At 35.0% G+C, this 254,100-nt stretch overlaps 8 protein-coding genes and 2 long non-coding RNA genes across 12 annotated transcripts; 4 read left to right on the forward strand and 6 right to left on the reverse strand.

Annotated features, from left to right (window-relative positions):
- Positions 1-13,331: 13,331 nt before the first annotated feature.
- Positions 13,332-178,869, reverse strand: LOC117204728. Its single transcript, XM_033442418.1, has 38 exons — positions 178,685-178,869; positions 178,298-178,370; positions 177,760-178,142; positions 177,553-177,678; positions 177,331-177,446; positions 116,870-117,012; positions 112,813-113,132; positions 88,222-88,356; positions 85,815-85,973; positions 83,755-83,928; positions 82,023-82,242; positions 81,007-81,308; positions 79,330-79,554; positions 78,671-78,844; positions 77,044-77,205; positions 76,708-76,950; positions 75,524-75,754; positions 56,729-56,834; positions 53,989-55,753; positions 41,752-42,889; positions 38,764-38,868; positions 37,227-37,352; positions 27,287-27,424; positions 24,029-24,126; positions 22,779-22,980; positions 22,607-22,697; positions 22,206-22,402; positions 21,205-21,299; positions 20,767-20,833; positions 20,248-20,298; positions 20,064-20,165; positions 19,817-19,888; positions 19,261-19,381; positions 19,036-19,190; positions 18,608-18,763; positions 18,337-18,471; positions 17,700-17,873; positions 13,332-17,307 (listed from the first exon to the last, which is right to left on the reverse strand). Exons 2-37 carry the CDS (start codon positions 178,311-178,313, stop codon positions 17,703-17,705), a joined length of 8,220 nt encoding a protein of 2,739 aa, XP_033298309.1. The 5' UTR covers positions 178,314-178,370; positions 178,685-178,869; the 3' UTR covers positions 13,332-17,307; positions 17,700-17,702.
- On the reverse strand, positions 61,860-69,985 carry LOC117204730. The gene is made up of 2 exons (XR_004487125.1): positions 69,108-69,985; positions 61,860-62,185 (listed from the first exon to the last, which is right to left on the reverse strand). It is a non-coding gene; the product is annotated as an uncharacterized LOC117204730 (long non-coding RNA).
- On the reverse strand, positions 159,177-173,540 carry LOC117204729. Its single transcript, XR_004487124.1, has 2 exons — positions 172,900-173,540; positions 159,177-160,880 (listed from the first exon to the last, which is right to left on the reverse strand). It is a non-coding gene; the product is annotated as an uncharacterized LOC117204729 (long non-coding RNA).
- Positions 178,870-180,032: 1,163 nt separating the features above from the next.
- LOC117204640 lies at positions 180,033-195,129 on the forward strand. Of its 3 annotated transcripts, none has more exons than XM_033442204.1 (19): positions 180,033-180,584; positions 183,123-183,244; positions 183,809-183,894; positions 184,464-184,725; positions 185,049-185,178; positions 185,268-185,419; positions 185,635-185,910; positions 186,350-186,661; positions 187,030-187,125; positions 187,350-188,205; positions 188,823-189,391; positions 189,979-190,157; positions 190,512-190,660; positions 191,118-191,264; positions 191,340-191,429; positions 192,408-192,777; positions 193,396-193,565; positions 193,651-193,794; positions 194,401-195,129. In XM_033442204.1, exons 2-19 carry the CDS (start codon positions 183,172-183,174, stop codon positions 194,603-194,605), a joined length of 4,266 nt encoding a protein of 1,421 aa, XP_033298095.1. In that variant the 5' UTR covers positions 180,033-180,584; positions 183,123-183,171; the 3' UTR covers positions 194,606-195,129. The 3 variants fall into 3 exon arrangements, with proteins under 3 accessions (XP_033298095.1, XP_033298096.1, XP_033298097.1); XM_033442205.1 differs by having other exon boundaries at positions 180,034-180,584; positions 190,512-190,651; XM_033442206.1 differs by having other exon boundaries at positions 180,035-180,584; positions 186,362-186,661.
- LOC117204641 lies at positions 194,744-197,716 on the reverse strand. Its single transcript, XM_033442207.1, has 4 exons — positions 197,571-197,716; positions 197,060-197,445; positions 196,518-196,744; positions 194,744-196,162 (listed from the first exon to the last, which is right to left on the reverse strand). Exons 2-4 carry the CDS (start codon positions 197,326-197,328, stop codon positions 195,762-195,764), a joined length of 897 nt encoding a protein of 298 aa, XP_033298098.1. The 5' UTR covers positions 197,329-197,445; positions 197,571-197,716; the 3' UTR covers positions 194,744-195,761.
- Positions 197,717-197,781: 65 nt separating this feature from the next.
- On the forward strand, positions 197,782-199,159 carry LOC117204642 (TM2 domain-containing protein CG10795). The gene is made up of 3 exons (XM_033442209.1): positions 197,782-198,127; positions 198,355-198,436; positions 198,611-199,159. The coding sequence occupies exons 1-3, from the start codon at positions 197,926-197,928 to the stop codon at positions 198,885-198,887; spliced, it is 561 nt and encodes a 186-aa protein (XP_033298100.1). The 5' UTR covers positions 197,782-197,925; the 3' UTR covers positions 198,888-199,159.
- A 126-nt stretch (positions 199,160-199,285) lies between these two features.
- LOC117204755 (mucin-17-like) lies at positions 199,286-205,966 on the forward strand. The gene is made up of 5 exons (XM_033442480.1): positions 199,286-199,631; positions 200,068-203,650; positions 203,786-204,073; positions 204,209-205,884; positions 205,946-205,966. The coding sequence occupies exons 1-5, from the start codon at positions 199,554-199,556 to the stop codon at positions 205,964-205,966; spliced, it is 5,646 nt and encodes a 1,881-aa protein (XP_033298371.1). The 5' UTR covers positions 199,286-199,553.
- LOC117204699 lies at positions 203,094-206,567 on the forward strand. The gene is made up of 3 exons (XM_033442335.1): positions 203,094-203,526; positions 205,489-206,035; positions 206,102-206,567. The coding sequence occupies exons 2-3, from the start codon at positions 205,975-205,977 to the stop codon at positions 206,521-206,523; spliced, it is 483 nt and encodes a 160-aa protein (XP_033298226.1). The 5' UTR covers positions 203,094-203,526; positions 205,489-205,974; the 3' UTR covers positions 206,524-206,567.
- A 101-nt stretch (positions 206,568-206,668) lies between these two features.
- LOC117204663 (mitochondrial potassium channel ATP-binding subunit) lies at positions 206,669-209,857 on the reverse strand. Its single transcript, XM_033442276.1, has 10 exons — positions 209,553-209,857; positions 209,137-209,461; positions 208,887-209,054; positions 208,380-208,793; positions 208,006-208,317; positions 207,704-207,927; positions 207,445-207,619; positions 207,194-207,372; positions 206,966-207,113; positions 206,669-206,889 (listed from the first exon to the last, which is right to left on the reverse strand). Exons 1-10 carry the CDS (start codon positions 209,606-209,608, stop codon positions 206,809-206,811), a joined length of 2,082 nt encoding a protein of 693 aa, XP_033298167.1. The 5' UTR covers positions 209,609-209,857; the 3' UTR covers positions 206,669-206,808.
- Positions 209,858-246,240: 36,383 nt separating this feature from the next.
- On the reverse strand, positions 246,241-250,245 carry LOC117204661 (forkhead box protein D3-like). The gene has a single exon (XM_033442271.1). It carries the CDS (start codon positions 248,910-248,912, stop codon positions 247,839-247,841), a length of 1,074 nt encoding a protein of 357 aa, XP_033298162.1. The 5' UTR covers positions 248,913-250,245; the 3' UTR covers positions 246,241-247,838.
- Between the last annotated feature and the right edge of the window lie 3,855 nt (positions 250,246-254,100).

Genomic DNA, 254,100 nt, shown 5'->3' on the forward strand with positions numbered 1-254,100 from the left:
GGACCAACCAATTGTAAAATCCAAATCAACCGAGTTCCTCGAATCATCGATCTCGTACTTCCTCCACTCCCATCCCTAAACCCAAAATTTTCACCTTAACGTTTCCCATTAGATTAATTGGTCGAAACTTTCCCTGAAAATAGAGTTTCACTTCCCTGCACGATTAATCCTCCATACACGAAACCTTATCCTGAATTCGATGAAACGTTCGACGCAAAGGATACTTACTCCGTTGGAAGCTTACTCGAGGTCCACTTCCGGCGAACTGGTCAGACTTTCCTCTTGTCAACACACAAGGGCCTCGGTTTCAGCAAGAAAAAATCGCGACAATTTTTCACCGTGTTTAATATCCAAAGGAGAAAGAGCGGGAAACCGAAGAAAATGAAAGAGAACTTGAAAGAAACTGAAGAAAACTTAAAACATTGGTCGATCAGGGCTTCGATATTTCTTCGAACTCGTCAAGTTGAGCGTGAAATTTTCGTGGAAACGCGACTCGTGTTGAAGGATCGACGAAGGCCCATCGGGATTCGTCGAGAGGGTCCGTCAGACTGGCGCGAACTGACTTACGACGGGCCAGCCTCTGCTGAACGTTCGACGTTCCCCTCTTCGGGACGAGAAAGAGGAAGAAAGTAGGCTTCGGCTGACCCTTCTTATTCCGTGAATCGACTTCACTATTACTTGCCACGAAAACGGAGACCTCGTGCCGCTTCGAATCGCCGGCACGGGCTTTCCAGCTGTCATGGAAAGTTGGATGATTGTTGTGTTTTGAGGCTGGAGGGACCGTTTCGTCGATTTGTCGCGTGGCATCGGCGTGACGAGGGTCAGGTACGCTTCTTGCGTCGATAAGACGCCGCCGAGGGCTTCCGTTCTTGTGCAGTGGCCTGTCAGCGGTTGTCTGTTGGCGCATTCATTGCTGACGTGCTTATCATTATGGCCATGGACTCACAATTTGTTTTCATTCTTCCCTTTTTTTACTCCACTAAGTCCTCGGACAAACACTCAGCGATAAAGATCATACACGTACATTATGAAATTCCTATTTCTTTAAACGTTCTTTTCTCGGTATACCATGTGATCGTGTGGCTCAAATATTGTTAAATTCTCACAGTTAAGTACAAACAATAACGTGTAAATTGTTTAAATCTCGTAAGGAATTAATAAAAAAAAAATTCCTTTCGTCGGTAGAGGATGACTAGAGTTATCTAACATCGAATATGCAGGGCGAGCACCAGGTGATTCTTTATGAAAAATAGGAAAAAGATATGGAATAAAATTTGTTTATTTGAGGCTTAGTTTATGAGAAAATCGAGTTTGAAAATTTAAAGTCAGAAGTATACTCGAACATGGCTAATTGCGGACTAGACAGCACTAAATAATCGACATTTTTCTCTTCTACTCGGCTTCGTATTATTCACAGAAATATAATTTATGCAAATAATACTCGATATAATATAATGTGAATATAATGCATTTTCATGTATACATCATAGTCGAAAAAGATTACTATCTTTATATTTCTTTGATTCTAATTATTACTATCTTATAGTTACATTTTAATTTCACTTAAATTCCATGTTTAATTTCATCCCAGCCTCCATATGATAATACATTACAATCGAAATAGAATAATTCGCGTAATTTTAAAGTTGATATAGGTTTTACTGGTAAAGAAAGTTACCTCAGCTCTTGGCGTTAAATAACGTCTCCAGCGTGTCATGAGTTTCCTATGCCAAAGTGTACAATCACGTGTCAGAGACGTCTTCCGACACCCAAGGGTGAAGGTGGTGATCTTGTTCTAACACTTTGTATTGTATTGAATTTTATTGTATTGTATTGTATTGTATTGCTCTCTGTATTGAATTTTACCGCGCTCGAGATAAGACTAGGGCTGTAACACATATATACGTAGTTCCACTTTTTGTTTACTTTGTTACACAATTCAATATTTTCACGATGTCAAACCAGTGCCTTATTTCGTCAAAATACATTTCGTCTCTTGTGCATTTCATATAATAGAAAAGTAATTATTAGACGATTAGGTTTATTCTAAATATTATTATATATTTCTTACTCTGTTTACTATAAATAATTTATTGTTAATAATCGTGTTTTTACAGCACTTTCTATTGTAATATATCTCTTGAATCATTATTTTGTGAAAGTTAAGAGAAAAAAATATCAGCCTTGGATTTCCTACAAATTCATCATTTTTAGTCAATTAATCAGTTAATTGCCTCTCTTGAATTCTATAAACATTAAACATTCTCATTCAATTAATCGTAAATGTTGAATTCCGTAGCAAATAGTGAATTGATCATCAATGATGAAATCTATAAAAATGAATCATTTCTTCATACGAATTGATCTTAAATTATCCTAACGCTGACACGGAACTACTTACTTTATTCAGCAGTTCTACATTTATGAAATATTGGCTTGGCAACTAAGTGATTGCAGATTTTGTCATTAGGTGGTAATGACAAAATCCGTCAAATGATAAAGCTCGAACAACGGAGGGATTAATTATTACGAAACGCCCTTAATCCAGTCTCTAATTATAATTACATACACACAATAATAACGATTATAGTAACTTACCTCACACATTCTCTATACTTTTTCATTTTATGCATATCCTTTACGTTGCTGCGCATTTCAATTTGTCATAAATTTGTGATAATCATTCGCAGTCTAGTAATTATTAGTAACAGTGTAATACTCGACCACATAACACCGATTCATATTTATTCGTTTTCTACTTCACTTCTACCATTACATATTCATTAATTTCTACAATTAAAGGAACTGCGCATAAAATTGTATGGTACTTCGTTTCGCGAGAATTAAAAGTGACCGACCGCGGCTAAATCGCGTTTCTTAATTCATCTCGTTCGTTTCTAATTCCACGTGCGGAGAAATTACAAACGAACGTTGTACAATGCTCCCGGTTGAAACTACTCAAAGCGACGAAATTTTAAATATATTCGCGTTAACTAATTTTTCATTCCGCGACAAAAGAAGTTTCTCGTTAAAAGGCGACCCAGTTAACGAGTTAACGTTGCCATAAAAAGACGCGCGGTGAAAATTCCCGACCTAATGAATTAAATGCATCATTTAAATCATCTTGCATTCTTTAATTGATACACGCCCATGGAAAATAATTCTTCGCTGGCATTTCTTGTTCCCAGCGACGTGTTCCGTTCGACAGTCGCGAAAGAAACGAATTTCCGATCGAACTGGTTCGCGTTTTTGCCATCTTTCCATCGCAACCTCTCTTCCTGTTTTACTGGATGCCGAGAGGCAGCGAACGGGCTGACATAATTAGCAGTTGGACAGGAAAGAGCGGTCGACTATTACGGCTCCTATTACGAAAATACCATCGTGCATTGAGTCTGACCATGCGTAACGGTTGTGAATGATCACGGAGGAAATTAATAAATGGAAATTAACTTTAGTTGGATTAGTTAGTAGATAAGTATGACGTAATCTTTTTCCAATAATTTTGTTGGAAGCGGAAGAGGGCATTAATCTTTCGAATCTGTTGGATTGAATACTTTGGACATGGTGAATCTGTTTTAATTAAGTGTCCTTTGAAGTGTTTGCAACGTGAATACGATACGATTTTTCTATATTACTTCTTTAGGCCTGCAATTGGAAATTTACGTTCTTAAAATGGAATAGTTTGAGCATTGGCATTGTGGTTGAATTAAATTGCTTGTAATCATTGCAAATGTGAATATACGTTTAGTCCTGAAAGCTGTGAATTCATTGTAGTTGTTTTCGATCACGTACGATATTTTATATGAAACGATAACGAACGATCACCGAGGATATTGGCAAATGCAAATTGTTTTCGATCTTCCTCAAAGACGTAGGGATAATTTAATCCTTTTTTACAGTCTTCGAATGAAAGCTTAACGAAGACAAGTTAATTTCTTAGAAAGGTAAACGTAGTCTAATTTTCTTTATGGGAGAAAAAGCCTCATTGTTAGAGTGCTGTCTTTGATATTTGTACGTGAATTACCGGTGATCCACGTTAGATAAAAAGCAACCAAAGTGTTAAACAAAAATTACTTAATTAATTTGCCAGCAATGGACTCTTCGAGTACACATAATTAACGTAATTTTTCTCTCTGGCGTATCTCTCCCATGTTCCCTTTTTTTTGTCTCTTCTTTTTCTTCGTTGCTCAATCCGCCTTTTTGCGCACGGATAACAATCGACCTACTTATTAAAAAGAGTCATTAAGGAACCTTATACGTTTTAATTATAGCTTTTTAATTATACCTTGATTATGTATATTATCCGCATTGTCCGATTCACGCGGCACCGATAAATTTGTTATAGATTTGTTATAGATTGATACGATTCATATCGACATATACAGATAAGGATGAAATTTTCTTCGTTAGGAAAATCTGTTATTCCGCAGTTAATTACGATGAAATTGTTGTGGCCAACGATGTACTCGTTCGCTGGAAAAACGAAAGTTGCACGCTGGATAAACATGTGATACGGTGAGGTGGTAATCATGTAGCTTCGCCTCTGAAATATCTTTTTGTTGGAGTATGAAGGTCGGAATTCTGACTTCTCATAAATAAATTTCCTAGCGTTTCACGTTATATGCTGGAATACGTCGTATAATATAGCGAACAGAGGAAATGTTAAGAACAATAATTAGAACTTCTTTGAAATATTTTTTGTATCGCGGCTTCGTAGAGAAATAATTAAAAATCATATATTAGGTTGTCCGTAAAGTTTATTTCGTTCCATAAGGTGATAATAGATGAACAACAATTTCTATTTTATATTATTTTATTGAATTAGGTGTGATTCATTTCGTTCTATTTCTATTATTATATTCGTGCATAATTCAATAAACTAATATAAAACAAAAAACATTGTGCGTCTATTATTTCCTTATAAAACGAAAGAAACATTTCGGACAACCTAATGTATACGATAAAACACAGTGAATATTTGATTAAATTATTATTATGCAATTTGCGAGAGTAGTACAGATTTCGTCCAATTATAATATCTCAACTTGTCACAATATTAGAATAACCTTCAATTCGTGCTACGAGAGCTCAGGTTAATTTATATAAGTTATCAGACTTTAGGTTAAGTTACCTAATTTAGTAGGTAACCTGCAAGAGTTGAATTAAATTAGCTAATTTAGTAAGTGGTCTGCAAGAGTTCAAATTCACCTTCCTCATTTTGAAATACTTCGTTTTCATTTGTACGCTTGATCGCAATATGTTCATCGCAATGTGAATAAATTTGGAATAAAAATTTGTAAATGTCAGTAACTGCGTAAAAAAATGATGCGAATGAAAGGTACGGTACATGTACTATTCGCATATAAAACATGCGGTATATTATTTTATCAAAAATGTACAGCAGAACAAATTTTTGTTAAACTTCTCTTCGACGTTAGCAGAAACTTGTTTATTGTATTTTGAAAATTATCTGTAAAATATTTAATTTCTGCTATAAGCTCGATAAAATGTTCAATTGGAACAAAAGCTAATCGTATTCGGCTGTCCAAGTTACGCGTTCGATATCCACGTCGAAATTAAATCTGTGCCAAGTATACTTTCCATCTGGAGGAGTAAAACTTAGCACACATAATCGCCGAATACTTTCTTGATCGAGCATTGTACACGTCAATAAAAATCGTCCCACATACTTGCATTCAGTGAGATTCACTATCCGTTGCACGCTATTCCATTTCGTTCGGTGATATTCTGCGTGCTACCTCGAATATCAAACGATTCGATGAAAATTAATTATGCGCGTTCTAGATATTTAACCGTCTGCTTCGATAATTGGTAAAATATCTGCTTTGATATTTGACATTTTTAGTGTCTAATGGAGTCAAATTTCAGCCACTTATGCAATTCGATTTATTCGGAAAGAAAAAGTATGTGTATGATAAAACGTACAGATTATATGTATATCACTGATCTTCTGTGAATAATTAAAAATTAGAGTATTTTAAATTATTTCCATATAAAAGAAACCAGAAAAAATATAGTTTCTTCTTTTAGATTATTTGGGAAGAAATTAGGAAAAGTATATGAAAATTTGTTTGTTGAAAGTAGAAAATAAAAATGTATTCTGTTAGTTGCAATTTCATTGTAACTAACAACATTGATTGATCAGTTTGTTAAACCTACTACAAAATATACGACACTTACGAAACATATCGTGTGATGAACCGTGTTAATAACAAGGCAATAACACTTTTTTGAAACATTCCTTTTATCGATACATTTTAAAGATCCCAATTGTCTTATATTTTCTCTCAAATCAAGTTTCTGTAACACCCGGTATGTAGAAACAGTTATTCAATGAATCAGAGCACCGCGTTACGGATTTTCTTCTCAATTGACTACACAGATTAAGTAAAAAGTTCTTTGTCCCTATTTGCTTACCGATTACTTGTTCTTAAAAATTAAGTGAAAGTTGCTCTATTTTTCTAAAAAATAGAATTATATTTTACTAAAAATGTGGTTCACGTAAAAAATTTTCCAACAAACAGAAGTTTCTCGAAGGAATATAGAAAATAGTGAAAAGTTCAACGATCTGTAATTCGTAAGCGAACAACGAACAGTTCAGTTCGCGTCACAGTCCACGAGCGAATTTTGGTAATGCATCGCGTTATTAGACAATAAATAAATAACCTACTTCGTTGCAAGAACATCTATTTTCCGCTCGCCTAATATTTTTACCAGGTTTTACTAAATTTGATACGTTTGAAGCCGTCAAGTATTGCGAGCAATTTTTATCGCACACTCGCTCGCCCGATTTTCTTCAAACTTTCCACTTAGACTCACCTTAAATGACAATAATTTGAATTAGCTGAAATTAACACTTACTTTTGTTCGTTACGAGCCTTTTTTCGCGTGTGACTGTGTTTTGTGCGTGTACGCATCTGCGTAATCATTTTCAAGCTAGTGACAAGGTGACGTATTAGGTCGTTCGAAAAGTTTCTTTCGTTTTATAAGGAAATAGTGGATGCACAACATTTTCCATTTTATATTATTTTATCGAATTACGTACGATCTATTTTGTTCTATCAAGATAGAAGATCACAACAGATTAGGTTTCATGTTTGTATAAAGATGCGTTATCGTAAAAGACGTGTATGTAAAAGAAAAACACTTTTCCGACAACCTAATACTTTGTTTGATCAAATTTCACGTTTTATCTTAAAAAACTAACATTTTCATAGTACAAATGCGATATTAAATTCGGAATCTTATTAAAATAGCAAAGCGACGATCAAAGAGCATCGCGTATCAGATAAGACCCAGATCAATTGATGTAATACAAAAAAAGCAGAGATTACTTTCAACTTTTCAGTGCGTTCACGTATAAAACCTTGTTTAAAAATTCTTTGAATTTAAACATCTATTTTTCTACTTTCTAGTGAATTTTCGAATAAAACAATCTCTGCTTGTCGTATCTGTGACTCTTGCGAGGCGTGGCTTTCCTCGATAAAACCGACAGCGCACTATTGTTAAAATCACATCGATCGACAAATCCAACTTGATCGTCTTCTTTCGATCGCTTCGTGTCTATTCTACTAACCCGTCCCCTCATTTACACGTAGAATTTAGCTCGTTGCAACTTGCAATCCAAGACGTCGTCAATAGACAGCAACTACCTAAAATCTACAAGGTGAACATCGTAAACTATGCAGGTTGGAGCATGTTCTGAACGTTACGTATAAACGATAGAATGCTTCTATACACGGTGAGCACGATCAACTTAGAAATGTCGATTGACAATAGATAGAATGCCAGCGATCTTATTCAGGCGAGTCACACACAACACTCGCACGTGACAAGCAGAGATTATCTTCAACGTTTTAACGTATTTATTAGTAAAAAACCTTACTCTTAAATTCCTCGCGTTTATACTTTTATTCCAACTGAATGTATTGCATCGAAATTTGGCCGATTGGAATAAGCGAAACTTTCAAAAAACACCCGGTATACGGTAACAGCCAGAGCACAGAGTATACCGCGAATTGGTTTCGTGAATCGATCGTGTGCATCGAGAACTGTGGCCGCGAACTTACAAGATTCGCGGTAAGTTTTGCTGCGTGTAGAGCGAGAAGGACGAACGCAACGCTGAAGAAAGAGGAAGTGGAGGATGTCGTAGACGAGCGACCGGCATATGGGAAATGGGAAAAAGGGGGGCACGAGTTATGACATAATTGCTTAAGAAAGTTTGGAATGCGAATGTACGGCCGCGTAGCGAAGAAGTAGTTCACCACGCGTTTCGCTAAAGTCGTCCACGCTTCTAAACAGTTGAATGACTACTCCGTTTATATGCTGCCGATGAATATCTCATTTATTCTATCCCACACTTTGTTCTTCTATCTGTCGTTCTTTCCTCATTTTAAGAAACGAGTCTGGCTTATAATCGACGAGTTGTAACGGCGAACGATGTACTTTAAATGTCGGAAGTGAAGATTTCTAATAGAAACAAAAAACGCATTTCTGCTCGTTTTGACACTTTCATCATTTATCACTCGACCATGCACTTTCGACGTTTAACGCTTTTAGAGATTCGAAGCGAGAGCAGGTGTTTGATATCGTATGCGATTTCTTGGTTATTTGTATACTATATTTGAATCCCTTTTAACAGCAACTTAGTTGCTACTTAGGCACAGATTTTGCAAATTTTCTTGTTGGAAAGAATGGAAATGATTGTGTCGCGAGATCGTTCGCATTCCTGACAGACAGTAAAGTGGTAAAAATGATATACAGGGCACACGTATATTGCTCTTTTTATATTTGTTAATATTTATATTTATAATTTGTTTATAATTTCTTATATTTATATTTGTCATTTCTTACAACAAATTTTTATGCAGAATTAGATCGTCGTCTTTGTTAGTGAAAATATGTTGGAAATTGTATCCATTGGCAAGAAAAAATAGAACATGATCGATGGTATATTACTTGTTGTTGGTTCAATGAACTATTGTCGTAGTCTGTATAAAAACCAAAGGCCACGGCCTTATTTATATTGTCATATAATCAGAATTAGTTATTGTTTTCATAAATAATTAAATTTGAAAATAGATTTGAAGAATGTACTATAACTATCAGGAGTTCCCGGTTACGGTATAAAAATTCTATGTTGTTGATATAACAGGTTTTTGAAAGCAAATACCTATTATATAAGTATATTGGCAAGATTTTTGCGATAATTAATTAGCGTATAATTTAAATTAAACTGGAATTTCAACTGTGGCCGGAAGCTTTCGCTGGCAATTGCAAACGACTGACTATCAGTTGTTTTATAATTTTAATGGTTTTCTGATGCAAGAATATTATACAGGAGGAAACGCATTATTGTATATTGTACAATATATTCTGTTTAGTTTCAGAGTATCACCGTTAGTTTCAGGTTAGAGACAAGAACAAGCCTTAAAGCTGAACCTTACATCGCGTTTCACTTCCTCAAGTGCAAAACGCTTCTCTTTATTTACACAAACACATTTTACTATCGTTAATACTATCGTCGAGTATTTGATAAAATGCTATTGTCGATAAACTACAGATGTAAAATAGGATAATTTCTTTAACGAGGTAATTTTCGTAAAATTTCTCGAGTTTCAAGTCCAAGTAATAAATTACATACAACGTGTTTTTACACTCAACTTAGCAAAAATAGTTGATAGAATCGTGATACTATCTTGAACAAGCTATCTTAAAGAAAATAAGCTATAGAGAAAAGTAGACTGACTTATTAGTCACATAATTTAACATTATCATACAGACGTTTATACGCTCGACTCTGAAATTTTCGTAAGGAATGCAACGTTTATTAAATGCAAAATTCAGCTGGTCTAACCCGCGTATTGCAATACAAATATTTGACTGGACCCTAAAGTTTCGCCAAGAGTCCTTCAACCTTTAATTAGAATTCAGACTTTCTGCAGCCTGAAAGCAACCGGGTTGAAAAATATTCTACTAACGAAACAAAAAATATTTGCTCGAGGATTATGACAAAGGCACGAAGAATTTTTGGAATCTCCGAAAGTCAGCTACGAACAACAAATCCTTTCCAATTTAAAAGTTTTCGCATGGAAGCTTAATCAACTTGTAGGTACAAGGGATGAATTTCAAAATTTGTATCGTCGAGAACGAAGTTCGTTGCAAGAACCTTTCTACCTAATTCATCTTTGCATACGAAATTAGTTTCTTGATCATGTACGTCACACGGGGTAATTTATATGTGCATGTAAAGTATTCTTTAAGTTTGCCATTCTTTGAAAGATCTTGTACAAACTGTACATCGTTTATCACGATCGTTTATAATACCCTGTTTGCTCTGGAGCTTTGAGATTGTCCGCGAAACACCTGAAAGATTGTCCGTCGATCGATAATTGACCTTGTTGAAGTAATTATTGGATTGTCGATCGTAACATTTAACAAGAAGTTTGCAACTCATAAGAAAGCAACTCATTCAAAGAATTATAATGCAACACACTTTAAAGCCAGTTAATTGAGGTCGAAGCCCAAAGGATTCGCTGCTCGTTTCTCCTGCGGATAATCGGTTTATCTAGTCGCACTTAATCTCTCCGCTCTTGAAGTAAGAGAATAATCCAAAAGAAACGTAGCTTTCACGTCGATCTCGCATCGAACATCGCCGAATTTACGCGCCTATCGCACGAACATGTTTCTTCAACGATCGAGTCGTCGATTATTCCCTGCCATAATCACCTGGTGAGGCAGTGCAAAACATCGGTTGCGTGATTCTGATCGATTGTCCCAATTTTCGCAACAAATCCCCTTTCTTCCGCGTGAGAAGTCGAAGGAAGAGGGAAACCGTTCGATCGATCATTTCTAAGGAAACACGAGGTGATGATTTTGCAAAAACCGAAACTACGATCCATCAGATTTCGTTCTTTGCAACGATCGGTGATTTCCAGGCTCAACAAGAATTTTCAACCGACCCTTTCGTTACTTTGTCCTCGATACTTCTTCTTCTGTTTCAGGAATAGAGACGATAATAGAATAATACTAATTATATTACGTCACATACATCGATACTTACGTTTAATAAACTAAAGTTTGAGAAGGAATTTTATATATCTTTCCTTGGGTGCAGCAATACATGGAAATATGTTACTATAACATTTAACTTTTACAAAATGTTACGCTATATCCGCGCACTTTATTTAACGACGTTATCCAAGCTGTTCACGCTGCTGAGAATCTTTTGGTCCAGGAAATTTTTATCTCGTTTTAATCAATTAAGAACATGCGTTAAGGCGACTAACGACCAACATGCTATTCAACGCGTTAATGGGTTAAATTTCCTACGTAAATGCAACATATGTAAAACACGCGAATAATGTAAATACATGAACATCCGCAGCCAGTTCGCAACACTTTCGAATCTCGACCGTCAATCATGAATCAGCCTGTCATCGATCTTTCCAAACGAAACCTCTCGCCAGTGATACGTGCCACTGAGACTGAAAAAATGTCTTGATTCAGTGAAATCAACGTTCGTACACGCACGTAGACGGATCTGACATTTTTTACGGCGCGATAATCGTCGATCGCCGGCCACGAATTGGCTCCTCGGCTTTCCTCCTTTCCCTGTTCCCAGTTGCCAGTCGCTTCGAGTCAAGTTCAACCTCGCGAGGATTCGACGTCGCGAAAAATGCCGCGTGAAACGGCCAACCGATCCGTGTCGTCCCGTTTCGACACGGAAACGCGCACTTTCGACATCTCGAATCGATGTCTCGTTGGAATCGCGATCGCGTTGCCTGCGCACGGAAACGAAACGGCAAAGATGAAGAGGAGCGATCGCGGATTGGCGGAAGGGGAAATGGAGTTTCGTAAAGGTGGCTCAGTTCTAAAATAGAGGAAACGCGTGTTGCGATAGATGTTATCGTGTGGTTGGGATTATGCCAAGGGGAAGTGCGTATTTTCGTGATTATGCGAGTTTTTATTGTGAGATTCGGTGGACGTTGTGTAATATTTGCCGATGAATATTCCGTTTTCTTTCCACGCAGGACATTGCGTTGGAGCGATGTAAAGATATTGGCAACTTTTAAATCGTTTGTTCGATCGATGGCTTTGCAATCATCTTATGGATTCGTTAAGAATTATCTCCGCCGTGTTCGTCGCGTACAAACTTGAAAATCGAAAAAAGGATCGAGATTGTGTAGACGTGCGTATAATGAGATCGAAAGTAAAATTATTTTGTAATCGATACAGTACGAATTGTATAAAATTCAAAAAAGCATTATAAATTTTCTATTCCATGGTCGGGAGATAAGAAAATAATTATATCGCTTCACTGTCGCAAATAATTCACTGTAGAAAATAGAACATTTTACAATTACAGGATAAAATGCAATTATGTAACGTCGTAATAAACGGAATATTTTGTATTTATTTTTTTTTTTTTTTTTTTTAGATAAGATATCTTCGAAATTAGAAGAACGTAATGGAAAGTATACAAAAGAAAGTGCTCGTTATACTTCGTACTGAAACTTCTAGATACTTATAGTATATATCTCGATAATTCGATGTTTAATCAACAAATTGCTTGATATTTGTGAAGTTTGTCAGTGAGTACAAGATGCTTAGTAAGCATGGAAATCGTAATGCGTTTGTTTTTTTATGGTTAATTAATCGTGCACTTTGTGAAGCCCCGTGCCGGTAACCCACTTTTGAGGCCAATAAACGATTTCTTTGGTCCACTTAGAAGGCAAGCGCGCACACTTGTGAAAGAAGAGCACCGATGAAATGGGCCTTCGATAGTAAAACGGGCAGTGACGTTCGTACGAGTCCGGATTTCGTTTGACGCGATTTAATTAGGTTAAGTATAACTAGAGCTACTACAGTTACTAATTCGTAATTTTTCATAGAAATATTGTAGATTTACAACGATGCATTTCTGCAAATTTAATCGATCTTTTGTCAAATAGTAATAAACGCTCGTTCGTTTTTTACGTTTTCTTTTTCTTTTTTTTTATTCTGGTTTCTTCGATTTTGATACAACTTTTATCTATCTTATATCTACTTTAGTCATCGCTAGGTTTAGTGTTAAAACATTGTGATTTGACTTGCAATCGGATTAAAATATTAATTATTGCAATTCCGATGAATTACAAAAATAAAGATTGAGATATTTAGTTGAAAATAAGAAATTTAAATGATTTCTTTGGTAAATCTTTTTATACGGTATGTCGTATCATTGTCCGTTTACTTACCTTGTTCTGGTGGATCTGCGGAGATTAAGGAGATTTGAACGCGCGCACAAGCGCGACATCAACGAACAACGCTTATACTGCAACTTTTGCAATCAATGCATTTTAATAGATCTCGATCTGCTTGTTCGCGTTCTATAATAATCGGATTTCTTACGTCCTTTCTTTTTTTTTTTTTGTTTTATTTTTGTTTGTTTTGTTATGTTTCCTCCTCGTGACCATCGATAAGAGTGCCGCGCTACAATGATCGGTGTATGCGATAACAGGAATTAGAATAATCTCGTCGTAATAATATTAGTAATCATAATAACCGTGACAATAATTCATAATGACGGTAATAATGGCGAGAATAATCATAATAATTAATAATTCGAGTCGTTGACTGTAAAATTGGCTCGATTGTATTGCTCCCCGAATTTCGAAGGCGTTTCGGGATACTAATTAGTATCCCGAATCTATTTAATCTGCAAATATATTATAATTAGCATTAAGCTTCTCTAATCTCTCTCATTCTCGTGCTCTTTTACTTTCTTCCTTTCTTTCTCTCACACACACTCTCTTTTTCTCTTTCGTTCGATCGTCGACAACAGATACGTTCACGCTTTTTTCATAACGGTTACGCCATCTCTTTTTGTTCTTGTCTTCTGTTATTTCTCTTTTCTATTTTTTTTTTTTTTTTTTTTTTACAATCGATGCCTCGCCATCGTGGCATGACGTCGTTTTGCAACGTGCCAACAGAACGAACGATCACGAATGCTTGGTGCAACGGTTATCCTTGCGAATTACCTTTGATTTCGATCCGTGTCGATAAGAAAAGCGATTGCGATTATGAGCCTAGGCGCGTATACCGACACTGATTGGCCAGAAGTCTAGAATCGTCGATTGTTACGCGAAATTCGAGAGTCTTCAATTTAGTCGCGAACTACGAATCGACAGAAACTCGATAGAAATGTAGAGTAGTTGATAGTTTCTATTTCGTCAATTAAAAAATTTCTAACTTGAAATTCCCAGGATGTCAGACTTTAGAATCTTAGAACGTTGGGATCTTCTTATTTTTCAAATCACTCAAATTTTGTAATCATCGCTCCTCTTTTAAACTTTCCACTCGTGAAATCCTGAAATGAAATTTTCAATCTTCTCGACTTGTGGATTCGGAAGTTCTCAGATTTCTATATCTTCAAGCTTCGAGGTTCTCGATTTTAGCGCACATAATATCGCTTTTGGTAACTCTATAATATGCAGATTATTATGAGAATGTATCAGTCACGAAGAACGATTACCATAACACCGCCAAACAAAGCGAAGAAAATAATCTTGGGAAACCGGATGGGATGTTCAATAAATTACAATCCATTTACGTAAAACTTCTTAACCGACAGTGTCGGAATATACGCATTCACGTACACATGTATGCATATATAAATAGGTATTCGTCATTTACGAGCAACAATTCGCGCAGCGTACGATCCAACGTTCCCACGAGTTTTTACTATTTCATTGACTACCTTACTAGAACGTGGCCTCGATATCTCAATTCGATGTAGTGTATCGAAATCAAAAGCAACGAACACAGCTAGCTTTTACAGTGCATACGCTGACAGTTATATATCTACAGGGTGGTCCGTTTCAAATGGATTCCGCGCACCTCAAAAGATGAAGTCGAGCGCACGGTACAATTGAACATCGAGATAATTTATTAAACTATTGGAAGAAAATTTGGACGAGTATTTAATTACGCTTTTATTAGAAATTATAGTGAAGTTTTTCAAAGTTTTAGAATCTTAGAATAGTAAGAAAAACGTAGTATGTAAAAGATTTGAAATATAAATTTCTTAAATAAAGGAAGAACTGGATTGAATATTTACTTTCTTAGGTATTTTTGTACTTCGTTAAATTAAATCTCGTCGAATTTATCTTCATTATCGGTTGAACTTATTAAAAAACCTATTAAATTAAAGATTTAGTTTCTCTATTTTACTGAATATTCCATCGCTTGGACCCTCTTGCGCAACAATTTAACGATAGATCGCTTGCTATAGATCATATTCTACCCTTCTATAGTTTCATAATTTGACGTCATTTAGGATAATCAAATAATTTGTAATTTACAAAATTTCGCTAACAATGCTAATCCAATTCCCTAAGAGCGTGTCCAATTATGTTCAATTTCTCTTGTCGTTCGTTCATCGTTCAAAAACGAATCACCCTATCTATACATACACTTTGGCGCAACTAACACTAAAAGTTCGCGTGCTGTACGAGGCAAGTAAAATTCTACGCCACTCGAATCAAACCAGAAGCTGAAATATCGAATTCGATACGAAATCGAATCGTGTCAAGTTCGATATTCGTGACCTGAAATGAAACTCGAGCGGAAATATTCACGCGAAACCGGCAATCGCGAGCAAGTGTCTCGTCATACTTCTTCCTGAACCATCTTTCTCCGTACTCCGACGTAATACTTCGCTGAAATTTTCCAGCTTTCCTTTGCTTGCGCCTTCGAAGATCTACGCTAACGACTAGGATAATAGGATAAATTGAACTATACGCGATCAACAAGCCAGTTTCTCAACAAGTCCATCGCCGTCTCTTTTAAATTCCTTCGCCTTTTTCTTGGAAAAAATTGCCACATCGTAAAAATGCAACGAAGCTCGATCGCGTTCGTTTCATCGAACCTATCAATTTCTCTTTCTCTTTTTCGAGAGTTAAATTAAGGTTCTTTGTTATATCGAACGCCGATCACTCGATGGGAGTTGGAACTTGTTTTTCTCTTTTATTCTGTATTTTTTGATGAATTTTTAGATGTTCATTTTTCGCGTTTTTCTTTTCTTTTACGAGCAGCCCCGAAAGTGTTCGAAACTCGCGTGGTCTGTCGTGCGCGATCGTGCGCTACCCTAAGTCTCTAAGTCGCCTAACTTAAACGTAAGTGATACGAAACGTACAAGCGAGATATCTCTGTTCGTATGAAGACACGGTTGGAATTGCTTGGGAAGAGGGAGAAACTTCCTGAAAACAAATCGATCGATTTTTCTCACTTTTCGCTTTCTCCAATGTAATTTTCCTCCGTTTCTCACTGGACCTTCTATCTGTTTCGAAAAGACAAATTCTTTCAGTATTGCTATAAATACGAATAATATCGATAAAGAACCTTGAAGAAGAATATTCCTTCCATCTACAAAACTTTCGTTCAATTCTATCAAGTTACTTCATACAGCTTCGTTTACATTCGTCTTAATTTATATATCAAATATTATTGTATTCTCTTCTTCTCGAATTTCCATCTCCATCGAGAATACGATCTTCCTTCTGGAACCCTCGTCTACGAGGCTGTACGATTATGTTGATTATATCGATCGAAATGAATTCTCCATAAATTATTTTCGCATCCTACTTCTCCGGTAATAAAATCGATAAAAAGTAGAGCGTCGAGAGAAAGGAATTTTGTAGAATTATCTTATCTTATTTTGGAAAATCGATCAAATTATTTCGAATATGATATATTTTTCGCGAGTTTCCACCCCTCTTGCCAAACGTTTCACCGTGATATACGTCCACGTGGCTATTACAATATATAGTATCACTCTAACTGCATAAATACTCTTCTGTGTCGTTAATTCTAATAAGTGTATATAACGGGTGTCGCGAAATATTCGTGTTAACTACTCGCCGGATGTTCAGCCGCGGCAGACGGAATTCTTTTTCGAATCGTCGATAATAATCGCGCAAACGCATCGATATTTGGTAATCGAGTCAGAGCGTGTTCTATAAAATCGCGTGTAAGACGCTCGAAGCGTCTGGGCCTGGATTATCATTTAACTAGACAAGATCCGAAATATTCGAATCGTGTATACAGTTACAACGTACATACGTAACTGCATTTATAGATCGCATTTCCTTTGGTTTCACTTGTTCTTCTAGAATTAGCGTTACTTATACGGTAAACGGTATTTATAGTTACTTTGGTATAGTCAGTTATATCACACTAGAATCCATGGTGTCTGGAGGGGATTGCCGCCCGAACTCTTGCTTTCTGAGTTCCGCCTGCAGAACCCTGGACACATTGTTAAATCATTTCTTTGGTTGACATTTTAGCGATGCTTTTTGGATTTTGTTACGTGATACGAATTTTTTCTTGTAAAATAGATGAAATTGGTAATACAGAGTGACCGATTTTAACGTATAAATGTGAATTACTGGTAAAGTACTGGCTGTACCAAAAAAAAAAAAAAAAAAGAAAAAAATGTTCAGATATAATGTTCGTGTAATTTGATGTAAATTACATTTCCCGTAAATAGACGCATAGAGATGATACGAAAGTGACATGTGGTTTTCTCAAATGGAATTTAATATAATTTTAATGTACTAATTTTCACATTTTGTATCAACAGTTATTAATTTATTCGTGTCGAAAAACCGTTAGTTAGCAATTTATGAAAAATTTACCTGTCATTGCTTAGCGGACTTGAACCTAGCCAGTTTCAATTGCACCGGGTTGGAAACTTTCACGTGAACTGCGATGTCTTCTACTGGAGCTTCGCGGACGTCTTGGCCACCGACTGCCACCACTCGATCGCCTTTGCAAATCTTTCCGCTTTCCAAAGCGCTACCACCGGGTAACTAAGCGAACAATACAATCACTTGAATTATAATTTCAAACTATAATTTTCCAAAAATAATTAATTAAAGCAATTAAAAAGCAAAATGGGACATTTAATATTATATATATTTTTTTCACCGACTATAAATAGATAGTATAGCTCCATGAAGGAAAAAATAAAGCTTCCACCGAACATGTTTAAATAAATAACAAGAGAAAAAGATGGATAATCCACAGCATTCTACGATAAATTGGATTAGGATACTCGCATTCTGTTTATTTATCTCGTTGATTTAATTATGTACGATCGTGAAAGTAAAATTACAGTTGACTGACAAATTGTTAATTCCAAAGACGCATAAATGTACCTTATAAGTTGCTCTATTTTTAATTTCGCTTTGTTAACTTCTCTCAGAAACTTCACTTTCAGACAGTGGATCTATAGTTCGCAATTGTGTAATGATTTCGTATAAGCAAGCATACCAAGTCTGATACATATGCTCCTTTTCCACTCTTGTATCCTGTCAAACAGAGACCAGCTCCTTTGCCCGACTTCTTCTGCAATTCAACGTCGATTTCCTCTTCACCTTTCTCGTGTCGATGCACCACCATTATGATCTACGTTCAAAAACGCATAAATGTTTCATTATTGGACACGTTAAAAATTAAACAAGATTAAGCTGAGAAGAAGTCATTGGAAATTCTCAAGTTTATAAGGACGTGTTCTGTACAATGGAAAAAGAAGAAGACGTACAGTTCCCGATGCTTTTAATACGGCAGCATGAGCGTTATCATGTTCCATCTCCTTGAAACTTTGACTACACATTTCGAGTATCTGATCTCCAGCTTGCAGCCGTCCATCTTTATGGGCTGCTCCGTCTGGAAATACTTCGACGATGAACACTCCTTTCTGAAATAAAATCGAGGAAATAATATTCCGCACAAAACTCTGAACCTCTTTTCGTTCGTAAGTTCAAATAAATTATTTAAGAATTAAATTCTTCTAAATGGTTAAAAGATTAAAATTAGAATAAAGTAAGTTAATGCAACCCCAATTTAAACTATAGGAGTTAATAGTGACCACGTATGATTCAATGGTACCAATTGAGAATCAGAATATTAGTTGAAATATTAGAATTTTTATTTAAAAAAAAAAAAAAAAAGAAAGAAAATGAAGTTTACCAATGGCGTGTCGGAACCACCAGCTATAATGAAGCCGATGCCTTTGTCCTTGTCTTTCTGGAATTCTATCGTCGTATCTCTGCCAGCCACAATCTTGCAATCTTTTGGATCTTGCGGTGCTTCTGGTTCTGGTGGTTTCTCCGGCTCCTTTGGCGCTATAAACATGATCTTAAATTAGCCTTATATTAAATCTATGTTAAACCGATATTTCACATAAATAATTACGTTCAGGTTCAGGAATAATGCCCTTCGCCTTATCTTCTTCTTCCTTCGCGACTTTGCTTTGATTAGGATTGCATACTGTAAGCGTTACAACGCCTTCTGCTTTTTTTAAAAGACTCGTGGCCTGTGAAAAGTGCAAGAAATGTAATTTGAATGTGAATTGCGTTTTTATTCGGGGATTTCAATCCGACATTGTTTAATTAGCATTCGCTGTTAAATCATCGAAGTATATCACAGAATCCCTTCCAATTTTTTAACTTACCATTAACAATCACGCGTTTATTATTTGCTATAGAATTCTTGAAAATTTAACACTGACGAAATCGTATTTATTCGATCGAACGTGATCAACAATCGCGAGATAAACAAAATGGTAAATTCTATGACAAACACTTAAGCGATTTTAAGGTCTAGCAAACTTTGTACTATACTTTTAACTGCATCTTTCTCTAAACACGTCTGTATATATGTCGCAAGTGAAGGACACTCGTAATACAAAACGAATAATACAAAACGTGTTAATGCATTTCCATTGCACGGTGCATTAAATAATAATTACCTCGTCGTAAGTAGAGCCCAGCAAACAGTCCATGTTGACAGCGAGGATCATGTCACCCACTTGCAAACCAGCCTGTAACACGCGAAATGTATCACATGAGAATGACACGTGCGAACTTGACAAGTTGTATTCGCATACTAATATATTCAATTGTAATTACAGTAGCGAATATACAATTATTATTCATTCAGTATGTGATACAATGCATGAAACGATCGTTTAAAAATTAACAAAGGAATGCAATTACCTGCTCTGCAGCACTGCCTTCTTGAATGTCTGAGATGAATATACCTTGTCCAACTTCCGCGTGTTTTCCCTCGATGATCATTATACCTAGTCCGTACTGGCCCTAGATATTAGAAAATTTCAATGTATTGATGAAAATGGTATCTTTGGTGTGGTGGTAATTTTTGGGATTTGGTTGAACTTGCCTTCTTCACTGGTATGTTACGAACTCCTTTGTATTGGCTGAACATGTCGGACTGCAAGAGGAAAATAATACATCTATCGTTTGGATGAAATAATTTTTGTTAAATGAAACTGTGATTAACAAATTTTAACGGACAACGCATATTTTTGTAGCTTCTTAACGTAAATTTTCTGAGTTTGACTAAATAGACTCGAAACGTTTGTTACGTAGATAATAATCGGGTAAATTTCTTGAAAAATGTTGGAATCTAACATTCCTATAAGTTTGAGGAAAAGTTTTGTAATTTGGTGTTCCTCAAATTTCTCGAGAAATTTTGTAATTTAATATTTCTATAACAATGTTTCCCCTTAAGGAAATTCTTGTATTCTACATCTAATTCTGCAATATTTAAATGAATTCGTGCGTAAATTTAAAATGAAATTTAAATTAAAAACACAAGACAGTGAGGAGAATGTTATAAAAATACAAAATAAAATTTTCGTGAACACGTTTAAAGCTAAATTTTTCAAATCGAACTTACATCTTCCAATGTTGGAGGGAATTGAACGATCGGTTTAACGGCGAGATCATCAAGCGCGGCGCTCCTCCTATGCATCAAATTACTCGGTTAATTTTGTTATAACCGAATCATAGTCGGATAATAATAAATTCATTGACTCATGTATCGATTTATAAATTTATAATTTTTGGCTGAGATCGTCTTTGCTATAGACAAACCTGTTTTTGCTTAAAAAAAAGAGAGAAGAACATATATCGTTACAAAGAATTAATATTACAATTTGAATGGCAATTCACATTCTTCTTTCGCCCTACAAATTTTTTTGAATAATTTTCCTGATTAATCTCAACGGAAAATTTTCTGTTTTTCTAGTTTTTAGTTAGAAATGTTTTATTTACAAAATAACTGAAATCACACGCATGACAAAAACACAGAAATACGAAGAAAATCTGTATGTACCTGAAAACGACGATTTTGAAATACGTGCCAGCCATTCCTTTAATCATGGCAGACGCATTCAAGTGACATCGTCCTTGCAGAACTCGGCCATTTACCTACGTAGAAACATAATTCAAGAGTAACAAAATGGAAAATATTATTAAAAATGTTTACTCCATCAAATAAGAATAACCAGGTGGCATGAATCATAATGGAATTCGCGATATGATCCCGAGTAAGGTGATTCACCCGGAAAATGTAGGTTTCGAGGCTTCGTCTCTGAGATAATCGAGTTTGAACGTTTGCCAAGTACACATACGTTCGACTAAAAATTCATCAACTTGTCTTGCTGCGATTTATCACTGCCCAGCGCGATTCCGTTTGTATACGTTGACGATGACGGCCGAAAATTCCTCAAAGCAACACTTGTTGAACCATTAACAGCTGATGCCAGCTGATCTCGGCCCAATTGCCAAATTTCATTCATAGCTTACTGGTAATGTTCTTTTTTCTTTCGGAAAATTTGCAAAATGTTTTTTTCGAATGACCGATATTTAGCTGTTGAAAAATTGCAAGCGGTATCATACGATAAAATTGATAGTATTTTCGTTCATGAATTAAACCACTTGTTAAGCTTTTAGAAGATTAGAAATATATTACAAACGTTGACTATAATTGTATTGTTTTAATTTTGTTAGAATATTCTTTTGTACAATTATGAGCATATTTTATAATTACGCTTCAACTTTTATAAAAAATCTTATTTTACTTTATAAACTGAACTAGTTCTTAAATTTGTAGAAAATTTGAAAAAATATTCGACATATTGATTGCAATTTTATTATTCTAATTTTATCAGGATATCTTGTATATAATCATGCAAATATTTTATTAATTTATTAATAAATCCTTCATGAATCTTAATGTTAAATATGTATTTAGTATGTATAAATATGTATTAACAGCGAAGGTAAGAAGTTTATGACCGAGGATACGATGAAGAAAAAAGTAAAGCAACGTACCTCGAGTATTTCGTCGCCAACCAAAATCTCTCCAGTCTTGTGAGCTGCTCCCTTTGGATTAAGGCCACAAACGAACACTGCCATCCGATTTCGATCTCTGTGTCCCGCCAGGGAGATACCCAAACCACGTCTGTCTTTCTCTATCTTTACTAGCAACACCTTGTGCCCCAGTGAATGATATTTTTTCTGAACTTTCACTGTAACGCAAATAATGATATTGCTGATTCCTGTGATACTGACAAAGGGAAGAGGGACGAAAAATAGAGAGAACGAGAAAGAAGATAAGGGAGACGAAGGAAGAGAAAAAAGAAAAGTTTAAGAAGAGGAGAGATAGAAAATAAAGAAGAAAGAAAAATTTGATGCATAAATTAAAAAAAAGTTAATTTACATAAATTACGTACTATTCGTGTAACCGAACTCATCTTCAGTCTCTGGATCCGCTTCGATTTCTGCTTTGGTACGTTTTACGTTTCCGGCACTTTTTCTCGAAATCTACGGCAATTATTTGAATATTTGAATCTTCAAAGCTTCTTAAATATCTAAAAATTTGCGAGATACTCGAAGTTCACCGACCTCCATGCCACCTTTCGTGTAAACGTTACCCTCCAGCTCACGTATGTCTTCTTCAGAGCTCTCGTCGGACGAATACTTCCGTTTCGGAGGCTCTTCCGGTTTCGATGCATTATCCTCTTTCTCTTCGCTCACCTCTCGCAATATTCCTGGATTGGAAGGCGGTGATGGCGCCTTCTTGCGAATAGACTTTTTCATGGAGGATCTGAAAGTTTAATTAAACAATTGCTTTGTTTAATTTTTAATCGATCCTGGCATTTTCGTTCGAGAAAGGATATCGAGCAGGAAGAAGAACATTTTTAATCGTCACGAGTCCTGCTATAGTTCTTTATACATATTTTACGTTAAAATGAAGTCCTTAAAAAATTTATTGGAAATTTTAGTTCAAAAGAATTACTTGCAAAATTGGACGAAAGTATTGTCACGTCCCGCGATCCGCACGATTCGTAGCGCGAAAGTAGAATTAATAATTTCCTTCAAATCAAGGTAATTTAAAACGTTTATTTGAAACCGCATTTACAGTATTTGAAGTGAAAAGCGGTTAAAGCCGCTAAAAGCTATATCTTGCGAAAACTTATCTAACTACGTTTTCAAATCTACATAATTATGCTTTTATAACGATATTAAGACAATTTAAATTATAAACAAAGTCGGCAGTTAAACAGACGTTGGGGACCTTCCCAAACATTTTCAAAAGAAATAAAAAGGCAGTTTTTCATCTCCAACAGATATAAATAAGTGTAGCGACTCAAAGAAGTAAGTAAGAATAATAATTATTATTGTTCGTCTATCGAGTATAATTAATTACCACTCGTCTATCGAATACTATTAATTAATTACCGTTCGTCAACCGAATAATTACCATTCGAAGAGTTAGTTATCATTTTGTCAGCCGAAGAATTTTATATCCGTCATTCTGTCAACTGTCATAAGTCAATTGTCAATATCGAAATCGAGTAAGATTTGAATGAATCATTACATATTGTTAATTTACTTTCAAACGATTATAATCCTCTCCCGTGCCAATATTCCCACACATAGCAGGTCAGCCGAAAGTGGAGCTTATTGTCAGTTGCATTAAACGTCAGTTAACGCTACCTTCTCGTCGGCAACTAAATAGAACGTAACGTAACATAAAATAGAACGTAAAATTTGCAAAGAATCTATCAGAAATTTTGAGTCAAATTCCCGGCTTCAAATTGTAAGAAATGACTACGTTAGAAAGAAGTTTGTAAAAGAAATTCTTGAATTACCTTCGCGAACTGGATCCCGCGCCATCTGAAACTCTTGTACTTTGTCGCCTAAAGTCTGATCTTGAGCTACTTTGCTTCTCTCCGTCTTCGAATCCTGCCTGTAAAACGAAGAAGAAAGAAAAATGCAAAGAGACGCACAAGAATATTCCTTCTTCTCGCACCTCCTTCCACTATCATCAGAAATAGAACGAAAATGAAATTACAATTTTAAACAGCGTGTACAAAGTCTTCATCTACGAAACGGAAGAGTAGACGATATTTCCTTCCATAGATCCAACGAAACTGAAATCGTGAAATTTTAGAAAAATGACAAAGCGTTAGAGGAAACCGCGAAACGGTAATTCATTCCAGACAACAGAGCAACTCCGCGAAATAAAGAGCAATTTGCACCAAAATAACTTTCTATCGCGCGTGCCTAAAGCCGCGGAAAAATTTCGAAAACTATAATCGCCGGCAGGGCGGAGCTTTCGAATATTCACGAACAATTTTCAGGGTCTCGATCAACGTTCTTCAAACAAACCACAATGCACGCTTAATAAACCTCGGAGAAAACGCGTCTGCCGATCGTTTGGAACTCACCACGCTGCAAACAACCCGTGTATCAGGAACTATTATAGAACAAGCTTTGAATTCACTATCAATTACAGTTCGGTCAATTACAAACACCGATCAATCGAATCACGAACGAGAATACGTAACGGGCGGTTATATTAATTCCAAGAAACGATCAAACAACGTGCGAGAACGATGGAGAGAGAGAGATTGTCTAAAATTGGTAGCTCGGGTAGGCGCGCGCGCGCGCGCTCTCTATCGTAACATTTCGAACGGGACGCATCGCGAAATAGACTGACGACGGGATCCTCCCGTTTTCACGCGCTCCCTCGTCGCCCCAAGTTATAACACAATCGATTCCGTTGACCGAATTAATTTACATTGGACAGGATCGAACGTGGCCCCTTGTTCCCGCGCTTTTTTATTCCCAGTGTCTCGATCACAATCAACCAGCCTTTTTCTCCGTGTTTTCATTAACCATTTCGCTTTTGATGGAAACTGCAATCTATAGTCGCAAACATGTTTCCATGTAAAATGGCACTACGATGTGTCTTTTTTTTTTTTTTTTTTTTTTTTAGAAATTTGTTTCTATTCAGGTACAGCGAGTCGGAGATGTATTCGAGTAGTTTTCATAATAAACTTTTTGACGAACTTCATTTGCTAGCTACAGGCAGCTCACAATCGCAAACACTGTATAGCTAAAAGTGTTTCGCATATGCGAAACGTTACTATAGAGTTTTCTTGGTGAATTTGCTTCTACGCAGTGATTGAGAGAAGTATTCGAATGATTATTGCTGTAAACTCTGTGGTATACTTAATTTGCAATTTGCGTTACGAAAGATCGATAAGATGAAAGGTATTTTGATTTTATTGAAATGCTTTTTATGCGATTGAAAATAATTAATTCTGAGTTGAAATACATTTTTGAATTACTGTAAGTCTCAACTTAGGATTTATAATCTTAGAATTATCGATTTTCATAAATCGACCACCTAACCGCTGTGGTGGCATTCTGTTTACGGACAACTGCTACGCTGATGCTATGCAGATTTACTTCTGCGTTGAAAGAACCATTGTAGTGATATTACACAGACTGGTTTCTGTGTATAAATAGTCGGCCTCCAATAAACTATTTACAATAAATTTGTTCATACAAATAGCCATTATGCTAACTTTCTGTATCTGATCTTCAGTAGAAATACTGAAACTTGGCTTCCTCTATAAACGTCATTTACATCTAGAAACAAGCTTCCACAAACTTAGGATACTTCGCTGTATAGAATCCTCCTCATCCTGCTATCATATACAAATTATTTTTATACTTGAAAATTTATGTTATTTTCTTCTAATTGTATAATTTCACAGTCGATATATGAGATTCTTAGAAAACAATCTGAACAACGTCGCTGTTCATAGATTTCTCAATTTCTTTGTTTCGCTACTTAATTGTCCAGTATTTGAAAAAAAATCGATTTATTTCTATAAAATTTATTTGTCACAAGAAAATAGCATAAACGCTCGCAAATTGCGAGATGAATTTTGAAAAATGATATTTGTAGTCGTCATTTCTCTTTGCATTTTAATTTACAAGGCAGTAGGTTCATTAACTAAATAGCTACAAATCATTTGCTACAGATGTATAACAACGATGTTCCCTTGTCTGTCAAACTTTGCTTAAACTCAATGGTTTAAAGTAATTTGAATAAGAAACGAATAAGTTGCGCAATACTATAAGGTAAATACTTTATGCAAGTAGGAATTTAAATTCTAAGCAGACACAATTGCACAGTTGCGACGTGCTTTCCACTGAAATGGCAATATAGTGGTGGTTAGCTATGCGGTCGTGGCAGGGTTAATACGTGACGATTGTCACGATCGGAAGATCCATTAGCTAATTATTAGGGTCGATCTAATTAGATCGAATTGGTTTGAGAATGGGTCTCTTTGGTTGAATATCCTCTCGAATAGATTAATTGCCTACCCAACAACAAAGGAACACTTGAAAATTCCAAACAGTTTCAGATATTGGATTCAACTGAATGAGCGGCATTACCACAAATCTCTTTCATTGCCCCGCTGATATTCTAAGGAGATCAATTTTCCTTCGAAAACTTAATAATATCGGAGAATGCTAAATCATCTCAACTACTGGAAATAAAAAAATTAAAACGATGTACGAGGACGAAATATATTAAACGTAGCGAAATATATTTTAGTATAAAATTCCTACTGACTTGAACCGAACTCTTGAAACATTCTCTTCAACATCCACCGACGTTGCTATATAAACAGCAACTCGGTGCACTGCTGCAAATTTTCGTATAATTTCTTTTTTTTTATTTTCTAGAAGACGAGCAATTTAAATTTGTTTGCTTCTTAACAATAAACCTATGAAATATTACTCTTTTTGTTTATAATTTCATTCAAGGCCAAAAAATACTAATCTTTCGATTGTTCGATGCTGGAAACATGGCCGCTTCGTATTTTCCTCTCGCTTCTTTCTGTTACTGTATATTCTATTTTGTTGCGTGACTGATTGCATTTAACGACAGAGAAAGCCGAATTTCTCGATCGAACAAACAACTTCAAACAAGCACAGTGAAACGTCGAATCTAGTTCAGGTTGCGAGACGTCAGAAATAGTAAAGCGTGTGACCGTGTCAATTGGCGCGCGTGCACAAAACGAGACTGAATGAAAACGACCCACCTGTGTCACTTCCGGCGTGCTGGACCTGACTGGCGAGACTGGCGAAGCCTTTTGACGAAAGGATGCCGTGGGTGTTCCGGGCAATCGACTCCTCGTGTTCTGCTTCCTTCCCTCCGCTTCTTCGTCGTGCTCGTTGTTCTACAAATTTCACAGAAGAGAAAAACCAAAGCATGAAATATCAGGAAGAAGTAGATAAAGAAACGTTATTTGTAACAGTGCAACGACGTTCAGACGTGGCAGGACTCGCTGATACGCGATGGTACGGATTGATAGTACAAATTGAAGAGGAAGGAGAAAAAGAGGCGAAGTTGCGAGAAAAGGAAGAGAAAGAAGAAAATCGAGGCTTTTGATTCATGGTTCTGTTAATTCGCCATTATTCATACACATTGTCTCAGTGTGTCTCGACAAGACCGATTCTTCCAACGAAACCTCGATGGAACTCCATTTATCGAGAAGAATTTCTCTTCTTCTGAAGAAATAGAGAAGAAATAGGTTTGATTGGTACCTGATTGAATGAACTTCTGCTGGTTGTTACAGCGCTGTGAGAGGCAAAAGTGTTCGAATACTTGACATGGTAAATTTTTATCGGCTTGTTACACGCGTTGTTGAAACTTTTGAAAGTTTTGTTAACGCCAGGGAAACACGATTACGTCGGTTATGCTAGTAGCGGGAATTAGCAGAGTTCTATCGTATGTACCGTTTGTTCCCAGTGGAGTCCGATACATAGAGTTCTACTATAGTCGCAAAGCTAAAGGCGGAAAGGAATGCATACCAAAAGGATGCGGTTTACGCTTGAAAGCCTCGATTTGAATAATCCTGTGACACCAAGCCGTATAAAAGCCTGAGATCTTTGAAGAGAAAGGACAACAATAGGAGGAGGAAGAAAGGGGACGAGCAGAAACAGAAGAAAAGGAAGCGGAATAAACAGAAGGGAACAAGGGAAGCGGAGCAATTGAAATAGAAAAGGGGGAGAGAAAAGAATAGCAGCGACGGCAGCGGAAAAAGAAGAGAAGAAAAATAAAACAATATGAAGAACAAAAAGAAATAGGAATAGAGAAGAAATAATTGATGTAAGAAGAAGAAACAAGGAAAGAAGGATAAGAAATGGAATGAAATGAGATGGAAGAGAAAAATAAAGAGGCGAAAGAAAACAGAGCGGTGGAAACAGAAGAGAAAGGAGTAAAGGGGGGACAGAAATGATGAAAGAAGAGAAATAAACAAAAGAATAATAAAATAGTAAAAGATACAAGGAAATAAGGAACGAGAAAATGTGAAAGAATAAATAACGTAAGAAATAAAAATGGAAGAAGAAAAAGAGGAACAGGAAGTGTAGAAGAAGAAGAAGAAGAAGAAGAAGAAGAAGAAGAAGAAGAAGAAGAAGAAGAAGAAGTAAAAGAGAGGAAGGATGGAAGTTGCCAGGTGCTATTTCGGTTGGCGCAGTACGATGCTTCCGGACTGAATTACTCGTGGCAACCGGTGAAATATTCGGCGTGACGGTTTCTTGAATTGTTGCCAGAGGAGAAACGCAGTGATTTAAAGATGTACAAGCGTGTTCAATCGCGATCATCGATAACAGCGAGCCCCATACGTTACACCGCTACCTCGGAATGTGATTAATGCGTGTTATTAGATTTTGGCCTCGCACGAGACTTGCAGCACATTCCACTGACTGGGCTCAAGGATCCGCGAAATAACAATTAACCGACTGATCTACATATGGGTTTGTGAGTTCGTTTGTTTCGTTGTAAATCAATACGGATATCACACTGTCGTTACGTTAACAATTAAATGGAAACATCGAGTAAGTGTCCGTAGCACATTTTCGTCGAAGTTGATTTAACGATGTGTAAGATCAATGCTTCTACGGTCTTCGTCGATAGTTGACGCGCAGGTTGCAGGTAGTTCGTTAGAAGGCGATGTAATGTCGAACGCGAGAAGCGCGTTAAGTGTTCTACACTTATGGAACAGTGAAATTTCAAAATCGATTGTTTCCAAAATGTGCCAAATGTATTATAAATGTTCGAGGTTTCCATTCGCTTGTGGATTTTAGTGTGTGTTACGTTCTTTGTTACGTTAAGTGGATTCAACGGTTTACACAATATGTAATACGCCTTGGATGATCTACTTATGTGAATAGAGACGTAAGTAATAGACTTTAATCCATAATTGATATCATCGAACCGTAGGTGATCACAGTAGTTTCAATTAGAGTTGCAGTCAAATATTATTCAATTTTTATCGTATTAAAAATACTGTTATAATGATATTTGTTATGTAAAAACCAGGATAGAAATTAAGATACAAACTATTGTAATATTATATGTAATATTTAATTCAAAGTCTTGTGTGCCACCCTATAATTCAATGATACCAATGGAGGTTTCATCTACGGTTAATCGTGGATTTTAGTGTGTTACGTTTAGTGTTGCATTGAAAGAGCATTCGATGATTTACAAAGCAATATTTTGTGGATAGTTCACCTATGGGTTTGTGGGAATTATTTAAAATTGTTTACCCCAAGTTAATTATTTTCAATAATTTTTAAATCTTTTCGTCTTTCTGTCTGAAACCGGAGAAATAACTGCATGCAAAAAAAAAAAAATATATTTTTGTTCACTTCAGAGAAATATTATAATTGAATCGATTACGTTGCATTATTATCATGATAATATTATATAAAATTAATAATGTATTCTTTCGTTCGTTATTGACGGTAATATGGGTGGTTTGACGAATTAAGATCGTTATTGGACGCACTTTTACCGTGATTGGGAAATATGTTTGGTGATCATGTTCTATTTTTAAAGGAACTGATCGATAGCATTTACATTTCGAAGCTCTTGTTTGATGGGACAACCTGAGTTTACGAACGATCAGGTAGATAAAACAATCGACTTTCACCTACGCTAGATTTAAAGCAAATGTATCCTGAAAAAAATATCAGAATTTTATAATTCTTTGAATTAATCACTGTCATTGTCAACTAAAAAAAAATAAATGTAACAAGTAAAGAAGAAACATAAAATCTATGGAAGAAAATAATTTTTTCATATGTGTCTTGACTTAAAAGTCTCAAATGATTTTTGAGAAAATCCTGCACTTTTAAAGAACAATAATTATCCAAAATTTAAATTAATCATCAAAAATCAACAATAAAATTGGTATTTAGTTTTTATCGGAAATAACAAGTACTGTTAAACCGACTTAGAATACACCGTATGAAGCCAACACATTTATATTTACTGCAACGACTGCATCAATATTTTTAATAATTACAGTGCACATTCTTCTAAACTGTTCTCACTCGAAATTACAAGTTTAAGTAACTTTAGCAACTCCACACTTTTATCAAATGAAATAATAATTTTTAAAGACTCTTATAATTCCCCCAAAATATCCAAATACTCGTAAACACACCATATGTATCTATATACAACTATGCAATAGAAAATGAATACTCACACAGACGCAGAAATTCCCAAAGGAAGAGAAAAAGAGAAAAGAAACGAAAGAAAGAAGCATATTATCAATCTTAAAAATCGCGAATATAAAATGCCCTGAAGTAAGAAGGAATCAAAATATCAAATTATCAAAACTCACAGATTACAAATTCCAAGCTGGAGAAACATACAAAAAAAAAAAAATCAAAACCAGGAACCATGTCACCGATACCAAAAGTCACAAAAATATAAAACAACCTCAAACGAGAAAAGGAGAAGGAGAAAAGCAGCAAAATCGGGGGATTACACCATCGAACCAAAAAATCACAAACATAGAAAAATCTCGAACGAAGAAAGAAAAGGAAGAAAGAACAAGATCCAAGGATTATGTCACCGACCTCAAACGTCGTAAATATAAAAATATTCAAAGGAAAGTGAACAAAAAAGAACCCAAGACCGAAGACCGTATCACCAACCGTATCCCAACAGTCACAAATACAAGAAATTCCAAACGAAACGAAAGTACGACGGACAAAAAGAAGGAAAACCAGGAACCATATCACCGTTGCCAAATTACGTTCGACGCGGTCCAACTCTGATCCGTGAAATCTATCCTCAAAGGGACTACTATCCTCAACAACGAATAGCAGGCGTCACATGTGCGTGTATTCGTTGGAACGTACACCGAACGAGACGCGTTTGCGTCCGAAGAGGCGGTGCATCGCGACGCTGTTCCGTCGGAGGCAACGTCTACCAGCCGGTTTCGTGCATGAAACTGCCGGGTCGTCGATATATCGCTACCGAGAGAGAGATGGTTCGACGTGATCAGAGGGGGGTTACTGCCGCAGCTGGAAGGGGTGCCAATGGTCCATGGTGTGTCGATGATGGACGGTTCGTTGCAACCACGTAATCCACACTTTCTCACACGGATCGTCCCTGACTCATTGCCAATCACCCCTCCCACCGTGTACACTATCTGCCTTCTCTTTCTAACCTTTGTTTCGCGTGTTCCCCCTCTTTATTAGTCCCTGGGGTTGTTTCGCGTTAGTTTTGCCCTTCCTGAATTGTTTTATGCCGTGTCAGGATTCATGTTTTTTAAAGGATCCGCTTGGAATGTGAAATGCTCTGGCGGGATCCACGCTTTCTGCCATTCGTTTTGTTTTTCTTTCCTTTTATTTTGTTGTTTCTGCTGTTTGCAGAGCTTCGGCGAACTTTTGCAAGTTGAACGTTGGAATTACAGAAACGTCGGCTGCGTTTTTCGAGAGAGGGCTTCCGGATTTTTTTCTTTCGGAGGTGGAAACTTTGTTTCTTTTGGAGTTTTCGTGGCCTGGAAATGCGTGTGGCAAGGTGTTTCGAATTTCCAAGACAAGCGTTAAGTACCGTCGCTGACGTTGTTAACGATATTCGATAATAAAATCTGCGATTTTGAAAGGAAAGAAATTCTCATTATAAAGATACGAAAGTAAAAAAATCTTCGAATGTTCGATTCTCATTTTTAACCAGATTTTCCGCTGGTTTCCTCACAAAGGAAGATAAAACAACAGAGCTGCATGCACGAGTTCTCCGCATCTCTGTCAATTCGTACAAACAAAATTTCGAATAGAAATAATCAAAAGCAAATCTTTCAAACTTCAAATGCCCTAGTCAAAGAAATGGAAATGAAAAATTACTCGAACGTTTGATCGTTATTCCTAACCAGATTTTCTGCTCATTACCTCACACAGGGAAATAGAAGAACAGACAGATTCGTGCAATTTGCACGCAATCTTTCGAGCGAGAACATTCTCCGTGCAAACTTGTCAAAACAAAAGCGTTTCCTTCGATCCCCTGTTCCTGGTACCAGCCTATCTTCGACACCGTTCGCTCTGATTTGCATGATTCTCGTTCTGTTCCCGCCTTTCGCACCATTTCACCCCCCTGTCACCCCCTCGTCAGATGGTTTATTGGAAAGTTCGACCTCGATGCATCGTACATCTACAAGGGATTCTCTATAATGGCTCTGCCTACACTACTCTATTCCTCTTTCGATTTTTTTTTTTTTTTTTTTTATCTCCGATGCACCCTCTATCCATCTCGTTCTTTCGCCGTATCTGCCTGTTCCGTGTTTCTCTATCTCTAGCTTGATCGGTTCAATGTCGTTTAGTCGCTTTAATTTCATACAGGCTCGAAGTGAATTTTTGTGAACCAAGTGGATCGAAGTTGAAACATATGACGACGATGTGTGTAGGTATGCAGATGTGGGGAATGTTCTTTGGAAGAGTGAAATGGAAAATTGTTTGCGAAGTATGGGAATTTGGGTTTCCGAGTTTTATTGTTTCGCGAGTTGCATTTCGTTGGGGATTTGATCGTTTGATTTATCGAAGTATTTTAGAACATTCGCAATTTTGTAATTTAACATTCTGGGGCAATCTGTGATATTTTTCTAAATAAGCTATGAAATAAAAAAATTTTTCAAATATATTTTATTCTAAATTGGATAGCGGAGACATGTAGCATTATTGAAATATATTTTATAGTTTGAGTCTTCTGTGAGAGAGATTAGACTAGTTAGACTAGTTTGTCATTACAATAATCTATCACTCGAGTATCCTGTAATTATAGTACTTCATCACTCAAATATTCAGTGATATCAAAGTTACGTATTTAGAGTATTCTGTATTTTCGTACAACGTAGATATTTTGTAATTTAGATATGGCACAGTTTAAACTTTCAATCGTTTAAATATTTTATATCTGGAATATTCTATAGTTTTGTAATTTAAATATTCTCTAATTTAAATACTGCTCAATTTAAATGTCCCATAATTTCAATATTTTATACCTCGAATACTCGGTTAATTTTGTGATTTAAATATCCTGCGGTTTCAACATCCTGCAAACAATTTCAATCTTTAGAAATAAATTTCAGATAATTTAAAATATTTGGAAATAAATGTTTCAGTAATTAAATAATTGGAAATAGATATTTTAATAAGTAATTTTAGTTTAATCAAAAGATTTCGCGGCCAATATAATTCGTAATTCAAATATTCTACACTTTTAATGTTTCACGATTTTTCATATTTATTTTAATTATTTTGTATTTCGTATCTTCGTAATTCATCAAAATTGTTAATTACATCCACAAAGAAGGCTATAATCAAATTTGATTTTATTTCCAGCGAAATTTATTTTCCAAATAATATTTAGTCGTTAGACAATTCTATATACCGATCGTTGGATCGATTTGAATTAGGCTTCCAAGTTTCCAAGGTCGCCAGAGGATAATAGATTACTGCAGAAGGTATGAAGGGACGAGAGACAGAGATTCAAGGACGATATGTTCCAGTTTATCTGACATTTCGAAATGTCTGCCTTCTGGGGTTGCCATTCGATGCAAATATCACTATCGAGATTTACTATTTAGCATGATTCCAAAGTGACAGAGAGAGATAATAATTGAGTTAATGAAATGTTTATTTCCGATAATTACTATAATTTTAACTCTTATCTCTCCAATATCGTAACAGAAAGTATTTCTTTTTTCTCGTCTAACTACTTTAATTATTTAGGTATTAGTATTTGTTATGATTATATAGATTAGATTATTATACCTCTGCTATTCTATAGACACAGTATTTATTTTTTATTTTTAACTTATTTCGATTGCTTTGATGTATAGTATTAACAAAATCTAAAGAAATTTTAGAAATATTTTATTTCTAAAATATCAACATTTTTCAAACTTTTTAATGTTTCCCGTTTGTTCAATTTAGCTATAACAAAAGAGTGGACAATGCGAATACTTCAAAGAGAAAAGAAACGTATAAACAAACAATCAAACGATCGGAGTTAATCGAGTTGTTTGAAGGATTGGTGATTTCTTTTTCTCTTTTCTATGTCATTTACAGTTTGATTAGCTCGATGAAAAATTCTATGGTGCCTGTGATCGCCCATCAAACCCGCAGGTCGAAATAAATCGTGTAGATGAAATGTCAGAGACAACAGCGATCTCATTTTCATAAGTCACAGAGTTTGAAAATATTCATTTAATCGCTGTGTTTTATTTTTTAATTATCCGAGTCATTGACGAATCATTCTTCTCTTTTTTTTTAATATTTCCAAGATTTTCTAAAAATATATTTGTCGTTCAAAATATCCTGAAATATGTGCTAGCTGTTTTAAATTTATATTTATAAAAACAATTCTTAAAATGTTATAAATTATCTTAATGATGTATTGCTATTAAGGAAGAGCATATAAAAAATCTGATTCCTTTTGTAAATTTAACTCCTTTTTCAATTCGTTGATAATTGTCTGTTTGAATTTTAATTTCGGCTGAAATTTATTTTATGTGCAATCAATACATGCAATTTGCAACGTGCAATCTGTAAATTGCCATTAGCTCGTTTTGTGGCAACTACAACAATTTTCATTTAATAACTTTGTATTGTCACTACACTTTGTGCCGTTATATTTCTCATCATAAACCAAACGTGACAGTTTAAAAAACAATTTTTCCCACGTTCAAATAATAATATTTCAAATAAAAATATATTGCCATTTAAGAAGTCATCGGGAAAAGATTATGGAAAATTGTCGCCGTACATATTTTTCCTACATACCGTACGATGTTTGTTCCAACTGTTTTCCTCTCTTTTCGAAACAACAGGAATTAACAGCGAATTGTTCATTTCACATACATACATATTTCGACCTGTGTGTCGAAGCAATCCGGCAGATTACAAGCGAAAACATGGCGCAAAATTGATTGCAAATCGTTGTACCTAGCTACAATTTTGTTTGAAATATTGTTAAAACAAATTTCGCAATTTCATCGCGTGAAAAATTTTGAATTTCTAACTAGCATCGAGAGAGCGAGCGGAATCTGATTTTAAACACGAAATTTCATTGCAAATATGTATAGCTTTCTAGTATGCGTGTTTCAGAAATGTTGCTTCATCAGACTTCTGTCTACGATATCGACACACCGAACACACTGCGGATTTTATTTCTCGTATTCAGGTATTTAAATTCAATTCGAAATATTGAAATTCAAATATTGGAATCAACAATTTCAAATCTAAATATTTAAATCTGTATGTCTGAACGTAAAGCTTTAGACGCAAAAGCTTTAATATTAATAAATTCAAAGATGCGAATTCAAATACTCAAAGTCGACATTCAAATGCCAACTATTCGAGTTGGAAATTAAATAATTAAAATTATTCGTGCCCGGTGTTCAAACCTAAAAATACTCAAATTCGAACATTTGTACTTAAATAGTCGAGATTCGAATACGCGTAAATTTATGCGTGACGAGGAATTATTGAAAAAGCTAATTTCGCGTATTTTCTCGCTGCAAGCGACATTCAATTCTGTCTGCGTCTCATACGTTTCTGCAAATGAGAAACGGAGAAAGCCATTAAGCGCCGAGAACAAAGTTCCGTTTTAAATCGAGCACGCGGCCACAATTCCTACATTTGCATACACGTGTCGGCTACCTGGAGGCGTTGACCAAATTTACAACGAGCGTGCAATAACATCGTGGATGCAATTTATTCTTCTACGAGTTTTCTCGCTCGCAAGCGCCATCGAACTTCAATGGCACTCGAAACGTGACAAGCAAACGAGCTACTTTCGCGTTTAAAACACGTAACAAGCGTGCTATGGTGGAAACAATGAAATAAAAGATGCGTTAAAAAGCAGCGGTGCACAGAAAATCTGTCGATAAACGAGACGATGACGAATAAAATGTTAGAATCGAAGGATTGGTCGAGTGCTAGAAAAATTGATCGACTATTACGGATTCTGTCTGTTTTCGAAAAATCGGTTCATCTAAAATGAAGAACGTTCTTTTTGAATATAATCTAAAATATATTATAAGATATAATAGCCATTTCAAAGGTGATTTTATCGGAGAAATCTGTAAAAACAACGAGGAACAAGCAAGTAGAGAATATTAAAAAATGTACAAAAATGAAATATACGTATCGATATTCCACGTGTACTGTATCGAACATTGATTACTTCATAATAAAAGAGAAAATGATATATTGCTAGTGTGTGGTTATCTATGCAGTTGTTCGATTCTGAAGACTATGAAGAAGAAAGAAATAAAGAATTAATTTACATCGTTTGTTTATGCATATCAAGCGTAATTACGAAATACATCGTACAAGGTATTCCGCTTAAATTTTTCAGTTGAAATATTTCTGTCGTATTCTTCATATTTCATGAAGGAACTCTACGAAAGAAAACAATTTTCAATATGGTATATCTACGACTACAGCCGAGACAGAACTGCCATAGCGATAAAGAATAATGTAACTACATTGTAAAATTAAATTAAAAAGTTCAAATTGCCAATTATACACGCCAAGATCGTCTACAGTTCTATAGGAAAATCAAATTGTTAAATAATCAACGATAATGGATATGCAATGTGAGAAAATGCGGAGCAAATGAGGGTGGAAAGGAACGGGTGTACATCGATATTCCTGGTCGTGGCGAGGTCTCACCAGGTGCACCAGAGACTGGACGAGAAGGCAGACAGGATTTCCGGCGGCTTGGATGACCTCCACTGCTCGTTCATGAGTGCTATGTCGTAGGTCCACGCCATCGACCTCGATTATTCGATCTCCGATCTGAAAATAAACGAGAAAAAGAAGAAGCGCGTGTTAAATCCCCCTTTTTTTTTTACGTCTATCTTCTGCAATTTTTCATATTTCGATCGGTCAACAGTCGTAATCTATACGTAACTGAATGTTTTTTTGCGAATAACAAAATTATTTATTACAAATGAATTGTTTGGTAATGAGTCAATGGGGACATTGATGAAACAATGAAAAGTAATATTTTAAGAATATAGGCAGAGTATATGGAACATACAGGCTGTTGTAACAATATTTCAAGATAATTTAGTTTGTTTGAAGAGGTTTAATTTATAAGCCGAGAGAGGAAGTTTCTTTTTTTTTTTTTAGGAATAATTCAGTGAAAAGTGCTTGCGAGAGAAAGCTCGAGCGAAACAAAGTAGTAAGATAAAGAACCAGACCTTTTGAATTTTAAATTGTTATTATTATCTCTGTTTGTTTAATTTATGAGAAGTTACATTTGCGAAGGGAGGAAGGAAATCTGTTTGAGAAAGAATTTAGCAGAAGTTCTTTTGATAAAGAAGACTCGAGAAAAAGAAGATGGTGTAATAAAAAGAAAAAAGAAAATACGATAGCTTTTTAATTGCAAATTTTTCTTATTATCATTTTCCTGCTGTATTTTATCTAGAAATATATTTCCTGTAAAATGTTGTATATATGAAAAAGGTGTGTTGAATATTAAAATAGAGATAACTGGAGCGTGATATTAAGTTCCATATAAGATAACAAAGAATGAAGGTTTATGGTTCAACCAGTTTCGCGGCTCCATTATTGGGTTGCCAGAGAAAGTTTTCTTCGTTCGTGACGAGAATTAGAAGAAACTTCATTCAATGTTTTCGATCTTAATCTTGAACGAAGCTTTGTTTTTTCAGCCTCTATTCACATATTGTTTCCTAAAGTCACATAAATTTGTTTTTTTAATAGCCATTCATCTGTATATTCTCAAAACAAATAATGGACGAATTCAATGTCAATGATTCTGAAGTCGCATAAACTGATTTTTAAATAGCGTCTCATTTGTATGTTCTTCGATTAAATGAAAGACCCATTATCAGAGATTCTGAATTTCGTGTATTTAAACAAAACTTTCCACCATTTTTATTCAAATTAGAATTAATTTACGAATTTAGTTTGGAAATAAATGCATGAATTTATTATTAGAATATTAAAGATTAAAGAATTTTTGCAAATAAATTTTTTAAATAGAAATTTCTTAAGGATATAATTAAACAAAAAATGAATAATTATGCAGCATAAAAGTTGAAATAGATTCGCGGTCAAGTCCATTGAATCTTCGAGTTTGTATTCTCGTGACCTGAACAGAATACCAAATTATTTTCTCCTTTCTTCTCCCATCGAACGTAAAACACACGCGTACAAATAGAATTCATGTCGCATACGTTACCTTCAACTCGCCGGTTCTTCCGGCCGGGCTGTTCGGCAAGACATTCTTTATGAATATCCCAGATATGTTCTGTGACTTACTAGAGCTGCCATTGTGCAGATCAACCTGTAAGAGAAGTTATTTTAAAATTGGAAAAATTGACTCGCCGATAGAAATTAATGTAACGATAGTTTTAAAGAACGATTGATTGATAACAGTAAATAAATAAATTAGCAAAAGAGTAATAGCAAATGTGATATAAAATCAGACAATAGTTAGTAGGATTATCCTCCAGGAAAATTATTATTCTTCTGGGAATGATAATTAAGGAAAAACGTAGTCGATCTTGTTATATTTTCTAATTCTCTTATTTCTTTCTCTGATCTCGCAAACGGAGAAGCAGAGCAATCTTGTGATTTTATTAATGCCATTTCAGATTGTATTTTCTTAGAAGCTTTCATTGCGTAGTTCATAAAATTTCAGAGTCTTTGTAAAATTTTATAGAAATTTTGCAAAAATATATAAAATAAATAGATAAAATTTCCAGTAGTAAGAAATAAATTGATAAATATATTGAATTTCTATATTTTGTATAAATATATTGATTTTCTCAATGCGAAGTGGCGCGATGTGTGATTTAGCCCGCCTGAATGAATGAAAAATCAAATAATTCATGAGACACAAATATTTAATCGATGTTTAAATTAAAAATTAAACTTTTAAAAAACAAAATCATTAGACTAAATGCTAGTTCAAACCACACGTTTATTAAAAAAAGAAAAATAAATAATAAAACATAGAATGTTAAAAATGATATTAGAACAAGAGTAGCATGTAATGCGAACGAAAGGTTACATTTGATGCAGTATCCGCTGAAGAAATTGTCTTGAACAGCTGGCCTTTGGCCTTTGGCCATGGTACAAGAAGTCTGTGCTTTGTCATATGCACATGGGAGCAACTATCTCCCTGAAATCGAGTTCTCTGACGTCCTAGCGCGAGGGAAAACAAATTCTCCAGGCCAACAGCCCACAGAATTCGTTCTGCAAAATTCTCTAGAAATTTGCCATCGTATGATATACATACGTTTCGTAGAATAAAATATTCTCTTCAAGATTATTACAATATAAACTTGGCAAAACGTAAGCTCGCTTTTAAGCGAATCGAACGTTTCTTTAAACATTAGCTTATCCGTAATTCTAAGTAAGTAGATCTTTTCAAATGAAATTCATTCGTTTGAAATCCATTTGAAAGTAAATTATGTTTTATCGAATCGCAACGTATGCACCTTAAAATTCACTCTTGGAAAGTGACGCTTAGAATAAATTGAAAGCAGCTATTCGATTACGTTACCCAGACACGGCTTGATATCTCGAAGCCATACGGTACACTAATGGACATACAGTAGTACGACTATACGCATAGTATAGAGCTTATGGCACTCGATTGAAATTATCAAGCAATGCCGCCGACATGGTACCATTAATTCGATCCACGACATCGTTAACTGAGCAATTAATACAGGCGGAAGAATTACGTTCATAATGGGCAAAGGTTCTATGTCAAGTAATATCGTAAGACAGAAATAATTGAATATGGAACGAAGATTGGAAAAAGGCTGCGTTCAATACGATGGAAACTAAGAAATCATTTTTAAATAAATTTACCGTCGAACGGAAATGGAGAAAGAAAGCTGTGTTTAATATACACAATTACAAAGAAGAAAAGAATCAATTTTTAAGTAAAGTTACAGTTGATTTTTATAGTTTTTTTTTTATAGTTTAATTAATACGAACGAAGAAATAAATTTTTGAATAAAACTGCAATAGTTGTTTCTATTTATATAAGTGTTAAATAGTAAAGATAGTGTGTGTAAGTAATTAAGGATGTCGAATATGAAGATAATAAGAAAAGTATAAAACCTAAGTTAAAAATAAAATTTAAGTGGGAGATAAAAGTTCTGTCGTGAACTTGACAGCTCGGTTTATTTTAAAGTTACTTCGCAATCAAAGGCAAAGATCTAAATGAGCTGTTAAAAGCTGGTCTAAACGTACTTTTATTCGTTATAAAACAAGTAATAAAAGTAAGTACGAGAGAGAATTCTTCATTTCTGCAAAACAGTTCATGAAATTTCATGCTTTAAAGAGAAGACATACTCCGATATTCTTGATTTATCACGAGCTTAAGTGTCTTCAACTTAATATGGTTAAAACAGAAACGCGAAATCTTTACTTGACACTTTCAGTTGAGTATTTGTAAGCAAGATTAGATGAGTCTTTTATCTACAAAACCTACGAAATTATTACAGCGCGTTACTGAAATGTAGTTACCACATATATATCACATTCTAAAAACTCGCACTTTAAGTCGTTCTAAAAGAAAAATAAATTAAAAAGAACACCGTGTAGCAGAAACTACAAACGGCATCAAGGCCATGGAAAAATCATCTGTTACGACATAGAAACACGATCAACACTTTCATTTCACACTAAAATGATTCATACTAAGCTATTTTTAAATTGATTAAGGAAACAAAAGAAAAAGGAAACTCGCACATTAATCGTCTAAAAATGATAAAATGATCTATTACGTATACGATTAACACATTAATTACACCTTTAAAAATCCAAAGTCTAAGCTAACCTAATTAGGGAAAAGGTAAACGCACACATTAAACATCGTGAAATAGTGAGGAAGATTATCCACTGCACATAAACTTCTACAGTTCAAATCTTAGTGCAAAAATCAGCTTCTCAAAACTTCCCGAAACTCCTCCGCATTAACCTACTTACTTTTAAACTATCCAGCAACAGAACCAAAAAGAGGGAATCCACATATAAACCATCTTCCAGAGCCTCACAAAAATCATTCACTCAAGCCTTCACACACAGAACCACATTTCCAATTGCACAAGCTTTTTCCCGTCCCAGTCACTGACAACAAACACACACGAGCAAGCCCTCTACTAAGAACTTTTATTTTTAACCAGCGGAACGTGTCCGCGTTACGCACCTTTCCACCAACGATGCTCAATCCCAAACTAGTTTTCGGCTCCCTGTAGATCTCCACGAGCCTCTCGGGTCCCCAATGCTTCGACCAACTCACGTTTCCCTCGTGATCTCTATGCGTGACCGTCATATCCACTCGTTCCTCAACGAACACCAGAGTAGGAATCCGAAGCTTGCAGGGTGAACCGCAGCTGGACGATCCAGAACTCTCTGTCTTCTTCACGCCTTCCTTATTATCTGGCGATTCACTGACCACCTCTAGAAGCTCGTCATCGCTACACTGGATCGCCTTCGATTCCTGATAGGTCTGAACCTCGACTTCCTTTCGTGGACTCCTCAGAGATTTGCCCTGGTCGTACAGCAGAGCTAGGCTCTCTGTTGACTTATCAAGACTCGATGGAATGTCCTCAGGAATACACTGAATACTTTTAGACTCTTTGACGTAGCTCTTCTCAGATCTAGAGGGACTATCGAAGGAGTCTAATACTCTGTACAAGCTACCTAATTCGTCCAAACAACACTGAACACTTTTGCTCTCCCCTTGGGTCTGGGTCTGAACTTCTCTTCTAGGACTCTGATAGTATTTTCTAGTCAAATGGAAAGGAATCTCCTTGGACACTTCCGAAGGACTGACGATACTCTGTTCCGGACTGCACTGGGTGCTCTTTGTCTCCTGCTCTGTCTGAGTCTCGGCGTCGCGTTTCTCTTTCAGCGAGTACTGGGTCTCCTTGAAGTTATGCTCCGATTCCTCGACGCTTCTGTCGAATTGCTGACTCGGCCAACTGTCTGGCGCTGATCTCAGAAGGCTCTCCAAAGACGCAGAGAGTAATAGATGCTCGGACTGGCTTTCCAGAGTTTGACTCTGGTATTCCAGGGAATGTTCCTTGCTGATTAGGCTGCTGTCGTCTTCCGGCCTGAAGGAGACCGTTTCCTCCAGCAGCGGACGTCTCTGCTGCCAGAGTGTTCTGTCATAATCTCTGGTTTCTGGTCTCCAGTCGAATTCTCGTCGGTCCGCTTGGTCCTCGTACTGGAGATTCGCGAGATCCTCCTGATTCGCACCTTCGAGAAGCTTCGTTGGAGGAAGCTCGACTTCCTGGTCCGCTGTTAGCCTCGAATCGTCCTCGGATTCTGACTCTACCGACCTTAACAGAGGAAACGTGAGTGAGAAAAAGAGGCGGCGTAACGAGGGAAAAGAGTCAAATGGTGGGGAGGACTAATGAAGCGGATGGTTTTAGCCGCTTAATGAGCGAGCGGCTTCTTCTTGCCAGACGGGTGAAGAAACTGGAGGAATTTGCTGCAAACGATGAATGCAAGGATCTTCCGCGGTGACCCATTAATTAAGCCGATGGTGCGATTGTTTGCATAAATTAATTGATCTAAAGTGTGTGAAGTGAATGAGTTTGGGTGGTGGTTTCGAATGGGCGGAACAATTAGAGGATGTTTATGCATTTATTATGCGAATAATCATGGTTACGTTCTTTCAGTCATTTTTGATCTAATCAGTAGATTGAAATAAAAAAAAAAAGAATTATATTCATTAACATCTTAATTAAACTATTCGTACTGTTACTTAAGAATAAAATAAACAAATGTAAAGTTTTCTTATTATTTTATGAAATTATTCAATTATTCATTCGTATACGTTTTTAACGTAAATACATACAAAGCAAAGATCTAGCAATTTATTATACTTTTTAATCATTTCGCGCTGAAACAATGAAACAATGCAAACTGTTCCTCGATATTGCTTATGAAATTGTATCACTCACAAATGTTATAAAGTTTATATGCAAATGGACGATAAAGCTCCCTAAAGAGAAATCCCATATAACGAAATTTATGGATTAATAAAAAAAGGCGCAGTTTTATATTTAGGGCATACGCTCGTTCGAGGTTAAATTAAAAAGTTTCGTTAGCTAGCCAGTTCTCCTTCCCGTTATGCATATCTAAATCCACTATAACAGTTGCTTTCCAAAAGTTCCACGATTTTTCTAACAATAATAAGTAATTATTACTATACACTTTTTTAATTAAACTAATCTTCAACAAGTTTTCGCGCGAAATGTCTTTGCTTGAAGAGAAAAGTTGGAAATGTAATAATAAAAATATCCAAGAGCAAAGCATAAATCTTGAGAAGTTTGAATCCTCCACATCTTTCAAGTTAATCGCGACCTGTCTAGAAATATCTTTCATTCTTCTTGTTTTGTTAAATTGATCAAAATATGAAAACCAATAAAATGTAAAATCCTATATAATGTAATTTTCGTTGAAAGTTACATGTACGTACACGCAATATGCTTGTTTTCTCTTCAAATCGAAATTAAGTATTGCGAAATAATTTCAAAAGTAGCTTATTCAATTTTTCTTAACGTTTTTTATGACAACAATTTTCTATATCAATTTCTCTCGTATTAATTTTTAATCTAAAATAAATCGTAATCAGAATTTATAGAATGTCATTTGTTTATAGACACAGAGACACGTGTCTGTTCTTACAGCTGAAAATATCCCTTGTATTTGATACTATTTTGTATATTTTTGCAGCGTGTTTTGATACTGACATGAAAAATAACTTTACGTAATACTTCGACATAAATTTTATTTTTAGAACAGAGACTCCAATATTAAATACGTGCTTTGTTAGCTGTCATTCATTCTGCTAATTATAAAACACACATAAATGACATGATATTTTAAAAAATAAACATCCATGTTCCGAACATGTTATAAAGTGCTGTAACGTTCAACCTCAAAAATCCTGTTGCGAAACTATAAATCCTGGAGCGTATAAAATCTCCATTCTATCATCCGTCACAAATGTCCAAATATTTATGACAAATATTTATTACATCGCACATAAAATTTATTATTTATGTAACCGTGATCAGAAACGCAAAGACTTGTTACAAAAAGTACATATCGAAAAGTTCGAAACATCCGAATCTTACATACTGTCAGAATGTGCAATGCACGAAACTAAAAGCCCAGGTTTCTTCTCTACACCCGATATTCAAAACTAAAACCATATATTTTACTTTACTATACTCTATACAAAGGGTTGTTCCAAAAATTACATACGTCCACGCCATAAACTCGTTAAAAAACTGTAAAAAAAAGAGCACCTCAATCTTACGCGCTATCGTAAAACGCATAAAACCGAAGCTGAACAGGCAGATTTCTTGATCGCGTGGAATATCGAGAATTGAAAGGGCTGGACGTTGAAAATCTATAAAATATTTCAACCAGTCGCCTCATTAAATATATCGGAGCATTGTAGCCTTTGGCGTGTCGTAAATTTACAACAAAAGAACTCGTGACCGGTCGTATAATTCCTCGTTACGACGTCTTCCTACGACTTCGAACAGCCGATTCACACGAATAAGACCGCTTAATATGGTCGCGGATGTGTATCGGTCACGTTTGCATCACATATAATTCTTATATAATGGCGTCTGAATGCGGTGGACATGGTCTAACAATAACATTAGGCCGTCGTATGAGTTCTTTATTAGGTCGATTTCATCGATATATTGCCAGAAATCTTGCAACTTGCGGAAGAAGAAGCTCCTTTCTTGGTATAATCGATGATGAATGAGGCGAGGAAGAGAAAAGGCGATGGCGTTTCGTCTATATTGACTTGATAGTTTGCATGAAAAATGAACGCTGTTTAGGTCACGTCACTATTATCGCGCGTAACTTGCATATATTATGATTACACTGCGGACTTTTATGCATTTATGGAAAACTTGGAGATGCAAGAATGCAATGTACATAATATGCAAAAATACAACGTACATGTAACGTAACGTGTAAAATTGCAGTGTACATAATACGCAGAAATGCAATGTGTGCAACAACATTGTAAGACTACAATGCACATAATACGCAAAAATACAACGTACACGACGTGTAAAAATGCAGTGTGCATAATATTAGAAAATACGTGGAATATCGAAAATATAGTAACCATTCTAATATTTATCATATTGCAATGTATAAAACAATTGTGTAATATTTAATAGATAAAACGATATTCATTTATCCAAGTTCCATTATATTCTTTAATTATGTTTAATTACAGTTTCTCGAATAAACGTATTATTGATAAATTATATATCTGAATTATTAAGAAATTGCATAATTGGATGAATTACATTTGCTTGCTATTGCACACATGCTTCAGAAAATCATCTTACGTTTGAATGTATGAAGTTAGCTTGTTTAGGTCCTGAACACATCATATTTTACGCTTGAAGTTTATACCTAGTACAAGTACTTTATTTATAGCAAAGGGTCGTAAAGTTTACGTTGGATAAATTTTAGACGTAATACAGCATTCTTTCATTCCGACTAACTAATAGTTATTCTTTTTTTAATGATTCTTATTCACTGCAGAACTATTGCTTTTTTGTAAAAGCTGTTGTAAGAATTTATAAGCAAAATTTAAAATTAGAAACATATTTCGTTTTTATAAATTATTTAATAAACTATTCAATAGTATAGGTATTAAGGGATTCTTATTCACTGCAGAACTGTTGTTTTATTGTAAAAGCTATTGTAAGAATTCATAAGCAAAATTTAAAATTAGAAATATATTTCGTTTTGATAAATTATTTAATAAACTATTTCATAGTATAGGTATTAAGGGTTTTGGAAATAATAATTACAACTATTGTGCATTAACTTGAGTGGCAGACGAACGATTCATTTTCGAAGGAATTAAAAGCATCTTCGAAGTCCGAATCTCACAATGATCGATTTATCGATGATGCCTAGTCAGAGTAAGAAAATATCACGATCGATTTTTCTTACCGGGGAAAATTACATCACCCACGAGGTGTGATTATTTTTATATCGTTGAATGTGTTTTCTCGCATTTCGTTGCTATTACGAAGATAAAGATACAAAAGGGAAAAACTATGTACGAACTATTGGAAGCATAAGATTGAATAATTCATACAAATAGGAGGTAATTAAATTTGTATGTAGGAAACGTGAACAATAGCACAACGATAAATTGAAATTTGCAAATAAAAATAAACAGAAAAATAAACATATTTTTAAATAACATAATCGATATAGTTTGTCATAAATTATGATATGAATTATAAATGTTAAAAGTTTCAAGCATAAATATTATAATTATTACCTTAAATGATCTCTTTCATAAAATTAAGAGAATTATTATAAAAAAGGAACAATATAAATTTTGTGGCCATCGTATAATAAAAAATTTCTAGAAAGATTATCATTTTTATAATACCTGTGTAAAAATTGTCCAAATTAATTTACTAATATTTTTTCTTAAAACAATATTAATGAATTTCTGAAGGTTTCGTCAAATAAATTCTAATATTGACTCGTCAACTCTTCCAAGAAAATACGCTAAATAACAACCTTCGATCGTTCTTTCCTTTAGTCAAGTCACGTGACCTCCACCCTCACTAATCAGAGTACAAAAATCACTACTTTTTTCTTTTGCAACCCCTTCCAAAACAACGTAAAATTGTGCAAACGTGATTTGAATATCGAACCAAAGCTTGTCAGACAGAACGCGGAAGAGGCAACGCACAAGAAGAACTCTTACAAAAGTATTCTCGTGGCTTTCCTCTTATCCAATCATTATTCCAGCTAATAACGGAACCTCGATACATTCTCCTATAAATTCTACTGAAAGCATCGAGGTTCCAGGAAGTTGGAATAATTCCAAATTCAACTGCGTCGAATGATTGGAAAAATACAAATGAAAACATTAAAACTCGTGCAAATGTTACGATATTTGGGACATTTTAGAAACTTTTGAAAGTTAATAACGTTTCTGATTTTAAAAAGCTATCCAGAAGTATAGAAATTTTTGTAAATGTTTCGAAGATTTTGCGAACATTGTTGAAGTGTCTTTAATGATTTGACAGTATATTGGGCTGTAGCAATTTTTTGTAACAGGAAATTTTCAATTTTTAACGGATCATATCTCATTGTATTCCGGAGAAATACGTAAAAGCGAAGAAATTGAAATAACATATTGCAAAGAAAAGTTGCAATTTAGAAATATTTAAACGACTAAAATATTATATATATAAATAATAAATCATTTGAATTTCACACGATAAAATTTAGTGAAAGAAATTTTCATCAAAAATTCTTGAATATTTATAATTTCAGAAACCTCGACACTCTTTAAATATGGTAAATTTTTTTTCGAGTTCCCAGAAAATTTCCAAGTCTTCGTGTTTCGAATGTTTCGGAAATCTTGAAAATATTTGAACTTAAATAATTCAGAATTGAAGTAAACGGAAGAAAAATTCTGTTTCCACGTACGTAATAAATCTGGTATTTTTCTTCATTTTTAAACGAAAAGATTTCCTAAATGGAAAGAAAATATTCTATTCATAAACATTCACAGTCTCAAAATATTTGAATCTTTTGAAAACTTCCAAGTTGCTAATTTGAAGCCACCACCTTGCGAGTTTGCAAACATTTTCTCTACTAAACAATTCCAAGAATCAATTCCACTCTCACCAACCCCCTGCCACGCTCACAATCTCAATTTGTCACGTATCTGAAAATTTCTCCGGCCATTTCTTCGGGATAAAACAATTGAAGTAAAATAAGAAACACAGAACCGTTTCAAACATATCGAAAACTTGAAACACTTATTCGTTTTATTCTTCGTTGTATTAAATTTCCTGCTGATTGCACTTTCATCGATTACACTTTCATACTAATTCCACTTCTGTTCGTAAAACTTAATTTCAAGACTTCTCTGTTTTAATCGTAATTTATAAAATGTTTGAAATGGATTTCAGCAGTAGGTTTGTTCGTTGTGATTATTATTCATTCATTCATCAATTAATCATTCCACTGTGACGATATGTTAATAACAAATGAGTAAAAAAGGGAAGAAAGAAACATTTTACATAAAAATGGAAAAATAAATTAATATTAACAATGTTCCTGATAATACATGAGTAAAGGATATGAATTTGTCAACATAGTAAAATTAATAAATCACTCACTATCCTTGTGCTACTCTTCTGCAAAAAATATCTCTTCAATTCTAATCATATCAGGATACTATAAATATTTATTTTCTAAAATTTCATTAAAATCCATGAAAAAGTCCCGATATAAATTAAGATTTGCAATAAATTACATTTTTTGAACACTACTATTACAAACAACACCAATGTTCAATCCAATTATATGCTGGAAAACTAAATCGCAAATTAAAATTCCTAAATGGCCCGAAATTTATAAAAAATTAGAAGCAACCTTTTCAAAACTCTGTTCGATAAAACCCTAAATTTAACAACTTGATGCAGAAATAAAAGGTAAAATGGTAACGCTAATATCTCGCCAACTACTTTTTGCTAAACTTAATTGAAATTCTTAATTGCCGAAAAATTAAATTTGGAAAGGAAGCCATAATCAGCGACCAAACTTTTCAAAACTCTGTTCAACAAAATCCAACGCAAACGAAACACCAAATTAATCTTCCCTGTCCTAAACAACTCGGCATAAAACTAAAAAGGAAATCAATATCCCATTCAACTCGACCCTAAGATAAAAGAAAACTTGTAAAATTTCCAAATGCCCAAAAGTTCACAAGAGAAAAAGAAAATCACGATCGACTGATCGAACTTTCCGAACATCGGCACAAGTCAAACTCCAAATTGATCTTCTCTCTCCCAAACCGCCCAATGCAAAAATAAAAAGATGAAGAAAATACGGGAAGAGGAAATCAATTATTTAAAAAAAGAGTGCGCGAAACGAAACAAAAAGAACGAGCTACCTCTCACGTTCGTCCGCGGTGCCAAGGTGTTCACTGTCGCGTCCCGCTGCGTCACTGCAAACTGGCTTACTCTGATCTAATAAACAACGCACTCCTCTCCGCGTGTACTACGCTCGAGAAACGTGGCGTTACACGCGCGCGTCTGACGCTCTCCAAACAACGTCACATACTCTTCTCACATACATTTATACACACGCACGCACACACACACACACACATACATACACATATGCACGTACATAAATCTAACACTTACACGAATTAAGTTCACGCGGACACGTACGTAAGAATTTTTAGAAGTTTCTTTCTTTCTGAAAACTATCGGTTTTTTTGTTTCGTACAAGTCGAGAGGCTACACGAGACTGCGGAGAGCAGAGTCGAGGCGGTCAGAATCGCGACTAATCGCGAGCAACCACCTCCAGGAGCGTTCTCCTGCGAGTGCATGCACACGCAGACTCGTTACTGTTATATGTCTGCCTTGTGTATACATATAGGCGTGTCGGTGTGTAAGTGCGGACGCGCGAGTCCACGCGAGTTACGAAGGTTTTGCGATCGCGTGGGAGGAAGTAGCGACGAGCTTCGCTGCCGCAGAGTTTCCCGTCTCTGTTTCCTAGATTCTGCCTCTTCCGCGTCTCTCTTTAACGCGTAGTTGCGTCTACAGCCAATAGGGTGGATAGGAAGAAGCTTTTGGGGATGTTTTTCCTAGGGGATGTTAACTCTTTTACGCGCTATTTCGCGTCTACGTGGTATCGTCATGGAGTAATTAAATAATAGATAATACTGTTTGCCGAGTTGGTAAATAGTAGATTTCTTGGGTTTTGGTAAAGCTATTTGGGGATTACTTTTAGTGTATTATATACAGAATGGACTGGAAGAAGTTCTTGAGGATGTTTTTCTTAGGGGATGTTAAACATTTCATGTGCAATCTTGCGTCTGAATAATATCATAGTTTAATTGATTGTAAAGCTATTGAGTACTAGATGCCTTTGATTTTTGCTGAAATTATTTTGGCCTTAAGTTTTGGTATGTGGTGTGATTTTTTGTTTTTAAATATCAGAAGGAACATGTCTTTGTTATTAAGAATTGTTACAAGTAGAATGCTTCGTTGTTGTTGAAGTAAGATTCGGTTCCGCAGAGGTTGATTCTTATGCAAATTCGTATTTTTGTAAACCTAATTAAGGGAATAAAATCTCAGAAGAAATGTATTTCCTCTGCCGAATATTATAACAAGTACACTCTGGGTATTTTGGCTATTTTTGCGTAATATGTACAATTTATGGATTCTGGCGATTTTAAATTTCCTACGAATGCATAAAGGTCCGCAGTCTATTGATCAGCAGACCGCGGATTTTTATGCAATTTCAACGTGCGGTTTGAAGGATTTATTTTAGACATCGAGAACGCAGATACGAGCTTAATTTCGTCCCGTCCTTTTCTCTATGCAGTCTGTTAAGAGGGTGGGTTTCTTTTAATTCGCTTTAGTTTAATTACGAAGAGATCTCGGCTAGGATTAACGTAAGAAATAGACACTCGCGATTCTATTTTTCGACGTATTTTTCAAAATATCCAAATGTTGAGTATATCGTCATCTTTTCTACCACTGACGAATAAGCATTTCGTTATAAGTTTCTGACTTACTTTCAGAGAAAGACACATTTTCGAGGAAACCAACCGTTGGTTTTCTGAATTTTCATGCGGCGTGCAATATACTAAAAGCAAATGATAATACTAAGGATATGTAGGACTCGTATAACATTTATAATAGATAGAAGTCTTTTCGAGGGCAAATAGAATTCGTATAACATTCACAAGTTCCAAGTCACGTAGATCGTTAGTGACCTGCGACAGGAACCGAAAATAAAATTTTCACGAGACAGAGAAGCATACTTCGACTTAGTTTCTCGACAAAGCGCTTATAAGAGAATACTATAGTTTCAAGAACAGTTACTTATCTACGAGTAAGTATCTTACTATGCGTTCCGAATTTTCTTCTCAAATTTTCGTGTCCGTCAATTTTGTCCTAAATTTATTTTATCACGTTAATAGGCGTATTAATTCGAAGATGATTTAGAAAACCTACCGTGTAAACGGATATCTGTTATGTTATTTAATTGCAATTTTTTCAAGCCTCTTTCGTAATATGCATAGACAAGATTGAAAAATCTGTTAATATATATTTCTTTTTAGCAACAAACAAAATTCGTAGGATAAGCATATTAATTGGATTATCAGTGAACTATGGTAGGAACTCAACATAAAATTTTCACATGGCAAAGGAAGATACTTATCGACGCATCTTCCTTAACAAAATATGTATGAAAGCGGCAGACTACTATACCAAAAATTTATTTGCACTACAGTTTTTCTATAAACGAAGTTATGTCAAGCCTCGAATAAATTATCTACTTTGGTATATGCAAATAAAAATATTGAAAGTGTATTTATAATACAAATATAAGATATAAAGGATGCATTGAGAAACAAAACATCCATTTCGGATCATACAGACCCAAGAACAGCGTAATTCATGTAAACGAACATCTTTCTACTTTTTTTTTTTTTTTTTAATTATTCAACCCTTCTTTCACGAATATCCTGCATAAAAATACTTCGACCGAGAATAGCTATACGATAAAACAGAGAAAGGTTTCATCACTCTGTTTCTTGTCTTTGTCTTCTCGTTTGATGACGTCGCCACGGGCATCTTGCTTCTTCCTTTCGCGTTATTATTCCTATTCACTCGTTCTTATCTTTTATCGTCTGGTTTTGTGTCGTTTCGTTCCTCGCTACGATTTTCCCCCTCTTCAGCGCCATCTTTTCACATTTATATTCGCGTTCGGTTGCTGCAACCGACTCTGGTCTGCTCCTTTAACCCACTTTCCTGCCTTTTCTCACTGCTTTTTCCGCTACCTGCCTTTGCCACTTCTTCCTGACGTTTCGTTTTTGGTTTGTTGAATCTTTCATACGGCAAAAAGGGTGGAAAGGGGCGTGTCGCGATTAAATTGGAAATCGCAGGCTTGAAGTATTAATAGTCGCCAGGTAGCTTGGTTTGTTCGACGACGTTAATTGTTTCAAAGGTTTCTGTAATTAAATGTTATGCCTGCACGGATTTTGAAAAATTGTGTTTCATCCGTTTCGGCATTTCTTAATTGGGTTTTCTGTTTCAGTATTCGTTGACTATATTTCGTCCGTTTTGCCGTTCTCTTTGATCGTATTTCGTTAACTGTCTTAAATTAAATTTTGTTAGTTGTATTTCAACTGTTCTGACGTTTTTCAGTCGCATATATGCATTTTGCTCGTTTCAGGATTTTTTAAATTCCTCGATGAATTTGTATTTAATGGAATAAATTGTAATCAAGGAATTAGAAAATATCGCAGAACAATTTGAAAAATAAAAGAGACAAAAGACAACGAGATAACTATCGTAAGAATACCGAGATATCGAACGTAGTTAACGAAAATAATTAATTCGCAGGCCTGTTTTAACCGCTCACGATCGATTGGCGAAGGGAAACAGGAACAAACGAAAAAAGAAAAAAAAAATGGTAAAACAAAGAAAGGGGTGGCGGCTATAGAATTTTCGGGTCGCGAAACACTGTGTGGTATTCTACACGACCTAGATTTTCAACCAATTGTGCGCATTTCGCGGGATTCCTACGGTCACTCGCGTAATCCATTCGACTGGCTGCACGGAAAATAACATTGTATACATTAATCGACGTTCGAAGCCTTTTTCAGGATGCCACGAATCGTGGAGAGAACTTTCGGTTTTCAAGATCACCGCCGGTAATTAGCTTCGTCCAATTATTTATTATCTCTTTCAATCAGAAACGGATAGACGACTTGGAAAAATAAACTGAAGAGGTGTATTCCCAAAGGAGTGGATATTCGCCAATTTAGAAGTCAGTATATGAACAGAAATCAGTCGTATATTATGCAATTGATTATTTCCAACATTAACCGGTTAATTCTATTAATGGAAAGCTTCTACAAAAGCTTTTAAGAATTTGATAAAAGTAGTTTGACGACTGTGATTATAACTAACTAGATCTGATATTGATTTTAGCATTTCAGGATTTAAGCTCATAAAACGGCTCGTAAAAGTATTTGCACACTTATCATAAAAATTTTTTATGGATATACTGCGCGTTTAAATGAAACGTTGAAATTTATATTAGCATATATGCGATGAGACAGATATATTGGTAAAATTTGACATCCATCCGGAGAAATATATTTATTGCAAACATCATGTTTAGTAGAAAATTAACATTAACGCGAATAGGACAGCTTATGTCCCATAAATGCCTCAACACTTTCGCAGTTTTGTATCCTCGAACATTCGCGGCTTAAACAAGCACGTTGAAATATAAAAAATTGCTCAACATTAAAAAATTTCTCTATAATTAAAAAAAAAAGGAAGAAACTCCTAATTTCTTTTTCACTTACCTCCTAATTATCTTCTCCACGCCAAAATCCACCAAACTATCTCGATCATCATCCACGTTCCTCCTCCTCTCGATAGCCGCATGCTCCAACAAAATCGTGAGTTCGGGTTGATCCGGTTGTGCCAATGTACCAATCATAAATCCATCACGTTCTTTCATCTTCGTCACTTTGAATCCCGGCCTTTTTGAACCTTCGCTCCTTGTCCTGTTCAATCTTCTGTCCCTCTTCTCTCCATCCACCATTTCCTCTTCGTCCCCAACTTCAGACACTTTCGACAGGTCCAACAAAATTTCCGTCTTGATGTTCCTCTCAGAAATTTTATTCTCCTCGCTGCTCTCGGCCAAAGCGTTCTCAGACGTGGACTTGGCCAAACTGATCAGCTGTAGATGCGACATGTTCACTGTTTCCGGCGATGGAACCCTTCCCGTCCTCACTCTCACCGAGTCAGAGACCACAGCCACTTCCGGCGGCGAATGTATTTCAATTTTCATCGCTTCGTCCACTCTGTTCGCGGCTGCTTCCTCAGCAGTGATTATTCTAGCCTTCACCAACTGAATCTCCGGAAGAATTCCATCGATCTGTTCACTGGTATCCTCGAAGAATATCTCCTCAACGTTTTCCTGTATCCTAACCTCTTTCTTCGTGTCGTCCAACAGAGATTCCCTGGAAGATTCCCTGGAAAACGCTCTGGGTTTCTTTCTCATCGAACTTCGACGTTTAGTGGCGGGTACCTCTGCCTCAGGACTTGTCACGGATGGTTTAATCTCTTCGACACCTGCTGCTGGTTTCTCAGGTGTCGCCACTGTCACTTTAATCGACGCGGAGAATTGTTTCTCCGACTCGATAGAGGATGGAGTCTTTACTTGCTCTTCAGGTCTTCTTATACTCTTCGTTCTTATTAATAGCTCGTCTTTCGAGGTTTCAGGTTGGACTTCCTGGGCCTCTATAATACTGGATGGACGCGTGATTCGTTGTTCTCTGTAATCACCAGGTGCCTGGACGTCGGTCTCAGGTTCGCTGACCGGGATCACCTCCGAGTAAGTGAGCACACTGTGCTTCGTTAAAAATTCTGTCACTCGTTCTATACATTCTTGCTCTCTGAGACTTTTCCTTTCTTCTCTTGATCTGATCACCGCTCCTTCCGTGTCTTTTCGCCTCCTGGGCTCATCTATTTCGGTTCTAGAAACTTCCGAAACAGGTTCCTCCACTTCGTCTATTTTTCTTCTGGAAGATCTTCGATCTTGTTCTTTCCTCTTGAAAACTTTCTTCTTCGCGCCTCTTTCAGCTACGTCTGTTTTGCTTAACGCGTCTCTGGACGTGGACAGTCGTTCTTGCGAGTCCATTCGTCTCAAGGTCCTTCTTCTTTCGGCGTCTGCACGCCTTTCTGTGGAGGTCGATGGCTGAGCTGCGCTTTCAGGCACTTTTTGACACGGTTCTTCCAGTTCTATCACTGGCTCTCGTTTTAACTTCACTTTCGGTGTTGCCTTCTCCACGCCGGTCGTTATTTCCTGATTGTACTTTATCGCTAGCTTCTTGCTGAGTGGCGTGGCGCTGCTGTCAATGATGATCACGTCTTTTTCGTCTAACGGACTCGTTGGTTTGAAATCGTGGACGTCGACTTCGATGGTTTTTAGAGGTTTGTCTAGCTGGCCAGGTTTCGGAGGATGTTTCGTTGGACTGCAGGTAGGTGTGATGGGCGATGCGTCCTTCCAGTGATCTTCTTCTTCTTCGGATTCCGGTTTGTCCATTGACAGTTCTGTTACTCCTGCAGAGTGAAAATAATAACGATTACAGTGGTTTGTTTTGCGACGAAACGGTGTTTGGGGATTTTTTGAAGACTCTTCGTTACGTTTAGTTCCTGGAAAAGAGTTAAGTTTTAAAAGCTCACTTAGATAAAATGAAAATCTTTTTATTCTTTTCAGTAAAATTTTCAGTGATTTTTCAGGCAAAATGTAAGTGAGAATTTTGTACAGATTCATTGCTGGTTATGCTCAATGTTCATGGGAGTTGAAGTTGCAAAAATTATTACTATATGTAATAATTTGTTCTAACAAATTAAAATGTGGAATATTTTGTTCCAAGCGAACGAGAATTTTTTTTTAAGAGACTCCTTGATAGTTGTGCTTCAGTTTTATGACAATTTAGATGAGATATTTTCCTTTTTTTAACAAGTTGCGAAATTAACAGCAATAAGGTTGGACAGTTTGCATAGAAATATTAGTTCCCTTTCTTTGTGAAATAAAAATATTTCGATATGAACAAGTTTCAAGTAATTATCGTGCCATTAGTAATTGTTGATATTATCATGTACGAGTGTCAATGAGCACGATAATCTTTTTAATTATGTTATGAGTTATACTCGTAACTTACTGCCGACTATTATCGCAAACGTATTCTTCAGATCATCCAACTTGTTTCTCGAAACTCAGTGAACCAAAACTGACTGATTTGAACTAGTACTGCGCAACCACTATCAGAGATCTTTACCATTGACACGTATAATGTATCTAACCAAACAAAAACTAGATAAGATATTTACACTTGACTCGCTTTCACGCGCCAAGAAGTTCTGTACACAATATTGACCCACACACAGTGATCAATAAAACGGAAACCTTAAGAGCTTTCAACTAACGGTTGATCGTTCTTCGTCATTGCGTACTTCCAAAAATAAGAAAAATTCCTCAGAAAAAAAGAAAGAAAAAAAAAAGAAGAAAAAGTCGATCGACATGAAGAATACCTGATCTGGACGAGAGGAAGTCCTCGAGCTCGGCTGCGTGATTTGTCGTTTCGCTTTCGTTGGGGAAGCTTTTGCTGCGTCTTACGGGGCAAATCGGTGGCACCCTCTGCCGTAGGATCGGCCATCGGGACATACAAAAGAACCGAGAAAATAATCAGACAATTAATGCCATCGTCAGTGTCTATCGACAAACGGTCCTCTATTCTCGCGGATATAAAACAGTGGAAGAAAACGCGCGGGAGATCAGAGAAGCGGTTCCAGACAAAATGCTACTTCGAGAATGGAATATAAATACAGTTTAGCTAGCTCGAAACACGTGGTCATTTTGTGGGTGAAACGAGAGAGAAGTTTGGAGTTAGAGCTGCTGCCAATGATTAATTTCAAAGTCGATTTGATTAAGTTTGAAGAGTTGGTTAAACCGATGACACGTAAAGAAAGTGGAAAGATCAAAGCGATGATAGTTTATTAAATGAGATTGATTTTTCTTTGGTATTTCGTTATTTTTTATGTTTGATATTTTTCTGATTTATCAGACTATCGAGTTTTTATGGCGATAATTATTTTACTAACTCGTAATCAGTTAATTTATCGTATACACGGTAAAACTAGCTCAAATTACACGTTTACTACAATTATACGTTTATATATATGTTTCAATTTCTTTTTTTATTTTGTTACATAATTATCGTTTTTACGATTCTCGACATTGCAAAATACAAACAAAACGTGTCAACGTTCGTCGCAGAAACATTCGAAAGTACAGAAAATTCAGTGAATTAGGAAAGTATACGGAGCATTCAGTAGAAGCGGACCGTCTCTGGTCAGACGCGGCACGATAAAAGCATCTCCATCAATTGATTGTTTAATTTATTATCTTACGATGATGTTATACACTATTGGAAATTAATATACGATCATTGGCAGCATCCGAAGTCGAAAGCAGAGAATACGAAGTCAGTGGAGCAGTAGATCTGGAAGTTATTATACAGACAGTCTTGGATATTTACGCAGTGTGAAGAGAGTCAGAACAAAGCGCAATTTGAAAACATTTATGGAAAAATTTCTAACTACTATTTACATCGCTATTTTCACTACGCTATCTTTTCAACCCCCCCCCCCCCCACATTTTTTCAAAATTTAGATAAGCAATCAAAATGATTTATTATTTCTTACTTTTTTAATCAAACAACTTCTTTATGGTTTCAAGGAAGCAATGCTCACAAATAATAACCCAGAATTACACCAGAAATATCTTTCTCGAAATTTACAAGGCAATAAATAATCTCTTGATAATATTTCGTTGGAACAAAAGGATATTTCAAATTTAATAAAATAAGCTCACTGTTCCAATAGTTTGTTAAAATTTCCTAACTATTCGACGCACCACGTCGTTCTGTTATCATTCAGAAATATTTGAAATTCCTTAAAAAAATATGCAAAGTATTAAAAAAAAAAGAAGATATTTTAATGGAAAATAATTTTTCCAAAGCTCGAATATACATTTCTGAAATTTCGATATTTCGTATGAGAAAAAAAGGAAAGAATATTCTTTGATCACGCAATAGTACGTGATATATAGGCAACGCTACATTATCGGTGCTGGCGTTCACAATATATGCTGCAAATGTTATTATGTAGTACCTAATACTTGATAACTAGCGTATATACTGACAGCGTGCTGAAATTAACAAATATGGTACACGCTTCTATCAGTGCTTGTTCCTTCAACGATGGTCAATTAATACAACATCTCGATTATTCAAGCACTGATTAACAGAATATTCGATTACACGATACGCTGAAGTATAATATAACCAAATACAAATTTACGTTTCCTGGGGAACTTTGAATAATTCGTTGCTCCTCTTTTTTATTCAACAGCTGCAGAATAATTAAGTGGGAAACGCCTAAATAATCGGTAAGTTGAAATAATAATATTAAAGTATAGTACAATAGCAAAGTTGAAATAGTAAATCGAAGTGCCATAAGTGGATATATTCAATAGAAACGAAAAGCGCGTTTCCCAATTAATTTACTCATTTTGTTTTCCAATTCAATTAATCACTAGTTCGAATAATCGAGTTTTCCACGACCATTTCTTCTTTTTTCTTTTACCGTTTGGGAAAAAATGTTCAGTCGTCCGGCCGACGTTACAGCTAGCGTAAGGAAGATATTTAAAAGAAATATTATAAAATATATTAATGAAATGGAAGAAAAAGTCGTGTTTCCACGTGGCTACTTGAAAGTCAACATTGATGCAAAATAAATTTCTTGAATCTTCGTGAAACTAGAGCTGCAACGCTGGCAAAACAAATGCTTTTTCCCCAAAGGATACCGGTTAATACTACCACTTTGAGATTGATCGAATCTTCGACCAATATTTGTTCACGTAAGAAGAAAATTCTCTCTCGATCAAGTACGACTGTTGATCAAAGAGAACAAACACTTTGGGGCACGATTACTTAAGAAAGGAGATAGAAAATGTTGAAAGCAGCACGACATTTTATGTACAAACTGTACAATATACTTCGAGTCGAAGTACCCTTCGTTTTCAACCCTTTGTAAAATTGAACAATAATATATCGTAAAAACGTGACAAGTGAAAGCACATTGTCTTTTATCTGGTTTTGAGATCAAATACATATTTCTGCTAGCTTCAGGAATGTTTCAGGAATATTAACTGTCATAAGTAGATTGGAAATATTTATGCGAATTCATATTTTTACGAGTGGAATTGAAAAAATTGAATGTAGATAGAAAATTGATCCACGAAACACAATTAATGCTATGTTTGGGAAATTTTCTGTATCTTTTACATCATTTTCACATCTTCCAATTTCCTACAAATAGGCATAAGCTTAAAAATCCTCGTAAGGTCAATTATTAACTTTTTACAAATCTTATCTACTAATTTCGATCGGTGAATGTTTCTTAAATCGAAACGTGTCGAATTAGGAATAGAAATTGGCAAGTAAATTTCATTATTCGTTGCAAAAGTTATAAGTGATATATTAAAATCCAATGTAACATTGGTCAGAATGAAACAAAGGGTTGAAGAAACGATTGAAAAGGTTTTCAGTGAGAAGAGAGCGGGTTCAAAGGTGTGTTGCCTACTTAAATGACACTGTATCTCTCGATAACAATTTGTTCGTGGCGTTCTGTCTTCGTGGAAGTCGCCATTTCATTAGGAAAGACAAAATAAAGTTTCTCTTTATTAATCCCTTGTCTTATAACTCGTTTAAATACGAAAATCGTTAAGATACTATAAGAAGGTACGATCTAACGATTATTTCAATTTGTAAGTTGCAAAGAAATTAGAAATTGAAACGAAAATTTATTTTCCACTATAGTCTATCGCGAACATAATACGAATATTTTAAGACAAAGGATCATACATGAACTGGTAACTCGTTCGATTATGTTCCTCACCTTTTTATTTGTGTGCTTCCTATATCAGTTAATTTATGACATTCGACGAATTATTATCTATAATTTTTTACATAATTTGTGCTATATATTGTAGTATAGTGTAGTATCGTGGACAGATTGCCTGGGAGATATCGGGTGTGTGTTGTCAGCGTTGTCATGGAGTGTTGTCAGCGTATTTAGAAGAGAACCATTGTAACGAGAGTAATTAGTGACGAGTAGTGATCGTGTAAACATAGATTGACGGAGCATCAAACGATATTGTAACAATCATACCGTTACCAAACCTATTGGCACTATACCATTTCCTACATATATTTTATGTAATTGTAAATTATAAAATAAAGTTCACACCAACGCACGCGGATGATCTTATAAATTTTCACGGGGAAACCAAAGGCTGCACCTCGTTTGGAGCGCCATAAAAATGTAAACCGGGCTTAAAAATCTAAATCGAAGGTAGAATTGAAGGAATCGATAAAAGTACTTCGTTTGGTAATTTTGTTTTATTTTTTTATTGAAGTTTCTTCGTTTTCGTTTCGGTTAGAGCATAAAAAAACTTATCTACGCTTAAAACATGGCCTTCGATATGAAAAATATTATGATTAACTATTTCATGAAATAATTGAATTTTAAACGTGATATTGTATTGTAAAAACAAATAGATAATCAAAATTCATGCTCTTTTTCGAAACACGTCATTCGGTGTTTCAAAATTAAAAAAAGGAAATAAATAATCGATAGTAGCGTACAAAAAATTGCCAATTCGTATCTTGAACGAGAAACAAAAATATGACATATACAGGGTGGTTGGTAACAGGTGGTACAAGCAGGAGGGGGTGATTCTATGCGAAAAAAGAAGTCGAAAATATAGAATAACAATTTTTGGTTTGAGGCTTTGTTTTCGAGAAAATCGACTTTGAATTTTCGCTCGGTACGCGTGCACTTTATCAAGTCTCGTTATAACTGATCTCACTGTAGATCGTTGTCTCGATGGAAAAATTAAAAAAAAAAAAATGTAGAAAAAAATATTTTTATTCTTTATTTTCGACTTCTTTTTTCGCGTAGAATCACCCCCTTTCCGCTTGTACCACCAATTACCAACCACCCTGTATATGCACGTGCAACTCAAATAGTTTTCAGAATTGACCGAATACATAAATCAAAAAATTGGACAGTTCCGAAGAAATTAATTGTATAAAATGTCAAAGTTCTATCGTTTCTCCGAATGTCGAAATGTCGTTTATATTTCGCCACGTTTTTGCTAACAAAACATAATACTGCAGCGTTTCACACATAAACTGAAGCGGCAGGAAAATTCCGATATATTTTAACAAATACAAAATTACAGAAAAGTCTAAAACGCCTGTCCTTAAAAAAACAGAAGCAACGTTCGCTGCAAAATCCCGGTTATTTCGAATTCAAACTTACGAACGCGTCAATCCACGAAGAATCAAACACGAGAGAATTTTAAATATCACCAAATTTCTGCTCACTGAAATGTCCACGAGAAACATTTTATTGAAAAACTCGAACGATTCGACACCGAACGCGTCTCAACAATAAAAAAAAAAAAAATATATATATATATAAAAGAAAAGAAAGAACAGAAGAAAAATTACGAACGTGACGAAGATATAACAAAGACCATCGATCGCGAAGGAGGAAGGAACTTGAAGGGTTTGCACGAAGAACAACGTAAAAGCAAAGGGAAAAAACAGCCATGTATAATGTTACATCGTGATTGGTCATTGCTCTCCGATATGAATATCATTGTTATTATTAAAACGATCATTAGACGAGCACATTGTATATATATATGTGTATATATATATAATAATAATAATTAGATACTATATATAAATACTATATATAGTATGTCATTAATTAATCTTTTTTTCTGTCTTTCTTTTTATTTCGTTTTTTCTTTAATTTCAGTTTCGTTCGTTCTTTGGTCAGGTTAACTTGCGGCAATTTGATCGAACTTCGCAACTTCGTAAACGGTTCCGGTCTGGACGTTTAAGCATTGTCCTGAAAATGAAAAATGAAATAGCCGAATTAGTAGCGGGAACGCGTGCCAGTTTGCGCGCGAAAACAGTTATTCAAAATATGAGAAAAAAAAAAGAAAAACAAAAAGAAAGAGAAGGAGGTAGTTAAAGGATATGATGGATGTAGCTGCGTCGCGGATCGATCCTGTACGCCATTCCACGCGAGCATTCCTGTTAATTTCGAACAGAGCAATAAGCGACTCGACGTATAGAAATATTACAGGGTGATTTATAGACATACAACAATTCTTTTCTAGATGGATTCATGAAAGGATTGGTACTTTCTGTTGTTTTTTCTTTTTCACCAAGAATAGGAATAATTTCACCAACGATAAAAGTCAGTTTTTAGGAAGAAACAGATATGAGTTGTAGATTTTAACGAGTACGTTTTTTAGATTCTATGTAGTGAGCCACGAAATGAGGATAAAGAACAACGTTAGAAGATTGGTGCTTATGTAACGGAAGGCACATTTAATCTGATAGATATTAAATTAAATACGATTTAAATTTGATTTACATAATTCAATTTAAATTTAAATTCGGCTACTTTGATATAATTGGAATTTAAATTGAATACGACACGTAATGATGTGTTTTCGTTTAATCTTGCGAAAATGAAATCCGAATATTTAGGATTTATCGCGAAATAACGATAACATAATATTATTTAGTTTGCATGCAAACTTTTGTGTCATTATGTGTATCCAGTGAAGAATATTTTTTGACCAATAAAATACAAAATTACGACTAATTATTCACCTGGGAAGGTTTTAAAAATCACCCTGTATGAACATTTTTCACGCAATTTAGGTAGCGGAAACGGCGAATAGATCTATTTAAACGGAAGAAGAATAGCATTTGATGCAAATTTGGACGAAATTCAACCCTGAACTGAAAATAATGATGATGAAATATTCTCACGATATTAACATATTAACAAAAGGAAGAAAATAACGTTTTAATATATACAAACATAGAACAAAATATCCACATGTGCATTTGAGGGAAAAATTTATAAATGACAAGTATTTTAAACACACATTCGTATTGTTTCAGACAGAATTATTTTACTATTCGTTATTAATAAACATTCAAAACATTCTGTATCGATTATCCTTCGTGTAATTAAATTACGAATAAATTAGAATTAAAAAGTCATTAATAAGGTAAATGAATGATATAATAATTATTTTCCGGGGTAAAGTAACAAAGACTGAACTCTTCGACAAAAACTACTTTAATATGCGATAAATATCACGACTATATGAAGATCTAAAAATGCACACGAAAATACGAATCATTTTAACAACTCCAATGAACAATTTCCAAGTCTAATTTAATCCTTGGAAAATATAAAATATCTGATGTCGCCTCATTTCTCCAGTTAAGGGTTGAAAATCGCCACAAAGTGAGAATTCGTTCGTCTATTTAAATTCTAACTTCTAATTCATCTAAAGTAATTGAAGAAAAAAAAAAACCAAAAGCGAAAAGAAAATTTCTAAACAGCTACAGTGTTATATTCTTCCTCTATAGTAAACGATTCATGCTTGTGTAAGTATAACAGATGCTGCAGCAAGAGCACAGAGTGGATGTACGTATCTCGACAAGGCAAACCTTTCTCATTTATTTCTTTTAGTTTTCCACCGTAGAATCGACGTTAACAACATAAAAAGTAAGCTGGAAAGAATCGTGCAACTGCAATTCGGATCGATTTTCATGGAAATTTTGCCTTGTGTCAGATCGAGGATCGGACTGGCGAAGGGAAAGTTTCGAAAGTTTCTTAACAAGCATCGAATCGATTGTTGAAATGCACTTCTGCCACTTAAACGTCGTATTCTAGGTATCTTCGGCGACGAAGAAACGGTTCCTGATGAATTTCATTGATCTAAGGAAGTTTTAAATTTAAGAGAAGCGATTCGATGGCCACGAGCGAGAAAAATAAACGAATTTCTAGAGATTGCGAAACTTCGAAACTTCCTTCGCTCTGTCTATGCCACATTTAACTTGAATTTTTATGTTCTTCTTTCGTTCGTTCTCTTCTTCTTATCCTCCTATTCCGTTTCTATCTTTTCCTTTAAATATATCGTTGATCGTGTCGATGCGGGGATGCAAATGATACAGCTGGATAATTTCTTGTTTTTAAATATGTACGAACAGAGAGAAGGATCATGTGTTCGTAGTAACAGCAACAATTACGATGATGATACTGGTCTAATGTTTTAACGAATCGTTGAAATGCCTTCGAAAGTTGATACTAATATCACGAAATTATCTTGAGAAAATATATTATGAGATCGAATGGAGAAACGCATACTTCTTTGCCAAAGGGAGACACGAGGAAACTTTTTACTGTCTCAGTCAATTTGCGGTAAATAATTTTTGAAATTCGAAAAAATTATAGATAAATATAAGAGAGAAACATTATGAGTACACACAGACTTTTCAAGTACAACTAAAATAATTATTACGAGCTATTAATATATTTCTGATTTTTTTTTATTTTAAAGCAATTCTCATTTGATATACGTAAATTAAATATATGTCTTGGGGGAATTTTTATAAATTTCTTTTATTTATTTTTCACCCGATAATAAATTATTTTTCCACAAATCTCGCTAATTCTCTACCAACATCTAATCTCACATTTTCACCTGCAATATTACCACTTTTAATCAATCTAGCTCTACTACCCTCGTCCAGAAACAGGCCGCAAAGGGCTGAGTTCATCAAAGACCAGTAACCATCATGAAATGATCCCACGTTCCCTCGTTTTACTGGATATTCCCAACGCGAGCCAATCGAAACTACCGCACTGACACGACCACATGATAATGCGGCCTACACACACTGAAATATTTTATAATGCAAAAGCATCCTGACCTACATGATGCAGCTAACAATGTGTGCACTATATTCATGGCATATTATCCTCGGTAGATTGCAGATATTTATGGAAATACACATTTTGGCAGACAGAACTAAAGAAATGGAAGATAAGTAGAGATTTGCTTCATTTTCCAAATGTCACATTTCTTTAATTTATTCTTAATTATTTCCCTTTATAATTATATATTCTACTTCCGATAGTTTCTTTTTGTATATTATATGTATTTTGTGCGTTTTGACAATGAATTTATTAATCAATAAGATGTATTTATAAATGCATAAAGATACGCTGTTCAAACATTAGAATACCATCCTGGTTTATCGATCGTGGTGCACCTTTTGAGGAGAGAATTTTTCTTTATTCTTCGTTGGGAAATTTCTACGCAAGATTATGAGGATAACTATGAAGATACGTGCATCGTTTCACTGTGTGTAGGCCTTGATTAACCCTGCTACATACTTGGAATTATTTAAAACTCAGTCGTGTCTTCTCATCCTTAAAAATTCTGTTACTAACTTACACGTTTTTTTGCTAAGTTCACGCAGTCTCGATTTTACTTAAAAGCTTTGTTTAACCTCTTACCTTATAACATGTTCTATGATGATTTACTTTCAATATATCCTAATAAATAACCGATAGATATAACGATCATCGAAGCGTCGTATCTGCACGATATCTTAACTCTAATGATTTTGTAAGTGTCATAAATTGAAATTACATCTAAGATAAAATTTAAGATAAAATGCTCCTTGTTTCTGGTTATCTTCTTAAGTCCTATCGCGAGTGTAGCTCGATGTTATAAGGCAAAGGGGCTACAGCTATTTGTCCGGTTTTATACTTAGAACGTTCGTTGCAACAAGAAAACAGTCGTGACATAAAAATCCAAAGATAGTAGCGGGGTTAATTGTCAAATGAAAATGACAATGACGATGGTAACACAGATGATTAAGTACCAACGAATGACTATCGCGTGCCTTCGAGACTCAATTCATTGTACGATGCCCGCGTGTACACACGTATACATCGTACGTACACGTGCATACTTCGAAGCGATCCAAGTAACAGGAAGAACAAAAAAAAAAAAGAAAAATAAAGAGATAAAAAAGGAGAAAATAGTGGAAACTAGAAAAAGAAGAAAAACATAGAATAAGAACAAGTATAAAGGAGCCTGCGAGGAGTAACTCGATACAATCGTATACAGCGTATCACGTGAGATTTATGGACAGATATCCAACATCGAAGGAAAACCAGGCTTAGTATGTCGCGTACTATGATTCAAATTTACTATATTTGATTCGATATATTAGGTTAGTCGAGAAGAGTGTAATACGTCCAGGAGAACTATGTCCCCTGTGTCTAATGGTAACACGTGTCGATCCCCGGACAACGAGGACAGTCTGCTGATAATAGTGAAGAAAGGTGCCAGTGAGTAGTTAGACAGTAGTGGAATGCTCTAATAGATTTCTATGGAAAAAAAAGAGAGAATAGGTGAGAACAGGAATTGTTGCATACCAGCAATGATCGATTGTACGCTCGAGGATCGAACTGAGAAGGGGTGAAGGCGATTTTTCACAGGGAGAATTTATAGTGTTACCTTCATTCAGGGTTGTGTACACTTTCTGAGTTTCCGTGTAATTTTCTTTTTTTTTTTTTATTTTTGTCTTCCTTGCTTCGGTACGTAATAACTTATGATTGGTATTATTTTGGAAATTGTTGACTTTTTCGTGGTTAATAGAAGTTATTATTTGTTGTTAGTATTTGTTGTCTATTTTGCTAGTAATGATTCATTTTCTATGAATTTCGCGTGATTCTGATAAAGGAGATTATAGTTATTATCAATGTTACATGAGTTACATACAGCGCTTGAAATAAAGTATTACGGTATATTATTAATACTTGTATTTTGTTAATTTTTACCTTAAGAAAGCGATGTTATTTATTAATATTTTTCACGAATTATGTATGTTTCACATATTCTGTTACCAACATTTCGTATGAGTTTAATATTATTATTGTTACGACAGTAATTTCATTTACCTCCGAAAGGGAACACTGTCTGCCATTAATGTTTCTGCTTATTCCCAAAACGATAGTTGCACTCGTCGTTAATATTTCACGAAATCTCTGTATGCCTTCCATAAAGGGATGTCATTAATTTTCATTTGATCATTAATTCTACCTACCCTTAACCGGAAATGCCATTTACTGTTAATACTCTACCATCTCTAGAAACCAACAGGGATTCCCTGAGAAGGGAGGGTAACACCATAAAAGCTCTCCTCGTACGTGTGTGGAAAGAAAGAGGAAAACAACCACGATACAACTCGTAATATTAGCAAATTAGCAAATTGCAGATTGTAGATAGCGCTAAACTTCAATTTCGCGTTAAACAATTTTATCTTGTTTAATCATTATTCTACAAGAGAATTTATTAACATTAACATCTTGTAACTTGTAATTTGAATAAAATATCGCTAATAATAATTAAGTATATATAATTAACTATACCTTTTAGATTTATAATTATATTCTTTTAAGAATTTAAATAGTCTATTTTATGTAAAAAATATATGGATAAAAGTTTGTTTTATGTATCTTTCGTTTAATTTTTTTTTTTTTTTTTTTGGATACAAAGTTTAAACTTTAGTGGTCGATAATTTAAAAGTTAAGAGATTGGGGTAGGTGACAGGAGGGTTCTTTACTTTTCCACGGTGGTTGGTATTCTCGTCAGCTAATGCCTTTGCCTTTTTGCAGTTTAATTCCATTATAGTGTGGTCTTTCGCCCCTTTTTTTTGTGTCGAGAAGCCTTCTGAAGACCTCTCGATGAGCTCGCACGAGTTTCTCTCTTCCTCTTTCTCTGTTTCTCTCTGGTGCTTTGACTTTTCGTTACGACCGTCTCCCCTGATCTGGTTAACGCGTTAGCTTGGTGCAGAGATAATGGACTCTCGTTTATTCCTCGGCAGAGGGTGAATGAATCTTTGGACGAATGAAATTATTTTGAATAAATTATTTCACGGTTACGAGTTTAACTGTAACGAACTTTTAAGACGTTATTTGGAATTTAATATAAATTTCTGTGTGCAATTAATTTTAATATGTAACCTCTGTGCATTTATTTGAGAATTTTTAATCTGCTTTCCCGATGCTTCCTCTTAACTTTTAACATAACGATATAACCATTATTTAACTAAAAATTATTATTATTCAATTTATAGGAACATATTTAACAGGATAGAGCATCCAAATCTTGTTTCCTTGCATTATTACTTACACAAATTCCGATATTATTTCAATTTTTAATATCACAGAAATATATTATGGTACAATGACAGTTACTCGTTAAAATTATTCGTTGATCTTTGACAACTGCTTTTCTGAAGTAGGGCTTCATTACAAAGCTGTTCATAGAGTTCTTCTAACAAAAGAGCTAGTTCTTGATAATAACGAAATTGCTTAAGAACATTGAAATTTCGACAGCGTTTAAACGACCATTATCTCCGCACCTGAAAATTCCATTTTTCAGCCGTATACCCTGACGAGCCACGTTCTAAAATCCTTTCAATTAATACAGAGATAATTAACTATCTCTTCCTGTTTCTCATCCACTGTTTCTCCCTCTTCCCTCTTCGTCCCTTCTATCCTACTTCGTCGAATTATACAAACAGACAAACGGCAAATGTAACGTAACTATAATAACGCGAAATAAAAATCTCCGAGAGAAGGTTTAAAGAAAAAAGTAGGAGAAAAAGAAAATTGAAAAGAGGAACGAAACAGTTCTCTAAGAGGAAAAATGAAAAACCAAAGATCGCTATTATAGTAAGGTCCTGTTCGTGTGTACACGTGGGTGGTGTGAATGGCGTGTCTCGTGTGCACGTGTGTACCAGATGAGCGTGAGCTCGAAGGACAGTGAAGAGTCAGTCGAATGCAAAAGAAATGAACAAATTATTCGTTCGTTCTGTTCAGCTACTCTACCAGGCAACTTTCATTCACTATTACAATCGTTTTGTTCAGTACTTACTCAGCAGTTCTCGATGGTTGGTCATTCTATAAACCCATCCGCGGTAATTGCCACAACTATACTGAATAACAAACGTCGTTTCTCATTCGTTCTCACCCTTTCTTTCTCGCGCGACCCCATTTCTCTTCACATACACGTGTTATTATCTGATTCTTTTCTTTTACTCCCTTTGATATTATTTTATTCGTATAGAGTTGTTCGTTTGACGACACTAAGCAATTTGCACACTCGTCGCGGCGACTTCTTCTAGCGGTCGTATTTTTCTTTCGTTTTACTTTTCTTTTTATCTTCTTGGCAACGATTTACTGCGCCCCGATAACTTGGTTATCCGAGCTCAGCCGTAGACTAAGAGTCTTGGTTTGCGCGATCGATAGCTGGGACCACAATGGCCCAAGCAGCCGCGACACGAGCAACACGCTCCTTTCCTTCCACGAGTTCATCGTTTATTGCTCGTCGTTTCAGTGAAATTCGTTCTGATTCCGATACACGAACTGCCTCGTGTAAGCGATTTACTGCCAATTTCGATCCTGTTCTTTCTTTATGCTGACAGATATATTTCGTTGTAACGTAAGAGGATAGTCCTGTTTCTATTCATTAGCCATTTATTACTATGTTTCTCTTCGAAATTGTTAACCCTGAACTTGTATCGATAGATAATTACAATAATATTTTGCTTCTATTTCGTAATAAATATCATTACTAGCGTTGATGATGTTTTTAGTCTTGAATGATAGAAATGTTGCCAATTAGTATCTTACGTTAAAAATCAATTACGTTGCAATATGCGTATTGATGGAGTATGAACAATTCAAACGATATTGAATAATCTGAAACAAGTAATTCAGGAATTATAACGCAGTTTCTTTAGCATCTCAAAATTCGTATCTATAATACCAATAATTAATATCTCGATAATTAATTTTAAGAATACAATTTATCGTTTCTTCTATTTTCTAAGAATATCCTCGAGTAATAAATTAATTGTCCGTATTAGCAGTAAATTGCAGCAAAGTGTTGTGTTGATAAATCAATGAAAGACGTATCAATTCAGGTCATCGCCAAACAAGTTAACGTGACAATGTAAATAATTGTAAATTGTGATAATTGAGAGATATTAAGCAACGACACGAGAGTTTAACAAAGCGATGTGCCGCAACACATTTTAATTCTAATTTTAATTCTAGCGAAACAAAACGTTCTTCGTTTGACAATATTCCTTTGACGATATTCCTCCTCTTCCATTTCTATTTTTCAAAGCGATAATTTTCCAAATTTGCACTTCAAGTTCAAGTTCGTTATTAATGATACTTCATTATCTATGTTATGCTCTGGACTAATAGATAATTTCCCTATGAAATTTATCGCCACGTTATGTTCCCTAACATACTATTACGTGTTTTATTTGCAAATTATTTGTAGAGCGCGTTCAGCTGCAATTTCATGAACTTTTAATACGTAGAGTGTTTCGCCTGAAATATAGCGTAGATAATAATCGTTCGAATTTTAAGAAGAAATGTTTTAGAACATTTTAACTTCAATATCTTTTTCAGACTTAATCGAAAATGCGAATGCAATTATTGAGAAATTATGCATCGCGTGTAATTGACCGCCCTGTTCAAGTGAACTTCAAAATTGTTTAAAAAACAGGATCGAAATGCGGACGTATCGCTTGCACCAGTTGCATTCCATCGTATTATCTATTTTCATGTTTTTCCGTTTTCCGTACATTTTTAAGCAAAATATTACGCGAAAACGCGAGGTTGAATTTAAAAATACCTAAACGTGCCGGAATCAGTCACGTATAAAACGAGTGAATCCTACCATTTATCTCGCTGTAGCGAAGCGAAAATCTCCGGGGCGATTTCCAATTTCCGTGAAAATGAAACTAAAAAATTGTCTATTTTAAATAACACTGAAACAATAATAGTTAATCCTGTCACAATTATATAGCATTTATATCACTTTAACTTCTTTCTATTAATCAAATCTTTAGATTCGTAATTTTCGCACTGCGATTTTTTATATTTCCGAACGTTACATCAGCGTTCAGGAAATTCTTCTCAGAATTCAGATTGAAACAAAATGTGGAAATTCAGATTTAAACCGTGTTAGAGATAAAAATCACAATGAAAAGCTGTTACATCGATAGAAGGATAAATCTGAAGGAAATGTATTAATTTAAGAACACTGCAAGCAGATTACTGCGGAATTTTAAACTCACTTTAGATATTTCCTCTTTTCTAAAACAAAGTCTCTGATGACTACTATACTCGCTTTCTAAATTAAGAATTCGAAAGGAAATCCATTAGCGCAAACTGATTCCGGCTGAACACGAGGTACAGATGTTTCTTCGTTGAAAAAAAGAAAAAAAAAATAGAATGACCTACAAAACTGAATCAAATTCACTGGAATTGTTTATCACGTTTGATTGAACAGATAATATGAACAGTTCGTTAAAAGAATCTGAAGAATCCCTCTGCTTTCAAAAATTTGATGGCTTAATGTGTCAGATAGTTTCAAGAAGAATATGAAAAATTAGAGAAATCATGGAGAAAGTGAGAAATTATTGTAAATACGAATCCTGTACTTATAACAATTTGGCTGTTATCGCAACAAATTTCAAATAAAATTTTATATTAAATTATTATTATTTCAAAATTTTATCTTCTTTACTAAACATGAGATATATTTTTCCTGATACATTCTATATTTTAATTAAAACAAAGTGTAATGAAACAAAAACGTTTTTAACATAACAAAATGTGGTCGGATATAACAGAAAACAATTAAGGAAATAAAAGTGTGAGAAATAAATAAATATTTAACAACAACAACAAAAAATAAACAGGGATGGGAAAAGGTTCGGATGGACAATGTTAAACAAAAATAAAAACAACCTGTACGGCACCCTATTTATTATCTATAACTGATACACGTGCTGTAAAATCTTTATTCAAAAATTCAAAGGAATATTCTCCTCGTACCATTCATTTTTCCATGTTTTCCATTCGACAAAAATAATCGTCATATTAACCTACTTCGCTGAAACATCATATTTGCAAAAATATACCTATCAAAGACGATTAAATCCAGATAATAACATTACTCTGGCCAATTAACAGTCTTATATACTTTTCTAAAACAAAGAAGAAAAATGATTAATTCGTGCCGTAAATAGTAAATAAAATTTCATAACTACGGTAAAGTGAACCAAAAAAGAAAAAGAAAAGAAGAGAAATCGATAAAACCTGTCGAAATTATAGAAAAGAAGCTAACGAGAGGAGCTTCGTAAAAAATCTAATTTTATCGATAGTATTATAATCTTGGAATAATTTCACTGCATCGTGAACAAAAAATAGACTCCAATTCGTCAATTCGTCTCTTACAATTAGTCAAAAATTCGTTTCGTCAAACCGAGTGAAACGGATTCGATTCTCTCAGCAAAACCACGAATACTACTATATAATAGTTACTAACAAGTCGAAAAGTACTTGTGCGGGTAATAGTTAATCGACGCCTTGATAACGAGTTGAATTAAGTACTGTTTGAAACGTCAGACGGGTATCTGGCCACGTTGAACGCCGTGTGAAACTTTGTTAGAGGAATTTTGATTTCAGTAATGGATATGGTTTGTTTGAAGTCATTCACTCAAGATGACTGTTAACAACACCAACACATAAACTGTGGATCTGATTTACTATTCGTTTGGAATTTTAATTGAATAACGTTAATAAAAATCCTAGATCCACAGAACACATTCACAATTTTGCGAAATTATTGATGCAGAATGTGTAATAGCAAAATCTTATATTTATTTGCTATTCGCTTACTGTTCATTTACTAACAGTTTTTGACAATGCATTGATAACTGAGCGATTCATGGGAATAAAAATCGTGTCAATTCATAGGTACTATAACCTAATGCATACATTTTTATAAAGTCATTTTACAAAATTTCGATCGAATTAGTTAAACATACAATTCATTTAATTAACTAGTATATTACTCAAATATGGTATACAATTCTAAACAAATTTGTAAAAATTAAATCATCTTCGTGTGTTCTCCTTTGCCAATGTCAGGATTCAATAAAAATACTTGACAAGATCGCTCGAAAGATCATCCGATGCATCATTGGAAGTAAGGGAGTCGACCTTGAAATACCAATTAATTTCAATCAGACTATAGCAGAGCTGTCTGTACTGAATCCAATTTTTTTGTAAAATTCCATTTCTGTTCAATTTTTATATTTTGTTATTAGAAATATGTAAATAGATTCAATTTTCGAGCTTTATTTGTGATAAATACTGTATCACACGACGTAAAACGTATTTGAGATTGCCACTGGACGGAAAATTCCGGAAAATACGCGGGAATCGCTGCAAAACCACGATCATCCTGTAGGAACAACCCTGGGGAAGAACCTTCAAGCATCGTCACTGATTTATAAGTTCCAAGAGGCCAACAGTAAAACAATAAAAAAAGATATCCAGGAAAAAACCGAAAATGCTTAATCGATGCGAATTTCGCTGGAAAAGTCGGTCGTCTCGAAGACACGCGAGTCACGAGGCGAATCCATTCGATAGACGTGGAAACAGAGGCTGAATACATGTCTTGAAAATATAACAACTGATTTGAGCAAGCACAGACAGATTCTTTTAAGTTCGTCATATAACGTGTACAGTTTGACCAATATAATTTTGCCACTCGTTTGCATGAGTCGATAAAGAGGAACTGATATTAAAATCGGATCGAAGATGATTTTTTTACTATTTAGGATAGCTTAGTACAGTATCTAATTTCAAAAGAAGATAGATGATTTAATGGTAGAAGACTCAAGTACTTTTCACTCCTATACTAAAATAATTACTAAAAATGAATTCGACGCTATTTTAAGTACACAAGAAGATTCTTCTTTTAAGATCAAACAATCGTTAATAATGATATTTATATTTGTGAAAATAATTGTCAATCTGTTAATGGATTAACTCGATTCAATTGATCTTTCTGGTGTTAAGATAGTAGTCGTGTAAACTTAGGATTTGTTTGCAGATTGTATTGATTCTAACTTTAGTGGATCTGTGTACAGTTGTAGATTGTTCCACTATTTGCAACTCGAATTCCTTTATATTCTTGTTGCTGGTCTACTGCAGAAATGGTACAATCTAACTATCAAAGATACATTGGTCAAACTATACACCTAAACCAACATTATTGAAACCAAATCTCTCTGAGCGTTTCGGATCTCTTCTACTCCTGTCTACACATACAAGAAACCACTTGATATACATACAAACGTTCATGTCATGTACATAACATCTGATCTTCATGGACGTTGGAGATATTGGTTTACCATAGATATGTGTAGAATATTGAGCGGTTATTCTAACAATAAACGTATTCTGCAATTCAGAAAAACGGTTGGATGAATAGATTGAAGCATAAAAGACTTCAATATTGGACGATATTGATAAAAATTAGTGACGTTCATTGATAGAGCCTCTCATAGGATTTTCTACCTCTCGAACTGAAGGAATTCCCAATAAGTTGATGGTCGAACGTAATTTCAAATCGTATACATACAAACATTATGTATTCTTATAATGAATATGAATGATATATCGATATGCACAACCACTGTGTCTATACAACATAGATTTTATGAATCAAAAGAGGAACAGTTGATATTCTAATAATTAAATCCCATTAATAGAATTAATAAAAAAAAAAAAGCGAAGGGAATGCTAGCGAATCTCTATTACAAGAACCAGTCGGTTTGCTCAGATAAAAAAGGTTCTATTATGAAGAAAATTCCACTATGCTCCATTGTTCGGAATTTGTCGAGGAATAAACAGTTTATATAATAGGTGCTCACTAATTTTCCCCGCGACTTATTATTTTTCGTTTACGTAATAGAAGCTCAGATTCAGATAAGTGAACTTAACCAGCAATAGTTCACTTAATCAGGCATTAATTAAAATTTCTTTCCAGTAAATGGAGTTCTATTGTATCAGAATTTAAACTTGTATTACTTTCTAACCATCAACCTAAGGAAAAAGAAGAATCCAAATTAAAACCAGCCAACCTAACATAACTTCCTTTCTGTTTCCAGCATTATCTTAAAACAGTGCACCATATCCAGGAGTAGAAGATCCCCATTTTACTCAAGAGTATCAATCTAAATTCATTCTAAATCCATTCTAAATCCATCGTTCTTAGAAACTCTCAGATTTAACAAGATTGTGCTGATGCTTCAAACCCTCGATCAAATCCATATGATGAGGCGGTTCGATCACGTTCACTTTACGTTCCCTGAAATATTCTCGCCTCTGTTTGTGGCTATCCATGATCGAGCACGTGGCCGTCTCGCTATCCCTATCGACGGTCGGTTCGATCCGATCCTCCTGATCGCTCACCTGGACAATACTGTCTGGGATGGGCAATGGTTTCGCCACACCGATGCGCACGGTGCCCTTAGGGGCGCCTTTCAGCGCCTGCACCGCCTGGTCCAGCGTTGCATTCTCCAGGGCGATATCATTGACGAAAAGAAGACGATCGCCTGGTATTAACTGACCATCTACTTGAGCTACGCCACCGGGCACCAGTGATCTTATTACTATCACAGTCTCATTGGGGTTCATTGGATCCTAGAACAGACAGATGAAAGATTGTTAGTGTGCTGGTTTTAGTGTTTAGACTGGGTTTGGGTGTACGTCAAAATAAGTGTAAGAGTATATTTAAAAGTGTTGCTGTGAGAGATACCGACTTTATAATAACTCATACATTAATGTATTTATGATAGAGATTATATATTAAATTAAAGATTGTTATATTGTTATTATTTTGGAGGGGTGATTTTTTTAGGGAAAGAGTGAAAATTTGAAACTTTTAAATGAGAGAGAAGAAGGACTTGCAAAGAGGAGGAATGTAAGGAATTTTGAAAACGTTTGATTGTTATTATAAACAGGAAGTTTTTGAAAAATGAATACATATTGATCGAAGAGTAATGGAGACTGTATGCAAGAAAGGATAGCTTGGGGATATTTTATTTTTCCGGATATTTTCAATCCAATCTCTAAAATCTCTTAATAAATTATGCGCATTCGAAAACTAATATAACATGAATTCGATTGACTTGGGTCGATTTTCTGGCTTCTTCCATTACGCAACCCCCCAGTTATGTAACACGTTAGAACCCTCGTAACCCAGCTACCAAATCTTACTAAACGCAATAATCCCGGAAATTCCTGTACTATACATCTACACCAATTAGTCCCAAACCGATAACGCTAAATCTACTTAATACTGAAACATCAATATCATTATAATTTAAAGTATCGATAACAACACAATATACATACCGCATAACGACGATTGCGTTATTCTTGATATAGAAATCATTATTTTACTACGTGGTAATTATTAACTATATTAAGTAATAAGTAATTATTAATTTATATAATTCCAAACTAAGATAATTTAAATGTTTGTGGTTAGATTAGAATTTCACAAAACGTCCGCCATTAATCAATTACAACTAATATCGGTAAAACATAAATAATTAATAAAACATAGGTAAACCAACGAAACGTTTTTATACCTGATAATCCAAAATGGAGAACCCAAGGCCCCGTTCTCCCTTTACCAGTTCGATGATCTGCGGTTCGGAGCTCCACATCGCCAGACCAGTCAACGGTTCCAAAGATCGCGACTTCATTTTATTCAAGCTTGCATCGGTCACCGTAGCCGTGGTCGTCGTCGACGCTAACGAGCCATCAGACTTGGCCTTCACCAAACGGTCCATTGTTGGCAATAAATTCTGCAGAGATCCGCCAAGGATGCTCTATAAAACACGTTTCACCTGGTTACGCTCGAAATACCGATATTACGTACTCGAACTGCATTATTATTTATTAGAAAATGTTCAATTTCTTACTCTGGTTTGGAACGCAGCTTGATGTTGAGCAGTGTCGATAGGGCAAAGAGGATCCTGCGAAGCGATGTTTCTTCCACAGACCATGCGAACGTGTATGGGTAATTCTTTTAACACGCTAACTACTTCCATATGATTAATGCCGAGCAATCGATATCCGTTCACCTGTTGGCAGTAAAATCGTTGAATATTAATGGATCAGCTTTATTTATGAATTCGTTATTAATTGATTCAATGGGGAGATTAGGGAAGGGTTGGTATGAAAGGTGATTTACACTGGGTGTTATAATTCGCGAAGCGTCTTTTAATTGAAATTATATGTGACAGCTACTTTGAAATTAATTAATGTTGTTTCTACAGATTAATGATTTTTTTTACAATAATGTAATAATAACGCAAATAATGTTGCTTTTAGATTAATATGCGCACATATTGAGTTATTATTTTATATTATAAATATCTGACGACAGCTAATCTTTGAATATTTGATAACTTATTTATCCGAATATTTAATGTATCTTCGTCATTTTTGGAATTTTAGAAAGGCTGATGGGTAGATTAATGATTTTTGTATATTTATGGAAAATTTCAATGACGTAAATATGTATAGAACACACGTAGTATTTCTAATGTGCTTATTCTAATTTCGAATGTTCCTATTCGCCAAGTTTCAATTAAATTTTAATGTATGTCACAATTTTACATGCAAATTTAGTAGCGAATGCACTGGCTATTCGGTTCACGGTTTTTTTTCCACAGAAAGCGATGATTCTCGCCTAATCGTCAAAGTTAAACAGCATTAGCCACGGTTAGCGCTTAGATGGCTGATTATCTAGGACGCTGTGCCCATACCAAGCTTCTCAGCTTAGAAAGCTGTGTCCATTCTGTGTTTACTGGTGCATTTCTCGAGCATCAGCAAATATACGAAATTAATATTATATGTACAAAACGTAACTGAACATAACTAATGGCACAAAACGTAATATCTATCAAAAATTATTTATTTTCATACAAATTCTGCTGGCTACTAATATCGAATGCAGGAATTTTATTTCACAATAAAATACTATTAAAACTTATTTACAGTTTTAAATTATTAATTGTTAAACTAACATAGTTGCAAAAAATAATCAACAATCAATGCTTTAGAAATTTGTAAGAAAATAAAAATATTTGTTATCTATGCAAGAAACCAAGATAAAAGCGATAAACAACTTTACAACGTTAAAAAGAGTATTATATTTCTGTATTGTCCCAAAACCCAATAAAAAAAGAATTTGGGTATTACAGGATTACTCGACAGTATATTGAACTTAAAAATAACTCTTCTCCAAAAATAAAAGGAACCACAATTTTCTTCTATAATATTTAAATGCAAAATATTAAAAAATACTGTATAATTTATTATTCTGTACTTGTTAATATAGAGACAATTGATTCTAATTTGGTTAAAGGGTGTAATAAGAATAATGAAATTATATTCATTATTAATAAATTGATAAAGTAAACCGACGACAAACTACAAGTTGCTAAACCACACACATTTCGCCAGAGGTATTAATCCTTTATGGTAATTGGATTTAAGAGGGAGGAAAGCTTCTTGAACTCTGTAACCAAACTATTGCTTTACCTCCAGCAATTCATCCCCTGAACGCAGCGTTCCGTTTTGTCCTACGGGTCCTTCCGGGAGAATCGATCTTATGTAATGATGCGGTCTAACTTCCTGTCCATTCTCCACATCCACCGTTCCCTCCAAGCTTATACCAAGGCCACTACCTTCCGCAAATTTCTTCAATTGCGCTACCTATCGGTAATAGACAGGAAAATTTTCTTCTTTAATCTTTCGTTGATGAAAAATTTATATACACACTCGTATATAGATGTTATAAGAAATAAAGAAGATTTTTAAACATTAAACGCGAATAATTATGTTTGGAAGATTTGTAGTTTTTAAAAAATAATTTCTAAATTTCCAATTAGCCACGTAGCTTTCTAAATTGTTAGAGTCTTTAAAATGTAATTTCCAAGTCCTCGGTTAATTAAATTGCTCTCTCAATCTATCGAATCTTCCTTTAAAAATGAATCTCTAATTCACCACTTGACGAAACCCTTTTAGGAATTTTCTACTATACTTTCTTGCAAACAATAGCATTTACATAAGGATAATCCAAAATTTTAAGTAGCATCAAATGCAAGAATTCTGATAATTAAATTCTCACCAACCCTAAAACATGAAGGATATATTACATTATTCAGAGTAAGAAGGTATTAGTGTAGCAAGGTACATACCACAATTTCCGTGTCTGGGCCTACGATCTTCTGCCATTTCGCCTTAATGGCGGCTCGAATTTGAGGTGTAAGCTCGCTGGATGGGTCGCTCAACAGAGCTTCCACATTTGCCGCGTCATCTAATTCCTCCGAGGATCTCTCGCGTTCACCCTCTTGTAGAACTGCGCTGTCAACAGTCGTGTGCGATTCTCCTTCCGGTTCTATCTCAGTAGTAGTTTCTCCATCCTGCAAACAAAATGTGTTTCATATATTAACATACCATCTTGTAAAGTTAGTCTCTGTGAAAGAAATAAGTTCTACCTTGTTAAAGTTGTATAAATATTAAACATTAAAACTTTATATATTTTTATAGTTTTATCCTCGCAAACGAGATTAAACAATTTTTTTTTCTTTCTCACTATTAATATTGTTGAACTGTCTGTTCCTACTTCTTATTTTACTGTTGCTGCAATTACTAATAGATACCTTCTATTTCATCTAGGTTAATTAAATTAGAAATTAATTTCTAAATACCATGTGATTTTTGAATATTTACAATAATTAATTTCCAACTTTTCGAAATATATTCGTCGCTTCACTTAAACGCAGATTGTGTTATTTTATAATTCAAGATACTACGTTATATGAATAATACTCAGATTATACGTGAGTCCTGATTTTACATCGTATTATATTGATCATAAATAATTGTATGAATAATTGGTTCAATTTGTTTGAATCGAACAACACCTGTATAAAAATATACTTAACACATTCCAGACCGATGGCACAGCGTACATGCTACGCATGCTATGCATTTCGCAATGACCGACTGCAATAAACATGTCTCGCACAATTAAACAAATAAATAACGCTTATACCTATTATATACGTGTTATATAATTTTCTCATTCCTGAAAGAAATATCATTACCTTTTGCGTGTTTATCTTTTTGAGATTTTAACTAAAACGCTATTTCACACGAATTGTATAGAACATCAAAATCATTACGGGTATCCGATGACATACCGTGTACAACATGACGCATTTTCAAATAAAAATTGCCTAAACAATGTCAAAACAGTTTTCAAAAAATTCGGAAGAATTTTGTTCCAAGTCACTGATCTCGAACGTGTTAATTTAAATAAAAGGTAGAAAATATCTTTTATGATGATATAATAATTCAATGATAATTCAATTATTTAATGGTTGTATAGAGGACGATTGTACGATTGAACATATTGACGTTTATAGTGATGGGACGAGTGGATATTTCGTGTAGTCAAATGTATTTGTAAATATATAATACAAAATATAGAGTCAACCGTAGATCACTCGATAGTAACTGATAACTGATTTGCTAATGAATGCGTACTGATCGCTGATACAAGAAGCTGACTGCTACTGACTGTCTTAACGAACGTGTTCGGTTATTTATACTGATCGGGGAAGTTTAAGTCGGAAAGCTTAAATTCAACTTCGATTGACGGCTGCACGTAGCTGCGACATTGTTTTGTCCGGAGTTTGTTTGTCGATACGTTTGGTATGTCAAGACGGTGTCAATGTCTCAAGACAAAACATCGATTTGCCTCATCGACTCATGTGCCGCTAAAGTTGTAATGATAATATTCCATATTTTTCAGAAGCCCGTTTATCAGATATGAATTTGAATAAAACACTCGAAGGAAGAGAATTTACCGCGCTAATCGGGAAGCTTGGCAAACTGGTGATTGATGGAGAGCTCGGTTGAGGTAGTCTCAGTTCACTGGCCGCGATTGCTTGCTGAAGCTGGTCGTACTTTGGTCCACGTAGATATCTCTCCAGACATAGAACTACCGTTTGTCCAGTGCGCCGTAGCACCTCGACGGCCTCATGATTTGAATAACCCTGTAAAGAATGGCCGTCCACCTCTACTATTCTATCGTTTATTTGGATCTTGTTGCTCAAGTCTGCCGCACTGCCCTCGCTGATGCTCTTCACGAAGATGCCAGACAGCTCCTCTGTAATCGAAACGAGATAAGAGTGATTACTATGTAGCAAAAGAAATATTATATTCTAACTATGGTACGGAATACCGTATTTTGAATTTTTCTGTATTTCCGCAGTTTTAAGATGCAAGCAAGCAACTGCGAATCTATAAATTTTCAAATATACAAATTTCGAAACCTCCGAATGTTCGAAACTTCTAAAACTTCAAACTCACAAACCTTCGTACTTGGAAACCTCAGCTTTCTCAACCTTTGACCGGATGCTTAAACCTCGAAATTCTCCAACTTCTAAACTTGGAATTTTCCAAATATTCAAAGAGTTACGCAATTCTTAAATTTCCGAACTACAAAAGAACCTTCGAAACCCGAAATTCCCGAGTTTGTAGACCTCGTCAAATTTCTAAGCTTCGAGAGACCTTGCGATCCCCCAAAATTTCGAAACCATCAAACTTGTGAACCTCTAAAACTTTCGACCCTTTAAACTTCGAAACTCCCAAATTTGCAAGTTTTCGAGCTTTCGAACGTTTAAAATTCAAAGACGCGAAATAATATACAAGTACGGGCTATAAACGTAACTCGACGAGTATCCAATTTTTCAGCCAGTCGCTAAAATTCCAAGGATCACCAAAGCACATTTCTCTGGAAGCTTCTAGTTCTCCACGCGTTACAAATAATTCACACGGAACAACCAAGGGCCATAACTCTTTGTGGCGCGCGAGGGATTACCTTTCTCGCAAACGTATCCAGCGATGGTGATCCCGAGGCCGTAAATGTCCTTCTTAAGCTCGACGGTGAACCGTTCCATTTCTGGCAGTGAGTTAACATCGATGGTGTCCATGGTGAGGACCGGAAGTTCCGGGATCTGCACCGGAACCGGTGGTATCACTGGCATCGCTCCAATTGGCAATGGGTTGCGTACTACGTCCACGATGAGACCTGGTCTTGCCTATTGAACAATCGTCCTTTTCCAGATAATAGCACCGACACAATAACGTCGAATGATATGCAAATGTTGCGTATTCTTGGAAGATTCAGCAAATGAGAAGTCGATTATGACGCACAAAATACAATGCCAGGGGATTTTTTTAGCGTTGCAGCGATTTAGACGAAGCAAGAAATTTTATAAGATATCTCACACTTATGTATGAGTCTGTGAAGAGGCAAGTTGATTAATTCGATTTCTTATTAATTTCCAAATTTCACTACGCAAGTTCTGTTTTGAACAATTCTCCATTCATGTATGAGTCTCTTAGAAGACCAAAGTGATCACTTCCGCTTTGTATTCGTTTCTGTTGAAGTAATTACCTCAAGAAAAACTCTACACCTTTCTTTTTTGTGTATACGTGATCTAGAGACCATTGTTACGATGAGAATTGAATTTAGCGAATAAAATTCAAAATAAGGAGAGGTCCATATTATTGTGCACTTGAATATAAATTTTGTTTGAGATTACAAGGTCTAGAAACAAAAGAGCTATAAGTAGATCTCTATTGTTGTTTCTTGTAGCCTTCAGCTAGAGCTACACACCATGGTTAACTTTTTGGTAATGTCCTTTGCTATAAATATATGAATTGTTATAAATATACGATTCCTATTGTATCGTAACACTGAAAGAGTGAGGACCTGGATCAGCATACACTATACCTGTACTTATACTTATACCTATACTTATTTCAGTATATTTTCCTATTACAAATTTATCAGTCAACCTCAACAATCTCTGAATTTAGGTAAGTACACGATTAATATTCAAGAAACAAAGTTTTTCAAGAAACCAGTCAATATGCTTTGAAGAGACCGAATTGAATAGCCTACAATTCGGTCAATTTTCTTATTTTCAGTTTAAAAAAAGTTGTGACTATTCTCGAAACGTGGATAAGGTAGATATTGAAAAATGATGTTTTAAATCGCGAAGTAAACTTACAAGTGGACTTAAAGAACATTATGTCTAACGATATAATAAACGAGAATTATTACAAATTTCCAGGTACTTCATCCACAGTGACGCACGAACGATATTGCGTTATTGAGTGTCAGGATGTTTCCATGAAACTTTCCCGTTATGGAACCTTCCACCTGCACGTACCAAACGGTAACAACACTGTATCATTCCTGATCTTTTGAATAGATTCTAATGATATCTAATAAAGAAACGATAATTATAAAAAAAGTCTGGCAAAAAAGTTATAATTACAAATGTATTTTTAGGACATTTGGATATTCGATTCCCGATTCAGCGAAAGGATGCTCGTTTACATTTTAATTTTACCACAGAGAGACAAGAAGGATCATCCCTTCGTTTCGTCTAAATGCTCTTCCCAGCACATTCAAAACGTTGATAATTCAAGATGAAAGGTTTCATGCAGAAAACGGTACAGTTGGCAGAAGGAACGTGTTGACGAAATGAAAGGATGAAAGGGTAGGAACGATGAAATGTCATAAAGTTTTGCCGACTCACATGCATCTCGACGTCGGATTCTTGAGAGAATATGTAGCCGTTGTCGTATGCGTTGTCGGGCTGCACGTGGCGTATGTTGTATGTCTCCGGCACGCTGTGCACCAGGTGGCGGTCCAACTCGTCCGGGTCACCCAGAATCTTCGTTGGTACGATCGGAGCGTGGCTGCCGAGTGCCTGAAACGTGCCGTTCCTTTGGAATTTCTGGCTCGAATTTCGGACCAACGATGATATACAATTCCTTCATTTTATTTCATGTTTATTTCTGCTATATTGCACGTGACATGATATTTAAAGACTACAGGGGAAGCACACGATAGGTCACGCTTTATATCTTTCCTTTTCTTTTCTTTTTCATCTTTGTACAAGTAAAACAATGCTCTTTACAGGTTTTAGGATTTTGTATATTGCATAGGTCAGTCTCTTATTAACAAAATTGTCTTTATATTTAATTTTGAAGTTGAACATGTGTCTTCATCCCCTTCTTAATTTTCAAAATATTTCTCAGTATAGCGTTGCTACGTTGAGAACATTAAAATATTGCTTGTCTTAATGATTATATGGCTTCGATAAAATTTCAACTTTATTTAGCAGACATTTGCTTCGGGTCTTTGGGTCGAAGTCGTGTTCTCGAGAAATTGTTTCCCGGCGTTTCACCAGCATTGCAACCAGCTGCATCAAGGGTCTGAAGACGCGCTGATACCCTGAGACTCTCAGAGACCATGCTGATTAACTCCATAAATTGGGTTGCATAGAAAAATGACAATTACTATTTTGTTAACAGTTACAAGTACTAATTTTTTTAATTTACCTCAGAATTTGCAATTATTCATGCTTCGTGATAAGTAAACTTATGATTTCTTTTTTGAGTTCTTCAATTTCTTCAAATATTAATTGTGTCTGAATAATATGAAATTGATGATCGTATAAAAAAGTGGAATTAATCAGTTTGGCTTCCCAGAGTCTCGTATGAGAATATAAGAATTAAAAGAAGTACGAATTGATTACAGTATATCTTATTCAAATTTCCAATATTTATAGAAAAGATTATTACAAAAATTGGTATCATTTTTATAAAAATCGAACGTGTTTCCTTTATATTTATACATTACATCAATTTTTTGTTAAGTTTCTTGGATTAATATATTAAAATAATAAAGGAGTTTTCAATTACATGTTAAAGCCTGAACAATCGAAATCTTTTATCGTGAAGTAAATTTATTTTAGTAATATCGTAAGTACGTTCCATTGTAAAAAGCAAATACGAGATGTAACTGCTGCGAAAGCGAGAAAAGTCGAACGACTTAAGTGCTTTTTATTTAATAATTCTTTCCAGTACTACAAGACGATCAATTATGGCAGTATTTACTGTGCAAACAGTCCGATCAGATGATTTAATGAAAACGCCCTGCTGCCATTTAATTAAGGAAAATCTCGATCAAGCCATTTCATTAGACTTTCCAAGCTAATGCTATAAAATCCAAGGACCGAGTGAAATAATAAGAAAAAGAAGTAGAAAATAATGTAAATATTTCCACTTGTAATAAAATAACGAAGGAAAATAGACGCGCTATTGATTTCAATCGGAAACTTTTAATTCTTATCAAATTTTTAAATCTTCAAACTTCAAAATTGATAATTTCTAACCCATCGAATCTTAAAGTTCTATAAGATTCTATAACTTTTACGTTTTCAAGTTTCGTGATATTCAAACTTTCCAGTCTCCAAGTCTTTAAATTTTTAAACCGTGCAATTTCCAAATGTTCAACTTTACAATTCCTATATTTTCGAATTCCCAAACCTTGAAAAATCCAAATTTTCAAAATACTTTTCTATTTTCTATTTTGCTAATTGTCAAATATTCAAGACCATCGACTTCTTCAATTCTCAACTATTTAAATTTTCGAAGCTTCGAATCTCAAAAATTCTCAAACATTCCAATCCTTCAACCTTCGAACGCGCAATTTCTTAAACGTTCGAATTTTTAAACTTTCGGAATATGCTCATTGCAAAAAAATAAAGGAAAAGAAACAGACAAAAAATGGAAAATTTGGATACAATACCTGGTAATCCGGTGACGTTGGTTCGACAGGTCTCGCGACAACGAGGCGCACATGTGTGCCGGATTGTCGCAGAACTGCCGCAACCTGTTCACTTCCCATTCCCCGCAGATTGACATCGCCGATTTGCAATATATGGTCCCCGCTCTGCAGCCGATTATCCTACAAATCGTACCGCGAACAGACCGTTTTTAATTCGGGAATCGATCATAGTTAAATGTTCTTGCCTCGTTTATTTTCTACTGTTTCCTCTCTTTTTTCAGATTTTTGATCGCCTGTCTTTATGTTGCAGGACTTCTGGTTTTCGCATAGAAGTTCTGATTATGGCTGTGATTACAGTGGATACGTCGTTGCTTGTCGCTGATAATGGCATGACTCAAAAAGCGTGAATTTTAACACTTTGCGGACTGCAGACGTGAATTCGCGTCTCGCATACTTCATGCGGTATCTTATAAAAATGTTAGCTATTGCTAATTAAAACAGTAAAAAAAAGCAATGGATGCTATAAACGACATGTTATCAAAGTGTTTTTACGTTACTTGCTTGAGTAATACGAAGCCGCTATCGATATATTGGTATAATATTTATTGCTCGGAAAGTTCCGATTTTTAATGAATTTGTTAACATAATAAATTTTGCTTAGTATCTCTCCATCGAGGAAATTGTTTCCAAGCATGTCACGCTAAAAAACGTTGCTAGAGATATCTGTAAACATGCTCGTTGTTTTTTAATAGAAAATTAAATAGAATTACACTCGTTAAATGCTGCTCGGAAAGCTTGTTCCGATTTTTAAGGAATTTATTAGAATAATAAATTTTGCTTAGTATCTCTCCATCGAGGAAATTGTTTTCAGGCATGTCACGCTAAAAAACGTTGTTAAAGGTATCTGTAAATATGCTCGTTGATTTTCAATAGAATATTACACTCCTAAATGCTGCTCGGAAAGTTCGTTCCGATTTTTAACACTTTTGTCGACATAAAAAATCATATTGGTAAGTTTTCCTCTGAAAAATCTGAAAGCTTCTGGTACGATGGAATATTCAAGTTGCGTGAAAGATGGAGAAACGTTGTGGAACAAAATGGCACTTATAAAATTCAATAAATGTAAATCGGAACTAACTTTGCCAGCGACCGTTTGAATCTTTTCAATCGCTCCAAAAATACGCGGAATTCAGGCTATATATGTTTGTCAAAGCATATGATCGTCAAAGTGTTAAAGAGAAAAACGTTTTAAAATTGACAGAAAAACCTTGGTGAGTTATTCCAACGCTATTTCTCATTTTGTGTTTATTAGCGACGACGAGTCTCTCCCTAAGCAGACAGATTCTGCGTCTTTCAGAAAGAAGAAAACGCTCGAGACATGATTTTTATCAAACAAATTTTCACTCCTTTCGTTTGATTTGATACCGCGAAAGCGGTAAAACCTTTCAGTTACAGCGTAACGAAACAACTGAAGATGAGCCGGTGTTGCTGTGGCAAAGTGCAGTTTGACAGCGGCGGTAAGTAAAAATTTTGCCTTCTCACGCAAAACTCATGGAAATATAAATATTGTTTTTATTTTTTTACACGATATAAATAAAAACATAATATAAGCTTTAATAAAATGAAATTTGGAATTCTTTCAGTTGTGCCGCTATCAATGCCAACCACCGAGGTATTTGGACGAACTGACGAATGAAACGCCTATAGATCGAAGTGCATACACTCATAAAAAAGTCTATATACATATTTGATTACCTGGATGTATGAAGTTCATCAGAACGTCAATTCGTTCGAATACGCATCCACGGTAACCACAGCCTGATTCGATTTGCAATTTTATTGATGGTAAAATGTGGTTGAGGCTGCTAGAGGAAGAATATAGGGCAATCGAATGTTACGGAGTCTATGAATCGCTATTTATGAATGTACTGTCAAATGGAAAAACTTCAAATCATTTAACGAATGAAAAATTATACATTCTTTTCGCCCAATCTGGAGTTACTTAAAGAAAGTTAAAAGAAGAATCTCTTTAAATCTTAAGCTAAATAAATTGTGAATTGAATAAGTTTGTTCTAAGTTTATCTTCGAAACAAGTGATTAATTAAAATCTATCTTCTGTACTGTTTTTCCTTCATTTCTATTCGTTAATTCTTGTAAGTAAAGAAGTTGAAAAGACCTTAAAAATTTAGAATGGCTTCGTGTTTTCAACAGGATTTAATTATCACAAAAGGATCGTGTCAATGTTATAGAAAATGAAATAAGATAAGATAAAATAAAATCATCGGTGAAAAGTATTTTATAAAATCTAAGTACGTATACAATTGCAGAATATCCATTGAGATTTGGTGTACAAAATTGAACGATTTTGAAGGACTGTGAAATTTTTAATAATTGTTTGAATAAGAGAAAATGTTTGCAATAAACTTACCCGATCGGCGACACCTCCAGGAAGGATCGTTTTAACGACAACACCGGTGCTTCGTCCACCGACGATTCCGAATCCAAGACCGCTGCCATCATTGATCAGATTTATAACTTCAACTTGTGCCCATTCCGTGTTCAGCTACAACAGAACAAACACATAAATTCCATTTGACGTTCCTGTTCGATTCTGATCCGCCATTCATCATAGGTTTATCTGATCCTGTATTAACGAGGATAAAGATGAAAACGATATATTTATGTAAAATATGGAAAAATAAAAGCACGGAAATTTCGTATTTAGTTCGAAGATTGCAAGGTGGAAATGGGAATTTTGAATTGAAAATTGAAATAGCAGAATTTATATTGCTATTTAAAGTTCAGCAATTAACAATACAAGGTGAGCTCCTTGAAATTTGGTACATGGCACGTGAAATGGGATGTAGAAAGCTACATATCAGAGATTGGAAATTTGTAATTTAGAATTAAAGACTGGAAATTGGAAATTTGCAATTTGCAATTCAAGGCGTGAAATTTCTAATTTATTGTCTGTCCGGCGAGTCGAGGCAATAAACGTAAACAAAGCATGATTACCGCGGCTGCAACTATTGACTGCCGACTAGTGACATTCTGTCACTCTGTGACAGCCTGTCGTAGCCAATAACCGCAGCTGCAGCAATCACGTTTTGTTTACGTTTACTGTTTCGATCCGTTGGGCACGCTATAGGACTAAGAAAATAGAAAACTCGAAATTTAGAATTTAGAATTTTAGAATCCACAGCTCGCAAGTAGCACAAAGAATTCGACACCGGAAAATTCGAAATTTCTACAAAAATTTAGAGACCAGGATCTAAGAACTTGAAACTTCAAATTAAAAAGTCTGGAATTTGGAATCTACGAGTTAGCGAACGTGGAATTTAAAATTTAGAACTTGGCGTATCAAATGTAAGCTGCAAACTAAAAATCCAGAAATTGAAAGGTCGAAATTAAAAACTGCGAAATGCCTAGCTTCCATCTTCTACTCTGAATTTTAATTTCGTTTAATCTCATCCCTCTTTCATTATATTTGAAATAACAACCAATGATATCAGTATTGCGATTGCAATACTCCCTCCTTCTCCCTTGTCACCGCTATGGGATAAAATGCAATAATGCTCTTTCATAAACGAACATTTAATACGTTATCGTATTAAAATCATTTGCGTCGTTCTACCGACGATCTCATCACGTTTATTCGTGGTTTTGAAACGAACCGAGCTAAAGGCACCGTTTCTAGAGGCCGTATAATTTTACAAAGACCATGCCCTGATCTGTTCATTCCCCAAAATAAGATAAAGACCAGCTCTTTGCACAGAACATATCCTCCATCTAGATTTTCCATTGCGAAACCGATTTTGAAACGATCTCAGGCGACGCCCGATACGTTTGAGTCTTGTGACGACAAAGACAAATTTTAATATCAGACACGTTGTAAGAATTATCAAAATAATATTATTAAAATAGATTCAAAGGACATTCAGGGAACTCGATTGTATACTTCACGATGAATAAATGATATTTTATTTGAACTTGTATTTGGAATTGGAATTTTTATTTGTACTCTGCAATTTTTTATGGAAATTCTATATGAAATTGCATGAAGTTGTTCTAAGGAATAGAATCGTTAAAAAATAATATTAAGAAGAAATCGGGAAGCTTTGTTATATGTATATTATTCGGCCCATTTACAAACAATTGCACTTTTAATGAAATTATTATCCTTTTATCTTAAAGGAGAAAATCATTACAAAAGTAACATCAATACGAGGTTGAAAAGTTTCATTGTATGGATATTAAAGGATGAATGAATTTCTTCATCCTTCAAAATCTTGTATTTTGAATTTCAATTTATACTGAAAATTGTATTGGAGTTATTCTAAATTTTGTTGCAAATATTACACTCAAAAGAGGATAAAACTCTAATTGTTCTGGTTAAAAAATTCTATTTCATTTAAGAAACTATTGTACTACAGATGTTACAAGAAGTAAAATTAAACTCGTGAGATTTTATAAAGAAATGCTATTTTTCCTTTTCGCTCTTTCAATTTTATTGCCTGAGGTGTGTCCTCTCTCGACAGATAACAAGATACGTTAAAGTTGCAAAGAAAAATGCAAAAAGAAAGTTGATGCGGTGCCGAGGAAATTCGTCGCTGCAGGCCATCCTGAAACCATTCATTGATCCACGACACCTACACTCATTTATTACACGTACACGAAATGCTTTAGCAAAAAGGAGAACAGTTCATTGTTGTAACATCGTAAAATGTTATCACGAATTCTTCGAGAAAAATAAAAATTTTAATTTCCGTATAAAAAGCTAATAAAAGGCGGACTCTTTATTTAAATAAATTTATAGATTTGTTTAATATCCTCTGGTTAATAAGTTTAACGTTTCGAGGACGAAGATAAGAAAAAGATATAAATTTTCGAAATTGCGAAAAATATTTCCAACGAACAAAACATTTCTATGCGGATGGATTCTGTGTTTTATCTCAGATTTTTCTTCCTTTGTTTCTATGTTTATTTATTTCTTCACTGTAAGCTCTGCTTAGCCTCCTTAGGGATGCTGACACGTATCTGGATTCTGGCTACGGCTGAGTATCAAAGTGATGTGAAAGTCAGCCCATTGCTTACTTGTCGGAACTTCAATTTATCGAAATCTTAAAGTTGAAATTTCGGATTAAAAGTTCTGAAGTTCAAAGTTTCGCGATATTTCAAACTTCGAATTTGGAATTTCAAGCTTACAGATAGAAATTTGCGATGCGAAAGTTCGACGAGCCGAACGTTGAAAATTGAAAAGATATTTTAACTTTGATATTTCAGCTTGGTATCTGGGCTTCTAATCTACGAGATCCTCGGCTTTTAAATTCCCCATTGTAAGTTTCGAATTATTTTATTATTAAGAAAAATAAACGTCATTTATGTTTATAAATTACGAAAACATTTCTAAGTGAGAAAAACATAATTTAAAGTTATAACCTACAATTATGCAACTATCGTATACTCTTCAAATTTTGCTTCCCAAAAAAATAAACAAATAATTGTTCTTTCCTACTCTCAATAAATTCATCTCAAAATCGTTGGTATTTCGTTTCACGTTTATTCTGTGATACCCGTTTCAGACAAACAAAATTTTAATTTCTCTAACGAAATTGTGTAAATATCATAATTAACGTGACGAAGTTTTCTAATTATCGCTCGAGCTAGCAACGAGGTAAGGAGGAAGAAGATCACAAGAACCTGAGATATGGGTCAATAGTTCTCGTTAGAACGAAAAAATGTACGGAAAGGAAGTACAAGAGAATGGATGAACGAAGTCTTTGAAAATCCGCATTGTTTCTTTCTTGTTGTTTCGTTTAGGTAAGAAAGTTGGTGTTTTTCAGTAAAATATCAAATGACGAAGGAGAAATAAGTGAAAATAAATAAATTAGTCGATACAACATTTACTAAAATATTTGACATTTATTGAAGCGGATGACAAATTCTTACGCCGTGTGGTATAGATCGTTCTCAATTTGATCACTGTGTACATCGTTTAAAAAAAATGTTTAACTTTGAGAAAAATTTAAATAGATTCGTTCGATTGTGTTCGAATATTCCTCCGTTTGGTGTTTAAATAAAAACAAATTTGAAAAAATATTAAATAATGAAACTTTCTCTCAGGTTATTTACAATGATGGACTTAAGGAACAATCTCAATATTTCAACTAGTCCATTAACATAATAAATTGTTAGATTACAAGACATTTTCCTCGTTCCTGTATTTTCATTAAGCAGGAAAACCTACGACAGAGATATTACTGGAAGTACAAGCACCTTATTTTCGTTTAGCTTTCAGGAAGGTATGTAGCAACCTCTATTAATCAATTCAAAGAAGGCAGAGTTATTTTTTCCTATTTTATCAGCCGTATTTTGCCGAGGCGAAGCAATTACGAAGAATCTTATATTTCGTTATTTGCTTCTATTTTATTATCTTATTACTCTTGGTTCCCTTATTCTAATGAACAAATGACATTTCATCAATTTAGGATGACTTAAATGGCGAAAGTAGAGCTCTTGTTATTCTTCGTTCCCTCGTTCCAATGGACAAATTATATTTCATCAATTTAGGAAGATATAAATAGCAAAGATAGACGTCTTGTTATTGGTTCCTTTATTCTACTGAAGAAAATTATTGTATATTTCACTATAATTTGGCTAATAAATTAATTAATTATCATGGTAAAACAATAGACCTTTTATTATTCTTATCCTAATAAACAAATGATCTTTCCTATACGAATGATATAATATTTTTATGAAGAAATGATACTAGATAGGTTTCTTATTACATATATCCTAATGAACAAATCATTTCAACAAGTTAGCGAGATTTAAATAGCAAAAGTAAAGTTTTCATCATTGGTTTTCTTATCCCAATGAACAAATTATATTTAAATAGTAAATAAGTAAAAAATTAAACATTCTATTATTGTTGCTTCTTTTATTCTAATGAAGAAATAATATTTCACCAATTTGGGATAAATTAAATAGGGAAAGTATAAAGTTTCTTTAGTCAAAGATTGGCAAATCTAAGACGTTATCAAGACAACAATTACAACTTGAAATCTTGTTACGAGTACGCCCTTAAAGTTTCGATGGATTGCTTCCCCTTGAAAAAGCATCTTCCCTTTTCTTTTTCTCTTTACCTTCTTTTGCTTTATGGATGTATCCTCTGGCGATCGACTTTATCAAAGTGAGTTAAACACCAAGTAATATAGCTGCAGGCCAAGTAGCGAACTGTACTGATAATAAAATTCCTCTTGGAACGATGTATTTTTCTTTATCGTGAAACTTTCAAGTGAAGAAATCAATAACGAAGTATCGATAAAGATCATTGGAATTTATAGGGAGATTATTTGAGATATTCGCGAGAGTGAAGATTTTGTGAAGAAATTTGATGTTTTGAAATTCTGATGATATCTTAAACTATCAGCTTTAGAATGCAACATATTTTATTCGAAATCTCAAGTTTGAAACTTGAACATGCAAACATCAACTTGCAGATATTTAATTTACGGTCTCTGAAGTTTCAAATTTCAACCTTTTAACATTCACTTCTCAACTTCCAAAATTCACGTTGCAAGTTTCAAGTTGCAATGTGCAACTTTCACGAGTATCAAATTTCAACCTTTTAACATACGTCTATCGACTTTCAAGCTTCACGTTTCAAGTTTCAAATTTCGACATGGAACCTGCAACTCTGAAAAGACTTTCAAATTTCCACTTATCATTTCCAATTCTCAGATTTGAAGTTTCTCATTTTGAGTCCGGAAGCTGAAATTTTTATGCTTTCAAGCTTTAGGATTTAAATCTCAAGTTGCACATTTCAAACTTCAAACGTGAAGTCTTAACCTTCAACTTTCAGAATTTTAACGTTAAAAAACGTTAATATTTCCGAATCTCAAATTTCAATTTTCAAATTTCGTATCTTGGGCTTTTCACATATTCGATAACAAATTCTTTCAGCCTTAAAAATCAATAAAATGATTATTTTGAACATTTTTCATCAATACGATCATCCTCGTTGTTTCTTCTTCTTTTTGCAAGAATACTGTACAAGAAATTATGTCAATGTATGAAAAACCAATAACGAACGATTAATTCACGCCGAATTCAGGCGTTAATTATTTCTGACACCGATAACGAAGTTGCTCGAAAGAAACCAATAACTTGTGGCGAGTCAAGCGAGGTTCACTTTAAACCGATAATTTAATTAATTTCATAATGTTGTCACGGTATTAATCGCTCACAACAAATATCTTTCTATATATTTGCAATATGTGCTAACTAGATTGTGTTCGAAAATTGCTGAAAATTATATATAATCGTTGAATGGTACAGTAATTACTTTGTTAAATTGATCAACAATAATTTTCTACATTATGGACAAAATGTATAAATGGAAAATGTTAAACGAATTTAATTACGAATATCATTAATTAGCTGTGTCAGTCTAATTGTTAACGATCAAAACATTTGGGCAATTACTATTGCGATGATAACGGGCAATATAACTTTTGCATTGTATCGAGTGATTATTCGTAGAGAACTGCAAAACTGATCATAACTATGATCGATCCATTAATATCTCTTGTAATCGTACAAAAATACCCAAATAATGTTCGCACGAGTATTTCAACAAAATATTCGTCTTAATATGAAATTTAAAAAATAAAGATTAAAGATCCATTAAACTTGACGAAGAATACGATAGAAAAAGGAAAGAAAATGATCTTTGTCTTATTTAAAGAACCAACTATTCTCACGATTTCGTTGTATAATCTTGCAGAATATAAAAGAATAGGTAATTTTTATATGGTATCCACTTTAGTCTTCAAATTAAATAAAATTGTTCACAATTATTCTAACGATTTCGTTATACCACTCTACAGAGAACGAAGAAGCAAACAATTTCTATGTGATATCGTAGATAAGTAAGGAATCTGACGTTAATCTCTAGGGGATGATTTCACCCTGAAGGACAAAAAAAAAAAAAAAAGAAAAAATAGCAGCAAGAAAGAAATCTTCCAATAACTCGATCGAAAGTTCTTCATAAATCTACGAAAGTTCAAACATATCGTAAATTTCCACGTCAATTAACCTATAAACTCCACCCTCGTAATTTATCAACCCCTTACCGCCACGCAGACGGTAAAATGTATCGGCGTTTAGCCAAAAACCATTCTATCATTGAAACGATACAAGCCAGTTCCATTAACGATACGTATTCAGCTGGCGTAATAGAGCAACGCGTGACTCACGGTTCGAAAACGATAGGAGAAAATAGAAATACGCGATGGTACCCTGACCGACAAGCAAACGACAAAACGATTTTCAAACGTGCATACACGCGATTGAACGTACATACGTGAAATTGGCAATGTTTCGTCGGCGAGAGAACGTTGGTTACGTTAATATTCAGAACGTTGCGTCGTTCGAATCGTTGGTGAAATTATAATAGTCGTGATATTTCGTCGATCGAGCGGACTACTTCGAAACGAACGGGAATCGTCGTTTCCCCGGGGGTGGAATTGCTCTTTCACATCGACGATTCCGTTTCCTATGCGGCTACCACCGCCAGAGTGCCAGTTCTCATTATCGAGGGAAAAAAAGACGTTTTACGAGTGACTGGCGAAGGGCGGGGAACAGCAAGAGGCGACACTTTGACAAAGGAACCACTTCTAGATGCAGGCGAAACGGTACAACCAATTTAGACCGGATATCCGAGTACTTGGGCCACCCATTATTACACGAACTTCGGTTCAAGAACCGGATACGAACCTAAGTACCCGAGTATCCGAATTCGAATCCCGGTACTCGACTATTCGGATTTGATTTTTCCCTCGCGGTTACTCAAACACGTATGAACAGTACGTATGAAGCTTTCCTTATACGTTAAATTTATTAATATAACTGAACCTTGTTAAGTGAATTCCTGGAAGAAAAATGTTTATCCGAACACTCGGATCTGAATTGAGTGAGCATCCGAGTACTGAAATTCGAGGGCCCATAGATCCGAGCAATAGCGAGGGCTCTGTGCCCATACGATTATTTGTTAAAGTTATTTCTTCATTTTGGAATTTATTATCTTTTGAAATTATAGTAAAGCATATTATACTGAAAGAGATAGGAAACTTTGTATTACGATGAATTTTGTAATTGTACTACATTGATATTTGTAACATTTGCTGTGAATATTAGGTCGTCCGAAAAGTTTCTTTCGTTTTATAAGGAAATAATGGATGCACATTTTCCGTTTTATATTATTTTATCGAATTACGTATAATCCATTTTGTTCTATCAAACTAAAGATCACAACGTTCGACAGATTAGGTTTCATGTTCGTATAAAGATGCGTTGTTGTAAAACACGTATCTGTAAAAGAAAGACACTTTCCGGACAACCTAGTAGATTTGTATTACATATATTTGTAAAACAGAATGCACGGATTTTCACTCGCGATAATTTGCTCGTAGCGAGATCTGTTAATCAACAATGCCGAGGCAATGGTTGTAAAATTGTTTAGATTTGACAATATTTATAAGAAATATATGTAATAACAAATGTATGTGTGTTTGTAATTTACTTACAACGTGTTTGTTCGTAATAAATATTTCTGTATTTTATTTACAACATACACTTTTGCAATGTATTTGCGATATATTGTTTGAAAAACTATCATTATATCATATTCCTTATTTCCTAACTATTTCATTGTATAAGGTTGATATAAATACATACTGGAAAAAGCATTATCTCTGATACATAGACAGTGATAACACAGGTATATTGTTAATCGTTAGAGGTTAAGATAAAGTAAAGAGATGAGTTTAGTCATTTCAAATATCCGGCTTGTCTGTACAACCAATTTAAAGGGACAAGGCATCGAGTAACATCAAAGGTATCGCCTGGAGTGTCGCTTCTTGTATATTCCCACTCTTTACCACTGGGGCTTATTGCTTGTCTGTGGTAAGATTAAAGAATTCACGAGGAAAAAACAAGAAATTCAAAATAAGTAAATTAATAGAATCTGTAAGACCTTGGAAAGGCCTAATTGAATATCTATGCATCGATGCATAGAAATCGATCCTGTCTATGGAAACAGTGTCTAATGCGGTGGTTGGCCCAAGGGAAGCAAGAGCGTCACGCGATGAACGTGTCTCGTCTGTTTTGCCTGTGAACCGCTTCGAGAGTAACAGTATGTGCTGAGAATGAGTTAAACTTTCATTTAACATTTTCATATTTCATACCATAAATGGTATTTTCACCGCGAACGATGCAATTTAATATACTGCAGGGCTTCCGTTATCCGAATTAATAGGCAGACCAAGCTGTTAATGGAGTTTTCAAGTACCGGAACAATCATTTCTCTGATATTAAATTTCATTTTTCAAATACAAATTGAGATTAATGATTTCTTTAAATATTTACGGATCTCGTGTCTCCTTTACTGTTAAGTTACTTAATTCTTCCAACCTAAGTAACTGCATGGGTCAAATCAGAATTTGATGTTCCCATTTCTGTAAATCCGACGTTATTATCGTCTCTATCGCAATGAAACTGTTTCGTTACGTCAAGATAATTGAGCTTTTTCCTACTGTCGCCAGCGTCACAGGAATCTACGTGCTTCGGATAATTTTTAATATTATTCTTTTTGTGTTTTCGTGTCTGTAATTGTGTCTTTTACGGCGCTCGCACTTACACCGCTTTCGACTTTTTTAATTACGTCGTGTTTTGTTTCCATAGTTATAGAATACCATATTATATTTTAATTATATTTGTTACAATATTATAATATCAGAATATTATAATTTCGCTACTCGATCGAATCAAGCAAAGAATACATTGTATATGGAAAAGTCTTGGATGGAAAAATCCGCTTGGATGGTATCCGTTAATGGGAAATACTATGTTCGGATAATAGAATTATGGTATTCAAATAAGGGAAGCTTTACTGTACTGCGATATATTTTGTCGATAATATTTACTGAATTATTTAATACTCATTGAAACAGACAGCAAATACTACAGTTATGGATCATTCTCAATTTGACTACTTGGAAATAAACACAAATCATCCCCTCAAGGAGGAGAAATTGCTGTTTCATATCGACGATTCCGTTTCTTACACGGCTGCCACCACCAGTCCCAGTTCTCATTATCGAGGGAAAAAACGTTTTACGAGCCACTGGCTTATTGCTTTTCCCTTTATACCATAGGTAAAACCAAGGAATTCACGGGAAATCGATTTTTTGTTGCCTCTCCCGAGGATTCGATCTTTACGACGAAGTTCGAACAATTACAATTTCGATGGACAATTTGCCATGTTTCTTGTTGGAAAAATTCGATTTTTATGTTTTCTTAACAAGATTGTTGCTTTATAAGATTGTTAATTACCGTCGTGTTTCAATGAAATCGAATAGATAAAAAGAAGCAAAAGTATCGTATGTCGGATTTGAACACTACTTGGATAAGAGTACAAACGATTGATTCATAAAAATCACTATCTTCGGAATTGATAAGGAAGTAAATCGTCAAATTTTTTATTTTTATAGATTAGAAGCAATGTAGAGTAATTACAGAATTACATAATCTGAAGTTATTAGTTGCAAGAGTGAACGAGAGTTGAATTATACAAACGTCACGAGGAAACTACGTGTATTTAATATTTCATTTCAGAGGAAACATTTCATACGCGGTAACTTAATAGTTAATTCTGGCGACGCGACGTTGGTCACCGGTGGCTTCTGCACCGCCATCAGATACTATTTCACCGTGCTTGCGTTAAACGTGTTAATGAACTAAGGAAGGTATATAATTTACGAGAAATTAGAAAAACTTTATATCATAACGTTCTTTAGCTTGCGCGTTTTCTATTGTCCGGAAAGTGTCTTTCTTTCACAGACACGTCTTTTACAACGATGCATCTTTGTACAGACATGAAACCTAATCTATCAAACGTTGTGATCTTTATCTTGATAGAACAAAATTGATCATACGTAATTCGATAAAATAATATAAAACGAAAAATGTTGTGCATCCATTATTTCCTTCTAAAACGAAAGAAACTTTTCGGACGACCTAATACATTTTCTCGTAGCACGTACATTTCGTACATTGTTGCGCATTTAAATTATCCATAAATACATAATCACCCGCGATCTAATTACGCATTATTATACAATTTTGAAATACGTGAACTTATACTTCTAACTTTTTCGTGTTATCATAATTTACATTTTTTGATAAATAATTTCTTACGTAAAAAACAATGTACTTTAGCTGCTACAGAACAAAGGAGTGGTATTACTATTTTCTGTATATGTCGACCTAGTTTTGGGGGTGAGGGGGGGGGGGGGGAACAGTGCGCGAAGTCAGAATTTTCTTTCTTTCATGTTCCTATCTTTATTCAAAAAACAATCATAGAGCGTCCTACTTTCTGCAATCGTTCGATTTCCCTGCACTCGTTCTTTCACCACCTAAGATCACAAAAAAACACCGCTAACATTGTTTAATTATTCCCGACTGAAATGTCAGCGGTTCAGTTCAAAAAATTCAAACACCCAGTGATGAGTAAAAAATTCGAATATTAAATTATGAATACAAAAGTGCACAGAAACTGATGAATAATTTATATATACGCGACCTCGAAGGAGGGTAATTTCCTAAATTCCTTTATTTAATATATTCATCAATTTCTGAGAACAATCTATAAATAATTTGATTGAATTTATTTTTTTACAGTGCGAGAAAATTTCATATTCTGGATTTAAAAATAGGGCACGTTTAATAAGGAAATACGATGAAATACGACTGACGAAAATTGTGACTTTACAAGAGAGACATTTTCCAAGAAGAGGAAGTGCTTCATTTGTTAATTGATTTATTTTATTGAACTATCGAGGAAAAAATGTTTTCGCTCGGCTTCCGCAATCAGAATATTTACAAAATCAATATTCTTCCACGCAGGAGTTATGCTGAAAATTTTTACATAAAAATACATCGGATCCAAACGAATTCCGAATAGTTTCAACAACTTAATTCCGTCGAATAGTTTGAAATAAACTTTTCTCGTCATTGCGCTGTTACTTCGCGATCGAAAATTTTCAAGGGACCTTAATGAATTAAGTGGAACGAGGAAAAGTTTACAAATGGATCGGGGGAAATGTTACATGAGTATAGCATAAAAACATTTTTAGCACTGACAGGCTAACAAAATTACGATATCTATATCCAACTATTTACAAAAGTTCATATTCTTACAATGAATAAAAATAAAGCAATTGCATTTCATATTTTGCTTATGAAATATGTAAAAATACTCAGAACAAGCAATCAGACAAAATTGTAGCAGATTGTTCAGCAAGATTTATACGTTTGAAATTGGCAGGATCATCGAGATTAATATTTATTTAATCTTTTCAATTGCAGATTCTTTCGGCGTGATTGTTAGAGAATCGAACAAATTATATCAACGACAGATAAATATTAATTTTTCCATCATAAATTCTCTTAACCTTTGTGGAATAAAAAACGATAGAAAATTATACCAAATGATGTAAAAAAGATCTACGTTCTTCTAATCGACAAAACAGAAAAATGGCTTCTTCGTTTAACTTTCAACCTTTTTAACGCAATCAAATTGAAAACTACGAAATTATACCAAATGATACGAAAAGATTTGTATCTTCAGAATCGACAAGACAGAAAAGTATCTTCTTTTCTTTAACCTCCAGCGCGGATTTTGCTAAAGTTATCGAATGAAAAAATACAAGAGCATCGGGAATAATTCAAAGAGATTTTATACCCGCGATTCGCTACAGGATAAAAGTGAAATGCACCTTTTAACTTTTTTCAGACGCAGATTCCTTTGAGATAATCGGATTAGATGAATCGTCCTGTACACTTTTCCAAACGTAAACGAAACCGTACGACCATGTTATCGACAAAACGAGCGCCAAGGATTAAAGCAAGTTCGATTGCGCTCGTTTTTTTTCAATTACGAATTGGCGACGGGTAAGCAGCTTGGAAATTCGTCGCGATTTTGCCTGGCAGGGGTAATTGAATCCGAAGCTATCTGTTGGAAAAGCAACTTTCCGTCGAGTTTGCTCGATTTTCTATCGCCTAAAGGTACCTTATCAACCAAAGTACGGAGCTCCGTTTCGTTTCCATCTTTCTCTTTCCCTTTTCCCAAGCAAACTTCCATCGGTCGATTCCTCTTTTCTCGCTGTGTCCTTCGTGTATCACGAATCATAATTGAAGGTGATTCTGAAGCGAGAATTGCTGATACGGCTTCAACGAAAGGAACTTTATACTCTTCTGTGTCGTAAGTTCTGCTCAAGACGACTTAGCACGAAAGAAAGAAGGGTTTCGTCTATAGGAATTCGAACAACTGAACCGTCGAAAATGCGATCGAAAGTGTAAAGTAGAACTGAAGCGTCTTAGAAAACGCTTCGACACCTTGTTCTGTCTTGAGCGTTTTAATATTTGAGAAAATAAACGAGCTGGGTAAATACTTTTCTTCCTTCAATTTAGTCTTTAAATGCATAGAGTTGTTCTTTGACAAGACTCGTACACTAACGTTGTCACTCAAAAATACTTAATACAATATAATACAAAATATTGGATACTTATTTGCTTCAGATAGGATGCAATTTAATAAAATTATGGATGAAAGCATCTGTGTCAGGATTTTACTTTTTTGTGATTGACATTTGCTTGATAAAACATTAGTTTGTATGGAAAAGTTCATTTTTTAAAACACGGTATGATTCAATTTTGAAAATTGACGTTGGTAATTGTCGAACCTTACGCGACTGTCCTGTGACGTGGAAAACATGAAAAATCTTCAGGTTGTATGATTTTTGAAGCATTGCAATTTAGACAAATCTGAACTCTTCTTCTCAAAGAAAAATCTCTTTCCTATTCCTTTTTCTAATTACGTGTAAGAAAAAGGCTACAGAAAAGATGATGAATTTTTTGAATTATTTTTCTACGGGTTGGTAGCATGTAAATCGTAATTTATAAAATTGTAAAAATTATTTGTACATAGAATTGTTCGAGTCACAACTTGTAACTCGTTTGTAACTTACTGTACAATAAAACAATAAATACAACCAGATATCTCTACTTTTCCCTAATAAATAGAAAAATACGTAAATATCTTCAAATGTGTTATTTCTAACATTTCTAAACAACTTGAAATTAAACTATACGCTTTCTTCGCTAATTGTTGCTCCGATTAATTGAACCATTCGGTTCGTTGAGAACGAATTCTTCGTCGTATTTAATATTTAAAATTCCAATGGAGGGCCAATTACACTGCAAACAAAGCTACGACGTAATAAGACGTGTAATGAGACGATCGTAATTAGTGACCATATTCCTCGTGTTCGTAGAGCAAAAACGCGAGTCGTGCGCGTTACCAGAGCAGAAAATCACGTGTTACTCCGACAGCCTTCCTATTTGCACTCTATTAAACCGAATTCTAGTTTTCGGTTTAATTTCATGAGAAAAACGAACCATAGCCAGCTGGAAGAATAGTCTGAAGAACTGGCTTTATTGATCCTCGACCAATTACTTCCGGTTTAAGTACCACTCACGTCTCTGGCAAATTACTCTTATCCCAGTTATCGGAGAATTTGTACAATTTTCTTTGACATACATTTCACGTTCGTCGGACAGTATTATAAAATAAAATACGACCGTCTTGTGTATTGTGTATAATTGGATTAACATTGTCAATAGAACTAAAAAAAATTTTATTTGCGGATTATTATTTGTCAATGATCCTTCGCTGAAATAAAATAATACTATAAAATAAAATATCAAAATCCTCTCGTTTATGATTGGATTAATATTAGTAAAATTTAGAAATTAAAAAATTACAGATTACTCCGTATCGATGATCCTTCGTTTAAATAAATAAATAACACTAATCATTTTTGTAAAGCAAGCAAAACTAGCAACGTGAAATTGAATTACTAATAATTAAACAAGAGCAGTTGCACAAGTTTATCACAAAGTCTAACAATTTTAAGAATTGTAAGCCAGGTGATTGTTTCATTCGATGTAAAATTGTAGAATCGTGAAGATTGTTTGCACGATAATAATTTATAGGCTCGGCTTATTAATAATCTGTCAATTCACCAAAAAAATTGGGAAGATAAATTGATCGAAGAAAAATAAAATGTATATTTTGTGGAATAATTCCTCTTACAATTTGACATCGATATTCGTTTACCTCTTCCCCTAAATATACAAACTATTTATAAACTTTACAAATAATTGAACTTCGAATATTTAAAAAAGGAATTGGAATGCTTCTTCTATTGGTACAAAACAATTATTTCACTTAACAGAGGAAACCAGTACGACATTGATAAATTGTCTCGTAATATCTCTCACAGGAAAACTCTTACATCCCTAAACTTACGAATTCGAAATCCCGAAACTTGTAAATTCCTAGATATGCGACTATAGTTCAATAGATATACCTTGATCCCATAAAGAAGACTAATTTCGAACAATAGATAAGAACCCTGAAGAAACCAGACCCTGTAACAATCGAAAGCTCATAATCGACAGATGTCTCCAGAAAATCCAGCCAGAACTTCCCCAGAAGCCCTTTCATCTCGCCAAGAAAAATCACGCGGTTCTTTAGAGTTCAGCTTCATCGAACTTCATCAATCAGCGGGAATACCGGAGAAAGTTCGACGAATTCCCTGGAGGGCGGTCATCACGAGACCATTTCCATCGAAATGGCTGGAACACCTCGACGATAACTTCATTTCCATTCCAATCGTCTTATCGGTCTCACCGTGAAACGACTCGAGCGAGAAGAAACGAGCGGAGAAAAAAAGGAAAAGAAAAAGAAAAGAGCTAACTTACGGAAGAAAATCAGAAGCGCGAAAGATATATCCAAACGAGGGCAATTACACGGCCGATCGATCGAAAGGGTTTTTATCGCGACGCGAGGCATCTTTCGCGTGGCCTTCATCGTTCGAGGGAGAGACACAAAGGAGCACAAGGAAGAAGACGCCGACCTTCTCCAAGTCAAGAGCTGAGCTTTCGACGACGAAACTCGAGCCAGACACAGGCATTACACGCAGCCGGTGTTTGCCAAACCGGTGTTCGCGTGGATGATACCATTGACGACGAGGATATCGTTAACCCCTGCGAGCTTGAAAGTGGGATGGAATCTTTCACGAGGACCTGCTGTCAGTAAGTACAGTGAGAAAGCTCGATAACTCGATATCATATTTTTAATACTTATTATATGCTTCAGGTGGCTATTCATACGGTAGGTATACTAATTTTTGACTAAACATATACTCGCAGTACACATCTTGTAACTTCTATATGCGTGCTCAGTTTGGTTTTTAATTTGACCAATATAATCATGGCAGTCGTGTTTCGTTACAGTGCTCGTGAAATTTCAATGTGTTTCGTACAACACGCACGCATATGAACGCCAAAGTTTTCTATGATAAGTGTCCAAATATTTTTGCCAGCCGATGTAGTACACGTCGAAAGGTCTGAATAAAAATGGGTCCAAATATCATTAGTCTGGGAGTTATAAGAGTCTTCAAACACGTACGAGTACTTTCTCGTTGATTTTCTCATTGGAATGGGCTGTTTTGTGAAATATTCCACATTTGGATCCGGTTGTTTCACTTGGAAAATTTTTTTATTGCATCGGATTCAAGTTTTCTGGTTCGTGGATCGTTACTTTTGATTGCTATCATTGAGTAACTCTCAGTATTAGTGAATGGCAGGGAAACTGAAGTAGGAACTATGTTCTGTACGGGATAACTGTAACAGAGGAGATGTATTCTTTTGTATTTTCGAGGAAGTCGATGAAACCCGAGAAATACGTTTCGTGTGGAGAGATAATAAATAATAGCGGTAATGTAGATTATTGCTGTATTTTCGAGAACACGACAAGATTGTGAGTGAAAATTAGATTGCACATAACGATTTAATGAATGATAATAAAATAATAGTAACGAAGAGACTGTTTTTCATTGAATAAGAAAGATAGGAATAAAAATAAGATACTGCTAATACTGTAAGAATATTGCGATAATAATAAACTTACCTGTATAGATTTTAACTTCAAGGTATGCTAAACATTATATAATAAACGAACACGAATAAAACGTAAAAATAGATGCAGAGAAACACAAGGAGAGCAAGGGAAGGAAGGAAAAATTACAAGCAGTTTATATCTGCTGTTTACTTACGCAACAGCAACAACTTTCGCTGTTTTATTAAACCGAGTACACTTACAACGACAAATTTCCCTCATTAGCAAGTATGAAACGGCAACAACCAGCCAGTGAATAAATAAAACTTCCTTCGCGAAAGAAATGACACCACTAATCAAGGAAATTGGAAGAAAAATAACTCGATTCTATTCAGCCTCTGTTACCTTATACTATCGATGATACATCGATATCGATACTTTCTCGTTACTTAAAATTATCTATCAATTTTCTCAATGTACAACGCAATCAATTCCATTAGAAATAAATTTCAGACCTAAAATTGATGAAAAATTTAATTAATCGTATACTGGATAAAATTTAACAGATTGCATAATGTGATTATATTTTTCTTAATTCTTGATTACCATCTATGTAATAGTATTTCTAAAACGCTACAGATCACAAGTTATTATACAAGACAATACAAAACAAATGATAGTAATAAGATACTCTCTTGTATAACAAAGACAAGTTGATAATAAAACAAATGAAATTTTACAAATTACACGCTATATCTGACTATCCAATTTCGTGAAAATTTATAAATATCTTATTAGTGAGCAAACTACTATGCAAGATAACAAACTGATAAATCCTACTATCATAATTCAAAGAAGTCTTTATTTATAGCTACATCGCATTATCTTTGCCCATAAATTAAATGTCAAATTATTGAATATTCTATTTGTCATGGTAAAGCAATTTTAATCGTTTTAATTGATTCACGCCATAATTGGTAGAAGGTCGGGATGTCGTTTGCGAGATAAAAAAAAAACAGCGCTGGTAGGAAGAGGAGAAAATAGAAAGCTCTTGCGAAACTGACTCCCCAGGAAGATAGATCTGTTCGAGGGAGATACGAAGGTAAAAAGCGTAGCAAAATAACGTGCAGCCGCTCTGGACGAATGTCTTCCATCATTTCGGAATGTACATTATCGTACTTCTCGCGTCTACTCGCAGTAGTATCTCTCGCTTTTTTCAAATTACAATGATTCCTTTATTTTCTTCTACCTACGTTTACATTCAATTTATCGTTATTAGGAAAAATATTCATAGTTTCGCATTATTAGCGAAACCTACTTTAACGACCGACATTGTTCTTCATGCTAATATGATTTATGGCATACTTTATGTTAAGCGTGATCATCCTTCTCAATTTGGTTTCTTTTAGAGGAGAAAGATCGCGGAAATTTATGGAGGTTCTAACGCGATCGATGGTCATAACGATCGTTTCAGATCTTTTTTGCAATGGAATTCTAAACAATAGACAGATACAAAAGAATGAATATTATAATTATTGATCTCGTTAGATAATTTTTCTGCATCAAAATAAGAAGAAACTGGAAATCGATTACAGTTATGGTTCCTCTTCAACAATCAAGGCTTTTATCCATAGTGAGCTGAATCGTGCTTCATGGAAACGTTTGTCGTTCGGTTACCAGGTACGCGAGAACAACGTGATTATATCGATACATGATAAACATACTCGAAAGCAGTTTAATCGTAATGCTATTAAGAGATTATCAGATATCTGCCAATGCTAATCAAAGCACGTCTGTTTCAGTCGCTATACAGCCCACTAGCGTCCTGAGAATACAAAGATATCATCATAGAAGATAACGTGTGTATACAAAATTCCCTTTATCCTTTATACATTTTCAAAATTAGCAAATTAGTCGGGTTTATACGTATATTATATTTAATGACGTGAACGAATATTAAATTACCGAATGTTTGGTAAAAATACTGGAAAATATTTCACGAACGACTTGAATGGTTTCCGTGGAAAAATATCGCAGAAGAAAAATATTTCCCCACAGTTATTTCTCTCGAATTTCTTCGAAACGAATATTTTCTCGCAGAATGGCATACATTATACTTTTTTGCTATACTTTTCAGTGATTGCAGGTGCATATTCAAAATCGTATATTTTATTACAGATTATGCAGATTTAACTCTGTTTTATACGTATACGTGTGACCTACTCAAGAACCATATTAACGAACTCCATAAATTGAAATGTAAACAAGAAACGATAATTTCACGGATATTATTTTTTAAGAATTTCCTTCCAACGTACGATTATTCGTGTCATATTCTTGCGATAAATAAATTTATAGAAAACACGTACCTTTGCCGAGTTGGAAGAAGAGTTGGAAGAAATTTACAGAAACTTGCTGGAGTTTCTCATTTTCTTCTAAGAAGTTCATATGCGTAGTTATACACAATTGTATTTTAATTTGAAATTAATATGCTTCGAAAAGATTTCTATCTAGATTTCTAAAAGATATCTATTCTCTGAGAAAACTTGTATCAATCGAAGTCTTAAACAATGCAAAATATATCTCAATTAAGAGATGCTATTATAGTATATCTTTTCCGCAAACAAAAATATCGATCCCATAAAATTATCAACATAAGGGAAAGAAGTAATTTTGTCTTTTTTTTTTTTTTTTCTAAAAACAACCCGAATGACGTAATCAACTGGAACACCCCACTTACGTGCACCGGTGTACCGCTTCCGGTAAACGAGAATCGATGTAACGAGCCGCCCGCAATCTCGATGTAATTTACATTAATTCATCGATATCGTAACAAATGAATCCTGTCGCGCGTAGAAAGAAATATCGATCCATCGTAATTTGGTTGTAATAACGCTTGTTGCCGTCCATACGGCAGGGATTTCCACGTCATTAGGCCTTCGCGTCACTTTTCCAGCGTTAAAATTACTCATATTCTCAAGTCCTTTAAGAACTTTTGATCATTCTCTCTTGGTATAGGGATGAAATAGACAATGGACCAATACGTAAAATAAATACTTAATTAGGAAGTACTCTTCTATGCTCTTAAGTACAAAGTTCTCCTAATTTGCTGCATAACGAGCCACCATGAGCTTTGATCATAGAATTTTAATAGTAAATGGTATTTTTTTCAGAGGATATAAATCTTATGTAGAACACGATGATAAATCTTGTGCAATAGAGTAAATATCCTATTTTAACTTTCATTTTTTTTTTTTTTTTTTTAGTTAATTGTAGAGTTTTTAAATCGTAAACAGCGTGAGTTGAAAAGTAAAATTATTTCACTTTTTGAAGGATGTAAATTTCATATTAAATATAGACAATAAACTTCATAAACTAGAATGATTAACTTTGGTTTTTATTTCATTTTGTCAATTCCGGAGATTAAGAAGGAGAAAAATTTATTTAGTTTTTTAAAACATGTAAATCCTAAAAACCAAGATCAATTTACAATTATTATTTGAGTGGAAAATCTCTGTCTCTAACGCATCGCATTTATTATTCCAATCCTTTAACTGCAACCAACTTTCTTTATCCCTCGTAATCTCGCTCGGGATAATTCGATTGAAGCGCTAGCAATGACTATCTCTCCGATATTGGCCACTTATTCGATGTCAGTTTTTAAACGAAAGTGTTTCTATGCGAAACCACTAAATAGTCATTGCAAAGGAAAAGAAAATTCTGAATATACATTTACACCAGCTAACGCGAAAATTTTATGTAAATATTTTAAAAAATATAAAAATTTGTCAGACTGTCTCATCTCTGTTTCACACTAACTACGAGGTTTCATTTTTCAATTTTCAACTTTTTCCCGCTTCATAAAAGTCACCTTTGAGCAAGACACTTTATATAGACTGTCGTTTTAGTACGATCAATGTACCATTATCCCTAACATCGAGATTGTTCTTTCTGAATGATCTTTTTTATTGACTACGCAACATTAGTCCCGTGATTAATCATCTTCGCGGTATCGGTTAATTCGATCAACGCACTATTATCTCGTGTAAAATAGAAGCGCATACAATGCACATAACACAGAAGAAATACAACATATCCAAAGTGGAATGGTCGTTATAATTTCAAACAGATAAAACAAGTCTCTATTCAAGTCCCATCTCATTAATTTCGTCCGTAAAAATATCAATTTGCATAAAAATCTACGCTCTATTACGAAAAATCAATATCAATTTCACCAAAATATACGTTCTTAATCGTCCAAGAAAGAAGAACATTAAAACCTACAATTTCAAATTTGGTAGTCTTCTAATTTAAAATCCTGTCTTTCCATCATACCAGATACGTAACAGGCATCCAATAAAATTTCCACGGTTGTCTATTAATAAAACAGTTATACGGAAGAAGAGTTTAAACAACGCAAAGCGCAAGTATTTAAAACGGACCACTTTAATAGTAGACAACCGGTTATCCTCAGCGTGTACGTGAATTCAAGAAATTTAGAAGCGTGCGCAAGGTATTAATAATAAGACCTTCTATATGCAAGGTCTATGTAGAAGATATGTCGTTTTCTCCATTACAGCTCGTTTCACCTAACCGGTTGCGAGTTACTCGTGAGCTTTAATGATCGACTAAATCTTCCGGCGTGATAGTGCGAGGATTAACTGATACCATGACCGCGATAAACCCTTTCGTTGATACACGATTGGGGTTAGAGTGATAGTAATAGCAGAGGGATTGAAGTAGAAGCAGGAAGAGCGATAGTAGTAGTGAGTGCAACGGTGCTGGAAATATCGATAACAGGAATATGGTGATAATAGCAGCAGAAACGAGGACCAAAGTGCAGATCAAACGTATTGGTCGGTCAAGGCCATTTCTCCTCCATTGCATTTCCAATCTCATGAATTCTATGTATATCTTGAAATCTGTGGTAACTTTGTATGCACAGGGTGATTCATTGTAATCTTTCGATGGAATTACGTGTGAAAGTATTTGTTGTTCGAAGGAAAGTTTCAAGCAAGATTTTATGGTGGCCGCAAAATTATTTTTGCATCGTATCTTTAAGAGTAGAAGGGAAGAGCCATTTATATTTGGGTAAAGCGTGTACACTATCATCTGGTATAATAACATACTTATTTCTTAATACGTTAAAACGATTATCTTAAAATGATAGTAAGATAATTCTTAGCTGTCTTCGCGTAGAATGTCGAAACTTTCTAATGAAATTTTGAAGCATTTAATTTGGTAAAAATTGTCTTTTTGTAAAGTGCACAAAGACTTTCACAAGTGACTAATTTCCATTGTCAATCAGTCGTGATTAAAAGAAGGTTGATTTCAACGTTTGTGTTTATTTATGAAGAAGAACAGAGGATTAAAAAGGAAGCAATTTTCGAGAATTACTTATTTCAGGTTTGCCATAAATTATACTACTCTCTGTACATCATTTCTACCATAAATTTTAGCTTATTCGCATAACGTCTATAGTGAAATTACAAACAAAGTTAAACTCTGTATACCACGAATAGTTAGTTAAAACTACTAACGGTCTGCCAACATGAAAACAAACTAGCCTGCAACCTGATTGCTCACCATTTACCAATTTTCCTATAAAGCGATTATAGATATCTCGGTTATTGCGTTAAAAAGTTTCGTTCGTAATATGAATTCGGAGTTCGTTCATAAAACTTTCGCTTATAACAACTGTATTACACGCATTCAAATAAAACGTTTCCTCTCATAAAAATTCCTATGCATTAACTTTTGAACATAGCTTGGCTGCTAGAAAAAAAAAAAAGAAAAAAGGAAAGAAAAATCCAACATCTTCAGTATCGTGCCTGTGCATACAATAACGTACGTACATTAATTCATAAAACAAATATAGTCCATAAAAAACATAAAATAACGGCATTTTTAAACATTTTATACACTGCTATGTAGTAAAATGACATTATCTATCTAGGAAAGTTAAATTCCATTTAAGAGATTCCTATCTACGTAACTACTAACTCGCTTTAAAAGCCCTGATTCTTCACTATCTTCTACTAAATACGTATATCATATTTTCCTTCGCGCTATTTCACTCGTGAGAAGATTTTCAACCCAACGACGAATCGTGTAATAAACGTAATTAAAAAATAGGTGAATATGTTAAAAAGTAAAGTAGCAGTAAGTTGATATAATTGAAGTTGCGATGGAAAGAGGCTGATGGAAAGAGTTGCAAGGTGAAGCGCGATATGATAAATACCAAATATAATAATAGTACAAATACATAAGACTAGTGGACAAAGCGGAATATCTAAAAAAGGAAGGAATAACAGGCAGTCAGAGGCTAATGTCCGAAAGTGTGAAGAAGAGAAATCGTTGCTGGTTGGAAGAGGAAAAAAGAAAATGTATTTTATGTAGTTTAGAGGTAAGCGTCTTAAAACATTCATTAAATGACTGCTACAGGTTACATTTTAAAAGAAAAAGATATGGTAAAAGGTGGGATAAGTGAAGCGGCGGTAAGCTGGTGAAGAGTTTCAGAGAAAAAAGCGCAAGGATATAGCTACCGAACTAATTGTAAGTCAAGGGTACTAGATATGCGATAGTATTACGTTAAGTATAGCGTAATAGGTATGCGAGATACTATCAAAAAGAAACTGAACTGATTTTATAAATATTTATTAATTTATTTATTGAGTATTTTATAAATATCATTTTATAAATATCATCCAATCTAAATTTGACTTTCGCACCATTGGAAATTATTTTCCCAATCTGCGACAAGCGTCTGTTCTTCGGAGAGGAACGCTTGCCAGACAAATTAGAGCACAGAGTTTCAATTTCGTTCGTGGAAATGGAAAGAACTCGTAGGGGGCGAAATCTAGTGAGTACGAGTAACTAGTTTTTAGATTTAACCCTTTGTGACTTCTATCTATTTCCAAAAACGAAATTGAAACTCAAGGGACGGCGTCTCGACAGTGTGAAAAAGATACAAGTTGAATCGCAGCAGGCGTTTAATACGGTTGAAATAAGTGATTTTCCATAATCATTTGGAGCATGACAGAATCGATCCGATCAGCCATATCGCTACAGCAAGAGATTATTTTGAGGGGTACAGAAGTAAAATTTAGGTTGATTTTTTAATAAAATTTTTATAAATTCAGTCCAATTTCTATTTGATTGCACCTCGTAGTTATAATAAACATTACGTAAATATATGTTCAATTGTTACTATTAAATATAAGAGAGAATATATGTGTTATGCCTAAGAGCTGTACGACAAACAACGAGAAATATATCAGCCCAGTTCTCTTCCAAGCTGTAAAGTTGAAAAATACGTAAATATATACACAGTGTTTCATAACATGCGGGGTCCACTTTCAGAGTTATGGTCACTTTCGTATTTTAATAATCCACACCTGTCTACCTTCACAGAGGCTACCCATCGGTCTTTATTACTCGATGTACACCTGGAATTTTTGAAAGATTGCGAAATTCTCTGACGCGACGACTGCAAGCTTGCATATATATAGGAATGGAATATAACCGCGGCAAAGGTGTAAAGCATTTTTCAGATGCCGATGCCGCGATGCAAATGAAAAAAAAAAATAAAAAACGGAAAACAGTCTCCGATATGCGTGTAAGAAGAACAGACTTGTGTTCAAATATTCTTTTTTGTTATTATATTATTTCGAAATGTTCGCTGCTCGTTTCTTTCTCACAAAACCTGGCTCATTCCTACGTGCAATCCGAGGGTATCATTTCGACCACCTTCTACGAAACTCAGCCATCGCGGATTATTGCAACACAAAAATAGCTATAACTTTGAACCACAACGTCAAATGGAACGTATATTCGTACGAATTTTTCTCATTGCTTTTGTGTTCTCTGTCCACTCCTGAAATAGGTTTCACGAGTTATGAAACAGCCTGTATGTACTATAGGCTGCTATAAAGTGTAAACGAGATAAATAAAAGTAAAATGAGAAAAGAACGAAAGGAAGAGACTTACCACCATGTCAGAGCCACTCTTGGAGGCGTCGCTGACGGCGGAGGGGCTCCTTTCGACAACGAGGCCTCCAGGTACCGGGGTTGAGGTCGGCGGTGTCGATGTCGGCGTTGCCGCCGAGGCGGTGCTCGCCGGCTGGCTGGACTTGGGGGTCGGCGCTGGTGTAACGACGGACGACGTGGACACCGATTGATCCTTGTCGGAGCTGACCTGGTTCGTTGTCCCGCTGACAACGCCGCCGATGATGGACACACCTGCTCCCGCGGCCGCTGTCGAACTCGAGGCTCCGGACAACTCATCCGTCGGCAAAGAGCTCCCAACGTCTTTTCATACAACCAAGAGAAACGATTCATTGCTTCGAAATTTGTTTTTCGAAAGCAGATTTAATTTTAACAACTTCTTCTTTTTCCTTAATACAATAGAAAAATCAAATTTTGGAAGGTTTCGCAGTTGAGAAAACGAAGCAAACGAGCGGCGACAGTAATTTTTGAAGAATGATTATCGTTATGGAATATCAGATATTATTTGTCTCTCACTTTTTCTTTTTTATTTTCGTTTATAGCATAAGTAAGTGGTATAGGTTTAATTTGAGACAAATAGAATAGTCTTGGATATAGTCTACTGTATGTTTTATATTTCTGTAAAGTAATTAATATAGTTGTTAAAAATAGCAATATAAATCTTGAGAAATGAAGAATAGAATGTACGAAAGAAATTATTATTGTGTATAGTGAAAATGCAATGCAATGCAATTTGAAAGAAATTGCTGAATTTAATTTTCTTTTTTAGTTAAGGTAGGATATTTCGCAGTAAAAAAATGTGGAGTTTCTGTCGACAAGACGATAAGAAGATGTATTCGTAGCATAAGACTTTGTAATATAAAGGTTGGGAGAATCCTTAGGCAACAGGTAATAGGTGTTACGTAGGATGATGTGAGAAAAAGTGAGAAAGTTTGAAGAGTTTTGTAATTTTTTCCCGCAAGCTAACTTTTCCAGCGAAAAATTACCCGAGAGATTGTTATAAGTGATAAGAAAGGAGATATAACTTCGATCTGAAGCTTTTCCACGAAGAAAAGAGAATAAACGAACTAGGAAATTTTCTTTGCAACGATTTCACAACTTCTCAGCCTGAAAACTTTAAATAACTAATTAAGAGAAAAATCGTAACGTACGTCAACCTTCGTACGTCAAAAGAATAACAGAAATTGAAATTAGAATCGCCATCGAAACTATCTCTCGCACAGTACAAATATTCGAAGGAACTTCTTCAATTTCTGCTAGAAAATGAAATTTTTATTCGTTTTTTTTTTTTTTTGTTCCTAAATTAATCTATCTATATGCAAAGGGAACTTTAATTGTCAATTTCATTGTGGAATAATTAATTAAAAAATAAATTAAAGCCAGAGAATACCAAAGAAGAATTTATTTTAATCTATTAACCGGGAAACAAGATTTAACTTATAAATTCTAATTCTAAGATTCTAATTATAAGAAAGCCCCATCTCTTTACGTGTCGTTTCAATTTTATTTATACAAATAAGTTGTACCATACCTTTATCAAAGCTTATTGATAAATCTTTCATGGAAACTTAAAAAAGAATTCTACGATTCTAGAAATTTGTTCACAGATTAAAGGTAACATTTTTTTAAAATAAAAAATAATGATACAGATTAATTATATCTTAATATTAATAAAGTATACTAAAACTGGGAAAGATCTTGATTTAGAGTTTTTATTAAAATAAGCAAAATAAAGGAAGCTTGAACAAAAGAAGATGAGAAGAAAGATATCCAAAGAAATAAGATTAAAGAATCTTAACCAGAAACGAGTTGGGCCAAATCGAAGCACGATCAGGAAACAAACGAACGTTCGTTTCTTCCTGATACTCCTTTTAAACTTCGGTTCAGCCTTTATTTTTATCGAGAATCAGTTAACAATAACGGGAATTGGCTTTTTCTCCAACTTTCATTTATTCCCCTAGTCTGATTGTAAGACGCGAAACTAGAATGCTGCAAGAAGTTTTAAAAGCTACAAGAACAAAGGACAAAGTTGTCGAGAAGTTGGCCATGTTTCTTCGTAAAATTCTGTATGCTCGAACGAATGAAAATTTCAAGCAGCGCCAGATAAACTAAAACTGGAAAGCAAGGCAAACAAATGGCATAAAACAGCCTAATTAATTAAACGCACACTGACAACCTGCGCAACTAGAAACTACGAGATTCTCTTTGCTATCAGACATTCTACAAAATTAATCGATCAGTTTCGTCGGTTTATTTCCCCTTTGATTTTGTGTATCTCTGCAGCAATTTATTCGACTACCACTAAATACATGTGCAAAGTTTATTGACATTAATTTTCAATTTCGTTTTAAGTCTTTCTTTAGTTATTTAAAATATTCATAATTAATAGCTCTACGAAGATTATAAATAAATATTTTGCCACTTGGAAAACGTAGCTTGGGTAGTTGGAAAAAGTAACTCGGTAGAAAGAAAAATACAAAAGTATATAAAATTACCGATACTCCATTCCGGATATTTTATACGTCTTTGTATACTACATTCTGTTCTATAGGGCATATCGATATTCCATTTTAGATATTTTATACATTTTTATATGCTATATACATTGTGCGCATTTTTATCTTCAAATTTATCCTACATGCATAAAAATTCACAGTTTAGTGATCACTATCGATAAACCTTTGGTTTAGCTCAGATATACAAAATTTCGGACGATGGGATTTTTAACCTTGCTGTATTTTTTGTGTCACTTTCAACTTCAACAAATTGTTATCAGCAATTTTTTTATGTTCGAAGAAAATAGGACAAAATCGTTACCAACAAACTTAATTTTTCACATAATTCACGTTCATGCTAAAGTTTTTCTTACAACAGTGAAAATTCTTCTTCCTACCAAAAGTGAAATTAACACGTAAAAATTGTGTACAACGTTTGCATGTCTCGGTCTTAAAATCACATATTTTACGATAAAATCGTTGGAAGAGAGAAAACTGTTCAAAACATAGAATACGTTTAATTGTATCAAAAATGGAAACTTTAATTGCAAATCCTCTGATGGAATTTGGCCCACTTTTTGTTCTGTTCCATTTTGTTGTTTACCCGAATTTTGCAATCTGGCTGCCTGCGCATCACAGTTAATCTAGTTTAGTGCCCGGTGCATATGACATTTCTGCATCACGGAGTTATTCGAAACTTCTACAAACTCCGTAGTACATACTGGCTTGATACTTTGGTCACCGAGTATCATATTCGAAATTAAGCGGCTAATTCAATTACCAGACCGTTGTTTGCGTCATTTGCCCAACAATTTCACAGTCAGTCAATAAAACAACGAAGCGAACAACAGATGCTTCTCGGTTCCACACCACGAGACATTTCTAACGATTGTTGTATGAATGTTTTCAGACGTGCGTATAATTAGTGGGTGAAATCTCTTAATTAGCAGAAAATTAATATTTAAGATAAGAGACGGTAGATGTTAAAACGCATTACCGTGAATATTTTCTTGAATTCAAAGTTTAATTCAAAGCTTCTATGTAAATTCAAATTGTTTGATTTCCCGAAAAATTAAAATACGCACGACGTAAATATTGTTTTTCAACGTATCTACAATTCCAGATAGAAAATTATTATCTTCTACTTGAAAGAAAAAAAAAGAAGAAATTTGCATGACAACATTTTATTTCTGGATTTCAATGTTTTACTGATGGTGGAAAAATTATTTGTCTGTGAAAATTACAAAATCATACGATCAAATTTTACGTAGGTTTAATCACAATGCTTCGTACAAAAACTTTTTATGAAAATTATAAATCTGCATGATAAAATCTTATTATATACTTTAAAGAAAAAACTTAAAAATTCTTTCTTTCAAGAATGGAAATTAGTTGATAAAACTCGATAGCAATTTTTCCTCAGATGAAACTTGCACTGTTCCGGGGAAAAGTGGGCCAGACATACCGTAGATTTAACGATGAAAAAATTGGATTGAGGGATGAGACTGACGCACCGTACGGAATAAAAAATCGAACTCAAATTACCTTGGGTGCTTCTTGCTACGACCAACTCAACCAGACCACGTGCCTTCTGAAGAATCGAGATTGCCTGTTCATGAGAGATGTTCGAGTCTAGTGGTTGTCCATCTATCGCCAATATCTGATCTCCCTCTACCAGTCGGCCATCACTGGAACAGAGCAGTTCAAGGTTTAATGAGAGAAATCGTCTGAATTGCTCGATCAATTTCAAGCTGTCAAAAAATGCTCCCATATTATACTTTTATATTAAAAGCACGAGCTTTGTCATTTCTTTTTAATTCTTTTAAGGTTTACCTTGTATCTTTCAAACATTTCTTGATCAACTATCAAATCATTTTTAATAGAAATGAAAGAACATGTACAAAAATAAGGGATTCTTTAAGGGAAAAAAGAAATTACAATGTCTAGAAGAGTTTGAGCGTGAAAGTGACGAGAATTAACTGGTCTCCTTCAGTTGAAAAGTTTATATTGTTATCTGAAGAAAATCAGATGTTACCTACTACTGTTCGATGCTTGTAATTACTATAATTGTCTTAATACGTGGAAATAAATAAAGCAAGCTACGTTAAACAATATGAAAAATATAATAGGAAGAATAATAATCTTTTTGCTTAAACGTAAATCTTTATAATTTTATGACTTGCTGACTCATAATGTTATTAACTTTAAAAAGTAATATTATAAAATAATACTATAAAAGACATATACAATTTATAATAACTTAATTATAAAATAATATATTTGTACGATTCGTACAGGTTACAACCTAACTGTAATTTGATAAATAATAATGAAGGAAATAAATTCCACAGGACGATAAGACAAAATCCAATAAAACGCATAATGGTTTATCGGAATATCGAAGATTTTATCAAACGAAGTTATTGCGATGCTTTCGAGGAATGCAAAGGAACCATATGTCGCATCAGAAGCGCTTAATATTACGCTCAGCGTCCGGTTTTCTACTAAACGGAATTTCATCGAACCGATTCGCTAATACATTCCCAGAGCCATTAGATTCTATTAACCGGACTAATTGAGATGGTCACGGTTAAACCTGCCGCATTTACATACCATTTCTCTGCAGCTGCGACGCAAATTGATTGTGATCATCGTTCGTTAAAACGCGTTCCGATTAAAAGCCAATTAGAACGTGAAGAATTGTACACTTCACGAGGAAATATTATTCAAAGCACGCAGAAACCTCATTAACGATTATAACAGATAAAAAGTGAGAATTTATTATTATATTTCACAAGTGTAATTAAAATCACCTAATATCGACATAATTCCTCAAAATTCAATGCAATTACAATCTTATATGAAATTTAACGTAAACTATAATTTTCTACATTACACATATCATGTTCTAAGGGGCAGAAATCTTAAACAATAGGTCTAAATCGTAACTACGTATTTTATAAAATACGTATAAGGGTTTACACGTTCGATCTTTCAAATCGAAATTATAATTCTAAACTACGAAGAATAAATCAAATGTCCCATTCAATTCCCAAGTCGAACTTCGATCGAATTCAACTTCGTCATTCCGTTTCATTCTGCATAATGTTACCTCTGCATTCGTCTCTATTCTTTCTAGGTCTAAAATTAATTAGTGTTACAAAACGAAAGATAACACCATTCCTGCGTAGATCACCTTTCCGCTTGAAACAGATGGATAAAACGAAGGACGACGTTGTAAAGAAAAGGAAAGGGGGAAAAAACGTTTAGATAACAGAATGTTTGAACAGTGAAGGATTCCGATAACAGTGATTCCACTGTGTCTCGTCTGTCACGCGGTCGGTCGCAATCTGTCACGAAATCTGAAGTTCAAAAGCGAAAATCAACATGACAAGACAGACCGTCAGGTGATCCCCGACAGTATACGAGCCGTAAGTTTTTTGGAACTTGTCCAGCTAGTATGGCGCTCTGTTCACGCAGGTGTGCCTCCGTTAACGATTTCCTCTACTTCGGAAATATTTTCAACAGATTCTCGTTCCAACTAATTCCCCGCTCCGATTGCCAGGATTTTAACCTTTTTTTGCAATGGATAAATAACGATAGACGTTTAACTTTCTTATTAAATAATAGCGAATATAATAGAAATTATATCCAGAAATTAAACGTGATGGACACAAACAAAAGTAGAAAAATATTTAATCTTATCGCGGACGATTAATGAGACTCTTATTATAATATTCAATATACGAATCTTGTATTATCTATGGTTCCGAACGAACTAGATGGCGAGTTTTAAACCTTGTAATGATCTCGTAATGAATTTTTTAACCTACATTTTGGAACACTATTATAGTTACACAAATAGTAAGATGATAGACGTTGATCGACGTTTCATGTTTTCAGATGCTCATCGTTATTATTTACTCTACGATACACGAAAGCTCACAATCGTCGTAACGATGGTTTGACGTGTAACGAATTTATAAAAATTGCACGCGCCTCAACAGTCGAAATAGTTGCGAAAAAGAAAAAGATTCAAAGATATATATTCACGTTCAAGAACGACACGTTACGAAGCTTCTTCAGATTTTCCTATTCTTTGAATCCTTTTTTCCAATCCAAGTTTCTTCTGTACGTACTGTTCGTTCTCATAAGCTCACGTTGATGCCGTAGGATGGAAACGAGCTCATTAAACAAGAATAATGATCCCATTTGAGGAAAATCCAACGAAACGTCATTATCCACGTTCATCGATCCATCGATAAACGGGTCGAGAGTATTCTCTCGCAAGGGATAGAAGCTTCGCCCTGGTAAAGGGTATTTAGTGGGCCGGATGGCGGTTGCGTTACCTAATTTCCGGCAAAGCGAATTTCACTGGCTCTGCTAACGACACGGTGTGTCACGATCACGCTAACCCATGGCCTGAATTTTCATGGATCAAAGGAGCGCCGATCCGTGACACGATTCGCGCTGTGTTTCGGATTTCATGCCTGCCACACTCGCTTTGGGATGTTTCCCGTGTACACCTGTTATATCGTTGAATCTCTCTTGTCAATTTCAGATTGCCAAGGAAAATTATGTTTAACCTTGCCATTGTGTTCTCCAGCCGTACCCTGTTGCTTTAACAAAGCGCCTGTTCCTGAAGGTTTGTTTCACCCAAGGGAATCTCTTTTGCCTTTGATAAAAATTGTCAAAGAATTTATCTTGCTATCGTGAGTGTACTGAAAATGAAATAACTCCGGTTTGAAAAGTATTAGAGGGGAATCTATGTTTCAATATTGTGTAAATTCTTGATAAAATTCTTATAGGATTTGCAAGATATTATTGAGAGAATTCTTGTAGCTTTGAGAAGCATTGTTGGAGGTGTCTTTTTGAATTTTAAAATAAGCACGTTTCACAATATTATGCCAAATAGTCGTCAAACATCTTGTCTTTAAAATCTTTTCTAATATCGAGTCGCGTGTAAAATACGCTAGAAAATACTTCCAAATACCAAAATTATCGTATAACAGTAATTAAACATTCTTGCCTAATCAATATTTCCCCATTAATAGATAAGTGAGTTTACTGAATAGATACAGCCGAAAAAATATGTATCCTTTATTTTTATTTCTTAACAAATATTACTTTCGTCCCAAGAATCTCCTCTAAGATCGAATCAAACCACAAAATATCTCACCAGAGACCCAGCACTCAGTAGCATTTCCAACTACCAAGATTATCACATCGTAGTAATTAGTGTCGACGAAAATAAAAAAAAGATCGGTACCACGATATTTCAATTTCGTATCGCAAGTGCCGAGAGAGGTCTGACATTTGTTACTGTGAGAACCTTCCCTGTGACCTAAGAATAGTGCTCGCAATGCGGCGTACAGGAAGGAGAAGAGGAAAAAGTGATACGCTACCCTATGCTTCTTCGGCCGCGACTCGTAAATTATAAATGGCAAGAATATTGCGAGACAGGTTTCCTCGGCCACGGAGGGTGCTTTCAACAGTGTAGCATACAGAAACGACGAGTGAGCCCGCTGACAGAACACAACGTGGTTCCACCGATGGTAGCAGGAGGATCACGTTAGAATTTTAAGATCGCCGCCAAACATACCCTGTCAAGACTACAACACGTGTCAGCAAGTTTACGAAACGATCGAAACATCTGTTATATCTGAATATTTTCGACATGCACGTTGATTCTTGCTGTGTTGCACGATGCAGGAATCGAAAATGTTGAACAGCGTTGGTATACTGCAAGCAAATGTTCACCCTTAATTTCTTTTTTTAGATTTATACAAAGAATTTGTATTTTTATTGAGACAAACGCTCAAACGTTTGGATAATGCAAAACGAATAACGCGTAATATAATAGAGACGTTAAAAATAAATAAAGGAATATATTTTGAAGAACTTTTAAATTATTTCTTAGAATTCTGTTTGATTTATAAATTTTCTCAACGATGCTTGAAATATAAAAAATTCCGAGAAATAAACACTAAATTTCTCCAATGAATAAATTAACTATTTAGATCGATTGAAAATTACAATAAATCGAACGGGATTATACCATATACCAATGTTCGATATGCCGATTTTGTTTTCTCTGTTAGCAATTTCCATAATTGCAATTGCACGTGAATTTTATGACAGCGTAAATATAACTCGTGCAAGTTTCAAAGAATAAATCAATAATTGTACATTTTGCTGTGGAATATCACTGTGGAAACCCAATTACGTTACGCTGACATCGATGAGAATTCAACGAGCTCCAACGACGTGATTGATTTAAACCAATCCCAATGTTTTTCGAGAGGTAACAATGCGTTCGATGATTAAACCTCGCCTTTCTTCTGCTCCCAGCAAAATTGATGATCAAGACGGAAGCCATCCCTGGCGAACAGTTTGAACGAAAGTTCCATCGACTTTTTCTATCGATCTCATTATCTAAATCGATACAATCGGTTTCATGTTCTTATCAATATTTTTGTCTAATTATTGATATAAAAAGTTAGATATTCTTCGTATAAAAAATGTAGGAAAAGATAAAGAATACTATGACTAAATAAATATTCTGTAATTCCTGTAAAATATTAATTAAAATAAAATAACTATATATTCTACATGTGAAATAAATATAGAATAACTGTAGAATAGAAAAATTATTTTACTTATTAAGTATTATACGAAATATTATACTTTGTATACGAAATATTGTATTTTGTATACTCTACCATATACATTCTGTGTATTTTTGCAGCTTCAAATCTGCCGTAAATACATAAAAATCCGCAGTCCAGTAATAATATGACTTTCGTTTAAAAAATAAGGAATTTTGTCTGCAAAGAAGCCGAATAGCCTTGAAATCAACAATGCTACTACCAGCAAGTAAAAATTTCACCGATCACGAGACCGTTTACCTTGAAACAGTTGCCCGCTGAGAAATTTCGTCCCGTCACGAACGACAATGGAAACATTTGGAATGGTCAAGTTAAATGGACCACTCTATATAACCAGAACTTGTACCCCAAACTAGCCAACACTTCTATGGCAATTCAATTATGCATTCGTCGTGCTTCAAGCGAGATATCATCGCGAACAGACGGCACGAGACATGTGTAATCATTCATACGTTAACTAGTCAACGCTCTAACCTAATCCAAATATAACCATTGATTATTGACTATGAATTTGACACGCTGATACGTTACGCGTTTTGATTATGCTTATCGTAAAAAAACCTGAGAATTGTACTAAGCAATCTATGACCAAATGTTCCAGAGAAAGAATAAAAGGTATGAGTAATGAAATTTCGAAGTTGAAAACATAATTCTCCGACACTTATGTATGCATTTAATAAATAATATTTAATAAAATACTGTTATATAATGCTGTTGTGAATTCCCACGTAGCTTAGAATTCCTCTTCAGAAATAACTCACTCCTTTTTTTTTTTGCTAGAATTCTTCTCTTCATACCACTGCAATGCTTTTTTCTTCTTTTTCTATTCTCTCCTGCTTTTTCTTTTTATTCTAATGGTATAGCATTCTTTCGTATGGTATCTATTGTTTGGTATTCTATTGATACTGCAAGTTGACTTTTCAATTTTTTTGTTACTCTTTTTGCTGCTAGAGTTCCTTTCCTAATACCATTACACATTTTTCTATCGCTCCTTTTGTTTTTCCCTTTTATTTTTCTCGTCATTCTCTCTATTGACAGAATTCCTTGTACAGTGCCATTTCGCTGCTGTTTTTTTATTAGTAGAATTCCTTGTACAGTGCCATTGCGCTGCTTTTTTTCATTACTAGAATTCCTTCTCTAGTACCCAAATATCGTTGCTTTTTATTACTCTAGCTTCTTGTTCCTTAGAAGACGTTAGGTTTCTCTTGATGCTAGAATTCCCTCTGGAATCTGCTCCCAAGATAGAAATGCTTCCCGAATGTACACATTTTTCTACGTCTCAATCCCATCACGGGAAAGCGCTGGAGGCTACTCAAGTGATAAATTATTTCCTCCACTGATTCATGATGGACACTGTCAACACTGCTTGTGTCAACCTTGAACTTGCAAAAATGTCACAGGTTATCGTCAAGGACAATTTTGAAGAAACTGAACATTTTAATAACTGTGGTCACAGAGGATAAAAGTCATTGACGAGTAAAAGATAGGGTAGTATGGAAGACCAATTTTTATGTTTACTGGAAATTTTTCTTTTTCAATGCAGAATCCTGTATTTTTACCCTTTTAAATCTTTTAATAAACTTTCAATAATTAATAATAATTTCGATACATAATGTCTTAAAGTTATTAAAATGAATTAATATAATTTAAAAATTACTATATTGAGATTAATCATTGTACAGTAATATGTATATTTTTTTGTATTAGGTTGTCCGAAAAGTTTCTTTCGTTTCATAAGGTAATAATAGATGAACAACAATTTCTGTTTTATATTATTTTATTGAATTAGGTGTGATCCGTTTCGTTCTATTTCTATCATTATGTTTGTGCATAATTCAATAAACTAACATAAAACAAAAAACATTGTGCGTCTATTATTTCCTTATAAAACGAAAGAAACATTTCGGACAACCTAATATCATTAATGTAATAAGATGTAGAAAAATTAGGGGAAGAATGTCTACAAATTTCTATAATATCTAATCACGTGTGCGAATTTTGATTTCCATTCCAAATCTTCCTTCATCAGTGTAATCCATTTTAATTGAAAATTCTTTCAAATGAAATCCGATGTAAAAGGTTTGTGCAAACGTTTGCGATATCGATTTGCCAGAGCACACCTGATATTAGAGAACTTTTCCAATTTAAAGTGCTTCCATTCAAAAATTATCTGAAAACCCACTCTGTCTATAACAAAAAAAAAAAAAAAAAAAAAAACGAAACAGAAAATTACGTACTCCAGCAAAATTATGTACTGCGTCGTCAGAAAGAAAATAACATTGTCACGAGAAAGTGACATAAAAACAAAACAAATTATTCCACAGAAATTCCAGGATGTATTCGTGACGCTCGTAATAAATCACACTATGCAAACTCCATAAATTTTCTTGACAACAATATTTTTCGAATCGTAAAGTTCCATTCTTAATACATTGAGTTTCGAGAGAATGAAATGCCATTTCTCTTACCAGTATAAGTAGCAAAACACGAATTATACTTTCCAGAGACAACGTGGCTCAATAGTCTGACAGGATGATCCATCAACGTCCATAATTCAATATGGCAACATAATGTGCCGCTTATAGTGATATCAAACCATGAATCGTCTGCCCTTAATCCTTCCAGAAGCGACACTGTTCCTTCGACGAATATCGTTTTTCCGATAAATCACCCTCGTGAACCTTGTTTCACATCCGGCCACCCTTTCTGATCCAAGTCTCTGAACAAGTTTGCAGAATAATATAATACGTACATAATACGCACATAAATGCGTATTTTGCTGTTGATGAAATATAGAATATTAAAAACCTTTGTCTTCCAATGAAGCGTTTATCTTAATAAACATTTCCATTTCTATGGCATCAAATTTTTCTGCTCGCATAAAAGTATCAATAAATGATACGAAATCCAGTATAACTGCTTGAATCTAATTAATCGATATACAAATGTTGCAATAAATACAATAGTGTGAAATATCTTTTGTAGCTACGATAGCCTTAACAATTCCAGAGCTACGAAGCTTTAAATCATAGAATTCGAGAGCTTCAAAATTCCAAATGTTAGATTTTGAAAGCATCGAATCTCGGATTTAAGAATCTCAAGATTTCGAAATATGACGCTTCGACATTTGAGAGATTTGCAATTTTTAATCTTACAACCAGGAAGCTCTGAAATCCTTTACCTTAAAGTTCAAGTCCTTTGAACACCCAAATCTTGAATAAAATGTACAACTTTCACTGCCATATTATCAAATTTCTGTAATCGTAAGAAGGTGCTATTAGATGATACAAAATTTAATATACTCTGATATATTGTTCATCGTTGAATAAACAACACTTGGAAGGAATTCCGATGCGATTGATTATTTCTAATAGATCAACTACGATCATTCATCGAACCATCTGTAAATAAAATCACATAGCCTGAGTATGGCGTTTCAAATAATCCGAACGATGAACAATACTCCCGAACATCTTCAAATAGATACCTGCGCGCAAAAATCTATTGCGTCTAATATACAATCGTATCTTAACAATAAACCTCTATAAGCTATTTTCTGCGCATGACAAACTGAACTTGCAAGCTGTTTCTTTTAAAACAAAGCGTCAGAACAGAGGAAATCGTCGATAGAAGTCGTGTGTACAATTCAGCCAAGCATAAACACTTCACTGGCATGGATGCACGAGTGAGGATTGGCTATACATAGGTGAGAATTCGTTGATGCCAGTTCTCGTTTCTTGTCCCACGACTACAGATTAGAGTGTTTAAGTTGCTAAGCTCTACCACCGTGCTACACCGATTAAGGATCAACCACCTCTCGTAGTGAAATCTGGTAATTGGCATCCAGTTTTCCATAGATCGATCTTTACGTCGTTTAACATTTACGCTGTTTCGACATTATCTAATTAATCGTGAGAAACGATGTCGAGCTGAGAACTACTCTAACAGAGTTTCAACCTACGCTCCAAAATTGCAAAATTCTTTTAGGAGTCTTTTGCTGATTTAAATTGGACTGGCAACTCGTCGAGAAACGCCATAAGCTGTCGCAATAACGTCGTAAGATGTGTGCATCTTAGTTTTAATTAATTATAAAATAGATAAATACACTTACTTTTAATTTTGTAAAGATCTATGGAGTCGTTCTATGGGACGATGGGGGGATGGATGTTGCATAGTATTTTTCTTTTAAATTTCTGATGATCCATTTAAGCATTGTGCAGGTGATAAATGGTGATATATGTTGCGTAGTGTACACTTGCTTTTAATTTTGTAAAGATCCATGTAACCGTTCTGGGAGATTGATGGCGCGTGGTGTATGCTCACTTTCAAGTTTTAGATTTAAGTATTAGTTTTAACCCTCGGTTTAGACAGCCAACGTCGCGTGTGTCTTATCTTTAATTATCTTAGTAAATTGTTACTATTATTACAATATACTTAGTAAATTGTCAGTAACGTGCTGGGTGCCGAGAGATAACGAGCGTCGTGGGATGCGTGTGTTTAGTTTTAATTAATCTTCAGATAAATACAGCGACTTCCAAAACTGTTGCAACACCCTTTGAAACCGAATAACTTTCCTAAAATTAGACCAAATTGTCTTGGGTCTTCTTTTTCTTTTTGAGAAATCAGACAGATTATTTGACTAAATTACATATAAAACAAATGTTTGAAAAAATTGCAACAGGTCGAAATAGAGAAAAAAAAATGTAAAAGTCATATTTTTCAATTTTTTTTTTCATCTGGCCATGCAACGAAGATTTACAGAACACATTTTGAACATTTCTTTCTGTTATACAAATGTTGAATATTTTATTGACACTGGTGGATGCGGAAACAAGCTACGGACATCGAAATATGTAGATTTTAGATCGGAAGTCGTGAAAACGTAGCCAGTAAGTCTACGATTTAATGTACCTTAGGTTAGTATCTATCTAGTGTCTATCTTCAGCTTATCTTTATACCTTTAAGTTGGTTTTAGTTGTAAGACTAAGTTCATTTTAGGCCCCATTGTTGGACGTCAAGGGACAACGAGGAACTTATCTTTTGTTTCGAGTCTTAGTTTTAAACCTTAGTCTTAAGTCTTGAGTTTAGGTCTTAACCTTAAGTCGCGTCATTAGTTTTAAGCTTGAGTTTCTATATATTAGGTTGTCCCAGAAGTTTCTTTCGTTTTATAAGGAAATAATAGATGCACGATATTTTTCACATTATTTTATTGAATTATGTATGATCATAATAATAGAGATAAAACAAAATGAATTATACATAATTCAATAAAATAATATTAGACAAAAAATGTTGTGCATCTATCACTTCCTTGTAAAATGAAAGAAACTTTTGGGACAACCGAGTATTTGTGAAGATCGATGTATTTGACCGATGTATTCATTCACAAAAACAAGTTTTTGGCGACGCTTTTGCTCTTTTCGTTGGCCTTTTGCTCTTTCCATTACGCGTAATTTGTCTGTTCGAGCTACCATTAAATTGTATTGTAAGTTTCTAAAGCAAAAGTACGTGAAAGTATAAAGTTATATACTTCGCTTCCGATTACAGAATAGTGTTCTCTGTTCTATTTGTAACTTCATACAAGACTTTAGTTCGAATTCAAATCGCTATATTGAATCGATAACATCGTATGTGATAGAGAAATAGTAAATGAGTCAGATGACCCCCGAACGAAAATGCATTGAATGTCACATCTAATCTGTTTTTAATCAATATTTAGATCTATGTTTTACATAGAATAAATTATCTTCTACTTCCGTCAGTATGCAATGAACTAGATATATATTTAAGAAAAATTACTTCAAAGGTATACGAGTTTCTATTGTTCGATAAACTGAATAAAATATCTCAGTCGTAACTTAAAGAAACATTTCAAACGAAACCTTCCACGTTTCTTACTTCTGTTTCATTTCTTTTGCATTATTCCATTTCGCTTTAACGACGGATTTTAAATTACGCGCCAATTTAATGCAATGTTTATCTACGAAAACGAAGAATAGTAAAAGATGTTATTTCAAAGATAATAGACACATAGAGACTAAGTAAAAAGATCTAAAATACCATTTAAATGAAACTTTCAAAGTAGACTAGCCTCTTTACGGTTTCCACTTTACTCACCTTGCATTTCTTTTATTTTCTTTTCAAACTGCGCGCCAATTTAATTCACTATTTACGTTAAGAGAACAGACGATGTTAAAAAAGAAAGTTATCCAAAGGAAATGTGAGATTCTACGGTTCGACAGACTGAATAAAGATTGCCAGTTACCATTTTAACCTCTCAAATTAAATTACACTTTTATGTCTCTCTACTTCTTTATTTCCATTTCGAAATGCGCGCCAATTTAATTCTCTGCTGCACGTTCGCCAAACGAATTAAAAACATTTATTTTCAACGTATTCGTGCTATCATTATTAAACGAACTGAATAGAAATCTCAATTCTTGTTTGTTATTTAGTTTGTTGATAAATGTGTCAGAGCATTATACTAACTTCCTTTCGTACGTTCTTCTTAACTAAAACGCTTCATTCCTTAAATATTCCGTACTACCGTGACTCGTTATGGCTTATATTACGTAAGTTATACACTTTAGCACAAAAATTGTCTGATGAATGAAACTGATCATTTCGATACAAGAGATGAAGCACCTGATCATTTATATTCGTCACTTTTGCTACAACAATGAAGAATATATACTATTTATATATTCAGCATCTGCACCAAAAACTTTTGGCTAAAGACCTGTAGAAAAATCAATCATGGAAAACTAGTTATATAGATTTGCAAATATTAACGCAAAGTAATATTGAATAAATAATACTTTGTTTCTAAACTAATGAACAGCGCACGATAGTTATCAAGGTGGAGCAATTTGTACTGGATTAGACGTAAAGTTGCACACGGTCGATATCGTTTAGAGGCGTGCTCAATTGGTTTACGTTGCCGGTTTGGAAATGATTAGTATGAAACTGATCACGGAAATAATTAATCCTGCCGCAGTACGATCTACCGCATTCCTGGAGCGCGGTTACGCGTGTGCGTCGACCTATCAAACCGAATTGATTCTGTTGCTATAGCCACTCGTTAATCGAGATCGATGAACTGTACCCCCTTAATGATCGTAATTTGACTCTATAGCTATATAGAGAATATCCACTTTTCTACAAATTTTACTCGGCCAATTTTTATCCATTGAATCGTATAATATTTTAAAAATGTATTTTCTTCTGAGAAAATTAAACGTGTAATTTTAATATTCCAAATAAAAATGGTGGATCGTTTCAAAAACACGCGGAAGAATCTCGTAATTCCATTTCTATTTGGTTCTTTTCGTGTTTGATTTTCATTATTACATAGTTGGAAAAGTAGAGTAGAAATAGAAAAGTGAAGTCAAAGGTCAGCTATTTAAAAATTTCTGGCTTCTGTGGCGATAAAAAAAATTGTTGCTTTCTGTAAGCAACCAAAAGATATACTACGTGAGTGAACATTTTTAAACATTCAACGGCGTTTTAAACGAATTTAGAATAATTGTATATTCTATTTTTAGAGCGTCCTGCGGCATTTTATGCATTTATATGAAATTTAAAAATGCAAAGTGAACAGAATATATAGCATACAAAAATATAGGAAACATCCACAACAGAATACTAATTATAATTTTTTAACAAGTCGAACGAGTCTCACGAAAACGTGAATTTGTATAAAAATTCTACTTACAGTCAACAATCGGTAAAATATATGTATCGGTAAATTTCAGCCGAAACCATCAGACGTTACTATAATATCATCCTAGCTGAAAATACCCTGGGAACAAAATCGTCCTAACGTCTCGCGAACGTGTTCTGTTCATACTGTTTCCGGCTGAATGAAAATCCTCTGTAACGCGGGTGCAGTTTCCTCCGTGAAAAGTCGTCGAGATTTTATCGTACAGCGACCGTGCCACCCAGGCGCAGAACGCTCGGCTCGCTTTACAGAAACATTGTGCACGTTGATGTAAGGAAAAAGGAGTTGCAACGTGCGAGCAAAGACGGATAGAAGGGAAGAAAAGAGGGGAATATTTAACAGGGTGAGCGTGGACGGGTGAAAGGCAGCGTACGTGAATGAATAAAGGGCAAGAGAAAGGAGATTTATTGCACGACGCCAAGTGCGGTACACCTTGTGTATGCTAAGGGCGGAATAATGAGCCACCAGTGAAATTATTCGGATGAATGGAGAGCCGAAAATTTGCCTGCAACATTGGAAACAGCGGATTGCAGAGTTTATATTGTGACATTGAGTGAGCGAATGAATGTGGAATATCCTGTTGCAAAAGGTCGGATGGAATTTTTAAATCTTTCGCGGTTTGAATCGCCGGCTGGCTCCCTCGTCTCCTAAATATAGCATAAATTCGTATATTGTTAGAAATACGAGGGTATAAAATTTTGTTGAACGTTTCTTTTATACCTTACGAGATATTTAGGTGAAATTCTGGTAATAGCGAAGGGTACGACGTGAAGAAAAATACTGAAGTCTTTGAATTTCTTTTTTTACAATGGCTATTTGAAACATTCGACATAATTTTTAAATTTCCTCATGCTTATAGATCGTATTGACTTCGTAATTCAAAAACCGCCTATTTTCGAGTACAACGCAACTTCAAACAATGTTGCAGGCCGATATCGTTCCCAATTCGACTTGCCATCGTGGTACCGTCCAAGATAGAACTTATAAACAGCCTTACGTAAATAGAACCCATTAATCTTCATTCCTGTATATTCCAAGAAGTGTCCAACGTGTACTTTGTAATCGCCATTAAGCTTTCGATGGAAGCGTATAAGAATAATATTCATTGAAAGCCACGAAAGAAGTAGCTAAATATAGCGAATATTGTCGAGTCTTGATATTATTTATATTCTTCAAATTTTATTCAGTTATTTTCGAAACTTAAATTAGATGATTAAAAAATCTTAATTTCTGAGGAAGTAAAGAATTTTAAATGCTAGAACTATAATAGAAATCTATAAAATACTAAGAGATAATATTTTTCACGTCAAAACTAGCAAAGAGATTTACCTGAATTGTATAAATTTTGTAAAATATTTTTTAAATTTAAAATTTGCTATTTTAAATTTGCTTAGAATTTGTTTAGAATTTATTTTGAAATTCTAATGTTTAGAGAAGCAACAAATTTGAATATTACAACCGTAACGAAATTTGATAAGAAAGCATAATGTTTCTTTTAGGAGAAGTTTCTCAGTGACGAGAGTCGATTTTAATCTTTTTGAAGAATATAACGCAGTTTCTTTGTTAGTGTTTAATTACCGGATCGAAGGACAAACTCAGGCTCGTTTAATGTAGGATGTAGACATCTTTCCTTTCTTTATCTCATTAATAATTCGCGATGGCAAGAAGCTGTTATTGTACGACGATAGAAAAACCTCGTCATAGGGTTTCTAAAGATTATAAAAGGCCACGAAGATGTTCAAGTACACTGCAAATTTTAATCGTCATAATGTTTAATTGAGTATATTTATTAAATAATTAAATTTTTTACAATTCCCTTATCATTCATAAAGACGGAGTAGAAAAGTTAATTTAATCCTGTAATCATACAATTCCTTTATAATTCGAGGGACGTTACAAACGATAAAATGATAAATTTATAAATGAAACTGAAATTCTCCTGAAACAAACCCATCGAATTAAAATATTTAATTGCCAGATACCTACGAAACTATCCCCAGAAACTATTCAACACACGTGTATAATTAACTAATTAACCTTTAAAATATCTCCGGTATAACGCGATCTAAAAATAGAATTCATACTTTCTCCAAAAAAAAGTCGTCAAATTAATATTCGCTATGTGACAAACCAAAAACACGACACAACGAAATTAGCTCTTAAAACCTCCGCTATTTCATGATGCAGAAATAGAATTCCTACTTTCTTCGAAAGATCTCGTCAAATTAATTTCCATTATCTGACAAATGAAAAACGCAACAAATTTAACCCTCAGAACCTCCCCTTCTATTTCGTAATCCAGAAATAAAATTCATACATTCTCATTACCTGACAAAAGGTTATATTTAATAATTATAAAACTACCAGCGAACAGGAGCTCGCGCCTGACTCATCCTTTCGCTGTTCCAGCTGATACTGTTGCTTCCGGTCGCTATGACGGCATTCCCCCGAGATTGTTTGCCGATACAAGCCGCGGCCATCCATCATTCGTACCGAGGGCACGTTCCTCGCAATGTTTGTGCCCGATTCTGTGCATCGTCGATACACAGTCTGCCACAACTGTACCCCAAGCCGTGTCGAGTTCGAATCAATAACGAATCTCTCTTTCTCTCTCTCTCTTCACTCCCTGCCTTCTATACAGCCCCTCTATGCTAGTTTCTTCTTTTTCCTGCCCGTTATATATGCACACTCGTACAAGCCCGTTCTTACCTTGTTTTCTCCGTGACCGCGAGTTCAGCTGGTTCAAATGAGAAAAGAAAAAACGGAAAAGGAAACACGGTTGCTTATAGCATAGAAATTCGATCGTGGACGAATAAGAGTCATCGAGAGTGACTCAACGGGGGTGAAGAAAACAGACACGGAAACTGAGCAGGTAGAATGATAAATGATGTAAATGTCGGAAATGAAGTGTCTCAGTAGGAATAAAAATGAATTTATGCTTCGTTCTATGCTCGCGTTATTTATGTGCTTTCGGTGTTTGTTGCATTTGTAATGAGAATATATAGGGTGTAATAGAACGCTTGGGACCCACCTCGGCAGCTTACTGTACACCTTAAAAAGTATGAAAGTTAGTTCATAGAAACATATACTCTAATTGTCTTCGTTTGTGAGAATTTTGTTGAACAGAGTAACATTTGTTGAAAATGTGGAAGTACTAAGGTTCAGAATAGAACAGGCTTTTCAACAAGTTCGGGAAATACCTGGAACCATTGGGAATGTACCGGATTCATGACAAGACGTTTATAGGTTTACCTTGAAATATAAGGCGGTCATTTTGAACATCTTCTGTAAAGGTAATTAGATAATACAAAATCAAAATGGAAACTTCGTTACGTCTCATAGACGAAGACAGATGGAACGTACGTTTATAGGAGCCTCTTTTATGGTGTTTAGGTGTACAATCAACTCTCGAAGTGGGTCACACATGTTCTGTTGCACCCTGTATATATATAAGTGATAAATTTTTTTGCTCGTTGATTTTTCTCTAACTGATTGTTTACTGTAGCATTAGGCATTAAAAATTGAAATCAGGTGGAATTTTATAATTTCAGAAAAATACTGATTTACTTCCATTTGTTTATGATTTACGTCCTATCACATTTTCATAATTTTACGTAAATTCGTTCGATGATTTATCTGGATTGTCTCCAATCTATGTTAAAGCGTTAAATTGCGTGTCGTAAATGACAGTCCTACTCTTTTCGATCTCGCTGTTGACTAGGTCAGTAGGTCTGACGAGTAATCAATGCAATTAAATTTAGTATCGAAGAGATTAGGCTTGCACGAAGCAAGACCGTGAGCTTTTAAATGACAGATTCATACTGATCGTCATAAGAAAGCAAAGAACTCATAATTTCAACAATTTACTAATTGTAAATGCTTCATCCATTTCCTCTTTAATCTCTCGTCGTTAATATTGATTATAAAGAAAATAAAACGTTCTGTTTCAATAAAATCAATATTAATTTAAAAGTAAATTAAATCAGGTACAAATTCGTTTAGCAGTCTTTGTACTTTCAAACCATTTTGTTTCTACTCTTCGATCATCATAACTTCGAAATTACGTCAACGCTTCAACATGCGCTAGATCACTACATCCACTCAAACCAAATTTAATTTCGTCTAATAATCAATGTTCAAATATGCAAATAAATTAGTAATTAATAACATGTAATTATTTTTATTTCTATATGTGCAATAACACAGAAAAATTCCTATAATATTAGTATTAGTGCAACAATAGTTACAAAGGTAGTTGTTAATACTGCATAACATATTATAAATTAATAACTGTTTATAATTAACGCCTGTAACAAATTAATAACTATCTGTATAAATATCTATTAATAACTAACAATAATATATAATTATTCTTACATTCTAACAGTCCATAACTATTTCCACGATATTATAATCAAAATAACGTTAGCGAAAATTGATTTATACAAATGTCCATAAATCGCGATAACTAATTTTTACATTATGACACAAAACACTAAAAAGAAGAATTGCTATGTATTGTCTTAGTTTCTGAAAATTCTATTTATTTTGTAACTAGTTTCACTGGTACCGGCAGAAAATGTTCAGACACTCGCGTTTCTTAATTCTCGCTTCGTCACCGATCTACAGAGTGTCGAAAAAAGAAGGCTTCAAGAGTAAGAGAACGTAGAGTAGCCTATATACACCAGGTATTTTAAAAACGAGGGAAAAAATGCGCATTCAACGCAGGTAGAAAAATGAACGCTATCGTAGTCAGAAGAGGTTTTAAACTTTTCTCCCCCAAGAAGAGGTTTCGCGATTTGCTTTGTTCCACTCACAATGATGGCTATGGGTATACACTAGACACTTATCAAGTATTAACCGAGCAATCTTTTTTCCCCGCAGAAAGAATAATTTTTGTTCGCCACATGGCGCGGTGAATGAAGAAATAAAGCGAAGTTATGGCACAGATATATCTGTGGAAGATGAAGCATACGTGAAAAATGATAGAGGAAATGTCTGTGATAAAGTAAAAAAGGACGATTCTTATAATTTTATGGGCAATACGAAGACCGAGAAATATGAAATAATAACGTAGAAGACAAAAGAAAAAGATTATACTTTACTATCATATTTTAAAATACAAGTAAATGTTTATCTATAAATATACCAAACTAAAGTATTAATCTTTGGCTAATTGTAAGAGAAAGGATCTCAGAAAAGTTCGATTCAGAAAGATGATATTGCAAACGCAAAAGAATGTGTTTCGATACTAAGGTGTCGTAAAGAATGTATTTGTGTTGGAACTAAAAAAAAGAAAAAATCAAACAAAATAGATCACGAAATCCAATTCGGTGTAGGATTGCAAAGGGTTAATGTTAATACATGACGGTCGACGTCGTTGGACACAATATCTAAGCGTTCAAAATGGAACCAGGCTTAAAGTATTTCTCTTCTCGGCCCTATTTCTACCTTCGTAAAATTGCCTGTATCAAACAGTGGCTCAGGGTACTGTAAATTTATCAGCACCGTGAAGAAGCAACAGTGGCTGCACCCTCGACTTTTCTCGCTCGTTGCTTTAATGCCCTGAAGCCAGCCTTACACCCCGTGAGAATTTTCGTTCGTTCCCCATCTCGAGACCCCGTGCTACGATTTTTCATCCTGAACGTGCAACGATTACGATAGAATACTACGTCTAAGGTATTTAAGCCCTTTAAATCTTTTTCAATGGGATTGAGCTAAACCAAGGGCGTGTCTAACAATATAAATAACTTAACATTCTTAAAAGAGTACATGTTTGTTATATTTTAAAAACAACCACTAAAAGATAGCTTGCTATTATTTCAAATATTAAAAGACTCGCAAATATTATTTTCGTATATTTATTAATCTTTGAAAATCTCGTGAATGGTTTCCATTTTTCAACCACGAGATTCAATCTTTTTAAATTGCGACACTTTTGAAATAGTATTATATGTGCGATACGTGTAATTATTGAAAAGTATAAGAGCTTCACGAATTCTTATAAAAATATCAAAATACGAAGATCATTAAAAATCAGTAAAGCGGAAAAAATCGAGTGAAGATCCATTTTTGCTAAAAAAAAAAAAAATAATTAAAAAGAAAAAGGAATTTGGATGAACCTGGTACTCAATTACAGATTTCTGCTTTATATTTAAAGACACTGACAAGCTTTACAAATCGACGAAACGCATCCATTCGTCCAGCTGAATATGAGAATCATGCACAAGATCCTATAACATTGCACAGCTTTGCATTATCTAGCGTTTCATTTCGTTATTCTTCTCTGTTACCGTACACATGTTTGCTATTTTATGGACGATCGAATAAACTAGTAGTAATACTTTATGTCTGCATCTGTTTCCAGAAGGTCCCGACGGAAGTCATCGTGAGGGTGGTCGAATAAACTAGATATATCACGTCTACTTCTCTCTTTAAACCTTAAAACACAGACCATTGCCAGTATGAGCAAGTAAACCAATATTTTCTGCTCATGCGTTTTGTAAATAAAGCCGAGCTCGAATTAACTCGTTACTTTGATGTTTAGAAACGTAACGAAGTTAATACACCTATTATTCTTTAAATATTCCGAGAAATTTCTATTTCTATTTTCATTCTGAAAATCAGGTTTAAAATTCACGATACTTCGGCGAAGCAATTAATATTCTATGTCTATTTCCTTATAAATAGAACGATATCTGAATCGGTTAGTCTCTTTGAAGTTTGGAAACGTAGAGAAGTTCTTGCAATTATTATTCTTTGAACATTCCAAGAAATTAATTTCTCGTTTTCATTCAGAAAATCTGGTCTAAAGTTCGTTAGAATTTTATTGTAACTTCGTGACCACGATTAAGTAAACCAATAATATTTTACATCTACTTCGTTTGTAAATACAATGAAATCTGTAGATTACGTAGCCTGCTTGACGTTTAAAAACTATCATTATCCTTTGAAGATTCAAACGAATTTAGTTTCCCGAAGAATATCATTTTCTGATCGAAGAAAAAGGAAGAAAAACACGTAGGAATAAATTGTAACGCGACTTGGAAACGTTGCGATGATTATTAATGGACGATGAACGACAGGAAACGTTATATTTCATCCGCATCTGCCTATCGATCCGTAAATCGTTTCTGTAAGATTGATCTGCCATCAAATTATCCTTTCCATATAGTTGGTTTCAGCGTCGCGTCGTAAATCGAGTCACTCATCGAGATATTTCAACTGGTTTCTCGCGATCTTCGATCGCAGCAGCCTGACAAACGTCGAGTCGCGCCTTCCACGATCCACTCTCATAATTCTACGGTCTGTTTCGCGTCAACGAATTCACGACGAGTTTCGTGAACCGTGTGATGCATTAGGAATCGCTTTCAGAAGAATACAGGCGAGAATCGTCTACTATTCACCCGATCACTTAGACTTAGATCGTAGATCGTCAGTTTCTTCCTTATTAATTCGATATCGATTGTTAGATTGCGAATTTTCACACAATACATATAACATCCAAAAATATACGAAATGTTCAGAATTGAGTATTTATTACAATATCTGATGGACGAAACTGATGACAAATAAGATTTATTTTTAACCGACAGTTTCGCGACGAATAGAACAATTTTTCTAGCAGCTAATGTTATTCAGACCACGTCAAATATTGAAATATCATAATACAGAATATGTATGTAGACACCTTTAGTCTGCAGAATTGAAAAGTCAAAATTCCAACTAAACTTTCCTATAAATTTAATCTGGCTTTACCTTTTAAAAAAACCTGAAAAATTCACTATACCAAAAACACAACTCTGACTGTATCTATGTATAAACAATACTTACAAAAAGAAACAGAAAGATTCCAAGGAAAATAAAGAAGGCAAATAGCAAAAAAATTAATTGTCCAAAAATATTGGCGGACTTGTACCGTTACAAAATTCGTAGATTATAAGAGATTAAGGAGATTAAAAATATTCCTGTTGGAATGCAAGCTTCAAACTTTAAATGGTGAAAAACGTTCGAGGTGAAACTGGCTAAGGGATTATTAATCGAAAGACCACGCTTAACGAGAAGAGAAAAAGGCAGCTTAACGAGAGATAAACTCGTTAAAGGTGGCGCATTAGTACGCTGATTTCCCGCGAGTACGCTAATTGTGCAGGACAGTCCGAGAGGAAACGAGCAGAAGAGCGTAGGCTGTGTTGAAGATAGTGCAGGAGTATCGCTAACTCTGCACAAGTTTGATTAAATAATGTAATTCCACAAGTGGAGTCCCAAGGGCGAGATACGAAAAGTTGCCAGATTAAACGTTTCAACGTGGCGTTGATATATTATTCAACTTCAATTGGCCTCGTTAAAAATACATCTGTAGAAAGCAATTACGGATGAAAAGCTGCCTGCTGAGATGCTCCAGTGAGTCGAATTTTTGTCACAGAACTATATACGCGATGGTTAATTTGAAGTCTTTCCCGAACACACTCGAACTTCGTCTGAATTTACTTTGCACTTTCGTGCTTCTATTTCTACTCGTAATTATGGTGAAACCTTATATTTGTAAGACGGGCTATTTTACTTAATTAGTCTACGTATTAATCGATCTGTGTATGGTACTTTGGTTACAGTTGTATTCGATCAAGAATTAGCCGATTCAATTACTTTTTGTTATTTAGCAAAATTGTTGGATTTTGAAGAACTTTCATTTTCATCAGATTGATCGTATTTCCCACATTTCCAGCATTCCATCTACATTCCACCTTAGCCCCCGCATTAGGCGATATTACTAATAAAACACGAACGACGTTAGGAGAAGTTAACCACACGTGCGGAATAGGCGCATTGCAAACAAAATTGCCACGTAATCGGCGACTTGACGTGCAGTTCGCAGTCTCTCGCCAAGTTTCAACCGGATTTTAAACACGTAAATTCCTTTTAAACGGACGCACACAACTTTCAAATTACGCTTCTCCGGCAACTTTCCCGTGATTTAGCGGCATGCACAGCAACGACACCGCAATTCTGGGTCAAGAATCCGCCGTATAAATTTGTATCGGCCTGGTTGCATGCTTCACCGAGGATGTAACCCTTCGCTGCAAATTCAATCTTATCGTGCACGAAATCCCACTGCATATTTTTCTCCCTCTGCCCCCCTCTCTCTCTCTCTCTCTTTCTTTCTCTCCCTATCTCTCTCTTTGCCAACGTCCGTTTCGTTAAAACGCTGCCGCTTCGTTCAGCGCGCAGTTTCAAGCACTTTCACGACGAAAGCACAACGTTTTGTAAACAGCGGGTCTTCGTCCTTCCTACACTCGTCCTTTGCAATTCATTGGAGAACTTCTCGATTCGCTTCAAGTTTCCAAGCGAGTCGATGTTTTAATAAAAATATTGTAAAAATGCTGGAGGAAAGTTGACGTTTTGTATCTATTTGCTGAGAATATGATGGATGAATTATTTGAGCTTTGAGTTCAATTAGATGGAACACTGTGCTCTGCAAGTTATCCAATATTCTTCTTCTTCTTCTTCTTCTTCTGCTCCCATTCTTTAACGTCGCATCGACAATGTCATTAGCAGTCAGTCATTAGATGGTTCTGCTTGTGTTTAAATCTCGTCTCGTATGTTCGTTGATTCGAAAAATTTCAGAAGGTTTCCTCTACTTTCTACGGAACTAAATATTTCCTCGAATTCCTTGGGCATTTTGGATCTGTTGCGTGGTTCATCTCACTTTGTGCATTTTAGAACTACGTTCTCTGACGGGAGTGGTAGATCTCACGGTTCGTACCACGGAGCAGCTTCTCTTTGCAACAGGAAAGAGGATTTCACACGAGTAAGATGTTACTATATAAAACCGATAGCACGTTTAGATCTCATATCTCGCTCTTAAGCGTTGATTTGCTACTAAACTATCGAATAAAGACAAGAACACAGTGTAACAGCTCCTCTACGTTCAATACGTTACATTTTCTGCTGTACGGGGTAGATTGTAGTACAATTGCGAACATATTTCTTCGAATAAATGCAGCATTACTTGTTATTATAATTTATCGCTTTCCAGGAATGTTAAAAAACATTTTCGCCAATTATTTTTGACGTACAATAGAAGTGTCAACTTTTGTCTACAATACAGCGCTCGAATTTCGGAATTTCATCCATTCGTTACAAAGTTCAGATCGTTTCAAGTTAACGTTTGCCAGTTAACGATAACAATCTCTCGCTTTCCTCACTTCATACTTCAACCGCGTGTTTTACAATTTTCCCATCATATCGCCGGTAATAAATTCTGTTTTTATAATCTCTCGGAATCTACAGAACGACGTCCTATGAATATCTCCGGTGCCACAGCAACGCAAAAATTCGTCATTTTCTACCATTCTTTTTTGTTCGTTAATCTCGTGTGTCCAATTAGCAGTCTGAACGGCTTGACACGATCTCTTCCATTGTAAGATAGTTTGTACCGTCGACACGACATTTTTGACGCATTATATGTTTTCGTTATATGTGTTCATACAGGGTGTCCCCCACATACATACGTGGAAGCAATTAAAAAATTTCACGTAAACTTAAGCCCTGTTCTACTTTGTTTTCCAGTTGTAACGAACTTCTTTAACACACTGTACCTGCTTAGCTTCACAAGCTCGAAGCTACTTCATAAGCTCGAAGATGTTTCACCATTGACTGTCTCATGCTCTTCGTTTCTGCAGGTCCGGAAGCCTCGTTCAATTTTTTCGCGAAATATTTCGACACCGAGGATGGACAAATCGATTGAACGTAAAATTTGCTACGTTTCGAAAACAAATTTAAATAGGACGCACGTTTGTACGAACTTTTTTCATGGGTTTGTTTGCAGTTGCTCGATGCGACACTCTGTATATTATTTAGTCAAACTTCGAACGAGATAATGTTATTTATCTGACATTGTTTGCTTGAACATACATATTCGTGGAATACGAAATTTTTACACAACAAATTCGTATGATATAGGATCATTCTAACTTGACGTGGAACTCAGAAATTATTCCGACGTAACTTGTAATCGTTCACGTATAATAAATCGAGGACAAAGAGAGAAAATTTATTTTCAGCACCGTTTTGATTCATACCTCTCGCGACAGAATCTAATTATCCGAAACGTACGAGGGAAATTGTAACGCTGTCAGTAATCCTACGAGTTCAAGTTAACTGTTCGAAACTAGCTCAGGGCTTAATTAACTGCAGAAAGTTTACGATAGCATCAAAACTGTGAAATATACCGCTTGATTCTCAGTCAAAGGTAAACCTTTGAAAATTAATTACTCCTTATTCAAAAAAGACAAAGTAATATAATATCAAAGTAATACGAAATATATATTGTGTAATTATATATGTAACTATACGATACACTTGTATTTGTCATATTTTTTGAGAATCAATTACTGTTCGTTAAAAAAATCGAGGTACCTAAATTTCAAACTAATATATAATAATAGACATTGTTGTTGTTATTCACTAATATTGTTGTTAGTAATTATTTAATAGGCAAAATAGAATTATATAAGTATACAAAAAGCATAAATATAATTATATAAATATATAAAATATATATTTGAAAAGCTGTTTGTGTACGGAAATAGAGAAAAAAAGGCTTTTGTTGAAAATATCTTTCGTTGAAAAAGCTAAATTCATCTTTCATTTTAAGTGACGCTATATATCTTCCTCTTTCTATTCTCAACTTACGTGAAAAATACAGTTGAGAAATCTAATATCATAGAGTTTAAAGGTATGTGAAGAAAAATATAATAACGATTGTTAAATGAAATAAAAAGTACAATTATTCTTTTCAAACGTATTTGAAACATACCTTTCGCCTAGAAAACAGGCTAAAAATATTTCAAGCTGAATCGTATGTTTCCCACGGGCATACGAATTAATTGCTTCAGGAGGAAAAATGCGAGTTACGTGAAATTTTTCCGGATATTCGTGATCCTGGAGAAATTTAATTGTACAGGACGATGAGAAACGCGCGCTGAAGCAAGCAATCAAAACGGTCCGTGAAATTTCGTGGAAAAAAGCTTTTTTGGAGCATCCTCAGCGGGAAAAAACGTTAGAGAGAAGTTTTAAACAGGATAAAAAGCAAAGGAGTACAAAACGATTAACATGCTTCAAGTATATTACAGACACTAAATTCTGTTTACGTTTAGTCGAACGATAACGCTATAATAAACTATAAATGCTATAAAACACTATAATAAAGTTTAATCCTTCATTTATATATATTATGATACAAGGATTAGATTAGGTCATTCAATTTTGAAATATCTTACTTTATCTCATATTCTGCGCTTTGAATAATAAAATGATTTTTTTCTACCGTTGGTGGCATTTATGGCGCAAGATGTGAAATACGAATGAAATTTAAATAATCTGGAATTAAGTAACCTAGCCTCGCGTATAACCTAATCCGATATATTATATTTCTCGATTATACAAGTTTGACAATTCTTATGTATTATACTAATACTTAGTAACCTAACGTGTTATTGTCATTCGTTTTATACAATATAGAAATAGACGTGTTAATAATAATTTAATCATATTTATTTAAATAATAGTAAATATATTTGAAGGAAATAAGATTGCCTATACCAACGTTAAATTTATATTAAAAAGCCATTAAAATTTGATATTGATCGATAATTCGCTGTAATACACAGTCAATCATTCTAATTAAGTTCATTTGTATAATTATCGTTCTACTTGGCGAGCATTAAGCTTTAAATTAATGAGCAATAAATGATATTTAACGGCACGTATAGGCATTAAATTCTGAAATAATTCACATGTTTATAAAATCGGTCATATCATCTGCAAAAATCCAATAAATCCAATAAATTCTCGTACCATACCTTCAACTATAAAAACAACAAAAACAATTTAATTTATTCTTTATTATTTATTAATTATTAATTATTATTTATACAAACGGCTGTTTAATTCCAAAACTAGAAAATTAATTACTATTATCAGTAGGTAAATTATTACATAATAGAATCCAACGTCATTATCCCATTTCTGCGTAACATTGCAACCACTGTTATTCCCATTAAAAAAAACCTGAGTGCACCGAAAAGTACACATAAATGTCCACGTCTCTGATATGCCTCCCATTTCTCCAGCTTGCTAGTCAACATGTTACTTTCGCACAGCAAAAAAAAATAAATAAAGGGAAGAAATAAAGGAGAGAAAAAAAGGAATGCAGAGAGAAGAAAAAGGGTTCGTTCGTACCTTCCGCTCGAAACACGCATTTCTCTTAATAAAACACGATGCAAGAACGTTCTTTGCTTAAATTTTACGGTTAACGTCTCGTCGACCGCGTTCCTTCAGCCAGCCCATAACCGTATCTACAATGAGCACGAGAGACCGGATGGAAGTTCGCCAACGTCACAAAGTGAAACTTGGAAAAGTAAGGCTCGAACGACCGACAAAAGCTTTTCATACTTTCTTCGAAAAAAAAAAAAAAAAAAAAGAAAATACACGTACACGAGCGGGTTCATATTCGTCGCGGATAAAGCAGATACTTTTTTAACGAATCCGCCAGATATACTAAATTCTTCGCAGTTTATTCGTAAGAGATAAAGTTAATTCGGTTAAATGACGGTATTTCTCGTCCATACGATGGAATTTCCACGCCGTTAGGCTTTTACGCCACCTTGCCGGGTTGGATCTTCTCGCGTCCTTAAACTTTACAATAATTCCTGATAATCATCTTTCATCTTTAATGTGATGGCTCGCGAAACTATTTGAACTCGTGGAAAGTTTCCTCGAACAAACTACACGGAAGCGTGTTGCACGTTGAACATTTTGAAATTTCGGTAGCACTGTAAGGATACACGACGGTCAGGATCATATTAGTACATTTCGAAACAAATATGAAAACGTACATATTAAAACAAATATGAAAATATGCATATTGAAATAACTATGAAAATGTACATACCGGAACAACTACGGAAATGTACATACTGGAACAAATACGAAAACGTATATAGAAGTTGTTATATACATGCACTTTACACAGATCGCAACATTATTTAAAGAGTCTATTGATAAGCTTCAATATTTAATGACACCATGTTTTACGCTAATTATATGCTTAATGTTAATGAAATATTAAATTATGTGTTTATATTACAAATTGAGAATATTTCAGTATACCAACTAATTTCAGAAAAGTACAAACTACCGAGAGTAGGTCAATCACCAGTGTTCTAATGGCCACAACGTGAAAAACGAATGTTTTCAAATTTGTTTTCATGCGTTTAGATTGATCAGTATAGTAAGAGTCGCATAATTAGTTAAGCAGGTACAGGAATTTACGCAATGGAATCCTCTTCTAGAAAACATAAGAATAAAATACAATGGCCGGTATTAATATACATTTAAAACAGAATAACTCTTTTTGGATTGGTCCGGACGATTTGGGTTTTTTAAGGAGTTAAAAGGACTAGTTTATTAGATGGCGCGTAAAAGATTTTTGAGAACATTTCAATTGATCGGATCTTAAAAATAATTACCTCTGCAAAATAAAATTGCCAAAAATTTGAGAATGGGCAAGAACCATCGCAACATAAAATTCCGAAAATATCCAAGGGATAGAATTGAATTCAATATTCCCTTGCTAATACAAGCGAACTTATCTCGTTCGAATGACCATTTAGGATTCAGACCAAGTATTTCTGCTCCTAATTGATATTCGGTTGAAATTGTGTAATGGAATGGAAATAATGCGACATGTGCCATTTAAAGCAACCGATATCGTCGAGCGTTTCCTTTTCTGTTCACCCGGGTTTTCGCAAAGACGACTTTTTTGTGTCCTTTATGGCACAAAAAAAGTAATCACACGTAGCGAAATCGTACACAGTATATGGCCGTGGAAGCGAGCAAACGAAGAAAAGTTGCCGGTGTAATTAGTGTGGAGGGTCGTTGCGATATATCGATCTCACGTTCGCTAGAGCACAGGGAAACACATTTCCGTACTAAACAGCTTTCATTTTCCGCGTAACCTTACGTTTAACCGTGTGGTATCTAGTCGGTATAAAAACGCAACTATAATATAGCTGATCTACGTTAATATTACATTATTATGTTACGATGTTACTATGATATATTGTGGTATTATGTCTCGTTAACATTTACTAACAAGTGACACGAAAAGTAGATAAAAATATGGAAGTGATAAGTTACACCGTACAAAGTACAAAGGTCACGTAATAAAAATGAAAATATGTTTTATAGTACTCGAACAAACGAAAATATGTCATATTACGATACCATGTATATTGTATTACATTGACTAACAACAAATTATACGAAATTATAAATAAAAAGAAATGAAACTACGCGAAATTTATGTAAGGAAAAAAAAACAGAAATTTCGAAGAAGATACTACGTGAAATTATAAACATTTAAAGAACATTTCATACTTTCTAGATGATGTATATCAAGCCTTTGTAAAATTTGTTACAAGCTAGAGAATCTTACAATACTTCGTAGAACTTTATACAAAAAAGTTAATAAATTAAAACATTCCATAAAATAAAGAGGAAATAAACCACAGAAACTTCGAACGACAGAAATTTCCAAACCAACATGACATTCTCAAACTACATACATATGTAGATACTTTCTTTGCATACGTACATATGTGCAATCGAAACACTCCAAACAAAGAATACATTTGAAACAGATCAATATTGCATAGCATTTCACAAAAAAAAAAACTGGCAAATTCAAAAATTCGATAGAACGTGCAAGAAATAAACGACAAAGGCTCTGAACGACAGAGATTTCCAAAACTACATGACATCGTCCAACTACATATGTACGTGCTTTCTTTACATATGTATGTACAATCGAAACACTCGAAACAAAGAACAGATTTGAAAGCGTCCGCCTATATTGAGCTGGTCCAACTATACCTCACATTTTCCCGCATGTTTCAACCCTAGTAAAGGAATAATGAAAAGAGTGGATCGCAATATCGCAGCAATTCGGCAATAACGCCTTATCACACCCTCGCAATATCGGTGAGGGCTTCGTTCGAATCCGTAATCACGGCCATAGCGAAACGAGGCATGGAGAAAGAGTGTATTTCATTTTGAGCCACTTTGACCGGATACTCTTCGTATCTGTGTAAAGAGAGGAGCGTGATCGAAAGTGGTAAAATGTTTCGATCGATGGAAACGAGACGAATCGGTTGCGCAACGTCCATCGTATGGTCGACAATCGTGTTCGATTACGCAACCACGTTATCAATGGAACGATATTCATGAGTGGAGTTTTTTATTCGTCTTCGTAACACCCTCGAGGATAATCGATGATTACGCGACGAAGGATCTAGCGATGGTTTTATTTCGAAAATTTCCCGAAGGTGTGTGTAAAAGGTGTTTTTATAATGTAAAAGAGCGGTTTTATAATGAAAGGAAGAAAGTGAAAGGAAGGAAGTGAAAGGGGTGACTGAACAAAAAGAAAAGAAGGTTAGTGATGTACTTCACAGAGACGTTCCTACATATAATTAACCCTACCGCGTTCTTCCTTTGGTCGTTTTCCACTCAATTATATTGGCTCAACAGCGAAAGATATCTCGTGCTTTGATAAGAGATAAGAGAGTTCTTATCGTTATGCATATGTTGCCGTTTCAGTTCCATGTGCAATCTTCTGAAAATGTTGTGAATCCTTTTTGTTTCTTACAATGAGAACAAGTCTGAAATGTAAAAATCCGAGGATCGCAGCAGGGTTAATATAATATTTTCAGAAGAAAGAATATTTGAGAAGAGATTATATATATATATACATTGAATGTATTATGGAAAACTTTTATGTCGATATCGTATCCATTATATAAACCTCATTGTAATTTCTTGAAAAGAGAAAAAGTAAAATTGCATTGTATGAGTATCACAAAACATTCCTCACGAACGTCACTTACTTTCGACCAGAATGTTACAAGTAAAAGTCAATTAAACTCTTGTAGCATAATTTACATATTAAAATTGTAATCTGAAATATTCATAATAACCTGAAGTATTCGTAATAACATTACGTCACATAAGGCACATATCAGAGTACGAGAAAAGTATACAAAAAGTGATATATGTAAACGTAAAAATAAATATGTATTGAAAAAATACCGAAATAGTTCAAATTTTCACAGGGACCAGTCTATATTTTTCGATTCGAAAGATATAGAATTTCGTGCGGACAATTCGTTTACAGAAACGTTGACCCAATTGAAAGGCAACCGGTTAATTTTCCTGAAAGAGACAGCAGCGTTTCCAACAGAGCAAAGCCGAACATGGAAAAATTGCTAAGCACTTGATGGTCAATTTTAGATTACGCCACTTGTAGAGGATGCTGTCCTTCATGTTCAATAAAAAAAAGAGAGAAAAAAACGAATAGAGGATGAATTGAGTTACTCAGATTAGTTTATTTCACGTACTCTCTAAAAGCAAATTGATACACCTACCCTAGGACTGACTTCCTAGAATTTTTATAGTTTTAGTATATTGTTTAGCACTGTTAGCGATAAATATTTCACTACTTCACTGTTTTCAGATTTATTTTCATAACTATTTCCTTTTTCCTCTCTTGTGTATTTATCGTCGTATCGACTCCTTAAGTTCAGAGCTATATTTCTTGATACAGCTTGGTGTTGGAATTTTTAACCTTTAAGAATTTTCTGTTACGTGATTCTGTTAAGGCTGAGAGAGAGTTTAATTCACATCTCGCTCTTTGATATTCGTTATATTCGAGCAAGAGATGGTTGTTTATCAAAGCTTGATTACACAGCCTGCAGAAGAGTTGTACATTTTCTCTTTTTCTTTTTTTTTTTTTTTTTTTTTTGTAGGTATTCATGCGTTATTTTGTAGTGACATGCTCTGAGCTACTACTAAATTATTTTTATATCTACATATAATATACGATTATTATTGATTAATTCTGCTGCATCCTTCGTGTATCTGCATATTTTCAATGTAATATTTGCTTATCGTTAATAAGATTTCTTAAGTTTGAAGAAGATATGAAAGAATCGTTCTGAACAATTTTCTTGAAACAGAAGACGCATCATTTGTTGAAATGGAAACGACGTTTAATCATAAAATGTCAAGGGGCGAAATAGAGTCAGGAATATAATTTAAAGTTTTTAAAATATGGATGTTCCACTTAAGATATTGTTAATATTAATTAAAGTTCGTAAAGCCTGAAACTTTCTGAAACTTGAAGTCCAAAAAATAAAGAGTTCAAGCTGCATAGATTAGAAACATAAATCCGTTTAATGAAATTAACTTTTTTTATTAAGATGTTGAAAAACTGTAAGATTATTTCCTAAAATAAACACTAAAGTAGAATTACTCAATAACAATATTGTCAATATACGTAATACTATTTCTTCGTTTCATAATATACAAATTTTCCACGCCCAAATACACATCAAGACAATCTAAGATCAGAATTGAATTCAAATCCATCAATGTTCTAGACAAAAAACCAAATCGATTTCAATCACGAATCACGCATCCAAGAATGATTTTCACACAAGTTCCAGCATTATATTAAGCAGATTGATAAGTCACAAGATCAAGATAGATCGCTAAGATCACGATAAAGTTACAATTATCACTGAAGAATGAAAAGCTTCAAAGTTTTCAAATTTTACGTTTTCCATAGAAAGTCAATGCAAATCTTCTTGGACAACAGAATAAAGTTCTGAATAGATATTCGAACGTTTTAATATTCTTCAAGCACGGATCACACGTCCAAGAATCGTCTACAAATGAATCCCAGCATGTAAATAAATTAGTGAAGCTTCAATCGTTATGAAGAAGTAAGAAGGACTGAACTTTTCGAATTCAAGTTATTGCACAAAAGGTCAATGTAAATCTGCCTGCGAACCGTATGATACTGAATAGAATTTCGAACGATTTGACATTCTTCAAGCAATTTCCGCATTTCAATACGTGAAATTTCATAGAGGAAGTCGTACGAATATTAAATCTTCTAAGCTGAAGCACACCTTTCCTTTCAAACAGAAGGTCAAACAAATCCATCTCGGTTGCTTTCTACCTCCGGTAAATACGTTCGCGTGCAACTTGCATAATTTCATACGATATTCAGCAACTCAGTTTTCAACGTAGCCGGAGTTATGAAGTGCCATGGGTGCCCTTTCGAGCGGGTTAATGAAACGTGAAGAGAAAGCGAAAAGAGACGTTGCATATGGTACAGTTCCAACGAATAGCGGAAAAATTGTCCCACGACGGTATCTTGATTCGAATACCAAGTAGAATCAATCGAGGATTCTACTGTTACGCTATTTTTAATATCTGTGCATTTTAATTCAGATAGAAACGCGGAGCGCACAATTAGAATGACAAATACTGGATTTTAAATTGAAATTTTCCATAAACTCAAAGACACAATTTATATTTCTTTCTTGTTCAAGATAAATTTTTTCTCTGCATATTACAATTCCGTTCGAGATATAGTATACTTCCTTAGGAAGGAAAATTCTAAATTTAAAACAACATTTTTCCATAAATCCTAAAGAGAACTTTTTTTCTGAAAACTGTAATCTTATGTGAGATGAGTATGTCAAGTCCACTGTGAGCATATTCTCTACGATGGTACTTGTCTCATTCGAAACGAAAATTAAAAATCTCTTCTCTCTTGCCCCTCTCGCTTATCGCAACAAACTATCCCCGCGGTTTATCGATTCCCGATCGCTCAGTTTCCCCGAACTCGCACATTCGCTCGCACCGGTCAACGTGCACTTGTTAACTCCTTGCATTCATAAGTTGCTACAAGGACGCCTTTGCCTTGCTGACTTGCTCCATGATTATTCGATGACTGAGTTGCGACAGTTGTCATCGCGCCGATGGCGCTTGCGGAATTCCATCGAAGATCCGCAGTCTTGACCGATTGCTTCCTCGGTACTCGGACAGGAGCCTGCAATTTGATGTCCTCCGTAATGCTGTTCAGTGGTTCTTCCGCCGACACTGGACCCCACTTGTTCACAAGTCGCTTGACTTGTCCCTCCCAGGGAGCCCACTTGTTCAATTGCACCGAGTCAGAATACAGACAGATGTGCTGGATCCAAAGCTGGACCATCGCGGCGTCATCGATCGATGGCTTCGATCGCAGCTCGTCTAAGTTTCGATCGCAGCTCGTCTAAGCTTCGATCGCAGTTCGTCTAAGTTTCGATCGATGGCTTCGATCACAGCTCGTGTAGGTTTCGAATATCGCGTGCTGTATGCTCAGTTTTAAATTTGTAAAGATCCATATAATTGTTCTGTGGGATACATGTGGTACACAGTGTATGCTTACTTTCAAGTTTTAAGTTTAGGTATTAGTTTTTATCCTCAGTTTCGACAGCCAATGTGGGACACACGCGTCTTAGCTTTTACCTTAGTAAATTATTCTAAGTTAGATGTATCTACGCCAAGTCCATTGCGCGCACATTTTCTACGCAGATACGTTGTTCAAATTATAGCGCAAAGTAAAAAAGCTCCCTTATCTAATCCCTTTAAATACTAAATTATTAAATAGAACAATCGATTTGACAATGTGTTTATAATTTCGTCTTTTAAACTTCTCTGCAAGTTCAAGTTGTTAATGTGAAGGGCTGCCGGTTGGGAGTGACCTAATGTACTTTAGTTTACGAGTAGGTTTTAGTGCCAAGGTCTAGATTAAGTTAATTTTAAGCCTCATTATTGGATGGTAAGGGACGTCGAAAGACAGCGAGAGACGACGAGAGACATTGCTTGTTTTAAGTCTTGCTGTTTCGTTCAAACCTTAGTTTTAAGCCTTAATTTTAAGTTTAAGTTTTAAGCTTCAATTTTAAGATTCAGTTTTAAGTTGCGTCGTTAGTTTTAAACATTACCTACAAGTTTTAATTGTAACTCGCTTCATTCATTTTAAACGTTAGTTTTAGTATATTTGTAAAGATCGGTTACTTGATTGATATATGTATTTATCCACAGAAGTAAAATTTTGATGATCTTTTGATTTTTTGTTTTTTCCACTGAGCATAATTTGTCTGTTTGAGTTATCGATAAATTGTGTTACGAGTTTCTGATCGTCAGTCGGAGTACTATACTTGATAATATATAATTAACGATTGATTTGAGAATACAAAGGTGAAAATGAGAAAAATAATAAAAAATCCACATTTCTACGTTTTGGATAGAATTGCAATATTATTTTGATCCTATTTGAAACTAATTAAACTCATCATTTAACCATCACCGTATAGTAATCTATTATTTTGATATAATGTGTAATGTACATATTATATTTTATTATTTTGATAGCGTGCAATGCTTTCTCAAGTATCGTACTCGCAGAAGGATAGAATTCTATACTTAGTTGCGATTATACGATATCCTGTTCTATATTTTATTTATAATCTCTCACAAGACTTTAGTATTAATTCAAACCAATACTATACTGAATCGATAACGTTGCATGCAACACGAAAATGGTATCAGGTGGCCTCCAAAACATGGAACTCGAAAAAGCATTGAATGTCACGTCCGTTCCTGTACCTTGTCTGAGAGTAAAGTTTGAAAAAGCGAAGATAGCGATCAAATTGTAAAAAATGACCAGAATTGTTTCACCTACGAAATATTGTAAAAAGTTACCAAGTATCATAGAAAGCTACCAAGCATTACCAAGCGAATATTATAAAAACGATACATACGATATTTCATATACTTTCTCATATTTTATGAACTTTGCGCAATTTTCTGCATCAAGATCGTCTATAAATACAGAAAAATCCGTAATCTAGTGATTTTACTCTGAGCTCACAACAAAATTACCAAAGCTTAACGTTTCACCTTCGTCTTAATCCTGCGCATATGTTCGATTCAAAGATAGAAAGTAGCCCCACGTAAAACCACATTGATCTCTCTGCGGGGTATAATGGAAGGTGTCGATTTCCTCGACCGGAAGTGACAAGAATCGATCGCCGTTGAAGCAACTCAGGGTAGACTATCGAGCGTCAGTCGCGTTTAAAGGGACCACTGTTGTGTAACGATACAAGCCGTCAAGCATCGAGTAACACGATATGACCGAGTTTGTGCCTCGTTAAAATTGCATTAGCCAGACAGTGGAAAGGGTCGAAGGACGACTGAAAATACGCTGAAGAAACGTTTCAACAACCCGTCGAATCGCGACAATGTTTCCATGTTAACACTCGATCTGTACGTTTCGAAAGAAATCTTTATGAATCAGCCAAGAGATACAAGAAGACGAGCAATGAAACTGTCGTAACATTTTTCATTAAGAGAAAAATCTATCGGTCACACGAAGTGGCAACATTTTCTGCTAGTTCGTCCGCAATAAAGACCGATGTATCGTAAACGTACAATATGGTGCACACCATTTATACTTTGTGACCCTAACAGATGGACAATTCTAAGATCTAGACCAAAGATATCCTACACCTACGTTATAAGTATGAGTGTTGGGAAAAATGTTATTTACCTATTAAATGATAAGCTACAGATTAAAATAATATCTTAGTTGCAAATAAGAATTACATTTTCTACTTAAACAAAGGTCTTTTAAACTTTTAAACGATGGCAGAAGTAATTCATTTATTATTTTTCACTTATTTTCCATTTCGATTTACATAATTGGAAAACAAATGGTGATACATAAATTTGAATAGCTTTTGGTTTCGTCTTATCTAAAAAATCGTGAAATTAATATGATTATTCTTCAATAGACAGATCGCCATTCACACTTACTTCTACAACTACTTGCTCCTCGAATAAATTGCCTAAAGGTCTATTTAATTTAATTCATCATAGCTGATGAACATTATTAAAAATTGGAGATCGTAATTTTGCAGTAATCTCTCTGATTGAAATATTATATTTGTGTAGCAATAAATTTGTTCAACGACCGGTAAGTAATAAATAAAAAATAAATGTACATTTGTAAATACGAAATAATTTCATTATTTTAAATAGTAAATTTAGATATGTCCAAATAACAAATAATTTATGTGTGTTTTTTCTTTGACCTCTCAAATAACAAATGACGAAGATCTAGTCAAGTAATTATTTAGATGAAAATCTACTAAAAAATGCGCGATATTGATACGTATGCAATGAACATGATAATTATATAATAAAAGCATTATTAAACGAAAGTATTTAAACCAGTGACAAATTATTCAATTTGCGGAAATTTATAAAAAATATTTAAATTATTGGATATAATTTAATATATGGACATTTTCTGATAATTATTTGAATTACTTCGAAATTCTTTATGCTATGGAAATTTATTCAAAATTATTTAAATAATTTATTAACGAAAATTATTTGACTGTGTACGACAATTAAAACGCTGCATATCGCATGGAACGAAAGGTAAAATTTCCAGTAAGCAGAGGAACCCAAATGTAAGTCTAACTAAATTTTCGCCAAACCAAGTGAGGTATCCTTTGATTCGTTTCTCCAACCAAATATGAATGAATATGAAAGGAGATCAAAGCTCCAAGAATTGAAATTTATGCTTCTAGAACCATATATATTTTACTGCGAACATGTAACTCTCTCCTTAAATCTGAATTCTTTTTTAAATCTATTGAAGAACCTTAAATGCAAGAATTAAAATAAAAAATCCTGAATCGTTAATAATAGAATTTGCAAAACATTTAAGCATTCGCGGTTGATTCTTTCTACGCGATATCGCTTTAAATGAAAAATAAGATTCGACCAAAAAAAAAATCGAACGTATCTTTGTCACTTCATTGTTAACACTAAAAAAGTCACTCCTTCGCTATCAAATAACTATAGCACAATCTTCAACCTGCCCTATGTAAGGAGTTGCAAGGGAAGACAACAACTCAGCAGAAATTGACTTTACCTTTCACAGCTTGATTATACAATACCCTAACTCTGACAGAAACACGCGTGTACACGTCGGTTACAACCCCATAGCCAGCCGTTACACTTCGTCGTTGAATTAATTAAAGGGGAAGGGAAGAATATTGAGTTACACGAGCAATGAAATTATTAAACTTTCTGTTGTTTCCTATCTGCACGCTTGCATCTGTATATATTTTGCATGAAAGAACGCTCAAATAGCATTGTTCGATACAGAATACATATTCGACTGCATCGGGAATGTGCTATATGAAGATGAGACACGCTCGTTGCAGTTGTCAGAGGCTAAAGCTGTAGCTTTGCGAGCTAGCTAAAGGGTAATCTAATTGCAAGCTTCACTAAAGATTGTAATATGTAATAACGCGTGGATGAAATTGCAAGCCTTTCTCTGTTTTTGATGTTAGTTGGCGTTGCGTGACCCTTTGCAACGCCATTTCCACGGGGTCACTGATCTTTCCTACGGAAGAGTTTCAAAGAATTTTTGTAGAAAAGCATTGTACACGAAGCAATATAAAAACGGAGACACTATATGCGCATGATTAATTTAAACTGCGGATTTCTATGCATTTAGAGGAAACTTGAAAGTGCAGAATTCGATGAAAAACCTGTTCTGTCGTAAGAAACATTTCGAAACAATGTAGACTGCATTGCAATTATGGTAAAATAACACGAAGGTAGCTTTTTCCAGTACAAATTTTTTTTTATTTTCTGTCAAGAAACATAGGTGTTTCTGGCTGCTCCATATCTAAAGATAGAATATGAACATTTTGAAAACTGCGTTGTAGTTCTATAGACATGAAGCTTACTATAGAAATGTATTTAATTAAAACGTCCAACAAAGATTTGATAGTGTGCATATGTAAAGACGGGACTTAAAAAATGAAATACTACATCACCGTACTGCACTGATTTCAAAGCAACACCGAGGAACATTTTCACAACGTGAAAACATCGAAAGAAGTTGCGACAAGCTTGTATTGAATAATACGTATAAAGAATAATAAGTAAACGTATGAAGAAGATTCTATGGAAACAATAATAACAAACGAAGACGCTATTTTTAACTGAAGTCGACAAGGAGCAAAAAAATTAGGACATTTTATTAAAAGATAAGCAAGTTCTAAGAAAATCTCAACGCCGCAAGCTTCCCAGAAACAAAGATTCCTTGCCAAAAGAAAATAAATTCCTGTGTCATTTTTAAAAATATGGAAACAGATTGCAACGCGAATTTCTCAAAACTAAAAATTCACAGTCAAAGAAAATAAATGCATTTGGCTATTCCGTCTTTAAAAATAGAATATAGGATACGAAAATGTCAGAAACTGTACTCTAGTTACGTTGAAAAATTCCTCCGATTATTTCTACATAATATAAAACGTAAAGGTATCATCTGCGAATAAGGATAATACGAAATTAAATAAAAATGACAAAATAGAAGAAAAGTACCAAAAGAAATATATCAAACCGTAACTTATCATTATATTAAAATAACACTCAAGTAAATTCCAGCATGAACTTTTGAAAAATACAAGTTCGCGGTCCTAACTCCAACTCAATTGAATATTCAACTCGAACGATAACTCATACAAACGAAGGCATGGTTGAACCAACATCTTGGATTATCTGTCAAGCGCGTCATTTTCGTAACTTAAGGAGCTACCCAATCGAGAATATAGACACGCAATCTAACAAAGTCAAGGAAGACGGATTACACCGGTGTATCTGGTTGGCAACTTATCGTCGAGCAGGTGAACAGGAACAAATAGTTCGCATACTATCGCAACAACTTCGCGGCTCGGTCAAATATTTTGCTACGTGGAACAGACAGGAAAGAGATGGCTTCGGTAAAGTGCATTACGCGACATCGTTCAACCTCTCGATGAACCGGGCCAAGGAACAGGGCCTTTGACTCATTAAGAAAATAACCTGACATAGATAGTTCTCAGCCTAGACAAGCACAGAGATCCTATAATTGCATATAAACAGAGAAATTTCATCGGCTCAGAGATTCGTCGAATGCCACACATTTTATACATTTGCGATGTACATTTATGCGTTAAATTAAAGATAACATTTGATGAAATTATTGTAAAGCAAGCAAGGATGGTTGATCGAGTTTGATTTGCGGAAAATGGAATATGTACGAGAAATATAATTTTGAACATCGATGTGTATCGTTATCGATAGATGTTACAGGGCGAAAAGGATGGGGGAAATCTTATGACGCTATAAATGAAAAATAATATTTGGAAAAGTTATTGAAAAAAGGGATAACGGTTCGTTTGATTCAGTTCAATTGGGATTTATATTTCAGTATCATAATTTTATGTATCGATGTGATACAAAGTTAACGCCGGTGTCTTCATTTCTCGTTTGAACCGCTTGAACTTAATTTCTTTCATAATTTTCCATAGAAAGAATACAAATTCATTGTACGGTTGAAGGGTTAAAGAAGAACCGAAAGAGTGAGCGGTAATTACGAAATTAAAATGGAAATTTAAATGATGAAACGGACTTTTGTAGACTTTGGCACAGTAATTGCTATGATTATTTTTATTGCGATAAAAAACACGTGACATTCTAGCTTTCGAGTTAAAATACAATTATACAAAAGAATTAAAAAATTATTCTCCATAATAATCATCTTCTGCACTAGCTAATCAACTATACATCAAAAATTTGCAAGACTTTGCAATTACGTTGAACTCGACATTTTTTATTCCAAGATTATTTCGCAACGTTAACGAAGCAAGGAAATTAGAAGCAACGTTGCAGATTATTCGAAACATCGTGTGGCGAAGAAATTAGATTCAACAACCAAACGTAAAGAAGTGAAAAATTGTGAAAACTTTATCAAACAGTCGTGCGTAACGTTACAATTTATTAAAAAAAACTAACGCGACGAAGGATTGAAAGAGCCAGAAACCGTTCTTAAGCGTGTCCGATCATCCCCTTCAAATTACCTTTCGTCCAATCGAATACTAATTACGCAAGAGTACGTAATTGCATTAGCTCGAATCTTTTTATATCGGAATTAACGTCAAAGATCGAATATGAAGCGAATAAAATTTATAGCGAATAATCGCATGCAAAGTTGTAATTTATTTTAAAATTTCACGCGTCAAAGAAGTTACTTTCAAAATTCACACCTAGATTAAACGAAAATTATAGAAATTTTCATGAATAATCGTACGTAATGTCGATGTCACGAGTTGTTAAAAAATTCACGCATCAAAGGAATCAATCTCAATATTTAAACAAACCTAAAACATTTCAAATTTATGGAAATTTTCTCGATCAATCACGCGTAACGTCCAAACTCATCGAAAAAGTTCGTGCAGCAAAGGATCGAAAGAATCGTTCTCAAGCGCTTCCGATCGTCCTTGGTTCGATAGGTCGTTGATTGCCTGAGAAATGGACGCAACACGTTCGTTCTCATGACGTTTACGCGTAATTGCACGGTGATCTGCCGCTTCTAATGCGACACGTTCGACCGCCAGGGTGGCCGTATATATTCGTGCTCCCCTTTCATGGCATTTGAAACATCGGCTGATAACGTGACGAGATTTTCAATCGACTATCCAGAGACATTTTTACGGCTGCTAGTTCGTTCCGGTAATACCGCGAGACGAAAGACGAATTGGCTTTCGAAGGGGAATCCCGTTCGAAGATAGATCATCTGAGAGACTGGATGGCGAATCGCCAAGTATATAATCCGAGGGGAATTTTTATGGGAATAGATTACGAGAGAATCGAGTACCGTCACAATTTTTTTGATAAGTTTGTGGAATGGCTGGAATAATATGTCTAAGAATACGATAGAAATGAATATGCCAGCTTGAATTTATATTAGATTTCTATGTAGGAATCTTTCAATGCTGAAATCCTTGGATCTGAGTTTTCGAATATGAATACTTCATTGGTAATATAGAAACTAGAAATTTTGCATCCAAACATCGAGATTTGTATCTTTCTATCCGTGTACACGCAAGCATCTAAATTGAAAACGTGATAAAACTGTGTGACTCAACTTGAATTTCTATTAGAGATGCATATGTGAATCTTTGTATTGTAGAAAGCGAATAAAAAGAATAAAAACGTGCTGAGTATGTTACAATCTTTCGGAAATTTCCCTGAAAATTTATAACTATATCATAATCATGGAATAAATAAACTTGTGCAAGTGGAAGTTTGTTTTTGGGGGGAATTTCGATATTAAACGCACAACAAGGTAATGAAAGTGAATATACAAAATATGAATTTGATTAATTTGGATTCTGAGAGGTCCATATAATGCCATACTACCACACTGGATACACGAACACATGAGTACATGCCATGCAATATTACTAAATTTTCTGTTAAAAAAAGCAAGAGGATGTTCTTAATATCACATTTATATCCGAGGAAAACTACAATTCGCTCTAAAGCATTTTTGGCAACCGTTGTACATTTTCATCAAATTACAGACATCATACGCTAACCGAGTTCGATCCTCTCTCTCTCTCTCTCTCTCTCTCTTCCTCTCCCTCTATCTGTAACTACATAACGCAGACACAAAGGAAGGCTCAAGAAGAAAACTGCATTGAATGCTCGGTTGGCACGCGTTCGATGGACCAATTCTCTCATTGTCAATGGTCTGCAAAAATTCAGCTCTCTTCCGGGCAAACTACGAGCGAAAATAATACGCGCATCGGCTAAAAAAAAGAAGACGATGCGATGACCAGGATGGAGAGAGGGTCCTTTAGTCCGATCTGGAGCACTGCAAGCTTCGCGTCTGTCACTTTTCCACGGATCATCCGGATCGTGAAAATCCGCCGCTCCAAGTTCCAGCACTCGTCCGCACGTTCGAGTTCCACCTCTTCTCACCCTCCCTCGCGCAAGTACATTCGAAAACCGGCGATAACGATTATGGTCGTTTAGAAAATCGTTCTTGTTCCTCTATTGAAGTATTCCGATTGAGTAGTCCAGTTACCGTGTACTTGCGTATCTATTTAATTTTTCGCTGACAAAGATTAATGTAATATCATAATGAGGCTCGATATGTGTAATTGATTTAGATAGAGAAATACGTTTTTTTTTTAGAGTTGTTTGATGATTATTGAGTGTTCGAATAATTGTACCTTTGATTATTCATTATTTTATAGAGCAAGATCAATATTGAAATAATTTAATCAATTCAGGAACACATTTTTTTTTAAGTAGAACGAACAAGTGGAATTTTGGAAAAATTATCGTGAACATTGATTTTATTCAAATTACGATTTGGGCTTGGGAAATCGTTCTTGTCTTTGAACGAAAGATATCGAATATTGGAATAAATATGTCTTTATTTACTTGTTCTTTTACACAAGACAATCAAAACTTAGATTTAATCTAATTAAGTTAGGTGAAGAAATGTAATTTTTCAAGCTGTGCAATTAGATTTATAGATATAGATATATTAGAATTATAATTTTGAGATTGGTAGGACGAAGTATAAGTGTCTACAGTGTTTCTGAAACGCTATAAGGGTGCCTGATAAAGCGAATATATTACGTATGTTCCGTTAAAATTTATGGTCTAATTTATTGAAGTTACCCCTTTAATTACTCGAAGTTCTTCTGAGGGTTCTGATTAATTGCTACTTATAAAAAAAAATATTTCTTTCCTAAGCTCCCTCTTTGATTTTATCTTTGAAATGCAGCCTGATTAACAATTATGTAGACGAATATTTTAGGTAGAACTATTTTTACATACAATTAATCATTTTAAGATCATTTGTCAAAGGTGTCTTGAATTCGTAAACATGTTGCGTCTAATCAATTCGGCTGATCTATTTTCGCGTGCAAGTAACACAAATTAATTACACCGATATCCTGATTATGAGATATACACGATGACTAAGCATCAGATACATACGATAGGAAGAATTCAGTAATTTGACATATTTCACGCTGAAATATCGCTATCGCTACAGAACATCGTTATAAAACATCGCTAAACACATTTTCCTCGTTTGCATGCTCTTTTTATCGCTTTCTCTGTCATTTTTTATCTTCATGATTAACATCTACGATAATATATAACAATGATAATATATAACATTAATTGCAAAACGAAAGACTTCCTATTAAGTTCGTTTGAATTTGTTCAAGTATATCAAATACACCGTATTACATAGAGAAAATTTCCAATAAACGACACTACAAGATATCTTGTTAACTGTGTTGTCTATTACATAGCTTACTACTGAATTATCTAACTACACAATCGTTATTAATTAACGTTAATACATTGTTGCTCAGGTATTCTGTTATGTCTACACTTCCTCGCGTTTTTTAATACACATACAAAGAGTATAGCTGTTAATGGAAACCATGCGTAACAGTATTCGCGTACAACAATTTTCCAAACAACGAGACATTAAGATCTACCGAAGTGAGAAAGAGTTCACGTTCATTGCATGCAGTAGATATTCTTCAAACAACGGAAGGTATCTGGCCAACTACTGTGTAACAACGTGTATTATATAGCTTATTACTCGATTACACAGCTACGGAATTAACTATTGAAACTAACACGCTATTATACTCAAACTTCTATGTTCCATCGGTACAATATTCCATTTAAAACTTCTCCACCAATAAAGTACGGTATATCAGGACCACATTATACAACAATTCTTCGAACGACACTTAATATACAAATATAATATCTACTTCAGGATTAAGTAATTCCGCGTATACATGAAAGAGCAAAGAGAAAATTGTTCTGTCCTCTATATTCTAACCGATATTTCATTGAAAAGCGATCGGATCGCTCGTGGAAGAGAAAAAGAGGTAACGAGACGTTAAAGTGTTCCAAACTGACAATCCACGAAAGACTCGATGGGGAATCACAAGTATTACTCGAGACGTGGCTTTCCGAAGCTTCCTAAAAGGAAGCTCCTCAGAGATAGCAATTGTCGCAGCCAGTTAAAAAGAAGACACTCGGATCGAACGAATGAAACGTGGCTCGTATTGATCAGCCTTTAACCCGACGGAGATACGCAACCAGTTAAGGGTTAATCAATTTCGTGTTACGACGTAGTAACGTGGCGTGTCGACCGTGTCAGAAACACGGCGTTATCCGTTGCAATAATTCTCTTGGTACACGTGGCCCGGCCTACTAAGTGGATAGAAACGAAACACAGCTGTATGATTTGCCTCTCTGGTGTGACTCGGGTTTTGCCTTTTTCTATTTCGTTCGACCTTTCGCGACCGTATCGCTGGTTCTGAAAGTGTAAAAGAACTATCGTCAATTTCGATGACCGTGTGCAATTTTTAGTCGAGCTTTATGATAGATGCGATGATGTTCTGGTGATGTACAAGAAGCGAGATCTGACTGCTCGTCACTTTTTCGCAAAGCGAATTTTCATTAATTCGAATATTCACGCACGTGAACATTGGAAGGACGGCGGTTTAAAAAAAAAAAAGGGAAAAACCTTCCGTCGATTTTGTAGTCGAGCTTCGTGATACATGCGATGATGTTAGAAACGTTTGATTGCTTGTCTCTTTCTCGATTACTAGCGTGTTATCGAAGTTTCACAGTGTGTAGCTTCCATGAGTAACTTTAAACTTGGATGTGTGAATATTCACACGTTAGAAGAGTTTTTTGAAAAGAACATGAGTTACGCGTGAACGCCTTCACTGTTACAAGTATATAACTTTCTAATTGAAAGCTAACTTTTCACGCTATATAATATCTTCCCACAGAACTGTATCTTTCCACAATCGTCGCAATTTCCTATTCTATAAGTGAACTTGCATAAACGATTTAAACGTCACGGCAAATTAATTCTCGCTTTCCCAACTGCAAGTACTACGAGTTGCTAGAAGTACTAAAATTTCACTGCTAGAAATTCGTGTAGAAATACATAATTTACCAAGTCATCCACGATTCTCGAGCGCAAGCATCTGAATCGAGTTTGAAAGCAAAGCGAAATTTGTCGTTGGCGTATTCGAACGAATGAAGTAGAAGCGTGCTGACTTCATGGAGAGAGGCGAACCATCACGGATACCGATCTCTATTGTACGTGCTTAACCCACGCTCCTGTACTTGCTCGTCGACATTAGCCTCCTCACCAAACACCCTTGCTTCACCCTTAACCATCGAATTGTAGAGCAAAACAACCGCTCTGTGTAGCTATTCGACCATCGAATTCTTTCGTTAACTTAGTTCACCATCTACGAATCCAATTAATCTTAATTTTGAAATTTTGTGTTTACAATTTCATACGCTTACAAATTAAAGATACTGTAAGACGTAAGAAGCGCAGGTTTTGTATCTTAACTTGAAAATAAGAATCGTGACGAGTAAGAAAGTACAGGATATGCATAGTAAAAATAAAATCAAACTCGAATTCTCTGTTCAGAATATAATGCGAGAATTGTAATTGATTCAGGATTTTAAATTTGTCTTGACAGCGAGAAACGACATAAATACGTGATTTATTTATTTTTCAATCGTATGTTCGAAACAATTATTCGCATACGAATGAAAGAACGATAATTAATTGGAAATGATTAATTCAACTTGAAAATTATAAATCTTAAATAAATACGTAGTTTAATTATTTCGGAGTTTCTGTGTTCAAAATTCTAATTTGCATAATAAACGAATGAAACAAATTGTAACTAGTTGCAGGCAACTAATAATTCAATAACTAATAATTTCGGTCTAAAATTGGCAAGTAAAAATTAAAACCCAATCGTTTGGTGTTGATACATTTAAAAAGAGAACTCGTCGCGGAGAGGAAAATTTATCTACGCAATTATCATTTTCATTGGATGATATATAGGTACAACGTTTATCTCGATGAATTTTTGTCATGTATTTGGTAGCTTTATGATCGTTTCGCCGAAAAACTTTTCGTCTTTTTCAGCGACAAGTCCTTTGAACCAGTTCTTACAAGCTTCTAGCGCATTCAGCATCCCCCCATTAAAAAACTTTTGTAAAAACCAGAATAAATGATGGTCGGACGATGTTCTGATGTCCTTCGCAGTGGTCTGAAAATTCGCTCTTTGTAGCCAATGTTCAATTTTTCAAGCTCAGTTTTTTCAAAAAATGTTTGTTCCTACAAAACGACAAACTTTCGAAATTTCCATTATTTAGTCGTGTTGTACGTATCTTTATCGGTAAGCAAAACCAGTAAGGATTCTGTTAAGTATTTTTACCAAAATTCATGTATAAATAGCGCAAAATTTATAATAGTTTGAGTTTCGACAAGCTTTTTAAAATAAATGTTTAGAAGTGATAGACACAGGATTTTGCCCATAGAAAACGTTAGACCTTTCTAAGAAAAATGCATAAATTTGACCTGCCACCTCCTGGAAGTTTCTACTTTTTACACTGAGTTTAAAAAATAGTCGCCTGAAGCATTGCAGAGTTCCGGGTGCGTTCGTTTGCAGCCACTTGATAGCCACTCATATTGGGAAACTGAGAATTTCGATACGCCAACTAGTCGCAGAAAATTTAACTACTGAGAGTAGGTCGAGTATTCATATGATCATCAATGTTTAAATGGACACGCTGTAGAAGACGAATGTTTTCAGGTTTGTTTTAATGCTTTTAAATTGATTAGTAATAATAAGAGTCATATTATTATTTAAACAGTTATACAAATTTATGCAATGGAATTTTCTCCTAAAAAAAAAAAAAATAAAAGTAAGATACAGTAACTAGCATTAACGTATGTATCCTCGGCTACTCTTCGAAACAGAATAATCTTTTAGAAATTGCAACAACTTGCATTTTTTTTAAAGGGAGAAATACTAGTTTACTAGACGATGTATACAAATTTTTTGAAAAAATTGCGATTAGTTGAAATCACGAAGAAAAAAGTAAAGGTCATTTTTTACGACTGTTCTATTTGGGTCTGTAATGAATATTTAAACAACATATTTTGAAGATTTACGACAGCTGTATATATATGTTGAAAATTTCGTCGAAATCGATTGATGCAGAGACAAGCGACAGGCATCGAAAGATGTAGATTTATTGCACTCACAGACCGAATATCGTAAAAAATGCGATTTTCAACATTTTTAACCGTTTACAGCTCGTAACAACGTTAACTGACCTCCATACAATTTTGTGGTAAAATAACAGTACCTTTTTGTAATATAGTAAAATTTATACCTTTTTAAAAATTTCTTGCTGTAAAGTTTGTTACTGTTATTAGTTAAATATTCATATTACGTTGTATGAAATAAATTTCTGTTGAAGAACATCGATGTAGAGTTGTTTTTAACTTTGGCCACGAAATACCGCTCTCCAAACCACTTTGCGTTTGACAAATGAAACCGATGGGATTGTACATTCCAAATATTCCAACATTTTTACCCGCTGTTCACCGATACAGAGCACCTAACGTTGTTTTGTTGAAAAACGACGTCTCTTTTTCCATCGACTAGCCTAAGTTTTTCCGTTTATCTTGTTTGAGAAGTTAATCATCCATAGTTAATCTAATATTCCGATAAACTTTTAGAAATTTCAGTTGAGTTTAAGCACGAAAGTCTGCAATCAGTAATTCTCCTTCGATTTTACCAAACAATAAATCACATCAATTATCAAAAATTATCTGTATCCTTAAAAAATTGTCTAATTTCTAATTTCCTAAAATTTCCCTAACTATTACAAATGACCAACGAGGTAATTTTTCCATCGAGGTAATCAATATTATACTATTCTGGTAGAAATAGATGATCAACTCTCCGTCAACTCTGACTCACAGAAAATTTGAGAAATAAATCAAACTGTCCGGCTAAGTCAAATCATATTACTCACCATCGCTTTTACTTCTTAGGTCAAGTTCGCAGAGACTCGGTTTACTTATAATGGCTAAGTCAATCTATCTTCATCAAACATACCAAAACTTTCCCCAAAAATATACTTTGGTCCATTTGTAGTAACATTACATAAATATTATTAAACCTAATGTCACGAAAATAAAAATATTTTTCCAAAAAGGAATGGACCGTAGAAAGTAAATGAGCATATAGGTTTCAGCAACCCTACGATCGCAAATGTTATATCGATACAAATGGGCACCAATTCCTCCACCTCCAATAACGTAAGGTTCGTTTTATGTATTTCTTTATTTGATGTCGAACGACGTTCTGTTACAGATGGTAGAAAAAGTTGGTAAATATATGGTATTTTGTTATTGAATAAAAATATTACAGAATAGTTAGTCAGTTAGACTAAGTTAATCTGCAAATCTCCAGAAGCTCTTCATTCGCGATAACATTATTGATACGTTATAACACCATCGGTGCTGCAGAAAATAAAAAGTAAAAAATAAAGTTCCACAGAAAATTCTTTGACTTCAAAATTCTAATGGTTTATAAAAATTCTAAAATTTTCAATATATTTTTCATATGTCTCTAAAAATAGTAAGGATAATTAGTCAGTTGTATCAGCGATCCTTTCAAGAAGACAATAGCAAGCAATTTTATTTTACGATTTTTATAGTCTTATTTACATAGTCTAATATTCTATCAGAAAGATAACCATTTTTTCTAAACTGTCCTTTTTCGAGCAACAATTTAAAAAATGTACTGCGTTCAATTTAATTACAAATAAAGAAAATTGGTATTGTTGCAAAATTAAACCATTTTTTCTAAACTGTCCTTTTTCGAGCAACAATTTAATGCATTCGATATAATTACAAATAAAGGAAATTGGCATTGTTGCAAAATTACAACGTTATTACAATTCGAACACATCTAGGTTATGATGATGAAAATTACGAGTCTACCCTATATATATATATATACACATCAACGTCACCATCAAGATTAGCCATCACTATCTGAATTAACTGTGCCGAGTTATCTGTCTATGACAATAGAGAATGCAATCCATCCCAATTATATAAATTAATCCCTTACAAGTCCCCTCCTCACGTAAGTAATTAAGAGGGTAAGCAAATGTGCGTTCGAATTTAGTCGTCCGGACGCAAACTCCTATTATTTGAAGGAAAAATTATAGCTACTTGGGCAAGTCAACGAACATCTATTACGTGATAACTGAGTAACTGAGTAATCGAGTTATTATTCGAATTGATGTGTTTTACGAGAATAGACGTTGTTCCACTCTAGTGTAGAACATGGTTTCTCAATTCGTATCTCACGGAAATTCGTAATCGTGTCAACAACATTTTTGCTGCCTCTACGAAATTAATTTTCGATAATTTAAAATACGTCTGGAAAAAATTCCTACGAATAAGATTAAAAGGATCATTGGTATTCCATTTTCAAAGTTAGCTGCGCGCAATTAAACTGTCTACTCGTGAGAAAACCGAGTAGCTTCGTTCGTGATCAATATCAAGGTGAAAAGAGTTGCTCGATTAAAGTAAACTGAGAATTGCCGCTTTAACGGCAGCTTAGAAGTAGTTTCGTTTACGGCCTCGAAATCAAGTAACCTGAGAATAAACAGCTCTTCAAATAACAAGACAGTTCCATCACAATTTCCTTCGAAATTAAGTAACCTGAGAATAAAGAGCTTTTCAAATAACAAGACAGTTCCATCACATAGTGTTACGAAGGGATTAACTTCTTAAGGGATATGTTCTGCCAACTTAACGCTTATTAAAAGAAAATTACTCAACGGCAATTGAACCCCTGCGTTTTTGTTAAGAGAATCGTCTAGTGTAGCGGATAGGCAATTTTTTACGTTAGCCTAATTTTCGTAGCTGTCATTACGTATTTTCATCCCTTATCATTTTCAATTTATACCGCTACAGAAGCTATTCTCCCACGTATTTTTCCAATTATATTGCTCTTGTAACGAGGATGCGGTATTATCCTCAATCGAAAAATATAAAATAATTGTTTTATTCTGACCGTAATACACTTGCTGAAATTGTTAAAGTTAAGCATATAACTTTATATCCATTGTACGTTGCGAACGAAAGAAAGAAAAAAAAATGATATTAACTGAAATAATAACTGTGCATTTATTGAAGCTGCATGGAAAAGCATCGATTAAATTGATACAGGAGAAATCGTTTTGATAACGAGTACGTTCGCCCATCCAAATCAGTGAACTCGAAAATTATCGCTTTAATTCGGTTTAGTCAACGTTTGTGTCGATATTGGAACGCAGTCGACCATATCGATAATTTAAATATGTTGCATGAATATATGTGGCATATATTGGCGGTTGAAACTTATATTACTGGAAAAAAAAAAAGAAAGGAAGAAAAGAAACCTAAATTTTTAATATCGCAGAGCTTTGATGAATATTCGATTGATACGGATGGTACGATTTTTGATATTCTAAATATTTGCCATTTCACGCGCATTTCGATGCATTTGCAATTCCAAACCGTATTATGGAACAACTTCTCTCTGTGGAGTTTGATAGCCGAATTAAAACGATAAATCCTTGACTCTCAACGAGTCACTGAAATAAAAGAGCAATGTATCCGCTCACACGTATAAAACTCTAGTAACTTTATCGTTCAAATATTTCCCGAATAATTTTTCTTGATACTAATTACTTCTCTCCTTGATATTTAGTTCGCTAAGAATTATATTTCAGCTTTACATGGAAAGGAAATGTTTAATCTTTTTTAAACAGACTAAATAACGCTAAAATAGATAAAATATTTCGAATTCTTGTGTCGTTTAAACGCTCGTTTTGTAATACCACGGTTGCGATGAAATTTTTAGCCTTTCCTTGAATAAATTAAAAAATGATAAAATACAATTTAAATATTTTGAAGCCTTGCGTGATTTAAACAATACAAGTTACGTTTTACAATACACGTAACAAAGATTGTGACAAGGCGAAGACGAAACGATTAATTTGACCCGCTACAAAACGAACAAGGGAAACGTAAATGAGACGAAGCGGTAAGTAGAAACATGCCGTTGCTGGTCAGACATCATTGAAGGCGTTCACCTTTCAGTAGTTTGTCATTAAACTTGAAAATCTCCCTTGCAATTTCTTTCATATCGCCAAATAATACAAAGATTAGTTACTTACTGAAACTACTTTACTTAACATTTTGAAGTAATTACATAAATAACTTGTAATAAATTATACGCTCCTATGATACTTATTAGAAGGAAGCAGATTTTTGCACGGCAGTACAATCTCCTTTAAAACATCTATAGTATCGCAGATGAAATTGTAAAAATCACTAATTAAAATTAGTGCTTGTTCTTGTTTTATTTCAGTTCACGTATTCCTGTACCCGATACCAAAGAGCCAATATTCGTTAAATAAACAAACAAATAAATAGATACATTATTGGATAATTACATAAATATATAAACAAATAGATCTAATTAAATCGATTACAGAAAGAGAATAATAATGATCCTTTATAGGATAAACAGATTTATTAAAACGAAATCGTAGAACACTGGAATACAAGAAAGGAGCGACAATAAAAACGTCGTACACGAAAAGCCGCAAATGCTACAACGAAATCTAACAGAAAATAATTGCACCGATATCGTTTAACGCTTCAGTTTATCGCTTCAATCGTCAACGATTAAAAAACAGGAAGCACAAAAAAGAAGTAAAACGAAGAAATAGAAAAAGAGAGAAAGAAAAGCGAGGTAGAAAGTGGATTTGTCTATTTAATGTCTGGACATCGATCGAGCAACATTGTTCGGATTGAATCAGCGACCGGCCATGCTGTCGAGGCATGAATAATCCAGAAAGCGGAATAATTTCGCGTTGAATTCGAATCTGAGATCGATGACGCCTACACCGACGGACGATCTAACCCAGTTTCACCTTCGAGGCGTGTACACACCGCCAGTTTTCCCGCAGAACGGAGCCAGGTCGATAAAAACACACGATTTTACACCTTTCTCCACTTATCCGTATGTTTCGCTGTCTCGAATACGAATATCCGATGTATATACTTCGAGTCTTTTCCTATCAAGATAGTAGTGAATTTTACGTTATTTATATCGTCATCGAAATTTTATACAATCAGTTCTTAATTTTTAGGGACGTTAAATTATTTCGTGGAAGAAAATGATGATTTACGAAAAGTAAATTTGATATTGGATAGTAAGTAAAAATCGATAAACAAATTCTATTTCTTTTATTTACGTGAAACATCTAAGTTCGATATTGAGTATTGTTAAAGTATCGATAATGAAAACTGGGCCTTTAGACTGAACAAAAATTTCGGAGAAAAATTTCCTGTGGTCGTTGTAGTGTAAAATATACTGATATATTTTATTATTTTTATTGCCAAGCGTGGCTAGAATTTTTTATTAAATTAAAGCATGCTACATCGATTTGCTAAAATAAATATCGAAAGCTGGCACGAAAAATTCATAAACAAATAACATTTTTCTCGTTTACGATTTATTAAATTGTCGTGTCTTTTTTTCTTTCTTTTTTTTTTTTCAATTGCCGTTATTTGCGAACAGGACGGCGTGACTCTTCGAAAAAATCGTTTAAATCAAAATTTCGACTCTCTCCCTTTTATCTCTGTTTCCGGTCAATTTATCGAACCGGTGCAACATGTTTAAAAAAAAAACATAAATCACAGCCGTTATCATGGGAATTAAATACATAAATCGAAATGAAGCCTGAAAATGATCACACCCCTAGGGAGACCATAATTAACAAATCAATTCGGTCTTTTTTATTATCTCTACTTGACATACTTCGCTGATTAAGAGCTGCAATTTTGAACAAAACTTGAAAATTGTTTCATTTCTATCGACAAGGAACTTCAAATTTTAATCGAATAAAATTTCACACAAATTCTACGATAATTATTTATTATTTTACAATAGCAAATTTCAAACGATATGAAATTCATAGTTAACGTGAGATCATTATTTTTTCATGCTATAATCAACCCTGAACTTATTTGACAAGCTTTGATTTTCTTTTCCCTTGCACGAATGTCTACTTTTTATCTCAACTCACAAGAGAAAGATCAAGCTCTTAAAATTAAACTTTAAATTTCGTACCATTGTATCGGGAAAAGAAAGAAGTTGCACGCTATTTTCTCCCGATAGCTACGATTAGCTACAATTTAACTAATCCGATTAAATCAACGCAAGGATATTTATCCTAAAATTTATACACCAAGAAATTATTATTATGTAGATACCGATTACCATCGAATTAAAAATAAAAATTGTTCATTTTATTACCCACTTGTATTCATAACTTGACTATATTCTTGATCCCAATCTTAATAATAAGCAGCAACACTTTTCTCCACATAAACAATCTACGATCTGAGTTATATTTCCCAGAAAACTCTTTTTAGGTACAGCTTCGTATAGTTTCTCGTTTTTTCTTACTATTTATTTAAAATCTAAAAATTATGTGACTCTCTCTCTCTCTCTCTCTTTCTCTCTCTTTACTGTTGTTTACTATTTACCTAAAAATATAAAAATTATCCAATTCTAAAAATATAACAACGCAACTAAAGGAGGAACAAAAGTCTTTCACATTATCTGCTGTCTGAATAATATTTCAGATAAATCTCTACTCTTTGTAATTACTTCTTTCTATCATCCCTCGCTGCTTTTTATAAAAATCTACAAGTTTTGAAGCTTTAAAAACATCTAAAATATGAATATCTAGCTGAACTAAATCACGGAATGAAAATCTGGCTTTCGACTCTCCGCTAAACCGCAACGTTATAAAATGCAAAACAGATCTAACAGCTAATTTTTATAGGACGTTTTAGCCGTACGCGAAACATGTTTCACCTCTGTAAAAACGAATATCTTAACGGCATTCCAGCCCTTCGATGTACGAATACATGCACGAGAATTCTATTTGCGTAAATTCTGATCGATCTGACACTTTCTGTCTTTCAAACGCGTAACGCAGAACAGTTTCTCGGCCGAATAACCTTTTACATCCTGCAACTCTTATTCGCACTGACTATTTGTATGCGCGAAACAACGAGGTATTTCAGAAAATCTGACAAATATTGCAGTTTCGAAGAATGGAATTTTTGAATTCTGTTAAAAATTCTAGAGTCAAATTGCGCATCGTTGCAGCTTGGAAATAATATAACAAATATAATATACCATATATAGCGTGATAATGTTGTACAACATACTACAGTATAATATAGAGATTGAACATGATGTATCTACTAAAATATTAAATTTTATAAATATTATTGCATATGTTGAAATTATGTATAATATACTAAAGGTTAGAGGATTATTCGGTGGAATAATTTTTAAATACGAATCCTTACGATTTTAATAGGGAAAACGCAAGAAATTAATACATTAGTAACAATATTATAATAAATAGCAAATATGCTAATTGTAATTATTAAGTACTAAATAATTTCGTAATAGTCAATCTTGGATAAAAGTCTCCATATGAAACTTCAACTTATTAAAATGCTCTGCAAAATTGAAAAAAGAGTTACAGGATATGAATTCACTTTTATCGGGATATTTCTTCTCCATCGTTTTTCCTTAATCCATTTCTTTTTCTTTTTTTTCATCTCCTATAAAAGCAACGGATATGAACATCGACTTTTGCGCTATACGTGGAATCCAAGCTATTTTTTAGATTTGTAATAAAAACACGAACACGCTGCATGTTTACAGATTTCCTACTGAAAGTAAGAAATTTCCACTCGTTTCACCGAAGCTGATAATTAATCTATCGTTCATTCATGAATGCAACGTATTGATACCTGCTACAAACAATGACGTAATCAAAATTTGAATACCTAATCAAAGCTAACATTAACAATTGAACCACAAAGCATAATTGTAAGCCACGTCCAAGTGAAATTTTATATTTCAAAAATGAAGAGAGAGGTGAACCATTAAATGGACCATTCGATCAACGTTGCGTTCACTTGGAATTTTAATTGCAATTTTATTCTCACGATTTGCATGATCAAATCACGAACATTGCACGTGTAGTGATATTCTGTAAACAATCTATTGTACTAACAGCTATATCTTGATAACATTAATCAATTTTCCGATTTATTTTTTAATTGTGTTACGTTTATACAAACTTTTATTCATATTTTACTGCTGGGTCCATGATGGGTTAAACATTATAAAAATGATTCAAGACATCTAGAAAAAATAATTAGGCCCAGTTATTTTATGTTACGTGAAGAATCAAAACTGCGAGGTACATTTCTCGCGTATGTTCGACTCGGTAGCTCTATTTACTATACGCACTTGGTACTGGACTTAAATGTACAATACAGATTAAAAATCGCGAATACTTTTAAAATAGTAAAAAACTGACCAGCGATAAACACAAACAAATCCTCCCACTGTATTCTATTTCATATAACTCGCTCCTTTTCCATTTCAAATTTGACAGAAAATAAGCTTCTTAATTTCGTCAATTACTGTACGTGTGTTACTATTTGTGAATTCATGTACTTTAATGTGTTATAATTCATATACACTGCCATTCTAAGTCGTCTAACGTTTACAATTATTACATTCAGACTAGAAATAAATGGACACTGTAATTATGAAATGAAGTTGATACTTACTAACCCTGGAATACTATAGTGCATTCATACTTCATTCTCCATTCATATCTGTTTCAGTCCATGTAATATCTGTTCGTCAGAGAACTATGCAATCGTCATGTATGACACGATTATTCTAAATTTGCATGGACGCGAGAAAAAGGAAACAACATGCTACACGGAAGAGACGTGTCACTTTTGCATAAATACTACGCTAATAAATAGTACAGTCGAAAGAAGTATTAGAGCATCGTATAAAATTTACTAAAATTCCACCAACATGCACAAAACGCGGGAGAGGATACTTTTTAAACGATATCGTATGCTTAATACAGCATTCTAACTGAAAAATCACGAGAATATCCAGAACTTAGAGGAAATACGATACAACTCTGCTAGACAATGTGTCAAAAACGTTAAAGTTTTAACTCAGGAAATATCTGCGCTAACAGAAATCTGCCTTTGGCAACGAGAAGAACAACGAAAAATCAGCCACCTGATATCAGAACCTAACGTTAGAACGTTAGTGGTTAAAAGCGAGTAATACGTAATCTTCCCTAGAAAATTGTATAGATTTACAAGATCTGTTTACTCGTTTCTAAAAATCTGAATAATTCTTAAGGAATGCGCGAACAACAGATGCTTGTTTGTCCCTTACGTTAAGTATCCTTTCGTATACTTCTCGTTCTATTACTTCGATGCAAGCTTCGCGCTATAATCACCCGTGATTCTACATAGCGATAGAGTCAAAAGTAAGGAAAAACACAACACGTACCACCTGAAGATTTCGTGAGGCGAATCCGCGGTTCGCGAGTTTCACAGCAACATAGTACGTTCGCGGTTCTCTGTTCACTCGCCCCTCCACAGATCAGCAAACATCAAAGGGCCATATCGCCAGAGAAAAGCACGGGGGTAGCCTCTATGTGGCGCGAAACGAAAACAAACGACAGAACGGAATAAGGACGAGCCGATGGGACCGCATAGTATCTCGAGGTTGTTCCACCAGCGCGAAGGAATCGTTGAACCGAAAGAACATCGAACTCGCGACGCGCTCGAGAACCAACAGTGAAAAAGAAAAGAAAAGAAAAAAAAAAGGGTCAAGAGACTTTCTTCGTCTTCGACCTCTGAATACCTTAGCCGCGAAAAATTTCTGGCTATCGATACCTATCGCGGTGAATATACGGAAACTTTGTAAGAATACGTAGAAAGCGATGGAATAAAGGAAAAAGATAATTGGAGAGAGGACGAGTGATTATACTCAACACACACGCACACACTATAATAGGAACGTGTTGGATGGTATCGCGCGCGCGTCGAATACCGACGACCTTTCTCGCTCGAGGATCAGTCGAAGACTGCTCGGCCGAAAGTGGGAGGCCTCTTTTTCGAAAGCATCGTTTTCTCCACGGTGGCGAGGCTTCCGGACAGAGGTAACCGAGCATGCGTGCCACGAGCCACCCGATCAACGCACCGTACACACAGGGTGTGCCAAGAAGCACGCCTGATAGAGCGCACCGATGAACGTGGAACGTGTACGACACTGTACAGGGTGTTTCATAAGTGAATCATTCAACATTGATAACGCTCAAGTTAGTGGATCCTGCCGTTCTTCGGGCTTCGTTTTCACGTTTCCATCTCTTTAGATATCTTCCTTGTTGAAATACTTTATTCGTTAAAAAAGTAGAACACAAGCACGACAGTGAGAATGATATTGAATAGCAAAAGCGAATATTTAAAAGTTGTCTGTATCGTAATAATAATAATAATAATATCTGTAATTTCTAATAATATTTAGAAACTAAATACTTTATAACGTTTTATCTTATGTTACCTATCTATATTTTAATAATATCTATTAAAACCCTGTTAACCCCGCTGTCCTCTTCGAATCTATATGACCTAAAATGGATACTACGTTTCAATAAATATTATTACATAGTATTAATTGGCTATTAACTATAATAATAATGATAATAATATCTATTACGATATAATAATACTATCCGATTAATATTATGTAATAACACCTATTGAAACATAATATCCATTTCAGGTCATACAGATCCGAAGAGAACAACAGGATTAACACGTTAACTGCCACGTGAGTTTTATATATTTCGTCCTGAATGCCGCAATAGATTGAAACATACTACACTCTAATATTATATGACATTTACGAGGAATCATATATATATATATCAATAAGACTTTCCATATTTTGTTCAAACTGTGTGAAGATATTTCATAAAGTTATAAAAATATAACAAACTCAAAAATGATAGAAAGAATATTGCAAGGTGGAAGTTCTCTATCATTCTAAAACATCTGAGAAAACTGAAGTCCTAGTATTTTTCAATGCCGTCTTTGTGCTCCTTTATTCGAATTAAAGTATTCAAACATGGAAATTAGAAACATGAGAATTTCAAATATTTTACATCTTTATAAATGAAAAAATGCAAAATCAAATACTTTAATCGTAAAGAGCAGATTTCGATAATTGATCATGGATAAGTACTTTATCTGGTCACTTATAGATAGGATAGTATATTTGTAAGAAATTCTAGGTATCTCTTTTCTCCGCTGAATTTTATGACTGAAATATGGAAAATCGATATATTTGTTTCTCTTACACATGTGAAGGCAAAGGGACGAAGTCGATTTTAAAAACTTATACATATATTTCCTAAGGCTAACGACGACCATTTAACACTGAAACTACACTAGAGTGATCAAAATGACCAATTCATAAGTTTTCATAGATATTCTAGAATAAATTTATTATAATGTATTTTTCATGATTTAAATGTTTTTGTGTGGAATATATGAATAAAAGCTTGTTCTCCCTCTTTACTTGTCATCCTAATTTCTTTAATACCAGTCTTATACTTCGGCGCTACTATATTCTATCCCAATATGAATAAGATAGTCATTATGAAAAAAAGAGTAAAACGAGTTTATTTGTATAATTATTTGCTTAAATAATTGTGAGCATTTTGTGCCTTGATTCGATATAAAGACAATAAAACATAACGCTATGCTAAAACCGGGAATAATATATTCACTACTCTTGAATAAGATATAATGAACATAGTAAAGTAAAAATTCATATCTCTCTGCTACAAATCGACTATTTAACAGATACTGAATTTCTCTATAGCTGAATAGAATTGTATCAAAATTGTATAAAATTGTATAAAAACTGTGCCAATAATAAACTAATAATTGAAGAGAATGATCATCGCCCTTCTATGGAATTAATAGATTATTTAAACTATTTAATTAAAAAGTTATACACCAATAGAGATGTAAATTAAATACTCAATACATCTATGTATCCACTGATTGTAAATATCACGGCGTGAATTAATCCTATGATCTATTTATCAAATTGGACGGAACAACTTGCAGTAAGAAGATTTTCAAATAACAAAGATGTTCCATTTCAATTTTCTTTTTTTTTTTTGTATATTATGTCCCAAAAATAAATAAAAGAAAAATGCCTCGCACTTATCTTTATATTATATTTTCTTAAATTGTTGTACTGTTGTATTGTCTATTGTTTGCAATAGGTTTTATCCTAGATATAAATCCTAGTAAACAAACTTTTTTTCCTAACAATAATTGACAAATTAATGCTCCAACCTGATGGATATTTATTAGTGAGTGAAAGAAAACAGTATGATAAATTTTTATAAAGTTTTAATTAAATGGAACACAAACTTCATTATCATAATTAATTAGATTAAAAGTAAGTAATATTTCTATAGAAATAGATATATTGCGAAAAAAATTTTATCTATAAATCAAAACGAAGAATTACACTGAATTATCTAATTGGAGTAGTAGCGACTGGAATGAATTTTTGGAAATTTTCAAATTTTCATTCTATTTATATTAGTACATAAAATATCATGTTATAATATGTTTATTGATTTAAAAGAATCTTTAAACTTTTACCGACTGCTATGGATTATCGATGCTCCGTATAAAACAAAACATGTGGAATATTCGACATTTTTCAAAAATATTCCACATTTTTCACGAATATTCGTGCACGATTATGCTCCAAACGTTATCTCCACACGTCCGTCCTTCGACGTCGATATTCATATTTTCTATATCTGTCGAGCTTACGTGGCACAAAACAAACGAATATTCATGTACCTTGATTCGCATTAATTTATCGACTGCAGCCAGAACAATATTCGCTATTCGGCACGAATATCGAATAATGTAACGACATTTGCGTGTTTTAACGAGAGTATTGAATATTCGAATGCTGTTTCACATCACGGAGCTGTCTCTCCCTATTTCCTAGCATAAAAAGATTAACTATGTCTATTGAATGATATATACCATAATCCGAAAGTTTAGAATAATTCCATAATAGTATAAAATTAGAATTTGAATACTTGAGTGACTTAACTTTGAAGAAATTTATTATTATTCAAACTTTCAGAGCGCAATTAAAATATAAGAACTTTTAGCATAAAATATGCGAAATTATTTCACAATCTTTAGATTAAAAACTTAAAGATTAATACAATCAAGAAAAGAAATTGAATATTGTGAGTTTCGAAAGTTAAAATAATAATCCTAAACTGTTGGCTAGTGATATGATACCTACTGAAATTCATTAATTGATTGAATGGGTTGGAATGAAAATTTTTATTTTACTTTAGTTAATTAACGAATCTAAGTAAAATTTGAAAATTTAGAAGAGTTTAAAAAGAAACATGCTTGCATCTCATAATGTTTCAATTGATTTTCATGACACTCGAATGTTTTATAAGGAGAATACCAAATTATTTTGCCCACTAGATGCTTTAAATGATACGCTGGAGTATTTATCAATTTTTATAACAGAACATTTTTAAGATCGAAGAATTGCATTACGAAACAATCCGCGCGAGATTCCATTGTTGCTTATATAATCTACATGCTATGATATCATCAATTTTGAAGCTACGTGATATATTAATTATATAAGCACGGAAAAATTTTCAGAATTTTATACAATGCATAAACGTGATTCAAACTTATCCGAAAGTATGTATTATGTTCTACACATCGTGAAAGTAAAAATATTTCTAAAACTTTCTATTCAACTATTTATTATAATCTTCAAATATTTCGATTAAATAATAGACCTTGTGATTTCTAATATTATTTGATAACTATGTTTACAAATCAATGATTGACTTACCAGCCAGCTATGCCATTGGGTTGTATCTCCTGCAAGAAAATACCCAGCTCTCCTTTATCCTTACTGCGAAGACCAACCACACTGAATCCCAGACTGGTTCCCTCTGGTTTATACAACTTGAAGAAAAAATTATTGCCCTTAATACCTCTGAATGTTTAATAATATATATTTTATATTTATTTATTATTTATTATATATATATTTTATATATATTTTACAAACCTGCACAGTAAATACTTGACGACCTCTTGCTGCAGCTTCGATAACCTTCTTGAACTCCTTAGCATATGTTGTTGTTGTTATTGGAGGCATTCCCATAACCTCTGACGCAAGACTTGGGCTTGTGACCTATAATAAAGTGAAAATTTAATACCAAGTACAAAGGGAATTTAAAAATACATTTTAAGAATATTTTGAAAACAATTTTACCTGCGCACTAGTATCTTCGCTGCTGCTATGCACCAATGGAGCAACTGGAACTCTTTGATCTTCTAGTTCACTGCTATCCTGATATAGATCTTGATATACATTTGATCCAAGCGGTTGCACTGGCGTACTAGGAACAGAAAGTTCCAGTTGTCCACTAATGTTAATATCAAAATCGCCAGGAATAATAGATGGATGCTGCCCCAGTTGAGTGTTTAATTCGATTAGTGAGTCTTGAATTGTCACTATGCTGCGGAATACCGGATCTTCCAAAAGAGAAATTAAGGATTTTATATCTTGAGTCGTATGCATTTGTAGTTTGGGGTCATTGCAATCCTCCACCCTTTCTTGAACATGCTCTAATAAATGAAGAGCTGTAGATATGTCTAAAAAAGTTGAAGCAAAAAATACAAATTAATATTATAAAAACTGATGTAACCTAATAGATATTGTTCTTAAAAGTAATATATAAATTTATAACACTTTTCTATCAAAAAATAAAGATGCTTCACTAATTTTAATGGATTAAATTTATATTGACCTGCACTTAGAGGCATTTTGTTTTTGGTAGATTTGCTTCAGCTAAATGTGTATAAAAAGTCTTGTGAATCCCCCTGGAAAAAGCATATGTTATAAATACATGTATATATTGCTATAATTATACTTTATATTTTATATATCGTATGTTTTTAATTTAGCGAAATGAAATTGTTAAAATGTATCTTAACCTCTATAACAGGCACGAATTAAAGAGCAATAAGTAAAATTTATGATTTTTTTTATACAATTTTATCATTAAAATATCATTAACAAGTTCTACAACATTATATTAACTGTCGTTAACTTTAGCTGTACCATGAATTTATCGTAAATCAATACGTGGTCACATAACTGCTTCAAATATTAATAAAACTACAACTTCTCTTACCTAAATTTCTTCGAAAAATTGAAGTAGAAGGCAAACAGATCGCGAATCGATGATTCTCAAGAAATTTCACGGTCACGCACGAGAATTACAATCGATTTCTTGAAATATCACAGGAAACGTTCAATTGCATTTTGCTATCAGCTGACTATGCCAAACTATCGAATGCTTGACAGTTCTTGGATGGGGAAAGAGAATATAGATTGACTCCACCAATGAAATCCAATCAAACATTACTATCGCGAAATGCGGGAAATTTAAATATTTACTGGTGAATGTTTTAGAGGAATATTGTACTCATGTGATATATAATTAATAAAATAATTGTTTCATTAAATTTGTACTATATGATGATATAATATTAATAATAGAAGTACAAAAATATTAAATTTCTATTAAATAAGCAAAATTTAAGAGTCGAATTGTAAAATGCATCAATAAGAAAGGAATGTTACTGAACAAAGTATTTGAGGAGAGTAAAACTGAATGAAAACGCAAAAAATTAATATGCACAATTTTGAAAAAAATTTTAATAGTAAAAAACAATATCCTTCCTCTTATTCCGTGCATCAGAAATGACAGAATCATTTTTATGTTTGAATATTAAAGAACTTCAATTACGTTTTGGAAAAACCATGATAGATTATATTCACACATAACGATATCGTTATAGATTATCTATTTTGAATTTTCCATATAAAATTGCGTTTTAACTGCGACTTAATTAAAATCTATAACAAAGATTTACTTCAACCCATCTTAGCCGTCAAGGTTTTATTTAATTAGTCTTAATTCTATGGCAAATAATTAATCTATACAAAACACTGTAAATACTACAACCGGCAGTACCTCAAAAGAATCTTTCTCTATTCACTAGCGACCAACAAAATCAATTAAAATTACCACGATCACCCCAAACCGATCTTGAAAAGGAAAACAAATTACTTTCTTTGTGCTCCAGAAATTTAAATAAAAATGAAATCTGCCTAAAAATAGCCAAGCAATAAAGAACAAACGAGTCGACAGATCACGAAGACCACCTGTGCCAGCTCGTTGTTCATTCTAGTTGACCTCAGGTGGAAATCTCTAATCCATGATTCCGCTACGAGCGACCGGCCGATCGTCCATCGGCACAATCAACCCAGCACGGCATTGCGTCGCTCTACTGCATCGATTCTCAAACGACTAACACCACCAGTCCCTAGGGGGTCGTCCACAAAATTTAAACACCTCTATAAACACGTGAATTTCAAACTCGATGCCTAAAAGAGAACCATAAACTTTCTTCTCCAATAAAAGACAAAATAATTGTCCATCCCCTAAAATCTATCTTGTAATTCATAGAGAAAGTTCTTAACTGAAGACGAACGTAGAACCAAAGGTGTTATTTCGTACGATGAGGACGCGTTGAAGCTTGAGAACCCACGGTCGTGGTGTTTACACGCACGTCGAACGTTTTCCCGGATGGCCCCACGGAAACCGGACACAATGGAGTTGCTTCCGGTGAGCACAAGGCCAGAAATCGGACGTGGGGATCCCACCGCGCCTGTGTACCACCGGTATATGTTATCTCTCCTCCGCGTTCTGCCCCCTATGGCTCGTCTATCCGAGAATCATTCATCGAAACAATTCTTCCAGCACCGTCACTTCCCCTCCCGACCCCCCGATCGGTCAGGTGTTATCCATTATTTCCACGGTTTGCACCGATTTTGACCGTCAGTTTGATTACAGGTGCCATTCGCGTTGGATGGACGGTTCTAGTGCATCTTACCGCGTTTTGGCGTTTTGAAGTTGCTCGTAGATTAGAGACGGTGTGGAGTCTCTGGAGAAGAGGAGGAAATCTCGCGCGACTCGGTTTGCTCTCGAAGTGGACAGACACGTGAACAATTTGTTGTTATTTCAGGTAAGTATAGTTGGTACGATTTAATGGAGAGTCGCGAATTACTTCGGTTTGAGGAAGAGGGAAATAGTTAGGTTTATTGAATTTATCGAGATCCGAAGCTTGTACGTAGTTTCATAGCATTTTTCAACTGAAGAGAGTTTTAGTTGGAAAGTTGGAGCTAAAATTTTAATTAAAAAAGGAGATTCGATAATGTTTGCTACTTCGTATTCGAGTTTACTACTTCGTACTAAACTTCGTATTCGTACTTAGCTTTTTGCAACTTTTTTGGACTGGGAAACGCGAATGTTCTGGTTAAAAAGTTGGAGTTAACATTTTAGTTAGAAGGAGAGATTCGGCGACGTTTATTGGATTTTTAAATGTAGAAATTGTATTCCCATGGAACTTCCGTTCCTAATTTTTAGAAGAGAGAAACGAAACAATTTTATCTAAAAAGTTCAACTTTGTCATATAAAAAAATTAATTTTTCTCGTATTAAAAAGAAGAGAGTATTCTACATATATTGCAACTTTGATATAATCCCGATTAAATAACGTATACGAAAGATCGTTATTGAGGTTCGTATACAAAAGATTTCCACAAAATTTCTGCTTACATCAAACAGTTAAATTAAAACAATTACCACACAAAGACTAACTGAATAATACATATAACAAGACTAACAAAGATAAATTATAATATCCTGCATCCTACGTACACTAATATCACATAATTGAAGAATATGAAAATTGTTTGAAGCGCGCAACAATGCTATCCACGTATCATCTATTATCCAAGAGATTGCGATAAAATCTTGATTTAGCAGTTCATAGCAACGTTCCTTTAAAAATGTGTAATTCTAGGATGCAACAGTCTTTTATTTTTAAGAAGGTATACATTCACGTAGAATTTGGAACAGAATTAGTGTCTCCTTTATATGATATTTTAATGTCTTACTAATTTATCAAACTTTTAATACATTCCATTTAAAACTTGTATCATATGTAGTGAGAAAGTCATATACGTTTGTTAAAACAGGAACACGACTGGACGAAATTCAATGATGGTAATAATCACGATACACTAATTCAACGTAGTATTATAATATTATTATTATAATTAAACAATGTAATTGATGATTCGAATGACCCGTATCTATAATTTTCTCTCGTCGACGGTAACGTTAATTACTAGACAAGCATCCATCCTCTTTGGACAGAGAACTATAATTATGGAGGCGATAAACCATGAGATAATTAATAAGCACCGTTTCTCCGCAATACGTGAGCAAAGTTTGCATCTAATGGACAAGCACGTGTATCACAATTGACAATTTGCAAATTAAGTCCTTTATAAAAGATAGGAATAACATAACTTTGATTACACAGTATCAATTGATTATAACAATATTGCACGTTATTGAGGATATATCAAATGATATATTATTCTTTGCTCCATTATTTTACATAGGATAAGTGTTGGTTGTTTCATGAATAATTCTCAAGGCATCATCCCTTAAAATTAGACTCAACTCTTTGAAGTCTCCGTTTCTTTTTTGCTTGCTGTATAGACAAACAAAATTTCTTAAAAATCCTTAATATGAATAATATTGAAGTTAAATAAATATGAACTATCCCAATTAATTTTCAATAATATAAATAAATATTAATAATGTATTGTGAGTAAATACATGTATATACTCAAAAATACAATAATAATTCATATTTCTACTAATATAATTAACCATAAATAAGAACTTGAAAGCTAAATAAATTGCAGAGGCTACTGAAAACATCCAAATACCATTTCCCATCCAAGAAACCCTACAATATTCAAACTCCCCAGCGACCAAACATTATTTTCTAATACGGCATCTCCCTTACGGTTTGAATGTAAATTTAATCCCTGCGACACGTGCCACTCTAAGTTTCTTATCATATACAAAAGCATTCTTTCATTTTTTAACATCGGTACGATATGACAAAAGCGAATCGCTGAATTTCTCATGAAACATATTAATGTAAAAGATCCTGATCTCATGAGAAAGTAACTTCGTAACATGGGGCGTGATAAAGAAGACGCGTTTCAGTCTAGTGGACGGTTTCGATATATTCAAAGTGCGTAGAGACAGTGGAAGGTTTTTATGGAATTCCTGAGCTGCACTCACCCTGAACACATCTACATGCTCGCACCTTCGTCAACCTTTTCTCTGACGATTCGCGTGCACGTACACGCGGCGAAGGACCAGCACACGCCCGTAAACCCAACGAACCGTGCTTCCAACTTTCAAGCATTACATTATTAGTTGCTCAGTATCTTTTCCATTACTCTCATACATGAATTATTTCTGAAAAAAAATGGAAATATATTAGTTATATGCACTTGTAAAAAATTTAAGAAAGCAAGGATGAAAGAAAGCAAAATGTTGTATTTTGAACTCGTATTCACGAGGATATAAATTTGCATAAAAATCGACGATTTAGTTACATGAAATTTTTAAGGTCTACAGGCTTTAGAAACGAAAATCTTCTAGCTTATATTCCAGAATATTTCTAATTTCAGAATTTCGTCACTGTGATGACTACTTGATACCAAACCCTGGTACCTAAAAATGAAGAAAACCAACATATCCAGTCTACTGCAATCCATCTCTGTTCTAGCTACCCTGAGAGTGGTCGTTAACGGTAAGTTGCAACCCTCTAGCTCGATTATTCAATTACTTTCTAAAACAATCGTCTTACAAAAATTGAAAGGAAAGAATTTCCTTCCTTTCAAGTTCATTTATAAATTCTTCTATTAAACTAATAGAAGAGTTTCAGATAGAAAAGACACGTGAAAAGGGAAAATATCATAAGACGAAAAATGTAATGCGCGCAACTGGTGTGCCCTAAAAAAACATTTCGTTTGCACATCTATGGCTCATACTCTAAAATTAATGATGGAACGCGGTGTAAAAGAATGACGTCACTTGCTCGGTTGCGAAATTGCGTTTCGTCCCATTGTACCGTCATACGTACCACTTATGACACGAAAAAAAAGGTATACGTGAACGATAAAATCATATCGTTCTGACGGTCGTCGCTCGCTCGCAAAGGAAGTAACCTGATTTTTACCAGGCGAACAGGAAATAATAATATCTATTTGCGAGAAAATAGCGACGAATAAAAGGAAAGAGTATAAAAAATGCCAGCCATTGAATGCATTCGTGAGCGAACGATAACGAAAAAACCGGTGTGCTGTGTTTTCAGGGCAAACAACGTGTAATGGCGGCTTGGGTCGAGTCGTTTACGAGAGACTTCCGGACCAACAGCTTCAGGGCTTCGACGACGATGTGGTATAAAACGTTTCGCGAAATATTTACCTATCTCTCTGGCTTGCGTGGTCGGTTTTCAAATATTCAGTCGACTTCTACGAAACTGTTCTGAAATCTTAAAACCTGATTCTCTGATAATAGAATGTTAAATCTGACGAGAATAGGAAGATTTGAGATTAGGGGGCTGATTTACTGTAACATTGGAAAGTATAATCCGTACTTGAAATGGTTTTATCAAGAAATCAATTGAAGTAGATCTTTTATTATAATTTTTTTTTAATAATTGATATATTATTCAATCATTAAATATAGGCGAAATTTCTTGCTACTAAATATGAAACTCGTTCGAGAGAGTGAAATGAAGCAATTAGAAAAGATATTTTCCTGAGAAGGAAGATTTAAGATTTCATATTCGCCCCAGGAAGAAAATAAGTCTATACTTACATTTCTAAACCAATGTTTTCCTAAAATAGATTGTTTTAAAGCTGTATTTTTATAAAAGCAGTAACATAAATATTAAAAAAATTTGTATATTATTAACATTAATATTTTAATAATATTCTAATTTTAATCTTGCTAATTTATCATAGGTACGAGACTCTGCACCACCTTTTAGAGTCTTGGAAAAATGTCAGGAATTATGTCTACGAGATAGAACGGCGACGAACAATTTAGTTCGCGCTTGCACGAGCTTCGATTTCCAACCTGGCAGCAGAATAGCTTCTTTCAGCGGGGCTGCAGAATATGAAGAAAGCACTTGCTATTTAACGAGGGAACAGGCGCAGCCAGAAGGAATTGGAAATCTAATGCTGGTGCCAAACAGCGTCCATTTCACGGAAGTTTGTCTTGGCTGTGAGTGTATTTCAGTATTTTCCCAATACTGCTCAAACGTTCCAGAAAAATTCTTTAAATTTCTATGCTTTCTTTTCTCCTGTCATACGTATCCTATAATTCATAAAGTATTAACCATTCTGCGATAATTTCTCATAAAATTTCTGAAAATAATCCCTAAAAAAGGAATTAGTATAAAGATATTCTACTTATTTTAAGAATAATATTCTGTATTTCAAGGACAAACTCACTGTTTGTTTTTAGTTTCTGTATTTTAAAAAATTACTTTTGCGTACTCTTTATCTGGTGATTAAGAGTTTTAATGGTTATATTTTTCTGTGAAGCCGATAGGATCGAAAGAGAATGTCCAAATCGGCGTTATGTGTTCGAGAGACATCCCAGGAAGAAACTAAAATTACCACTGACAGATATCAAGGAAGTTAGCGCGGCGAATAGAACAGACTGCGAGGATAGGTATTATAGAATTTTTAAAAAATGCAGATTAGATTAGATTTCTAATTGCAAATATCTCATGGATAAAAATTTTCCGTGATATTTTGAAGATGTTTGAACGAGTTCAGTTTCATTTGTCGATCCGCTACGTATGACACTGCTCTAAGAAGCTGTGCTCTGAGTCGTTTCACCAGAAGAACGCATCCTGAATTATTGGAAGACGATCCAAATTCCGATTATCTGGAAAACACTTGTCTCAATGGTACTTACTACCAATTTTCTCTTAAAATTTAACGAATAATAACGAATTATATTTTTAATATCGATTTCTCAAATTAATAATCCCATAGAAAAATATTTAAATTACCCAAATATTGAATTACCTGTGTTAGAACTGAATTTTAGAATTGTTAAAAACTAAGTTTCTATAGTTTATTATTTACTGACTGAACGAATTCAAATTTGTTGATTCAACAGCAGAACGTCGTTGCGATGGATTAGCTGTGTTCGTCAAAGAAGAAAACAAGCGTCTTCGAGGCCCATTCGAAGTCGACATCTACACGAATCTTACCTTAGACGAGTGTCAAGCCCTTTGTTTGAGAGCTGAGAAATATTTCTGTCGAAGTGTAGAATTCGACGAGCAAACACGGCAATGCATTATTTCAGAAGAAGATTCTGTCTCTCAGAAGGACGATATCGGTATAAGTAGTAGCCCCAGCCATCATTTTTACGATTTGGTTTGTTTAGACAATCGTAAGTACATTATATCTACCGTCAATAACTTCATCTACTATATATCGCTAATTGTTCACAAAAGTATCAATTTCTTAATTATCTTCACAGTAGAAGATAACTACACTATCGTTAGAAATTTAAGAAATCGTCCACTCTACGTGATTCCAGATTAATTATTATTTAGAATATTCTTTCCTAAACTAGTATTAATTGATTTCTGATTGTGATATTATCCAAATACTCAAATTGTTGAAACTGTTGATTAATAATTCATTACGTCATTAAAAAGTATACGTTGTTAAAAAATTAGATATTAATCATTACTCATGATTGAAACGAAGAACTTTCCTAAAAGATGAAGGTATCTGACTTCTTCGAAATCGTAAGGGCCGGATAAAAGTGAAACGATCAATTGGTACTTTACAATACTTTATCAATACCCACTTACGAAGCGTAGATCCGTCCATAGCACGCGGTTCCGAATACCCGGACAGCAGCTCCACGTCGCACCTTTTTTCCGATGGACGACGACCAGATACAGCGTTCCAGCGTTATCGAAACTCTCGTTTGAGCGGTGAATTTCACTCTGAGATAACAGGTCGTAGCCTGAGCGAATGCCTTGACGAGTGTCTTCGACAGACCAGTTTCCAATGCAGGAGCGCCGTGTATTCTGAACATTATCATACCTGTCGATTGAGTCGATTCAATCAACGTGATGGACACAGGATCATCTACGATGCAGACTACGATTATTACGAGAATCTCATGCGTGAGTGACGAATATCTTAAAGGTGTATAGACATATCGCTTATAATCGAATCGATGACATCGGAAACAACATTGTTTTAAGAAATTCTTAAAGCAATTGATGTTGGGTTGGCTCTCAGTATCGAACTTCTTCCTCGTTTTCGTACTTTCAAACGTTCCTGAACTTTCCAAGATTTGAAGTAGAAAATTAAGCCGGTTGTGATCCTTTTTATAATGCTACAAATCATAATGTGAATTATTATTTCGATCTCTTTTGAACAATTCTAGAAATTCTTAAATTTGCTGTATACGAACAGTGAATAAAAGTCTAAGAAACTTATTATATTTATTTATATACCTGTGTTAAAATGTCAACTATTATATAAACAGACCAATATTTGGATGGGGACCGGGATAATCCAGGCTACAGACCAGACCCCCTAGGACAAGATACCAATTTCGGCCGGCCTTCTCTGGGAAGACCTGGTAAACTAACAACACCTTCGATAATCTATTACTGTAAACTCAATCCTCTTTTTTGTCATATTTCTTATATATTACAAATATTAAAATCGAAAATTAGCTCACCTTGGCATCTCCCAAATTTATCAAATTCAATAAACGATACATAACTCTAACAACTAAAAATTACCACCAAGCATAGAACGAATATGCTTCTTGAAACAAGTAAATTTCAAATTTCCACACAGGTTATCCAGAGGACTACGACAAGGGGTACAGCAGCAGCGTGAAACCAGATCGGTATCCAGATCGTTACCCAGACCGCCACACAGATCGCTATCCAGATCGATATCCAGATCGCTATCCAGACCGTTACCCTGATCGATACCCAGATCGATATCCCGAAAAATATCCTGATAAATATCCAGATCGTTATCCCGATAAATACCCGGACCGTTACCCCGATAAATTCCCAGACCGTTACCCCGATAAATTCCCAGACCGTTACCCCGATAAATTCCCAGACCGTTACCCCGATAAATATCCAGAACGTTACCCTGACAAATACCCCGACAAATATCCAGATCGTTATCCTGATCGTTATCCAGCTGATAAATATCCCGAAAGGTATCCTTTGAATGGACAATATCCAATTGGGGCAGCAGGGGATACGTTTCCTGATCCTATAGATCGATATCCAATCAGTGATCGATTTCCAACAAGCGATCGTTACCCTGTTAGTGATCGTTATCCAATGGTAGATCGGTACCCATCTTCGGATAGGTATCCAATATCTGATCGATTTCCAAGCAGAGGTGGTGATCGCCGTCCTACTCATCCTGATCGATATCCTATTCCAGACACTGGAATAGACAGATATCCAACAAGTGGTAGTAGATACCCTACTGGAATTGGTAATCGATACCCAATATCTCCAAGTCGTTATCCTAGCGATAGCGATCGGTATCCCAATAGTATAGACCGTTATCCTATTCCCGAGGATCCTCTGGATCGGTATCCATCCGGTTTGGCAGGTGGCAGACCTCACGTCGATCGGTATCCTATCAGTGAAAGGTATCCCGAAAAGGATCTTTATCCTAATCGGTGAGTTGAAGAGAAAGATATTGATGAGCTTTCAAAAATACATTTCGATATTTTTATGACTCTTCCTTCAAAGATTCGGTAATCGATATAAAATTTCATTAAAAAATATTTAAGCAACAGCAGTCTTTCTCGGTGTGACATTTCGAGTAGAATAAAAATTTATATTTCCTTCTCCAAATGGTACTATGTAGTTGCTATGAAAAGTATATACGCAACACTGACGTACTAATTAATTAGATCCAAGTAATTAAACATTTAACTCGACGAAAAAGGCATAGCATTGAAAAATAAGGGCATGTATAAATACTTTCTGTAGCAACTGTAAGTTGATAATCAAATGAAAATTGATCGGCTCATTAACTTAATTAATACAGCATTGACTTAATTAAAGATATTGCATATCAAATTTCATTTCAAGAGATATTACAAACATTACAAATGATTTATTATTCGTATGTTATATACTCCTTACCATTTATAATATTCAATCACTCTCAGAAACCTACATTTAAATAATCATATTTAATTTACCAAATGCCCGGCTGGACAAATTGTAAAGTACAAATTAAAAAAAAAGAAAAAATAAATAAATAATCATATTTTTCCTCCATTCTCAGATTCCCACCATCGTCGCATGGAGGATACTCTCCAACATACCCCGTTGACGACATCTACGGTCCTCAGTCTCATCCAGACCGGAACCACTATGGCGTAGGAGGACCCAGTCGTCCCTTAGGCTATGGTGGTTATAACAACGACGGCGCAATAATCGGTGGCGGTTACATAGGCGAAGGTGGAGTGTACAATTCGCGACCTTTCGGTACCAGCGGTGGCCCAATTATCGGTCGACCGCCTCTGGTGTCCAGATGCGACGAACAAGACAACTTCCGACAAGTAGGACCTCATACTAGGGTCCGTAAGCCATTCGTCAGACGATATACGACAGCTTCCTCGTTGGCTCAATGTGAAAGAGAATGTGCCGACGCTAGAGACTTCGTGTGCAGATCATTCAATTATCGTCCCTACGCCGCACCCTATGGAGCAGAACGGGACAATTGCGAGTTGAGCGATCGTGACTCCAGGGACATGGACATGGGCAATCCCGTGTACTATGACACTGGCTCCGATTACGACTTTTATGAAAGGAATAACGGCAGACAGGGAGCTGATGCAGAGTGTCTCGACGGTAAGCGTCGTAGGAGACCTTGGACGTCATCTACATGGGTCACATGGAGAAACCTTTACGCTGCCGGTCCATATTACAACCGTTACTGATGCAAATTTCAATTATTGTATTAGACATTGTCATCTGGACTGAGTTTAGTAAAATAAACCGTCTGATTTTCCGAAATCTTTTTTTTTTACTTTTTGTTTGGTCACATCCAATGATGTCGATTATTCCTCTGGTTTCTAACGATGTGGAAGGGTGTTGGATTTTGTTTCTTATTTGACTGGCTGAAAATCATAGTGGTGTAGGTCGGTTCGTTGTTATTTTTCATGAAACGATATTTTACGTTTATCATCGTAAGAAATTCATTATATATCTCCAAGTTAGGAGAATGTATCTATGACAGAGAGTTCAGTTATAATTTAGTCGAAGGGATGATACTTGTAAGAACCGAAACATTTGACTAAATTTAAATTCTAAAGATCTTGACTCACATTGTTGTGATTTTCAGTCCACCATTTACTTTTCTGTTTGGTTTGGGTATTTACGATTTGTTAAATGAAAGTTAATAGAGAGCAAGTAAATTGTGTTTCTGGTCATTCTAGTGAGTCAAGTGTGTAGCGAAGACGGAATGGAATTTACTTTAAGGACACCGGAAGGATTCATTGGTCGGATTTACACTTACGGCTATTACGATCGCTGCTTCTTCCGCGGAAACGGGGGAACCGTAAATGTTCTTCGAATCAGTGGTCCCCAGGGTTACCCCGAATGTGGCACTCAAAGAGTAAGAAAATTACTTCGTCGCTGCTCGAGAACACCACAGGATTTCTGAAAGCACGTTAAATATTAATTCCGAAGAAATTAAACGATTTTCCAAAAATTTTGTTTTTGTCTGAGATCTTGAACTGATCTATTTCAAGATCCTTCATTAAAGAGCTAAACTTAAAATTTTAAGATCAGATCTAAGGTTAAATTTAAAAAAGATCTAGTAAATTCATCGTCAAAATTTACCGTACGATAGTCTTCCGTATAAAAGCTTTTTAAGTAAAATAATTTAGAAATAACAATGGTACTTTTAATGAATGTTTCATAAAAAATTGATTCACAATTAGTGATTACATTCGACAAACGATTGCAGTACGGCGACACGATGACAAACATCGTCGTGGTACAGTTCTCGGACTACGTGCAAACAGGAAGGGACAAACGCTTCAATCTCACCTGTCTATTTCGAGGCCCTGGCGAAGCTGTCGTCACATCCGGCTACATCGGTGCCGGGTATGCCAGGTCATATCGATTGAGAGACCGTGCCTTGCACCCGGTGCACTTAATTAAATAGTCCGATCCGTCATCCAGTATAGAATGCAGAATATGTTGCATTCAGTTAAACATGGATCCTGGTGCAAGCACACTCGATAAATTTATTTTAATATTGTTCGAGTTCCATCGTTAAAAATCTCCTGATTCTATGATTCTAAATCTTGAATATACCTCGTAGAAAGTTGCAAAGAGACACTTGTTGATCTGTTTCACTTGAGATGGATGAAACTGATAATTTAAAGAAAGATTATTAATATCGGTGTGCTGACAGTTAATTTTGAATAAGGAAGAAACAATTTTTTTTGTTTTCATGTGAAACGAGATATTAAAGTGTCTACTTTTTTTATGTTTCTTATATTTCAAAAAAATCAATATATACTTTTATTTCGATTATGCTAATAAAATTCGCATTTATGTTGTGTAGATCAGGGTCTCCGATTCCGATCGAGTACCTTCCAGCAGAAAATACCCTAAGTTCTCGAGTACGTTTACTGATCCTGTATCAAGGCAGACCTACGACGACCATAGCTGTTGGCGATCCACTCACTTTTAGGCTGGAAGCTCAGGATGGGTATGTGACACGAACATTATTCATCTAAAAAGAACTGTGATTTATGTTGTAATATTTTGTTAATGTTTTTTATAGGTACAATTATGTAACTGATATCTTTGCTACCAACGTCATAGCAAGAGATCCTTACTCTGGAAGAAGCGTTCAGCTCATAGACAGATACGGGTAAACGTTGCATTCATTATTACAATTTTTATTTATTAATGAGTAAGGTGTGATCTGAAAATTCGACATAGCTTTATTCTTCTCATACTTTTTGAAAGAATCAAATAATTTTTAATAAGTTTTTCAATAAAATGGTAGTAATTATGATAAAATTGAATCTTCGTTATTAAAATAACGAAGAAAGATATTCTACCTTTGTATCCAGCGTAAGAAAAGAACTTGATTGGCCTAGTAACAACAGGAGCAATCAACGTAATGGATCTTTGTTGTTCACTTCTACAGGGTGCTTTCGGTTTCAATGGACAAACGACAAAAGTACTATACATATAAAACACTCAAGATAAAATCATTATGATTTGTGAAATTAGAGATACAATATTTTCATTTCTTTATAGATTGCACAAATTTATGCATTACAATCTATATTTGTCCTTTATCGATTTTCAATATTCGTTTCAATATTTCTCTAGCTTATCATCTAATTTATTAAATTAAATTCTTCAGCTTTCCTAATCTGTATGGAATATGTACATCAAATATCTGATTCATTTAAATCTACCTGGTTCGCGTAATTCACTTATACCATCTAATCTACCTAATTTACATAATCCATTAGTCCTGATCTTTAAGCCAAAATTACCTGATCGTCCGACCTATTTACCTGATCTATTTAACCCACATACACTCAAATTTTTCTACGATGTTTTTCGAAATGAAATTTTTCAAAAGTATAATTTTATGGACTATAAACGCTAGTACAAAAATAAGAATCTTCTACGGTCGCCAAGTGAGAATCGTAGTAGCGAATGGGTTGAGTAGCTTATCACTGGTATATGTATGTCAGAGTTAATCCACCTGAGGAACTTAATTAATTTACTTATTATCTATAATCGTCAGTACTACCACACACAATATAGAAACAAAAAATTTCTAGAAAATAAATTTTTGTACAATACCAATGTAATCTGTTGAAAACAGCTGTCCAGTGGACAACTACGTATTCCCTGGCTTGGATCGTTTGAGGGATGGTGACAGCCTCGAAGCACGTTTCAACGCTTTCAAAATTCCCGAGTCTAATTTTTTGGTGTTTGAAGCAACCGTACGAACATGTCGAGACGGTTGTCAGCCAGCTTACTGTTCCGGTGGTACCGGAAGGAGCGAGCCATCCTTTGGAAGGCGCAGGAGAGACGTGTCAGAGAACGACACGATCGTAGAAGAAAATGAAATAAGCACGATAACAGAAAGTAATATAAACGATACATCTCCCATGTTGAATTCGACAGTGGTTGAAGACAGCAACGACGCAGAAGAAGAGGAGGAAGAGGAACACGTGAGAGAAATGATCGAGGTAGACCTGAAAAGGATGAAATTTATTATTTACAGGATCTATACACAGTACAGGATATATTAAGTAGAGGATCTATAATTTTTATATTACTGTGCTATCAGTATTCTTTAATTTTTTTTTGTTTAAACTGATCTTGTTTAAATTTCTATTAATAACTAAGTGAACTAAATTTTATTTTTTTAAGCTTCCATATGTATAACTGGATACTTCGAGTTCTTGATCTTCGCATAAACTAAATTATAAATACTCTTTAAATTTTGAAACAATTCATTGAGACAATCAAGAAGCATGCGAACAAAATCATTCTTGAATTTACTAATGAATTAATTGAACCGAATCTTATTCTCTAATCTTGCCACTTAATTAAATTTCACTCAAATCGTGACTTGATTGTCATATGAATTAAACATTTCATTATTCATGAATTAAACATTAATCATTTTATAAACTTCGATACGTACGACTTGATACCACATTAAATTTTGATAAAAATTATTGAAAGCTTCAAAAATACGTATGCTTTCTCTTTTCTTTTTACATTGGAAAACAGATTATCACATTTAGTAAACAAAAGTGTCTTCAAGACAAGCTAAAATGTTACGTCTGACCGAGTTACAGGTTTTGGACTCGAGGATGGATATCGACGAGGAGACTATGGTCGAGAGACAAACTACCATTATGGAGAACGTCTGCATAACTCCTAACGAGTATTATGGACTTGTGACAGCAGTTGCGGTGCTCGTAGTACTCCTGGCATCCGTGGTTTTGTTATCCATGTTAATTTACAGGTATATTATCGACTTTGTATTGATTCAGATACATGTTTAATTAGCATGTTTACAAAAGCAAATCGATTCGCGTACATTGTTTCAGAAAATACGCTTACGCAGTGATTACGAAGAACCGCAGAGTCGACAAAGCGTGTAATCGAAGCAGTCATTCGGACGACGCTTATAGCAGTCGTGCAAATAACTTCTCTTTCTTGAGAACAGGTCTTCAGAAACCCTTCCAGTCTACGTACGTAATTTATCTGACGTTTATTTGCTAATTAGTTTCAATCTCATACAGTTCTCGAAAATATCTTGTTTCAACTAGAATAAAATTTAAGACTATATTAACTAAAAAATTAAAAATTCGTCTAGATTTTCCAGCTCGTGCAATATTTTCCTTTTCATTATCTTATCGCTAGATATAAATGGATTATACTAAATCCTTGCGATAATCTTGGAAGCGTTAATAAATTCAAGAATAATGCGGATAAGAAAATATTACACACGAACGTGGAATAAAAAAAATATACAGAAATGAATAAACATAACTGTTGACCTATAAAATATTGATTAATGGTATGCAAGTATAAACAATTTTCAAAAATAGAATCTTTAAAGACCATCGTCTGTCAGACAGAATTGAAACAGCAGTTCAATATATCATTCTAAAAATTCGTCTCTAAAATTACATCCATACGTTCCACTACAGCTTGTATAACTAAGAATCATTCAAAAATACATACAGACGTCATATTTGACGAATGGCTTAATGCTTTTAACGCTTTTAACGTGACTCTTGATTTATTCTCGGATTTATTACCTGAAGTTGGTGTACCATTTGTTGGATATACAGGTCGATCTCCAGATCGATGAGTAACGTGATCGGTCAACGCATGAGCTCGTCATCGACCGCTCTGGAGGGTGCTGTGGGTCTATCGTCCAACAGAAGAACCGGCTTCGACCCGAGCGAGCCGATCTACACCGATCCATCACTGTTCGAAGTTGCTCGTTGCTCGTCGCCGAAACCTACCCTCGATGATAACTTTCATCTCATGTGAAGATCAGATTTCGTTAAGTCTTCCTTCTCGAAACGCGTATACTTATCGTTAGTCCAACACTTAAGACTCGAAACAGAAAAATAAAAACATATGAACAGGTTTTTAATATACGATGATCAGAGAAATATATCTTTAATATAACATTTTAAAATGATTTGTATTAAAATTGCATGATTCATTAATAGAGTTTGATCTCAATGATATTACAATTGAACAATACATGCTATATAACGTTCCAATAATTTGGTTTCTAAATGATTAGTAGGCGTCGTAGGTTTTATCTTAGAAACACCTTCTAGATTTCTCTTTACTTTAATGTTTCTTCTTCTTCCTCTTTTCTGTTCTTTTCTGTAACTTCAAAGACAGCTAGTCAAATTCACTGACCACTGCCAGCTGCGACTGCCATGTCGATAAACTGACATATATACTTTCACTGGTTTAGTAGAAGTGTGAACAGTTTATCAAGAATATTATTTAAACTATTCTTTCATAGAGACACGTACTATGAATATGTATGGACTCGTTAGTTTTCTGAAGAACGCGGTATCTATTTGTAACTATGTAGTAGTATTTTCTTTAAAAGCTAGGTAAAAGAATTTATCTTGGAATAAAAATATATTAAGTTAGCAGTCATAAAAAATGTCTAAAATGCAATTTCTACAACCTGTTACAAAATAAAGCGCCAACTTTTTTTATCGAGGGGTTAAAATTTAAGATCAGCTTTTATTTAATTGTAAAAATTTGTAGAACTGTAACCATCTTAACAAAGGAGGATGTTCACGTAATTTTACAGCTATTTCCAATCTATGCATTCAGTTTTAAGTTAGAACAATATAAAATGGGTATATTTATATTAATTATACGAAACAAATTATAAAATAATCGATAGCAAGGATTGAGAAGACTCCTTGTTCGTGTTTGAAAACTATTATTAGCGAATCATAAGTAACTAAAATTACCAGCATTTATTTATTACGATTTCAATTGTAGTTAGAAAGAAATTGCTATTAATAAACAGATATTACAGATATCGAATATCGTTCGTTTATATTTAATCTAACGGTATCTCCCCCTTTCCTTTTGATCACCGTGAAAAAGAAGTGAACAAAGCCATCGCACGAAGCGTACGTAAGTATATTCATTTTATTCTCTCGAGTCAATCTTCCTTTATCCTATCGAGCTTATACGTAAAAAGAAGCATCCTTAGCCTCGCCTCTTCTTTACGATAGTGAGCCTCTTCTAATTTAATTCTGGCCTCCTCTTTCAACATGGCAGCGATATCAACTTTCATCTGTGCCTCCGATAAAGCCAATACGTGCAGTTCTTCCTCTTTGTGAAGGGATCTCTTCGTTCTTCGAGGCTGCTCGTGAACAATCGAAGGAGAGATGAACGTTTGAGTTGCGTTCGATTTGAAAATTATTCGATTTTTCTCCGGTAGTTCGTCTTTGTCTAATTTCTCCACCATGAGTGAGTCCAAATCCTTTTTGGATTTGTCGAAACAGTCGGTTACTGAACCGTGCGATAACGAATTCGAATCGATTTTACTCTTGACAGAATCTGAGGTAATAAAGGGAATGTTGAATGACATGTTTTTGGGAGATGAAATTATTAAGTTTTGCAGATCTTCGTTTGAAAGACGGCAAAGCAGAAAATTTCGAGTCTCTTTACTTTGGAAAAAATAAAATAGCAAAGTAAAATATTTTAATAAATAGATAAATCAATAGATCACATAGATATAAATATAGAAATTGTAAAGTAAAGAACAAATGAAGCCTTTGAATATTTTTCCTTTCCATTATTCATAAATGGCGGATGAATTGTAGAATGCAAAAATCAAGGCAGTGATTTTTACAGAAAAGAAATCAATAACAAAAGATAAAAGGAGATAAAATGAAAAGGAAGAAGGAATAACCTGAATCTTTATAATTATTTTCCTCTTTCGAGAATTGTTTTGAAGGCTTTATAGTACAGACAGTTTGCAGCGTAAACGGTTCAGACTCTTTTGGCTCAAACACGACATTTGGCGGCAAACCTACGGTTCCGGTAGGAATAGGAACTTCTGCCATGGGATTCCTATTTTCCCAACTTTTCGACCGTGTGTGATCCTTAGATAAGTGACAAAAACTTCTCGAAATACCACTGAAAAAATCGATATAAAGATGTGTCATTCCATAAATTTATACAAATTTCGTTAGTTCTATCTCCAATAATATTTGATAAGAAATCGAAATAAATAAAAGTTTATAAACTAGTATGAAACTAACTTATATACTGAAAAGGTTATATTACGTAAAAACTCTGAACTGAAAAATAAAAAATCTGAGAAGGATGAAAACGATAAATGAAACAACCTAATCATATGATTATACAATATTCGTATATTCCCGCGTTTTTACATATTTATAGGCTGACATGAATGAAAGGTAGATGATATCGCGAAAATATTGTATTTACCGTAATTTCTTCTCTTCACGATTCCGTTTGCATGCTTTCATATTTTCCCAGCAGCGTCTCAACTGTACAGCCGAACGTATCGCTTGAGGACCTACCATCGAGTTGTATTCGTTGGCCAGTTGAGACCATGCTGATTTTCGTTTATACATCGATATCGGATCGGACCTCTTATCCTCGATATCTTCGTACTTATTTATCAAGGTTATCAAAATTTCTCGTTCCTCAAAGCTATAAGTTTTCCGAGTACTTTTCAACGACGAAGAAGCCATTTTAGCACAGAAAAAACGCTCAACTATCACGGCGGTCTTCCACTGTTTATTTCTTACCACCAACGCGACTAAACGGCGGACTTGTATAAACCCTTTACACGATCTCACGCAACATAACTAAAAAGCAAAATTCCAAAATAATATATTATTACAATGAATTTTGCATTCGATTGCATTATATCTATTCTAACCCTTCTTATGGCTATCCATTTTATCTTAATAAAACGTCCAATAGTACTTACAAAAAGAAGAGTTTCATCTTCTCCAAGAAGTATCACGCTATTTACTATGAATAATTGTATACTTCAACTGAAGTAGTTAATTAATGCGACTCGAGTGTTCAAATTCTAGCCTATCATATCTGTAAAACGTTTCACTTAACGCGATGCGTTTGATGTTAACGGAAAATCTGGCGCCAGAAGAAATATCATAAAATATAGTTCATGAACATTCCAAGCAGTTGGCGCCAGAGGGAAGTCGTTTTAATGACAGTGCGTTCAAAATACAAACATGTACAGGATATTGTGAACTTGCGGGAGACAGTAGATACAGTGACAGAGTGTGGTATTTATAGTAATTGTTATAAAATGAAACGGCATGTTCCACCTGATGCAATACCTTAGCGGGCTCTTTTTGCTTCTTCTCTCGATACCGCTGAGCAATGGTGTTGATTACACGTATGAAATCGACTGCAGTAACCTACGAATGGGACAATATATCTGTCCTCATCCCGATTATGATTTCATAGATCCGAAAACGCAACAACCCAAAGGTTGCACGAAGGAAAATAAAGCCAAAGGTAGATAAATTTTATTGCGTTTTTCCTCTTATTGCTCTGAAAAAGAAGGAAAGTTCGACATAACCTATATGTCAGATGTACTCCAAGTTTGAAAACGTGCATTCTGTAGTTGTTAATCATTTAAAATTTTTCTTTGTTTTCTTCGTTCATAGATAGATAAATTTATTACCTTTTCTAATTTTATGTACATGGAAGTTTAAATTATATATTCACTGTTTTGTTCTCAGTGTTATGTCTGGCTGCGGATGGCCTCATTTGTACAGAAACAAAAAATAACACATTCAAGAAAGATATTCCTTGTAAATGGACGTAAGTATATATAATATCATTTGTTTACTATATTAATGTTTCAAATAGAATTTTCTAATATTTGTAATATTGAAAATGTGTTTATAAACATGATACTGAAGATCATATTTAACATTTAATGTAAAAACATATACATACAATAAATAAAGTTGTATTTTATATTTATATTTACAGAAATGGATATTCATTTGAGACATCATTGTTACTCTCTATATTTCTTGGAATGTTCGGGGCAGACAGATTTTATCTCGGGTATCCAGCATTGGGCTTTCTTAAGTTAAGTACTTTGGGATTCCTCTTTCTTGGCCAATTTGCTGATATAATACTTATTGCAACACAAATCGTGGGACCTGCGGATGGTTCGCATTATGTGATACCATATTATGGTGCAGGAATTCATATTGTGACAAGTAATAACTTTACATACAGAGTGCCACAATACGAATGTTGAATGATTTTTTCTCATACAGAAGATAACGATTGATCAGTCTAAAAGTTCTACAGCCCATGCTTTAATCACAAACAACGATATACAATCCTAGAATCGAGTCCTATATCAGCATACAGGGAAAAAATTACTGTGTATGCTATTTTAATGAACAAACAGAAGATAATTGTTTTGTAGATATGTATTTCAACGAAACATTGTATATACAGATTTGTTACTGACTTATTACCTATTGCCAGTATGTTCGTGTAATAAATATTTGTTTTTATCTGTAAGTGTTCCTTTCTTCCTCTATTAAATACTTCTAAGTTTACGATCATTGCATTCTTTTATATTCGTCGTTATTGTTATCATCTTGAATATCAGAAGGATTAATGCTTACCTAATTTACAAAACGTGCCTACCGACGTAATTTAATCACAGTTAATTAAGCAAACTTATGTGAAGAACAACGTGTAAACTTGATCACGCACTTGTATATTGTGTAAAATGACGTTCCCGATAATTGCAATTATCGCAGCTTAATTATCATCCAGCACGTTTTTGATATAAAAGTGCTGAAACACGTTACCTTGATGGACAGACAACTTTCGGCATCGAGTGTAAAAAGTATTCTCACTGATCAAATAAGTAAAAAAACCTTCACTTCGATTAATGTGACTATCGAATATGAAGAGTTTTATTCTAGTTTTACTATTCCAATTCGTGACTCTAATCGTAGTTAGTCAACCAGTGAGCAGATTAAATGTAAGTCTTCCATTACTTTATTATTATAATTTTGTGTGTTCTGACATTAGATAGGGCAGAATTTACAAGCTGTTTCTTTTTTTATTTTTTCGGAGCAATATAAGATAAATTTTATATACTTTTGCAATAATAAATTTAACATAATAATTCTTTTAATTATAGGTATTTTTATTAAACAAATTAAATATTTAACAAATATAGACTGTTTCGTTTAACTCAAATATTTAAACAGCTTTCTCTCAGAATTTTTACAATTTTTTATTAAAAAATGCCAATGACGTCACGATTTAAAGAAAACAGATTTCATAATTATAAAATTCATCTCTTTTTAATCAAACTATGTAAAGATTACTTCCGTCATTGTAAAATCGCAGATCGTCAGTTTAATTATTTTTTAGATATACAATCTCATAAATGAACTTCTAATTATCTACAGGACGTTGATGCCACAGATATCACAAATTATGAAGCACACAGGTATCCCAGGACTTTAAAATCTAAGCATCCATCATGCAGGATCAACCAATATTTCGACGTAGACAAGGGCGATTGTATGGGAGTAATCGGTGGTGGAAAAGCGCTTTATATAAATAACAAAAAATCTTGCGGGTCGAATGTATTAAAACCACACTGCACAAATCCAAGATACTACTACATTTGCAGACAGAACAAAACCATTTTGGCCCAGTGTCCCCAAAACAGACATTTCGAAAGCCATCTACAAAAATGTATCTTGGTACCTCGTGAGAAGCATATTTCTGCTACCAGCGGACAAAATTCCGATATTTTTGATTCTGTTCAACATCTCGATTGCCTAAAAACCGGCTCATTTCCGGTTCCAGATAACTGTGGTTTGTTTTATACCTGCTCGATGCATGGTAAGAAAATGAACAAAAATTTCTACACGTGTCCAAAAAATATGGCTTATGACACAGAAACTGAAATGTGTAAACCATCCAGTACTTGTCGTGAACCAGAATCATTATCCTCGTGTAGAAATCATCCATGGGATGAAAAGAAAGAAAATATGGCATTAAAGGAAGCTGTATTTCCGATAAAGAGAAGATCGGAAACTTGTGAAACGATGTTTACGAATGAAGAAGACACTACGACTAATTCAACGTCTGAGAATGATGATGAAATTATGTTGATAACTACTTCTTACACCGAACCATTCGTATCTGAACTCACGCGATCAGGTGATAGTAATGATATTGTAACGACGACGGAACGTGCTTTGGAAAAGTCACGTTTTACAAACACTGAAGATTTCGCGATACCTATAACTGCCACGTATTCAACAATTGCAGTAGAGAACACGTATCCGACTGAATTTAATTTGCCCATCGAAGTAAATGGGAATAAAGAATTAGAATCTACGACTGTAGCAGGACCATTTGAAAATGGTCATACGAGAATTATAATGGATGATCCTGAGGAGCAATCACCTGATGACCAAGATAGAACTGCACCAACAATTTTAGATGATCCATCAATGTTAGAAAACATAGAGCGAGAAAAAATTCCTGGTTCTGAGAATCCTAGTTTGGAGAAACAATATAGTAATACAGAGGAATTTAACGAAGAGCCAACGTTTGGAATCAGAAACATCGACACTGAACCAATAACTTTAGCCGATCCTACAAGCCTCAGAAGTAACGAACCGATTACAAACCTAGATTCAAACAAGCCACCTTTGGAAATTCCTATTGATGATCCTACATTACAAAACCAACATAGTACAACAATAGCATTTAACGAAGAATCAATCAATGGAGCTGAAAACACCCTACCGATAATTACAGAGGATGTTACAGCCCCTAGTCGACCAGAGGAACAACCGCTTGCTGAAATAATTCCAACTGAATCGCCTGTACAAATGCCTATTGAAGAACCTAATTTAGAAAACCAACATAGTATACAAGAAGAATCCAGCGAAAAACCAATTACTGAAAATGAAAGCATGAACATTGCGCCAACAATTTCAGACGATCCTGCAATCCTTAATAATGTAGAAGCGAAAGAGAAACCGCCTACATCAAAAATTCCAATTGAACCATCCGTGCAAATTCCCATTTCTGAAGATCCTAATTTGGCAGATCAATATAAAGCACCAGAAAATTTGAGCGAAGAATCAACTACTGAAACTGAAAACATTAACAGTGAAGAAATAATTGTAGGTGATCCAACAACTCTTATCAATACAGAACCAGAAGAAGAACCGGTAACACAAGTAGTTTTAAGCGAATTACCGGTTACAAATCCTACTACTGAAAATCCTGAATTACCGATACCTGAAATTGAAAATATTAACACTGAACCAACAACCCTTATCAATACAGAACCGCAAGAGGAACCGGCAACAAAAGTAATTTCAGACGAATCACCGATTGTAATTCCTACTACTGAAAATTCTGAATTGCCGATTACTGAAATTGAAAATATTAATACTGAACCAACAATTCCACCTGATCCAACCACCCCTATAAATACAGCACCGGAAGGGGAACCAGCAAAAGAAGTAGTTTTAAACGAATTACCGGTTGGGATTCCAACCACTGAAAATCCTAAATTACCGATTCCTGAAATTGAAAATATTAACACTGAACCAACAACCCTTACCAACACAGAACCACAAGAGGAACCGGCAACAAAAGTAATTTCAGACGAATCACCGGTTGTAATTCCTACTACTGAAAATTCTGAATTGCCGATTACTGAAATTGAAAATAATAACACTGAACCACCAATTTTAACTGATTCAACAAGCCTTATCAATACAGAACCGGAAAAGGAACCAACGAACGAAGTGGCTTTAAACGAATCACCGGTTAATATTCCAACCACTGAAAATCCTGAATTACCGATTCCTGAAATTGAAAATATTAACACCGAACCAACAACTCTTATCAATACAGAACCGCAAGAGGAACCGGCAACAAAAGTAATTTCAGACGAATCACCGGTTGTAATTCCTACTACTGAAAATTCTGAATTGCCGATTACTGAAATTGAAAATAATAACACTGAACCACCAATTTTAACTGATTCAACAAGCCTTATCAATACAGAACCGGAAAAGGAACCAACGAACGAAGTGGCTTTAAACGAATCACCGGTTAATATTCCAACCACAGAAAATCCTGAATTACCGATTCCTGAAATTGAAAATATTAACACCGAACCAACAACTCTTATCAATACAGAACCGCAAGAGGAACCGGCAACAAAAGTAATTTCAGACGAATCACCGGTTGTAATTCCTACTACTGAAAATTCTGAATTGCCGATTACGGAAATTGAAAATAATAACACTGAACCACCAATTTTAACTGATTCAACAAGCCTTATCAATACAGAACCGGAAAAGGAACCAACGAACGAAGTGGCTTTAAACGAATCACCGGTTAATATTCCAACCACAGAAAATCCTGAATTACCGATTCCTGAAATTGAAAATATTAACACCGAACCAACAACTCTTATCAATACAGAACCGCAAGAGGAACCGGCAACAAAAGTAATTTCAGACGAATCACCGGTTGTAATTCCTACTACTGAAAATCCTGAATTACCCATACCTGAAATTGAAAATATTAACACTGAACCAACAACCCTTATCAATACAGAACCGCAAGAGGAACAGGCAACAAAAGTAATTTCAGACGAATCACCAGTTGGAATTTCTTCTAATGAAAATTCTGCATTCCCTATTACTGCCATTGAAAATGTTAATACTGAACCAACAATTCTACCTGATCCATCCACCCCTATAAATACAGCACCGGAAGGGGAACCAGCAAACGAAGTAGTTTTAAACGAATCACCGGTTGGGATTCCAACCACTGAAAATCCTGAATTACCGATTCCTGAAATTGAAAATATTAACACTGAACCAACAACCCTTATCAATACAGAACCACAAGAGGAACCGGCAACAAAAGTAATTTCAGACGAATCACCGGTTGTAATTCCTACTACTGAAAATCCTGAATTACCGATTCCTGAAATTGAAAATATTAACACTGAACCAACAACCCTTACCAATACAGAACCGCAAGAGGAACCGGCAACAAAAGTAATTTCAGACGAATCACCGGTTGTAATTCCTACTACTGAAAATTCTGAATTGCCGATTACTGAAATTGAAAATGTTAATACTGAACCAACAATTCTACCTGATCCATCCACCTCTATAAATACAGAACCGGAAGGGGAACCAGCAAAAGAAGTAGTTTTAAACGAATCACCGGTTAATATCCCAACCACTGAAAATCCCGAATTACCGATTCCTGAAATTGAAAATATTAACACTGAACCAACAACCCTTATCAATACAGAACCGCAAGAGGAACCGGCAACAAAAGTAATTTCAGACGAATCACCGGTTGTAATTCCTACTACTGAAAATCCTGAATTACCGATTCCTGAAATTGAAAATATTAACACTGAACCAACAACCCTTACCAATACAGAACCGCAAGAGGAACCGGCAACAAAAGTAATTTCAGACGAATCACCGGTTGTAATTCCTACTACTGAAAATTCTGAATTGCCGATTACTGAAATTGAAAATGTTAATACTGAACCAACAATTCTACCTGATCCATCCACCTCTATAAATACAGAACCGGAAGGGGAACCAGCAAAAGAAGTAGTTTTAAACGAATCACCGGTTAATATCCCAACCACTGAAAATCCCGAATTACCGATTCCTGAAATTGAAAATATTAACACTGAACCAACAACCCTTATCAATACAGAACCGCAAGAGGAACCGGCAACAAAAGTAATTTCAGACGAATCACCGGTTGTAATTCCTACTACTGAAAATCCTGAATTACCGATTCCTGAAATTGAAAATATTAACACTGAACCAACAACCCTTACCAATACAGAACCGCAAGAGGAACCGGCAACAAAAGTAATTTCAGACGAATCACCAGTTGGAATTTCTTCTAATGAAAATTCTGCATTACCTATTACTGACATTGAAAATAATAACACTGAACCACCAATTTTAACTGATTCAACAACCCTTATCAATACAGAACCGGAAAAGGAACCAGCGAAAGAAGTGGCTTTAAATGAATCACCGGTTAATATTCCAACCACTGAAAATCCTGAATTACCGATTCCTGAAATAGAAAATATTAACACTAAACCAACAACCGTTATGAATACAGAACCGGAAGGGGATCCTGCAGAAGAAGTAGTTCTAAACGAATCACCGGTTGTAATCCCTACTACTGAAAATTCTGAATTGCCGATTCCTGAAATTGAAAATATTAACACTGAACCAACAACCCTTATCAATACAGAACCGCAAGAGGAACCGGCAACAAAAGTAATTTCAGACGAATCACCGGTTGGGATTCCATCCACTGAAAATCCTGAATTACCGATTCCTGAAATTAAAAATATTAACACTGAACCAACAACCCTTATCAATACAGAACCGCAAGAGGAACCGGCAACAAAAGTAATTTCAGACGAATCACCGGTTGGGATTCCATCCACTGAAAATCCTGAATTACCGATTCCTGAAATTGAAAATATTAACACTGAACCAACAACCCTTATCAATACAGAACCGCAAGAGGAACCGGCAACAAAAGTAATTTCAGACGAATCACCGGTTGTAATTCCTACTACTGAAAATCCTGAATTACCGATTCCTGAAATTGAAAATATTAACACTGAACCAACAACCCTTACCAATACAGAACCGCAAGAGGAACCGGCAACAAAAGTAATTTCAGACGAATCACCAGTTGGAATTTCTTCTAATGAAAATTCTGCATTACCTATTACTGACATTGAAAATAATAACACTGAACCACCAATTTTAACTGATCCAACAACCCTTATCAATACAGAACCGGAAGAGGAACCAACAAAAGAAGTAGTTTTAAACGAATCACCGGTTGTAATTCCTACTACTGAAAATCCTGAATTGCCGATTCCTGAAATTGAAAATATTAACACTGAACCAACAGTTTTAACTGATTCAACAACCCTTATTGATACAGAACCGGATGAAGTAACAGAAGTAATTTTAGACAAATCACCCGTTGGAACTTCTGCTACTGAAAATCCTAGTTTAGAAAAAGAATATAATAATATATTAACCAATTCGATAACCCCTGATACTACAAAACCACAAGAACAACCAATTACGTATATAATTCCAACTGAATCATTCTCGGAAAAAGAAGAACCTGAGGAACCTATTCTGGAAGTTGAACGTACTGTAACAGGAGAATTTACTGAAGAGTCAACTATTGGAACTGAAGCTATTGGTACTACTTCAGCTATCTTACCTGATGCTCTAATATCTGATATGACGGTACCTAGAGAAATAAATACAGGAACAGAGGCAGATGAACCATTGTTAGAAACAAGTAGGTCAGAAGAATCCATTTTGCATGGTCCATCTACTACACCTATCCTAAATGATATAATTACAGCTACAAAAGAAGATCCAGAACATAATAATAAAGGAAGTGATGAACAAATACCCATTGAATATGGAAACGGTGAATCATCAAATTACGATTTAAATAGAATGATAACCACTGATCCAACAAGCTTGATCAGCACAAATGGAGAATCTGTATTACAAAATGATAGTGAAACACCTAAAATTAATACTGAAGAAACATTTTCAAATGTAATAACCGAAAAGCCTGATTCTAGAGCAATGAAAAAACATTCGAAACCATTTCATAAACATTCTCAGATTATAGATAAGGAGGACGCGTGTAATAATGTTGCACAAAAAGAATCAGCAACTACACCGAAAGATATACACATGCCGTCAGCGATATACTATATCGTTGATAAGATTAAGCAATGCTTGACAAAAATTTTAAATATGTTACATCACTAAGGATGACATAAAATATATTAGTGGATTTTTATTTAAAAAATTGCATTGATATATTAAATTAAAAATATAAATATAATAATATAAAATATAAAATATAAATAATATTGCAGGTATAAAGATGAAGATAAAAAATTATAAATATTTGAAAATATAAATTATATATATTTAAGCGTGTATGTATATATTAGAATCGGAGGTAGTTCATACAACGTACTCAAATATTATTCCTATTATTCCAAAATAAATATTTCAGAAATTGTATTATGATTTAGAGTTTCACTAATATTATGCATTAGCTTTGTCTTGTTCATTTACTAAAGTGTAATATAAGCCTTTCTTTTTAATTAATTCTGTATGTGTACCCATCTGAAAATAAGATGTAAAAATAAATATATTAATTTAATTTAATGTCATGTCTGGAATTTTGTATTGGAATGCGTACTTCCGTGATTACTCCTCGCTGCAATACAACAATAATGTCAGCATTTTTAATCGTGCTTAATCTGTGAGCGATTACTACGACTGTTCTTCCTTGAGTAACATTGTCTAGCGCTTTCTGTACAATTCGTTCACTTTCATAATCTAACGCACTAAAGGTTATTGTATAAAATTAAAACAATCAGTTCAAATATATAGAGTTATTACAATAACTGTTGTTTATGATTCTTACCTTGTAGCTTCGTCTAAAATTAAAATGGAAGGTCTTTTTAATAAAGCCCTTGCGATTGCAATACGTTGCTTTTGTCCACCGGAAAGTTGCGCTCCCCTTTCTCCTACTTGCGTATCGTACTTACTCGGAAAATTCATAATAAATTCATGAGCATTTGCTTCTTTAGCAGCTTCAATGACCTAAGAATACTTTATAATAATTTTTCTGTAGAAGTATAACTTTAATAAACCTCTAATTTTAACAGTATTTACATCTTCATCTGTAGCATTCGGCTTTCCGTATCGTATATTTTCCATAATACTAGTGGCAAATAAAATAGGTTCTTGATTTATATACCCTAAAATGTTACCTCGGAGGTAACTAGCATTGAGCGATCTTAAGTCTTTACCATCAATTGTAATTGAGCCATTATTAACGTCATAAAATCTGAAATATTTTATATTATTTTATATTATTTGGTAGACTAATTGATGATCAAAAAAATTTTTGAATCTAAGATAATCAAAGTACCTTTCTAACAAAGCAGCTATCGTTGATTTTCCATTACCGCTAGAACCAACGATAGCTACTGTTTTCCCAGCAGGAATGTCTAAGTTAAAATTCTTTAAAATAATGTGATCTTGACGAGTGGGATAGCTAAATTCTACGTCTTTAAACGTGATATTTCCTGCCAGGGATTGGTCTGTAATAACTTCTCCATTAATCATCTGATGTGATGGTGGCATTTCTAGATACTATAATAAGGGATTGGATTACAATAAAATAAAGAATACTTTTCATTGTATTGATATAAAACAAAATTGTATATATACCTCAAAAACTCTAGCACCAGCACTAACACCTCTAACATACGATCCAAATAACAATGATAATTGAGATAAAGATTTTTGTATAGTTTGTGTGGCCATTAAAAACGCCATTAAATCTCCTGGAGATAACTGCCCAGTAGACATTAAATGTCCACCAAAATATAAAGTACAAAGTAAGATACCATTGAGAAATAGATTTGTCCCCCCTTGGAACAAAGCAATTCCCAAACCTAATTTTTCATATAATGTAGCTCCTAATGTAGTTTCTTTGCAGAACATTTCTATCTCTTTTTCTTCGGCTGAAAATGCTTTCACCTATAAAAATAATATGCTATAAATTATTTAAAACAATTTATCATTATCATACATGATATTACCGTTCTAATATTTTGTATGGCTTCCTCACAAACATCTGAAGATTTAGCAAGTTGATTCTGTGCCTCTATAGATAATTTTCTTAAACCTCTTCCAAGCAATGTACCAATAAGAATTATGGTAGGCAAAGATAACACTGTAGCTGCAGTCAATTGTGGTGAAATCCCTATCACAGAAACTATACACCCAATAATTTGCGTGGTGCTTCTCAAGCCTTGTGATATACATATTTTAAAGGTACTTTTAAAGTCTTGAATATCACTGGTTAATCGACTTACTATTTCACCACTACGATTCTTATCAAAGAACGTGATGTCTTGCATTATAATTGATTTAAATACATCTTGCTTTAAATTCATAGCTATTCTTTCTCCCACGTGTGAAAGCATATAAATATATACAAAGGTAAAAAGTGCCTAAAAGTAAGGGATTTCCTATAATTTTTCAATTTAAATTATTTTATAAATAGTATAAAAAATATACTTTTTTCCAGATAAACATTTACATACTTGTGCAACATACATACGTGCTAATGCAAATGCAGGTTCTGTCAATTGTAATAGCACAGTTTTCAAGCTATCTTCTCCTTTGGTTTGACAGATCTTTGTTAATATATTTATAACATTTCCAACGTGTTGTGGTATCCAAATATTTAATACAGCAACAACCATTGCACTCTAAAAGTTAAAGTTAACAATTACATAAGTATACAGAAATATAAAATCCATATATGCATACGTATTGTACACAAATACTTACTGACAAAGCTATCAATAATTGCCAAAAATATGGATACAAATATTCTAAAAACTTTCTCCATTTCAAAGTCAATTCTTTATTATCTTTTGTAATATTTTCCGAAATTTTAAGCGTTTTGCCTTCAACAGCAGAAGTATGACACTTTATCATGCATGTTAATACAATACTACCTAAAGCACCTGAACCAAATTTTAAAACTGTTGAGAAATTTTTTAATTCACTATTGTCATTTTTTACAGGCTCTTTGATACTACTATTAAATTTTCGTTTTGCTAGATTAAAAGGTTTGTCCTTTTGTTTCGATAGAAATAATAACAAGGAACTCCTGTAACAAAAATATTTATAATGATTGAATACAAATTTAAGATTAGTACAATTTATTATATGAAAAATTTATTACAAAACATGAATGATACCTTGAACATTTTGAATAATTAATATGTTTAAATAACACAGTCCTCAGTATAGACATTTTCGTAAAATATTATTTTATTCGTTATTTAATTCCATAAAATATACTAGCATTCGAGTTATTTTTTATGATATACTTGTCATGTCTCAATTTGTATGAAGCAGTAAAAGAATACTCTTCATTTATTTTTTATTTTTAGGAACATGATGACTAGTCAAATACCAGCTATTACCTAATGAATTAACAAACATTCATTCATACCAAATTCATAATACCAAAGATAATTAATACTGTGCCAAGGGGAGCGCCATATTGAAAGCGCTTGCAACAATTTTGTTTCCCAAATTTGTCACTAGATAGCGCTTACTGTACTGTTAATTTTGATAGCCTCTCTACAACTTGTTCGTGATGGAACGCATGGTAAAAATCGAGTGAAAATAGTGGATAAAATCTGATAGAATATAGAATGATGCTAAAGCAACAGTGATGTATTAAATCAAAAGTTAGAATTGTATGTCGTGTTTCAAATTCGTTTGCAGTAGAATTCTTTTGATGAAAATTCTTTTAATGAAGAAAGAATTTAAAGTAAGTTGTTATCTAAATCTTATATTCAATATAATGACAAACATATACCATGATACTGGTGTGTTATCAATATTAGTGATAAATTACGAAAAATAAATGAAATATGGAAGATGAACATAATAAGATGTGTTTAATGTAGACTATAGGAGGAATTTAATTTTGTAAAAAGATGGCTACCGTGATTTACGCGCCAAGTCTTTCAGTTAGTTTGTCGCAACCTATAAATTAATTTATAGTGTTCAATCTATATACAACTTAAAAACACGAAGGAAATATATTTTTTGAAATATTGAAAATACTTTAGCGAAATGCTGTTTTATATTTTATTTGTATTTTGCCAAATACTTCTTTTTGTTTTGAAATCGTAATTCAAAATGGCGCTTATATTTGATTTTTTTACAGATGAATTGCACCTAGATAAATAAAAAAGGATATATTTCGATTAAGGTTTAATAACAATATTGCAATTAAGTTAGAGGTAAATTAATTTATAGCAATAATTCTTCAACGATAACATTTATATTTACGCATTCTAAGCAAATCAAATAGATATTGGTGGATATTAATTTATCCATCCACTGAAACAATAATTCTTCAATATAATACTGTAGTCTACCGAGAGCTAACGATTTGAATATTTATTGAGGCAACAGCAGAATATTACATTGTAATTTCCAATAACAATTTCATGGTAATACTATTTATATAGTATATTTACAGTATACTGAATAACATGCACATACATATATAAATCCAAAAAATGAACTCGTTATTTGCAATAAAAAAGGTGGTCATCACTAGCAAAAAATGTTAATGCTTTGCAAAATTAAATTTTTAATTAAAAGAAGAACAAATAGAATTATCAATATTTAATAACTTTAATAGGAATAATAGAAGAACTGGCCGTTTTAGACTAGAATTTTTCAAAAATTCAAATTACCAAAACAAGTCAACAGTAACTGCAACCACATCTGGTCCGAACAAGAAATAAATGTCCTGATTATGAAAAAGTAATTGCAAGGAGGCCTTAAAGCACTGTTACTTGACAAGTTTAATGGCAATATTAAGGTAGAAGCTAATTGATAGACCTAATTCAAACCCATAGTTACGAATAGGATATTCGTCATTCATTAAAAAAGGGAAGTTGCTGATCACAAAAGAAGGAAAATTGCATGGAGATTTTAAAGTATCGATATTTAACAAGTTTAAGAGGAATGGTAGAACAGCAACCGGTCTGTACAGTACACGAAGATCTCGTGTCATTGCCAGACTCGCTGAACACTCGAGCAAGTACTTAATACTACCCTCTGCGGTGTATTCAAGGCGGGAGCGAGCATTTCAGAGCGAATGTAATAGCCGCACAGGCAATTAAACGTGGCAAATACATAAATACACGTTATTAACTTTGCGTACAAAGAGGCTGCCGGGACGATTAGGCCTTTCGAGGCTCAACTGTTCACCCTAAATCTCGGCCTTCTTCTCTGGTTCGCCTGCTCCTCATCCAACGCTCGCAACGAGTCGCAATTTCAGAGCTTTTTCATGGGGCCGATGCATTACCATACTGATCAAAGCTGCTGCTTTCTGCATAACGCACGGGGAACAACGGCTCCCCGTTGTTATCCGTTAGAAAAACCGTGTGTCTTCGGTGAGATAAGTCGAAGAGTGGCTCGTTACGTTCGTGGATGTGCGGCCCAAGTACGCTTTTGATTTTCGTAGGCGTAGAGTTCTTCTACTCTCGGTTCTTCAACGTTTTAAACGGCCGTATTATTTTCTGCTGGTGCTTCTGCCGTTTTTTAGTATCGTCTAAGGGCGAAATAGTTTATCTTCTCTTTGATAAAAGAGCGAGGAGAAACATATACTTTAATCTCTATTATTGAAATTTTATATAGCTGTGAATACATAAGTTTATGGAAAATTTCTAGAGAATAGTACGGAATTAATATGGATGAAATAAGATTTTTGGAAAGTGCATGTATGTATAAGTATATTAAAGTATATATTAAAGTAAGCATATTAAAGTATTCTAAATTACATAATCATGAGTCCGAGCACCCCGTTAAATGTAATATCAGAAGAAATACAAAGGTTTCACCAAACGTAGGAAATGACAGGGATATTTTACTATTTATTAAATATTTGAATCTCTTGATAAACAATGAACTAAAGTAGGGTTACTCCGCTTGACCTTAATTTCTATGTATAACATCGATTATAATTAAATTTAATTATAATTTTATACAACATCCATTATATTGCAGGAACAGTGAAAAATTGATCTTGTATGATGAGAGTCTTGTTTGCTAAGGGAAAAATTAAATCAATTCATGGATATGTAATTTGCAAGCTGCGATTCATAAAAAAGAGAGCACAATCGAGCGAAACGCGTCGAACAAACAAATATTCCGAAGCTCCGCTCATAAAAGCCTCGATTCCACCGGGGTTGCTATTCCATCTTTAACGAATCGAAACTTGTGAGAGGCGAGCAGAGCATGGGCGGTCGGTGGCGCGTTAAAACACTTTCTTCGACAAAAGCCATCGAGGCTCGAGGTCAGCCTCTTAACCCAGATTCCGAGTCGGAAGGCGAGAAGACAGAAGCTCTCGGTTACACACGATCAACGCGCTCAATTCAAGAGAGTCCCTTAACCTCTTCGTCTTCGGAAACATCCGCCTGCAACTCTTCGTTCCAATGCGACCACCCCAAAAAGAGAAGACGAGGTAGAAACAAAAGAAAGAAACATAAAGCAAGAAGAAAAGGAAGACAAAAAACGTAAAAAGAAAGGGAAAAATTTCAGTATAAGCGTAATAACTACGGCGCGCGATACAGCGACGGTAAAAGAATGGTCCAAATGAAGCCTCCTAAATTTCAACACCCTCTTCGCCAGAGCGACCAGAGCTCCACAACGCCATTCTCCGGCTCTCTTCCTCCGCCTTCGACTTCCCTTTGTCCGCTCTCTCGTTTTTTCCCCCGCTCCCTTTAGCCCTCGCCCCGTTTTCTCGATACTCTCCCGGTATATCCAGCCTGTTCCTTTTCTTCCTCGGTCCTTTCGGCGGTCTCTGTCGGCGAGCCGATGCCCTCGCAATCAGCCGGCAAAGTGGAGTCGCGCGCGCGACGACGGCGTCGGCGGTGGCAGCGGTGGTAGCAAGCGGTAGCGGCGGCTGTGTGGCGGTGGCGTATCCGTGAAACACGCGGTGCAAGTGCCGGGGTGGCGATGACGCAAAGTCAGCGTGGGCCAATGGACTGGCTGCTGTACGGGAGGTGTTCGGTGGGCCACGATTGGGCGTGGCTCGAGCAGAGGGTGCGTCAGGGGTGCCACCGCCGACGTGGCTGCGTGGGGGAATGCCAAAGTGTGCCCCGGGGTGTAATATCATACCGCTAGGTGGATAAATAGACGCACGAAACTAGTAGGGACGAGTGGGGAACGAGTAACGAACGGAACAGCAGCGAGGATGAGACGAGGAAGGAGAGGAGGGACGACTGGTGAAACTGGGGTGGGTCGCGGGGTTGGAGAAGAGTGAGAGAGTGAGAGAGAGAGGGGGGGGATCTGGCTAAAAGAGTAACCAGAGGATGACGGACACGCGAGAGAGGCAGCGCGTGGAGGAATAGAGGAGAGTGGTAGAAAGGGCGAGAAAGGGAGAGGAGGAAATGAGGAAAGGGTCGTGCACCGAGCGAGGGTTACTCAAGGGGGTTAGACGGAAAGACGGAGAGGCGAGACAAAGCGTGTTGGAACAGGACGAGGGATCGGTTGCCAGAGGTAGAGTAGGGGAAATTGGGTGGCTACGCGATCCGAGCGAGACTAGACTAGAACAAATAGTGGTTGTAGCCATCCTCAGCTTCTGAGGTATTTTCCACTCGTGCGAGTTGCACGCATTCGAACGCCGGCCCAGGCTTGCTCACGGCGAACCGTGGAACCGTTTGTATGCACAGGCCGTGTCGTGGCTTTCGTCGGAGGATCGACGGTGGTGGCGGCTGCCGGTGATGCTTAGTGGTGGTGGCGTTGCCGCTGGAAAATGCCCAACTCGTCCCCGTGTTTCACGGCGATACACCATCCGTACACGACCGGCATGTCGAAAAATTGTTGCGGATAAACTGTTTGGTATTGTAAAGCATTCGTTACCGGAAGGAACTAGCGAGTCTTGTTAAATCACCAGAGAAATATAATAAGATTGTTTACGTTTAAGCGGCGAGGATGGAGAAATGATATTCTTGGTTTTCATGGAGTATCGTTTTCGGCCTTTTAGCTCGTATTTTTATGATTATCGAAGTTCGGTAGTACAAATGGCAGTAGAAATGCAAAAATATGGATGCAGATAAATTATTTTTGCGTTATTCGATCAAACATCTTAATTCCTCAAAGCTCTCACTTCTTTCATGGTATTCGATCTCTTTTATTATCCAATTAATTCAATTTAAACCTGCCGTTCTCCTCGGATTTGTATGGCCCAAAATGGACCTTATATTTCAATAGATATTCTTAAAATATAGAGAGTATTTAAAATATTTTGTTTTAGTATCTGACATAATTTTACTGTTTTCCTTGTATTCCACGCTTTTTAAAAAGCTTTATAAAATATTCCTATAAAAAGAAGAAGATATCCGAAGAGATATAATGCAAACGTGAAGGAGAATAGGAATAAAATTATTGAATGTGCACGAATGTTATATTCCCAAAGAACGAAAACTAAAAAGAAAGGCTATAAACTCGATATCAAGAAGGAAACAAAAACGATGTGGAATGGTCATCGATCGTGAAACCTACAACCAATCTGGAGTCATCGTCGTCGAAGGCTTGCTTACCATCCTGTCCGTATCGTCTCGCATGCGATTTTGTAGAATGCTGAGCACAGTGTGTAGCGAAACAGGATGTTGTCAGCTGAAATTAAATTTTCCCCGTAGAGCCGGCGGGTCGCTCGGCAACCCGATATTGTGGGCGTTAAGCTACGTACACAAGCGACGACAGACGCAGACAATGTCGCCGTAGAATGGTTCGTCGGTGTTCACTTTGCCCGGTTTCGCAAATCGCCTTATTCTGCGACAGGAAAGATGATAATTTGGTTGTTGCGCGTTCTTCGCGCGCTGCTGTTAAATATCCCGCCATTTTGCTCCAGAACGCGTTAGAAATATTGTTTTCCAGCTACCTGGTTCTATATTGTCCCTAGCCATGTGAATAATTGCGATGGACCTGTTTACAGGGTGTCTGGATTTTATTCGATGAAACGAGGGTGTGATGATGATGGAAATCGAGATATGGTGGTTGTAGAAGGTGGAATATTTTTCGATCGGTAAGTCCAGGCAACGAACATATATTTATTTATATTTTCCTGTGTATATATCTATGATTATGTATCTTCTTTTTATACATCACGCTTTGTGATTATTTCTGATACACATATAACTGATTATAATTATTTAACGTAACTAATCGATGGACTATTTCTTAAGTAATTTAAATGAAATACACGTACAATTTTTAAGCAATAATATGATCAAAGGGAGTGCCCATGATTTCAATAAGGAAACCTAAATTAGTCTTTACGGTATAAGTGGAACAAAAGTATAAAAGACGTACCGCTCCAATACTGTATTTATAATATATATGTTTTAAGGATGCTTTGATAGTTCCAGGTAAAATTCTATAATGTTGAACTGTTTAATGACGATAGTGGTGTCTATAGAATATTAAGAAATACGACTTCAAGTATATTAATATTAGAAATTATAACAGTTATTAAGGGGAGAAAAAGTGAATACCAAAAATTTCCACCGAAAGTATCCTTATATTTTTAACAGCGAAATAACCACAGGGGAAAAGAGAATCGAAAATCGAAGATTCACCATAAATACAACGGATTTAAATTTGAACGTTCAAACACAAGACGCTCGAATACTATCTTCTCTCTCGTTCCATCCAAACTTCCCTTAAAATAATACGATATTATGGCAGATACATTGACGAACTTCCCTCAAGTTGGCGAAACAATCGCGTAATTGTAAAAACAAGTGCAGCAACTGTACAATAAGGGTACTTCGCTTCACCGGGAGGATGATCCCCGTTCAAGGTGAATCGTTTCTTCCCCCCACGCGAGCAATATAATACGATGTAATTAAGTTTAATATCGGAGAAGCTTAAATACGCAATTAACGTAATGTAACGAGAAAGTTTGGTGGGCGTGTGTACACGCGACCAGCCGGGGCTGTATCGTAATTTCAAGCGAGTCAACGTTGTCTTCTTCATCTCCCAGTGTTTTTCGCATCCTTTGCTTGGTGCTCCTTTGTCCCTTCTTTCAACAGTTCTTCCATCCCTCACCCCCTATCCCCCGTTCCAAGCCCTGGTCCGTGATACAATCAACTTCAAGGGTGTAGAAGAAACGAGGTAGCCATTTATCCGCTACCCCAAGAGCAACCAAGCAAGGGAAAGTCCAAGAAAACTGAGTGTTCCGCCATTGTCGTGACTTTTTATAGGAACAAGTTCCCGGGAACAGAACGGGATTTCGGTCTCTCCGGAATCGGATCAATATTTCTTTCCGAAGATTGTTTGGTCTAATTTGATTTTATTTAATCTGGCATGAATTTTGATTTACGATTGTTTTTCATAAGCGGAGATAAAAGGGATGTAGTGTCGTCGATTTTGAGGAAATTTACTTCCCTCGAAGATTAAGCTTTATGAAAATTATTGTTTTCTTTTTTAATACATCGGCGAAGGTAACTTTGGTTTTGTTATGAAATGCTCGAATTCTGTTTGAATTTTTTAAAACCAGTACGAAATAATTTCCAGTAATATGCGATAGATATCTTCTTTAGTTCTATGGTTATAATAATATCTTATGACAAAAGAATGTTTACCTATCAAACCTTCTTAATCTTTTGTTCGTGTTCATTTATCGTCCAGAATCTTTACGGTCGTTGAGTGATCATTCCAGGGGTTTTACATATTTGTTAATAGTTTATTTAACTGTTTACCTTTTGTCGTATTGCTTTTGTCATAAATATATCGATCTGTGAAATTCAAAGTCATAGATTTTAACCAATTTACTCAACTATAGTTCATAGCTAAATGTATTAATTAACTCTACAAAATTTACAATTAATCTATCAAATAAACCAGAAATATAAAGTGAAATTATTATAATTTTTCTCTGTTAAATTTGCATACATTTGTTATAAAGGACTAGAAAAATCAATACTTCAAAAATCTACTTAGAAAACTCTCTTCAAATTATTTTTAACCCTTAATTCTTAATATCGTATTTACACAATGATGTATATTACGAATTATTATCTAATTACAAATTGTAAGCAAAAAGCGTGTTTAGTCCCAGCCAAATTAGCTTAAAGTTTTCGAATATTATGTCTTCTTTACAGAAACATCAGGAAACATATTTTTCTACTGTAAATTGGTGAAACAAATTTTTCTTAAGATCTGAAAAGATCCGATCCTCGATGGATTGAAATTACAAAGTTCCAAATTCTCCTCAATAACCGCGTATTATTACAATCGTGCCACCACCCACGGCACGCGAATATTATCGTTCTCCCACCTTGTGAACGCGACGACGGAACCGGATAATATTTTCTCGAAACGATTATTGCTTTCGCGCCCGGTCATCCCCAAATATTTAGCAAACAGAGTAGGCGCGCCACGTACACGGCACATATTATATTTTTCTCTCCATTCGACGCATTATTTCAAGTTTGGTAGGCGCGTCATCATCGTTTGCGATGGCTTAACGGCTGACTTATGGCTTCTGGTCGGGAAGGTCACCGTCGAACGTACGATTTTCGCGGTTCTATCCAGCGTACGACAGCCTTAACGACCCTCCTTCGATTCGATAAACACGCAGGGTCACGGCTATAAATTATGAGCGATATTAGTACGCGAAACCATTGGGTGGCACAGACGATTTATATCGCACGATTCCCTGTATCGACCCGGATTTAGTTAATACCACGACGATTTAGCGGCTCTCCACGCAATTAGAATTCTGATTCTTGCCACCAGGAAGATAATATTTGGGATATAGGTTTATCGTGGGGTGGCCGGCTGAATGAATGTAAATAAAATTTTGGCAAATTCTATTCTTCCGTGTATTGTGATAGCTAATTTTGGAACTCTGGTTTAATGTGCGCATTGCGAAATATTCGGCTAGAATGACACTTTTTAGGAGTCTTTGAATACGCTCAAGCCCAAAATGTGGGCCATTTTTCATGGAAACAAAGCGTAACAAATTTCGGCTTGTCTGTTGATGCGTGACGTCCTCGTGGATTTTGACGATACCTTTTTTTTTTTTAAATTTCGTACTTTTAATCCACTGTATGGCTTACTCTGTTGTATGCATTTGAATCGTGAGTATCGAATTAAGTTTGGGTTATTTTTTATTTTTAAGATGCTGCGAGGCGATCGATCGGAAGGCTGTGATCATACAGAGAGCATTTGGCATTGGCAGAGATTGACATTTGGAGCATTGGTATTGGCTTCTTGTTCTTGCGTTTACCGCCCTGTTTGGTCACGATCTTACATGGATTTCTATAGGTAAGATCTGTATCGGCTAACTGTTCATAAGGCCGAGTTTTGGAAACGGTCCATTACCGTGAAAAATGATCTTCGGCTTTAACGACCTGAAATACCCCGGAAAAGTCACATTCGTATCAAAAATTGTACAGTCCGGATACGATGCTTTATCTGATTTTGGCCTTTTATTGATTTGGACTTCTGCGTTTTTTTTTTTTTTTGTCTTTGTTTAGTTAACGGTTTATATTATTCCTTTGGGAAAAGAGGATATTTATTAACATACACTTGTGTATAGTGCGATTTTGATGAAAATCTTAGCTATCTGTTATCTCCTAATATTATTATCTTCGGTAAAAACTAAAATATTTACTATGAATAATACGAATAACAAATTAAAATTCGGTAACAATTTTTAATACTTTAGGAAAAGAATGAACTAACGAATCATAGATAAATACCAATTAGTCAAACAAGGAGATTCAAAATTAAGTAATAGGGGTAGGTATTCGTAAAAACGAGGGGAGACAAGCTCGTGCCCTGGAATATATTATGAAAAGTAATAAAGTGACTCTATATCCGGCTGGGTGACAGGTCCCTTTATGAACGAATGATAATCTGTTGCGGTAAATGCATCTGTTCTGTCGCAAGCAGGTGTTGCATTTTCGATTCGAATAAAGAAGACAGATTAAGGGTGCGAACGTTTTTGTTGGGTCACGTGCTCTAGTCAAAATAAATCTGTTCTTGTAATCGGATTTATGGGTTAGGTCTGAAAATCGATCAACTTCTCTCATACGGCTATTAACTTAAAAATATAGTATCACTACTTTGGCCCTTCTGGTTAGGTTCACCATTTCGATCTACGATACTCAATACGAGAAAACCATTAGCTTTTGAACTGATCTTTTCGTCCTCCGAATTAGTTGTTAGTCTCAAACTTTTTATAGATATAATCAGGATCTTCTTATAAAAATAATCAGGAGGCTTGAAGCGATTGCTTAGAAATTTAATATTGAACAGGAACTGTGTAACATTTAAATAATTAGATAATTTTGGAATTTCGATGCATATTCAAACGTTCGCATGATTCAGACATTTAGACATTTAAATATTCGAATATCTGAACATTCGAACATCCAAAAAATTATATATTTGAAAATTTAGTATGTACTTGAATACTTAATATTAATTAGTAGTATTAATAATATTAATTAATAGTAATTTAATTTCTTTGAATACCTATACTTGCGAGTGCCTATTCGACCGTTTTTCCTATTGTTTTTTTTCCTTTATTATCACCTTCTCTATTTATGAATAGCATTTTTGATTGACGTTTTATTAATAATTCGATTTTTATTCTAATCTCGATTTTACGTAATTTAGATATTTCACTGCTACAAATCTATAAATCGTCTACTCTCTATGATACTGTTAGCTATAATAGAAACGATTAAATCTACAAAAGTCCAAAGATTATTCGAGAGAAATAAATTGTCCAAGCACGTATCAATTACGTTATATAACAAAATAAAATAAATAAATTTCAGAGATCCATCACAACTCTAATAATATTAAAGAGAAATTCATTATTGTTCATATGTTCAGCATTCAACGAAAATACCAAATTACACGATACTCGAGCTAATCCTACAATTTGGCTCGATTCCCCGAAATTATTCCATAAATGCGGCGGGGTCCAAATTGTTTCGAGCGACGCAGAAGATGCTTAAATCTTCTTTTGTTTACTAAATTTCTCGTACACCGGCTCGAAGCTAAAAGCAGCGCCGGTATTACCGGGCATTTTTCACGCTAATTAACCGATTTCTATTTCGTATGCTTGCGCGTATAATTGGGAAAGGGAATTAAAAAAAGAAAAAGAGAAAAAAGAAAAAGAGAGACACACATTTCCTCTTTTATTCCTGGCCAAAGTACATTGTGCTCCCGAAGCGTGCATGGTAAAAATATGTGGCGTGTACCTGTACGAAATTTCCTATTTTTTAGTCGAGATCGTTGTCGTCCTTTATTTCTTCTGTTCCTTTGTAAATTTTCGTGGAAAACAACGCCACGCGAATGGCTTGATTATGCGAACTAATTCATAGGCAGATTGTGCGAGAAATAGATTTCTTTTTAATTATGTTTAAAGGTTATTATTAATTAATTAAAGTTGCATGTTTAACAATTTTGTACATACATAATTTGTAGATAATATCATATTAATATCGAATCGTTTAATCGAGGAATGTTTTTAATATTTGAGCCCCCCAAAAATCAAATTTATCAACTGCATTTTTGCATAATGGGATCTATAAATACATAATTAGTATTCATTTAAAAAGAACAGCGGATTTACTTTGAGGAATTTATTTATCACAAGCAGATAGTATAAATAATTGTAGATTGCAAACTAAATTTTAAAAAATAATACGTGTAATTATTATTTTTCTCTGTAGTTTATGGAGTTGATCAATATGGCTCCATTTTTTACTACAAGTTTAATTTATATTATTATTTTTCATATGCTTAATTTCTTTCGTTATATTTACGTTATATTACGTTTACGTTTTCTAGAATTTTCTTAAATATAATTTATGTACCATATATAGTAATTTTTACGAATTATTGTTAATAATCTCGCACTTGTTGTAACACGTATGATCAATTAAAAAAAAGGGGAGAAATAATGGAGGTGATAATCGTGGTAGTTAAAAGATAAGATAGGAATGTACGTGGCGTAGCACGTAAAAAGTGAAAGAAAATGACTTTGAAGTCTTTAAAGCTCTTTCACCATTAAAACAATTATTGCTGCGATATTATAATATTTCTAGATATCGTACGTTTTTCCTAAATCAAATTTTTTTTTCCTGAATCATTTTTTCGCCACTCTAAAACTGATGGAGATACATTACATCTTATAATCTTGTAATTTTATTGCATTTTTCGGAATGTATAGATCAACGGATTAAGAATAAAAATACTAAATTATATAACGCTTCAAAAATGAAAATCAATAAGTAAAAGTATCCTAAAAAGGATCATCCAAAGATGCTAACATAGATAATATCAATAATACTAAAAAAAAAAAAAATCTATCTTTCACAATTCAACAATTAGCAGCAGATTACTACTATTTCTAAACAATTCTCCGTCACCATAATTTACTCCGCTATATCCACAAATCGCCACGATATATACGATCAAGAATGTCCCTTTAATACCATCTAATATCGCAACAATATCCAGATCAAATCCTCCATTTACCAATTCCATCACACTATTTCACATACCATTACCCTCCGTCATTTCAAAGCTTCTACGGCCACACAGCCAGCCAGCCAGCCATTCCACCGTCAAAAGCTAGTCTATCGAATATCAATAATTATAGCATGTTGCAGCAACGCGTAATTCAATTAATTCAAACGGACGCCAGTTGATAAGAACGAACAAAGAGATAGGATATAATACGATACAGCGAGGCAAAGACACGTTATCAGTAATTTGCTCAGCGAAAAGAAGATAGAGAGACACTGGTCCCTTTAATCGTAGGTTATTCAGGTGAACGGAACTTTATAAAAATGTTATGAGGAGTTTAATTAGACGACGTTTAATTACTCCGTCTACCATCGACAAAGACGTCGGGGAGGGGGCAGCAGGTTTGGGACGCAAAAGGGGATGGAGAAAGAGAAAGACAGAATGATAGACGCGGGAGGAGGGGATAGGTGGGAGGAGGGAGGGGGGGGGACTAATTGCGAAGTTTTCCACTTCGATTTTCCGAGAGGCTGCATGCTGCCGCGCCATTTCTCGCTGTTGTTCGAATTAAACGCGATGCAGTTTTAAACTGAAAAGAGTGCCCCAAGCACATCAAGTATTTTCTAGCGAATTAAATGCGACAAGCGAGGAGCGAAAAGAAGCCAAACGGATCGATAAATGCATCGTTGCATGCTTCTCTTCTCGTTCGTCTTTTTCTCCATTTTCTCTTCGCCAGCTTCCGTTTAATAGAGGAAAAGAGAGAGACACTGAACGAGAGTATCGCGCAACTTGTTTCCATGTTCACCGAAACGCGTTCTCGCCGTTTCCGATTACTTGGCTGCGAAAATATAGAGTAGCCTTGTGCCGTATATGATTCTTCGAACGAGGCCTGTGTACCTTCCGGTTCTTCCCAACGTTAGCCCCTTTTTCATTCTCGAGGAATTTCGAGGGTTGTTCGAGAATCAACGTGTTTCCAGTCATTTTTCGAGAGAGCGATAGGTGGACGCGGAGAAAGGGTTGTTGTTGGACGATACGAGCCGGTGTCGTTGGAGGGAAATTTGACGGGAATTCCTCGGTTTTGCTGATATTGGCGTTGTTGGTGTAGATTTTGGGATTTCAGAGGCGAATTTGTAGTCTGAGGGAAATTTGATGAGAATTCCGGGTTAATGGAATTTTCTTTTAGCGGAAATTTGGGTTTTTGGAATATTTGCTTATTTGCTGTTATATGGGCATGGGTAGATCCTGAAATTCCAAGCATGGATTTGTCGCTTAAAGGGGATTTGATGAGAATTTTTCACTAATGGATTTTGTTTTTTGGCGCAAATTTAATCATCTGAAACTTTTGGGTGCGATTAACACGGTATCATAGTATCTTCACTGTCCATCTTCAAATGTGTAGTTCTCATTCTTATTCTATTGACTGTAGACCTTCGTAGATATTCATTTTACTAGTGGATTTGTCGATTTCTTAACGTTAACGAGATTAAAAAATGTTATTGGTATTTTTATTTATACCTTTCGTTAAAATTATCTTACGTTAAGACTCTGAATAAAAATAACAAAATATTCAATATTTCGTATGACGTATCTTGCAAGAGTATAAAAAAATTTCGCGTGTAATTTCTCAAGATTTAATAAACAATAGTGGCATAAACGAATTATAAACTATCGTAGTCAGCGTGAAAAGATCTTTCGAATAACGCACCAATATATGATTCTCCCCATTTCAATAAATAGTTCCACAGTAACTCGAACACATACCTAACCGATGTAATAAATATTTTCTGAAATATCTTAATATTTTTCATGTTTATTTCTAAAGAAAGAGATATTCTATAGAAGTGGATCTACAAAGATTTATGTGGAACGTGAAACATCTGTATCCGACGGATGGAAACCTATGCAATACCGAGTACAGTCGTTACACCATTTATTATTAATTCGTGTTAAGTTTATCGAGAACAAGCTTCACCTATAATAATTATTAGCAAACTGAAGACGTTTGTGCATTTATCGTAAATTTAAAGGTGCAGAAATATATACGGGAAAATATACCTAAAATAAACTATCCACTTATAGTAATATTCACTAGGTAAAATAAAATCTGTACTCGACTTCCATTTCTTTAATTATGTTCATAACACCATATAATTGTACCATCATATTATACCATCGGGTAGATAAAACTCTTTATAAAATTTCCGTCTCTTCGCTTACCTGCGTAGAAGTGTAAAATAGCCCAAACATCGTCAGTTTACTTATTAATCATCGACAGACTTTTTATACGTTTATGACAAATTTATCTTCTCGTCGAAATTTTGGTAGACGAGAAGAGATTACTATCTCTACATAGTTCTATTTCTTTTCCTCTCATCGTAAAAAAACGAATATGTACGAGAATCCGCAGTCTAATCAGCAAATACAAAGCAACTCGCTAAAACAAAGCAACGCACTAAAAATCAACGCAACGTATTTCATGCGAACCTAACAACCTTGTCGCACGAGAATCATCTGCTCCAACAATACTTAACCGAATCTTCGTCAATCTGAATCGATGCTCGCCAAATCTCCACCGACGAAACGAATCGGTGGTCGGTAAATCTTCACGAAAATCAATCGGTGGGCAGGAAATATTCGTGAAACGAGTTGTGACGGTGGACGATCGCGGTGAATTTTCACGAAAGCAACACACGCGGCCAGATATTGGGCGTAGCAACGCGGCAGAAGTAGGAACGCGTCGGCAAAGGCCGAAGGACGCCCCTAATGCGGGGGTTGCCGAGTACGACGAGGGGTGCTCGGTCGAGTGTACGTCGACGCAGCCCTAATTGTTTTACTCCCAACCATCCTCCCTCTCTCTCTTCTCTTCTCTCTCAATCTATTTCATCCGTATCCCCGCAGCTACTCTCATTTCATTGTGACGCCACCCGCAGCGCCTATCATGCGCCACTAATGCTCTAACAGGTTAACGTCTCGCATGATTATTCTATTGCTTCTCACCCTCGAACGCGCTAATTCGTCCGGATCTGACCGAGTAATATTTTGCAAGGGCTGCTCTGCTTCGATTCTGTTGGTTACCGGTGTCTCTTTTCCCTTCTTTCTTTTTTTTTTTTTTTTTTTTTTTATGAGGTTGAAAGAGGAAGATTAGGGGCTTTGTGACGGTTTTATGTTGTGGAAGAATTGGTGTGGAAGATCAATCTTTTGGGACAGTCATGTCGTTAAACTTTCTACTCTCGATGTTTCGTACACGTATACAATATTGTACTTTAAATGCGTATTTTTCGACGATTATGAGTTAAACGATAAGTGACATTCTGAGAGGTAGTTGAAAATTTTAGCAAGTAATAAAATGATACGTATATTTTGTGAGGATGAAATTGGTCTTAGGCATCAGTACGTTATTATGTCTCTTTTATGGCTATATTTGAGTGAATATGTTTCTGTTATCAATAACGGATAAGAGAGAATTATAAATTCATAAGGAGAAAGAAACATAGAAAGAACAGAATCCTAAAACAACACGATCAAATTATGCTTTGGCACGAAAACTATATTAAATCAAACAATATCGTCCGTATAGTTGGAGAACAACGCGTACAAAAAATCGACAATTTCGAATTATTTGTAACGATTAATTATGAAAGTGACTTATTAAATTTCAAGGTAGAAAAGACTGGCCCATTAACGACCTACTACTTCGAGCCAATTTTCACAAAAATATACCTTCCCTCGTTATGCGACTCTTCTAACGTTCCAGCGATGCGCGTATTTTAGTCACTTCAAACACGAAGTGCCGATATTTGTCGAGCGTCAACCAGCACCAGCAGATGAAATATAATAACTTCCACGCGGAGAAAGACACCGGCCATCGGTGTCGATGAAGGATTATTAATCATACTAAATATTTGACACGTGATTGAGTCGCAAATTTGTCAACGTTGGCACACTGCAAACGGTTGTCCGCGTTTGCGGCGGCGGCGGCGGCTCGCGAAAAGCGTAATTCGCCGCGGTCGCGTGTTAAGCTTATATGCAGACTTTATCAATCGTGCAATAATAATTGTAATGTTTTACACACCCGTCCGTATTACGCTGCGGTCGGGACGTTCAATGGGCCGTGGGCGCGTTTCGAAAATCGAGAACGCCGCCGTGTCACTCCGATAACCAGCCCTTTCTCGTCCATTTTCAACTGGAAAATTATCCCCGTGGAAATTTCAAAGTGGAAGAATTTTCGTGGAAAAACGGCACAGCCACGCCTGTCGGATCCCAATCATCATCGATTAACTGCGATAGAAAATTTTGTAATACGTTTTCATGGTGGAGGTGTTGCGCGGAGGGTAGTTTGTAAAATATTCCAACGAAACGAGATATACGACGGCGTACGACGATTCGATTAAATTAGAGTCTGTACAACTTTTGTAATTTGCATCGGCGAGTACGTGTGTCTGCACACGTTGGTCCATGCAAAAATTTCTTCCGCTCTTTTGCGTGTCTTGTTGCACGGTTTGTTATTCGGTTGCGTGCAACACTTGGGGATGGTAGGTTTTTATCGTGTTGAGCGGTTGGTGGGAAACGGTTTGTAGAAATTTTCAATTTATTATTAGTAAATGAAATTTAATATAAGGAAGAAATTATTGGAGTAAGAGTAGTTGGGATAAAAATAGGAAGTGAAAATAGGGAATGGATATTTAATTATATAGAAGAGGATTTAATTTGGTTAGAAGTGTACGCTGCGTTTGATATGATAGGAAACCATTTGAGTTCGTTGGAATGTCCAGTGTATTATTAATAAATTCAGTTGCAAGATGAAAATACGGGATTGAAGTTTGTTTAAATAAAAGAACATTTAACTTATTTATACGACATGATTTTTTGATACAACAAATAAAATCCCGTTGCTATTAGCCAAAGATCGATTTAACTAAAGAAAGAAATTTAAAACGTATTTTGTGTTCACTGGCAGTTAGTTTGGAACGAAGAAATAAATTGCGATATTAAAAGGTCTGAAACTGTTACTTTCTCGATTAAACTAGTGAAACTATTTTCATACTGATAAAATATAGGAAAGTAGAATCGAAAAATGGTAGATCATTATATGTTTATCCGTTTTTACACGATTAATAGCTGCACAAAATAATTTTTGCCATTTTTATGGCGTCGTATACATATACAGCCCTATTATTTCGCTTCGAAACAAGAATGAAACTGCAATATCTCTTGAAAAAAGCGTTTTTATTGGCGGAACTATAATTCTGAAACCCATCGAGCCTGACCACGGTATTTTAAATATTCGTCCATTTTAGTAACATTCCCATAATGGAAAAATGAACAGGCCGAGTCACATTGAAAAGCACTTTAAAAAAATCAATTATACGTACAAATATAATATTGATTTTATGATTGAAGCAATACGGTGCTTCGAATTGATACAGTCGGATCGTGTTTTCAAGTTTTTTGAAAAAAAAAAAATCAGAGACTTTTATTAATTATTGAATATTCATTGCGTAAATGGTAGAACGTTGGATTTCCCTGTTGGGTCTGGAATATATTAAATTTTATTATATGCTGATTATACGTATCAACGTAATATCGGTTTTGCAATTAGAATGACAGCGTCAGGGAATGACATAAGTGGGCCACATTTTCAGTTTCGTAGAAAGATTTATACTGTTAATTAGTATATTAAGCTTGCTTCTATTGTAATTGGAAGATACAAAAACTTACGAAATTATTAAAATTACTTCGAAGCGAAGCATTCTTCTCTACATGAAGTGTTTCTATAATTATTTCTACAATTAAAGTATTAAAATAAATATTTAACTAACATGAAAATTAGTACAAGATTTATAGACTCGATTATTCCAAATTTTTATCCAACAATATATTATAAATATATTATATATTACAATATATTAATAAATGGCTAGATAGAAATCATTAAAATTAATGAATCACTAGAATGCATATAAAATGCAAAGATACATAAAATATCGAAATTGGAATACTCACTATAATATCTGGCGTAGGTTAAATAAATTTCTGCTAGGGTTCCATTTCCTTCATAGTGTTTCTAAAAATATTAATTTGCCTACATATTTGTACAGTGTATAAATCACAAAACGGGGAGGAATTTTATAGACAAACAAACACCATTTGTATTTACAAATCGCTAATTTTACCTATCCTCATTATCCACACTCATCCTGCTATCCATGTTATCGGACATGATGTTAAAACTAAACCACCGCGAGAAGGAGGGCACGTAAATCGCGTCGATTTACTTGCCGCCACAAGCAGGCAGAACGAGGTAAACGTCGTCGTCGACTTCTTCAGCTTCCGCTGGCGTTAATGTACCTATTAAAATTCCACGGACCCGCGGACTATAAGATAGTCTTCGTGGACAGAGAAATGAAAAGAAGAAGAAGGACGAGGAGAGTGAACTGTCTGAAGGGTGGACGAGAAAGATGGAATTAAAAGAGGTAGCCGCGGGCTGTTCAAGTTGCTCAAATTATTACGGAAGGCCGAAGTTTGAATCGTCCTGGGGACAGAGGACTGGCTTCTCCCCGCGGGCCATGCCCACGAACCGTCAAATTTAAATCTCGCTAAGCTCGGCCATTAGTACGAAGTGCAAACAGCAAACAGTGCATTAAACGGTGCACGCGTACAACCGCCCGGCCCATTCATGGGGTCCCGTGTCCTTAAACGTAAAGCCAAGTGTCTATTCCCACGGGGATTGTCGCGAGTTACGCTCCAACCTTTTATTTAGACTCGTCTGTGCCTCTGTTTACGTGTTCTTCCACTTTGCCGCGCTTCGACGCGCTGCCCTGCTCGCTTCTCAAACATACGCGCATTATTTTTACAAATTTTTTCCTTCGCCTTTTCCATCAATTGTCAAGAATCTGGATGTTATTTGAAGAGAGAAACCACGTGGAATACAAATCGTGAGAAGGTTAAAGAGAAAAGTTTTTCATCGTTTCGAGAAATGTTTCAAGGTAGCAGGAAATTGTTTTCAACAATTCATTTTTTTTATATTTCGAGCTTAATAGCAGAGTATGCACAGTTCCGCATAAACGTCTTAAGACGTCTGTTTTTAATGAAACTTTTTCGAACGCGGGTACAAGTTAGTCTAATGTTTTGATAAGTATTTCAAAATGATAAAGTGTTATATTATTTTCTAACAGTTTTTGTTTGATTGCAACGAACTTTGCAATCTGCCGTATAAGGATGTTTGGTAAATCTTTTCAGCGAGTAATCGTAGATCCAGCACGTAGACGCTTTTTCGATAGAGAGCATTTTCTCATAGTGAAAGCTAACACTGAAATCTGAACTCGTATTCAATTTTCTTCTTACATCCCCTGATGTGAGGAGGATACATTGATATTCACAAGATAATACAAGATTATAATATACAAGATATAATAATACAAGACTGGGGACCATTTTCTGGTACATCTCTCTCACGTCAGGAGATGTAAAGAGAAAATTGGATACGGATTAACATTTCAGTTTTATTATATCAATCATCAGATTATGCCAAAGCAACAAAAAATGATCTTCGATCTTCTTCTATATTTTACATCATCTCCAACGTTCTGCATTCTATAACATCTAATTTTTCTAATTCGATATCATTTTTCAATCGTAAATTTTCAAAAAGAACGAGGGAGATTAACGTCCTACGAGAAAAATGAAAACTACAGAAATATACAAAATATGCCAAGTGAAGTTCTCGTTGCTTCTATCTAGACGGCGAAACAAATCCCTATTTACATCCTATTCCTTGAATTGTCTTCATAAGAATACGAATTTGCATAAAAATTCACAATACGATAATATGTATTCTCGGAAGAAATAAAATGTCGTCGTAGAAACAAAATTATTCCAATTTCAACTAGACTTTTCGTAACCACGAAGGGACTACCAGAACCATGAAAATAACATTTTTCGAAAAATCCCATTAAGTAGCATTGATTCCAATATCAAATATAAATTCTTATTCCACCCTGACGAGACGTAAATGGTACTCGAAATTCTTTCGTACGCGAAGTTCGTTTGCGAAAGATTATCGGTCGACGATTTCCAAGCGGATGGAAAAAAGTGGCATCGAAAGCTATTGCCTAATGCATCACGTTTTCCCTATATCCTCGGTACGAACATATGTAGGGGTGCGTACATATTCTTATACACTTATTTCTTTCCTCCGAAACCACTCTGGGTGGTGGCGCAAAAGCGGACAGAAGTTTTAAGGCACATGCCTGAACCTTCCCAAGAAACCCATACATTATAAATGTCGTACTTTCTTATCCATCCTACCGTTTCCCACCTTCCTTCGAGGAAAAAAAAATATATTCTCGTATTGGTTCGCGTGTAGTTCGCCGATTTATTTATATTTTCGCGAATAAACGTTGCGCTATTTTGTAATCGAGATCTGTTTAGAGCCCATAGAACGTATAGAAAATTGCAACATTGAAATTAAACGTGTTACAAATATCATACGCGTAGAAATGTTCTAAATAATTGTAAAGTTTGATTTTTCTAAAATTCGTGAAATATAATTTAATATTGGGAAAGGGAAATGAATCAAAGAGAAATTCTGATTTTACAGCAACGTTCGAGTAAAACTATTTTATTAAAATATTTTTCTTAATTATGTACGAATTCCTCTGATCTATCGCAGAGTCGGAAATTTTCTCATTCGATGTCGTTCTCCGTCATTTTTAAAATCTTCAGTGATTTATTTGTATCTATGTATTTTGTGAAAATATATTCGATTGATTGAAGAAATAAAAATGACAGAACTCTCGTGTAATTTTTAACTTGAATGACACAGCACGTGAAACTAGAAGATCGTATAGCTTTGTCACATATGAAATTTTTATCTACATTATCATTCATAATTGTTTAAATCATCGTAATCGGCAGTTCTGTGTCTCGAAAGAGGAGAAAGCGTGTTAATTGAAAAATAATTTAGATAAAAGTGTGTTGATTTTTTCATGAATTTTTGAACACAGATAATTAAAAGACGATGACGATCTGTTAGATATTTTAACAATATTTTTACAGGAGGCATTTTTTAAGATAACAGACGCTTATTGTAAACGTTGGTTCTTGGAGCAGAACATTTTTTTTTTTTTTTTTTGATAAAACGACATTTTTTTCGTTACTCTTTTATTACGAAATACTTTTGTAATATAGTACGAGAGCAGATAATATTTTTATATATAAAATTCACACTTTTAGTAGCTTTTACGATGCGTTTACCAAGTTTAAACTCATAAAAAAGTTACTCAACGGTTCATCATGTCAAACAACAAAGTTCTAACAATTTTATTATAAAACTTCTAAATATTCAGCTCGCGTGTATTATAGGAAAATCCTTCTTGTTTAACTTTTTAATAACAGTTAAATATCGCACGAAATTTAACGTATGACATCTGCTTGATAATTTCAAACTTGAGGAGAATGACACGCAACAATTCCAGAGAAAAATTACTGAACATTTTCTTCTCTAGTCGCTACAAACAAATTCAACTCCTAATCAACACGTTGTTCTACAAAAATTTCAACAAAGAAATACACCGAACCGTGTCTTTCTAATCTGAAAAGTGCTGATAGTCTAGCATTTGGAATTTGTGAAAGATGTGCATAGAACAAAGAAGAAAAGGGACGACGAAACAAACGCGGAAAATGAATCGATGATAAGGTTGGCAGAGATACGCGGTGTCAAGAGACACGAGGGTTTTAATTTAAAAGCTCGCAGCGCGGTATTCCATCGTCAGGAACGAGGAGACAAAAGCAGCAAGAAGAAATCAATGCCGAAGGCTAGCTAACACGCGTTCTCTTCCTCACGGACGAGCAGCCTCCGGGACAGCTCTCGAGACCCCGACCATGCGAAAACTTTGTCCAAGAATCTAATATCATCCTTGGTTCGCACACATTCTCAAAATTCCCATCGCACGCTACGACACGACGATCGTTTCCTCTTCTACACATCTATTCTGGATCGCGTGTGTTAATAACGTACCGATAAGCTTTCTCAGTTGTTCCTTTCATTGTCCGTAATCCTTTATCACCACGAAGAAACGAGTTCATTAAGTGGTCATTTTTTTTGAGTTTAATTTTCTTTCTCATTTTTTATCGGGGTACTAAGCCTTTCGAGATTTGGATCGCACGAAGCAAATTTTACTGAGAGAACGAAGGTAGAAGAACGGAGTTAAGGTGTGGAAAAAATTGACGTTTCTTCCTTTGACAGTTATTCGTGTGTTATACAGAAGTTTGGTTGAGATCTTGAAAGTTGTACGTGGTCAGTTGCATCGTCTGGCGATCATGTTACAGAAACAATATTTAAGAAGGTAAACTTTCAGAAGATTTGTACTTCGTTATGGCTGTAAATGATATCAAATTCAACGATTCCGCTATTTCGATCAATTATAGAAGCTGAGTTTTTGGATTTGAAAGACCAGTTTTCTGCTTCAACAAGCTGAACATTTTTCAATTTTGTGCACGAAATGTTTCAACGAGTACAGTACGGTATACTAGTTGTGAATCTTAGATTAAATCTGAATGTGTGCTTCTCCTGCAAGATTACATGATAGTTCTTTCGAATATCACAACGTGGCAAATAAAATTTGATGTGATCTAAAAGATAGTTTAGAGAATGAAACATTTGATAACTTCAAAATACGAAGCCGTGAAAAATACTTTTCCGCGATTCCGCCATCAGAGAAAATATTTCATAATATTTTCAAGCGACAAAGTTAGATGAATGTTTCCTGTATTCGCCAGTTAAAATAACGAATTCCTTTTGAAATCCATAAAAGCAAAATTCTGATGCATATCTGCCGTGTAAATGTGTCATGGTCCGCATAAATTCCGTGGGGAAAACCTTCGGAAGAATACCGACAGTCTTCTGCATGTATATTAAAAAGGAATAAAAGCGGCATAGCTGTTTGCTTTTTTACATTAATCTCAAATGTTCTTTTCACCAATTATCGAATTAAATAATTATTCAATCTACTTATTAATATATCGTATTTCTTCGCGCACCGTATTTATTTCTTTATCTATTCGATTCATTTATTCATCTGTCGAAAAGTCGAAGACAATAAAACATTCCAATCCATACTAGTCGATTCACTCGAAATCCAGAAAACCTCCGAAACCACTTCCGATTCAACTTACACAACCCAGCTCATTACCGCAACCACGAGATCCGCCATAAATTCGAAAACACCACCACCCATCCACCACTTTGTCCCTTTAAATTCCAGCTTTACTAAAAACCCTCCACCATTCTTCGCTGTACCTCTAACGAAAAACAAAAAAAAAACAAAAAAAATTATCCTGGGTTCGGTAATATTTAGTAAGTAGTAAACGAATCTCCATATAAATTCTATTTTTCAAGCTACGTCCAGAAAAATCTGAAATCGCATAAAAGTCCTCCATCTACTTGTCACGTGTGTTCTCTACATTCTTGTACCTTTAACTCTTTTCACTTGCTGAACATACATTCCAAGACAAGACGCTCGGTGCTGAATAAATTTTACGATCAATTGATTGTACGCTATGCGGAAGTCGGACACGCGTTTCACGGCAGGTATTATCGCGGTTTTAGCAGTGAAAGGGTTAAATTTCCCATAAATACACAGAAATGGAAATTCGGCGACGAAACCTTCAGTTGTTTTCCGTTTCTAAATAAATAGACGTTTAACGCGTCTCAACCCCCGGAGGACAGAATATCTGTTTAAAAAAGAAGCGTCTCTATTGACGAAGCTGTGATTCGAATACGCATCGATTCTGCCTTTAACACAAAGCCTGTCTACGGTTCTCTGACGCAGCCTCTAACGAAGGAAATCGCGGTGGGTTCTCTGGTAACACGTTGTCCCGGTATTTTCCCCGTTTGTCGCGGAAGATGTTCTAGAGCGCGAACCGGAGGAGAAGCTCGGTTGGCAAGAGGCAGAAAATAGGGTGGCAGAGGAAGGCGGAGGCGGAGGGTGGCAGGTGATGAGGATCCGCGGAGGGACGAAGAAGGGTTAGAGGGAAAGTGGGTTGCTATCTTAGCCACCACAAAGCAGTGATAACATTTTCCCTCCCGGACAGAAGCCTAGCCACCCTTCTCGTTGCTCCCAGGTCGATATCGGGATAACGCCGACGCCGGTTACCCCGGGCAACCGGAAAGCCACGCCCGCACCCTCAAATATGGCTGCCCATATTCGCGACTCGTGCACCTTGATGTTGCCAAAGGACGAACGAGGGGTTGGAACGAGGGAGTTGAAACGGCAGGGCGAAGGGAAGAGAGAGGATGGCCGAGGTGGCGAGAGATAAAACGACCAGCGACGGACTGGGGGCGGCTGGAATTATCATAATATTGGTCATTGCTTGTTCCGCTGGATGAGGCGAAGTAGCTCCGCTTCAGCCGGGAATCTTTCACACGCGGGAGGACGTGTCGCGTGTGGATACCTTCTCTCCCTCTCCCTTTCTCTCTCTCTCTCTCTCTCTCTCGCTCTCGCTCTGTTTCTCTTTGGTTGGTGGTTGGTGGTTGGTGGAACCCTTTGCGTAGCCGTTCTTTTCTTGCTCCAGTCACGGCAAGATTCAGTCCTTTGGAGCACTTCAGAGTGATTTTTTCTTTTCTGTCTTCGCTCTTTTGCTTTGGTAGATTTTGAAGGTTTCTTTGGAACTCGGTAGAGTGGTGTGGTTTCGGAGAGTTGAAGAACGGTGGATGTTAAGTAGATTGGGATTCGCTTGGTTTTGGAATACGACGAAGATTTTGGTTGGTTCACGTGCCACAGAAAGATTTTTGGACTTTTTCATTCAAGTGCTTTCTCTTCCTTCTTTTCATCGTTTTTTGGACGGGTTTTGATGGTTTCCTCGAGAGATGATGACGAAGTCGAAGTTTCGCGGTTTTGGGGTTGTGGATGTTGAGTAGACAGAGGGTGTGGTATGATTAGTTTCAGATGTAATACTCAGCATGTTACATGGAGATTGATTCTTCTGAGAGATAAAGAGTCAGAATGTCCTCTTTTCTTTGTTTCTTTCTGCTCTTTTTCGGTTTTTTATTCTAGAAATTTTAGGGATTTCCTCAAGAGACAATGATGAATTTGAGATTCGAATGTTTAATGCATTGCAATTTAATTGATTTCTTTTCTTGAACTTTGTTTCATAGTTATTTTATAGGTTTATCTTATTTCGTAGATTTTTATTAATCAAATCATCATATATGATTGACTTAATTCGATGGAATACGTGAAATGTCGTATGGAACGTACACGTTGCAACAACTGGGACTCTTTCAAACTTCCTTTTACTCGATTCGATGATTTTCTATTGTTACGGTTAGCTTCAAAGACCAGGGACGAAGTGCAACTCATAAAATGCAGGGAATGTCATATCAAATGCGGAGGCATTTTATGTTCTTTTCTTTTGCAAAATGTTGGAAATATACGTGGATGTGAACCCACATTTACTGTAGATTTTCCTTTGTGCGATACATATTATATTTCTAACTAGTTATTTTGGACTCTCTTTCAGAGAATTAAAATCTAAAATGCAATTCAAACAAAATGGCAGGTTTCCAATTTCGGTAATGCAAGATTCAAATATTTCTTTAGTCGTATTTTTAAAATAATTGTACATATGAAGCTTGTTTCCGAAATAATTAAAAATTATTCTTAGGGGTGTATGAAATTTTATATTTAATTTAATCCAAAACTCAAATGTTATAACACAATAAATAAATGTTTCTTTCTATCATAACTTATTGTTTCGATAACAAGTAGTTATTGAGAAAGTGCTTTAAATCATCAAATGGAAATTTTCACCCTCAATATACTTGTTTCATTAGCGATACTTTCATTAACAATACACAGGGTGTCTTGTAACTGGTGGTGCAAACCAATAAGGAGTGATTCTTCGCGAAAAAATAAGTCGAAAATATGCAATAAAATTTTTCCATTTAAGGCCTCATTTTCGAGAAAATAAAATTTGAACATGTTCAGTTAAGGATTGGTCTAGCGCGCATGCACCACACATTTTCAAATTTATTTTTCTCAAATACGAAGCATCTTACGAAAAAGATTTATTCTATATTTTTGATTTATTTTTTCACGTAGAATCACCTCCTACTCGATTCTATCACCAGACACTTTGTATAATGTAATTAACATAAAAATATTAATATATGATATTTTGATCATTTGACGAAGAAATTACACGTAGTTAATGTTCCATTTGAAAAAAGAGCAAACGTTTCATACGTACCACTAACCTGATATAATAAAACACTCACGTCTGATACGATTGATGCAAATCGATGCACTGATACGAATGATTCTCACGTTACATAGTATTATATTTTTGCTTTGAAATACATATCGACGAGTTCATTAGTAACGAGTTCCCGGCTAAAAGTCACAACGATCAGAGATAGAACGAGGGAGGAAGGCAGGTATGAAGGTAATATCTTGTTTACCCGGCTGGATGCAGGCGTGTCTGCGCAGAGTGGAACGCGAAGGAAAGCGAAGGGAGTAGAAAATGAGTGGATTTTCATTGCAGTTTAATCCAGGCCCCCACATCCCCCGTCACGCTATTCTAAACGACGATACTCTCGAAGGCAACTCTTGTCGCTTGGGGTGACGATATTACATTCCTCGATCGTGACGAAAACAGCCAGACCGAGCCAGCTTTTCGAGCCTGTTCCACCACCCCACCGCTTCTATACACGCGTTTTTAATTCCTTTCTCACTCTGCTCTAACCTCCAGCCTCTTTCCACACGATAATTTTCTCCTCGTTTTAACTTTCGATCATTTTCTGATTTCCTTTCCTCTTTCCATTCTTCGGCAATTTTATCGTAGGATCTCATTTTCAGCATTTTCCATGTATTTAGTACTGTTCTTTCTCTTTTCAACCTCTAGTCTTTTTCTGCGCGATATTTTTTCCTTGTTTCGTTGTTTCATCTACTGAATCATTTTCTCATTTCTTTATCTTATTTTCTTCGACAATTTTGTCGCAGGCATCCGTTTTTGTGAGTTTTAAGCTTAATACGGACTTTCCTCGCGTACTCTCTTGCTCTGCGATTTCAGTTCTGAAAATTTTCTCTCTTACTTTATGCAATCGTTTATAATTTGGCAGTCGATGGCAAGCGTCGAAAAATTCTAATTTGAAATCATACAATTTATTTTTATTGCTCAATGTTAACTATAGACTTCGATGCATAACAATTCCCTTAACATCGTATCATATTGCATTTTTTCTTACGATTATCCTGCTCTCCAATTCTTTTCTTTTCTTTTTTCATAAAAATTATCTTCGCTACTAAACAATCTAACAACGGTATTCAAACAACAATTATTCCTTCTGCGATAAATATCGTAATAAATTTCTTAAATAATTAAACTCGATGGTAAACAGAGGAGGCACGATAGTTATGAAATAGTAGATAAAATGGTTGACAATGGCCGTACGTAGGAAAAGATTTTCCTGGTGTATTCATAGAAACATCCAGAAGAAATAAAGTCATACGTGAGGAGCACAAACTAGCGCCTTTTACCCGATGGAAAGTTATTTCTTTCTTTTCCTCCGACTACTCCTTCGTTCATGAGCATTCATTCCTCGTGATACGACGTGAACATTTATAGAACCCGCCGTACGCGTTGCCTCGCCGACACTAACGTCGATCGAGCAGACAATTATTGTTGCACTATCTCTACCTTGTTGCACATAGATAAACACCGAACCGTGAACGATAACGCATCATAAATCGTACGGTGACGTTTTAAATTCAGGGTCGAGGTAGAACGATATTATATTTTGGAAAATTTCCATACTACACGGTATATTGTCGTTATAATTTAGTGAATGTTATTTTTCGTGGTACTACTTGAACAATAATTCATGATAATAATTTATCAATTTTATAGAATTGATAGGATGTTTCTATTTAGATTTAATTTACTTCTGTTTAATATATTTCAATTTATAATTCATTAGGTAGTGACGGTAGGAGATATTATATTTTATTAAGAGTTTTATATTAGCGTTATTTGTTTGGTCTAATTTAATAAATGTTACTTTTTACAGTACCATTTGGCTAATATATTACGTATAGTCAGAGAATTTGCATAGGATGTTTTTATTTCAATTTTACCGATATACGTATACTGTTTACCATTGAAGACTGTTATCACGTTTAATGATTAGATTGATATAATGCAGGCAAGCTATGCCTTGAAAATGTTTGTTTAGTGCAACTGATAATGATGGATTATTCCAATCTTTGTTAGTACATTATTTCAAATGCATACACAAGCATTTTTTGAATGCAGAATTAGATAATAGTAGTGCCTAGAATTTACGTGTTATTACTCATTCGCGAAATATCTTCGTTATATAAATTTTAGTAAATAGTAAAGGTAAATAGTACAAAACTTAAACATCGTCATATGTGCCAGAAACGAGAAGAAAATACATCAAAGACTAAATCAAACAACCATAAACAATACTCAAACGTCGTCAAACCCAAAGATCATAAAATGAAGAGAAATCTCACCAAGAAATAAAAGAATACTCAAACATCGTCAAACCTATGAAAAAGTCTACGAACGAGAAAAAAAATTCTCCGAAAAATGAAGAAAATACTTGAAGGTCCCAAACTTCGTACAATCTCCCGCCGTTCATCGACTACTTCAAACTCCAAGCCGATCCGAACTTCAGCACAGAGAATGTTACCGTTTACGTAGGTTTGAAACTCGAGTATCCGAGGTATCGGTGGCTCTCATCGGTCGAAGTAGGAAGAAGAAAAGGGCCGGCGGCGTGTTCATCGTTGTCACGATCGTGGTTCCTCGGCCGTGTACACCCCTTTAATCGTTCGTCAAGTGTGTGTGTATTCGGAATGTAATATATCCTGGCCGACACGTGGCGGTCACGTGCCGCCAAGTGTTTGTTTCGGTTTGCATTGTCGCCACGGATACGTGGCGTTCGGAGGTGTGTCGCTTGGATCATCGCCGATCTCTCATCGTACACAGAAATGGAGGAGGCGATACGTTCCCTTTCATTATTCCACGCTCGTTCGAGTAAATAACGTGCCAGTAGTCGACAATTAGGCCGATGGGAAAGAGATTCGTTACACGACACGGCACACACTAATAGAGAATCGATCGAGCGACGGTACCTGCTGCGACGGGAGATGAGTTCTGGATGAGTCTTTTCTTTCCAAAATTTCTTCGGTCACACGTGGAAATCTGGCATATACGGGATGATTTTATCGGTCGGATTGGTGGCTGATGAGTTTCACTGGAAAATTACTCCATCTTTTGTCTATCTTCAAATTGACATGGAAAAAGGGATAGCAGAGGTTTTTATTACAAATTGGTGAACCTGATTAAAGGAAATGATATTATATGATAGATTTTATTGTAGAATTGATTGATTCGGAAACTGTAATTGGATTTGGGAGCTTGGTACCGGATGGTGGTTTCAATCGATACTGTATCGATTTTATTATAAAATTATTTGTGAAACTTCAAATCACGTCGGTAAATGGATGTAACAAAATTATGTTTTAACGCAGGTTTCGGTGCGCGAATTTAGTTGAGTTAGGTAATTGTAAGTTAGCTTAGACGATTGGTGGAATTTTCATTGATTTTTTCCAGTGTTGATCGGTAAGTAAAGGATAGCATAGGTTTCAATTAAATTTATGAACCTGATAAAGAGAAAGATAATATTATATGGTAGATTTTATTGTACGATTGATTGATTTTTTGTCTACTTTTTCAACTGATGTAACTGAGAATCATCTTTTAGCAAAGATATTAATCTTAGTGTTTAAACTTGGATATATAAATCGCTGAAGCAGAATTTTATAAATTTTTTACCTTATTGGAAGCGTAAAATATCGGCTTACTTTTATGAGTAAATATTGTAAATATGTGACATTCCATACGGAATTCTTCAATAATGAATACCAGTAAAATTTGGAAGATAAAATATAGTAGTAGTCGTCCGAAGTGTGTGACAACGTGTGTTTTAATTTTCAAATTAAAAAGAATTCTCTCGGATACAATACAAACAGTGAAAGTATGTTAAAAATATTTTTCACTTTTTAGGCACATAAAAATCTAATCAATGTAAAATATTATCTTTAAATATCTTTCCATGTTTTTTAACATTAAACGTCTGTCCTCTAAATTCTCTTCTCATTTATTTACTCCGCTATGTTCCCACATTTTCCTCGTTTCATTGTCCTTTCTTATTTCGATATCACCATACAAACTATTAAAAAAAATTATTTTAAAACATTATCTAAGCAAAAAAGTAGTATGTATATCTTCATTGTATATTTCGTCGATTTTCATTTCTCAGTTCTTTTATTACTAGTTCGCGTCTTTCATTTCATTCAAATAATTATCTTTTTAACCTTCTGCCTTGAAAATTTCAATGGTAGATATAATAGACCAACAAATCCAGTGAAGTTTTTTAAATTAAAAAAGTTTGTATCGGAAGAAAAAATGTAATAAACGTTTATAAATTTCTTTATACGTTGTTATTTTTATTGTTTAAAATTTATTTCTATGGTACGTCTCTTTTGCTTTTCCATTTTATATCAGCGAGAAGAATGCGAGAAGCAATTCTCACGTTATCAATGTTACCGTAACGGTGCCAGTAGAATACAGAAGGTTAATTTTGTTTCATTTAAGCAATATCGCCCTATTAGACTAATTGTTAGTTCGTCAAAAGGCAAATTAACGTAATAATATTTGATGTCCTTGTTGTTAAAGGAAAATAGGGAAATCTCTAATTCAAGAAACTTGGCTGATATTAAACACAATACAGTGAAACATTTGTAACGAGAACATCCAACAAAATACAATATTTTTACCATTCTTTTTCTTTTTTTTTTTACTAAACCATAAATCGAACCAATATCGAATTATCTACGTAAATATTAACCCCAAAGTATTTTCCCATCGAATTCCTAATTTCTCGTGAAATTTTATAAACAACATCGTAACGCAATATTATTCCAATAAAAAAGAATTCCGTAATTTGCTCGAAATTCATTAACCTTACGATGAAAATTTTAATGATACAATCGACTCTAACACATTTTCATAATGAAACTTTTTAAATCCGATAGCTTTTTTTTCGAAATGGAACAGATTATAAATGTTCGTAAATCGATTTATACAGTAGCCTTCCACCTCTCAAAGACGTTATTCCACAAGAACGAAGAATGAAGCGGATACGATTTCTTTTATACTTAACAGTACTTTATTGTTGACATTATTACACGTTATTATAAATCTATCATCTTGACACGTATAATACTTACTAAATCTACAGAGACAAGTGGTAACGGCAACCTATAACTAAACATACATTATAGCATCGGTACTTATTTTAGTAAAGGAACAAACAGACGTACCGCTTTACTTTCGTCACAATACCTTAACACACGACAGTTCAGAATCGACAAGATTAGTAAAATATACAGCGTTCGAATAATAATTCTGAATCGTTCTCGAAACTGTCACTTCTTTCTTTCATTTTCTTACTCTCGTCTCCATTTCTTTTCATCTTGTTTCGTCTTGTTTTTACACGAGAGGAAAAAGAAATGAATAACACTCGCGATCGACTATTTATATGATACATTTAACTTAACATTAAAAATCTCTACAACTCTAGATCGATCGGCTGTGAATTTGTCCAAGTATAAAAGACTATCGAGTAAATCGTTTTGTACCCAAACGTCGACAATACGGTTTAGAATCGGTGTTTTCCTCGGCTCTATCGATCTTTCCCTTCTTTTAACTGACACAGATCGAACGGAATCTATGAAATCTCGTGAAATGTCTGCTCCTCTGCTCGCAGAATGCTTAACCCTCTATAACACCGAGACACTCGGATCTTGCGTACTCGTGCACTTGTGTTTTCGAATTTCTATTCTATTTATCATTCTGCTGTAACATGTAAAAGATCCGTTTCAATGTTTCAGATTCTTCACCTAGATTCTCAAACGCTGTATCTATCATCCTTCACCTATAATACCAGCTACGTACAATTCCATGTATTTTTGCGTGAAATGATTTTACTGAAGCTCTTCTGCCTATTCTCTTCGCAATGGCAAAACGAATTTTCACGAAATGTAATTCGTTTTTCCATTTGTATTTGGACCTAGTCGTTCTCTGGCCAAAGTTGTATTTACACGATATCAACCTGTTAATCGAATCGTCTCTTAACACTAGAACTATCGGTAGTTAACATGAAGCTACTGGTATCAAAAACAATCAAAATGACTGGTTTTTAAAAAATACATAATAATAGAATATTTTTATAGTTAATGATTTATTACTTTCTTACAGAAGCAATTCCATGTCATGTAGTACATTTTTGGTATTGTTAATCCATCTGGGACCATGATCGATCTAAAGGAGGGTTCACACTTTTATAAAATTGTAGAACCAGTCATTTTGAGTGCTGTGAATTTTCCTGATAACCGATATCATCATATTGAATGATACGCGGTAAAAATTTAAAGAACGTGTGGCAAATTGTAGAAAACGAGGAAACTGGTTAATTGGGGTTCGATAAACAGATTGCAGGACCCTTTTACACTTTGACAAGTACCAGTCATTTTCACTGGTATTGGTATAAGTAGCCTTGATACAAAATTATTCTCAGTCTGAATACATAAAAAACAAAATAAAATTCATTATATTATTCTTTTAGTTATCGTTGCAAAAGTCATTACATTATTCCGAGGAAAAAAATATAACATGAAGTAGGAATATTAAAATAAAATTGTAAAACCAGTCGATTTGACTGATGTGGTAGTTCTAGTGTTAATTAGAAATTTCTATAATTATGCCTATCATGTCTTCTATATATTATTACTTCTGTAACAATAGAGAAAATCAATTGAAATTTGGTCGGTCTCAGTCCTCGTAAATATACACATGACATAATTTGTTTCTAAAACGATACGTAGATGGATAAAGCACGTTTGAACGTAGAAATTACTATGTCGAAGGAATCGGTAATCTTGACGAATCCACTCGTCTTTCCCCATTCAGGGGTTAGTTAAATTATATTATCAATCTGTGTCGTTGATTTTCCAAAATTTCTTCCAGTATCACCAGTCTTCGACATGAAGAATACAATAGAGAATGACGATGTTTTATTTGATGAAAACGAACATTTCACGTCGCTATTCGACTGTACGCTACTTCCAAATTTTCTGATCGAAATCAGAAATCAATTAAGAATTTGTCAATCTGCTAAGCAAACATGTCGGTTATAGAGGGCTAATGCATTACCAATGGAACACGTTCTCGATCAGACATTTTTCCAGCATCGATGTGAAGAATTTTATGTTGCGGATGCGTCAGATTAAAGTCAGAATTTTAATCTAACGCTGGAACAAATTTAGAAGCAACAATTCTCCTGACAAAGAAAATCTATGAATAAGATAATGAAGCGTCATGTATCACAAATTACGCAGATAATTTTCAATATATATCGGTAGAAACTATTTCACATTTCGAAAATATTTGTTGCAGAAGATCAACTTTTCTCTATTTTACGTTGTTGGATCATTCTTTGGATGTCGATGTGTCGGAGATTTATTTTTCCCGAAGGAGTCGCCAGCTTCGCTATTAGAACAATGATTTTCGTTATCACGACGTGCATCGTTCACACGACTTGAAAACACGCACGAATCGGCTGTGTAATCAGATCTACATAAACGAGAACGATAACGAAAATAAGGAGCCTTGAAACGAATAGAAAACGAACGAACGTCTCGTTGTTGCTTCTGGTTTAACGCGTCACGTGCCATGCGGGTCACACGTATTCCATTTTCATTCACCGGAGAAGAGTATTCTACGGGGTTTGATCTTGAAATGAAACGCAGAAAAGCAGGCGAAGATACGAAGCATACCGATAAAGTAATATCTTTGTTATTCGACGAGTACTTTGAATATTCTCCTTGAATATCTTTGAGTGCTTCACGATATTGTATATTCATAATTGAATGATTTTGAGTATTTTTAAATATTATTCTTCAAAGGTTTTCAATGCTTCCTAACACTATTTCTTCGTATCATTGAACAGTATCATTGAATATAATTGTTAAATGTTTCTGTATATTCTCGGATATCCTTCATTTTTCAACGTTTTCAAATAGTATATTTTATTTGATACTCTTGAATAACTTTGAATATTATTCTTGAATACTTCTTCAATGCTTGAAAAATATCGTTTGCTATCGTATCCCTGAAAACCTTCATAGGATAATGTCGAATAGTATTTTTAGATCTCTTTGAGCGATTTTGAATACCATTCTTAGATACCATGAAGTATCTTCCAATACTTCTAAATTCTTTTCGATGTTATTCCCCATTATATTATCTTCAATATTACATTAAATATCAAGTTTTTCAATTTACTCCTTGAAATTAATTAATTAAATTATAGAATTTCCAAACTTTCTAATTACAAATTATCTATTCTCCACGGCACGGGACGCGTTAATAAAAGCAGACTAGCAATTTGTACATATCGTTCGATACTTTTATTCGTTAGAATATTTCTAAACAATTGTAAGAACCAAACTATAGCGTCGTTGGATAAAAATCCAGTTGGTATTTGATTAACGAAATTCCTAAACATACTTAACCTGTTTTTCGATCAACGAAATACAAATGCGACCGGATTCGTTGCACAAATGTTACGCTGCGCTGTTACGTTCTCCTGCAATAATTCTTATCTGACAATCGTCATCGTACACGTTCGAGGAAAATTCACTAGTGGCTGGTATGTACACGCGTAGACCAACACATACGTAATCGTCATGGATGCGTATCTTTGCAGGGATTAATTGTAAATTATTCCATTCTCTTTTCCCGTGGATCCCTGCACATGCGTCTTATGCACGTTTAAAAACGCTCGAAAACAGACTCAAACACGCTGTTTCTGTATTAAAAATCGTCGACGAATTTCCGTCGAACTGTCGTTTCGCATTTCTTCCTTCCTTTCTCCTATTATTTGCGCGTAATTGTCTTCTTTTGAAAATCTGTTATGGAAAATCTTTCATCGAACAGCGAACGAGAAAAATTTCCAAAGAAATATTTCTCTTCGCTGTGTGTCATTGCGCAATTAAAACCTCTATTTGAGGAATTGAAACGACAAATGACGTTAGTACCAACAAAAGGTCCAAGTCGATTTTTCTATTAAGAGGAAATATAAATTTCACGTAGAATAAGAAGAGGAAAGTTATCGGTATTAAAATAGTTTATTGTAGCTTCTAGAGCTGTGATCGTAAATCAATCGTCTTTAAAAGATAGAAGAATAGCGTAGACGAATTTGTAATACAAATAAAATGTAACTAATGAAAAACAATTCCTGATACGCAATTTATTCTTTTTCTAAATTTATTAAATTGATAAACGCTGAAAGTCTATAATGTCCAGGCGTGATAAATTGTGCAAATGGTAAAATTAATAGAAGCGAATATTTTTTCTATGGAAAATCTTCTAACGTTTACGAGTCATTTGCGATTTCAACCCCTCAATTATAATTTCCTACAGTATAAAGTATTCTTTATGTGACTTGTGTCTTAGTACGGCGAATAGAAAAGAATTTCGGTTGAGAGTTGTGCGAATTACACTTGTGATATTGGCAATTTGATTTGTTTATTAATTTCCCAATAGATTGCGTAATGGTACTTTCGGAAACATGTTTCTTAAGTCGTAATTGATTTTGCAGTGTATCTGGCAACTTTCTGGTGTTGATATATTTGAAATTGGAAAGTTCACTTCGCCGAAATCTTCGATTTTCCTTCGATCTCCTCCGTCTGTATCTTCGATTTTATATAAATAATTAATTCTTTGGAATAAACATTTGTACAGTAGCATTTAATTTCTAAAGAAATTTTAAAGGATTCGGACCATTATGATCTTACATCAATGTCTGCTTCATACACTGCTCGGAAAAAAGAGTTAATTATAAAAGAGAAAAACAAAGATTTCGTAATGTAACGTTTAATCTCGTGAAACCGCTAAAAACCTCATCAAACGATGAAGCAGCTCTCAAAATATCGCCAATCTTCTAATTGTTAGGTTGCTGTGCAATAAATGGCAAATAAATGGATTGAAATGTGTCTGTGTTCATTACGTAACTATGGCAATGATTATTGTTCCTCTATCGCGATGAGGATTACACTTCTTAGAATAGCATGCCATTATGTTCGTGTATCTTTAAATAAAAATTTATCGGTGCAAGTCTTTCACAATAAGAATAATATTGAGATAATTCCAATATGAACAATGGTATCCATTCTTGTACGTTGCAAGTAATTCCAAAGAATCCAATTGAATTAAAAACTAACATTTTATTATTTTTTTATCCATTCCTCGAATTTATTGCCACGTATTCCTACATTTTCGAGCTTTTCGAAAATCTTCGTCGCAAAATTTTGCTTCCAGATAATCTACATTTTTCAAAGCGCTCCGATGTTTTCTAAGATGTAAACGAGGCAGTAAATTACTAAAAAAAAAAAAAAACTTGCATATAACTGACAACGAATTGTTCTTGGCCGAATAAACAAAAATAACCAATACAGACACGAATCGACCATTAGTTTGCCAATCTAATGTTTCGAACAGTGTATCAAGTCGATTAGTCCAAAGTTTCTCCGCGTAAATCGTTTCCTAATAAACCAGAGAAACGAAAGGATTTGTGTTTCAAAGCTCGCGTTACTCGCACGCCGGTTAAAGATGTGCAGTTTCGTAAGACAATAAAACTCGATAAGGCTCGATCTTTGCGAATCGTTGCACGCGTTTTCGCTATGAAAACCTCCCGTATCGAGGATCGAACACGAGAATCAAAGGTACACGAATATGTTTCGTAGTACGGAACGCGAGCATCCCCTATATGTGTGTGTATTTCTTTTTATTTTTTTCGTACAACGCTATGTACACTAAAACGTCTACTTGACCGAAAACCCGGCCCGAGCTTTACATTAAATCCGATGAAGAGAACTGACCTCCCCTCTCTATCGCTCTCTGCCACCCTCTCCTACCCTTTCACTCGCGCATTCTCTCTTTTTCTCTCACACTCGCGCAAACAATAGAAAGCTGAGCAAAGATTTGTTCGAGGATGTGCGTGTGCATGTGTCTGTTCGTTTGCATACGTGTGTATACGTGTGTACGTGTGTATATTTACAGTGCCGAGATATTAATCTATCGTTTAAGAAGCCTCCGGCTAAGAATAGAGCACGGAGGAAAGAAAAAATATGTGAAAATAAACGGGGTTGAAACAGAGAGGATGGAAAATTATGAAGTTCGATTCGCGAGGAATCGATTGTTCGTGACGACGCCGTACAGTCGCTAAGAATCGTTTCGACACGACCAAAGGGGATCTTTTCTCGTACTTAAACCACTACACTATTGCACTACACCTTTTTACAATTATCTCGACTCGTTCTTTTGTCCGTTCGTTCTTCTCTCTCTCTCTCTCTCTCTTCTTTTTTTCTTGTTCTTTTTTACACAAGTGCTTGTCGAAGTTGAAATCTTTGATTCCGTCGCTTCTCTTCTTTTGGTATCTAGCTATTTTATCACTCTTCATAGTACGTATCACTGTTCTTCCACATATTATACTTTTGATTTCTGATAATAACGCGGAAGTGAAAAATTCTTTGCTCCTCCAATGTTCTTTTCTATAAATTTTCCTCTTCCCTTCCATTCACCTTTACAGTCTGTAACCGCTTCTTCGTCACCCAAAATCCATCACAAATGTCGAAAACATTCTCCACCGTCTCTCCTTGCCTGTCCACTGAAGTTCCCTTGAAAAAACTGCAATCTTCTCCGAAAACCGGAATCTCCAAGAAAAACCGAGATTTTAACGGAGATCCGGCCAATGCAGAGTGCCAGTCAGAAAGAATCTCGAAAAACTCGATCAAACAAATCCTCTAAACGAGAGGAGAGAAAGCCGACGCCTGACTCCTGATCTCCCTATGCTCCGACGGGCTGAGATCCAACAGCCCGCCACAATTCTGATCGTTTGCCGCCTGTTTACCGATCAGAGCGTCAATACTGAAGTTCCTCTTCTTGTCAGCCGGCGGATGGCTGCTCGGTATCGTGGTGGTCCTCGTTGGCGCAGGGTCGATTTGTCTGATCGGCGGAGCCGTGATCGGTACCGGTTTGTACAGTGGTGGAGGCGGTTCCAGGAAGCCGCCAAGCTTCAGAGCTTCCAAGGTCGACGGGGAGAAGTCGAGCAGGGGCAGACCGGGTGGCGGAGACAGATACGCGGCGCTTGGATAGGTCAGAGCACCGGGATGACCACCGCCGCCGCCAGGGCAAGGTCCTCGATCGCCGCAAATGGCAAAGGTCGCCATAATCGCCCTGTCTCGGAGCACATAATGCGGCGGAGGCCTCTTGTACCTCTTTCTGCGACGCAAGAAGCTCCCATTGTCGAACATGTCCTCGGCCAATGGGTCTAGGGTCCAGTAATTCCCTTTTCCAGGATTTCCTGGCTCACGTGGTATCTTGATGAAACAATCGTTCAGGGACAGATTGTGTCTGATAGAGTTTTGCCAGGCCGGGAACTTGTCGTGGTAATAAGGGAACCGTGACATGATGAACTCGCAGATTCCACTCAATGTCAGTTTCTTTTGTGGCGACTGAAGAATCGCCATTGTAATGAGAGCTATGTAAGAATAAGGTGGCTTGATCAAAGACGAGGACATCTTGTCGTTGCTATAGGACGATGCTTGGCCGGACGAGTTGTTCTTTTGTTGACTGTTGGCCGACATCATCGAGTAGTTCTTCTTGCTGCGACTTCCACCACGGTTTCTGGAGGACGCGGTGGTTGGCGGGACTGGAGAACTCGAGATGATTGGGCTGGACGATGACTGGGACGGTGACAGGTCGTTTTTGTCCAGACTCACCGGGTCCACGATCATGCTGCTGCTGTCAGAGTCGCGGTCGCTGTCCGCGCAGCCGTCGCACGACAGATTCGACATCATCATCCCACGCGGTTCCATCGTGATCGCTTCATGGGCACATTTAAGCCTATTTTTTTCTGTTTTTTTTTTTTTTTGGAAACTTTAGTTTCTCTGGTTCTTTGGAAATAGGTGAAGATACTCGTTGTTGTTCATGCTCATGGTGTTCTTGTCTTATTTCACCGACGAGGGATCGCTTTCGTGAATATTTGTACGCGCTAATGTGTACTTCCTGCGCTCTCTTGAAATATTCTTTCGTTTGTTCTTCTTAAATTTTTTAACGAGGTATAAATGTAGGTTATCCGTCGATGTTCAAAAGCACTGAACGAAATCGCGCGAGCATTTCTCTTTCGACATGTTTTCGCGAGGCAACTGTCACACACACGAGCTCCGTACGAATTGTTATCTTACGCTAATAGTTTGTTTCCACAACGATAACGAGCATTTTTCTTTTTACTCTTCTTCTCCGTGTCACCCACTCACTCTATCTCAAGGATGACGGCTGCCAGTGACGCACTCCACTTTATCGCTAACGATCTTGCGATATTCGCTAACCATCACGATTGCCCCTCATGCCCCCTCATCGAGCACGCTTCGACTTTCCCTAAAATACTACGATCTCCCTAATCTATCAGTTTCCAACAACAAGTCACTTCTCCCTTGTTCGATGTAACCAATCTCTCGTTACAGGATCACTCTCGGTTCAAATCCGACACGATGAAAAAAGAAAATGAAAATAAATCACAAGGAAAGTGGAAAACAACAACGATTCTTCCAACTGTTCGAATAAATTTCAATCGTCAATTGCCGGAGGACACAGTAGCCGCACTAGGTGTCGATTATCGAGAGAGTCCATGAGCGAGCGTTTCTACGCGATAAATCACGTTTGACGAGGTTAGGTGTACGAAATGCGGTCGAAGCTTATGATGCGCGGTTGCGAGTGTGCCAGCGCCGTGTAGGACCGTCTACGAGGCGAAATCGTAGGTCGAATTGATTCGAAGTGACTGCTTTGGTCCTACATGGGCGGACCAATGGGCGGGCATTTCAACCTCTCGTAAAAAGGGGATGAAGGGGTGGCGGTAGTGCTCCGGCTCTACCACCCCTCCAACGGCCGGTATTCCGGCGGATCCGGCGCGCTCCCTCCACATCCTCCTTCAGGAGAGAAGAGGAATCGTTGTCGTCACCACGAACGAGGAGAAACCCCCGGAGGGGACGTCGGAGTTAGGAAAATAGCGGGATAGATAAAGGGACTTTCGAGGCGGACCTGGAGGGGTAGAGAGAGGGCGAAATTGTAACACTCCGGGGGCTGCTTTGCTTTGAGCGGCACGGCAAAAGGACCAGGCGTTACGTACTAATAGAACCTGCCTGTACAGATTCTCCCTCCCCCATCTCTCTCTCTCTCTCTCTTTCTCTCTCTAGAGGTATCGATACCCGTTTTCAAATGTTCTCGCTCACCTGCAACTTCCGCAGTGTAGACGTGTTGCCTTTGGTTCTTATGCACGAGGGTTATGGGGTGAATGTCTGGTAAAGGATTTGGATATTTTGTCGGTGAGTTCGAGGAAGGGTGAAATGCTTTTTGAAATTTTGTAGAGGTTTGATTTAAGTAAATCATGAGAAAGGTTCGATTGATGTGACAGCGTAGAAGCGACTTTTGGAATATTTTATTGGTAGAGTTTGGATGTGAATCAGCAATTGAGAATATTTCGTTAGTGGGATTGAGAAACGGATGGATTTGTTTTTAGTGAATTTTGCAGAGGTTCCATGAGAAATATCTTGACATATGCAACATCGGTATGGTGTTACAATGGCGGAGAGATTTCGAATATTTTATCGATGGAATTCAAGTAAGGATAAAAGTTATTCTTTTTTTAGAGGATTTCGTGAGAATTAGTATGAAATAATGTTTGAAGCAGTAGAACGATGGTGTACGGTTTTGGAATATTTTATTAATGGAATTAAGAGATAAATGGTAGTTAGTTTTGGGGGGTGGAGATTATATAGAGGCATAGCCGACGTAAAATTTGAAACAGGATTAGTGCAATATTATAAAAAGCTTTGGGTCATTTCGATGGTAGAACTGAGAAGAGGAAATATGGTGTTAATTAGTTTGAAATAAAGTTTCAAATAGTATTGACAACAGTGGTAAATGAGACAAAGTGAGATTTGTAACTCTAATTAGCATCTAAATGGAAATTATTCTTTTTCAGGAGTTTTGTAAAAAGGAGGACCCGATTAGTATTTGAAATCAGTATTAACAGTATTATACATTACTTCAGTAACTTCTTTGTTACCAATGCTATAAAACTTTGACTGAAGCAGTGTCTAAAATAATAACGTAGTACTAGAAGCAAATTCCTTTGTGCAATACAACGCAATCTACGAGTCACATAGCTCCTCATAAATACTACAATACTACCACATACAACGTAAAAATCACGATAACCTATGAATTTCTCGCTCGATCAATAAAACCTGAAAACCTCGCCAACTATCAGAAATCGGAAATAAAAGAAAGAAATTCTTTAGACGCGACGTTTCAACAAAATCGAACGATAGCGAGCCTAATAGGAGTAGCCGTGCAGGTCGCGAGATCCCGGCTAGGTTCTTGGATTTGCAGCCTCGAAATGGAGAACGATGGGATCCGTAGTATCGCCAACAGAGCGAGCCGAGCTGCACGCATCACGAGTTAACTTCCCTCAGGCAGCTCAAATAGAATCTGTATTACGCCGCGGTGGTACATAGAGAGAGGAACGAAGACGGCACACGAAACAGATCACGAGAAACAGAGACGAGGATCGAGTAAGTGAGACAGAGGAACACGATGATAGACACGAAACACGATAAAGGTGAGAAAGAGAGGAAGGGACCGAAGAGAAGGTGAACAGAAGAGAGAACGATGAGTCTATTGGTGGAACGAAGAGAGCGAAAGGGAGTCGAAATGGGGTGAGACAGAGAGACATGGAGAACGATATAGACAGATGCGTATCTACCTGAGCGCACTATCGGTTCACAGAGCCGAGCAGAGAGCGAATATTGTGTTTACCCATACGCACGGCTTTGCGATGCAAATAATCTGGTATTATTGCACTTACTCCACGTAGCAGCGAGGTTCTTCCGTGACTGGCACAGCTTCAACCCTTCTTTCCTTTCTGCATCCCTTGGCCGAGTATTTATTTGCACGATGCACGCACCCGTATATACCTATCCGTTGTATCGAAATCTATCCTGTTATTACTGCTTCTTCTAAGAGTCGCGTATTATTTACAACGATCGTTTTTAGTCGCATCGATCAAGCAACATGGATATCCTACGCTCGCTTCTCGCACAATGGGGTTTATGATGGTTTCTCGAGTGATGCTCTTCGGATGATCGTGGTTATTGGAACTACGTTTTCTTGGATTATTTCGGTGAAGCGGTAGGTGCGGTAGAGTACGCTGTTGACGGTAAGTGTGGTAAGGAAGTTCGTGTTTTATGGGAAAGGAATTTTTGAAATATAGTAAGACTGAGTTTCTTAAGCGATCGTATTCTAATTTTGTAACCTTGGGTTTCCATTTATTCATATTACGTGTTTTATCGTTGTATGGTAGGTAAGAATGCGCTGTGTTGTATAGTACTGTGCATTTTACAATTATATTTTCCAGCATACGTGACTTATAGCGAATGATATTCTAATTTACGAATATTAAACGAAATTAACGAAATCTCTGATAAAATTGAAAGGTTTTTAATGAAAACGAGTGAATGGAATTCCTAGTACTTTCTAACGCTTTCTTCATATTCAGAGGTTTTAACCGCAAGAATATATGAAGCATCGAGTAATAAGTAGAAAGGAGTAGTATATTTTCAGGCATACCTTATAGAATTAACTCAGTTTCTTCACCTTTAAAACCATTTTCAAGTACAAACTGAATACAGGAAGTTATGCATGAAGTTACTTGATGATTTCGAAGAATGATATATAGCCAGGAGACTAACCCAATATAATGACGTTTGACTTGAGAAAATAACGAGTCATCAATGAGCAATAAACGAAAGTTGTGCCCAGTTGATTAATTTAAACTTATACAAATATACAACTTATACGAATATACAATTTTCCAGTAAACACCTAGCACCTGTATTTTGATCTAATTAACTGATAGACTGCATCTCTCACAATACAATTAAGACCTCGGTAGAAAATTATTTTATCTACCAGGTAACATATATATTAATAACACTTTAAATATGTTATATATTTGTCCATATTGTGTGTACTTTGTGCAATTTTGCATTTACAAATTTTCTACAAACCCATAAAAATCCGTAATCTATTAATTAACACGTGCCGTAATACATAAAATGTGCCCATAATTTTCCCAGCCACTGTATATATCTTCGTGTTCCTCGTTTGTTTATCGTCCAGCAATATTCCCTCGATTGTTCGTTCGAGGAGAAACATATGGAAGTCACGAGGAAGAGGAAGATCCCTCTTCCTTTTCACTGTCGCCTGCCGTGTCTTTCGCTGATTCAGCGATTACCACATTAATCTCAAGTTCCGGGTAGGTTAGGTTAGGTCGATGGACAGAGGAACAGACGGCGGGCATACCCGACCATAGAAACCCTTAGGCGTTTCGCCATTCACTTCGCGACGGATTGCGGATTCCACGAGTTCCACTATTCGATTCGATTGCTTCTTATCCATGGACTCTCTACGCCACGCGTATTTACCTCTCCTGATTTCTTCCCTCTCGATCTCCTTCCGGTAAATCTGTCGAGGGTGTCCCTCGACTTATTGCACGCTTTGCCTCCTGCCTCTTTTCTTACTCATACACTATGCTCAGTACGAGGAGAAAAAAGGCTGCCTGGTTAAATGATTTCGTTGGTTAACCCTTCGAATGCCAACATCGTCCGTGAAGATTTTTTTCTTCCAGTTAAGTCTCTGATTTTTCATCCAATTTTTTATATACAATCCTCGAGAAATTCCTCTTGGCGATAGATTTATAGTGTATTGTTTTTGTCCCTTCTTGATCTTCGAAGCTTCGTCGTACTTGATATAATGTTTAGCAAATTTCGTAAATTGTTTTGCAGCTACGTTTGATACGTCTATTGCGAGTGTTTTTTCAATGACGTAGAACAATTGTGCATTTCGTGTGAAATAAGGAATCGAAATTATTTATGATTCGGACGATTGTTTATCGGATTGTTTATTCCGATGATTATTTATGGACGGTCTATAGTCCAAGGAAAA

The sequence above is a fragment of the Bombus bifarius genome, unplaced genomic scaffold (assembly GCF_011952205.1).
Source record: "Bombus bifarius isolate JDL3187 unplaced genomic scaffold, Bbif_JDL3187 scf7180000007979, whole genome shotgun sequence".
In the NCBI taxonomy this organism is placed as follows: Eukaryota; Metazoa; Arthropoda; class Insecta; order Hymenoptera; family Apidae; genus Bombus; species Bombus bifarius.

Coding starts and splice junctions, on each gene's coding strand:
- LOC117204728 (XM_033442418.1), bottom strand. Junction 177,679..177,759: donor GCGAAGATACTAGTGCGCAG/GTAAAATTGTTT, acceptor ACTTTATTATAG/GTCACAAGCCCAAGTCTTGC. Junction 22,698..22,778: donor ACACGAAAGGTGGCATGGAG/GTCGGTGAACTT, acceptor TAATTGCCGTAG/ATTTCGAGAAAAAGTGCCGG.
- LOC117204640 (XM_033442204.1), top strand. CDS start 183,172: ATGAAGAAAACCAACATATCCAGTCTACTGCAATCCATCTCTGTTCTA. Junction 184,726..185,048: donor CACGGAAGTTTGTCTTGGCT/GTGAGTGTATTT, acceptor TTTTCTGTGAAG/CCGATAGGATCGAAAGAGAA. Junction 185,179..185,267: donor AGAACAGACTGCGAGGATAG/GTATTATAGAAT, acceptor GATATTTTGAAG/ATGTTTGAACGAGTTCAGTT.
- LOC117204641 (XM_033442207.1), bottom strand. CDS start 197,328: ATGGCTTCTTCGTCGTTGAAAAGTACTCGGAAAACTTATAGCTTTGAG. Junction 196,745..197,059: donor CGTGAAGAGAAGAAATTACG/GTAAATACAATA, acceptor CGATTTTTTCAG/TGGTATTTCGAGAAGTTTTT. Junction 196,163..196,517: donor AAATAATTATAAAGATTCAG/GTTATTCCTTCT, acceptor TTATTACCTCAG/ATTCTGTCAAGAGTAAAATC.
- LOC117204642 (XM_033442209.1), top strand. CDS start 197,926: ATGTTCCACCTGATGCAATACCTTAGCGGGCTCTTTTTGCTTCTTCTC. Junction 198,128..198,354: donor GAAGGAAAATAAAGCCAAAG/GTAGATAAATTT, acceptor TTTTGTTCTCAG/TGTTATGTCTGGCTGCGGAT. Junction 198,437..198,610: donor GATATTCCTTGTAAATGGAC/GTAAGTATATAT, acceptor TTATATTTACAG/AAATGGATATTCATTTGAGA.
- LOC117204755 (XM_033442480.1), top strand. CDS start 199,554: ATGAAGAGTTTTATTCTAGTTTTACTATTCCAATTCGTGACTCTAATC. Junction 203,651..203,785: donor GATTCCTGAAATTGAAAATA/TTAACACTGAAC, acceptor AAATTGAAAATG/TTAATACTGAACCAACAATT. Junction 204,074..204,208: donor GATTCCTGAAATTGAAAATA/TTAACACTGAAC, acceptor AAATTGAAAATG/TTAATACTGAACCAACAATT.
- LOC117204699 (XM_033442335.1), top strand. CDS start 205,975: ATGACGGTACCTAGAGAAATAAATACAGGAACAGAGGCAGATGAACCA. Junction 206,036..206,101: donor TGAACCATTGTTAGAAACAA/GTAGGTCAGAAG, acceptor ATATAATTACAG/CTACAAAAGAAGATCCAGAA.
- LOC117204663 (XM_033442276.1), bottom strand. CDS start 209,608: ATGTCTATACTGAGGACTGTGTTATTTAAACATATTAATTATTCAAAA. Junction 207,928..208,005: donor CTGGTGCTAGAGTTTTTGAG/GTATATATACAA, acceptor CCCTTATTATAG/TATCTAGAAATGCCACCATC. Junction 207,620..207,703: donor ATAGCTGCTTTGTTAGAAAG/GTACTTTGATTA, acceptor AAAATATTTCAG/ATTTTATGACGTTAATAATG.
- LOC117204661 (XM_033442271.1), bottom strand. CDS start 248,912: ATGGAACCGCGTGGGATGATGATGTCGAATCTGTCGTGCGACGGCTGC.